Below are 288,358 nucleotides of genomic sequence, written 5' to 3' on the forward strand. Positions count from 1 at the left end.
TTGGGCTGTTGAGAGGAGTAAAAAACCATCAAAAATTTCAATCCTGCATGATTCTACCAAGAAATGTGATTCTTCATTCAAAACGCTGGTTTTTGCTATTGGGCTCTTTTGAGTAATGAATGTTTTGAATTTTCTCCAAAAGTAAAGTAGTTGCAAACTCATGCTTTTAGAGACTTGTTTGGGCTCATGAGAGGAGTAAAAAAACATCAAAAATTTCAGTCCTGCATGATTCTACCAAGAAATGTGTGTTCATTCAAACGGCTGGTTTTTGATAGTTTGGGCCCTATTGAATAATGAATGTTTTGAATTTTCTCCAAAAGTAAAGTAGTTGCAAACTCATCCTTTTAGAAACTTGTTTGGGCTGTTTAGAGGAGTAAAAAACCATCAAAAATTTCAATCCTGCATGATTTTACCAAGAAATGTGATTCTTCATTTTAAAACCTGATTTTTGCTATTGGGCTCTATTGAATAATGAATGTTTTGAATTTTCTCCAAAAGTAAAGTAGGTGCAAACTCATGCTTTTAGAGACTTGTTTGGGCTCATGAGAGGAGTAGAAAAACATCAAAAATTTCAGTCCTGCATGATTCTTCCAAGAAATGTGTGTTCATTCAAACCGCTGGTTTTTGATAGTTTGGGCCCTATTGAATAATGAATGTTTTGAATTTTCTCCAAAAGTAAAGTAGTTGCAAACTCATCCTTTTAGAAACTTGTTTGGGCTGTTGAGAGGAGTAAAAAACCATCAAAAATTTCAATCCTGCATGATTCTACCAAGAAATGTGATTCTTCATTCAAAACGCTGGTTTTTGCTATTGGGCTCTATTGAATAATGAATGTTTTGAATTTTCTCCAAAAGTAAAGTAGTTGCAAACTCATGCTTTTAGAGACTTGTTTGGGCTCATGAGAGGAGTAGAAAAACATCAAAAATTTCAGTCCTGCATGATTCTACCAAGAAATGTGTGTTCATTGAAACCGCTGGTTTTTGATAGTTTGGGCCCTATTGAATAATGAATGTTTTGAATTTTCTCCAAAAGTAAAGTAGTTGCAAACTCATCATTTTAGAAACTTGTTTGGGCTGTTGAGAGGAGTAAAAAACCATCAAAAATTTCAATCCTGCATGATTCTACCAAGAAATGTGATTCTTCATTCAAAACGCTGGTTTTTGCTATTGGGCTCTTTTGAGTAATGAATGTTTTGAATTTTCTCCAAAAGTAAAGTAGTTGCAAACTCATGCTTTTAGAGACTTGTTTGGGCTCATGAGAGGAGTAAAAAAACATCAAAAATTTCAGTCCTGCAAGATTCTACCAAGAAATGTGTGTTCATTGAAACCGCTGGTTTTTGATAGTTTGGGCCCTATTGAATAATGAATGTTTTGAATTTTCTCCAAAAGTAAAGTAGTTGCAAACTCATCCTTTTAGAAACTTGTTTGGGCTGTTGAGAGGAGTAAAAAACCATCAAAAATTTCAATCCTGCATGATTTTACCAAGAAATGTGATTCTTCATTTTAAAACCTGATTTTTGCTATTGGGCTCTATTGAATAATGAATGTTTTGAATTTTCTCCAAAAGTAAAGTAGTTGCAAACTCATGCTTTTAGAGACTTGTTTGGGCTCATGAGAGTAGAAAAACATCAAAAATTTCAGTCCTGCATGATTCTTCCAAGAAATGTGTGTTCATTCAAACCGCTGGTTTTTGATAGTTTGGGCCCTATTGAATAATGAATGTTTTGAATTTTCTCCAAAAGTAAAGTAGTTGCAAACTCATCCTTTTAGAAACTTGTTTGGGCTGTTGAGAGGAGTAAAAAACCATCAAAAATTTCAATCCTGCATGATTCTACCAAGAAATGTGATTCTTCATTCAAAACGCTGGTTTTTGCTATTGGGCTCTATTGAATAATGAATGTTTTGAATTTTCTCCAAAAGTAAAGTAGTTGCAAACTCATGCTTTTAGAGACTTGTTTGGGCTCATGAGAGGAGTAGAAAAACATCAAAAATTTCAGTCCTGCATGATTCTACCAAGAAATGTGTGTTCATTGAAAACGCTGGTTTTTGATAGTTTGGGCCCTATTGAATAATGAATGTTTTGAATTTTCTCCAAAAGTAAAGTAGTTGCAAACTCATCCTTTTAGAAACTTGTTTGGGCTGTTGAGAGGAGTAAAAAAACCATCAAAAATTTCAATCCTGCATGATTCTACCAAGAAATGTGATTCTTCATTCAAAACGCTGGTTTTTGCTATTGGGCTCTTTTGAGTAATGAATGTTTTGAATTTTCTCCAAAAGTAAAGTAGTTGCAAACTCATGCTTTTAGAGACTTGTTTGGGCTCATGAGAGGAGTAAAAAAACATCAAAAATTTCAGTCCTGCATGATTCTACCAAGAAATGTGTGTTCATTCAAACCGCTGGTTTTTGATAGTTTGGGCCCTATTGAATAATGAATGTTTTGAATTTTCTCCAAAAGTAAAGTAGTTGCAAACTCATCCTTTTAGAAACTTGTTTGGGCTGTTGAGAGGAGTAAAAAACCATCAAAAATTTCAATCCTGCATGATTTTACCAAGAAATGTGATTCTTCATTTTAAAACCTGATTTTTGCTATTGGGCTCTATTGAATAATGAATGTTTTGAATTTTCTCCAAAAGTAAAGTAGGTGCAAACTCATGCTTTTAGAGACTTGTTTGGGCTCATGAGAGGAGTAGAAAAACATCAAAAATTTCAGTCCTGCATGATTCTTCCAAGAAATGTGTGTTCATTCAAACCGCTGGTTTTTGATAGTTTGGGCCCAATTGAATAATGAATGTTTTGAATTTTCTCCAAAAGTAAAGTAGTTGCAAACTCATCCTTTTAGAAACTTGTTTGGGCTGTTGAGAGGAGTAAAAAACCATCAAAAATTTCAATCCTGCATGATTCTACCAAGAAATGTGATTCTTCATTCAAAACGCTGGTTTTTGCTATTGGGCTCTATTGAATAATGAATGTTTTGAATTTTCTCCAAAAGTAAAGTAGTTGCAAACTCATGCTTTTAGAGACTTGTTTGGGCTCATGAGAGGAGTAGAAAAACATCAAAAATTTCAGTCCTGCATGATTCTACCAAGAAATGTGTGTTCATTGAAACCGCTGGTTTTTGATAGTTTGGGCCCTATTGAATAATGAATGTTTTGAATTTTCTCCAAAAGTAAAGTAGTTGCAAACTCATCATTTTAGAAACTTGTTTGGGCTGTTGAGAGGAGTAAAAAACCATCAAAAATTTCAATCCTGCATGATTCTACCAAGAAATGTGATTCTTCATTCAAAACGCTGGTTTTTGCTATTGGGCTCTTTTGAGTAATGAATGTTTTGAATTTTCTCCAAAAGTAAAGTAGTTGCAAACTCATGCTTTTAGAGACTTGTTTGGGCTCATGAGAGGAGTAAAAAAACATCAAAAATTTCAGTCCTGCAAGATTCTACCAAGAAATGTGTGTTCATTGAAACCGCTGGTTTTTGATAGTTTGGGCCCTATTGAATAATGAATGTTTTGAATTTTCTCCAAAAGTAAAGTAGTTGCAAACTCATCCTTTTAGAAACTTGTTTGGGCTGTTGAGAGGAGTAAAAAACCATCAAAAATTTCAATCCTGCATGATTTTACCAAGAAATGTGATTCTTCATTTTAAAACCTGATTTTTGCTATTGGGCTCTATTGAATAATGAATGTTTTGAATTTTCTCCAAAAGTAAAGTAGTTGCAAACTCATGCTTTTAGAGACTTGTTTGGGCTCATGAGAGTAGAAAAACATCAAAAATTTCAGTCCTGCATGATTCTTCCAAGAAATGTGTGTTCATTCAAACCGCTGGTTTTTGATAGTTTGGGCCCTATTGAATAATGAATGTTTTGAATTTTCTCCAAAAGTAAAGTAGTTGCAAACTCATCCTTTTAGAAACTTGTTTGGGCTGTTGAGAGGAGTAAAAAACCATCAAAAATTTCAATCCTGCATGATTCTACCAAGAAATGTGATTCTTCATTCAAAACGCTGGTTTTTGCTATTGGGCTCTATTGAATAATGAATGTTTTGAATTTTCTCCAAAAGTAAAGTAGTTGCAAACTCATGCTTTTAGAGACTTGTTTGGGCTCATGAGAGGAGTAGAAAAACATCAAAAATTTCAGTCCTGCATGATTCTACCAAGAAATGTGTGTTCATTGAAAACGCTGGTTTTTGATAGTTTGGGCCCTATTGAATAATGAATGTTTTGAATTTTCTCCAAAAGTAAAGTAGTTGCAAACTCATCCTTTTAGAAACTTGTTTGGGCTGTTGAGAGGAGTAAAAAAACCATCAAAAATTTCAATCCTGCATGATTCTACCAAGAAATGTGATTCTTCATTCAAAACGCTGGTTTTTGCTATTGGGCTCTTTTGAGTAATGAATGTTTTGAATTTTCTCCAAAAGTAAAGTAGTTGCAAACTCATGCTTTTAGAGACTTGTTTGGGCTCATGAGAGGAGTAAAAAAACATCAAAAATTTCAGTCCTGCATGATTCTACCAAGAAATGTGTGTTCATTCAAACCGCTGGTTTTTGATAGTTTGGGCCCTATTGAATAATGAATGTTTTGAATTTTCTCCAAAAGTAAAGTAGTTGCAAACTCATCCTTTTAGAAACTTGTTTGGGCTGTTGAGAGGAGTAAAAAACCATCAAAAATTTCAATCCTGCATGATTTTACCAAGAAATGTGATTCTTCATTTTAAAACCTGATTTTTGCTATTGGGCTCTATTGAATAATGAATGTTTTGAATTTTCTCCAAAAGTAAAGTAGTTGCAAACTCATGCTTTTAGAGACTTGTTTGGGCTCATGAGAGTAGAAAAACATCAAAAATTTCAGTCCTGCATGATTCTTCCAAGAAATGTGTGTTCATTCAAACCGCTGGTTTTTGATAGTTTGGACCCTATTGAATAATGAATGTTTTGAATTTTCTCCAAAAGTAAAGTAGTTGCAAACTCATCCTTTTAGAAACTTGTTTGGGCTGTTGAGAGGAGTAAAAAACCATCAAAAATTTCAATCCTGCATGATTCTACCAAGAAATGTGATTCTTCATTCAAAACGCTGGTTTTTGCTATTGGGCTCTATTGAATAATGAATGTTTTGAATTTTCTCCAAAAGTAAAGTAGTTGCAAACTCATGCTTTTAGAGACTTGTTTGGGCTCATGAGAGGAGTAGAAAAACATCAAAAATTTCAGTCCTGCATGATTCTACCAAGAAATGTGTGTTCATTGAAAACGCTGGTTTTTGATAGTTTGGGCCCGATTGAATAATGAATGTTTTGAATTTTCTCCAAAAGTAAAGTAGTTGCAAACTCATCATTTTAGAAACTTGTTTGGGCTGTTGAGAGGAGTAAAAAACCATCAAAAATTTCAATCCTGCATGATTCTACCAAGAAATGTGATTCTTCATTCAAAACGCTGGTTTTTGCTATTGGGCTCTTTTGAGTAATGAATGTTTTGAATTTTCTCCAAAAGTAAAGTAGTTGCAAACTCATGCTTTTAGAGACTTGTTTGGGCTCATGAGAGGAGTAAAAAAACATCAAAAATTTCAGTCCTGCATGATTCTACCAAGAAATGTGTGTTCATTCAAACCGCTGGTTTTTGATAGTTTGGGCCCTATTGAATAATGAATGTTTTGAATTTTCTCCAAAAGTAAAGTAGTTGCAAACTCATCCTTTTAGAAACTTGTTTGGGCTGCTGAGAGGAGTAAAAAACCATCAAAAATTTCAATCCTGCATGATTTTACCAAGAAATGTGATTCTTCATTTTAAAACCTGATTTTTGCTATTGGGCTCTATTGAATAATGAATGTTTTGAATTTTCTCCAAAAGTAAAGTAGGTGCAAACTCATGCTTTTAGAGACTTGTTTGGGCTCATGAGAGGAGTAGAAAAACATCAAAAATTTCAGTCCTGCATGATTCTTCCAAGAAATGTGTGTTCATTCAAACCGCTGGTTTTTGATAGTTTGGGCCCTATTGAATAATGAATGTTTTGAATTTTCTCCAAAAGTAAAGTAGTTGCAAACTCATCCTTTTAGAAACTTGTTTGGGCTGTTGAGAGGAGTAAAAAACCATCAAAAATTTCAATCCTGCATGATTCTACCAAGAAATGTGATTCTTCATTCAAAACGCTGGTTTTTGCTATTGGGCTCTATTGAATAATGAATGTTTTGAATTTTCTCCAAAAGTAAAGTAGTTGCAAACTCATGCTTTTAGAGACTTGTTTGGGCTCATGAGAGGAGTAGAAAAACATCAAAAATTTCAGTCCTGCATGATTCTACCAAGAAATGTGTGTTCATTGAAACCGCTGGTTTTTGATAGTTTGGGCCCTATTGAATAATGAATGTTTTGAATTTTCTCCAAAAGTAAAGTAGTTGCAAACTCATCCTTTTAGAAACTTGTTTGGGCTGTTGAGAGGAGTAAAAAACCATCAAAAATTTCAATCCTGCATGATTCTACCAAGAAATGTGATTCTTCATTCAAAACGCTGGTTTTTGCTATTGGGCTCTTTTGAGTAATGAATGTTTTGAATTTTCTCCAAAAGTAAAGTAGTTGCAAACTCATGCTTTTAGAGACTTGTTTGGGCTCATGAGAGGAGTAGAAAAACATCAAAAATTTCAGTCCTGCATGATTCTTCCAAGAAATGTGTGTTCATTCAAACCGCTGGTTTTTGATAGTTTGGGCCCTATTGAATAATGAATGTTTTGAATTTTCTCCAAAAGTAAAGTAGTTGCAAACTCATCCTTTTAGAAACTTGTTTGGGCTGTTGAGAGGAGTAAAAAACCATCAAAAATTTCAATCCTGCATGATTCTACCAAGAAATGTGATTCTTCATTCAAAACCTGATTTTTGCTATTGGGCTCTATTGAATAATGAATGTTTTGAATTTTCTACAAAAGTAAAGTAGTTGCAAACTCATGCTTTTAGAGACTTGTTTGGGCTCATGAGAGGAGTAGAAAAACATCAAAAATTTCAGTCCTGCATGATTCTACCAAGAAATGTGTGTTCATTGAAACCGCTGGTTTTTGATAGTTTGGGCCCTATTGAATAATGAATGTTTTGAATTTTCTCCAAAAGTAAAGTAGTTGCAAACTCATCCTTTTAGAAACTTGTTTGGGCTGTTGAGAGGAGTAAAAAACCATCAAAAATTTCAATCCTGCATGATTCTACCAAGAAATGTGATTCTGCATTCAAAACGCTGGTTTTTGCTATTGGGCTCTTTTGAGTAATGAATGTTTTGAATTTTCTCCAAAAGTAAAGTAGTTGCAAACTCATGCTTTTAGAGACTTGTTTGGGCTCATGAGAGGAGTAGAAAAACATCAAAAATTTCAGTCCTGCATGATTCTACCAAGAAATGTGTGTTCATTCAAACCGCTGGTTTTTGATAGTTTGGGCCCTATTGAATAATGAATGTTTTGAATTTTCTCCAAAAGTAAAGTAGTTGCAAACTCATCCTTTTAGAAACTTGTTTGGGCTGTTGAGAGGAGTAAAAAACCATCAAAAATTTCAATCCTGCATGATTTTACCAAGAAATGTGATTCTTCATTCAAAACCTGATTTTTGCTATTGGGCTCTATTGAATAATGAATGTTTTGAATTTTCTCCAAAAGTAAAGTAGTTGCAAACTCATGCTTTTAGAGACTTGTTTGGGCTCATGAGAGGAGTAGAAAAACATCAAAAATTTCAGTCCTGCATGATTCTACCAAGAAATGTGTGTTCATTCAAACCGCTGGTTTTTGATAGTTTGGGCCCTATTGAGTAATGAATGTTTTGAATTTTCTCCAAAAGTAAAGTAGTTGCAAACTCATCCTTTTAGAAACTTGTTTGGGCTGTTGAGAGGAGTAAAAAAACATCAAAAATTTCAATCCTGCATGATTCTACCAAGAAATGTGATTCTTCATTCAAAACCTGATTTTTGCTATTGGGCTCTATTGAATAATGAATGTTTTGAATTTTCTCCAAAAGTAAAGTAGTTGCAAACTCATGCTTTTAGAGACTTGTTTGGGCTCATGAGAGGAGTAGAAAAACATCAAAAATTTCAGTCCTGCATGATTCTACCAAGAAATGTGTGTTCATTCAAACCGCTGGTTTTTGATAGTTTGGGCCCTATTGAATAATGAATGTTTTGAATTTTCTCCAAAAGTAAAGTAGTTGCAAACTCATCCTTTTAGAAACTTGTTTGGGCTGTTGAGAGGAGTAAAAAACCATCAAAAATTTCAATCCTGCATGATTTTACCAAGAAATGTGATTCTTCATTCAAAACCTGATTTTTGCTATTGGGCTCTATTGAATAATGAATGTTTTGAATTTTCTCCAAAAGTAAAGTAGTTGCAAACTCATGCTTTTAGAGACTTGTTTGGGCTCATGAGAGGAGTAGAAAAACATCAAAAATTTCAGTCCTGCATGATTCTACCAAGAAATGTGTGTTCATTCAAACCGCTGGTTTTTGATAGTTTGGGCCCTATTGAGTAATGAATGTTTTGAATTTTCTCCAAAAGTAAAGTAGTTGCAAACTCATCCTTTTAGAAACTTGTTTGGGCTGTTGAGAGGAGTAAAAAAACATCAAAAATTTCAATCCTGCATGATTCTACCAAGAAATGTGATTCTTCATTCAAAACCTGATTTTTGCTATTGGGCTCTATTGAATAATGAATGTTTTGAATTTTCTCCAAAAGTAAAGTAGTTGCAAACTCATGCTTTTAGAGACTTGTTTGGGCTCATGAGAGGAGTAGAAAAACATCAAAAATTTCAGTCCTGCATGATTCTACCAAGAAATGTGTGTTCATTCAAACCGCTGGTTTTTGATAGTTTGGGCCCTATTGAATAATGAATGTTTTGAATTTTCTCCAAAAGTAAAGTAGTTGCAAACTCATCCTTTTAGAAACTTGTTTGGGCTGTTGAGAGGAGTAAAAAACCATCAAAAATTTCAATCCTGCATGATTTTACCAAGAAATGTGATTCTTCATTCAAAACCTGATTTTTGCTATTGGGCTCTATTGAATAATGAATGTTTTGAATTTTCTCCAAAAGTAAAGTAGTTGCAAACTCATGCTTTTAGAGACTTGTTTGGGCTCATGAGAGGAGTAGAAAAACATCAAAAATTTCAGTCCTGCATGATTCTACCAAGAAATGTGTGTTCATTGAAACCGCTGGTTTTTGATAGTTTGGGCCCTATTGAATAATGAATGTTTTGAATTTTCTCCAAAAGTAAAGTAGTTGCAAACTCATCCTTTTAGAAACTTGTTTGGGCTGTGGAGAGGAGTAAAAAACCATCAAAAATTTCAATCCTGCATGATTCTACCAAGAAATGTGATTCTGCATTCAAAACGCTGGTTTTTGCTATTGGGCTCTATTGAATAATGAATGTTTTGAATTTTCTCCAAAAGTAAAGTAGTTGCAAACTCATGCTTTTAGAGACTTGTTTGGGCTCATGAGAGGAGTAGAAAAACATCAAAAATTTCAGTCCTGCATGATTCTACCAAGAAATGTGTGTTCATTGAAACCGCTGGTTTTTGATAGTTTGGGCCCTATTGAATAATGAATGTTTTGAATTTTCTCCAAAAGTAAAGTAGTTGCAAACTCATCCTTTTAGAAACTTGTTTGGGCTGTTGAGAGGAGTAAAAAACCATCAAAAATTTCAATCCTGCATGATTCTACCAAGAAATGTGTGTTCATTCAAACCGCTGGTTTTTGATAGTTTGGGCCCTATTGAATAATGAATGTTTTGAATTTTCTCCAAAAGTAAAGTAGTTGCAAACTCATCCTTTTAGAAACTTGTTTGGGCTGTTGAGAGGAGTAAAAAACCATCAAAAATTTCAGTCCTGCATGATTCTACCAAGAAATGTGTGTTCATTCAAACCGCTGGTTTTTGATAGTTTGGGCCCTATTGAATAATGAATGTTTTGAATTTTCTCCAAAAGTAAAGTAGTTGCAAACTCATCCTTTTAGAAACTTGTTTGGGCTGTTGAGAGGAGTAAAAAACCATCAAAAATTTCAATCCTGCATGATTTTACCAAGAAATGTGATTCTTCATTCAAAACCTGATTTTTGCTATTGGGCTCTATTGAATAATGAATGTTTTGAATTTTCTCCAAAAGTAAAGTAGTTGCAAACTCATGCTTTTAGAGACTTGTTTGGGCTCATGAGAGGAGTAGAAAAACATCAAAAATTTCAGTCCTGCATGATTCTACCAAGAAATGTGTGTTCATTCAAACCGCTGGTTTTTGATAGTTTGGGCCCTATTGAATAATGAATGTTTTGAATTTTCTCCAAAAGTAAAGTAGTTGCAAACTCATCCTTTTAGAAACTTGTTTGGGCTGTTGAGAGGAGTAAAAAACCATCAAAAATTTCAATCCTGCATGATTCTACCAAGAAATGTGATTCTTCATTCAAAACGCTGGTTTTTGCTATTGGGCTCTATTGAATAATGAATGTTTTGAATTTTCTCCAAAAGTAAAGTAGTTGCAAACTCATCCTTTTAGAAACTTGTTTGGGCTGTTGAGAGGAGTAAAAAACCATCAAAAATTTCAATCCTGCATGATTCTACCAAGAAATGTGTGTTCATTCAAACCGCTGGTTTTTGATAGTTTGGGCCCTATTGAATAATGAATGTTTTGAATTTTCTCCAAAAGTAAAGTAGTTGCAAACTCATCCTTTTAGAAACTTGTTTGGGCTGTTGAGAGGAGTAAAAAACCATCAAAAATTTCAGTCCTGCATGATTCTACCAAGAAATGTGTGTTCATTCAAACCGCTGGTTTTTGATAGTTTGGGCCCTATTGAATAATGAATGTTTTGAATTTTCTCCAAAAGTAAAGTAGTTGCAAACTCATCCTTTTAGAAACTTGTTTGGGCTGTTGAGAGGAGTAAAAAACCATCAAAAATTTCAATCCTGCATGATTTTACCAAGAAATGTGATTCTTCATTCAAAACCTGATTTTTGCTATTGGGCTCTATTGAATAATGAATGTTTTGAATTTTCTCCAAAAGTAAAGTAGTTGCAAACTCATGCTTTTAGAGACTTGTTTGGGCTCATGAGAGGAGTAGAAAAACATCAAAAATTTCAGTCCTGCATGATTCTACCAAGAAATGTGTGTTCATTCAAACCGCTGGTTTTTGATAGTTTGGGCCCTATTGAATAATGAATGTTTTGAATTTTCTCCAAAAGTAAAGTAGTTGCAAACTCATCCTTTTAGAAACTTGTTTGGGCTGTTGAGAGGAGTAAAAAACCATCAAAAATTTCAATCCTGCATGATTCTACCAAGAAATGTGATTCTTCATTCAAAACGCTGGTTTTTGCTATTGGGCTCTATTGAATAATGAATGTTTTGAATTTTCTCCAAAAGTAAAGTAGTTGCAAACTCATGCTTTTAGAGACTTGTTTGGGCTCATGAGAGTAGAAAAACATCAAAAATTTCAGTCCTGCATGATTCTTCCAAGAAATGTGTGTTCATTCAAACCGCTGGTTTTTGATAGTTTGGGCCCTATTGAATAATGAATGTTTTGAATTTTCTCCAAAAGTAAAGTAGTTGCAAACTCATCCTTTTAGAAACTTGTTTGGGCTGTTGAGAGGAGTAAAAAACCATCAAAAATTTCAATCCTGCATGATTCTACCAAGAAATGTGATTCTTCATTCAAAACGCTGGTTTTTGCTATTGGGCTCTATTGAATAATGAATGTTTTGAATTTTCTCCAAAAGTAAAGTAGTTGCAAACTCATGCTTTTAGAGACTTGTTTGGGCTCATGAGAGGAGTAGAAAAACATCAAAAATTTCAGTCCTGCACGATTCTACCAAGAAATGTGTGTTCATTCAAACCGCTGGTTTTTGATATTTTGGGCCCTATTGAATAATGAATGTTTTGAATTTTCTCCAAAAGTAAAGTAGTTGCAAACTCATCCTTTTAGAAACTTGTTTGGGCTGTTGAGAGGAGTAAAAAACCATCAAAAATTTCAATCCTGCATGATTCTAACAAGAAATGTGATTCTTCATTCAAAACGCTGGTTTTTGCTATTGGGCTCTATTGAATAATGAATGTTTTGAATTTTCTCCAAAAGTAAAGTAGTTGCAAACTCATGCTTTTAGAGACTTGTTTGGGCTCATGAGAGGAGTAGAAAAACATCAAAAATTTCAGTCCTGCATGATTCTACCAAGAAATGTGTGTTCATTGAAACCGCTGGTTTTTGATAGTTTGGGCCCTATTGAATAATGAATGTTTTGAATTTTCTCCAAAAGTAAAGTAGTTGCAAACTCATCCTTTTAGAAACTTGTTTGGGCTGTTGAGAGGAGTAAAAAACCATCAAAAATTTCAATCCTGCATGATTCTACCAAGAAATGTGATTCTTCATTCAAAACCTGATTTTTGCTATTGGGCTCTATTGAATAATGAATGTTTTGAATTTTCTCCAAAAGTAAAGTAGTTGCAAACTCATGCTTTTAGAGACTTGTTTGGGCTCATGAGAGGAGTAGAAAAACATCAAAAATTTCAGTCCTGCATGATTCTACCAAGAAATGTGTGTTCATTGAAACCGCTGGTTTTTGATAGTTTGGGCCCTATTGAATAATGAATGTTTTGAATTTTCTCCATTTTCAATCAACTTTATTAAATTTTCAAAGGTAACAGTAATGTTTTTTAGTAGCATTAAAATGTAGATGTTACATTTATACTGGTAAAGGGGGGGGTAGGTTATGATGAGGGTAAGGAGTTCAGAATGAGTTTAATTGTTTTATTGAGACAAACAAAGGCCAAAACAAAAGGAGAAGGGGGGGGAAAGAAATATAACAGTAATGTTACAAATATGAAGTAAGTTGAGATATAGATCTAACTAACAGTACAGTCACAAATAAATTGCAGGTACAAACATAGAATTTCAATACAAATAAAAAATTAACCGTTGTTTAATAAAACAATAGTGCGGTTAAGGAATTGTACAATATGAACAACCATACAGATAATCAATTTGGATTAGGAGTAGGAGAGAGGCCAATGCAGAAATCTAGGAAGCGCTAAAATCTGTCCAGCATTTCCATCTTTTACTATAAGTTATATAGTAGTTGTTTGCAGTAGCATGGCTTTTTTCGTATGATTCATGAAGATTCATTTTATCGATAATGTCGCTAATTTTGGGAACTGAATCTTCTTTCCAGAAAAGAGCTATTGCATTTTTAGTTATTAAGAGTAGATGGATAATGACAGAACGGTGAGATGAATGAATATCTTCAAGGTCAAGTGATAACAGGGCCTTATGTGGAGTTAAAGTTATTGTAGTTTTGGTGACTTTATTGATTAAATCAGAAATCTCAGACCATAAAGGTCTGATTTTCGAACATTCCCAAAACATGTGGAGTAAGCTACCTATTTCACCACAATGTCTCCAGCATTCAGGAGATCTACCAGGAAAAATTTTTGCTAGCTTAAAGGGGGTAAAGTACCATCTAGATAAGATTTTAAAGTATGATTCGTGAAGGTTTGCACAAATGTTAGACGAGTATGTTGATTTTAGTGCTTTGGTCCATTGTTGCTGAGTTCTTGTAATGTTGAGGTCTTTTTCCCAGTTAAGCATAAAGGTAGTTTTTTCCGGATTATTACTAGAGTTAAGAAAGTCGTAGATGTTTCTAGATTTCCAATAATATTTATTGCCAGGGTTACATATTAGTAGACTAGTGGAATCTGTTATAAAGGTTCTTTTTCTTAATAGCTTCTTAATGAGTTTTTTTAAGTTAGATAGAAAGTGGAAGTCGCTGATGGCAAAGTTAAATTTAGTTCGCAGTAGATCATCGCTGATGAATTGCTTACCATCATGCAAATCCACTAGCTTTTTAATACCAACTTGTTTCCAATTAGAGGGAATATCCTTTTCCAGGATTAAACTAAAGGTTTTGAGAGGAACATTTTTGATTTGTTGATATTTTGATCCTTTTTTAGTATGAATTTGGGATTTAGCTAAGTATTTCCAAGCTAATAATGTGGCTGATATTGTTGGAGAAATATGTGGTAAGTGACTAGAGGATACCAAACCATCCAAAATCAGTCTTGACAGTGGAATGTTACTGTTCCAAACTTTCTCTATATCCGTCCAAATTGGACAGTTATCCTGATTAAACCATGACAAGGATTGTATTATGAGATTTGAATAGTAATAGTTAACTAAGTTAGGGAGGGCCAAACCTCCCTCATCCTTCCGTCTAGTGAGTGTTAGAAATGCTATTCTAGCTTTTTTTTGGTTGGAAATAAATCTGTTTACTATAGATTGCAGTTGTCTAATATATTTAAGGGGAATAGAGAAAGGCAAAGACCTAAAAATGTAAAGTATCTTGGGAAGGGTGAGAAGTTTAAAGAGGACTATCCTCCCTACCCACGAGATTTCATGCTTAGAGTGAGCATTAAATTCCATTTGAGTATTTTTAATAAGATTCCGCATATTTACTTCAATCGTTTTGGCAAAGTTCCTGGTTATTGAGATGCCTAAATACAAAATTGCGTCTTTTTCCCATTCATATTTAGTAACGTTTTTGATACTAGAGATGATTTCATTGCATAGGAAAAAGTCTAAAATTTTGGACTTTGTGTCATTTATTTTAAAGAACGAGACTTTTGAAAATTCCTCAAAAATAGGGAGTACCCCTTTGACCGAATCCAATGGATTTGAGAGGCTTAGAATAATATCATCAGCAAATAACCCTATCTTGTACTGTGTTTCACCTATTTTGATGCCCTCAACACGTTCATTGGATCTAATGGTTTCTGCTAGAGGTTCCATAATTAAGGCAAAGAGTAAAGGCGAGAGGGGACATCCTTGTCTAGTGCCATTGGTAATCAAAATTTGTTTAGAAAGATGGTTATTAGCATATATATTAGCAGAAGGGGATGAATAAAGTGCCATTATTGTATTTATTAATTTAGAGCTAAAACCGAATTTGTCTAGAGTGGCGACTAAAAATTCCCAGCTGACTCTGTCAAAGGCTTTTTCAGCATCTAGTGCTAGAAGTAATGATGAGATCTTTTTGGTTTTGATATGGTTAATTAGATTAAATACTCTCCTGGTCCCATCACTAGTTTGCCGGCCACTTATAAAGCCTAATTGATCTCTATGTATTATGTTAGGAAGGAATTTTTTAATTCTTGTGGCAATAATTTTTGAATAAATTTTAACATCTGTGTTAATTAATGAAATGGGCCTATAACTTTTAACAGATTCTGAGTCTCCTTTAGGCTTAGGAATTAAAGATATGATGGCTTGCAACATTTCATGAGGGAACCTTCCAGTCTCAGAAGCTTTATTAAAAATCCGAGTCAGGTAAGGAGTTAATATTGAGGCAAAGGTCAGATAATAGTCATTTGAGAAACCGTCAGGGCCCGGTGATTTCTTTGTTTTGAGTGTTTTAATGGCCTCTAATACTTCTAGATCTGAAAAAGGAACCTCAAGTAATGATAATTGTTGATTTGATATTTTCGGTAGATTAAGGCGCTTGAGAAAATCATTAATATTTTGTTTGCTTGGTTGCGGAATATTTAGATCATCTTTAAGATTATATAATGAAGTATAATAGTCTGCAAATTTATTAACTATATCTGCCGGATTGACAAACGACTCCCCACTATGTTTAATTTTATTGATTCTATTCTTTATTCTATACGTCTTAAATTTTTGGGCCATAATCTTAGTCGGCTTGTTGAATGAGGAATAAAAATTTGACTTCATGCTTTTTGCAAATTTTTCATATTCATGAAAGAGAATCGCCCTTAATTTGGTTCTAAGTTTAATAATTTCCAAGTGGAGAATCGTAGAAGGTTGGGGTAGTTTTTTCTGAGTGTCCTCTTTATCTTTAATCTCTAATTGTATTTTGTTGATATCTTTAATATTTTGTTTTTTAATTTTACAGGAAATATGTATCATCATACCTCTTACAACCGCCTTATGGGCATTCCAAATTGTAAAAGGGCATATGCCATCTGTTTCGTTTTCTTTAAAGTAGTTTTTAATAGATGATTCGATTTCTTCCTTTAATTCGGGTTTGTGTAATAGTGAAGAGTTTCCTCTCCATAGGGGGTGGTGGCCTGATGATCTACCTATTAGTACTTCACATAGAACGGGTGCATGATCTGAGAAGGTTCTAGGAAGGATCTCGATTTTTTTGAATTTGGAAATAGAAAGGGAATCCGTAATAAAAAGATCTATTCTAGAGAAGGTTTTATGAATCAAGGAGTAATGAGTGTATTCCAGAGAAGAGGTATTAAGACACCTAAAAATATCTAAATACTCGTGGTTAATAAGCCAATTACCCAGTTCTGGAAAAGCTGATCTGGTGGGAGAAGTAGAGTCATATACACCATTCGGGACAATATTAAAGTCTCCAACTACGATCAGTGTGCCTTTTTTAACCTCTTGTATTTTTTTGTCCAAATTATTAAAGTAGCGCATTTGACCATCGTTGGGCGCATACACATTCACTAGAGTGGTTAATTGATTTTCTATTAAACAGATTAGGATCAGGTATCTACCCTCTGAATCGGAAAACTGTTCGATCAATTCAAATGAGATAGAATTTTTAATTAAAGTAATCACCCCAGCTTTTTTTGATTCATTTAAGGATTTAAATGAATGCGGAAAATTTTTGTTTTCTATCCCGGGGTGTCCTGATTTGGCTAATTTCACCTCTTGGAGACAGATTATATCTGCTTTACTTCTTTTGATCTCTCTCCATGTCCAGTACCTCTTGACGGGGCTGTTCAAACCCCTAACATTGAAAGATAACAACTTAACCATAAATAAAATAACAATTAACAATTAAATAATAAACCTCTACAACAATACAGGAAGCAACTGCAACTTGCAGATAAACTTCCTAAATGGGGAAAGTTCGTGCATCTCCGTAGGAAGCCTTCCAGGTAAAGAAAAAGACTGATACATGAATATTTCTTCAACCCGGAGTTTCTCCTCTTTTATCCAGGGAGTCAAGAAAATTTATACCCTCCTGTGGAGACAAAATTGGAAGGACCCTGCCACCATGGTTGATCAGGAGCTTGGTAGGAAACCCCCATCGATACATCACCCCTTTCTTCCTTAATAAAGTGGTTACCTCATTAAAGTTTTTTCTAGACTGTATAGTATCTTTTGAGAGGTCTGCAAACGATTTGATATGATCGTATGGGTGGGGGAGATGTTTGTTAGTTTTAAGGTAATTTAAGAATTTCTCTTTTGTGGAGAAGAAATGGAATCTAAGTATAGTGTCTCTAGGGACATCTGATGGTATGGATCCAGGACGGGGGAGCCTGTGGATCCTGTCAATCATAAGTTCTGGTTCTGGTAAAGATGGCAGGATTTTGACTAATATCTCTTTAACATAATTTTGTAAATTATTCTGGCTAATCTTTTCTGAAATACCTCTCAGTTTTAAGTTGTTTCTCCTACTGCGATCCTCAAGATCGGCCAATTTGTTACGTAGAAAAATAATTTCTTTTTGAGTATCGGATTGTTGTTTTTGAATGGTCTCGGATTTTTTTTCCAGAGCCTCTATTTTAGTAACATTTTTATCAATCCTGGTATTAATTGTAGCAATTTTAACTTGTAGACGATTAGTGTTTTCGTCCAATGTTGACTTTAGGGATCTATTTAGGGCTTGAATGATATCTTTGATATATTGTTCAGAAGCCCCCTTTTCTGATGCTTGAAAATCCTCAAGACCTGTAAGAGAGCTTGAGTCTTCACTAACAGAGCTAGAATCTAGTCTAGGTCTGCTTTTATCTGGACTTTGTAAGGGAGAAGTCTCATAAAAAACTTCCTCATCTGAGAGGACAGGGTGACTCCCTGGTTTAGACTCATCTCTTTTTGTTTTCCTATTTATTGTAGTGTCCATATCTGTTTGGATATTGTCTAATTCCTGTAACATATTAGTGTCCCCTTTCTGTCCAATCGAAAATTTTGTATTTTTAGGAGTAGTAGGGGGACTAATACAAATAGCTTCGTCCTGCTCTGTTAAATCTGGTTTACGAGATTTTTCCTTTATCTGTTTGGACTTGTTGCCTCTTTGACTCATTGTGTCAATTAAAGGATTGCCTCTTTCTAATTATTGAGACCCGATAATGAAATGACAATTCCTGTTACGGTTAGATACCAAGATAAATGTAGATTAGATAACAGGAGAGAACCCACTTAAGTTATCCCCAGTGAATTATACACAGGTCCTATTATGATATGTAACAAGGGAGTTATAACATCAATCCTTAATTGAAGATCAAATAGTATGACAGTAGGTACAGAGAAACACTTTTATAGAAAAAATAATAGTTCCAATATGTTCAGAAAATTTGAGTGTCTAATATTCTAACTGAGACACAGGGGAACCACAGAGAGTTAAATACCTCAGTAGGCACCTCAGTACTTACAAAGGAAAGACTCCAAATAGGAGCTTTATTCTACTTAATATCTTAAATCTTTTAACGGAATCAAGCAGATTGTGGGAGTGTAACTGATCAATAATAAGTCAGTTTGGTTTTACTGCATTGTATTATAATATAATAGTTAACCTTCTAGATAATTACCTATGTTGAATATCAATTAACAATTAACACCAGACCAGATTCAATTAGGAATAATAGGGCTACAAATGCTCAAGGATACCTCAGACTATACCACACAAGACCAGAAATCACACACTACTAATTTTCCCTTCAGAAATAAATATTAATCAGCTAAATACCGCCAAATCTCATCACTAGATAGTCCTCGATGCTGCTCGTTCTATGGTGAAATTTCTTTTTCTTGTTGTAGATTCCTCCGTTGTTGTTCCCGTAGACTCCCTCTGCAAGATTCTGCTGTTGCTACCCAGAAACGAGACCAGGCACCAGCCTCCAGTCTCCACTCCAGCCTTTCCACCTCTGTAGACTTTCACCGGGGGCTCCTGGATATCTCTACAAGTTGTTGTCGCCTTGTTGTGAACTTCACCTTGACCTTGGCACACTGTTGCAATTAAAGATGAATGCGGAAAAGTCCTATACAGCTCCGATGTGAATGTCGGGCTTCAATCCCCGCCGCTACACCGCTCCAACTTCAGACGTCGAAGCCTCCACTGCTCGGCTCTTCTCTACTATTAATGGCACAGGGAGTTCTTTTCAGGGCCGCCCCAACCAATCAGTAATCCTCCGCTATCAACAGCGGCTCCTCCGGTTGGTTTCTCCTGGATTTACCTTAGTTGTTGCGCCACTTGCCACCGCTGGTCCTCTCTTCTCACTCTCTGCTATATCTCCGCTCCCCGATGCTGTCGGCCCCTCAGGCAGGACTCCGGAATCAAATCTCCCGCCTTTTCTCCTGCGTCTCTCTCTCTCTCAGCTCAGGCGCGGCTCTGCTGTGAGAGAAAAGCGCGGGAAAATTCTGTAGGTCTATTTCACCGCCAATTAGTGCTTCCCACTCCCTTTTCTCTCTCCAAAAGTCGCTGGACTATCCACCAGGGCTCCCGATATCTTCTCCTCCTCTATTCTCCGGTGTCACTATGTTTACTGCCGCTGTCAGTCCTCTTAAACCTGTCACCGGTCTCCGCTACAGCGTCGGCTCCTCGCAATAGGCTTCGGGGTTTCCCCCTCCGGTTTTCCCGCCAAAATTTAACAGCGTCTCTCTCTTCTTCTGTTTAGCCGCGCAGCTACAGCAGATAGCAGTCGCGGGCGCGGGAAATCAAATCACCTCACCGCCAATTAGTTTAACTTGCTCCCGCTTTTCTCCTTAGACGCCGCTGTCTTCTACTCCGGAACCCCGGCTTCTTCTTCTTCTTAGATGCTGCTGTTCCTCACCACCGCTGGCCCTCCAAGTCCCGCCGATCCCAGCAGCGCTGACGGCCCCCTGCACCTGAATCCGGGCTTCCACGTTAATTTTCGCGCCTTTTCGCCGCAGCGTCTCTCCTCTTCTTAATCTGAGCGCTCCGCTGCAGCAGGGAGCAGAGGCAGGAGAATCTTGCTGAGTCACTCTGTCTTTGATTAATCCAGCTCGTTCCCGCTTTTTTCTCCAGCCAGCTCTGTACTCTTCACTGAATCTTCTGAATTCCTCCTCTTTTCTGTTTATTAGCGATGCTGTATTCACTACTACTGCCGCTGTTGGTCTTCTAATCTTCTGAAGTCTGTCACTGATCCACGCTGCAGTGTCTTCTTCATTCAGTAGACTCCTGAGATGCTTCTGCTTATTTTTCCCGCCACTTATAGCAATGTCTCTCTTCTCCTCTGTCCGAGCTTGCTGCTGCAGAGGGCAAGCGCGGGAAAATCTCACTGATTCACTCCTGCAACTTCAGAAGGCCATATCTCAGGAAGAATCCAGCTTAGAAACTCCAGGAAGGTCTCAAAATGATCCTGGGGGAAAGGACTCTCGGATCCAATAAATCTCTGTAATCAAATTCTTCTTGTTTGCTTCTTGTGTCGCTTAACGAGGGAGGCTTCCTCAGAGCTCAGAGCTCACACAGCCTGCTCCATCGAGCTCCAGACCACGCCCCTTCTTGAATTTTCTCCAAAAGTAAAGTAGTTGCAAACTCATCATTTTAGAAACTTGTTTGGGCTGTTGAGAGGAGTAAAAAACCATCAAAAATTTCAATCCTGCATGATTCTACCAAGAAATGTGATTCTTCATTCAAAACGCTGGTTTTTGCTATTGGGCTCTATTGAATAATGAATGTTTTGAATTTTCTCCAAAAGTAAAGTAGTTGCAAACTCATGCTTTTAGAGACTTGTTTGGGCTCATGAGAGGAGTAGAAAAACATCAAAAATTTCAGTCCTGCATGATTCTACCAAGAAATGTGTGTTCATTGAAACCGCTGGTTTTTGATAGTTTGGGCCCTATTGAATAATGAATGTTTTGAATTTTCTCCAAAAGTAAAGTAGTTGCAAACTCATCCTTTTAGAAACTTGTTTGGGCTGTTGAGAGGAGTAAAAAACCATCAAAAATTTCAATCCTGCATGATTCTACCAAGAAATGTGATTCTTCATTCAAAACGCTGGTTTTTGCTATTGGGCTCTTTTGAGTAATGAATGTTTTGAATTTTCTCCAAAAGTAAAGTAGTTGCAAACTCATGCTTTTAGAGACTTGTTTGGGCTCATGAGAGGAGTAAAAAAAACATCAAAAATTTCAGTCCTGCATGATTCTACCAAGAAATGTGTGTTCATTCAAACCGCTGGTTTTTGATAGTTTGGGCCCTATTGAATAATGAATGTTTTGAATTTTCTCCAAAAGTAAAGTAGTTGCAAACTCATCCTTTTAGAAACTTGTTTGGGCTGTTGAGAGGAGTAAAAAACCATCAAAAATTTCAATCCTGCATGATTCTACCAAGAAATGTGATTCTTCATTCAAAACCTGATTTTTGCTATTGGGCTCTATTGAATAATGAATGTTTTGAATTTTCTCCAAAAGTAAAGTAGTTGCAAACTCATGCTTTTAGAGACTTGTTTGGGCTCATGAGAGGAGTAGAAAAACATCAAAAATTTCAGTCCTGCACGATTCTACCAAGAAATGTGTGTTCATTCAAACCGCTGGTTTTTGATATTTTGGGCCCTATTGAATAATGAATGTTTTGAATTTTCTCCAAAAGTAAAGTAGTTGCAAACTCATCCTTTTAGAAACTTGTTTGGGCTGTTGAGAGGAGTAAAAAAACCATCAAAAATTTCAATCCTGCATGATTCTACCAAGAAATGTGATTCTTCATTCAAAACGCTGGTTTTTGCTATTGGGCTCTATTGAATAATGAATGTTTTGAATTTTCTCCAAAAGTAAAGTAGGTGCAAACTCATGCTTTTAGAGACTTGTTTGGGCTCATGAGAGGAGTAGAAAAACATCAAAAATTTCAGTCCTGCATGATTCTACCAAGAAATGTGTGTTCATTGAAACCGCTGGTTTTTGATAGTTTGGGCCCTATTGAATAATGAATGTTTTGAATTTTCTCCAAAAGTAAAGTAGTTGCAAACTCATCCTTTTAGAAACTTGTTTGGGCTGTTGAGAGGAGTAAAAAACCATCAAAAATTTCAATCCTGCATGATTCTACCAAGAAATGTGATTCTTCATTCAAAACGCTGGTTTTTGCTATTGGGCTCTTTTGAGTAATGAATGTTTTGAATTTTCTCCAAAAGTAAAGTAGTTGCAAACTCATGCTTTTAGAGACTTGTTTGGGCTCATGAGAGGAGTAAAAAAACATCAAAAATTTCAGTCCTGCAAGATTCTACCAAGAAATGTGTGTTCATTGAAACCGCTGGTTTTTGATAGTTTGGGCCCTATTGAATAATGAATGTTTTGAATTTTCTCCAAAAGTAAAGTAGTTGCAAACTCATCCTTTTAGAAACTTGTTTGGGCTGTTGAGAGGAGTAAAAAACCATCAAAAATTTCAATCCTGCATGATTTTACCAAGAAATGTGATTCTTCATTTTAAAACCTGATTTTTGCTATTGGGCTCTATTGAATAATGAATGTTTTGAATTTTCTCCAAAAGTAAAGTAGTTGCAAACTCATGCTTTTAGAGACTTGTTTGGGCTCATGAGAGTAGAAAAACATCAAAAATTTCAGTCCTGCATGATTCTTCCAAGAAATGTGTGTTCATTCAAACCGCTGGTTTTTGATAGTTTGGGCCCTATTGAATAATGAATGTTTTGAATTTTCTCCAAAAGTAAAGTAGTTGCAAACTCATCCTTTTAGAAACTTGTTTGGGCTGTTGAGAGGAGTAAAAAACCATCAAAAATTTCAATCCTGCATGATTCTACCAAGAAATGTGATTCTTCATTCAAAACGCTGGTTTTTGCTATTGGGCTCTATTGAATAATGAATGTTTTGAATTTTCTCCAAAAGTAAAGTAGTTGCAAACTCATGCTTTTAGAGACTTGTTTGGGCTCATGAGAGGAGTAGAAAAACATCAAAAATTTCAGTCCTGCATGATTCTACCAAGAAATGTGTGTTCATTGAAAACGCTGGTTTTTGATAGTTTGGGCCCTATTGAATAATGAATGTTTTGAATTTTCTCCAAAAGTAAAGTAGTTGCAAACTCATCCTTTTAGAAACTTGTTTGGGCTGTTGAGAGGAGTAAAAAACCATCAAAAATTTCAATCCTGCATGATTTTACCAAGAAATGTGATTCTTCATTTTAAAACCTGATTTTTGCTATTGGGCTCTATTGAATAATGAATGTTTTGAATTTTCTCCAAAAGTAAAGTAGTTGCAAACTCATGCTTTTAGAGACTTGTTTGGGCTCATGAGAGTAGAAAAACATCAAAAATTTCAGTCCTGCATGATTCTTCCAAGAAATGTGTGTTCATTCAAACCGCTGGTTTTTGATAGTTTGGGCCCTATTGAATAATGAATGTTTTGAATTTTCTCCAAAAGTAAAGTAGTTGCAAACTCATCCTTTTAGAAACTTGTTTGGGCTGTTGAGAGGAGTAAAAAACCATCAAAAATTTCAATCCTGCATGATTCTACCAAGAAATGTGATTCTTCATTCAAAACGCTGGTTTTTGCTATTGGGCTCTATTGAATAATGAATGTTTTGAATTTTCTCCAAAAGTAAAGTAGTTGCAAACTCATGCTTTTAGAGACTTGTTTGGGCTCATGAGAGGAGTAGAAAAACATCAAAAATTTCAGTCCTGCATGATTCTACCAAGAAATGTGTGTTCATTGAAAACGCTGGTTTTTGATAGTTTGGGCTCTATTGAATAATGAATGTTTTGAATTTTCTCCAAAAGTAAAGTAGTTGCAAACTCATCCTTTTAGAAACTTGTTTGGGCTGTTGAGAGGAGTAAAAAAACCATCAAAAATTTCAATCCTGCATGATTCTACCAAGAAATGTGATTCTTCATTCAAAACGCTGGTTTTTGCTATTGGGCTCTTTTGAGTAATGAATGTTTTGAATTTTCTCCAAAAGTAAAGTAGTTGCAAACTCATGCTTTTAGAGACTTGTTTGGGCTCATGAGAGGAGTAGAAAAACATAAAAAATTTCAGTCCTGCATGATTCTACCAAGAAATGTGTGTTCATTCAAACCGCTGGTTTTTGATAGTTTGGGCCCTAATGAGTAATGAATGTTTTGAATTTTCTCCAAAAGTAAAGTAGTTGCAAACTCATCCTTTTAGAAACTTGTTTGGGCTGTTGAGAGGAGTAAAAAAACATCAAAAATTTCAATCCTGCATGATTCTACCAAGAAATGTGATTCTTCATTCAAAACGCTGGTTTTTGCTATTGGGCTCTATTGAATAATGAATGTTTTGAATTTTCTCCAAAAGTAAAGTAGTTGCAAACTCATGCTTTTAGAGACTTGTTTGGGCTCATGAGAGGAGTAGAAAAACATCAAAAATTTCAGTCCTGCATGATTCTACCAAGAAATGTGTGTTCATTGAAAACGCTGGTTTTTGATAGTTTGGGCCCTATTGAATAATGAATGTTTTGAATTTTCTCCAAAAGTAAAGTAGTTGCAAACTCATCATTTTAGAAACTTGTTTGGGCTGTTGAGAGGAGTAAAAAACCATCAAAAATTTCAATCCTGCATGATTCTACCAAGAAATGTGATTCTTCATTCAAAACGCTGGTTTTTGCTATTGGGCTCTTTTGAGTAATGAATGTTTTGAATTTTCTCCAAAAGTAAAGTAGTTGCAAACTCATGCTTTTAGAGACTTGTTTGGGCTCATGAGAGGAGTAAAAAAACATCAAAAATTTCAGTCCTGCATGATTCTACCAAGAAATGTGTGTTCATTCAAACGGCTGGTTTTTGATAGTTTGGGCCCTATTGAATAATGAATGTTTTGAATTTTCTCCAAAAGTAAAGTAGTTGCAAACTCATCCTTTTAGAAACTTGTTTGGGCTGTTTAGAGGAGTAAAAAACCATCAAAAATTTCAATCCTGCATGATTTTACCAAGAAATGTGATTCTTCATTTTAAAACCTGATTTTTGCTATTGGGCTCTATTGAATAATGAATGTTTTGAATTTTCTCCAAAAGTAAAGTAGGTGCAAACTCATGCTTTTAGAGACTTGTTTGGGCTCATGAGAGGAGTAGAAAAACATCAAAAATTTCAGTCCTGCATGATTCTTCCAAGAAATGTGTGTTCATTCAAACCGCTGGTTTTTGATAGTTTGGGCCCTATTGAATAATGAATGTTTTGAATTTTCTCCAAAAGTAAAGTAGTTGCAAACTCATCCTTTTAGAAACTTGTTTGGGCTGTTGAGAGGAGTAAAAAACCATCAAAAATTTCAATCCTGCATGATTCTACCAAGAAATGTGATTCTTCATTCAAAACGCTGGTTTTTGCTATTGGGCTCTATTGAATAATGAATGTTTTGAATTTTCTCCAAAAGTAAAGTAGTTGCAAACTCATGCTTTTAGAGACTTGTTTGGGCTCATGAGAGGAGTAGAAAAACATCAAAAATTTCAGTCCTGCATGATTCTACCAAGAAATGTGTGTTCATTGAAACCGCTGGTTTTTGATAGTTTGGGCCCTATTGAATAATGAATGTTTTGAATTTTCTCCAAAAGTAAAGTAGTTGCAAACTCATCATTTTAGAAACTTGTTTGGGCTGTTGAGAGGAGTAAAAAACCATCAAAAATTTCAATCCTGCATGATTCTACCAAGAAATGTGATTCTTCATTCAAAACGCTGGTTTTTGCTATTGGGCTCTTTTGAGTAATGAATGTTTTGAATTTTCTCCAAAAGTAAAGTAGTTGCAAACTCATGCTTTTAGAGACTTGTTTGGGCTCATGAGAGGAGTAAAAAAACATCAAAAATTTCAGTCCTGCAAGATTCTACCAAGAAATGTGTGTTCATTGAAACCGCTGGTTTTTGATAGTTTGGGCCCTATTGAATAATGAATGTTTTGAATTTTCTCCAAAAGTAAAGTAGTTGCAAACTCATCCTTTTAGAAACTTGTTTGGGCTGTTGAGAGGAGTAAAAAACCATCAAAAATTTCAATCCTGCATGATTTTACCAAGAAATGTGATTCTTCATTTTAAAACCTGATTTTTGCTATTGGGCTCTATTGAATAATGAATGTTTTGAATTTTCTCCAAAAGTAAAGTAGTTGCAAACTCATGCTTTTAGAGACTTGTTTGGGCTCATGAGAGTAGAAAAACATCAAAAATTTCAGTCCTGCATGATTCTTCCAAGAAATGTGTGTTCATTCAAACCGCTGGTTTTTGATAGTTTGGGCCCTATTGAATAATGAATGTTTTGAATTTTCTCCAAAAGTAAAGTAGTTGCAAACTCATCCTTTTAGAAACTTGTTTGGGCTGTTGAGAGGAGTAAAAAACCATCAAAAATTTCAATCCTGCATGATTCTACCAAGAAATGTGATTCTTCATTCAAAACGCTGGTTTTTGCTATTGGGCTCTATTGAATAATGAATGTTTTGAATTTTCTCCAAAAGTAAAGTAGTTGCAAACTCATGCTTTTAGAGACTTGTTTGGGCTCATGAGAGGAGTAGAAAAACATCAAAAATTTCAGTCCTGCATGATTCTACCAAGAAATGTGTGTTCATTGAAAACGCTGGTTTTTGATAGTTTGGGCCCTATTGAATAATGAATGTTTTGAATTTTCTCCAAAAGTAAAGTAGTTGCAAACTCATCCTTTTAGAAACTTGTTTGGGCTGTTGAGAGGAGTAAAAAAACCATCAAAAATTTCAATCCTGCATGATTCTACCAAGAAATGTGATTCTTCATTCAAAACGCTGGTTTTTGCTATTGGGCTCTTTTGAGTAATGAATGTTTTGAATTTTCTCCAAAAGTAAAGTAGTTGCAAACTCATGCTTTTAGAGACTTGTTTGGGCTCATGAGAGGAGTAAAAAAACATCAAAAATTTCAGTCCTGCATGATTCTACCAAGAAATGTGTGTTCATTCAAACCGCTGGTTTTTGATAGTTTGGGCCCTATTGAATAATGAATGTTTTGAATTTTCTCCAAAAGTAAAGTAGTTGCAAACTCATCCTTTTAGAAACTTGTTTGGGCTGTTGAGAGGAGTAAAAAACCATCAAAAATTTCAATCCTGCATGATTTTACCAAGAAATGTGATTCTTCATTTTAAAACCTGATTTTTGCTATTGGGCTCTATTGAATAATGAATGTTTTGAATTTTCTCCAAAAGTAAAGTAGTTGCAAACTCATGCTTTTAGAGACTTGTTTGGGCTCATGAGAGTAGAAAAACATCAAAAATTTCAGTCCTGCATGATTCTTCCAAGAAATGTGTGTTCATTCAAACCGCTGGTTTTTGATAGTTTGGGCCCTATTGAATAATGAATGTTTTGAATTTTCTCCAAAAGTAAAGTAGTTGCAAACTCATCCTTTTAGAAACTTGTTTGGGCTGTTGAGAGGAGTAAAAAACCATCAAAAATTTCAATCCTGCATGATTCTACCAAGAAATGTGATTCTTCATTCAAAACGCTGGTTTTTGCTATTGGGCTCTATTGAATAATGAATGTTTTGAATTTTCTCCAAAAGTAAAGTAGTTGCAAACTCATGCTTTTAGAGACTTGTTTGGGCTCATGAGAGGAGTAGAAAAACATCAAAAATTTCAGTCCTGCATGATTCTACCAAGAAATGTGTGTTCATTGAAAACGCTGGTTTTTGATAGTTTGGGCCCTATTGAATAATGAATGTTTTGAATTTTCTCCAAAAGTAAAGTAGTTGCAAACTCATCATTTTAGAAACTTGTTTGGGCTGTTGAGAGGAGTAAAAAACCATCAAAAATTTCAATCCTGCATGATTCTACCAAGAAATGTGATTCTTCATTCAAAACGCTGGTTTTTGCTATTGGGCTCTTTTGAGTAATGAATGTTTTGAATTTTCTCCAAAAGTAAAGTAGTTGCAAACTCATGCTTTTAGAGACTTGTTTGGGCTCATGAGAGGAGTAAAAAAACATCAAAAATTTCAGTCCTGCATGATTCTACCAAGAAATGTGTGTTCATTCAAACCGCTGGTTTTTGATAGTTTGGGCCCTATTGAATAATGAATGTTTTGAATTTTCTCCAAAAGTAAAGTAGTTGCAAACTCATCCTTTTAGAAACTTGTTTGGGCTGTTTAGAGGAGTAAAAAACCATCAAAAATTTCAATCCTGCATGATTTTACCAAGAAATGTGATTCTTCATTTTAAAACCTGATTTTTGCTATTGGGCTCTATTGAATAATGAATGTTTTGAATTTTCTCCAAAAGTAAAGTAGGTGCAAACTCATGCTTTTAGAGACTTGTTTGGGCTCATGAGAGGAGTAGAAAAACATCAAAAATTTCAGTCCTGCATGATTCTTCCAAGAAATGTGTGTTCATTCAAACCGCTGGTTTTTGATAGTTTGGGCCCTATTGAATAATGAATGTTTTGAATTTTCTCCAAAAGTAAAGTAGTTGCAAACTCATCCTTTTAGAAACTTGTTTGGGCTGTTGAGAGGAGTAAAAAACCATCAAAAATTTCAATCCTGCATGATTCTACCAAGAAATGTGATTCTTCATTCAAAACGCTGGTTTTTGCTATTGGGCTCTATTGAATAATGAATGTTTTGAATTTTCTCCAAAAGTAAAGTAGTTGCAAACTCATGCTTTTAGAGACTTGTTTGGGCTCATGAGAGGAGTAAAAAAACATCAAAAATTTCAGTCCTGCATGATTCTACCAAGAAATGTGTGTTCATTGAAACCGCTGGTTTTTGATAGTTTGGGCCCTATTGAATAATGAATGTTTTGAATTTTCTCCAAAAGTAAAGTAGTTGCAAACTCATCCTTTTAGAAACTTGTTTGGGCTGTTGAGAGGAGTAAAAAACCATCAAAAATTTCAATCCTGCATGATTTTACCAAGAAATGTGATTCTTCATTTTAAAACCTGATTTTTGCTATTGGGCTCTATTGAATAATGAATGTTTTGAATTTTCTCCAAAAGTAAAGTAGTTGCAAACTCATGCTTTTAGAGACTTGTTTGGGCTCATGAGAGTAGAAAAACATCAAAAATTTCAGTCCTGCATGATTCTTCCAAGAAATGTGTGTTCATTCAAACCGCTGGTTTTTGATAGTTTGGGCCCTATTGAATAATGAATGTTTTGAATTTTCTCCAAAAGTAAAGTAGTTGCAAACTCATCCTTTTAGAAACTTGTTTGGGCTGTTGAGAGGAGTAAAAAACCATCAAAAATTTCAATCCTGCATGATTCTACCAAGAAATGTGATTCTTCATTCAAAACGCTGGTTTTTGCTATTGGGCTCTATTGAATAATGAATGTTTTGAATTTTCTCCAAAAGTAAAGTAGTTGCAAACTCATGCTTTTAGAGACTTGTTTGGGCTCATGAGAGGAGTAGAAAAACATCAAAAATTTCAGTCCTGCATGATTCTACCAAGAAATGTGTGTTCATTGAAAACGCTGGTTTTTGATAGTTTGGGCCCGATTGAATAATGAATGTTTTGAATTTTCTCCAAAAGTAAAGTAGTTGCAAACTCATCATTTTAGAAACTTGTTTGGGCTGTTGAGAGGAGTAAAAAACCATCAAAAATTTCAATCCTGCATGATTCTACCAAGAAATGTGATTCTTCATTCAAAACGCTGGTTTTTGCTATTGGGCTCTTTTGAGTAATGAATGTTTTGAATTTTCTCCAAAAGTAAAGTAGTTGCAAACTCATGCTTTTAGAGACTTGTTTGGGCTCATGAGAGGAGTAAAAAAACATCAAAAATTTCAGTCCTGCATGATTCTACCAAGAAATGTGTGTTCATTCAAACCGCTGGTTTTTGATAGTTTGGGCCCTATTGAATAATGAATGTTTTGAATTTTCTCCAAAAGTAAAGTAGTTGCAAACTCATCCTTTTAGAAACTTGTTTGGGCTGCTGAGAGGAGTAAAAAACCATCAAAAATTTCAATCCTGCATGATTTTACCAAGAAATGTGATTCTTCATTTTAAAACCTGATTTTTGCTATTGGGCTCTATTGAATAATGAATGTTTTGAATTTTCTCCAAAAGTAAAGTAGGTGCAAACTCATGCTTTTAGAGACTTGTTTGGGCTCATGAGAGGAGTAGAAAAACATCAAAAATTTCAGTCCTGCATGATTCTTCCAAGAAATGTGTGTTCATTCAAACCGCTGGTTTTTGATAGTTTGGGCCCTATTGAATAATGAATGTTTTGAATTTTCTCCAAAAGTAAAGTAGTTGCAAACTCATCCTTTTAGAAACTTGTTTGGGCTGTTGAGAGGAGTAAAAAACCATCAAAAATTTCAATCCTGCATGATTCTACCAAGAAATGTGATTCTTCATTCAAAACGCTGGTTTTTGCTATTGGGCTCTATTGAATAATGAATGTTTTGAATTTTCTCCAAAAGTAAAGTAGTTGCAAACTCATGCTTTTAGAGACTTGTTTGGGCTCATGAGAGGAGTAGAAAAACATCAAAAATTTCAGTCCTGCATGATTCTACCAAGAAATGTGTGTTCATTGAAACCGCTGGTTTTTGATAGTTTGGGCCCTATTGAATAATGAATGTTTTGAATTTTCTCCAAAAGTAAAGTAGTTGCAAACTCATCCTTTTAGAAACTTGTTTGGGCTGTTGAGAGGAGTAAAAAACCATCAAAAATTTCAATCCTGCATGATTCTACCAAGAAATGTGATTCTTCATTCAAAACGCTGGTTTTTGCTATTGGGCTCTTTTGAGTAATGAATGTTTTGAATTTTCTCCAAAAGTAAAGTAGTTGCAAACTCATGCTTTTAGAGACTTGTTTGGGCTCATGAGAGGAGTAGAAAAACATCAAAAATTTCAGTCCTGCATGATTCTTCCAAGAAATGTGTGTTCATTCAAACCGCTGGTTTTTGATAGTTTGGGCCCTATTGAATAATGAATGTTTTGAATTTTCTCCAAAAGTAAAGTAGTTGCAAACTCATCCTTTTAGAAACTTGTTTGGGCTGTTGAGAGGAGTAAAAAACCATCAAAAATTTCAATCCTGCATGATTCTACCAAGAAATGTGATTCTTCATTCAAAACCTGATTTTTGCTATTGGGCTCTATTGAATAATGAATGTTTTGAATTTTCTACAAAAGTAAAGTAGTTGCAAACTCATGCTTTTAGAGACTTGTTTGGGCTCATGAGAGGAGTAGAAAAACATCAAAAATTTCAGTCCTGCATGATTCTACCAAGAAATGTGTGTTCATTGAAACCGCTGGTTTTTGATAGTTTGGGCCCTATTGAATAATGAATGTTTTGAATTTTCTCCAAAAGTAAAGTAGTTGCAAACTCATCCTTTTAGAAACTTGTTTGGGCTGTTGAGAGGAGTAAAAAACCATCAAAAATTTCAATCCTGCATGATTCTACCAAGAAATGTGATTCTGCATTCAAAACGCTGGTTTTTGCTATTGGGCTCTTTTGAGTAATGAATGTTTTGAATTTTCTCCAAAAGTAAAGTAGTTGCAAACTCATGCTTTTAGAGACTTGTTTGGGCTCATGAGAGGAGTAGAAAAACATCAAAAATTTCAGTCCTGCATGATTCTACCAAGAAATGTGTGTTCATTCAAACCGCTGGTTTTTGATAGTTTGGGCCCTATTGAATAATGAATGTTTTGAATTTTCTCCAAAAGTAAAGTAGTTGCAAACTCATCCTTTTAGAAACTTGTTTGGGCTGTTGAGAGGAGTAAAAAACCATCAAAAATTTCAATCCTGCATGATTTTACCAAGAAATGTGATTCTTCATTCAAAACCTGATTTTTGCTATTGGGCTCTATTGAATAATGAATGTTTTGAATTTTCTCCAAAAGTAAAGTAGTTGCAAACTCATGCTTTTAGAGACTTGTTTGGGCTCATGAGAGGAGTAGAAAAACATCAAACATTTCAGTCCTGCATGATTCTACCAAGAAATGTGTGTTCATTCAAACCGCTGGTTTTTGATAGTTTGGGCCCTATTGAGTAATGAATGTTTTAAATTTTCTCCAAAAGTAAAGTAGTTGCAAACTCATCCTTTTAGAAACTTGTTTGGGCTGTTGAGAGGAGTAAAAAAACATCAAAAATTTCAATCCTGCATGATTCTACCAAGAAATGTGATTCTTCATTCAAAACCTGATTTTTGCTATTGGGCTCTATTGAATAATGAATGTTTTGAATTTTCTCCAAAAGTAAAGTAGTTGCAAACTCATGCTTTTAGAGACTTGTTTGGGCTCATGAGAGGAGTAGAAAAACATCAAAAATTTCAGTCCTGCATGATTCTACCAAGAAATGTGTGTTCATTCAAACCGCTGGTTTTTGATAGTTTGGGCCCTATTGAATAATGAATGTTTTGAATTTTCTCCAAAAGTAAAGTAGTTGCAAACTCATCCTTTTAGAAACTTGTTTGGGCTGTTGAGAGGAGTAAAAAACCATCAAAAATTTCAATCCTGCATGATTTTACCAAGAAATGTGATTCTTCATTCAAAACCTGATTTTTGCTATTGGGCTCTATTGAATAATGAATGTTTTGAATTTTCTCCAAAAGTAAAGTAGTTGCAAACACATGCTTTTAGAGACTTGTTTGGGCTCATGAGAGGAGTAGAAAAACATCAAAAATTTCAGTCCTGCATGATTCTACCAAGAAATGTGTGTTCATTCAAACCGCTGGTTTTTGATAGTTTGGGCCCTATTGAGTAATGAATGTTTTGAATTTTCTCCAAAAGTAAAGTAGTTGCAAACTCATCCTTTTAGAAACTTGTTTGGGCTGTTGAGAGGAGTAAAAAAACATCAAAAATTTCAATCCTGCATGATTCTACCAAGAAATGTGATTCTTCATTCAAAACCTGATTTTTGCTATTGGGCTCTATTGAATAATGAATGTTTTGAATTTTCTCCAAAAGTAAAGTAGTTGCAAACTCATGCTTTTAGAGACTTGTTTGGGCTCATGAGAGGAGTAGAAAAACATCAAAAATTTCAGTCCTGCATGATTCTACCAAGAAATGTGTGTTCATTGAAAACGCTGGTTTTTGATAGTTTGGGCCCGATTGAATAATGAATGTTTTGAATTTTCTCCAAAAGTAAAGTAGTTGCAAACTCATCATTTTAGAAACTTGTTTGGGCTGTTGAGAGGAGTAAAAAACCATCAAAAATTTCAATCCTGCATGATTCTACCAAGAAATGTGATTCTTCATTCAAAACGCTGGTTTTTGCTATTGGGCTCTTTTGAGTAATGAATGTTTTGAATTTTCTCCAAAAGTAAAGTAGTTGCAAACTCATGCTTTTAGAGACTTGTTTGGGCTCATGAGAGGAGTAAAAAAACATCAAAAATTTCAGTCCTGCATGATTCTACCAAGAAATGTGTGTTCATTCAAACCGCTGGTTTTTGATAGTTTGGGCCCTATTGAATAATGAATGTTTTGAATTTTCTCCAAAAGTAAAGTAGTTGCAAACTCATCCTTTTAGAAACTTGTTTGGGCTGCTGAGAGGAGTAAAAAACCATCAAAAATTTCAATCCTGCATGATTTTACCAAGAAATGTGATTCTTCATTTTAAAACCTGATTTTTGCTATTGGGCTCTATTGAATAATGAATGTTTTGAATTTTCTCCAAAAGTAAAGTAGGTGCAAACTCATGCTTTTAGAGACTTGTTTGGGCTCATGAGAGGAGTAGAAAAACATCAAAAATTTCAGTCCTGCATGATTCTTCCAAGAAATGTGTGTTCATTCAAACCGCTGGTTTTTGATAGTTTGGGCCCTATTGAATAATGAATGTTTTGAATTTTCTCCAAAAGTAAAGTAGTTGCAAACTCATCCTTTTAGAAACTTGTTTGGGCTGTTGAGAGGAGTAAAAAACCATCAAAAATTTCAATCCTGCATGATTCTACCAAGAAATGTGATTCTTCATTCAAAACGCTGGTTTTTGCTATTGGGCTCTATTGAATAATGAATGTTTTGAATTTTCTCCAAAAGTAAAGTAGTTGCAAACTCATGCTTTTAGAGACTTGTTTGGGCTCATGAGAGGAGTAGAAAAACATCAAAAATTTCAGTCCTGCATGATTCTACCAAGAAATGTGTGTTCATTGAAACCGCTGGTTTTTGATAGTTTGGGCCCTATTGAATAATGAATGTTTTGAATTTTCTCCAAAAGTAAAGTAGTTGCAAACTCATCCTTTTAGAAACTTGTTTGGGCTGTTGAGAGGAGTAAAAAACCATCAAAAATTTCAATCCTGCATGATTCTACCAAGAAATGTGATTCTTCATTCAAAACGCTGGTTTTTGCTATTGGGCTCTTTTGAGTAATGAATGTTTTGAATTTTCTCCAAAAGTAAAGTAGTTGCAAACTCATGCTTTTAGAGACTTGTTTGGGCTCATGAGAGGAGTAGAAAAACATCAAAAATTTCAGTCCTGCATGATTCTTCCAAGAAATGTGTGTTCATTCAAACCGCTGGTTTTTGATAGTTTGGGCCCTATTGAATAATGAATGTTTTGAATTTTCTCCAAAAGTAAAGTAGTTGCAAACTCATCCTTTTAGAAACTTTTTTGGGCTGTTGAGAGGAGTAAAAAACCATCAAAAATTTCAATCCTGCATGATTCTACCAAGAAATGTGATTCTTCATTCAAAACCTGATTTTTGCTATTGGGCTCTATTGAATAATGAATGTTTTGAATTTTCTACAAAAGTAAAGTAGTTGCAAACTCATGCTTTTAGAGACTTGTTTGGGCTCATGAGAGGAGTAGAAAAACATCAAAAATTTCAGTCCTGCATGATTCTACCAAGAAATGTGTGTTCATTGAAACCGCTGGTTTTTGATAGTTTGGGCCCTATTGAATAATGAATGTTTTGAATTTTCTCCAAAAGTAAAGTAGTTGCAAACTCATCCTTTTAGAAACTTGTTTGGGCTGTTGAGAGGAGTAAAAAACCATCAAAAATTTCAATCCTGCATGATTCTACCAAGAAATGTGATTCTGCATTCAAAACGCTGGTTTTTGCTATTGGGCTCTTTTGAGTAATGAATGTTTTGAATTTTCTCCAAAAGTAAAGTAGTTGCAAACTCATGCTTTTAGAGACTTGTTTGGGCTCATGAGAGGAGTAGAAAAACATCAAAAATTTCAGTCCTGCATGATTCTACCAAGAAATGTGTGTTCATTCAAACCGCTGGTTTTTGATAGTTTGGGCCCTATTGAATAATGAATGTTTTGAATTTTCTCCAAAAGTAAAGTAGTTGCAAACTCATCCTTTTAGAAACTTGTTTGGGCTGTTGAGAGGAGTAAAAAACCATCAAAAATTTCAATCCTGCATGATTTTACCAAGAAATGTGATTCTTCATTCAAAACCTGATTTTTGCTATTGGGCTCTATTGAATAATGAATGTTTTGAATTTTCTCCAAAAGTAAAGTAGTTGCAAACTCATGCTTTTAGAGACTTGTTTGGGCTCATGAGAGGAGTAGAAAAACATCAAAAATTTCAGTCCTGCATGATTCTACCAAGAAATGTGTGTTCATTCAAACCGCTGGTTTTTGATAGTTTGGGCCCTATTGAGTAATGAATGTTTTAAATTTTCTCCAAAAGTAAAGTAGTTGCAAACTCATCCTTTTAGAAATTTGTTTGGGCTGTTGAGAGGAGTAAAAAAACATCAAAAATTTCAATCCTGCATGATTCTACCAAGAAATGTGATTCTTCATTCAAAACCTGATTTTTGCTATTGGGCTCTATTGAATAATGAATGTTTTGAATTTTCTCCAAAAGTAAAGTAGTTGCAAACTCATGCTTTTAGAGACTTGTTTGGGCTCATGAGAGGAGTAGAAAAACATCAAAAATTTCAGTCCTGCATGATTCTACCAAGAAATGTGTGTTCATTCAAACCGCTGGTTTTTGATAGTTTGGGCCCTATTGAATAATGAATGTTTTGAATTTTCTCCAAAAGTAAAGTAGTTGCAAACTCATCCTTTTAGAAACTTGTTTGGGCTGTTGAGAGGAGTAAAAAACCATCAAAAATTTCAATCCTGCATGATTTTACCAAGAAATGTGATTCTTCATTCAAAACCTGATTTTTGCTATTGGGCTCTATTGAATAATGAATGTTTTGAATTTTCTCCAAAAGTAAAGTAGTTGCAAACACATGCTTTTAGAGACTTGTTTGGGCTCATGAGAGGAGTAGAAAAACATCAAAAATTTCAGTCCTGCATGATTCTACCAAGAAATGTGTGTTCATTCAAACCGCTGGTTTTTGATAGTTTGGGCCCTATTGAGTAATGAATGTTTTGAATTTTCTCCAAAAGTAAAGTAGTTGCAAACTCATCCTTTTAGAAACTTGTTTGGGCTGTTGAGAGGAGTAAAAAAACATCAAAAATTTCAATCCTGCATGATTCTACCAAGAAATGTGATTCTTCATTCAAAACCTGATTTTTGCTATTGGGCTCTATTGAATAATGAATGTTTTGAATTTTCTCCAAAAGTAAAGTAGTTGCAAACTCATGCTTTTAGAGACTTGTTTGGGCTCATGAGAGGAGTAGAAAAACATCAAAAATTTCAGTCCTGCATGATTCTACCAAGAAATGTGTGTTCATTCAAACCGCTGGTTTTTGATAGTTTGGGCCCTATTGAATAATGAATGTTTTGAATTTTCTCCAAAAGTAAAGTAGTTGCAAACTCATCCTTTTAGAAACTTGTTTGGGCTGTTGAGAGGAGTAAAAAACCATCAAAAATTTCAATCCTGCATGATTCTACCAAGAAATGTGATTCTGCATTCAAAACGCTGGTTTTTGCTATTGGGCTCTTTTGAGTAATGAATGTTTTGAATTTTCTCCAAAAGTAAAGTAGTTGCAAACTCATGCTTTTAGAGACTTGTTTGGGCTCATGAGAGGAGTAGAAAACCATCAAAAATTTCAGTCCTGCATGATTCTACCAAGAAATGTGTGTTCATTCAAACCGCTGGTTTTTGATAGTTTGGGCCCTATTGAATAATGAATGTTTTGAATTTTCTCCAAAAGTAAAGTAGTTGCAAACTCATCCTTTTAGAAACTTGTTTGGGCTGTTGAGAGGAGTAAAAAACCATCAAAAATTTCAATCCTGCATGATTTTACCAAGAAATGTGATTCTTCATTCAAAACCTGATTTTTGCTATTGGGCTCTATTGAATAATGAATGTTTTGAATTTTCTCCAAAAGTAAAGTAGTTGCAAACTCATGCTTTTAGAGACTTGTTTGGGCTCATGAGAGGAGTAGAAAAACATCAAAAATTTCAGTCCTGCATGATTCTACCAAGAAATGTGTGTTCATTGAAACCGCTGGTTTTTGATAGTTTGGGCCCTATTGAATAATGAATGTTTTGAATTTTCTCCAAAAGTAAAGTAGTTGCAAACTCATCCTTTTAGAAACTTGTTTGGGCTGTTGAGAGGAGTAAAAAACCATCAAAAATTTCAATCCTGCATGATTCTACCAAGAAATGTGATTCTGCATTCAAAACGCTGGTTTTTGCTATTGGGCTCTATTGAATAATGAATGTTTTGAATTTTCTCCAAAAGTAAAGTAGTTGCAAACTCATGCTTTTAGAGACTTGTTTGGGCTCATGAGAGGAGTAGAAAAACATCAAAAATTTCAGTCCTGCATGATTCTACCAAGAAATGTGTGTTCATTGAAACCGCTGGTTTTTGATAGTTTGGGCCCTATTGAATAATGAATGTTTTGAATTTTCTCCAAAAGTAAAGTAGTTGCAAACTCATCCTTTTAGAAACTTGTTTGGGCTGTTGAGAGGAGTAAAAAACCATCAAAAATTTCAATCCTGCATGATTCTACCAAGAAATGTGTGCATTCAAACCGCTGGTTTTTGATAGTTTGGGCCCTATTGAATAATGAATGTTTTGAATTTTCTCCAAAAGTAAAGTAGTTGCAAACTCATCCTTTTAGAAACTTGTTTGGGCTGTTGAGAGGAGTAAAAAACCATCAAAAATTTCAGTCCTGCATGATTCTACCAAGAAATGTGTGTTCATTCAAACCGCTGGTTTTTGATAGTTTGGGCCCTATTGAATAATGAATGTTTTGAATTTTCTCCAAAAGTAAAGTAGTTGCAAACTCATCCTTTTAGAAACTTGTTTGGGCTGTTGAGAGGAGTAAAAAACCATCAAAAATTTCAATCCTGCATGATTTTACCAAGAAATGTGATTCTTCATTCAAAACCTGATTTTTGCTATTGGGCTCTATTGAATAATGAATGTTTTGAATTTTCTCCAAAAGTAAAGTAGTTGCAAACTCATGCTTTTAGAGACTTGTTTGGGCTCATGAGAGGAGTAGAAAAACATCAAAAATTTCAGTCCTGCATGATTCTACCAAGAAATGTGTGTTCATTCAAACCGCTGGTTTTTGATAGTTTGGGCCCTATTGAATAATGAATGTTTTGAATTTTCTCCAAAAGTAAAGTAGTTGCAAACTCATCCTTTTAGAAACTTGTTTGGGCTGTTGAGAGGAGTAAAAAACCATCAAAAATTTCAATCCTGCATGATTCTACCAAGAAATGTGATTCTTCATTCAAAACGCTGGTTTTTGCTATTGGGCTCTATTGAATAATGAATGTTTTGAATTTTCTCCAAAAGTAAAGTAGTTGCAAACTCATCCTTTTAGAAACTTGTTTGGGCTGTTGAGAGGAGTAAAAAACCATCAAAAATTTCAATCCTGCATGATTCTACCAAGAAATGTGTGTTCATTCAAACCGCTGGTTTTTGATAGTTTGGGCCCTATTGAAAAATGAATGTTTTGAATTTTCTCCAAAAGTAAAGTAGTTGCAAACTCATCCTTTTAGAAACTTGTTTGGGCTGTTGAGAGGAGTAAAAAACCATCAAAAATTTCAGTCCTGCATGATTCTACCAAGAAATGTGTGTTCATTCAAACCGCTGGTTTTTGATAGTTTGGGCCCTATTGAATAATGAATGTTTTGAATTTTCTCCAAAAGTAAAGTAGTTGCAAACTCATCCTTTTAGAAACTTGTTTGGGCTGTTGAGAGGAGTAAAAAACCATCAAAAATTTCAATCCTGCATGATTTTACCAAGAAATGTGATTCTTCATTCAAAACCTGATTTTTGCTATTGGGCTCTATTGAATAATGAATGTTTTGAATTTTCTCCAAAAGTAAAGTAGTTGCAAACTCATGCTTTTAGAGACTTGTTTGGGCTCATGAGAGGAGTAGAAAAACATCAAAAATTTCAGTCCTGCATGATTCTACCAAGAAATGTGTGTTCATTCAAACCGCTGGTTTTTGATAGTTTGGGCCCTATTGAATAATGAATGTTTTGAATTTTCTCCAAAAGTAAAGTAGTTGCAAACTCATCCTTTTAGAAACTTGTTTGGGCTGTTGAGAGGAGTAAAAAACCATCAAAAATTTCAATCCTGCATGATTCTACCAAGAAATGTGATTCTTCATTCAAAACGCTGGTTTTTGCTATTGGGCTCTATTGAATAATGAATGTTTTGAATTTTCTCCAAAAGTAAAGTAGTTGCAAACTCATGCTTTTAGAGACTTGTTTGGGCTCATGAGAGGAGTAGAAAAACATCAAAAATTTCAGTCCTGCATGATTCTACCAAGAAATGTGTGTTCATTGAAACCGCTGGTTTTTGATAGTTTGGGCCCTATTGAATAATGAATGTTTTGAATTTTCTCCAAAAGTAAAGTAGTTGCAAACTCATCATTTTAGAAACTTGTTTGGGCTGTTGAGAGAATAAAAAACCATCAAAAATTTCAATCCTGCATGATTCTACCAAGAAATGTGATTCTTCATTCAAAACGCTGGTTTTTGCTATTGGGCTCTTTTGAGTAATGAATGTTTTGAATTTTCTCCAAAAGTAAAGTAGTTGCAAACTCATGGTTTTAGAGACTTGTTTGGGCTCATGAGAGGAGTAAAAAAACATCAAAAATTTCAGTCCTGCATGATTTTACCAAGAAATGTGATTCTTCATTTTAAAACCTGATTTTTGCTATTGGGCTCTATTGAATAATGAATGTTTTGAATTTTCTCCAAAAGTAAAGTAGTTGCAAACTCATGCTTTTAGAGACTTGTTTGGGCTCATGAGAGTAGAAAAACATCAAAAATTTCAGTCCTGCATGATTCTTCCAAGAAATGTGTGTTCATTCAAACCGCTGGTTTTTGATAGTTTGGGCCCTATTGAATAATGAATGTTTTGAATTTTCTCCAAAAGTAAAGTAGTTGCAAACTCATCCTTTTAGAAACTTGTTTGGGCTGTTGAGAGGAGTAAAAAACCATCAAAAATTTCAATCCTGCATGATTCTACCAAGAAATGTGATTCTTCATTCAAAACGCTGGTTTTTGCTATTGGGCTCTATTGAATAATGAATGTTTTGAATTTTCTCCAAAAGTAAAGTAGTTGCAAACTCATGCTTTTAGAGACTTGTTTGGGCTCATGAGAGGAGTAGAAAAACATCAAAAATTTCAGTCCTGCACGATTCTACCAAGAAATGTGTGTTCATTCAAACCGCTGGTTTTTGATATTTTGGGCCCTATTGAATAATGAATGTTTTGAATTTTCTCCAAAAGTAAAGTAGTTGCAAACTCATCCTTTTAGAAACTTGTTTGGGCTGTTGAGAGGAGTAAAAAACCATCAAAAATTTCAATCCTGCATGATTCTAACAAGAAATGTGATTCTTCATTCAAAACGCTGGTTTTTGCTATTGGGCTCTATTGAATAATGAATGTTTTGAATTTTCTCCAAAAGTAAAGTAGTTGCAAACTCATGCTTTTAGAGACTTGTTTGGGCTCATGAGAGGAGTAGAAAAACATCAAAAATTTCAGTCCTGCATGATTCTACCAAGAAATGTGTGTTCATTGAAACCGCTGGTTTTTGATAGTTTGGGCCCTATTGAATAATGAATGTTTTGAATTTTCTCCAAAAGTAAAGTAGTTGCAAACTCATCCTTTTAGAAACTTGTTTGGGCTGTTGAGAGGAGTAAAAAACCATCAAAAATTTCAATCCTGCATGATTCTACCAAGAAATGTGATTCTTCATTCAAAACCTGATTTTTGCTATTGGGCTCTATTGAATAATGAATGTTTTGAATTTTCTCCAAAAGTAAAGTAGTTGCAAACTCATGCTTTTAGAGACTTGTTTGGGCTCATGAGAGGAGTAGAAAAACATCAAAAATTTCAGTCCTGCATGATTCTACCAAGAAATGTGTGTTCATTGAAACCGCTGGTTTTTGATAGTTTGGGCCCTATTGAATAATGAATGTTTTGAATTTTCTCCAAAAGTAAAGTAGTTGCAAACTCATCATTTTAGAAACTTGTTTGGGCTGTTGAGAGGAGTAAAAAACCATCAAAAATTTCAATCCTGCATGATTCTACCAAGAAATGTGATTCTTCATTCAAAACGCTGGTTTTTGCTATTGGGCTCTATTGAATAATGAATGTTTTGAATTTTCTCCAAAAGTAAAGTAGTTGCAAACTCATGCTTTTAGAGACTTGTTTGGGCTCATGAGAGGAGTAGAAAAACATCAAAAATTTCAGTCCTGCATGATTCTACCAAGAAATGTGTGTTCATTGAAACCGCTGGTTTTTGATAGTTTGGGCCCTATTGAATAATGAATGTTTTGAATTTTCTCCAAAAGTAAAGTAGTTGCAAACTCATCATTTTAGAAACTTGTTTGGGCTGTTGAGAGGAGTAAAAAACCATCAAAAATTTCAATCCTGCATGATTCTACCAAGAAATGTGATTCTTCATTCAAAACGCTGGTTTTTGCTATTGGGCTCTTTTGAGTAATGAATGTTTTGAATTTTCTCCAAAAGTAAAGTAGTTGCAAACTCATGGTTTTAGAGACTTGTTTGGGCTCATGAGAGGAGTAGAAAAACATCAAAAATTTCAGTCCTGCATGATTCTACCAAGAAATGTGTGTTCATTGAAAACGCTGGTTTTTGATAGTTTGGGCCCTATTGAATAATGAATGTTTTGAATTTTCTCCAAAAGTAAAGTAGTTGCAAACTCATCCTTTTAGAAACTTGTTTGGGCTGTTGAGAGGAGTAAAAAACCATCAAAAATTTCAATCCTGCATGATTCTACCAAGAAATGTGATTCTTCATTCAAAACGCTGGTTTTTGCTATTGGGCTCTTTTGAGTAATGAATGTTTTGAATTTTCTCCAAAAGTAAAGTAGTTGCAAACTCATGCTTTTAGAGACTTGTTTGGGCTCATGAGAGGAGTAAAAAAAACATCAAAAATTTCAGTCCTGCATGATTCTACCAAGAAATGTGTGTTCATTCAAACCGTTGGTTTTTGATAGTTTGGGCCCTATTGAATAATGAATGTTTTGAATTTTCTCCAAAAGTAAAGTAGTTGCAAACTCATCCTTTTAGAAACTTGTTTGGGCTGTTGAGAGGAGTAAAAAACCATCAAAAATTTCAATCCTGCATGATTCTACCAAGAAATGTGATTCTTCATTCAAAACCTGATTTTTGCTATTGGGCTCTATTGAATAATGAATGTTTTGAATTTTCTCCAAAAGTAAAGTAGTTGCAAACTCATGCTTTTAGAGACTTGTTTGGGCTCATGAGAGGAGTAGAAAAACATCAAAAATTTCAGTCCTGCACGATTCTACCAAGAAATGTGTGTTCATTCAAACCGCTGGTTTTTGATATTTTGGGCCCTATTGAATAATGAATGTTTTGAATTTTCTCCAAAAGTAAAGTAGTTGCAAACTCATCCTTTTAGAAACTTGTTTGGGCTGTTGAGAGGAGTAAAAAAACCATCAAAAATTTCAATCCTGCATGATTCTACCAAGAAATGTGATTCTTCATTCAAAACGCTGGTTTTTGCTATTGGGCTCTATTGAATAATGAATGTTTTGAATTTTCTCCAAAAGTAAAGTAGTTGCAAACTCATGCTTTTAGAGACTTGTTTGGGCTCATGAGAGGAGTAGAAAAACATCAAAAATTTCAGTCCTGCATGATTCTACCAAGAAATGTGTGTTCATTGAAACCGCTGGTTTTTGATAGTTTGGGCCCTATTGAATAATGAATGTTTTGAATTTTCTCCAAAAGTAAAGTAGTTGCAAACTCATCCTTTTAGAAACTTGTTTGGGCTGTTGAGCGGAGTAAAAAACCATCAAAAATTTCAATCCTGCATGATTCTACCAAGAAATGTGATTCTGCATTCAAAACGCTGGTTTTTGCTATTGGGCTCTTTTGAGTAATGAATGTTTTGAATTTTCTCCAAAAGTAAAGTAGTTGCAAACTCATGCTTTTAGAGACTTGTTTGGGCTCATGAGAGGAGTAGAAAACCATCAAAAATTTCAGTCCTGCATGATTCTACCAAGAAATGTGTGTTCATTCAAACCGCTGGTTTTTGATAGTTTGGGCCCTATTGAATAATGAATGTTTTGAATTTTCTCCAAAAGTAAAGTAGTTGCAAACTCATCCTTTTAGAAACTTGTTTGGGCTGTTGAGAGGAGTAAAAAACCATCAAAAATTTCAATCCTGCATGATTTTACCAAGAAATGTGATTCTTCATTCAAAACCTGATTTTTGCTATTGGGCTCTATTGAATAATGAATGTTTTGAATTTTCTCCAAAAGTAAAGTAGTTGCAAACTCATGCTTTTAGAGACTTGTTTGGGCTCATGAGAGGAGTAGAAAAACATCAAAAATTTCAGTCCTGCATGATTCTACCAAGAAATGTGTGTTCATTCAAACCGCTGGTTTTTGATAGTTTGGGCCCTATTGAGTAATGAATGTTTTGAATTTTCTCCAAAAGTAAAGTAGTTGCAAACTCATCCTTTTAGAAACTTGTTTGGGCTGTTGAGAGGAGTAAAAAAACATCAAAAATTTCAATCCTGCATGATTCTACCAAGAAATGTGATTCTTCATTCAAAACCTGATTTTTGCTATTGGGCTCTATTGAATAATGAATGTTTTGAATTTTCTCCAAAAGTAAAGTAGTTGCAAACTCATGCTTTTAGAGACTTGTTTGTGCTCATGAGAGGAGTAGAAAAACATCAAAAATTTCAGTCCTGCATGATTCTACCAAGAAATGTGTGTTCATTCAAACCGCTGGTTTTTGATAGTTTGGGCCCTATTGAATAATGAATGTTTTGAATTTTCTCCAAAAGTAAAGTAGTTGCAAACTCATCCTTTTAGAAACTTGTTTGGGCTGTTGAGAGGAGTAAAAAACCATCAAAAATTTCAATCCTGCATGATTTTACCAAGAAATGTGATTCTTCATTCAAAACCTGATTTTTGCTATTGGGCTCTATTGAATAATGAATGTTTTGAATTTTCTCCAAAAGTAAAGTAGTTGCAAACTCATGCTTTTAGAGACTTGTTTGGGCTCATGAGAGGAGTAGAAAAACATCAAAAATTTCAGTCCTGCATGATTCTACCAAGAAATGTGTGTTCATTGAAACCGCTGGTTTTTGATAGTTTGGGCCCTATTGAATAATGAATGTTTTGAATTTTCTCCAAAAGTAAAGTAGTTGCAAACTCATCCTTTTAGAAACTTGTTTGGGCTGTTGAGAGGAGTAAAAAACCATCAAAAATTTCAATCCTGCATGATTCTACCAAGAAATGTGATTCTGCATTCAAAACGCTGGTTTTTGCTATTGGGCTCTATTGAATAATGAATGTTTTGAATTTTCTCCAAAAGTAAAGTAGTTGCAAACTCATGCTTTTAGAGACTTGTTTGGGCTCATGAGAGGAGTAGAAAAACATCAAAAATTTCAGTCCTGCATGATTCTACCAAGAAATGTGTGTTCATTGAAACCGCTGGTTTTTGATAGTTTGGGCCCTATTGAATAATGAATGTTTTGAATTTTCTCCAAAAGTAAAGTAGTTGCAAACTCATCCTTTTAGAAACTTGTTTGGGCTGTTGAGAGGAGTAAAAAACCATCAAAAATTTCAATCCTGCATGATTCTACCAAGAAATGTGTGTTCATTCAAACCGCTGGTTTTTGATAGTTTGGGCCCTATTGAATAATGAATGTTTTGAATTTTCTCCAAAAGTAAAGTAGTTGCAAACTCATCCTTTTAGAAACTTGTTTGGGCTGTTGAGAGGAGTAAAAAACCATCAAAAATTTCAGTCCTGCATGATTCTACCAAGAAATGTGTGTTCATTCAAACCGCTGGTTTTTGATAGTTTGGGCCCTATTGAATAATGAATGTTTTGAATTTTCTCCAAAAGTAAAGTAGTTGCAAACTCATCCTTTTAGAAACTTGTTTGGGCTGTTGAGAGGAGTAAAAAACCATCAAAAATTTCAATCCTGCATGATTTTACCAAGAAATGTGATTCTTCATTCAAAACCTGATTTTTGCTATTGGGCTCTATTGAATAATGAATGTTTTGAATTTTCTCCAAAAGTAAAGTAGTTGCAAACTCATGCTTTTAGAGACTTGTTTGGGCTCATGAGAGGAGTAGAAAAACATCAAAAATTTCAGTCCTGCATGATTCTACCAAGAAATGTGTGTTCATTCAAACCGCTGGTTTTTGATAGTTTGGGCCCTATTGAATAATGAATGTTTTGAATTTTCTCCAAAAGTAAAGTAGTTGCAAACTCATCCTTTTAGAAACTTGTTTGGGCTGTTGAGAGGAGTAAAAAACCATCAAAAATTTCAATCCTGCATGATTCTACCAAGAAATGTGATTCTTCATTCAAAACCTGATTTTTGCTATTGGGCTCTATTGAATAATGAATGTTTTGAATTTTCTCCAAAAGTAAAGTAGTTGCAAACTCATGCTTTTAGAGACTTGTTTGGGCTCATGACAGGAGTAGAAAAACATCAAAAATTTCAGTCCTGCATGATTCTACCAAGAAATGTGTGTTCATTGAAACCGCTGGTTTTTGATAGTTTGGGCCCTATTGAATAATGAATGTTTTGAATTTTCTCCAAAAGTAAAGTAGTTGCAAACTCATCCTTTTAGAAACTTGTTTGGGCTGTTGAGAGGAGTAAAAAACCATCAAAAATTTCAATCCTGCATGATTCTACCAAGAAATGTGATTCTTCATTCAAAACGCTGGTTTTTGCTATTGGGCTCTATTGAATAATGAATGTTTTGAATTTTCTCCAAAAGTAAAGTAGTTGCAAACTCATGCTTTTAGAGACTTGTTTGGGCTCATGAGAGGAGTAGAAAAACATCAAAAATTTCAGTCCTGCATGATTCTACCAAGAAATGTGTGTTCATTGAAACCGCTGGTTTTTGATAGTTTGGGCCCTATTGAATAATGAATGTTTTGAATTTTCTCCAAAAGTAAAGTAGTTGCAAACTCATCATTTTAGAAACTTGTTTGGGCTGTTGAGAGGAGTAAAAAACCATCAAAAATTTCAATCCTGCATGATTCTACCAAGAAATGTGATTCTTCATTCAAAACGCTGCTTTTTGCTATTGGGCTCTTTTGAGTAATGAATGTTTTGAATTTTCTCCAAAAGTAAAGTAGTTGCAAACTCATGGTTTTAGAGACTTGTTTGGGCTCATGAGAGGAGTAAAAAAACATCAAAAATTTCAGTCCTGCATGATTTTACCAAGAAATGTGATTCTTCATTTTAAAACCTGATTTTTGCTATTGGGCTCTATTGAATAATGAATGTTTTGAATTTTCTCCAAAAGTAAAGTAGTTGCAAACTCATGCTTTTAGAGACTTGTTTGGGCTCATGAGAGTAGAAAAACATCAAAAATTTCAATCCTGCATGATTCTACCAAGAAATGTGATTCTTCATTCAATACGCTGGTTTTTGCTATTGGGCTCTATTGAATAATGAATGTTTTGAATTTTCTCCAAAAGTAAAGTAGTTGCAAACTCATGCTTTTAGAGACTTGTTTGGGCTCATGAGAGGAGTAGAAAAACATCAAAAATTTCAGTCCTGCATGATTCTACCAAGAAATGTGTGTTCATTGAAACCGCTGGTTTTTGATAGTTTGGGCCCTATTGAATAATTAATGTTTTGAATTTTCTCCAAAAGTAAAGTAGTTGCAAACTCATCCTTTTAGAAACTTGTTTGGGCTGTTGAGAGGAGTAAAAAACCATCAAAAATTTCAATCCTGCATGATTCTACCAAGAAATGTGATTCTTCATTCAAAACCTGATTTTTGCTATTGGGCTCTATTGAATAATGAATGTTTTGAATTTTCTCCAAAAGTAAAGTAGTTGCAAACTCATGCTTTTAGAGACTTGTTTGGGCTCATGAGAGGAGTAGAAAAACATCAAAAATTTCAGTCCTGCATGATTCTACCAAGAAATGTGTGTTCATTGAAACCGCTGGTTTTTGATAGTTTGGGCCCTATTGAATAATGAATGTTTTGAATTTTCTCCAAAAGTAAAGTAGTTGCAAACTCATCATTTTAGAAACTTGTTTGGGCTGTTGAGAGGAGTAAAAAACCATCAAAAATTTCAATCCTGCATGATTCTACCAAGAAATGTGATTCTTCATTCAAAACGCTGGTTTTTGCTATTGGGCTCTATTGAATAATGAATGTTTTGAATTTTCTCCAAAAGTAAAGTAGTTGCAAACTCATGCTTTTAGAGACTTGTTTGGGCTCATGAGAGGAGTAGAAAAACATCAAAAATTTCAGTCCTGCATGATTCTACCAAGAAATGTGTGTTCATTGAAACCGCTGGTTTTTGATAGTTTGGGCCCTATTGAATAATGAATGTTTTGAATTTTCTCCAAAAGTAAAGTAGTTGCAAACTCATCATTTTAGAAACTTGTTTGGGCTGTTGAGAGGAGTAAAAAACCATCAAAAATTTCAATCCTGCATGATTCTACCAAGAAATGTGATTCTTCATTCAAAACGCTGGTTTTTGCTATTGGGCTCTTTTGAGTAATGAATGTTTTGAATTTTCTCCAAAAGTAAAGTAGTTGCAAACTCATGGTTTTAGAGACTTGTTTGGGCTCATGAGAGGAGTAGAAAAACATCAAAAATTTCAGTCCTGCATGATTCTACCAAGAAATGTGTGTTCATTGAAAACGCTGGTTTTTGATAGTTTGGGCCCTATTGAATAATGAATGTTTTGAATTTTCTCCAAAAGTAAAGTAGTTGCAAACTCATCCTTTTAGAAACTTGTTTGGGCTGTTGAGAGGAGTAAAAAACCATCAAAAATTTCAATCCTGCATGATTCTACCAAGAAATGTGATTCTTCATTCAAAACGCTGGTTTTTGCTATTGGGCTCTTTTGAGTAATGAATGTTTTGAATTTTCTCCAAAAGTAAAGTAGTTGCAAACTCATGCTTTTAGAGACTTGTTTGGGCTCATGAGAGGAGTAAAAAAAACATCAAAAATTTCAGTCCTGCATGATTCTACCAAGAAATGTGTGTTCATTCAAACCGTTGGTTTTTGATAGTTTGGGCCCTATTGAATAATGAATGTTTTGAATTTTCTCCAAAAGTAAAGTAGTTGCAAACTCATCCTTTTAGAAACTTGTTTGGGCTGTTGAGAGGAGTAAAAAACCATCAAAAATTTCAATCCTGCATGATTCTACCAAGAAATGTGATTCTTCATTCAAAACCTGATTTTTGCTATTGGGCTCTATTGAATAATGAATGTTTTGAATTTTCTCCAAAAGTAAAGTAGTTGCAAACTCATGCTTTTAGAGACTTGTTTGGGCTCATGAGAGGAGTAGAAAAACATCAAAAATTTCAGTCCTGCACGATTCTACCAAGAAATGTGTGTTCATTCAAACCGCTGGTTTTTGATATTTTGGGCCCTATTGAATAATGAATGTTTTGAATTTTCTCCAAAAGTAAAGTAGTTGCAAACTCATCCTTTTAGAAACTTGTTTGGGCTGTTGAGAGGAGTAAAAAAACCATCAAAAATTTCAATCCTGCATGATTCTACCAAGAAATGTGATTCTTCATTCAAAACGCTGGTTTTTGCTATTGGGCTCTATTGAATAATGAATGTTTTGAATTTTCTCCAAAAGTAAAGTAGTTGCAAACTCATGCTTTTAGAGACTTGTTTGGGCTCATGAGAGGAGTAGAAAAACATCAAAAATTTCAGTCCTGCATGATTCTACCAAGAAATGTGTGTTCATTGAAACCGCTGGTTTTTGATAGTTTGGGCCCTATTGAATAATGAATGTTTTGAATTTTCTCCAAAAGTAAAGTAGTTGCAAACTCATCCTTTTAGAAACTTGTTTGGGCTGTTGAGCGGAGTAAAAAACCATCAAAAATTTCAATCCTGCATGATTCTACCAAGAAATGTGATTCTGCATTCAAAACGCTGGTTTTTGCTATTGGGCTCTTTTGAGTAATGAATGTTTTGAATTTTCTCCAAAAGTAAAGTAGTTGCAAACTCATGCTTTTAGAGACTTGTTTGGGCTCATGAGAGGAGTAGAAAACCATCAAAAATTTCAGTCCTGCATGATTCTACCAAGAAATGTGTGTTCATTCAAACCGCTGGTTTTTGATAGTTTGGGCCCTATTGAATAATGAATGTTTTGAATTTTCTCCAAAAGTAAAGTAGTTGCAAACTCATCCTTTTAGAAACTTGTTTGGGCTGTTGAGAGGAGTAAAAAACCATCAAAAATTTCAATCCTGCATGATTTTACCAAGAAATGTGATTCTTCATTCAAAACCTGATTTTTGCTATTGGGCTCTATTGAATAATGAATGTTTTGAATTTTCTCCAAAAGTAAAGTAGTTGCAAACTCATGCTTTTAGAGACTTGTTTGGGCTCATGAGAGGAGTAGAAAAACATCAAAAATTTCAGTCCTGCATGATTCTACCAAGAAATGTGTGTTCATTCAAACCGCTGGTTTTTGATAGTTTGGGCCCTATTGAATAATGAATGTTTTGAATTTTCTCCAAAAGTAAAGTAGTTGCAAACTCATCCTTTTAGAAACTTGTTTGGGCTGTTGAGAGGAGTAAAAAACCATCAAAAATTTCAATCCTGCATGATTCTACCAAGAAATGTGATTCTGCATTCAAAACGCTGGTTTTTGCTATTGGGCTCTTTTGAGTAATGAATGTTTTGAATTTTCTCCAAAAGTAAAGTAGTTGCAAACTCATGCTTTTAGAGACTTGTTTGGGCTCATGAGAGGAGTAGAAAAACATCAAAAATTTCAGTCCTGCATGATTCTACCAAGAAATGTGTGTTCATTCAAACCGCTGGTTTTTGATAGTTTGGGCCCTATTGAATAATGAATGTTTTGAATTTTCTCCAAAAGTAAAGTAGTTGCAAACTCATCCTTTTAGAAACTTGTTTGGGCTGTTGAGAGGAGTAAAAAACCATCAAAAATTTCAATCCTGCATGATTTTACCAAGAAATGTGATTCTTCATTCAAAACCTGATTTTTGCTATTGGGCTCTATTGAATAATGAATGTTTTGAATTTTCTCCAAAAGTAAAGTAGTTGCAAACTCATGCTTTTAGAGACTTGTTTGGGCTCATGAGAGGAGTAGAAAAACATCAAAAATTTCAGTCCTGCATGATTCTACCAAGAAATGTGTGTTCATTCAAACCGCTGGTTTTTGATAGTTTGGGCCCTATTGAGTAATGAATGTTTTGAATTTTCTCCAAAAGTAAAGTAGTTGCAAACTCATCCTTTTAGAAACTTGTTTGGGCTGTTGAGAGGAGTAAAAAAACATCAAAAATTTCAATCCTGCATGATTCTACCAAGAAATGTGATTCTTCATTCAAAACCTGATTTTTGCTATTGGGCTCTATTGAATAATGAATGTTTTGAATTTTCTCCAAAAGTAAAGTAGTTGCAAACTCATGCTTTTAGAGACTTGTTTGTGCTCATGAGAGGAGTAGAAAAACATCAAAAATTTCAGTCCTGCATGATTCTACCAAGAAATGTGTGTTCATTCAAACCGCTGGTTTTTGATAGTTTGGGCCCTATTGAATAATGAATGTTTTGAATTTTCTCCAAAAGTAAAGTAGTTGCAAACTCATCCTTTTAGAAACTTGTTTGGGCTGTTGAGAGGAGTAAAAAACCATCAAAAATTTCAATCCTGCATGATTTTACCAAGAAATGTGATTCTTCATTCAAAACCTGATTTTTGCTATTGGGCTCTATTGAATAATGAATGTTTTGAATTTTCTCCAAAAGTAAAGTAGTTGCAAACTCATCCTTTTAGAAACTTGTTTGGGCTGTTGAGAGGAGTAAAAAACCATCAAAAATTTCAATCCTGCATGATTCTACCAAGAAATGTGATTCTTCATTCAAAACCTGATTTTTGCTATTGGGCTCTATTGAATAATGAATGTTTTGAATTTTCTCCAAAAGTAAAGTAGTTGCAAACTCATGCTTTTAGAGACTTGTTTGGGCTCATGAGAGGAGTAGAAAAACATCAAAAATTTCAGTCCTGCACGATTCTACCAAGAAATGTGTGTTCATTCAAACCGCTGGTTTTTGATATTTTGGGCCCTATTGAATAATGAATGTTTTGAATTTTCTCCAAAAGTAAAGTAGTTGCAAACTCATCCTTTTAGAAACTTGTTTGGGCTGTTGAGAGGAGTAAAAAAACCATCAAAAATTTCAATCCTGCATGATTCTACCAAGAAATGTGATTCTTCATTCAAAACGCTGGTTTTTGCTATTGGGCTCTATTGAATAATGAATGTTTTGAATTTTCTCCAAAAGTAAAGTAGTTGCAAACTCATGCTTTTAGAGACTTGTTTGGGCTCATGAGAGGAGTAGAAAAACATCAAAAATTTCAGTCCTGCATGATTCTACCAAGAAATGTGTGTTCATTGAAACCGCTGGTTTTTGATAGTTTGGGCCCTATTGAATAATGAATGTTTTGAATTTTCTCCAAAAGTAAAGTAGTTGCAAACTCATCCTTTTAGAAACTTGTTTGGGCTGTTGAGCGGAGTAAAAAACCATCAAAAATTTCAATCCTGCATGATTCTACCAAGAAATGTGATTCTGCATTCAAAACGCTGGTTTTTGCTATTGGGCTCTTTTGAGTAATGAATGTTTTGAATTTTCTCCAAAAGTAAAGTAGTTGCAAACTCATGCTTTTAGAGACTTGTTTGGGCTCATGAGAGGAGTAGAAAACCATCAAAAATTTCAGTCCTGCATGATTCTACCAAGAAATGTGTGTTCATTCAAACCGCTGGTTTTTGATAGTTTGGGCCCTATTGAATAATGAATGTTTTGAATTTTCTCCAAAAGTAAAGTAGTTGCAAACTCATCCTTTTAGAAACTTGTTTGGGCTGTTGAGAGGAGTAAAAAACCATCAAAAATTTCAATCCTGCATGATTTTACCAAGAAATGTGATTCTTCATTCAAAACCTGATTTTTGCTATTGGGCTCTATTGAATAATGAATGTTTTGAATTTTCTCCAAAAGTAAAGTAGTTGCAAACTCATGCTTTTAGAGACTTGTTTGGGCTCATGAGAGGAGTAGAAAAACATCAAAAATTTCAGTCCTGCATGATTCTACCAAGAAATGTGTGTTCATTCAAACCGCTGGTTTTTGATAGTTTGGGCCCTATTGAATAATGAATGTTTTGAATTTTCTCCAAAAGTAAAGTAGTTGCAAACTCATCCTTTTAGAAACTTGTTTGGGCTGTTGAGAGGAGTAAAAAACCATCAAAAATTTCAATCCTGCATGATTCTACCAAGAAATGTGATTCTGCATTCAAAACGCTGGTTTTTGCTATTGGGCTCTTTTGAGTAATGAATGTTTTGAATTTTCTCCAAAAGTAAAGTAGTTGCAAACTCATGCTTTTAGAGACTTGTTTGGGCTCATGAGAGGAGTAGAAAAACATCAAAAATTTCAGTCCTGCATGATTCTACCAAGAAATGTGTGTTCATTCAAACCGCTGGTTTTTGATAGTTTGGGCCCTATTGAATAATGAATGTTTTGAATTTTCTCCAAAAGTAAAGTAGTTGCAAACTCATCCTTTTAGAAACTTGTTTGGGCTGTTGAGAGGAGTAAAAAACCATCAAAAATTTCAATCCTGCATGATTTTACCAAGAAATGTGATTCTTCATTCAAAACCTGATTTTTGCTATTGGGCTCTATTGAATAATGAATGTTTTGAATTTTCTCCAAAAGTAAAGTAGTTGCAAACTCATGCTTTTAGAGACTTGTTTGGGCTCATGAGAGGAGTAGAAAAACATCAAAAATTTCAGTCCTGCATGATTCTACCAAGAAATGTGTGTTCATTCAAACCGCTGGTTTTTGATAGTTTGGGCCCTATTGAGTAATGAATGTTTTGAATTTTCTCCAAAAGTAAAGTAGTTGCAAACTCATCCTTTTAGAAACTTGTTTGGGCTGTTGAGAGGAGTAAAAAAACATCAAAAATTTCAATCCTGCATGATTCTACCAAGAAATGTGATTCTTCATTCAAAACCTGATTTTTGCTATTGGGCTCTATTGAATAATGAATGTTTTGAATTTTCTCCAAAAGTAAAGTAGTTGCAAACTCATGCTTTTAGAGACTTGTTTGTGCTCATGAGAGGAGTAGAAAAACATCAAAAATTTCAGTCCTGCATGATTCTACCAAGAAATGTGTGTTCATTCAAACCGCTGGTTTTTGATAGTTTGGGCCCTATTGAATAATGAATGTTTTGAATTTTCTCCAAAAGTAAAGTAGTTGCAAACTCATCCTTTTAGAAACTTGTTTGGGCTGTTGAGAGGAGTAAAAAACCATCAAAAATTTCAATCCTGCATGATTTTACCAAGAAATGTGATTCTTCATTCAAAACCTGATTTTTGCTATTGGGCTCTATTGAATAATGAATGTTTTGAATTTTCTCCAAAAGTAAAGTAGTTGCAAACTCATGCTTTTAGAGACTTGTTTGGGCTCATGAGAGGAGTAGAAAAACATCAAAAATTTCAGTCCTGCATGATTCTACCAAGAAATGTGTGTTCATTGAAACCGCTGGTTTTTGATAGTTTGGGCCCTATTGAATAATGAATGTTTTGAATTTTCTCCAAAAGTAAAGTAGTTGCAAACTCATCCTTTTAGAAACTTGTTTGGGCTGTTGAGAGGAGTAAAAAACCATCAAAAATTTCAATCCTGCATGATTCTACCAAGAAATGTGATTCTGCATTCAAAACGCTGGTTTTTGCTATTGGGCTCTATTGAATAATGAATGTTTTGAATTTTCTCCAAAAGTAAAGTAGTTGCAAACTCATGCTTTTAGAGACTTGTTTGGGCTCATGAGAGGAGTAGAAAAACATCAAAAATTTCAGTCCTGCATGATTCTACCAAGAAATGTGTGTTCATTGAAACCGCTGGTTTTTGATAGTTTGGGCCCTATTGAATAATGAATGTTTTGAATTTTCTCCAAAAGTAAAGTAGTTGCAAACTCATCCTTTTAGAAACTTGTTTGGGCTGTTGAGAGGAGTAAAAAACCATCAAAAATTTCAATCCTGCATGATTCTACCAAGAAATGTGTGTTCATTCAAACCGCTGGTTTTTGATAGTTTGGGCCCTATTGAATAATGAATGTTTTGAATTTTCTCCAAAAGTAAAGTAGTTGCAAACTCATCCTTTTAGAAACTTGTTTGGGCTGTTGAGAGGAGTAAAAAACCATCAAAAATTTCAGTCCTGCATGATTCTACCAAGAAATGTGTGTTCATTCAAACCGCTGGTTTTTGATAGTTTGGGCCCTATTGAATAATGAATGTTTTGAATTTTCTCCAAAAGTAAAGTAGTTGCAAACTCATCCTTTTAGAAACTTGTTTGGGCTGTTGAGAGGAGTAAAAAACCATCAAAAATTTCAATCCTGCATGATTTTACCAAGAAATGTGATTCTTCATTCAAAACCTGATTTTTGCTATTGGGCTCTATTGAATAATGAATGTTTTGAATTTTCTCCAAAAGTAAAGTAGTTGCAAACTCATGCTTTTAGAGACTTGTTTGGGCTCATGAGAGGAGTAGAAAAACATCAAAAATTTCAGTCCTGCATGATTCTACCAAGAAATGTGTGTTCATTCAAACCGCTGGTTTTTGATAGTTTGGGCCCTATTGAATAATGAATGTTTTGAATTTTCTCCAAAAGTAAAGTAGTTGCAAACTCATCCTTTTAGAAACTTGTTTGGGCTGTTGAGAGGAGTAAAAAACCATCAAAAATTTCAATCCTGCATGATTCTACCAAGAAATGTGATTCTTCATTCAAAACCTGATTTTTGCTATTGGGCTCTATTGAATAATGAATGTTTTGAATTTTCTCCAAAAGTAAAGTAGTTGCAAACTCATGCTTTTAGAGACTTGTTTGGGCTCATGACAGGAGTAGAAAAACATCAAAAATTTCAGTCCTGCATGATTCTACCAAGAAATGTGTGTTCATTGAAACCGCTGGTTTTTGATAGTTTGGGCCCTATTGAATAATGAATGTTTTGAATTTTCTCCAAAAGTAAAGTAGTTGCAAACTCATCCTTTTAGAAACTTGTTTGGGCTGTTGAGAGGAGTAAAAAACCATCAAAAATTTCAATCCTGCATGATTCTACCAAGAAATGTGATTCTTCATTCAAAACGCTGGTTTTTGCTATTGGGCTCTATTGAATAATGAATGTTTTGAATTTTCTCCAAAAGTAAAGTAGTTGCAAACTCATGCTTTTAGAGACTTGTTTGGGCTCATGAGAGGAGTAGAAAAACATCAAAAATTTCAGTCCTGCATGATTCTACCAAGAAATGTGTGTTCATTGAAACCGCTGGTTTTTGATAGTTTGGGCCCTATTGAATAATGAATGTTTTGAATTTTCTCCAAAAGTAAAGTAGTTGCAAACTCATCATTTTAGAAACTTGTTTGGGCTGTTGAGAGGAGTAAAAAACCATCAAAAATTTCAATCCTGCATGATTCTACCAAGAAATGTGATTCTTCATTCAAAACGCTGCTTTTTGCTATTGGGCTCTTTTGAGTAATGAATGTTTTGAATTTTCTCCAAAAGTAAAGTAGTTGCAAACTCATGGTTTTAGAGACTTGTTTGGGCTCATGAGAGGAGTAAAAAAACATCAAAAATTTCAGTCCTGCATGATTTTACCAAGAAATGTGATTCTTCATTTTAAAACCTGATTTTTGCTATTGGGCTCTATTGAATAATGAATGTTTTGAATTTTCTCCAAAAGTAAAGTAGTTGCAAACTCATGCTTTTAGAGACTTGTTTGGGCTCATGAGAGTAGAAAAACATCAAAAATTTCAATCCTGCATGATTCTACCAAGAAATGTGATTCTTCATTCAAAACGCTGGTTTTTGCTATTGGGCTCTATTGAATAATGAATGTTTTGAATTTTCTCCAAAAGTAAAGTAGTTGCAAACTCATGCTTTTAGAGACTTGTTTGGGCTCATGAGAGGAGTAGAAAAACATCAAAAATTTCAGTCCTGCATGATTCTACCAAGAAATGTGTGTTCATTGAAACCGCTGGTTTTTGATAGTTTGGGCCCTATTGAATAATTAATGTTTTGAATTTTCTCCAAAAGTAAAGTAGTTGCAAACTCATCCTTTTAGAAACTTGTTTGGGCTGTTGAGAGGAGTAAAAAACCATCAAAAATTTCAATCCTGCATGATTCTACCAAGAAATGTGATTCTTCATTCAAAACCTGATTTTTGCTATTGGGCTCTATTGAATAATGAATGTTTTGAATTTTCTCCAAAAGTAAAGTAGTTGCAAACTCATGCTTTTAGAGACTTGTTTGGGCTCATGAGAGGAGTAGAAAAACATCAAAAATTTCAGTCCTGCATGATTCTACCAAGAAATGTGTGTTCATTGAAACCGCTGGTTTTTGATAGTTTGGGCCCTATTGAATAATGAATGTTTTGAATTTTCTCCAAAAGTAAAGTAGTTGCAAACTCATCATTTTAGAAACTTGTTTGGGCTGTTGAGAGGAGTAAAAAACCATCAAAAATTTCAATCCTGCATGATTCTACCAAGAAATGTGATTCTTCATTCAAAACGCTGGTTTTTGCTATTGGGCTCTATTGAATAATGAATGTTTTGAATTTTCTCCAAAAGTAAAGTAGTTGCAAACTCATGCTTTTAGAGACTTGTTTGGGCTCATGAGAGGAGTAGAAAAACATCAAAAATTTCAGTCCTGCATGATTCTACCAAGAAATGTGTGTTCATTGAAACCGCTGGTTTTTGATAGTTTGGGCCCTATTGAATAATGAATGTTTTGAATTTTCTCCAAAAGTAAAGTAGTTGCAAACTCATCATTTTAGAAACTTGTTTGGGCTGTTGAGAGGAGTAAAAAACCATCAAAAATTTCAATCCTGCATGATTCTACCAAGAAATGTGATTCTTCATTCAAAACGCTGGTTTTTGCTATTGGGCTCTTTTGAGTAATGAATGTTTTGAATTTTCTCCAAAAGTAAAGTAGTTGCAAACTCATGGTTTTAGAGACTTGTTTGGGCTCATGAGAGGAGTAGAAAAACATCAAAAATTTCAGTCCTGCATGATTCTACCAAGAAATGTGTGTTCATTGAAAACACTGGTTTTTGATAGTTTGGGCCCTATTGAATAATGAATGTTTTGAATTTTCTTAAACAATATTTTTATTGAGTTTTCAAAATAATAGGAATGTATAAACATACCTCATATATATCATGTTCGAATAGAGTCAAGATAATGTACATCAGGACATCATCATATGGTATCTGAACATCATATCATCATTTAAAGTATGTACAATTAACATTAATTGAAATAGATTTGAAAAACAATTACAACAGTACAGGCAAACACCAAATACATGTGAAATTTTGGCACACAAAAAGAGCAAAAATCAAGATATCAAGATATAAATTCTTCTTCTATCTTAGATTTGAGTTTCAACCATCTATGCCATCTGTCGTCAAATAACTTTATTGACATATTGTTAATATAATGAATTTTTTCATAAACACAATGTTTGTCCACCAACATGATCAATGTGGCAATGTTCGGAGGTTGCTTGTTGTTCCAACCTTTCGCTATAAGGTATATTGCAGACATGAGTATGTGGGCAACCAAATACTTTGTTGTTTTGAATCTGCAAATATCTATGAGTAGTAAGGCCAAGGCAGGGTGCAACTGAACACGCCAGTTGCATATGATCGAAATCAAATTGGAGACCTTAAGCCAGTATGGTTTCAGTACCGGGCATCCCCAGAAAATATGGAGTAAGTCAGCCTGAGACCCGCATCCCCGCCAACACAGATCAGATCCCCCTTCCCCAAAATGTTTAATCCTGTTTGGGGTCAAGTAATATCTGTGGACTAGTTTGTAATGTGTTTCCAAAATGTTCATGCAATTTGTAGACCTCACTGCAGTCTTAAAAGACAATGTCCACTGTGGGGCACAAATCTGCTTCTGCAGAGTAGTCTCCCATTTTTCAAAGCATCCACCCTTAGAAAAGGTGTATTTGCCGGTCAGGAAGTTATACAGGGGTTTAAGAGAGCTCTTGTGCCTGGGGGTTGTGCTGGTTAGGAAATTATAAATGGTATGGTTGACCAAAACTATCTTGCAGAAATATCTCTTAAATTTGTTATATTCCTCTTTGAGTATGAGGTATTTCATATATTCCGTATTAGGGATTTTAAATTTAGCCTTGACCAACTCAAAAGGCATGACTTTATTATTGTCCAATAAATCATCCACATAAGCAATGGGGAATGTTTTCCAGTTATCAAACATGGGTCTCAAAGAAACCTTGACAGGTGCCAAAAAGTGAAGTCTCAGTCTTTTGGTTGAAACAGGGGAGACATTAAACCTTCTCCTGCACATATGTGACCAGCTCTGCACAGAGGCTCTGAGTATTGGGTTTTCTATGTCTCCAATCTCTCCTCTGTGCAGAAGAAAATAGGAAACATAAAGTGTCGGTTCTTTATTAGGCATTAAATCTCTTTCAATTTTTGGCCATCCCAATTCTGTCTGTTCTGTGAGCCACATTTTTGTCAATTCAGTTGTGGTGGCAAAGTAATACGCCTCCAAGTCTGGAAGGGCTATCCCCCCATTTTCTCTAGATTTAAGTAGTGTGTGTTTCTTTACCCTAGGCTTTTTATTATTCCAAATAAATCTGTTCATTTGATGAGTTAATTTTTGTATGTGTTGCATTGATAAAGGCAGAGGGACATTCCTGTACAAAAACAACACCTTTGGGAGGCAGAACATCTTATATAGTACTATTCTTCCCAACCAAGTGGCTGGGGTTTTTGACAATTCTCCCAACTTAGTGTCAAGGGATTTCAAAAGGCTATCTATGTTTACCTCACTTGTGTGTGTGAGGTCGCTTGTGAGCCAAATTCCTAGATATGGGATTTTAGTGCAGTCCCAAGTAAAAGGGTACTTATCTTGTAATTGCTGTTTTATAGGGGCTGAAATAAATAGTGACAAAACGTTAGTCTTTTTTACATTGAGTTTATAATATGATATTGAACCAAACAACTCTATGATGTCCCAAGTCGCCTTCAACGACTCAACAGGATCTGTCAGTGTGAGTATGATATCGTCTGCATATAAATTTATTTTATGCTCTACATCTCCCAACCGTACTCCCCTCACCTCACTCGAGTCCCTTATCCTTTGAGCCAGTGGTTCCAGACTCAGGATAAAAATAATTGGGGACAGAGGGCATCCCTGTCTTGTTCCGTTTGTTATGTCAAATTTCCCTGACATCGTGCTATTGACCAGCACAGAGGCAGACGGTTGGGAGTACAGAGCCTGAACACTTTTCAACATCTCCTCACCAAAACCCATCTTCTTTAATACTGCGAATGCATATGTCCAATTGATGCGGTCAAAAGCTTTCTCCGCATCAAGGGCCACAAACAGACTGGGAATTTTTTTCTTGTTACAAAAGTGTATATGGTGCAAGACACTTCTTGAACTGTCAGAAGTCTGTCTAAATTTTACAAAACCCACTTGATCGGGATGTATGAGATATTGAATAACATCCTGCACCCTTTCTGCCAGTATTTTTGCATAGACCTTGATGTCTGCATTCAGGAGGGATATGGGTCTATAGTTTTCTATCTTGGTGGGATCTTTGTCCGGTTTGGGGATTACCACTATGGTGGCTCTCAGCATATCTGCACTACATGTTCCTTTTGATTTTATAAAATTTAGGGTGTTTGTTAAATAGGGGACCAGATTTTCCTGAAATGTTTTATAATATTCCACAGGGAATCCGTCTGGACCAGGAGCCTTATTACATTTGAGATTTTTTATTGCCAGAGAGACCTCTCCCTCAGAGAAGGGTGCACCAAGCATTTCCCTTTGCTCAGAAGACAGAGATCTCAACTCTACTCCTCCCAGGAAATTATCTATCATCTCCTCTGTAGGAGGGGGATAAGTCCCATTTTTCCCTATATTGTAAAGGTTTGAGTAGTATTTGTCAAAAGCCAAAGCTATGTCCCTTGGCTTTTCTATATTCACTGAGTTCTGGGAAAGTTTTTTAATTAAATGCTTTTTATTTATGGGTTTGAATCTATTTGCCATAGTTTTTGAGTTTTTGTTGTTATTTATGTAGAACCCTGCCCTGTTAAACAGAGTCTTTTTTTCGTAAATATTTATGAGAAGATTTCTAAATTCCAATCTAAGGGAGTATAACTCCTTGTATTTAGTAAAAGATTTTTCCACTTTGGCCTGGTCTTCAAGTTTTTTGATTTGTTCTAGTAACAGCCTCTGTTTGCTCTCTCTTTCCCTCTTTTGTCTTGAGGCCATCTGAATTAAGTGGCCTCTAATGACACATTTATGTGCTAACCATAAGGTTTCAGGGGAGATTTCCTGGGAGTCATTTTCTTTAAAATAATTCATTATAGTGTTTTTTATTGTTGCTATATTATCTGGGGAGTCTACTACAAATTTGCTATATCTCCAATTGTAGTGTCTTTGAGTCGAAGAGGAAACCTGTAATGTTAATAGAATTGGAGCATGGTCCGACCATGTGATGGGGCCAGTTTGGAAATCTATATACGAATCTAGTAAGGAAAAGCTGGTAAATATATGATCTATTTTGGTATAAGATCTGTTGTGTGGGCAGAATCTGGTGTATTCTCTAGAATTAGGGTTCAATATTTTACAACTGTCGTGCAGGTTAGCATTGCTCAGCCACTTCCCCAAATTCACACTTCTGTAGTATGGAGCAGAGGATGAGCAATCAGTGCTTGGGTCAACAATACAATTAAAGTCTCCCCCCCATATGATTTGTCCCTTGCTAAATTTGGATAATTTTCTTTTGACTTTATTGAGAAAGCTAATTTGTCTCACATTAGGGGCGTATACATTAACCACAGTGTATTCCATTCCCTCCAAGGTAAAATTGATGATTAAATATCTGCCTTTATTGTCTTTATAAACATCTGAAATAACCACTGGTAGGTCTCTGTGGAAGGCAATGGCCACCCCAGCTTTTTTCCCTCCCTCGTTGTTGGAGAAGAAAATCTGAGGATAATCTTTGTTTTTAAATCTGTTATTATCAGTTTCCAGGAGGTGGGTTTCCTGTATCATAGCAACATTTGCTTTCAATCTTTTGATCTCCTTCCACAGAGCATACCTTTTAAAGGGACTATTAAGCCCATTTACATTAAATGATAGGATTTTCAACTCCATAATATATCAAAAAGAAAGAAATGTGTTAAATAACTCAATAAGATAGAATAGTCCATCTGGACATATATCCAAGAAGAGTGGTATTTCTCTAGAAATTTGTTGTCAGTGCCTGGTGTGCCTGTGAATAGAAACATGTTATAACCTGGAATAACCTAGAACAAAACAAACTTGTTAACAAGGAAGGTGAATTTCTCAAAAGAAATGATACCAAGAGAAATCTCTCGGTTAGTGTTTGGGGATGAAAGTTCAGGCCAAGAGCCAGGGTCAACACCTACCAAGTCCATTATCTTTTCTTTTGTGTGGTCCAGGACTGTGACAAACGTCTTGGCTGTCGTGAAGAGTTGCTCCTCTCTTGATTGTAGGATAAAGATGAGTTCTTCATTGGAGGAATACCAAGGTCCTGAAAGAATCTATCACAGTTATCAATGTTAGATAAGGCAAAAGTAGTGTTTTCCTTCATGACCAATATTTTTGTAGGAAAGCCCCATCTGTATAGCACCCTGTGCTCCCGTAGGTGTGCAGTGATAGGGAAAAAGTCTCTCCTTTTTTGCAACGTGGCTTTTGAAAAGTCTGCAAAGATCTTAATACCCTCATATGGTCTTGGTAAGATGGGTGACTGCTTGCTCTTCCTCAAAATGTCCTCCTTTGTCAGAAAATAGTGAAAGAATGCAATAACATCCCGCGGAGCTCTTTCAGGGGCATATTTGGACTTAGGTAGTCTGTGTATGCGTTCTATTAAGAGGTCTCCTTTGGAAGCACCTGGGAGCATAGCATGGAGCATTTTTTGCACATATGAATCAAGATCTCTGTCCTTGACATTCTCAGGTATTCCTCTGAATTTAAGGTTGTTTCTCCTACTCCTGTCCTCTTGTTCTATCAGTCTTGACTTTAGGAAGGTAACTTCTTTCTCTAAGGCATAATGTTCGTCTATCAAATTGTTGTGAGACTGGACTATCTCCTCCATTTTCGACTCCAAGTGATTCACCCTCTGACCCAGACTGTCTATATTGTTTTGGAGGTTTGTATTATATCCCTCTAGTTGTTTTTGGAATGTCTTTGCAAGAAGGCACACCATATTTTTTATGAACATTTCTGAAGCTGCTTTGTTGGTAGCCTCTACCTCAGTCAAAACATGTAAAAAGTTTTCAGGCATGGGGTTATCTGGAGTGCAGAAGTCCTCCATCTGCGTCTCACTTTGCAGCTCAGCCGAGCTACTGCTTAATCTGCAGCTATTTTGTGAGGCAGGGGACAGTTCCCTCTGTGGTGGCGTTAGAGGGGTGTCTGAAATTGTGGAGATATCTGGACAAGATGAGGAGGAACTTATTGTATTTGTGGCCTCCATAGCGGCTGTGAGCGTTGCTGCTGTGCAAGATTTCACAGGCTGCGCAAGATTTTTGCTTAAGGTACGCAATTTGCGTACTTGCTGCGCAATCCCGTCTGTTTCCCGGTTAATCTCGCGATATTTTGCCTCCTTCTCAGCGCTACTTTTAACACTGAATTTAGCGCTTTCTTTAATATATGGAGCGGCGGTTTTTGCAGGGATGGGGGCAGACTTACCCCCTGACTTGAATACTGCGTGTTTCAGTCTCTGTGGCGTTCTCTCCCGCTGTGCGCCGCTCAGGCTGGGGCTGCAGGCTGTGGCTGCTGTGTGGCGGGCGCCATCTTGGCTCCTCAGCATGAGGGGAGAGCGCTCCAGATTTTTTGATTTTCCTGCTTTTCTATTAAGCGGATCCATTATGTGGGGGCACCGCTGGTGCCTATGGAGGTTCCCACAAGTTTTCAGCCAGTCCTGGCTTGTAAGTCGCTTGTTAATAGCGCTTGGTAGGCTGCCCTGTGGAGGAGCTCAGAGCTCAGGCTTCCATTCAGCTCAGACGCTGGCCACGCCCCCCAATGTTTTGAATTTTCTCCAAAAGTAAAGTAGTTGCAAACTCATCCTTTTAGAAACTTGTTTGGGCTGTTGAGAGGAGTAAAAAACCATCAAAAATTTCAATCCTGCATGATTCTACCAAGAAATGTGATTCTTCATTCAAAACGCTGGTTTTTGCTATTGGGCTCTTTTGAGTAATGAATGTTTTGAATTTTCTCCAAAAGTAAAGTAGTTGCAAACTCATGCTTTTAGAGACTTGTTTGGGCTCATGAGAGGAGTAAAAAAAACATCAAAAATTTCAGTCCTGCATGATTCTACCAAGAAATGTGTGTTCATTCAAACCGCTGGTTTTTGATAGTTTGGGCCCTATTGAATAATGAATGTTTTGAATTTTCTCCAAAAGTAAAGTAGTTGCAAACTCATCCTTTTAGAAACTTGTTTGGGCTGTTGAGAGGAGTAAAAAACCATCAAAAATTTCAATCCTGCATGATTCTACCAAGAAATGTGATTCTTCATTCAAAACCTGATTTTTGCTATTGGGCTCTATTGAATAATGAATGTTTTGAATTTTCTCCAAAAGTAAAGTAGTTGCAAACTCATGCTTTTAGAGACTTGTTTGGGCTCATGAGAGGAGTAGAAAAACATCAAAAATTTCAGTCCTGCACGATTCTACCAAGAAATGTGTGTTCATTCAAACCGCTGGTTTTTGATATTTTGGGCCCTATTGAATAATGAATGTTTTGAATTTTCTCCAAAAGTAAAGTAGTTGCAAACTCATCCTTTTAGAAACTTGTTTGGGCTGTTGAGAGGAGTAAAAAACCATCAAAAATTTCAATCCTGCATGATTCTACCAAGAAATGTGATTCTTCATTCAAAACGCTGGTTTTTGCTATTGGGCTCTATTGAATAATGAATGTTTTGAATTTTCTCCAAAAGTAAAGTAGTTGCAAACTCATGCTTTTAGAGACTTGTTTGGGCTCATGAGAGGAGTAGAAAAACATCAAAAATTTCAGTCCTGCATGATTCTACCAAGAAATGTGTGTTCATTGAAACCGCTGGTTTTTGATAGTTTGGGCCCTATTGAATAATGAATGTTTTGAATTTTCTCCAAAAGTAAAGTAGTTGCAAACTCATCCTTTTAGAAACTTGTTTGGGCTGTTGAGAGGAGTAAAAAACCATCAAAAATTTCAATCCTGCATGATTCTACCAAGAAATGTGATTCTGCATTCAAAACGCTGGTTTTTGCTATTGGGCTCTTTTGAGTAATGAATGTTTTGAATTTTCTCCAAAAGTAAAGTAGTTGCAAACTCATGCTTTTAGAGACTTGTTTGGGCTCATGAGAGGAGTAGAAAACCATCAAAAATTTCAGTCCTGCATGATTCTACCAAGAAATGTGTGTTCATTCAAACCGCTGGTTTTTGATAGTTTGGGCCCTATTGAATAATGAATGTTTTGAATTTTCTCCAAAAGTAAAGTAGTTGCAAACTCATCCTTTTAGAAACTTGTTTGGGCTGTTGAGAGGAGTAAAAAACCATCAAAAATTTCAATCCTGCATGATTTTACCAAGAAATGTGATTCTTCATTCAAAACCTGATTTTTGCTATTGGGCTCTATTGAATAATGAATGTTTTGAATTTTCTACAAAAGTAAAGTAGTTGCAAACTCATGCTTTTAGAGACTTGTTTGGGCTCATGAGAGGAGTAGAAAAACATCAAAAATTTCAGTCCTGCATGATTCTACCAAGAAATGTGTGTTCATTCAAACCGCTGGTTTTTGATAGTTTGGGCCCTATTGAATAATGAATGTTTTGAATTTTCTCCAAAAGTAAAGTAGTTGCAAACTCATCCTTTTAGAAACTTGTTTGGGCTGTTGAGAGGAGTAAAAAACCATCAAAAATTTCAATCCTGCATGATTCTACCAAGAAATGTGATTCTTCATTCAAAACCTGATTTTTGCTATTGGGCTCTATTGAATAATGAATGTTTTGAATTTTCTCCAAAAGTAAAGTAGTTGCAAACTCATGCTTTTAGAGACTTGTTTGGGCTCATGAGAGGAGTAGAAAAACATCAAAAATTTCAGTCCTGCATGATTCTACCAAGAAATGTGTGTTCATTCAAACCTCTGGTTTTTGATAGTTTGGGCCCTATTGAATAATGAATGTTTTGAATTTTCTCCAAAAGTAAAGTAGTTGCAAACTCATCCTTTTAGAAACTTGTTTGGGCTGTTGAGAGGAGTAAAAAACCATCAAAAATTTCAATCCTGCATGATTCTACCAAGAAATGTGATTCTTCATTCAAAACCTGATTTTTGCTATTGGGCTCTATTGAATAATGAATGTTTTGAATTTTCTCCAAAAGTAAAGTAGTTGCAAACTCATGCTTTTAGAGACTTGTTTGGGCTCATGACAGGAGTAGAAAAACTTCAAAAATTTCAGTCCTGCATGATTCTACCAAGAAATGTGTGTTCATTGAAACCGCTGGTTTTTGATAGTTTGGGCCCTATTGAATAATGAATGTTTTGAATTTTCTCCAAAAGTAAAGTAGTTGCAAACTCATCCTTTTAGAAACTTGTTTGGGCTGTTGAGAGGAGTAAAAAACCATCAAAAATTTCAATCCTGCATGATTCTACCAAGAAATGTGATTCTTCATTCAAAACGCTGGTTTTTGCTATTGGGCTCTATTGAATAATGAATGTTTTGAATTTTCTCCAAAAGTAAAGTAGTTGCAAACTCATGCTTTTAGAGACTTGTTTGGGCTCATGAGAGGAGTAGAAAAACATCAAAAATTTCAGTCCTGCATGATTCTACCAAGAAATGTGTGTTCATTCAAACCGCTGGTTTTTGATAGTTTGGGCCCTATTGAATAATGAATGTTTTGAATTTTCTCCAAAAGTAAAGTAGTTGCAAACTCATCATTTTAGAAACTTGTTTGGGCTGTTGAGAGGAGTAAAAAACCATCAAAAATTTCAATCCTGCATGATTCTACCAAGAAATGTGATTCTTCATTCAAAACGCTGCTTTTTGCTATTGGGCTCTTTTGAGTAATGAATGTTTTGAATTTTCTCCAAAAGTAAAGTAGTTGCAAACTCATGGTTTTAGAGACTTGTTTGGGCTCATGAGAGGAGTAAAAAAACATCAAAAATTTCAGTCCTGCATGATTTTACCAAGAAATGTGATTCTTCATTTTAAAACCTGATTTTTGCTATTGGGCTCTATTGAATAATGAATGTTTTGAATTTTCTCCAAAAGTAAAGTAGTTGCAAACTCATGCTTTTAGAGACTTGTTTGGGCTCATGAGAGTAGAAAAACATCAAAAATTTCAATCCTGCATGATTCTACCAAGAAATGTGATTCTTCATTCAAAACGCTGGTTTTTGCTATTGGGCTCTATTGAATAATGAATGTTTTGAATTTTCTCCAAAAGTAAAGTAGTTGCAAACTCATGCTTTTAGAGACTTGTTTGGGCTCATGAGAGGAGTAGAAAAACATCAAAAATTTCAGTCCTGCATGATTCTACCAAGAAATGTGTGTTCATTGAAACCGCTGGTTTTTGATAGTTTGGGCCCTATTGAATAATTAATGTTTTGAATTTTCTCCAAAAGTAAAGTAGTTGCAAACTCATCCTTTTAGAAACTTGTTTGGGCTGTTGAGAGGAGTAAAAAACCATCAAAAATTTCAATCCTGCATGATTCTACCAAGAAATGTGATTCTTCATTCAAAACCTGATTTTTGCTATTGGGCTCTATTGAATAATGAATGTTTTGAATTTTCTCCAAAAGTAAAGTAGTTGCAAACTCATGCTTTTAGAGACTTGTTTGGGCTCATGAGAGGAGTAGAAAAACATCAAAAATTTCAGTCCTGCATGATTCTACCAAGAAATGTGTGTTCATTGAAACCGCTGGTTTTTGATAGTTTGGGCCCTATTGAACAATGAATGTTTTGAATTTTCTCCAAAAGTAAAGTAGTTGCAAACTCATCATTTTAGAAACTTGTTTGGGCTGTTGAGAGGAGTAAAAAACCATCAAAAATTTCAATCCTGCATGATTCTACCAAGAAATGTGATTCTTCATTCAAAACGCTGGTTTTTGCTATTGGGCTCTATTGAATAATGAATGTTTTGAATTTTCTCCAAAAGTAAAGTAGTTGCAAACTCATGCTTTTAGAGACTTGTTTGGGCTCATGAGAGGAGTAGAAAAACATCAAAAATTTCAGTCCTGCATGATTCTACCAAGAAATGTGTGTTCATTGAAACCGCTGGTTTTTGATAGTTTGGGCCCTATTGAATAATGAATGTTTTGAATTTTCTCCAAAAGTAAAGTAGTTGCAAACTCATCATTTTAGAAACTTGTTTGGGCTGTTGAGAGGAGTAAAAAACCATCAAAAATTTCAATCCTGCATGATTCTACCAAGAAATGTGATTCTTCATTCAAAACGCTGGTTTTTGCTATTGGGCTCTTTTGAGTAATGAATGTTTTGAATTTTCTCCAAAAGTAAAGTAGTTGCAAACTCATGGTTTTAGATACTTGTTTGGGCTCATGAGAGGAGTAGAAAAACATCAAAAATTTCAGTCCTGCATGATTCTACCAAGAAATGTGTGTTCATTGAAAACACTGGTTTTTGATAGTTTGGGCCCTATTGAATAATGAATGTTTTGAATTTTCTCCAAAAGTAAAGTAGTTGCAAACTCATCCTTTTAGAAACTTGTTTGGGCTGTTGAGAGGAGTAAAAAACCATCAAAAATTTCAATCCTGCATGATTCTACCAAGAAATGTGATTCTTCATTCAAAACGCTGGTTTTTGCTATTGGGCTCTTTTGAGTAATGAATGTTTTGAATTTTCTCCAAAAGTAAAGTAGTTGCAAACTCATGCTTTTAGAGACTTGTTTGGGCTCATGAGAGGAGTAAAAAAACATCAAAAATTTCAGTCCTGCATGATTCTACCAAGAAATGTGTGTTCATTCAAACCGCTGGTTTTTGATAGTTTGGGCCCTATTGAATAATGAATGTTTTGAATTTTCTCCAAAAGTAAAGTAGTTGCAAACTCATCCTTTTAGAAACTTGTTTGGGCTGTTGAGAGGAGTAAAAAACCATCAAAAATTTCAATCCTGCATGATTCTACCAAGAAATGTGATTCTTCATTCAAAACCTGATTTTTGCTATTGGGCTCTATTGAATAATGAATGTTTTGAATTTTCTCCAAAAGTAAAGTAGTTGCAAACTCATGCTTTTAGAGACTTGTTTGGGCTCATGAGAGGAGTAGAAAAACATCAAAAATTTCAGTCCTGCATGATTCTACCAAGAAATGTGTGTTCATTGAAACCGCTGGTTTTTGATAGTTTGGGCCCTATTGAATAATGAATGTTTTGAATTTTCTCCAAAAGTAAAGTAGTTGCAAACTCATCATTTTAGAAACTTGTTTGGGCTGTTGAGAGGAGTAAAAAACCATCAAAAATTTCAATCCTGCATGATTTTACCAAGAAATGTGATTCTTCATTCAAAACCTGATTTTTGCTATTGGGCTCTATTGAATAATGAATGTTTTGAATTTTCTACAAAAGTAAAGTAGTTGCAAACTCATGCTTTTAGAGACTTGTTTGGGCTCATGAGAGGAGTAGAAAAACATCAAAAATTTCAGTCCTGCATGATTCTACCAAGAAATGTGTGTTCATTCAAACCGCTGGTTTTTGATAGTTTGGGCCCTATTGAATAATGAATGTTTTGAATTTTCTCCAAAAGTAAAGTAGTTGCAAACTCATCCTTTTAGAAACTTGTTTGGGCTGTTGAGAGGAGTAAAAAACCATCAAAAATTTCAATCCTGCATGATTCTACCAAGAAATGTGATTCTTCATTCAAAACCTGATTTTTGCTATTGGGCTCTATTGAATAATGAATGTTTTGAATTTTCTCCAAAAGTAAAGTAGTTGCAAACTCATGCTTTTAGAGACTTGTTTGGGCTCATGAGAGGAGTAGAAAAACATCAAAAATTTCAGTCCTGCATGATTCTACCAAGAAATGTGTGTTCATTCAAACCTCTGGTTTTTGATAGTTTGGGCCCTATTGAATAATGAATGTTTTGAATTTTCTCCAAAAGTAAAGTAGTTGCAAACTCATCCTTTTAGAAACTTGTTTGGGCTGTTGAGAGGAGTAAAAAACCATCAAAAATTTCAATCCTGCATGATTCTACCAAGAAATGTGATTCTTCATTCAAAACCTGATTTTTGCTATTGGGCTCTATTGAATAATGAATGTTTTGAATTTTCTCCAAAAGTAAAGTAGTTGCAAACTCATGCTTTTAGAGACTTGTTTGGGCTCATGACAGGAGTAGAAAAACTTCAAAAATTTCAGTCCTGCATGATTCTACCAAGAAATGTGTGTTCATTGAAACCGCTGGTTTTTGATAGTTTGGGCCCTATTGAATAATGAATGTTTTGAATTTTCTCCAAAAGTAAAGTAGTTGCAAACTCATCCTTTTAGAAACTTGTTTGGGCTGTTGAGAGGAGTAAAAAACCATCAAAAATTTCAATCCTGCATGATTCTACCAAGAAATGTGATTCTTCATTCAAAACGCTGGTTTTTGCTATTGGGCTCTATTGAATAATGAATGTTTTGAATTTTCTCCAAAAGTAAAGTAGTTGCAAACTCATGCTTTTAGAGACTTGTTTGGGCTCATGAGAGGAGTAGAAAAACATCAAAAATTTCAGTCCTGCATGATTCTACCAAGAAATGTGTGTTCATTGAAACCGCTGGTTTTTGATAGTTTGGGCCCTATTGAATAATGAATGTTTTGAATTTTCTCCAAAAGTAAAGTAGTTGCAAACTCATCATTTTAGAAACTTGTTTGGGCTGTTGAGAGGAGTAAAAAACCATCAAAAATTTCAATCCTGCATGATTCTACCAAGAAATGTGATTCTTCATTCAAAACGCTGCTTTTTGCTATTGGGCTCTTTTGAGTAATGAATGTTTTGAATTTTCTCCAAAAGTAAAGTAGTTGCAAACTCATGGTTTTAGAGACTTGTTTGGGCTCATGAGAGGAGTAAAAAAACATCAAAAATTTCAGTCCTGCATGATTTTACCAAGAAATGTGATTCTTCATTTTAAAACCTGATTTTTGCTATTGGGCTCTATTGAATAATGAATGTTTTGAATTTTCTCCAAAAGTAAAGTAGTTGCAAACTCATGCTTTTAGAGACTTGTTTGGGCTCATGAGAGTAGAAAAACATCAAAAATTTCAATCCTGCATGATTCTACCAAGAAATGTGATTCTTCATTCAAAACGCTGGTTTTTGCTATTGGGCTCTATTGAATAATGAATGTTTTGAATTTTCTCCAAAAGTAAAGTAGTTGCAAACTCATGCTTTTAGAGACTTGTTTGGGCTCATGAGAGGAGTAGAAAAACATCAAAAATTTCAGTCCTGCATGATTCTACCAAGAAATGTGTGTTCATTGAAACCGCTGGTTTTTGATAGTTTGGGCCCTATTGAATAATTAATGTTTTGAATTTTCTCCAAAAGTAAAGTAGTTGCAAACTCATCCTTTTAGAAACTTGTTTGGGCTGTTGAGAGGAGTAAAAAACCATCAAAAATTTCAATCCTGCATGATTCTACCAAGAAATGTGATTCTTCATTCAAAACCTGATTTTTGCTATTGGGCTCTATTGAATAATGAATGTTTTGAATTTTCTCCAAAAGTAAAGTAGTTGCAAACTCATGCTTTTAGAGACTTGTTTGGGCTCATGAGAGGAGTAGAAAAACATCAAAAATTTCAGTCCTGCATGATTCTACCAAGAAATGTGTGTTCATTGAAACCGCTGGTTTTTGATAGTTTGGGCCCTATTGAACAATGAATGTTTTGAATTTTCTCCAAAAGTAAAGTAGTTGCAAACTCATCATTTTAGAAACTTGTTTGGGCTGTTGAGAGGAGTAAAAAACCATCAAAAATTTCAATCCTGCATGATTCTACCAAGAAATGTGATTCTTCATTCAAAACGCTGGTTTTTGCTATTGGGCTCTATTGAATAATGAATGTTTTGAATTTTCTCCAAAAGTAAAGTAGTTGCAAACTCATGCTTTTAGAGACTTGTTTGGGCTCATGAGAGGAGTAGAAAAACATCAAAAATTTCAGTCCTGCATGATTCTACCAAGAAATGTGTGTTCATTGAAACCGCTGGTTTTTGATAGTTTGGGCCCTATTGAATAATGAATGTTTTGAATTTTCTCCAAAAGTAAAGTAGTTGCAAACTCATCATTTTAGAAACTTGTTTGGGCTGTTGAGAGGAGTAAAAAACCATCAAAAATTTCAATCCTGCATGATTCTACCAAGAAATGTGATTCTTCATTCAAAACGCTGGTTTTTGCTATTGGGCTCTTTTGAGTAATGAATGTTTTGAATTTTCTCCAAAAGTAAAGTAGTTGCAAACTCATGGTTTTAGATACTTGTTTGGGCTCATGAGAGGAGTAGAAAAACATCAAAAATTTCAGTCCTGCATGATTCTACCAAGAAATGTGTGTTCATTGAAAACACTGGTTTTTGATAGTTTGGGCCCTATTGAATAATGAATGTTTTGAATTTTCTCCAAAAGTAAAGTAGTTGCAAACTCATCCTTTTAGAAACTTGTTTGGGCTGTTGAGAGGAGTAAAAAACCATCAAAAATTTCAATCCTGCATGATTCTACCAAGAAATGTGATTCTTCATTCAAAACGCTGGTTTTTGCTATTGGGCTCTTTTGAGTAATGAATGTTTTGAATTTTCTCCAAAAGTAAAGTAGTTGCAAACTCATGCTTTTAGAGACTTGTTTGGGCTCATGAGAGGAGTAAAAAAAACATCAAAAATTTCAGTCCTGCATGATTCTACCAAGAAATGTGTGTTCATTCAAACCGCTGGTTTTTGATAGTTTGGGCCCTATTGAATAATGAATGTTTTGAATTTTCTCCAAAAGTAAAGTAGTTGCAAACTCATCCTTTTAGAAACTTGTTTGGGCTGTTGAGAGGAGTAAAAAACCATCAAAAATTTCAATCCTGCATGATTCTACCAAGAAATGTGATTCTTCATTCAAAACCTGATTTTTGCTATTGGGCTCTATTGAATAATGAATGTTTTGAATTTTCTCCAAAAGTAAAGTAGTTGCAAACTCATGCTTTTAGAGACTTGTTTGGGCTCATGAGAGGAGTAGAAAAACATCAAAAATTTCAGTCCTGCACGATTCTACCAAGAAATGTGTGTTCATTCAAACCGCTGGTTTTTGATATTTTGGGCCCTATTGAATAATGAATGTTTTGAATTTTCTCCAAAAGTAAAGTAGTTGCAAACTCATCCTTTTAGAAACTTGTTTGGGCTGTTGAGAGGAGTAAAAAACCATCAAAAATTTCAATCCTGCATGATTCTACCAAGAAATGTGATTCTTCATTCAAAACGCTGGTTTTTGCTATTGGGCTCTATTGAATAATGAATGTTTTGAATTTTCTCCAAAAGTAAAGTAGTTGCAAACTCATGCTTTTAGAGACTTGTTTGGGCTCATGAGAGGAGTAGAAAAACATCAAAAATTTCAGTCCTGCATGATTCTACCAAGAAATGTGTGTTCATTGAAACCGCTGGTTTTTGATAGTTTGGGCCCTATTGAATAATGAATGTTTTGAATTTTCTCCAAAAGTAAAGTAGTTGCAAACTCATCCTTTTAGAAACTTGTTTGGGCTGTTGAGAGGAGTAAAAAACCATCAAAAATTTCAATCCTGCATGATTTTACCAAGAAATGTGATTCTTCATTTTAAAACCTGATTTTTGCTATTGGGCTCTATTGAATAATGAATGTTTTGAATTTTCTCCAAAAGTAAAGTAGTTGCAAACTCATGCTTTTAGAGACTTGTTTGGGCTCATGAGAGTAGAAAAACATCAAAAATTTCAGTCCTGCATGATTCTTCCAAGAAATGTGTGTTCATTCAAACCGCTGGTTTTTGATAGTTTGGGCCCTATTGAATAATGAATGTTTTGAATTTTCTCCAAAAGTAAAGTAGTTGCAAACTCATCCTTTTAGAAACTTGTTTGGGCTGTTGAGAGGAGTAAAAAACCATCAAAAATTTCAATCCTGCATGATTCTACCAAGAAATGTGATTCTTCATTCAAAACGCTGGTTTTTGCTATTGGGCTCTATTGAATAATGAATGTTTTGAATTTTCTCCAAAAGTAAAGTAGTTGCAAACTCATGCTTTTAGAGACTTGTTTGGGCTCATGAGAGGAGTAGAAAAACATCAAAAATTTCAGTCCTGCATGATTCTACCAAGAAATGTGTGTTCATTGAAAACGCTGGTTTTTGATAGTTTGGGCCCTATTGAATAATGAATGTTTTGAATTTTCTCCAAAAGTAAAGTAGTTGCAAACTCATCATTTTAGAAACTTGTTTGGGCTGTTGAGAGGAGTAAAAAACCATCAAAAATTTCAATCCTGCATGATTCTACCAAGAAATGTGATTCTTCATTCAAAACGCTGGTTTTTGCTATTGGGCTCTTTTGAGTAATGAATGTTTTGAATTTTCTCCAAAAGTAAAGTAGTTGCAAACTCATGCTTTTAGAGACTTGTTTGGGCTCATGAGAGGAGTAAAAAAACATCAAAAATTTCAGTCCTGCATGATTCTACCAAGAAATGTGTGTTCATTCAAACGGCTGGTTTTTGATAGTTTGGGCCCTATTGAATAATGAATGTTTTGAATTTTCTCCAAAAGTAAAGTAGTTGCAAACTCATCCTTTTAGAAACTTGTTTGGGCTGTTTAGAGGAGTAAAAAACCATCAAAAATTTCAATCCTGCATGATTTTACCAAGAAATGTGATTCTTCATTTTAAAACCTGATTTTTGCTATTGGGCTCTATTGAATAATGAATGTTTTGAATTTTCTCCAAAAGTAAAGTAGGTGCAAACTCATGCTTTTAGAGACTTGTTTGGGCTCATGAGAGGAGTAGAAAAACATCAAAAATTTCAGTCCTGCATGATTCTTCCAAGAAATGTGTGTTCATTCAAACCGCTGGTTTTTGATAGTTTGGGCCCTATTGAATAATGAATGTTTTGAATTTTCTCCAAAAGTAAAGTAGTTGCAAACTCATCCTTTTAGAAACTTGTTTGGGCTGTTGAGAGGAGTAAAAAACCATCAAAAATTTCAATCCTGCATGATTCTACCAAGAAATGTGATTCTTCATTCAAAACGCTGGTTTTTGCTATTGGGCTCTATTGAATAATGAATGTTTTGAATTTTCTCCAAAAGTAAAGTAGTTGCAAACTCATGCTTTTAGAGACTTGTTTGGGCTCATGAGAGGAGTAGAAAAACATCAAAAATTTCAGTCCTGCATGATTCTACCAAGAAATGTGTGTTCATTGAAACCGCTGGTTTTTGATAGTTTGGGCCCTATTGAATAATGAATGTTTTGAATTTTCTCCAAAAGTAAAGTAGTTGCAAACTCATCATTTTAGAAACTTGTTTGGGCTGTTGAGAGGAGTAAAAAACCATCAAAAATTTCAATCCTGCATGATTCTACCAAGAAATGTGATTCTTCATTCAAAACGCTGGTTTTTGCTATTGGGCTCTTTTGAGTAATGAATGTTTTGAATTTTCTCCAAAAGTAAAGTAGTTGCAAACTCATGCTTTTAGAGACTTGTTTGGGCTCATGAGAGGAGTAAAAAAACATCAAAAATTTCAGTCCTGCATGATTCTACCAAGAAATGTGTGTTCATTGAAACCGCTGGTTTTTGATAGTTTGGGCCCTATTGAATAATGAATGTTTTGAATTTTCTCCAAAAGTAAAGTAGTTGCAAACTCATCCTTTTAGAAACTTGTTTGGGCTGTTGAGAGGAGTAAAAAACCATCAAAAATTTCAATCCTGCATGATTTTACCAAGAAATGTGATTCTTCATTTTAAAACCTGATTTTTGCTATTGGGCTCTATTGAATAATGAATGTTTTGAATTTTCTCCAAAAGTAAAGTAGTTGCAAACTCATGCTTTTAGAGACATGTTTGGGCTCATGAGAGTAGAAAAACATCAAAAATTTCAGTCCTGCATGATTCTTCCAAGAAATGTGTGTTCATTCAAACCGCTGGTTTTTGATAGTTTGGGCCCTATTGAATAATGAATGTTTTGAATTTTCTCCAAAAGTAAAGTAGTTGCAAACTCATCCTTTTAGAAACTTGTTTGGGCTGTTGAGAGGAGTAAAAAACCATCAAAAATTTCAATCCTGCATGATTCTACCAAGAAATGTGATTCTTCATTCAAAACGCTGGTTTTTGCTATTGGGCTCTATTGAATAATGAATGTTTTGAATTTTCTCCAAAAGTAAAGTAGTTGCAAACTCATGCTTTTAGAGACTTGTTTGGGCTCATGAGAGGAGTAGAAAAACATCAAAAATTTCAGTCCTGCATGATTCTACCAAGAAATGTGTGTTCATTGAAAACGCTGGTTTTTGATAGTTTGGGCCCTATTGAATAATGAATGTTTTGAATTTTCTCCAAAAGTAAAGTAGTTGCAAACTCATCCTTTTAGAAACTTGTTTGGGCTGTTGAGAGGAGTAAAAAAACCATCAAAAATTTCAATCCTGCATGATTCTACCAAGAAATGTGATTCTTCATTCAAAACGCTGGTTTTTGCTATTGGGCTCTTTTGAGTAATGAATGTTTTGAATTTTCTCCAAAAGTAAAGTAGTTGCAAACTCATGCTTTTAGAGACTTGTTTGGGCTCATGAGAGGAGTAAAAAAACATCAAAAATTTCAGTCCTGCATGATTCTACCAAGAAATGTGTGTTCATTCAAACCGCTGGTTTTTGATAGTTTGGGCCCTATTGAATAATGAATGTTTTGAATTTTCTCCAAAAGTAAAGTAGTTGCAAACTCATCCTTTTAGAAACTTGTTTGGGCTGTTGAGAGGAGTAAAAAACCATCAAAAATTTCAATCCTGCATGATTTTACCAAGAAATGTGATTCTTCATTTTAAAACCTGATTTTTGCTATTGGGCTCTATTGAATAATGAATGTTTTGAATTTTCTCCAAAAGTAAAGTAGTTGCAAACTCATGCTTTTAGAGACTTGTTTGGGCTCATGAGAGTAGAAAAACATCAAAAATTTCAGTCCTGCATGATTCTTCCAAGAAATGTGTGTTCATTCAAACCGCTGGTTTTTGATAGTTTGGGCCCTATTGAATAATGAATGTTTTGAATTTTCTCCAAAAGTAAAGTAGTTGCAAACTCATCCTTTTAGAAACTTGTTTGGGCTGTTGAGAGGAGTAAAAAACCATCAAAAATTTCAATCCTGCATGATTCTACCAAGAAATGTGATTCTTCATTCAAAACGCTGGTTTTTGCTATTGGGCTCTATTGAATAATGAATGTTTTGAATTTTCTCCAAAAGTAAAGTAGTTGCAAACTCATGCTTTTAGAGACTTGTTTGGGCTCATGAGCGGAGTAGAAAAACATCAAAAATTTCAGTCCTGCATGATTCTACCAAGAAATGTGTGTTCATTGAAAACGCTGGTTTTTGATAGTTTGGGCCCTATTGAATAATGAATGTTTTGAATTTTCTCCAAAAGTAAAGTAGTTGCAAACTCATCATTTTAGAAACTTGTTTGGGCTGTTGAGAGGAGTAAAAAACCATCAAAAATTTCAATCCTGCATGATTCTACCAAGAAATGTGATTCTTCATTCAAAACGCTGGTTTTTGCTATTGGGCTCTTTTGAGTAATGAATGTTTTGAATTTTCTCCAAAAGTAAAGTAGTTGCAAACTCATGCTTTTAGAGACTTGTTTGGGCTCATGAGAGGAGTAAAAAAACATCAAAAATTTCAGTCCTGCATGATTCTACCAAGAAATGTGTGTTCATTCAAACCGCTGGTTTTTGATAGTTTGGGCCCTATTGAATAATGAATGTTTTGAATTTTCTCCAAAAGTAAAGTAGTTGCAAACTCATCCTTTTAGAAACTTGTTTGGGCTGTTTAGAGGAGTAAAAAACCATCAAAAATTTCAATCCTGCATGATTTTACCAAGAAATGTGATTCTTCATTTTAAAACCTGATTTTTGCTATTGGGCTCTATTGAATAATGAATGTTTTGAATTTTCTCCAAAAGTAAAGTAGGTGCAAACTCATGCTTTTAGAGACTTGTTTGGGCTCATGAGAGGAGTAGAAAAACATCAAAAATTTCAGTCCTGCATGATTCTTCCAAGAAATGTGTGTTCATTCAAACCGCTGGTTTTTGATAGTTTGGGCCCTATTGAATAATGAATGTTTTGAATTTTCTCCAAAAGTAAAGTAGTTGCAAACTCATCCTTTTAGAAACTTGTTTGGGCTGTTGAGAGGAGTAAAAAACCATCAAAAATTTCAATCCTGCATGATTCTACCAAGAAATGTGATTCTTCATTCAAAACGCTGGTTTTTGCTATTGGGCTCTATTGAATAATGAATGTTTTGAATTTTCTCCAAAAGTAAAGTAGTTGCAAACTCATGCTTTTAGAGACTTGTTTGGGCTCATGAGAGGAGTAGAAAAACATCAAAAATTTCAGTCCTGCATGATTCTACCAAGAAATGTGTGTTCATTGAAACCGCTGGTTTTTGATAGTTTGGGCCCTATTGAATAATGAATGTTTTGAATTTTCTCCAAAAGTAAAGTAGTTGCAAACTCATCATTTTAGAAACTTGTTTGGGCTGTTGAGAGGAGTAAAAAACCATCAAAAATTTCAATCCTGCATGATTCTACCAAGAAATGTGATTCTTCATTCAAAACGCTGGTTTTTGCACTGGGCTCTTTTGAGTAATGAATGTTTTGAATTTTCTCCAAAAGTAAAGTAGTTGCAAACTCATGCTTTTAGAGACTTGTTTGGGCTCATGAGAGGAGTAAAAAAACATCAAAAATTTCAGTCCTGCATGATTCTACCAAGAAATGTGTGTTCATTGAAACCGCTGGTTTTTGATAGTTTGGGCCCTATTGAATAATGAATGTTTTGAATTTTCTCCAAAAGTAAAGTAGTTGCAAACTCATCCTTTTAGAAACTTGTTTGGGCTGTTGAGAGGAGTAAAAAACCATCAAAAATTTCAATCCTGCATGATTTTACCAAGAAATGTGATTCTTCATTTTAAAACCTGATTTTTGCTATTGGGCTCTATTGAATAATGAATGTTTTGAATTTTCTCCAAAAGTAAAGTAGTTGCAAACTCATGCTTTTAGAGACATGTTTGGGCTCATGAGAGTAGAAAAACATCAAAAATTTCAGTCCTGCATGATTCTTCCAAGAAATGTGTGTTCATTCAAACCGCTGGTTTTTGATAGTTTGGGCCCTATTGAATAATGAATGTTTTGAATTTTCTCCAAAAGTAAAGTAGTTGCAAACTCATCCTTTTAGAAACTTGTTTGGGCTGTTGAGAGGAGTAAAAAACCATCAAAAATTTCAATCCTGCATGATTCTACCAAGAAATGTGATTCTTCATTCAAAACGCTGGTTTTTGCTATTGGGCTCTATTGAATAATGAATGTTTTGAATTTTCTCCAAAAGTAAAGTAGTTGCAAACTCATGCTTTTAGAGACTTGTTTGGGCTCATGAGAGGAGTAGAAAAACATCAAAAATTTCAGTCCTGCATGATTCTACCAAGAAATGTGTGTTCATTGAAAACGCTGGTTTTTGATAGTTTGGGCCCTATTGAATAATGAATGTTTTGAATTTTCTCCAAAAGTAAAGTAGTTGCAAACTCATCCTTTTAGAAACTTGTTTGGGCTGTTGAGAGGAGTAAAAAAACCATCAAAAATTTCAATCCTGCATGATTCTACCAAGAAATGTGATTCTTCATTCAAAACGCTGGTTTTTGCTATTGGGCTCTTTTGAGTAATGAATGTTTTGAATTTTCTCCAAAAGTAAAGTAGTTGCAAACTCATGCTTTTAGAGACTTGTTTGGGCTCATGAGAGGAGTAAAAAAACATCAAAAATTTCAGTCCTGCATGATTCTACCAAGAAATGTGTGTTCATTCAAACCGCTGGTTTTTGATAGTTTGGGCCCTATTGAATAATGAATGTTTTGAATTTTCTCCAAAAGTAAAGTAGTTGCAAACTCATCCTTTTAGAAACTTGTTTGGGCTGTTGAGAGGAGTAAAAAACCATCAAAAATTTCAATCCTGCATGATTTTACCAAGAAATGTGATTCTTCATTTTAAAACCTGATTTTTGCTATTGGGCTCTATTGAATAATGAATGTTTTGAATTTTCTCCAAAAGTAAAGTAGTTGCAAACTCATGCTTTTAGAGACTTGTTTGGGCTCATGAGAGTAGAAAAACATCAAAAATTTCAGTCCTGCATGATTCTTCCAAGAAATGTGTGTTCATTCAAACCGCTGGTTTTTGATAGTTTGGGCCCTATTGAATAATGAATGTTTTGAATTTTCTCCAAAAGTAAAGTAGTTGCAAACTCATCCTTTTAGAAACTTGTTTGGGCTGTTGAGAGGAGTAAAAAACCATCAAAAATTTCAATCCTGCATGATTCTACCAAGAAATGTGATTCTTCATTCAAAACGCTGGTTTTTGCTATTGGGCTCTATTGAATAATGAATGTTTTGAATTTTCTCCAAAAGTAAAGTAGTTGCAAACTCATGCTTTTAGAGACTTGTTTGGGCTCATGAGCGGAGTAGAAAAACATCAAAAATTTCAGTCCTGCATGATTCTACCAAGAAATGTGTGTTCATTGAAAACGCTGGTTTTTGATAGTTTGGGCCCTATTGAATAATGAATGTTTTGAATTTTCTCCAAAAGTAAAGTAGTTGCAAACTCATCATTTTAGAAACTTGTTTGGGCTGTTGAGAGGAGTAAAAAACCATCAAAAATTTCAATCCTGCATGATTCTACCAAGAAATGTGATTCTTCATTCAAAACGCTGGTTTTTGCTATTGGGCTCTTTTGAGTAATGAATGTTTTGAATTTTCTCCAAAAGTAAAGTAGTTGCAAACTCATGCTTTTAGAGACTTGTTTGGGCTCATGAGAGGAGTAAAAAAACATCAAAAATTTCAGTCCTGCATGATTCTACCAAGAAATGTGTGTTCATTCAAACCGCTGGTTTTTGATAGTTTGGGCCCTATTGAATAATGAATGTTTTGAATTTTCTCCAAAAGTAAAGTAGTTGCAAACTCATCCTTTTAGAAACTTGTTTGGGCTGTTTAGAGGAGTAAAAAACCATCAAAAATTTCAATCCTGCATGATTTTACCAAGAAATGTGATTCTTCATTTTAAAACCTGATTTTTGCTATTGGGCTCTATTGAATAATGAATGTTTTGAATTTTCTCCAAAAGTAAAGTAGGTGCAAACTCATGCTTTTAGAGACTTGTTTGGGCTCATGAGAGGAGTAGAAAAACATCAAAAATTTCAGTCCTGCATGATTCTTCCAAGAAATGTGTGTTCATTCAAACCGCTGGTTTTTGATAGTTTGGGCCCTATTGAATAATGAATGTTTTGAATTTTCTCCAAAAGTAAAGTAGTTGCAAACTCATCCTTTTAGAAACTTGTTTGGGCTGTTGAGAGGAGTAAAAAACCATCAAAAATTTCAATCCTGCATGATTTTACCAAGAAATGTGATTCTTCATTTTAAAACCTGATTTTTGCTATTGGGCTCTATTGAATAATGAATGTTTTGAATTTTCTCCAAAAGTAAAGTAGTTGCAAACTCATGCTTTTAGAGACATGTTTGGGCTCATGAGAGTAGAAAAACATCAAAAATTTCAGTCCTGCATGATTCTTCCAAGAAATGTGTGTTCATTCAAACCGCTGGTTTTTGATAGTTTGGGCCCTATTGAATAATGAATGTTTTGAATTTTCTCCAAAAGTAAAGTAGTTGCAAACTCATCCTTTTAGAAACTTGTTTGGGCTGTTGAGAGGAGTAAAAAACCATCAAAAATTTCAATCCTGCATGATTCTACCAAGAAATGTGATTCTTCATTCAAAACGCTGGTTTTTGCTATTGGGCTCTATTGAATAATGAATGTTTTGAATTTTCTCCAAAAGTAAAGTAGTTGCAAACTCATGCTTTTAGAGACTTGTTTGGGCTCATGAGAGGAGTAGAAAAACATCAAAAATTTCAGTCCTGCATGATTCTACCAAGAAATGTGTGTTCATTGAAAACGCTGGTTTTTGATAGTTTGGGCCCTATTGAATAATGAATGTTTTGAATTTTCTCCAAAAGTAAAGTAGTTGCAAACTCATCCTTTTAGAAACTTGTTTGGGCTGTTGAGAGGAGTAAAAAAACCATCAAAAATTTCAATCCTGCATGATTCTACCAAGAAATGTGATTCTTCATTCAAAACGCTGGTTTTTGCTATTGGGCTCTTTTGAGTAATGAATGTTTTGAATTTTCTCCAAAAGTAAAGTAGTTGCAAACTCATGCTTTTAGAGACTTGTTTGGGCTCATGAGAGGAGTAAAAAAACATCAAAAATTTCAGTCCTGCATGATTCTACCAAGAAATGTGTGTTCATTCAAACCGCTGGTTTTTGATAGTTTGGGCCCTATTGAATAATGAATGTTTTGAATTTTCTCCAAAAGTAAAGTAGTTGCAAACTCATCCTTTTAGAAACTTGTTTGGGCTGTTGAGAGGAGTAAAAAACCATCAAAAATTTCAATCCTGCATGATTTTACCAAGAAATGTGATTCTTCATTTTAAAACCTGATTTTTGCTATTGGGCTCTATTGAATAATGAATGTTTTGAATTTTCTCCAAAAGTAAAGTAGTTGCAAACTCATGCTTTTAGAGACTTGTTTGGGCTCATGAGAGTAGAAAAACATCAAAAATTTCAGTCCTGCATGATTCTTCCAAGAAATGTGTGTTCATTCAAACCGCTGGTTTTTGATAGTTTGGGCCCTATTGAATAATGAATGTTTTGAATTTTCTCCAAAAGTAAAGTAGTTGCAAACTCATCCTTTTAGAAACTTGTTTGGGCTGTTGAGAGGAGTAAAAAACCATCAAAAATTTCAATCCTGCATGATTCTACCAAGAAATGTGATTCTTCATTCAAAACGCTGGTTTTTGCTATTGGGCTCTATTGAATAATGAATGTTTTGAATTTTCTCCAAAAGTAAAGTAGTTGCAAACTCATGCTTTTAGAGACTTGTTTGGGCTCATGAGCGGAGTAGAAAAACATCAAAAATTTCAGTCCTGCATGATTCTACCAAGAAATGTGTGTTCATTGAAAACGCTGGTTTTTGATAGTTTGGGCCCTATTGAATAATGAATGTTTTGAATTTTCTCCAAAAGTAAAGTAGTTGCAAACTCATCATTTTAGAAACTTGTTTGGGCTGTTGAGAGGAGTAAAAAACCATCAAAAATTTCAATCCTGCATGATTCTACCAAGAAATGTGATTCTTCATTCAAAACGCTGGTTTTTGCTATTGGGCTCTTTTGAGTAATGAATGTTTTGAATTTTCTCCAAAAGTAAAGTAGTTGCAAACTCATGCTTTTAGAGACTTGTTTGGGCTCATGAGAGGAGTAAAAAAACATCAAAAATTTCAGTCCTGCATGATTCTACCAAGAAATGTGTGTTCATTCAAACCGCTGGTTTTTGATAGTTTGGGCCCTATTGAATAATGAATGTTTTGAATTTTCTCCAAAAGTAAAGTAGTTGCAAACTCATCCTTTTAGAAACTTGTTTGGGCTGTTTAGAGGAGTAAAAAACCATCAAAAATTTCAATCCTGCATGATTTTACCAAGAAATGTGATTCTTCATTTTAAAACCTGATTTTTGCTATTGGGCTCTATTGAATAATGAATGTTTTGAATTTTCTCCAAAAGTAAAGTAGGTGCAAACTCATGCTTTTAGAGACTTGTTTGGGCTCATGAGAGGAGTAGAAAAACATCAAAAATTTCAGTCCTGCATGATTCTTCCAAGAAATGTGTGTTCATTCAAACCGCTGGTTTTTGATAGTTTGGGCCCTATTGAATAATGAATGTTTTGAATTTTCTCCAAAAGTAAAGTAGTTGCAAACTCATCCTTTTAGAAACTTGTTTGGGCTGTTGAGAGGAGTAAAAAACCATCAAAAATTTCAATCCTGCATGATTCTACCAAGAAATGTGATTCTTCATTCAAAACGCTGGTTTTTGCTATTGGGCTCTATTGAATAATGAATGTTTTGAATTTTCTCCAAAAGTAAAGTAGTTGCAAACTCATGCTTTTAGAGACTTGTTTGGGCTCATGAGAGGAGTAGAAAAACATCAAAAATTTCAGTCCTGCATGATTCTACCAAGAAATGTGTGTTCATTGAAACCGCTGGTTTTTGATAGTTTGGGCCCTATTGAATAATGAATGTTTTGAATTTTCTCCAAAAGTAAAGTAGTTGCAAACTCATCATTTTAGAAACTTGTTTGGGCTGTTGAGAGGAGTAAAAAACCATCAAAAATTTCAATCCTGCATGATTCTACCAAGAAATGTGATTCTTCATTCAAAACGCTGGTTTTTGCTATTGGGCTCTTTTGAGTAATGAATGTTTTGAATTTTCTCCAAAAGTAAAGTAGTTGCAAACTCATGCTTTTAGAGACTTGTTTGGGCTCATGAGAGGAGTAAAAAAACATCAAAAATTTCAGTCCTGCATGATTCTACCAAGAAATGTGTGTTCATTGAAACCGCTGGTTTTTGATAGTTTGGGCCCTATTGAATAATGAATGTTTTGAATTTTCTCCAAAAGTAAAGTAGTTGCAAACTCATCCTTTTAGAAACTTGTTTGGGCTGTTGAGAGGAGTAAAAAACCATCAAAAATTTCAATCCTGCATGATTTTACCAAGAAATGTGATTCTTCATTTTAAAACCTGATTTTTGCTATTGGGCTCTATTGAATAATGAATGTTTTGAATTTTCTCCAAAAGTAAAGTAGTTGCAAACTCATGCTTTTAGAGACTTGTTTGGGCTCATGAGAGTAGAAAAACATCAAAAATTTCAGTCCTGCATGATTCTTCCAAGAAATGTGTGTTCATTCAAACCGCTGGTTTTTGATAGTTTGGGCCCTATTGAATAATGAATGTTTTGAATTTTCTCCAAAAGTAAAGTAGTTGCAAACTCATCCTTTTAGAAACTTGTTTGGGCTGTTGAGAGGAGTAAAAAACCATCAAAAATTTCAATCCTGCATGATTCTACCAAGAAATGTGATTCTTCATTCAAAACGCTGGTTTTTGCTATTGGGCTCTATTGAATAATGAATGTTTTGAATTTTCTCCAAAAGTAAAGTAGTTGCAAACTCATGCTTTTAGAGACTTGTTTGGGCTCATGAGAGGAGTAGAAAAACATCAAAAATTTCAGTCCTGCATGATTCTACCAAGAAATGTGTGTTCATTGAAAACGCTGGTTTTTGATAGTTTGGGCCCGATTGAATAATGAATGTTTTGAATTTTCTCCAAAAGTAAAGTAGTTGCAAACTCATCATTTTAGAAACTTGTTTGGGCTGATGAGAGGAGTAAAAAACCATCAAAAATTTCAATCCTGCATGATTCTACCAAGAAATGTGATTCTTCATTCAAAACGCTGGGTTTTGCTATTGGGCTCTTTTGAGTAATGAATGTTTTGAATTTTCTCCAAAAGTAAAGTAGTTGCAAACTCATGCTTTTAGAGACTTGTTTGGGCTCATGAGAGGAGTAAAAAAATATCAAAAATTTCAGTCCTGCATGATTCTACCAAGAAATGTGTGTTCATTCAAACCGCTGGTTTTTGATAGTTTGGGCCCTATTGAATAATGAATGTTTTGAATTTTCTCCAAAAGTAAAGTAGTTGCAAACTCATCCTTTTAGAAACTTGTTTGGGCTGCTGAGAGGAGTAAAAAACCATCAAAAATTTCAATCCTGCATGATTTTACCAAGAAATGTGATTCTTCATTTTAAAACCTGATTTTTGCTATTGGGCTCTATTGAATAATGAATGTTTTGAATTTTCTCCAAAAGTAAAGTAGGTGCAAACTCATGCTTTTAGAGACTTGTTTGGGCTCATGAGAGGAGTAGAAAAACATCAAAAATTTCAGTCCTGCATGATTCTTCCAAGAAATGTGTGTTCATTCAAACCGCTGGTTTTTGATAGTTTGGGCCCTATTGAATAATGAATGTTTTGAATTTTCTCCAAAAGTAAAGTAGTTGCAAACTCATCCTTTTAGAAACTTGTTTGGGCTGTTGAGAGGAGTAAAAAACCATCAAAAATTTCAATCCTGCATGATTCTACCAAGAAATGTGATTCTTCATTCAAAACGCTGGTTTTTGCTATTGGGCTCTATTGAATAATGAATGTTTTGAATTTTCTCCAAAAGTAAAGTAGTTGCAAACTCATGCTTTTAGAGACTTGTTTGGGCTCATGAGAGGAGTAGAAAAACATCAAAAATTTCAGTCCTGCATGATTCTACCAAGAAATGTGTGTTCATTGAAACCGCTGGTTTTTGATAGTTTGGGCCCTATTGAATAATGAATGTTTTGAATTTTCTCCAAAAGTAAAGTAGTTGCAAACTCATCCTTTTAGAAACTTGTTTGGGCTGTTGAGAGGAGTAAAAAACCATCAAAAATTTCAATCCTGCATGATTCTACCAAGAAATGTGATTCTTCATTCAAAACGCTGGTTTTTGCTATTGGGCTCTTTTGAGTAATGAATGTTTTGAATTTTCTCCAAAAGTAAAGTAGTTGCAAACTCATGCTTTTAGAGACTTGTTTGGGCTCATGAGAGGAGTAGAAAAACATCAAAAATTTCAGTCCTGCATGATTCTTCCAAGAAATGTGTGTTCATTCAAACCGCTGGTTTTTGATAGTTTGGGCCCTATTGAATAATGAATGTTTTGAATTTTCTCCAAAAGTAAAGTAGTTGCAAACTCATCCTTTTAGAAACTTGTTTGGGCTGTTGAGAGGAGTAAAAAACCATCAAAAATTTCAATCCTGCATGATTCTACCAAGAAATGTGATTCTTCATTCAAAACCTGATTTTTGCTATTGGGCTCTATTGAATAATGAATGTTTTGAATTTTCTCCAAAAGTAAAGTAGTTGCAAACTCATGCTTTTAGAGACTTGTTTGGGCTCATGAGAGGAGTAGAAAAACATCAAAAATTTCAGTCCTGCATGATTCTACCAAGAAATGTGTGTTCATTGAAACCGCTGGTTTTTGATAGTTTGGGCCCTATTGAATAATGAATGTTTTGAATTTTCTCCAAAAGTAAAGTAGTTGCAAACTCATCCTTTTAGAAACTTGTTTGGGCTGTTGAGAGGAGTAAAAAACCATCAAAAATTTCAATCCTGCATGATTCTACCAAGAAATGTGATTCTGCATTCAAAACGCTGGTTTTTGCTATTGGGCTCTTTTGAGTAATGAATGTTTTGAATTTTCTCCAAAAGTAAAGTAGTTGCAAACTCATGCTTTTAGAGACTTGTTTGGGCTCATGAGAGGAGTAGAAAAACATCAAAAATTTCAGTCCTGCATGATTCTACCAAGAAATGTGTGTTCATTCAAACCGCTGGTTTTTGATAGTTTGGGCCCTATTGAATAATGAATGTTTTGAATTTTCTCCAAAAGTAAAGTAGTTGCAAACTCATCCTTTTAGAAACTTGTTTGGGCTGTTGAGAGGAGTAAAAAACCATCAAAAATTTCAATCCTGCATGATTTTACCAAGAAATGTGATTCTTCATTCAAAACCTGATTTTTGCTATTGGACTCTATTGAATAATGAATGTTTTGAATTTTCTCCAAAAGTAAAGTAGTTGCAAACTCATGCTTTTAGAGACTTGTTTGGGCTCATGAGAGGAGTAGAAAAACATCAAAAATTTCAGTCCTGCATGATTCTACCAAGAAATGTGTGTTCATTCAAACCGCTGGTTTTTGATAGTTTGGGCCCTAATGAGTAATGAATGTTTTGAATTTTCTCCAAAAGTAAAGTAGTTGCAAACTCATCCTTTTAGAAACTTGTTTGGGCTGTTGAGAGGAGTAAAAAAACATCAAAAATTTCAATCCTGCATGATTCTACCAAGAAATGTGATTCTTCATTCAAAACCTGATTTTTGCTATTGGGCTCTATTGAATAATGAATGTTTTGAATTTTCTCCAAAAGTAAAGTAGTTGCAAACTCATGCTTTTAGAGACTTGTTTGGGCTCATGAGAGGAGTAGAAAAACATCAAAAATTTCAGTCCTGCATGATTCTACCAAGAAATGTGTGTTCATTCAAACCGCTGGTTTTTGATAGTTTGGGCCCTATTGAATAATGAATGTTTTGAATTTTCTCCAAAAGTAAAGTAGTTGCAAACTCATCCTTTTAGAAACTTGTTTGGGCTGTTGAGAGGAGTAAAAAACCATCAAAAATTTCAATCCTGCATGATTTTACCAAGAAATGTGATTCTTCATTCAAAACCTGATTTTTGCTATTGGGCTCTATTGAATAATGAATGTTTTGAATTTTCTCCAAAAGTAAAGTAGTTGCAAACTCATGCTTTTAGAGACTTGTTTGGGCTCATGAGAGGAGTAGAAAAACATCAGAAATTTCAGTCCTGCATGATTCTACCAAGAAATGTGTGTTCATTGAAACCGCTGGTTTTTGATAGTTTGGGCCCTATTGAATAATGAATGTTTTGAATTTTCTCCAAAAGTAAAGTAGTTGCAAACTCATCCTTTTAGAAACTTGTTTGGGCTGTTGAGAGGAGTAAAAAACCATCAAAAATTTCAATCCTGCATGATTCTACCAAGAAATGTGATTCTTCATTCAAAACGCTGGTTTTTGCTATTGGGCTCTATTGAATAATGAATGTTTTGAATTTTCTCCAAAAGTAAAGTAGTTGCAAACTCATGCTTTTAGAGACATGTTTGGGCTCATGAGAGGAGTAGAAAAACATCAAAAATTTCAGTCCTGCATGATTCTACCAAGAAATGTGTGTTCATTGAAACCGCTGGTTTTTGATAGTTTGGGCCCTATTGAATAATGAATGTTTTGAATTTTCTCCAAAAGTAAAGTAGTTGCAAACTCATCCTTTTAGAAACTTGTTTGGGCTGTTGAGAGGAGTTAAAAACCATCAAAAATTTCAATCCTGCATGATTCTACCAAGAAATGTGATTCTTCATTCAAAACGCTGGTTTTTGCTATTGGGCTCTTTTGAGTAATGAATGTTTTGAATTTTCTCCAAAAGTAAAGTAGTTGCAAACTCATGCTTTTAGAGACTTGTTTGGGCTCATGAGAGGAGTAGAAAAACATCAAAAATTTCAGTCCTGCATGATTCTTCCAAGAAATGTGTGTTCATTCAAACCGCTGGTTTTTGATAGTTTGGGCCCTATTGAATAATGAATGTTTTGAATTTTCTCCAAAAGTAAAGTAGTTGCAAACTCATCCTTTTAGAAACTTGTTTGGGCTGTTGAGAGGAGTAAAAAACCATCAAAAATTTCAATCCTGCATGATTCTACCAAGAAATGTGATTCTTCATTCAAAACCTGATTTTTGCTATTGGGCTCTATTGAATAATGAATGTTTTGAATTTTCTACAAAAGTAAAGTAGTTGCAAACTCATGCTTTTAGAGACTTGTTTGGGCTCATGAGAGGAGTAGAAAAACATCAAAAATTTCAGTCCTGCATGATTCTACCAAGAAATGTGTGTTCATTGAAACCGCTGGTTTTTGATAGTTTGGGCCCTATTGAATAATGAATGTTTTGAATTTTCTCCAAAAGTAAAGTAGTTGCAAACTCATCCTTTTAGAAACTTGTTTGGGCTGTTGAGAGGAGTAAAAAACCATCAAAAATTTCAATCCTGCATGATTCTACCAAGAAATGTGATTCTGCATTCAAAACGCTGGTTTTTGCTATTGGGCTCTTTTGAGTAATGAATGTTTTGAATTTTCTCCAAAAGTAAAGTAGTTGCAAACTCATGCTTTTATAGACTTGTTTGGGCTCATGAGAGGAGTAGAAAAACATCAAAAATTTCAGTCCTGCATGATTCTACCAAGAAATGTGTGTTCATTCAAACCGCTGGTTTTTGATAGTTTGGGCCCTATTGAATAATGAATGTTTTGAATTTTCTCCAAAAGTAAAGTAGTTGCAAACTCATCCTTTTAGAAACTTGTTTGGGCTGTTGAGAGGAGTAAAAAACCATCAAAAATTTCAATCCTGCATGATTTTACCAAGAAATGTGATTCTTCATTCAAAACCTGATTTTTGCTATTGGGCTCTATTGAATAATGAATGTTTTGAATTTTCTCCAAAAGTAAAGTAGTTGCAAACTCATGCTTTTAGAGACTTGTTTGGGCTCATGAGAGGAGTAGAAAAACATCAAAAATTTCAGTCCTGCATGATTCTACCAAGAAATGTGTGTTCATTCAAACCGCTGGTTTTTGATAGTTTGGGCCCTAATGAGTAATGAATGTTTTGAATTTTCTCCAAAAGTAAAGTAGTTGCAAACTCATCCTTTTAGAAACTTGTTTGGGCTGTTGAGAGGAGTAAAAAAACATCAAAAATTTCAATCCTGCATGATTCTACCAAGAAATGTGATTCTTCATTCAAAACCTGATTTTTGCTATTGGGCTCTATTGAATAATGAATGTTTTGAATTTTCTCCAAAAGTAAAGTAGTTGCAAACTCATGCTTTTAGAGACTTGTTTGGGCTCATGAGAGGAGTAGAAAAACATCAAAAATTTCAGTCCTGCATGATTCTACCAAGAAATGTGTGTTCATTGAAACCGCTGGTTTTTGATAGTTTGGGCCCTATTGAATAATGAATGTTTTGAATTTTCTCCAAAAGTAAAGTAGTTGCAAACTCATCCTTTTAGAAACTTGTTTGGGCTGTTGAGAGGAGTAAAAAACCATCAAAAATTTCAATCCTGCATGATTCTACCAAGAAATGTGATTCTGCATTCAAAACGCTGGTTTTTGCTATTGGGCTCTATTGAATAATGAATGTTTTGAATTTTCTCCAAAAGTAAAGTAGTTGCAAACTCATGCTTTTAGAGACTTGTTTGGGCTCATGAGAGGAGTAGAAAAACATCAAAAATTTCAGTCCTGCATGATTCTACCAAGAAATGTGTGTTCATTGAAACCGCTGGTTTTTGATAGTTTGGGCCCTATTGAATAATGAATGTTTTGAATTTTCTCCAAAAGTAAAGTAGTTGCAAACTCATCCTTTTAGAAACTTGTTTGGGCTGTTGAGAGGAGTAAAAAACCATCAAAAATTTCAGTCCTGCATGATTCTACCAAGAAATGTGTGTTCATTCAAACCGCTGGTTTTTGATAGTTTGGGCCCTATTGAATAATGAATGTTTTGAATTTTCTCCAAAAGTAAAGTAGTTGCAAACTCATCCTTTTAGAAACTTGTTTGGGCTGTTGAGAGGAGTAAAAAACCATCAAAAATTTCAATCCTGCATGATTTTACCAAGAAATGTGATTCTTCATTCAAAACCTGATTTTTGCTATTGGGCTCTATTGAATAATGAATGTTTTGAATTTTCTCCAAAAGTAAAGTAGTTGCAAACTCATGCTTTTAGAGACTTGTTTGGGCTCATGAGAGGAGTAGAAAAACATCAAAAATTTCAGTCCTGCATGATTCTACCAAGAAATGTGTGTTCATTCAAACCGCTGGTTTTTGATAGTTTGGGCCCTATTGAATAATGAATGTTTTGAATTTTCTCCAAAAGTAAAGTAGTTGCAAACTCATGCTTTTAGAGACTTGTTTGGGCTCATGAGAGGAGTAGAAAAACATCAAAAATTTCAGTCCTGCATGATTCTACCAAGAAATGTGTGTTCATTGAAACCGCTGGTTTTTGATAGTTTGGGCCCTATTGAATAATGAATGTTTTGAATTTTCTCCAAAAGTAAAGTAGTTGCAAACTCATCCTTTTAGAAACTTGTTTGGGCTGTTGAGAGGAGTAAAAAACCATCAAAAATTTCAATCCTGCATGATTCTACCAAGAAATGTGATTCTTCATTCAAAACGCTGGTTTTTGCTATTGGGCTCTATTGAATAATGAATGTTTTGAATTTTCTCCAAAAGTAAAGTAGTTGCAAACTCATGCTTTTAGAGACTTGTTTGGGCTCATGAGAGGAGTAGAAAAACATCAAAAATTTCAGTCCTGCATGATTCTACCAAGAAATGTGTGTTCATTGAAACCGCTGGTTTTTGATAGTTTGGGCCCTATTGAATAATGAATGTTTTGAATTTTCTCCAAAAGTAAAGTAGTTGCAAACTCATCATTTTAGAAACTTGTTTGGGCTGTTGAGAGGAGTAAAAAACCATCAAAAATTTCAATCCTGCATGATTCTACCAAGAAATGTGATTCTTCATTCAAAACGCTGGTTTTTGCTATTGGGCTCTTTTGAGTAATGAATGTTTTGAATTTTCTCCAAAAGTAAAGTAGTTGCAAACTCATGGTTTTAGAGACTTGTTTGGGCTCATGAGAGGAGTAAAAAAACATCAAAAATTTCAGTCCTGCATGATTTTACCAAGAAATGTGATTCTTCATTTTAAAACCTGATTTTTGCTATTGGGCTCTATTGAATAATGAATGTTTTGAATTTTCTCCAAAAGTAAAGTAGTTGCAAACTCATGCTTTTAGAGACTTGTTTGGGCTCATGAGAGTAGAAAAACATCAAAAATTTCAGTCCTGCATGATTCTTCCAAGAAATGTGTGTTCATTCAAACCGCTGGTTTTTGATAGTTTGGGCCCTATTGAATAATGAATGTTTTGAATTTTCTCCAAAAGTAAAGTAGTTGCAAACTCATCCTTTTAGAAACTTGTTTGGGCTGTTGAGAGGAGTAAAAAACCATCAAAAATTTCAATCCTGCATGATTCTACCAAGAAATGTGATTCTTCATTCAAAACGCTGGTTTTTGCTATTGGGCTCTATTGAATAATGAATGTTTTGAATTTTCTCCAAAAGCAAAGTAGTTGCAAACTCATGCTTTTAGAGACTTGTTTGGGCTCATGAGAGGAGTAGAAAAACATCAAAAATTTCAGTCCTGCACGATTCTACCAAGAAATGTGTGTTCATTCAAACCGCTGGTTTTTGATATTTTGGGCCCTATTGAATAATGAATGTTTTGAATTTTCTCCAAAAGTAAAGTAGTTGCAAACTCATCCTTTTAGAAACTTGTTTGGGCTGTTGAGAGGAGTAAAAAACCATCAAAAATTTCAATCCTGCATGATTCTACCAAGAAATGTGATTCTTCATTCAAAACGCTGGTTTTTGCTATTGGGCTCTATTGAATAATGAATGTTTTGAATTTTCTCCAAAAGTAAAGTAGTTGCAAACTCATGCTTTTAGAGACTTGTTTGGGCTCATGAGAGGAGTAGAAAAACATCAAAAATTTCAGTCCTGCATGATTCTACCAAGAAATGTGTGTTCATTGAAACCGCTGGTTTTTGATAGTTTGGGCCCTATTGAATAATGAATGTTTTGAATTTTCTCCAAAAGTAAAGTAGTTGCAAACTCATCCTTTTAGAAACTTGTTTGGGCTGTTGAGAGGAGTAAAAAACCATCAAAAATTTCAATCCTGCATGATTCTACCAAGAAATGTGATTCTTCATTCAAAACCTGATTTTTGCTATTGGGCTCTATTGAATAATGAATGTTTTGAATTTTCTCCAAAAGTAAAGTAGTTGCAAACTCATGGTTTTAGAGACTTGTTTGGGCTCATGAGAGGAGTAGAAAAACATCAAAAATTTCAGTCCTGCATGATTCTACCAAGAAATGTGTGTTCATTGAAAACGCTGGTTTTTGATAGTTTGGGCCCTATTGAATAATGAATGTTTTGAATTTTCTCCAAAAGTAAAGTAGTTGCAAACTCATCCTTTTAGAAACTTGTTTGGGCTGTTGAGAGGAGTAAAAAACCATCAAAAATTTCAATCCTGCATGATTTTACCAAGAAATGTGATTCTTCATTCAAAACCTGATTTTTGCTATTGGGCTCTATTGAATAATGAATGTTTTGAATTTTCTCCAAAAGTAAAGTAGTTGCAAACTCATGCTTTTAGAGACTTGTTTGGGCTCATGAGAGGAGTAGAAAAACATCAAAAATTTCAGTCCTGCATGATTCTACCAAGAAATGTGTGTTCATTGAAACCGCTGGTTTTTGATAGTTTGGGCCCTATTGAATAATGAATGTTTTGAATTTTCTCCAAAAGTAAAGTAGTTGCAAACTCATCCTTTTAGAAACTTGTTTGGGCTGTTGAGAGGAGTAAAAAACCATCAAAAATTTAAATCCTGCATGATTCTACCAAGAAATGTGATTCTTCATTCAAAACCTGATTTTTGCTATTGGGCTCTATTGAATAATGAATGTTTTGAATTTTCTCCAAAAGTAAAGTAGTTGCAAACTCATGCTTTTAGAGACTTGTTTGGGCTCATGAGAGGAGTAGAAAAACATCAAAAATTTCAGTCCTGCATGATTCAACCAAGAAATGTGTGTTCATTCAAACCGCTGGTTTTTGATAGTTTGGGCCCTATTGAATAATGAATGTTTTGAATTTTCTCCAAAAGTAAAGTAGTTGCAAACTCATCCTTTTAGAAACTTGTTTGGGCTGTTGAGAGGAGTAAAAAACCATCAAAAATTTCAATCCTGCATGATTTTACCAAGAAATGTGATTCTTCATTCAAAACCTGATTTTTTCTATTGGGCTCTATTGAATAATGAATGTTTTGAATTTTCTTCAAAAGTAAAGTAGTTGCAAACTCATGCTTTTAGAGACTTGTTTGGGCTCATGAGAGGAGTAGAAAAACATCAAAAATTTCAGTCCTGCATGATTCTACCAAGAAATGTGTGTTCATTGAAACCGCTGGTTTTTGATAGTTTGGGCCCTATTGAATAATGAATGTTTTGAATTTTCTCCAAAAGTAAAGTAGTTGCAAACTCATCGTTTTAGAAACTTGTTTGGGCTGTTGAGAGGAGTAAAAAACCATCAAAAATTTCAATCCTGCATGATTCTACCAAGAAATGTGATTCTTCATTCAAAACGCTGGTTTTTGCTATTGGGCTCTTTTGAGTAATGATTGTTTTGAATTTTCTCCAAAAGTAAAGTAGTTGCAAGCTCATGCTTTTAGAGACTTGTTTGGGCTCATGAGAGGAGTAGAAAAACATCAAAAATTTCAGTCCTGCATGATTCTACCAAGAAATGTGTGTTCATTCAAACCGCTGGTTTTTGATAGTTTGGGCCATATTGAATAATGAATGTTTTGAATTTTCTCCAAAAGTAAAGTAGTTGCAAACTCATCCTTTTAGAAACTTGTTTGGGCTGTTGAGAGGAGTAAAAAACCATCAAAAATTTCAATCCTGCATGATTTTATCAAGAAATGTGATTCTTCATTCAAAACCTGATTTTTGCTATTGGGCTCTATTGCATAATGAATGTTTTGAATTTTCTCCAAAAGTAAAGTAGTTGCAAACTCATGCTTTTAGAGACTTGTTTGGGCTCATGAGAGGAGTAGAAAAACATCAAAAATTTCAGTCCTGCATGATTCTACCAAGAAATGTGTGTTCATTGAAACCGCTGGTTTTTGATAGTTTGGGCCCTATTGAATAATGAATGTTTTGAATTTTCTCCAAAAGTAAAGTAGTTGCAAACTCATCCTTTTAGAAACTTGTTTGGGCTGTTGAGAGGAGTAAAAAACCATCAAAAATTTCAATCCTGCATGATTCTACCAAGAAATGTGATTCTTCATTCAAAACGCTGGTTTTTGCTATTGGGCTCTTTTGAGTAATGAATGTTTTGAATTTTCTCCAAAAGTAAAGTAGTTGCAAACTCATGCTTTTAGAGACTTGTTTGGGCTCATGAGAGGAGTAGAAAAACATCAAAAATTTCAGTCCTGCATGATTCTACCAAGAAATGTGTGTTCATTGAAACCGCTGGTTTTTGATAGTTTGGGCCCTATTGAATAATGAATGTTTTGAATTTTCTCCAAAAGTAAAGTAGTTGCAAACTCATCCTTTTAGAAACTTTTTTGGGCTGTTGAGAGGAGTAAAAAACCATCAAAAATTTCAATCCTGCATGATTCTACCAAGAAATGTGATTCTTCATTCAAAACGCTGGTTTTTGCTATTGGGCTCTATTGAATAATGAATGTTTTGAATTTTCTCCAAAAGTAAAGTAGTTGCAAACTCATCCTTTTAGAGACTTGTTTGGGCTCATGAGAGGAGTAGAAAAACATCAAAAATTTCAGTCCTGTACGATTCTACCAAGAAATGTGTGTTCATTCAAACCGCTGGTTTTTGATATTTTGGGCCCTATTGAATAATGAATGTTTTGAATTTTCTCCAAAAGTAAAGTAGTTGCAAACTCATCCTTTTAGAGACTTGTTTGGGCTGTTGAGAGGAGTAAAAAACCATCAAAAATTTCAATCCTGCATGATTCTACCAAGAAATGTGATTCTTCATTCAAAACCTGATTTTTGCTATTGGGCTCTATTGAATAATGAATGTTTTGAATCTTCTCCAAAAGTAAAGTAGTTGCAAACTCATGCTTTTAGAGACTTGTTTGGGCTCATGAGAGGAGTAGAAAAACATCAAAAATTTCAGTTCTGCATGATTCTACCAAGAAATGTGTGTTCATTGAAACCGCTGGTTTTTGATAGTTTGGGCCCTATTGAATAATGAGTGTTTTGAATTTTCTCCAAAAGTAAAGTAGTTGCAAACTCATCCTTTTAGAGACTTGTTTGGGCTGTTGAGAGGAGTAAAAAACCATCAAAAATTTCAATCCTGCATGATTCTACCAAGAAATGTGATTCTTCATTCAAAACCTGATTTTTGCTATTGGGCTCTATTGAATAATGAATGTTTTGAATTTTCTCCAAAAGTAAAGTAGTTGCAAACTCATGCTTTTAGAGACTTGTTTGGGCTCATGAGAGGAGTAGAAAAACATCAAAAATTTCAGTCCTGCATGATTCAACCAAGAAATGTGTGTTCATTCAAACCGCTGGTTTTTGATAGTTTGGGCCCTATTGAATAATGAATGTTTTGAATTTTCTCCAAAAGTAAAGTAGTTGCAAACTCATCCTTTTAGAGACTTGTTTGGGCTGTTGAGAGGAGTAAAAAACCATCAAAAATTTCAATCCTGCATGATTCTACCAAGAAATGTGATTCTTCATTCAAAACCTGATTTTTGCTATTGGGCTCTATTGAATAATGAATGTTTTGAATCTTCTCCAAAAGTAAAGTAGTTGCAAACTCATGCTTTTAGAGACTTGTTTGGGCTCATGAGAGGAGTAGAAAAACATCAAAAATTTCAGTTCTGCATGATTCTACCAAGAAATGTGTGTTCATTGAAACCGCTGGTTTTTGATAGTTTGGGCCCTATTGAATAATGAGTGTTTTGAATTTTCTCCAAAAGTAAAGTAGTTGCAAACTCATCCTTTTAGAAACTTGTTTGGGCTGTTGAGAGGAGTAAAAAACCATCAAAAATTTCAATCCTGCATGATTCTACCAAGAAATGTGATTCTTCATTCAAAACCTGATTTTTGCTATTGGGCTCTATTGAATAATGAATGTTTTGAATTTTCTCCAAAAGTAAAGTAGTTGCAAACTCATGCTTTTAGAGACTTGTTTGGGCTCATGAGAGGAGTAGAAAAACATCAAAAATTTCAGTCCTGCATGATTCAACCAAGAAATGTGTGTTCATTCAAACCGCTGGTTTTTGATAGTTTGGGCCCTATTGAATAATGAATGTTTTGAATTTTCTCCAAAAGTAAAGTAGTTGCAAACTCATCCTTTTAGAAACTTGTTTGGGCTGTTGAGAGGAGTAAAAAACCATCAAAAATTTCAATCCTGCATGATTTTACCAAGAAATGTGATTCTTCATTCAAAACCTGATTTTTGCTATTGGGCTCTATTGAATAGTGAATGTTTTGAATTTTCTCCAAAAGTAAAGTAGTTGCAAACTCATGCTTTTAGAGACTTGTTTGGGCTCATGAGAGGAGTAGAAAAACATCAAAAATTTCAGTCCTGCATGATTCTACCAAGAAATGTGTGTTCATTGAAACCGCTGGTTTTTGATAGTTTGGGCCCTATTGAATAATGAATGTTTTGAATTTTCTCCAAAAGTAAAGTAGTTGCAAACTCATCCTTTTAGAAACTTGTTTGGGCTGTTGAGAGGAGTAAAAAACCATCAAAAATTTCAATCCTGCATGATTCTACCAAGAAATGTGATTCTTCATTCAAAACGCTGGTTTTTGCTATTGGGCTCTTTTGAGTAATGAATGTTTTGAATTTTCTCCAAAAGTAAAGTAGTTGCAAACTCATGCTTTTAGAGACTTGTTTGGGCTCATGAGAGGAGTAGAAAAACATCAAAAATTTCAGTCCTGCATGATTCTACCAAGAAATGTGTGTTCATTGAAACCGCTGGTTTTTGATAGTTTGGGCCCTATTGAATAATGAATGTTTTGAATTTTCTCCAAAAGTAAAGTAGTTGCAAACTCATCCTTTTAGAAACTTTTTTGGGCTGTTGAGAGGAGTAAAAAACCATCAAAAATTTCAATCCTGCATGATTCTACCAAGAAATGTGATTCTTCATTCAAAACGCTGGTTTTTGCTATTGGGCTCTATTGAATAATGAATGTTTTGAATTTTCTCCAAAAGTAAGGTAGTTGCAAACTCATCCTTTTAGAGACTTGTTTGGGCTCATGAGAGGAGTAGAAAAACATCAAAAATTTCAGTCCTGTACGATTCTACCAAGAAATGTGTGTTCATTCAAACCGCTGGTTTTTGATATTTTGGGCCCTATTGAATAATGAATGTTTTGAATTTTCTCCAAAAGTAAAGTAGTTGCAAACTCATCCTTTTAGAGACTTGTTTGGGCTGTTGAGAGGAGTAAAAAACCATCAAAAATTTCAATCCTGCATGATTCTACCAAGAAATGTGATTCTTCATTCAAAACCTGATTTTTGCTATTGGGCTCTATTGAATAATGAATGTTTTGAATCTTCTCCAAAAGTAAAGTAGTTGCAAACTCATGCTTTTAGAGACTTGTTTGGGCTCATGAGAGGAGTAGAAAAACATCAAAAATTTCAGTTCTGCATGATTCTACCAAGAAATGTGTGTTCATTGAAACCGCTGGTTTTTGATAGTTTGGGCCCTATTGAATAATGAGTGTTTTGAATTTTCTCCAAAAGTAAAGTAGTTGCAAACTCATCCTTTTAGAGACTTGTTTGGGCTGTTGAGAGGAGTAAAAAACCATCAAAAATTTCAATCCTGCATGATTCTACCAAGAAATGTGATTCTTCATTCAAAACCTGATTTTTGCTATTGGGCTCTATTGAATAATGAATGTTTTGAATTTTCTCCAAAAGTAAAGTAGTTGCAAACTCATGCTTTTAGAGACTTGTTTGGGCTCATGAGAGGAGTAGAAAAACATCAAAAATTTCAGTCCTGCATGATTCAACCAAGAAATGTGTGTTCATTCAAACCGCTGGTTTTTGATAGTTTGGGCCCTATTGAATAATGAATGTTTTGAATTTTCTCCAAAAGTAAAGTAGTTGCAAACTCATCCTTTTAGAAACTTGTTTGGGCTGTTGAGAGGAGTAAAAAACCATCAAAAATTTCAATCCTGCATGATTTTACCAAGAAATGTGATTCTTCATTCAAAACCTGATTTTTTCTATTGGGCTCTATTGAATAATGAATGTTTTGAATTTTCTTCAAAAGTAAAGTAGTTGCAAACTCATGCTTTTAGAGACTTGTTTGGGCTCATGAGAGGAGTAGAAAAACATCAAAAATTTCAGTCCTGCATGATTCTACCAAGAAATGTGTGTTCATTGAAACCGCTGGTTTTTGATAGTTTGGGCCCTATTGAATAATGAATGTTTTGAATTTTCTCCAAAAGTAAAGTAGTTGCAAACTCATCCTTTTAGAAACTTGTTTGGGCTGTAGAGAGGAGTAAAAAACCATCAAAAATTTAAATCCTGCATGATTTTACCAAGAAATGTGATTCTTCATTCAAAACCTGATTTTTGCTATTGGGCTCTATTGAATAGTGAATGTTTTGAATTTTCTCCAAAAGTAAAGTATTTGCAAACTCATGCTTTTAGAGACTTGTTTGGGCTCATGAGAGGAGTAGAAAAACATCAAAAATTTCAGTCCTGCATGATTCTACCAAGAAATGTGTGTTCATTCAAACCGCTGGTTTTTGATAGTTTGGGCCCTATTGAATAATGAATGTTTTGAATTTTCTCCAAAAGTAAAGTAGTTGCAAACTCATCCTTTTAGAAACTTGTTTGGGCTGTTGAGAGGAGTAAAAAACCATCAAAAATTTCAATCCTGCATGATTTTACCAAGAAATGTGATTCTTCATTCAAAACCTGATTTTTGCTATTGGGCTCTATTGAATAATGAATGTTTTGAATTTTCTCCAAAAGTAAAGTAGTTGCAAACTCATGCTTTTAGAGACTTGTTTGGGCTCATGAGAGGAGTAGAAAAACATCAAAAATTTCAGTCCTGCATGATTCTACCAAGAAATGTGTGTTCATTGAAACCGCTGGTTTTTGATAGTTTGGGCCCTATTGAATAATGAATGTTTTGAATTTTCTCCAAAAGTAAAGTAGTTGCAAACTCATCCTTTTAGAAACTTGTTTGGGCTGTTGAGAGGAGTAAAAAACCATCAAAAATTTCAATCCTGCATGATTTTACCAAGAAATGTGATTCTTCATTCAAAACCTGATTTTTGCTATTGGGCTCTATTGAATAATGAATGTTTTGAATTTTCTCCAAAAGTAAAGTAGTTGCAAACTCATGCTTTTAGAGACTTGTTTGGGCTCATGAGAGGAGTAGAAAAACATCAAAAATTTCAGTCCTGCATGATTCTACCAAGAAATGTGTGTTCATTGAAACCGCTGGTTTTTGATAGTTTGGGCCCTATTGAATAATGAATGTTTTGAATTTTCTCCAAAAGTAAAGTAGTTGCAAACTCATCCTTTTAGAAACTTGTTTGGGCTGTTGAGAGGAGTAAAAAACCATCAAAAATTTCAATCCTGCATGATTCTACCAAGAAATGTGATTCTTCATTCAAAACGCTGGTTTTTGCTATTGGGCTCTATTGAATAATGAATGTTTTGAATTTTCTCCAAAAGTAAAGTAGTTGCAAACTCATGCTTTTAGAGACTTGTTTGGGCTCATGAGAGGAGTAGAAAAACATCAAAAATTTCAGTCCTGCATGATTCTACCAAGAAATGTGTGTTCATTGAAACCGCTGGTTTTTGATAGTTTGGGCCCTATTGAATAATGAATGTTTTGAATTTTCTCCAAAAGTAAAGTAGTTGCAAACTCATCCTTTTAGAAACTTGTTTGGGCTGTTGAGAGGAGTAAAAAACCATCAAAAATTTCAATCCTGCATGATTCTACCAAGAAATGTGATTCTGCATTCAAAACGCTGGTTTTTGCTATTGGGCTCTTTTGAGTAATGAATGTTTTGAATTTTCTCCAAAAGTAAAGTAGTTGCAAACTCATGCTTTTAGAGACTTGTTTGGGCTCATGAGAGGAGTAGAAAAACATCAAAAATTTCAGTCCTGCATGATTCTACCAAGAAATGTGTGTTCATTCAAACCGCTGGTTTTTGATAGTTTGGGCCCTATTGAATAATGAATGTTTTGAATTTTCTCCAAAAGTAAAGTAGTTGCAAACTCATCCTTTTAGAAACTTGTTTGGGCTGTTGAGAGGAGTAAAAAACCATCAAAAATTTCAATCCTGCATGATTTTACCAAGAAATGTGATTCTTCATTCAAAACCTGATTTTTGCTATTGGGCTCTATTGAATAATGAATGTTTTGAATTTTCTCCAAAAGTAAAGTAGTTGCAAACTCATGCTTTTAGAGACTTGTTTGGGCTCATGAGAGGAGTAGAAAAACATCAAAAATTTCAGTCCTGCATGATTCTACCAAGAAATGTGTGTTCATTGAAACCGCTGGTTTTTGATAGTTTGGGCCCTATTGAATAATGAATGTTTTGAATTTTCTCCAAAAGTAAAGTAGTTGCAAACTCATCCTTTTAGAAACTTGTTTGGGCTGTTGAGAGGAGTAAAAAACCATCAAAAATTTCAATCCTGCATGATTCTACCAAGAAATGTGATTCTTCATTCAAAACCTGATTTTTGCTATTGGGCTCTATTGAATAATGAATGTTTTGAATTTTCTCCAAAAGTAAAGTAGTTGCAAACTCATGCTTTTAGAGACTTGTTTGGGCTCATGAGAGGAGTAGAAAAACATCAAAAATTTCAGTCCTGCATGATTCTACCAAGAAATGTGTGTTCATTGAAACCGCTGGTTTTTGATAGTTTGGGCCCTATTGAATAATGAATGTTTTGAATTTTCTCCAAAAGTAAAGTAGTTGCAAACTCATCCTTTTAGATACTTGTTTGGGCTGTTGAGAGGAGTAAAAAACCATCAAAAATTTCAATCCTGCATGATTCTACCAAGAAATGTGATTCTTCATTCAAAACCTGATTTTTGCTATTGGGCTCTATTGAATAATGAATGTTTTGAATTTTCTCCAAAAGTAAAGTAGTTGCAAACTCATGCTTTTAGAGACTTGTTTGGGCTCATGAGAGGAGTAGAAAAACATCAAAAATTTCAGTCCTGCACGATTCTACCAAGAAATGTGTGTTCATTCAAACCGCTGGTTTTTGATATTTTGGGCCCTATTGAATAATGAATGTTTTGAATTTTCTCCAAAAGTAAAGTAGTTGCAAACTCATCCTTTTAGAAACTTGTTTGGGCTGTTGAGAGGAGTAAAAAACCATCAAAAATTTCAATCCTGCATGATTCTACCAAGAAATGTGATTCTTCATTCAAAACGCTGGTTTTTGCTATTGGGCTCTATTGAATAATGAATGTTTTGAATTTTCTCCAAAAGTAAAGTAGTTCCAAACTCATGCTTTTAGAGACTTGTTTGGGCTCATGAGAGGAGTAGAAAAACATCAAAAATTTCAGTCCTGCATGATTCTACCAAGAAATGTGTGTTCATTGAAACCGCTGGTTTTTGATAGTTTGGGCCCTATTGAATAATGAATGTTTTGAATTTTCTCCAAAAGTAAAGTAGTTGCAAACTCATCCTTTTAGAAACTTGTTTGGGATGTTGAGAGGAGTAAAAAACCATCAAAAATTTCAATCCTGCATGATTCTACCAAGAAATGTGATTCTGCATTCAAAACGCTGGTTTTTGCTATTGGGCTCTTTTGAGTAATGAATGTTTTGAATTTTCTCCAAAAGTAAAGTAGTTGCAAACTCATGCTTTTAGAGACTTGTTTGGGCTCATGAGAGGAGTAGAAAACCATCAAAAATTTCAGTCCTGCATGATTCTACCAAGAAATGTGTGTTCATTCAAACCGCTGGTTTTTGATAGTTTGGGCCCTATTGAATAATGAATGTTTTGAATTTTCTCCAAAAGTAAAGTAGTTGCAAACTCATCCTTTTAGAAACTTGTTTGGGCTGTTGAGAGGAGTAAAAAACCATCAAAAATTTCAATCCTGCATGATTTTACCAAGAAATGTGATTCTTCATTCAAAACCTGATTTTTGCTATTGGGCTCTATTGAATAATGAATGTTTTGAATTTTCTCCAAAAGTAAAGTAGTTGCAAACTCATGCTTTTAGAGACTTGTTTGGGCTCATGAGAGGAGTAGAAAAACATCAAAAATTTCAGTCCTGCATGATTCTACCAAGAAATGTGTGTTCATTCAAACCGCTGGTTTTTGATAGTTTGGGCCCTATTGAATGTTTTGAATTTTCTCCAAAAGTAAAGTAGTTGCAAACTCATCCTTTTAGAAACTTGTTTGGGCTGTTGAGAGGAGTAAAAAACCATCAAAAATTTCAATCCTGCATGATTCTACCAAGAAATGTGATTCTTCATTCAAAACCTGATTTTTGCTATTGGGCTCTATTGAATAATGAATGTTTTGAATTTTCTCCAAAAGTAAAGTAGTTGCAAACTCATGCTTTTAGAGACTTGTTTGGGCTCATGAGAGGAGTAGAAAAACATCAAAAATTTCAGTCCTGCATGATTCTACCAAGAAATGTGTGTTCATTGAAACCGCTGGTTTTTGATAGTTTGGGCCCTATTGAATAATCAATGTTTTGAATTTTCTCCAAAAGTAAAGTAGTTGCAAACTCATCCTTTTAGAAACTTGTTTGGGCTGTTGAGAGGAGTAAAAAACCATCAAAAATTTCAATCCTGCATGATTCTACCAAGAAATGTGATTCTTCATTCAAAACGCTGGTTTTTGCTATTGGGCTCTATTGAATAATGAATGTTTTGAATTTTCTCCAAAAGTAAAGTAGTTGCAAACTCATGCTTTTAGAGACTTGTTTGGGCTCATGAGAGGAGTAGAAAACCATCAAAAATTTCAGTCCTGCATGATTCTACCAAGAAATGTGTGTTCATTCAAACCGCTGGTTTTTGATAGTTTGGGCCCTATTGAATAATGAATGTTTTGAATTTTCTCCAAAAGTAAAGTAGTTGCAAACTCATCCTTTTAGAAACTTGTTTGGGCTGTTGAGAGGAGTAAAAAACCATCAAAAATTTCAATCCTGCATGATTTTACCAAGAAATGTGATTCTTCATTCAAAACCTGATTTTTGCTATTGGGCTCTATTGAATAATGAATGTTTTGAATTTTCTCCAAAAGTAAAGTAGTTGCAAACTCATGCTTTTAGAGACTTGTTTGGGCTCATGAGAGGAGTAGAAAAACATCAAAAATTTCAGTCCTGCATGATTCTACCAAGAAATGTGTGTTCATTCAAACCGCTGGTTTTTGATAGTTTGGGCCCTATTGAATAATGAATGTTTTGAATTTTCTCCAAAAGTAAAGTAGTTGCAAACTCATGCTTTTAGAAACTTGTTTGGGCTGTTGAGAGGAGTAAAAAACCATCAAAAATTTCAATCCTGCATGATTCTACCAAGAAATGTGATTCTTCATTCAAAACCTGATTTTTGCTATTGGGCTCTATTGAATAATGAATGTTTTGAATTTTCTCCAAAAGTAAAGTAGTTGCAAACTCATGCTTTTAGAGTCTTGTTTGGGCTCATGAGAGGAGTAGAAAAACATCAAAAATTTCAGTCCTGCATGATTCTACCGAGAAATGTGTGTTCATTGAAACCGCTGGTTTTTGATAGTTTGGGCCCTATTGAATAATGAATGTTTTGAATTTTCTCCAAAAGTAAAGTAGTTGCAAACTCATGCTTTTAGAGACTTGTTTGGGCTCATGAGAGGAGTAGAAAACCATCAAAAATTTCAGTCCTGCATGATTCTACCAAGAAATGTGTGTTCATTCAAACCGCTGGTTTTTGATAGTTTGGGCCCTATTGAATAATGAATGTTTTGAATTTTCTCCAAAAGTAAAGTAGTTGCAAACTCATCCTTTTAGAAACTTGTTTGGGCTGTTGAGAGGAGTAAAAAACCATCAAAAATTTCAATCCTGCATGATTTTACCAAGAAATGTGATTCTTCATTCAAAACCTGATTTTTGCTATTGGGCTCTATTGAATAATGAATGTTTTGAATTTTCTCCAAAAGTAAAGTAGTTGCAAACTCATGCTTTTAGAGACTTGTTTGGGCTCATGAGAGGAGTAGAAAAACATCAAAAATTTCAGTCCTGCATGATTCTACCAAGAAATGTGTGTTCATTCAAACCGCTGGTTTTTGATAGTTTGGGCCCTATTGAATAATGAATGTTTTGAATTTTCTCCAAAAGTAAAGTAGTTGCAAACTCATCCTTTTAGAAACTTGTTTGGGCTGTTGAGAGGAGTAAAAAACCATCAAAAATTTCAATCCTGCATGATTCTACCAAGAAATGTGATTCTTCATTCAAAACCTGATTTTTGCTATTGGGCTCTATTGAATAATGAATGTTTTGAATTTTCTCCAAAAGTAAAGTAGTTGCAAACTCATGCTTTTAGAGTCTTGTTTGGGCTCATGAGAGGAGTAGAAAAACATCAAAAATTTCAGTCCTGCATGATTCTACCAAGAAATGTGTGTTCATTGAAACCGCTGGTTTTTGATAGTTTGGGCCCTATTGAATAATGAATGTTTTGAATTTTCTCCAAAAGTAAAGTAGTTGCAAACTCATCCTTTTAGAAACTTGTTTGGGCTGTTGAGAGGAGTAAAAAACCATCAAAAATTTCAATCCTGCATGATTCTACCAAGAAATGTGATTCTTCATTCAAAACGCTGGTTTTTGCTATTGGGCTCTATTGAATAATGAATGTTTTGAATTTTCTCCAAAAGTAAAGTAGTTGCAAACTCATGCTTTTAGAGACTTGTTTGGGCTCATGAGAGGAGTAGAAAAACATCAAAAATTTCAGTCCTGCATGATTCTACCAAGAAATGTGTGTTCATTGAAGCCGCTGGTTTTTGATAGTTTGGGCCCTATTGAATAATGAATGTTTTGAATTTTCTCCAAAAGTAAAGTAGTTGCAAACTCATCATTTTAGAAACTTGTTTGGGCTGTTGAGAGGAGTAAAAAACCATCAAAAATTTCAATCCTGCATGATTCTACCAAGAAATGTGATTCTTCATTCAAAACGCTGGTTTTTGCTATTGGGCTCTATTGAATAATGAATGTTTTGAATTTTCTCCAAAAGTAAAGTAGTTGCAAACTCTTGCTTTTAGAGACTTGTTTGGGCTCATGAGAGGAGTAGAAAAACATCAAAAATTTCAGTCCTGCATGATTCTACCAAGAAATGTGTGTTCATTGAAACCGCTGGTTTTTGATAGTTTGGGCCCTATTGAATAATGAATGTTTTGAATTTTCTCCAAAAGTAAAGTAGTTGCAAACTCATCATTTTAGAAACTTGTTTGGGCTGTTGAGAGGAGTAAAAAACCATCAAAAATTTCAATCCTGCATGATTCTACCAAGAAATGTGATTCTTCATTCAAAACGCTGGTTTTTGCTATTGGGCTCTTTTGAGTAATGAATGTTTTGAATTTTCTCCAAAAGTAAAGTAGTTGCAAACTCATGCTTTTAGAGACTTGTTTGGGCTCATGAGAGGAGTAAAAAAAACATCAAAAATTTCAGTCCTGCATGATTCTACCAAGAAATGTGTGTTCATTCAAACCGCTGGTTTTTGATAGTTTGGGCCCTATTGAATAATGAATGTTTTGAATTTTCTCCAAAAGTAAAGTAGTTGCAAACTCATCCTTTTAGAAACTTGTTTGGGCTGTTGAGAGGAGTAAAAAACCATCAAAAATTTCAATCCTGCATGATTCTACCAAGAAATGTGATTCTTCATTCAAAACGCTGGTTTTTGCTATTGGGCTCTATTGAATAATGAATGTTTTGAATTTTCTCCAAAAGTAAAGTAGTTGCAAACTCATGCTTTTAGAGACTTGTTTGGGCTCATGAGAGGAGTAGAAAAACATCAAAAATTTCAGTCCTGCATGATTCTACCAAGAAATGTGTGTTCATTCAAACCGCTGGTTTTTGATAGTTTGGGCCCTATTGAATAATGAATGTTTTGAATTTTCTCCAAAAGTAAAGTAGTTGCAAACTCATCCTTTTAGAAACTTGTTTGGGCTGTTGAGAGGAGTAAAAAAACATCAAAAATTTCAATCCTGCATGATTTTACCAAGAAATGTGATTCTTCATTCAAAACCTGATTTTTGCTATTGGGCTCTATTGAATAATGAATGTTTTGAATTTTCTCCAAAAGTAAAGTAGTTGCAAACTCATGCTTTTAGAGACTTGTTTGGGCTCATGAGAGGAGTAGAAAAACATCAAAAATTTCAGTCCTGCATGATTCTACCAAGAAATGTGTGTTCATTCAAACCGCTGGTTTTTGATAGTTTGGGCCCTATTGAATGTTTTGAATTTTCTCCAAAAGTAAAGTAGTTGCAAACTCATCCTTTTAGAAACTTGTTTGGGCTGTTGAGAGGAGTAAAAAACCATCAAAAATTTCAATCCTGCATGATTCTACCAAGAAATGTGATTCTTCATTCAAAACCTGATTTTTGCTATTGGGCTCTATTGAATAATGAATGTTTTGAATTTTCTCCAAAAGTAAAGTAGTTGCAAACTCATGCTTTTAGAGACTTGTTTGGGCTCATGAGAGGAGTAGAAAAACATCAAAAATTTCAGTCCTGCATGATTCTACCAAGAAATGTGTGTTCATTGAAACCGCTGGTTTTTGATAGTTTGGGCCCTATTGAATAATCAATGTTTTGAATTTTCTCCAAAAGTAAAGTAGTTGCAAACTCATCCTTTTAGAAACTTGTTTGGGCTGTTGAGAGGAGTAAAAAACCATCAAAAATTTCAATCCTGCATGATTCTACCAAGAAATGTGATTCTTCATTCAAAACGCTGGTTTTTGCTATTGGGCTCTATTGAATAATGAATGTTTTGAATTTTCTCCAAAAGTAAAGTAGTTGCAAACTCATGCTTTTAGAGACTTGTTTGGGCTCATGAGAGGAGTAGAAAAACATCAAAAATTTCAGTCCTGCATGATTCTACCAAGAAATGTGTGTTCATTGAAACCGCTGGTTTTTGATAGTTTGGGCCCTATTGAATAATGAATGTTTTGAATTTTCTCCAAAAGTAAAGTAGTTGCAAACTCATCCTTTTAGAAACTTGTTTGGGCTGTTGAGAGGAGTAAAAAACCATCAAAAATTTCAATCCTGCATGATTCTACCAAGAAATGTGATTCTGCATTCAAAACGCTGGTTTTTGCTATTGGGCTCTTTTGAGTAATGAATGTTTTGAATTTTCTCCAAAAGTAAAGTAGTTGCAAACTCATGCTTTTAGAGACTTGTTTGGGCTCATGAGAGGAGTAGAAAACCATCAAAAATTTCAGTCCTGCATGATTCTACCAAGAAATGTGTGTTCATTCAAACCGCTGGTTTTTGATAGTTTGGGCCCTATTGAATAATGAATGTTTTGAATTTTCTCCAAAAGTAAAGTAGTTGCAAACTCATCCTTTTAGAAACTTGTTTGGGCTGTTGAGAGGAGTAAAAAACCATCAAAAATTTCAATCCTGCATGATTTTACCAAGAAATGTGATTCTTCATTCAAAACCTGATTTTTGCTATTGGGCTCTATTGAATAATGAATGTTTTGAATTTTCTCCAAAAGTAAAGTAGTTGCAAACTCATGCTTTTAGAGACTTGTTTGGGCTCATGAGAGGAGTAGAAAAACATCAAAAATTTCAGTCCTGCATGATTCTACCAAGAAATGTGTGTTCATTCAAACCGCTGGTTTTTGATAGTTTGGGCCCTATTGAATAATGAATGTTTTGAATTTTCTCCAAAAGTAAAGTAGTTGCAAACTCATGCTTTTAGAAACTTGTTTGGGCTGTTGAGAGGAGTAAAAAACCATCAAAAATTTCAATCCTGCATGATTCTACCAAGAAATGTGATTCTTCATTCAAAACCTGATTTTTGCTATTGGGCTCTATTGAATAATGAATGTTTTGAATTTTCTCCAAAAGTAAAGTAGTTGCAAACTCATGCTTTTAGAGTCTTGTTTGGGCTCATGAGAGGAGTAGAAAAACATCAAAAATTTCAGTCCTGCATGATTCTACCGAGAAATGTGTGTTCATTGAAACCGCTGGTTTTTGATAGTTTGGGCCCTATTGAATAATGAATGTTTTGAATTTTCTCCAAAAGTAAAGTAGTTGCAAACTCATGCTTTTAGAGACTTGTTTGGGCTCATGAGAGGAGTAGAAAACCATCAAAAATTTCAGTCCTGCATGATTCTACCAAGAAATGTGTGTTCATTCAAACCGCTGGTTTTTGATAGTTTGGGCCCTATTGAATAATGAATGTTTTGAATTTTCTCCAAAAGTAAAGTAGTTGCAAACTCATCCTTTTAGAAACTTGTTTGGGCTGTTGAGAGGAGTAAAAAACCATCAAAAATTTCAATCCTGCATGATTTTACCAAGAAATGTGATTCTTCATTCAAAACCTGATTTTTGCTATTGGGCTCTATTGAATAATGAATGTTTTGAATTTTCTCCAAAAGTAAAGTAGTTGCAAACTCATGCTTTTAGAGACTTGTTTGGGCTCATGAGAGGAGTAGAAAAACATCAAAAATTTCAGTCCTGCATGATTCTACCAAGAAATGTGTGTTCATTCAAACCGCTGGTTTTTGATAGTTTGGGCCCTATTGAATAATGAATGTTTTGAATTTTCTCCAAAAGTAAAGTAGTTGCAAACTCATCCTTTTAGAAACTTGTTTGGGCTGTTGAGAGGAGTAAAAAACCATCAAAAATTTCAATCCTGCATGATTCTACCAAGAAATGTGATTCTTCATTCAAAACCTGATTTTTGCTATTGGGCTCTATTGAATAATGAATGTTTTGAATTTTCTCCAAAAGTAAAGTAGTTGCAAACTCATGCTTTTAGAGTCTTGTTTGGGCTCATGAGAGGAGTAGAAAAACATCAAAAATTTCAGTCCTGCATGATTCTACCAAGAAATGTGTGTTCATTGAAACCGCTGGTTTTTGATAGTTTGGGCCCTATTGAATAATGAATGTTTTGAATTTTCTCCAAAAGTAAAGTAGTTGCAAACTCATCCTTTTAGAAACTTGTTTGGGCTGTTGAGAGGAGTAAAAAACCATCAAAAATTTCAATCCTGCATGATTCTACCAAGAAATGTGATTCTTCATTCAAAACGCTGGTTTTTGCTATTGGGCTCTATTGAATAATGAATGTTTTGAATTTTCTCCAAAAGTAAAGTAGTTGCAAACTCATGCTTTTAGAGACTTGTTTGGGCTCATGAGAGGAGTAGAAAAACATCAAAAATTTCAGTCCTGCATGATTCTACCAAGAAATGTGTGTTCATTGAAGCCGCTGGTTTTTGATAGTTTGGGCCCTATTGAATAATGAATGTTTTGAATTTTCTCCAAAAGTAAAGTAGTTGCAAACTCATCATTTTAGAAACTTGTTTGGGCTGTTGAGAGGAGTAAAAAACCATCAAAAATTTCAATCCTGCATGATTCTACCAAGAAATGTGATTCTTCATTCAAAACGCTGGTTTTTGCTATTGGGCTCTATTGAATAATGAATGTTTTGAATTTTCTCCAAAAGTAAAGTAGTTGCAAACTCTTGCTTTTAGAGACTTGTTTGGGCTCATGAGAGGAGTAGAAAAACATCAAAAATTTCAGTCCTGCATGATTCTACCAAGAAATGTGTGTTCATTGAAACCGCTGGTTTTTGATAGTTTGGGCCCTATTGAATAATGAATGTTTTGAATTTTCTCCAAAAGTAAAGTAGTTGCAAACTCATCATTTTAGAAACTTGTTTGGGCTGTTGAGAGGAGTAAAAAACCATCAAAAATTTCAATCCTGCATGATTCTACCAAGAAATGTGATTCTTCATTCAAAACGCTGGTTTTTGCTATTGGGCTCTTTTGAGTAATGAATGTTTTGAATTTTCTCCAAAAGTAAAGTAGTTGCAAACTCATGCTTTTAGAGACTTGTTTGGGCTCATGAGAGGAGTAAAAAAAACATCAAAAATTTCAGTCCTGCATGATTCTACCAAGAAATGTGTGTTCATTCAAACCGCTGGTTTTTGATAGTTTGGGCCCTATTGAATAATGAATGTTTTGAATTTTCTCCAAAAGTAAAGTAGTTGCAAACTCATCCTTTTAGAAACTTGTTTGGGCTGTTGAGAGGAGTAAAAAACCATCAAAAATTTCAATCCTGCATGATTCTACCAAGAAATGTGATTCTTCATTCAAAACGCTGGTTTTTGCTATTGGGCTCTATTGAATAATGAATGTTTTGAATTTTCTCCAAAAGTAAAGTAGTTGCAAACTCATGCTTTTAGAGACTTGTTTGGGCTCATGAGAGGAGTAGAAAAACATCAAAAATTTCAGTCCTGCATGATTCTACCAAGAAATGTGTGTTCATTCAAACCGCTGGTTTTTGATAGTTTGGGCCCTATTGAATAATGAATGTTTTGAATTTTCTCCAAAAGTAAAGTAGTTGCAAACTCATCCTTTTAGAAACTTGTTTGGGCTGTTGAGAGGAGTAAAAAAACATCAAAAATTTCAATCCTGCATGATTTTACCAAGAAATGTGATTCTTCATTCAAAACCTGATTTTTGCTATTGGGCTCTATTGAATAATGAATGTTTTGAATTTTCTCCAAAAGTAAAGTAGTTGCAAACTCATGCTTTTAGAGACTTGTTTGGGCTCATGAGAGGAGTAGAAAAACATCAAAAATTTCAGTCCTGCATGATTCTACCAAGAAATGTGTGTTCATTCAAACCGCTGGTTTTTGATAGTTTGGGCCCTATTGAATAATGAATGTTTTGAATTTTCTCCAAAAGTAAAGTAGTTGCAAACTCATCCTTTTAGAAACTTGTTTGGGCTGTTGAGAGGAGTAAAAAACCATCAAAAATTTCAATCCTGCATGATTCTACCAAGAAATGTGATTCTTCATTCAAAACCTGATTTTTGCTATTGGGCTCTATTGAATAATGAATGTTTTGAATTTTCTCCAAAAGTAAAGTAGTTGCAAACTCATGCTTTTAGAGACTTGTTTGGGCTCATGAGAGGAGTAGAAAAACATCAAAAATTTCAGTCCTGCATGATTCTACCAAGAAATGTGTGTTCATTCAAACCGCTGGTTTTTGATAGTTTGGGCCCTATTGAATAATGAATGTTTTGAATTTTCTCCAAAAGTAAAGTAGTTGCAAACTCATCCTTTTAGAAACTTGTTTGGGCTGTTGAGAGGAGTAAAAAACCATCAAAAATTTCAATCCTGCATGATTTTACCAAGAAATGTGATTCTTCATTCAAAACCTGATTTTTGCTATTGGGCTCTATTGAATAATGAATGTTTTGAATTTTCTCCAAAAGTAAAGTAGTTGCAAACTCATGCTTTTAGAGACTTGTTTGGGCTCATGAGAGGAGTAGAAAAACATCAAAAATTTCAGTCCTGCATGATTCTACCAAGAAATGTGTGTTCATTCAAACCGCTGGTTTTTGATAGTTTGGGCCCTATTGAATAATGAATGTTTTGAATTTTCTCCAAAAGTAAAGTAGTTGCAAACTCATCCTTTTAGAAACTTGTTTGGGCTGTTGAGAGGAGTAAAAAACCATCAAAAATTTCAATCCTGCATGATTCTACCAAGAAATGTGATTCTTCATTCAAAACCTGATTTTTGCTATTGGGCTCTATTGAATAATGAATGTTTTGAATTTTCTCCAAAAGTAAAGTAGTTGCAAACTCATGCTTTTAGAGTCTTGTTTGGGCTCATGAGAGGAGTAGAAAAACATCAAAAATTTCAGTCCTGCATGATTCTACCGAGAAATGTGTGTTCATTGAAACCGCTGGTTTTTGATAGTTTGGGCCCTATTGAATAATGAATGTTTTGAATTTTCTCCAAAAGTAAAGTAGTTGCAAACTCATGCTTTTAGAGACTTGTTTGGGCTCATGAGAGGAGTAGAAAACCATCAAAAATTTCAGTCCTGCATGATTCTACCAAGAAATGTGTGTTCATTCAAACCGCTGGTTTTTGATAGTTTGGGCCCTATTGAATAATGAATGTTTTGAATTTTCTCCAAAAGTAAAGTAGTTGCAAACTCATCCTTTTAGAAACTTGTTTGGGCTGTTGAGAGGAGTAAAAAACCATCAAAAATTTCAATCCTGCATGATTTTACCAAGAAATGTGATTCTTCATTCAAAACCTGATTTTTGCTATTGGGCTCTATAGAATAATGAATGTTTTGAATTTTCTCCAAAAGTAAAGTAGTTGCAAACTCATGCTTTTAGAGACTTGTTTGGGCTCATGAGAGGAGTAGAAAAACATCAAAAATTTCAGTCCTGCATGATTCTACCAAGAAATGTGTGTTCATTCAAACCGCTGGTTTTTGATAGTTTGGGCCCTATTGAATAATGAATGTTTTGAATTTTCTCCAAAAGTAAAGTAGTTGCAAACTCATCCTTTTAGAAACTTGTTTGGGCTGTTGAGAGGAGTAAAAAACCATCAAAAATTTCAATCCTGCATGATTCTACCAAGAAATGTGATTCTTCATTCAAAACCTGATTTTTGCTATTGGGCTCTATTGAATAATGAATGTTTTGAATTTTCTCCAAAAGTAAAGTAGTTGCAAACTCATGCTTTTAGAGTCTTGTTTGGGCTCATGAGAGGAGTAGAAAAACATCAAAAATTTCAGTCCTGCATGATTCTACCAAGAAATGTGTGTTCATTGAAACCGCTGGTTTTTGATAGTTTGGGCCCTATTGAATAATGAATGTTTTGAATTTTCTCCAAAAGTAAAGTAGTTGCAAACTCATCCTTTTAGAAACTTGTTTGGGCTGTTGAGAGGAGTAAAAAACCATCAAAAATTTCAATCCTGCATGATTCTACCAAGAAATGTGATTCTTCATTCAAAACGCTGGTTTTTGCTATTGGGCTCTATTGAATAATGAATGTTTTGAATTTTCTCCAAAAGTAAAGTAGTTGCAAACTCATGCTTTTAGAGACTTGTTTGGGCTCATGAGAGGAGTAGAAAAACATCAAAAATTTCAGTCCTGCATGATTCTACCAAGAAATGTGTGTTCATTGAAGCCGCTGGTTTTTGATAGTTTGGGCCCTATTGAATAATGAATGTTTTGAATTTTCTCCAAAAGTAAAGTAGTTGCAAACTCATCATTTTAGAAACTTGTTTGGGCTGTTGAGAGGAGTAAAAAACCATCAAAAATTTCAATCCTGCATGATTCTACCAAGAAATGTGATTCTTCATTCAAAACGCTGGTTTTTGCTATTGGGCTCTATTGAATAATGAATGTTTTGAATTTTCTCCAAAAGTAAAGTAGTTGCAAACTCTTGCTTTTAGAGACTTGTTTGGGCTCATGAGAGGAGTAGAAAAACATCAAAAATTTCAGTCCTGCATGATTCTACCAAGAAATGTGTGTTCATTGAAACCGCTGGTTTTTGATAGTTTGGGCCCTATTGAATAATGAATGTTTTGAATTTTCTCCAAAAGTAAAGTAGTTGCAAACTCATCATTTTAGAAACTTGTTTGGGCTGTTGAGAGGAGTAAAAAACCATCAAAAATTTCAATCCTGCATGATTCTACCAAGAAATGTGATTCTTCATTCAAAACGCTGGTTTTTGCTATTGGGCTCTTTTGAGTAATGAATGTTTTGAATTTTCTCCAAAAGTAAAGTAGTTGCAAACTCATGCTTTTAGAGACTTGTTTGGGCTCATGAGAGGAGTAAAAAAAACATCAAAAATTTCAGTCCTGCATGATTCTACCAAGAAATGTGTGTTCATTCAAACCGCTGGTTTTTGATAGTTTGGGCCCTATTGAATAATGAATGTTTTGAATTTTCTCCAAAAGTAAAGTAGTTGCAAACTCATCCTTTTAGAAACTTGTTTGGGCTGTTGAGAGGAGTAAAAAACCATCAAAAATTTCAATCCTGCATGATTCTACCAAGAAATGTGATTCTTCATTCAAAACGCTGGTTTTTGCTATTGGGCTCTATTGAATAATGAATGTTTTGAATTTTCTCCAAAAGTAAAGTAGTTGCAAACTCATGCTTTTAGAGACTTGTTTGGGCTCATGAGAGGAGTAGAAAAACATCAAAAATTTCAGTCCTGCATGATTCTACCAAGAAATGTGTGTTCATTGAAACCGCTGGTTTTTGATAGTTTGGGCCCAATTGAATAATGAATGTTTTGAATTTTCTCCAAAAGTAAAGTAGTTGCAAACTCATCCTTTTAGAAACTTGTTTGGGCTGTTGAGAGGAGTAAAAAACCATCAAAAATTTCAATCCTGCATGATTCTACCAAGAAATGTGATTCTGCATTCAAAACGCTGGTTTTTGCTATTGGGCTCTTTTGAGTAATGAATGTTTTGAATTTTCTCCAAAAGTAAAGTAGTTGCAAACTCATGCTTTTAGAGACTTGTTTGGGCTCATGAGAGGAGTAGAAAACCATCAAAAATTTCAGTCCTGCATGATTCTACCAAGAAATGTGTGTTCATTCAAACCGCTGGTTTTTGATAGTTTGGGCCCTATTGAATAATGAATGTTTTGAATTTTCTCCAAAAGTAAAGTAGTTGCAAACTCATCCTTTTAGAAACTTGTTTGGGCTGTTGAGAGGAGTAAAAAAACATCAAAAATTTCAATCCTGCATGATTTTACCAAGAAATGTGATTCTTCATTCAAAACCTGATTTTTGCTATTGGGCTCTATTGAATAATGAATGTTTTGAATTTTCTCCAAAAGTAAAGTAGTTGCAAACTCATGCTTTTAGAGACTTGTTTGGGCTCATGAGAGGAGTAGAAAAACATCAAAAATTTCAGTCCTGCATGATTCTACCAAGAAATGTGTGTTCATTCAAACCGCTGGTTTTTGATAGTTTGGGCCCTATTGAATAATGAATGTTTTGAATTTTCTCCAAAAGTAAAGTAGTTGCAAACTCATCCTTTTAGAAACTTGTTTGGGCTGTTGAGAGGAGTAAAAAACCATCAAAAATTATAATCCTGCATGATTCTACCAAGAAATGTGATTCTTCATTCAAAACCTGATTTTTGCTATTGGGCTCTATTGAATAATGAATGTTTTGAATTTTCTCCAAAAGTAAAGTAGTTGCAAACTCATGCTTTTAGAGACTTGTTTGGGCTCATGAGAGGAGTAGAAAAACATCAAAAATTTCAGTCCTGCATGATTCTACCAAGAAATGTGTGTTCATTGAAACCGCTGGTTTTTGATAGTTTGGGCCCTATTGAATAATGAATGTTTTGAATTTTCTCCAAAAGTAAAGTAGTTGCAAACTCATCATTTTAGAAACTTGTTTGGGCTGTTGAGAGGAGTAAAAAACCATCAAAAATTTCAATCCTGCATGATTCTACCAAGAAATGTGATTCTTCATTCAAAACGCTGGTTTTTGCTATTGGGCTCTTTTGAGTAATGAATGTTTTGAATTTTCTCCAAAAGTAAAGTAGTTGCAAACTCATGGTTTTAGAGACTTGTTTGGGCTCATGAGAGGAGTAAAAAAACATCAAAAATTTCAGTCCTGCATGATTTTACCAAGAAATGTGATTCTTCATTTTAAAACCTGATTTTTGCTATTGGGCTCTATTGAATAATGAATGTTTTGAATTTTCTCCAAAAGTAAAGTAGTTGCAAACTCATGCTTTTAGAGACTTGTTTGGGCTCATGAGAGTAGAAAAACATCAAAAATTTCAGTCCTGCATGATTCTTCCAAGAAATGTGTGTTCATTCAAACCGCTGGTTTTTGATAGTTTGGGCCCTATTGAATAATGAATGTTTTGAATTTTCTCCAAAAGTAAAGTAGTTGCAAACTCATCCTTTTAGAAACTTGTTTGGGCTGTTGAGAGGAGTAAAAAACCATCAAAAATTTCAATCCTGCATGATTCTACCAAGAAATGTGATTCTTCATTCAAAACGCTGGTTTTTGCTATTGGGCTCTTTTGAGTAATGAATGTTTTGAATTTTCTCCAAAAGTAAAGTAGTTGCAAACTCATGCTTTTAGAGACTTGTTTGGGCTCATGAGAGGAGTAGAAAACCATCAAAAATTTCAGTCCTGCATGATTCTACCAAGAAATGTGTGTTCATTCAAACCGCTGGTTTTTGATAGTTTGGGCCCTATTGAATAATGAATGTTTTGAATTTTCTCCAAAAGTAAAGTAGTTGCAAACTCATCCTTTTAGAAACTTGTTTGGGCTGTTGAGAGGAGTAAAAAACCATCAAAAATTTCAATCCTGCATGATTTTACCAAGAAATGTGATTCTTCATTCAAAACCTGATTTTTGCTATTGGGCTCTATTGAATAATGAATGTTTTGAATTTTCTCCAAAAGTAAAGTAGTTGCAAACTCATGCTTTTAGAGACTTGTTTGGGCTCATGAGAGGAGTAGAAAAACATCAAAAATTTCAGTCCTGCATGATTCTACCAAGAAATGTGTGTTCATTCAAACCGCTGGTTTTTGATAGTTTGGGCCCTATTGAATAATGAATGTTTTGAATTTTCTCCAAAAGTAAAGTAGTTGCAAACTCATCCTTTTAGAAACTTGTTTGGGCTGTTGAGAGGAGTAAAAAACCATCAAAAATTTCAATCCTGCATGATTCTACCAAGAAATGTGATTCTTCATTCTAAACGCTGGTTTTTGCTATTGGGCTCTTTTGAGTAATGAATGTTTTGAATTTTCTCCAAAAGTAAAGTAGTTGCAAACTCATGCTTTTAGAGACTTGTTTGGGCTCATGAGAGGAGTAAAAAAAACATCAAAAATTTCAGTCCTGCATGATTCTACCAAGAAATGTGTGTTCATTCAAACCGCTGGTTTTTGATAGTTTGGGCCCTATTGAATAATGAATGTTTTGAATTTTCTCCAAAAGTAAAGTAGTTGCAAACTCATCCTTTTAGAAACTTGTTTGGGCTGTTGAGAGGAGTAAAAAACCATCAAAAATTTCAATCCTGCATGATTCTACCAAGAAATGTGATTCTTCATTCAAAACCTGATTTTTGCTATTGGGCTCTATTGAATAATGAATGTTTTGAATTTTCTCCAAAAGTAAAGTAGTTGCAAACTCATGCTTTTAGAGACTTGTTTGGGCTCATGAGAGGAGTAGAAAAACATCAAAAATTTCAGTCCTGCACGATTCTACCAAGAAATGTGTGTTCATTCAAACCGCTGGTTTTTGATATTTTGGGCCCTATTGAATAATGAATGTTTTGAATTTTCTCCAAAAGTAAAGTAGTTGCAAACTCATCCTTTTAGAAACTTGTTTGGGCTGTTGAGAGGAGTAAAAAACCATCAAAAATTTCAATCCTGCATGATTCTACCAAGAAATGTGATTCTTCATTCAAAACGCTGGTTTTTGCTATTGGGCTCTATTGAATAATGAATGTTTTGAATTTTCTCCAAAAGTAAAGTAGTTGCAAACTCATGCTTTTAGAGACTTGTTTGGGCTCATGAGAGGAGTAGAAAAACATCAAAAATTTCAGTCCTGCATGATTCTACCAAGAAATGTGTGTTCATTGAAACCGCTGGTTTTTGATAGTTTGGGCCCTATTGAATAATGAATGTTTTGAATTTTCTCCAAAAGTAAAGTAGTTGCAAACTCATCCTTTTAGAAACTTGTTTGGGCTGTTGAGAGGAGTAAAAAACCATCAAAAATTTCAATCCTGCATGATTCTACCAAGAAATGTGATTCTGCATTCAAAACGCTGGTTTTTGCTATTGGGCTCTTTTGAGTAATGAATGTTTTGAATTTTCTCCAAAAGTAAAGTAGTTGCAAACTCATGCTTTTAGAGACTTGTTTGGGCTCATGAGAGGAGTAGAAAACCATCAAAAATTTCAGTCCTGCATGATTCTACCAAGAAATGTGTGTTCATTCAAACCGCTGGTTTTTGATAGTTTGGGCCCTATTGAATAATGAATGTTTTGAATTTTCTCCAAAAGTAAAGTAGTTGCAAACTCATCCTTTTAGAAACTTGTTTGGGCTGTTGAGAGGAGTAAAAAACCATCAAAAATTTCAATCCCGCATGATTTTACCAAGAAATGTGATTCTTCATTCAAAACCTGATTTTTGCTATTGGGCTCTATTGAATAATGAATGTTTTGAATTTTCTCCAAAAGTAAAGTAGTTGCAAACTCATGCTTTTAGAGACTTGTTTGGGCTCATGAGAGGAGTAGAAAAACATCAAAAATTTCAGTCCTGCATGATTCTACCAAGAAATGTGTGTTCATTCAAACCGCTGGTTTTTGATAGTTTGGGCCCTATTGAATAATGAATGTTTTGAATTTTCTCCAAAAGTAAAGTAGTTGCAAACTCATCCTTTTAGAAACTTGTTTGGGCTGTTGAGAGGAGTAAAAAACCATCAAAAATTTCAATCCTGCATGATTTTACCAAGAAATGTGATTCTTCATTCAAAACCTGATTTTTGCTATTGGGCTCTATTGAATAATGAATGTTTTGAATTTTCTCCAAAAGTAAAGTAGTTGCAAACTCATGCTTTTAGAGACTTGTTTGGGCTCATGAGAGGAGTAGAAAAACATCAAAAATTTCAGTCCTGCATGATTCTACCAAGAAATGTGTGTTCATTGAAACCGCTGGTTTTTGATAGTTTGGGCCCTATTGAATAATGAATGTTTTGAATTTTCTCCAAAAGTAAAGTAGTTGCAAACTCATCCTTTTAGAAACTTGTTTGGGCTGTTGAGAGGAGTAAAAAACCATCAAAAATTTCAATCCTGCATGATTCTACCAAGAAATGTGATTCTTCATTCAAAACGCTGGTTTTTGCTATTGGGCTCTATTGAATAATGAATGTTTTGAATTTTCTCCAAAAGTAAAGTAGTTGCAAACTCATGCTTTTAGAGACTTGTTTGGGCTCATGAGAGGAGTAGAAAAACATCAAAAATTTCAGTCCTGCATGATTCTACCAAGAAATGTGTGTTCATTGAAACCGCTGGTTTTTGATAGTTTGGGCCCTATTGAATAATGAATGTTTTGAATTTTCTCCAAAAGTAAAGTAGTTGCAAACTCATCATTTTAGAAACTTGTTTGGGCTGTTGAGAGGAGTAAAAAACCATCAAAAATTTCAATCCTGCATGATTCTACCAAGAAATGTGATTCTTCATTCAAAACGCTGGTTTTTGCTATTGGGCTCTTTTGAGTAATGAATGTTTTGAATTTTCTCCAAAAGTAAAGTAGTTGCAAACTCATGGTTTTAGAGACTTGTTTGGGCTCATGAGAGGAGTAAAAAAACATCAAAAATTTCAGTCCTGCATGATTTTACCAAGAAATGTGATTCTTCATTTTAAAACCTGATTTTTGCTATTGGGCTCTATTGAATAATGAATGTTTTGAATTTTCTCCAAAAGTAAAGTAGTTGCAAACTCATGCTTTTAGAGACTTGTTTGGGCTCATGAGAGTAGAAAAACATCAAAAATTTCAGTCCTGCATGATTCTTCCAAGAAATGTGTGTTCATTCAAACCGCTGGTTTTTGATAGTTTGGGCCCTATTGAATAATGAATGTTTTGAATTTTCTCCAAAAGTAAAGTAGTTGCAAACTCATCCTTTTAGAAACTTGTTTGGGCTGTTGAGAGGAGTAAAAAACCATCAAAAATTTCAATCCTGCATGATTCTACCTAGAAATGTGATTCTTCATTCAAAACGATGGTTTTTGCTATTGGGCTCTATTGAATAATGAATGTTTTGAATTTTCTCCAAAAGTAAAGTAGTTGCAAACTCATGCTTTTAGAGACTTGTTTGGGCTCATGAGAGGAGTAGAAAAACATCAAAAATTTCAGTCCTGCATGATTCTACCAAGAAATGTGTGTTCATTGAAAACGCTGGTTTTTGATAGTTTGGGCCCTATTGAATAATGAATGTTTTGAATTTTCTCCAAAAGTAAAGTAGTTGCAAACTCATCCTTTTAGAAACTTGTTTGGGCTGTTGAGAGGAGTAAAAACCATCAAAAATTTCAATCCTGCATGATTCTACCAAGAAATGTGATTCTGCATTCAAAACGCTGGTTTTTGCTATTGGGCTCTTTTGAGTAATGAATGTTTTGAATTTTCTCCAAAAGTAAAGTAGTTGCAAACTCATGCTTTTAGAGACTTGTTTGGGCTCATGAGAGGAGTAGAAAACCATCAAAAATTTCAGTCCTGCATGATTCTACCAAGAAATGTGTGTTCATTCAAACCGCTGGTTTTTGATAGTTTGGGCCCTATTGAATAATGAATGTTTTGAATTTTCTCCAAAAGTAAAGTAGTTGCAAACTCATCCTTTTAGAAACTTGTTTGGGCTGTTGAGAGGAGTAAAAAACCATCAAAAATTTCAATCCTGCATGATTCTACCAAGAAATGTGATTCTTCATTCAAAACCTGATTTTTGCTATTGGGCTCTATTGAATAATGAATGTTTTGAATTTTCTCCAAAAGTAAAGTAGTTGCAAACTCATGCTTTTAGAGACTTGTTTGGGCTCATGAGAGGAGTAGAAAAACATCAAAAATTTCAGTCCTGCACGATTCTACCAAGAAATGTGTGTTCATTCAAACCGCTGGTTTTTGATATTTTGGGCCCTATTGAATAATGAATGTTTTGAATTTTCTCCAAAAGTAAAGTAGTTGCAAACTCATCCTTTTAGAAACTTGTTTGGGCTGTTGAGAGGAGTAAAAAACCATCAAAAATTTCAATCCTGCATGATTCTACCAAGAAATGTGATTCTTCATTCAAAACGCTGGTTTTTGCTATTGGGCTCTATTGAATAATGAATGTTTTGAATTTTCTCCAAAAGTAAAGTAGTTGCAAACTCATGCTTTTAGAGACTTGTTTGGGCTCATGAGAGGAGTAGAAAAACATCAAAAATTTCAGTCCTGCATGATTCTACCAAGAAATGTGTGTTCATTGAAACCGCTGGTTTTTGATAGTTTGGGCCCTATTGAATAATGAATGTTTTGAATTTTCTCCAAAAGTAAAGTAGTTGCAAACTCATCCTTTTAGAAACTTGTTTGGGCTGTTGAGAGGAGTTAAAAACCATCAAAAATTTCAATCCTGCATGATTCTACCAAGAAATGTGATTCTGCATTCAAAACGCTGGTTTTTGCTATTGGGCTCTTTTGAGTAATGAATGTTTTGAATTTTCTCCAAAAGTAAAGTAGTTGCAAACTCATGCTTTTAGAGACTTGTTTGGGCTCATGAGAGGAGTAGAAAACCATCAAAAATTTCAGTCCTGCATGATTCTACCAAGAAATGTGTGTTCATTCAAACCGCTGGTTTTTGATAGTTTGGGCCCTATTGAATAATGAATGTTTTGAATTTTCTCCAAAAGTAAAGTAGTTGCAAACTCATCCTTTTAGAAACTTGTTTGGGCTGTTGAGAGGAGTAAAAAACCATCAAAAATTTCAATCCTGCATGATTTTACCAAGAAATGTGATTCTTCATTCAAAACCTGATTTTTGCTATTGGGCTCTATTGAATAATGAATGTTTTGAATTTTCTCCAAAAGTAAAGTAGTTGCAAACTCATGCTTTTAGAGACTTGTTTGGGCTCATGAGAGGAGTAGAAAAACATCAAAAATTTCAGTCCTGCATGATTCTACCAAGAAATGTGTGTTCATTCAAACCGCTGGTTTTTGATAGTTTGGGCCCTATTGAATAATGAATGTTTTGAATTTTCTCCAAAAGTAAAGTAGTTGCAAACTCATCCTTTTAGAAACTTGTTTGGGCTGTTGAGAGGAGTAAAAAACCATCAAAAATTTCAATCCTGCATGATTCTACCAAGAAATGTGATTCTTCATTCAAAACCTGATTTTTGCTATTGGGCTCTATTGAATAATGAATGTTTTGAATTTTCTCCAAAAGTAAAGTAGTTGCAAACTCATGCTTTTAGAGACTTGTTTGGGCTCATGAGAGGAGTAGAAAAACATCAAAAATTTCAGTCCTGCATGATTCTACCAAGAAATGTGTGTTCATTGAAACCGCTGGTTTTTGATAGTTTGGGCCCTATTGAATAATGAATGTTTTGAATTTTCTCCAAAAGTAAAGTAGTTGCAAACTCATCCTTTTAGAAACTTGTTTGGGCTGTTGAGAGGAGTAAAAAACCATCAAAAATTTCAATCCTGCATGATTCTACCAAGAAATGTGATTCTTCATTCAAAACGCTGGTTTTTGCTATTGGGCTCTATTGAATAATGAATGTTTTGAATTTTCTCCAAAAGTAAAGTAGTTGCAAACTCATGCTTTTAGAGACTTGTTTGGGCTCATGAGAGGAGTAGAAAAACATCAAAAATTTCAGTCCTGCATGATTCTACCAAGAAATGTGTGTTCATTGAAACCGCTGGTTTTTGATAGTTTGGGCCCTATTGAATAATGAATGTTTTGAATTTTCTCCAAAAGTAAAGTAGTTGCAAACTCATCATTTTAGAAACTTGTTTGGGCTGTTGAGAGGAGTAAAAAACCATCAAAAATTTCAATCCTGCATGATTCTACCAAGAAATGTGATTCTGCATTCAAAACGCTGGTTTTTGCTATTGGGCTCTTTTGAGTAATGAATGTTTTGAATTTTCTCCAAAAGTAAAGTAGTTGCAAACTCATGCTTTTAGAGACTTGTTTGGGCTCATGAGAGGAGTAGAAAACCATCAAAAATTTCAGTCCTGCATGATTCTACCAAGAAATGTGTGTTCATTCAAACCGCTGGTTTTTGATAGTTTGGGCCCTATTGAATAATGAATGTTTTGAATTTTCTCCAAAAGTAAAGTAGTTGCAAACTCATCCTTTTAGAAACTTGTTTGGGCTGTTGAGAGGAGTAAAAAACCATCAAAAATTTCAATCCTGCATGATTCTACCAAGAAATGTGATTCTTCATTCAAAACCTGATTTTTGCTATTGGGCTCTATTGAATAATGAATGTTTTGAATTTTCTCCAAAAGTAAAGTAGTTGCAAACTCATGCTTTTAGAGACTTGTTTGGGCTCATGAGAGGAGTAGAAAAACATCAAAAATTTCAGTCCTGCACGATTCTACCAAGAAATGTGTGTTCATTCAAACCGCTGGTTTTTGATATTTTGGGCCCTATTGAATAATGAATGTTTTGAATTTTCTCCAAAAGTAAAGTAGTTGCAAACTCATCCTTTTAGAAACTTGTTTGGGCTGTTGAGAGGAGTAAAAAACCATCAAAAATTTCAATCCTGCATGATTCTACCAAGAAATGTGATTCTTCATTCAAAACCTGATTTTTGCTATTGGGCTCTATTGAATAATGAATGTTTTGAATTTTCTCCAAAAGTAAAGTAGTTGCAAACTCATGCTTTTAGAGTCTTGTTTGGGCTCATGAGAGGAGTAGAAAAACATCAAAAATTTCAGTCCTGCATGATTCTACCAAGAAATGTGTGTTCATTGAAACCGCTGGTTTTTGATAGTTTGGGCCCTATTGAATAATGAATGTTTTGAATTTTCTCCAAAAGTAAAGTAGTTGCAAACTCATGCTTTTAGAGACTTGTTTGGGCTCATGAGAGGAGTAGAAAACCATCAAAAATTTCAGTCCTGCATGATTCTACCAAGAAATGTGTGTTCATTCAAACCGCTGGTTTTTGATAGTTTGGGCCCTATTGAATAATGAATGTTTTGAATTTTCTCCAAAAGTAAAGTAGTTGCAAACTCATCCTTTTAGAAACTTGTTTGGGCTGTTGAGAGGAGTAAAAAACCATCAAAAATTTCAATCCTGCATGATTTTACCAAGAAATGTGATTCTTCATTCAAAACCTGATTTTTGCTATTGGGCTCTATTGAATAATGAATGTTTTGAATTTTCTCCAAAAGTAAAGTAGTTGCAAACTCATGCTTTTAGAGACTTGTTTGGGCTCATGAGAGGAGTAGAAAAACATCAAAAATTTCAGTCCTGCATGATTCTACCAAGAAATGTGTGTTCATTCAAACCGCTGGTTTTTGATAGTTTGGGCCCTATTGAATAATGAATGTTTTGAATTTTCTCCAAAAGTAAAGTAGTTGTAAACTCATCCTTTTAGAAACTTGTTTGGGCTGTTGAGAGGAGTAAAAAACCATCAAAAATTTCAATCCTGCATGATTCTACCAAGAAATGTGATTCTTCATTCAAAACCTGATTTTTGCTATTGGGCTCTATTGAATAATGAATGTTTTGAATTTTCTCCAAAAGTAAAGTAGTTGCAAACTCATGCTTTTAGAGTCTTGTTTGGGCTCATGAGAGGAGTAGAAAAACATCAAAAATTTCAGTCCTGCATGATTCTACCAAGAAATGTGTGTTCATTGAAACCGCTGGTTTTTGATAGTTTGGGCCCTATTGAATAATGAATGTTTTGAATTTTCTCCAAAAGTAAAGTAGTTGCAAACTCATCCTTTTAGAAACTTGTTTGGGCTGTTGAGAGGAGTAAAAAACCATCAAAAATTTCAATCCTGCATGATTCTACCAAGAAATGTGATTCTTCATTCAAAACGCTGGTTTTTGCTATTGGGCTCTATTGAATAATGAATGTTTTGAATTTTCTCCAAAAGTAAAGTAGTTGCAAACTCATGCTTTTAGAGACTTGTTTGGGCTCATGAGAGGAGTAGAAAAACATCAAAAATTTCAGTCCTGCATGATTCTACCAAGAAATGTGTGTTCATTGAAGCCGCTGGTTTTTGATAGTTTGGGCCCTATTGAATAATGAATGTTTTGAATTTTCTCCAAAAGTAAAGTAGTTGCAAACTCATCATTTTAGAAACTTGTTTGGGCTGTTGAGAGGAGTAAAAAACCATCAAAAATTTCAATCCTGCATGATTCTACCAAGAAATGTGATTCTTCATTCAAAACGCTGGTTTTTGCTATTGGGCTCTATTGAATAATGAATGTTTTGAATTTTCTCCAAAAGTAAAGTAGTTGCAAACTCTTGCTTTTAGAGACTTGTTTGGGCTCATGAGAGGAGTAGAAAAACATCAAAAATTTCAGTCCTGCATGATTCTACCAAGAAATGTGTGTTCATTGAAACCGCTGGTTTTTGATAGTTTGGGCCCTATTGAATAATGAATGTTTTGAATTTTCTCCAAAAGTAAAGTAGTTGCAAACTCATCATTTTAGAAACTTGTTTGGGCTGTTGAGAGGAGTAAAAAACCATCAAAAATTTCAATCCTGCATGATTCTACCAAGAAATGTGATTCTTCATTCAAAACGCTGGTTTTTGCTATTGGGCTCTTTTGAGTAATGAATGTTTTGAATTTTCTCCAAAAGTAAAGTAGTTGCAAACTCATGGTTTTAGAGACTTGTTTGGGCTCATGAGAGGAGTAGAAAAACATCAAAAATTTCAGTCCTGCATGATTCTACCAAGAAATGTGTGTTCATTGAAAACGCTGGTTTTTGATAGTTTGGGCCCTATTGAATAATGAATGTTTTGAATTTTCTCCAAAAGTAAAGTAGTTGCAAACTCATCCTTTTAGAAACTTGTTTGGGCTGTTGAGAGGAGTAAAAAACCATCAAAAATTTCAATCCTGCATGATTCTACCAAGAAATGTGATTCTTCATTCAAAACGCTGGTTTTTGCTATTGGGCTCTTTTGAGTAATGAATGTTTTGAATTTTCTCCAAAAGTAAAGTAGTTGCAAACTCATGCTTTTAGAGACTTGTTTGGGCTCATGAGAGGAGTAAAAAAAACATCAAAAATTTCAGTCCTGCATGATTCTACCAAGAAATGTGTGTTCATTCAAACCGCTGGTTTTTGATAGTTTGGGCCCTATTGAATAATGAATGTTTTGAATTTTCTCCAAAAGTAAAGTAGTTGCAAACTCATCCTTTTAGAAACTTGTTTGGGCTGTTGAGAGGAGTAAAAAACCATCAAAAATTTCAATCCTGCATGATTCTACCAAGAAATGTGATTCTTCATTCAAAACGCTGGTTTTTGCTATTGGGCTCTATTGAATAATGAATGTTTTGAATTTTCTCCAAAAGTAAAGTAGTTGCAAACTCATGCTTTTAGAGACTTGTTTGGGCTCATGAGAGGAGTAGAAAAACATCAAAAATTTCAGTCCTGCATGATTCTACCAAGAAATGTGTGTTCATTGAAACCGCTGGTTTTTGATAGTTTGGGCCCAATTGAATAATGAATGTTTTGAATTTTCTCCAAAAGTAAAGTAGTTGCAAACTCATCCTTTTAGAAACTTGTTTGGGCTGTTGAGAGGAGTAAAAAACCATCAAAAATTTCAATCCTGCATGATTCTACCAAGAAATGTGATTCTGCATTCAAAACGCTGGTTTTTGCTATTGGGCTCTTGTGAGTAATGAATGTTTTGAATTTTCTCCAAAAGTAAAGTAGTTGCAAACTCATGCTTTTAGAGACTTGTTTGGGCTCATGAGAGGAGTAGAAAACCATCAAAAATTTCAGTCCTGCATGATTCTACCAAGAAATGTGTGTTCATTCAAACCGCTGGTTTTTGATAGTTTGGGCCCTATTGAATAATGAATGTTTTGAATTTTCTCCAAAAGTAAAGTAGTTGCAAACTCATCCTTTTAGAAACTTGTTTGGGCTGTTGAGAGGAGTAAAAAAACATCAAAAATTTCAATCCTGCATGATTTTACCAAGAAATGTGATTCTTCATTCAAAACCTGATTTTTGCTATTGGGCTCTATTGAATAATGAATGTTTTGAATTTTCTCCAAAAGTAAAGTAGTTGCAAACTCATGCTTTTAGAGACTTGTTTGGGCTCATGAGAGGAGTAGAAAAACATCAAAAATTTCAGTCCTGCATGATTCTACCAAGAAATGTGTGTTCATTCAAACCGCTGGTTTTTGATAGTTTGGGCCCTATTGAATAATGAATGTTTTGAATTTTCTCCAAAAGTAAAGTAGTTGCAAACTCATCCTTTTAGAAACTTGTTTGGGCTGTTGAGAGGAGTAAAAAACCATCAAAAATTTCAATCCTGCATGATTCTACCAAGAAATGTGATTCTTCATTCAAAACCTGATTTTTGCTATTGGGCTCTATTGAATAATGAATGTTTTGAATTTTCTCCAAAAGTAAAGTAGTTGCAAACTCATGCTTTTAGAGACTTGTTTGGGCTCATGAGAGGAGTAGAAAAACATCAAAAATTTCAGTCCTGCATGATTCTACCAAGAAATGTGTGTTCATTGAAACCGCTGGTTTTTGATAGTTTGGGCCCTATTGAATAATGAATGTTTTGAATTTTCTCCAAAAGTAAAGTAGTTGCAAACTCATCATTTTAGAAACTTGTTTGGGCTGTTGAGAGGAGTAAAAAACCATCAAAAATTTCAATCCTGCATGATTCTACCAAGAAATGTGATTCTTCATTCAAAACGCTGGTTTTTGCTATTGGGCTCTTTTGAGTAATGAATGTTTTGAATTTTCTCCAAAAGTAAAGTAGTTGCAAACTCATGGTTTTAGAGACTTGTTTGGGCTCATGAGAGGAGTAAAAAAACATCAAAAATTTCAGTCCTGCATGATTTTACCAAGAAATGTGATTCTTCATTTTAAAACCTGATTTTTGCTATTGGGCTCTATTGAATAATGAATGTTTTGAATTTTCTCCAAAAGTAAAGTAGTTGCAAACTCATGCTTTTAGAGACTTGTTTGGGCTCATGAGAGTAGAAAAACATCAAAAATTTCAGTCCTGCATGATTCTTCCAAGAAATGTGTGTTCATTCAAACCGCTGGTTTTTGATAGTTTGGGCCCTATTGAATAATGAATGTTTTGAATTTTCTCCAAAAGTAAAGTAGTTGCAAACTCATCCTTTTAGAAACTTGTTTGGGCTGTTGAGAGGAGTAAAAAACCATCAAAAATTTCAATCCTGCATGATTCTACCTAGAAATGTGATTCTTCATTCAAAACGATGGTTTTTGCTATTGGGCTCTATTGAATAATGAATGTTTTGAATTTTCTCCAAAAGTAAAGTAGTTGCAAACTCATGCTTTTAGAGACTTGTTTGGGCTCATGAGAGGAGTAGAAAAACATCAAAAATTTCAATCCTGCATGATTTTACCAAGAAATGTGATTCTTCATTCAAAACCTGATTTTTGCTATTGGGCTCTATTGAATAATGAATGTTTTGAATTTTCTCCAAAAGTAAAGTAGTTGCAAACTCATGCTTTTAGAGACTTGTTTGGGCTCATGAGAGGAGTAGAAAAACATCAAAAATTTCAGTCCTGCATGATTCTACCAAGAAATGTGTGTTCATTCAAACCGCTGGTTTTTGATAGTTTGGGCCCTATTGAATAATGAATGTTTTGAATTTTCTCCAAAAGTAAAGTAGTTGCAAACTCATCCTTTTAGAAACTTGTTTGGGCTGTTGAGAGGAGTAAAAAACCATCAAAAATTTCAATCCTGCATGATTCTACCAAGAAATGTGATTCTTCATTCAAAACCTGATTTTTGCTATTGGGCTCTATTGAATAATGAATGTTTTGAATTTTCTCCAAAAGTAAAGTAGTTGCAAACTCATGCTTTTAGAGACTTGTTTGGGCTCATGAGAGGAGTAGAAAAACATCAAAAATTTCAGTCCTGCATGATTCTACCAAGAAATGTGTGTTCATTGAAACCGCTGGTTTTTGATAGTTTGGGCCCTATTGAATAATGAATGTTTTGAATTTTCTCCAAAAGTAAAGTAGTTGCAAACTCATCATTTTAGAAACTTGTTTGGGCTGTTGAGAGGAGTAAAAAACCATCAAAAATTTCAATCCTGCATGATTCTACCAAGAAATGTGATTCTTCATTCAAAACGCTGGTTTTTGCTATTGGGCTCTTTTGAGTAATGAATGTTTTGAATTTTCTCCAAAAGTAAAGTAGTTGCAAACTCATGGTTTTAGAGACTTGTTTGGGCTCATGAGAGGAGTAAAAAAACATCAAAAATTTCAGTCCTGCATGATTTTACCAAGAAATGTGATTCTTCATTTTAAAACCTGATTTTTGCTATTGGGCTCTATTGAATAATGAATGTTTTGAATTTTCTCCAAAAGTAAAGTAGTTGCAAACTCATGCTTTTAGAGACTTGTTTGGGCTCATGAGAGTAGAAAAACATCAAAAATTTCAGTCCTGCATGATTCTTCCAAGAAATGTGTGTTCATTCAAACCGCTGGTTTTTGATAGTTTGGGCCCTATTGAATAATGAATGTTTTGAATTTTCTCCAAAAGTAAAGTAGTTGCAAACTCATCCTTTTAGAAACTTGTTTGGGCTGTTGAGAGGAGTAAAAAACCATCAAAAATTTCAATCCTGCATGATTCTACCTAGAAATGTGATTCTTCATTCAAAACGATGGTTTTTGCTATTGGGCTCTATTGAATAATGAATGTTTTGAATTTTCTCCAAAAGTAAAGTAGTTGCAAACTCATGCTTTTAGAGACTTGTTTGGGCTCATGAGAGGAGTAGAAAAACATCAAAAATTTCAGTCCTGCATGATTCTACCAAGAAATGTGTGTTCATTGAAAACGCTGGTTTTTGATAGTTTGGGCCCTATTGAATAATGAATGTTTTGAATTTTCTCCAAAAGTAAAGTAGTTGCAAACTCATCCTTTTAGAAACTTGTTTGGGCTGTTGAGAGGAGTAAAAAACCATCAAAAATTTCAATCCTGCATGATTCTACCAAGAAATGTGATTCTGCATTCAAAACGCTGGTTTTTGCTATTGGGCTCTTTTGAGTAATGAATGTTTTGAATTTTCTCCAAAAGTAAAGTAGTTGCAAACTCATGCTTTTAGAGACTTGTTTGGGCTCATGAGAGGAGTAGAAAACCATCAAAAATTTCAGTCCTGCATGATTCTACCAAGAAATGTGTGTTCATTCAAACCGCTGGTTTTTGATAGTTTGGGCCCTATTGAATAATGAATGTTTTGAATTTTCTCCAAAAGTAAAGTAGTTGCAAACTCATCCTTTTAGAAACTTGTTTGGGCTGTTGAGAGGAGTAAAAAACCATCAAAAATTTCAATCCTGCATGATTCTACCAAGAAATGTGATTCTTCATTCAAAACCTGATTTTTGCTATTGGGCTCTATTGAATAATGAATGTTTTGAATTTTCTCCAAAAGTAAAGTAGTTGCAAACTCATGCTTTTAGAGACTTGTTTGGGCTCATGAGAGGAGTAGAAAAACATCAAAAATTTCAGTCCTGCACGATTCTACCAAGAAATGTGTGTTCATTCAAACCGCTGGTTTTTGATATTTTGGGCCCTATTGAATAATGAATGTTTTGAATTTTCTCCAAAAGTAAAGTAGTTGCAAACTCATCCTTTTAGAAACTTGTTTGGGCTGTTGAGAGGAGTAAAAAACCATCAAAAATTTCAATCCTGCATGATTCTACCAAGAAATGTGATTCTTCATTCAAAACGCTGGTTTTTGCTATTGGGCTCTATTGAATAATGAATGTTTTGAATTTTCTCCAAAAGTAAAGTAGTTGCAAACTCATGCTTTTAGAGACTTGTTTGGGCTCATGAGAGGAGTAGAAAAACATCAAAAATTTCAGTCCTGCATGATTCTACCAAGAAATGTGTGTTCATTGAAACCGCTGGTTTTTGATAGTTTGGGCCCTATTGAATAATGAATGTTTTGAATTTTCTCCAAAAGTAAAGTAGTTGCAAACTCATCCTTTTAGAAACTTGTTTGGGCTGTTGAGAGGAGTTAAAAACCATCAAAAATTTCAATCCTGCATGATTCTACCAAGAAATGTGATTCTGCATTCAAAACGCTGGTTTTTGCTATTGGGCTCTTTTGAGTAATGAATGTTTTGAATTTTCTCCAAAAGTAAAGTAGTTGCAAACTCATGCTTTTAGAGACTTGTTTGGGCTCATGAGAGGAGTAGAAAACCATCAAAAATTTCAGTCCTGCATGATTCTACCAAGAAATGTGTGTTCATTCAAACCGCTGGTTTTTGATAGTTTGGGCCCTATTGAATAATGAATGTTTTGAATTTTCTCCAAAAGTAAAGTAGTTGCAAACTCATCCTTTTAGAAACTTGTTTGGGCTGTTGAGAGGAGTAAAAAACCATCAAAAATTTCAATCCTGCATGATTTTACCAAGAAATGTGATTCTTCATTCAAAACCTGATTTTTGCTATTGGGCTCTATTGAATAATGAATGTTTTGAATTTTCTCCAAAAGTAAAGTAGTTGCAAACTCATGCTTTTAGAGACTTGTTTGGGCTCATGAGAGGAGTAGAAAAACATCAAAAATTTCAGTCCTGCATGATTCTACCAAGAAATGTGTGTTCATTCAAACCGCTGGTTTTTGATAGTTTGGGCCCTATTGAATAATGAATGTTTTGAATTTTCTCCAAAAGTAAAGTAGTTGCAAACTCATCCTTTTAGAAACTTGTTTGGGCTGTTGAGAGGAGTAAAAAACCATCAAAAATTTCAATCCTGCATGATTCTACCAAGAAATGTGATTCTTCATTCAAAACCTGATTTTTGCTATTGGGCTCTATTGAATAATGAATGTTTTGAATTTTCTCCAAAAGTAAAGTAGTTGCAAACTCATGCTTTTAGAGACTTGTTTGGGCTCATGAGAGGAGTAGAAAAACATCAAAAATTTCAGTCCTGCATGATTCTACCAAGAAATGTGTGTTCATTGAAACCGCTGGTTTTTGATAGTTTGGGCCCTATTGAATAATGAATGTTTTGAATTTTCTCCAAAAGTAAAGTAGTTGCAAACTCATCCTTTTAGAAACTTGTTTGGGCTGTTGAGAGGAGTAAAAAACCATCAAAAATTTCAATCCTGCATGATTCTACCAAGAAATGTGATTCTTCATTCAAAACGCTGGTTTTTGCTATTGGGCTCTATTGAATAATGAATGTTTTGAATTTTCTCCAAAAGTAAAGTAGTTGCAAACTCATGCTTTTAGAGACTTGTTTGGGCTCATGAGAGGAGTAGAAAAACATCAAAAATTTCAGTCCTGCATGATTCTACCAAGAAATGTGTGTTCATTGAAACCGCTGGTTTTTGATAGTTTGGGCCCTATTGAATAATGAATGTTTTGAATTTTCTCCAAAAGTAAAGTAGTTGCAAACTCATCATTTTAGAAACTTGTTTGGGCTGTTGAGAGGAGTAAAAAACCATCAAAAATTTCAATCCTGCATGATTCTACCAAGAAATGTGATTCTGCATTCAAAACGCTGGTTTTTGCTATTGGGCTCTTTTGAGTAATGAATGTTTTGAATTTTCTCCAAAAGTAAAGTAGTTGCAAACTCATGCTTTTAGAGACTTGTTTGGGCTCATGAGAGGAGTAGAAAACCATCAAAAATTTCAGTCCTGCATGATTCTACCAAGAAATGTGTGTTCATTCAAACCGCTGGTTTTTGATAGTTTGGGCCCTATTGAATAATGAATGTTTTGAATTTTCTCCAAAAGTAAAGTAGTTGCAAACTCATCCTTTTAGAAACTTGTTTGGGCTGTTGAGAGGAGTAAAAAACCATCAAAAATTTCAATCCTGCATGATTCTACCAAGAAATGTGATTCTTCATTCAAAACCTGATTTTTGCTATTGGGCTCTATTGAATAATGAATGTTTTGAATTTTCTCCAAAAGTAAAGTAGTTGCAAACTCATGCTTTTAGAGACTTGTTTGGGCTCATGAGAGGAGTAGAAAAACATCAAAAATTTCAGTCCTGCACGATTCTACCAAGAAATGTGTGTTCATTCAAACCGCTGGTTTTTGATATTTTGGGCCCTATTGAATAATGAATGTTTTGAATTTTCTCCAAAAGTAAAGTAGTTGCAAACTCATCCTTTTAGAAACTTGTTTGGGCTGTTGAGAGGAGTAAAAAACCATCAAAAATTTCAATCCTGCATGATTCTACCAAGAAATGTGATTCTTCATTCAAAACGCTGGTTTTTGCTATTGGGCTCTATTGAATAATGAATGTTTTGAATTTTCTCCAAAAGTAAAGTAGTTGCAAACTCATGCTTTTAGAGACTTGTTTGGGCTCATGAGAGGAGTAGAAAAACATCAAAAATTTCAGTCCTGCATGATTCTACCAAGAAATGTGTGTTCATTGAAACCGCTGGTTTTTGATAGTTTGGGCCCTATTGAATAATGAATGTTTTGAATTTTCTCCAAAAGTAAAGTAGTTGCAAACTCATCCTTTTAGAAACTTGTTTGGGCTGTTGAGAGGAGTTAAAAACCATCAAAAATTTCAATCCTGCATGATTCTACCAAGAAATGTGATTCTGCATTCAAAACGCTGGTTTTTGCTATTGGGCTCTTTTGAGTAATGAATGTTTTGAATTTTCTCCAAAAGTAAAGTAGTTGCAAACTCATGCTTTTAGAGACTTGTTTGGGCTCATGAGAGGAGTAGAAAACCATCAAAAATTTCAGTCCTGCATGATTCTACCAAGAAATGTGTGTTCATTCAAACCGCTGGTTTTTGATAGTTTGGGCCCTATTGAATAATGAATGTTTTGAATTTTCTCCAAAAGTAAAGTAGTTGCAAACTCATCCTTTTAGAAACTTGTTTGGGCTGTTGAGAGGAGTAAAAAACCATCAAAAATTTCAATCCTGCATGATTTTACCAAGAAATGTGATTCTTCATTCAAAACCTGATTTTTGCTATTGGGCTCTATTGAATAATGAATGTTTTGAATTTTCTCCAAAAGTAAAGTAGTTGCAAACTCATGCTTTTAGAGACTTGTTTGGGCTCATGAGAGGAGTAGAAAAACATCAAAAATTTCAGTCCTGCATGATTCTACCAAGAAATGTGTGTTCATTCAAACCGCTGGTTTTTGATAGTTTGGGCCCTATTGAATAATGAATGTTTTGAATTTTCTCCAAAAGTAAAGTAGTTGCAAACTCATCCTTTTAGAAACTTGTTTGGGCTGTTGAGAGGAGTAAAAAACCATCAAAAATTTCAATCCTGCATGATTCTACCAAGAAATGTGATTCTTCATTCAAAACCTGATTTTTGCTATTGGGCTCTATTGAATAATGAATGTTTTGAATTTTCTCCAAAAGTAAAGTAGTTGCAAACTCATGCTTTTAGAGACTTGTTTGGGCTCATGAGAGGAGTAGAAAAACATCAAAAATTTCAGTCCTGCATGATTCTACCAAGAAATGTGTGTTCATTGAAACCGCTGGTTTTTGATAGTTTGGGCCCTATTGAATAATGAATGTTTTGAATTTTCTCCAAAAGTAAAGTAGTTGCAAACTCATCCTTTTAGAAACTTGTTTGGGCTGTTGAGAGGAGTAAAAAACCATCAAAAATTTCAATCCTGCATGATTCTACCAAGAAATGTGATTCTTCATTCAAAACGCTGGTTTTTGCTATTGGGCTCTATTGAATAATGAATGTTTTGAATTTTCTCCAAAAGTAAAGTAGTTGCAAACTCATGCTTTTAGAGACTTGTTTGGGCTCATGAGAGGAGTAGAAAAACATCAAAAATTTCAGTCCTGCATGATTCTACCAAGAAATGTGTGTTCATTGAAACCGCTGGTTTTTGATAGTTTGGGCCCTATTGAATAATGAATGTTTTGAATTTTCTCCAAAAGTAAAGTAGTTGCAAACTCATCATTTTAGAAACTTGTTTGGGCTGTTGAGAGGAGTAAAAAACCATCAAAAATTTCAATCCTGCATGATTCTACCAAGAAATGTGATTCTTCATTCAAAACGCTGGTTTTTGCTATTGGGCTCTATTGAATAATGAATGTTTTGAATTTTCTCCAAAAGTAAAGTAGTTGCAAACTCATGCTTTTAGAGACTTGTTTGGGCTCATGAGAGGAGTAGAAAAACATCAAAAATTTCAGTCCTGCATGATTCTACCAAGAAATGTGTGTTCATTGAAACCGCTGGTTTTTGATAGTTTGGGCCCTATTGAATAATGAATGTTTTGAATTTTCTCCAAAAGTAAAGTAGTTGCAAACTCATCCTTTTAGAAACTTGTTTGGGCTGTTGAGAGGAGTAAAAAACCATCAAAAATTTCAATCCTGCATGATTCTACCAAGAAATGTGATTCTGCATTCAAAACGCTGGTTTTTGCTATTGGGCTCTTTTGGGTAATGAATGTTTTGAATTTTCTCCAAAAGTAAAGTAGTTGCAAACTCATGCTTTTAGAGACTTGTTTGGGCTCATGAGAGGAGTAGAAAACCATCAAAAATTTCAGTCCTGCATGATTCTACCAAGAAATGTGTGTTCATTCAAACCGCTGGTTTTTGATAGTTTGGGCCCTATTGAATAATGAATGTTTTGAATTTTCTCCAAAAGTAAAGTAGTTGCAAACTCATCCTTTTAGAAACTTGTTTGGGCTGTTGAGAGGAGTAAAAAACCATCAAAAATTTCAATCCCGCATGATTTTACCAAGAAATGTGATTCTTCATTCAAAACCTGATTTTTGCTATTGGGCTCTATTGAATAATGAATGTTTTGAATTTTCTCCAAAAGTAAAGTAGTTGCAAACTCATGCTTTTAGAGACTTGTTTGGGCTCATGAGAGGAGTAGAAAAACATCAAAAATTTCAGTCCTGCATGATTCTACCAAGAAATGTGTGTTCATTCAAACCGCTGGTTTTTGATAGTTTGGGCCCTATTGAATAATGAATGTTTTGAATTTTCTCCAAAAGTAAAGTAGTTGCAAACTCATCCTTTTAGAAACTTGTTTGGGCTGTTGAGAGGAGTAAAAAACCATCAAAAATTTCAATCCTGCATGATTCTACCAAGAAATGTGATTCTTCATTCAAAACCTGATTTTTGCTATTGGGCTCTATTGAATAATGAATGTTTTGAATTTTCTCCAAAAGTAAAGTAGTTGCAAACTCATGCTTTTAGAGACTTGTTTGGGCTCATGAGAGGAGTAGAAAAACATCAAAAATTTCAGTCCTGCATGATTCTACCAAGAAATGTGTGTTCATTGAAACCGCTGGTTTTTGATAGTTTGGGCCCTATTGAATAATGAATGTTTTGAATTTTCTCCAAAAGTAAAGTAGTTGCAAACTCATCCTTTTAGAAACTTGTTTGGGCTGTTGAGAGGAGTAAAAAACCATCAAAAATTTCAATCCTGCATGATTCTACCAAGAAATGTGATTCTTCATTCAAAACGCTGGTTTTTGCTATTGGGCTCTATTGAATAATGAATGTTTTGAATTTTCTCCAAAAGTAAAGTAGTTGCAAACTCATGCTTTTAGAGACTTGTTTGGGCTCATGAGAGGAGTAGAAAAACATCAAAAATTTCAGTCCTGCATGATTCTACCAAGAAATGTGTGTTCATTGAAACCGCTGGTTTTTGATAGTTTGGGCCCTATTGAATAATGAATGTTTTGAATTTTCTCCAAAAGTAAAGTAGTTGCAAACTCATCATTTTAGAAACTTGTTTGGGCTGTTGAGAGGAGTAAAAAACCATCAAAAATTTCAATCCTGCATGATTCTACCAAGAAATGTGATTCTTCATTCAAAACGCTGGTTTTTGCTATTGGGCTCTTTTGAGTAATGAATGTTTTGAATTTTCTCCAAAAGTAAAGTAGTTGCAAACTCATGGTTTTAGAGACTTGTTTGGGCTCATGAGAGGAGTAAAAAAACATCAAAAATTTCAGTCCTGCATGATTTTACCAAGAAATGTGATTCTTCATTTTAAAACCTGATTTTTGCTATTGGGCTCTATTGAATAATGAATGTTTTGAATTTTCTCCAAAAGTAAAGTAGTTGCAAACTCATGCTTTTAGAGACTTGTTTGGGCTCATGAGAGTAGAAAAACATCAAAAATTTCAGTCCTGCATGATTCTTCCAAGAAATGTGTGTTCATTCAAACCGCTGGTTTTTGATAGTTTGGGCCCTATTGAATAATGAATGTTTTGAATTTTCTCCAAAAGTAAAGTAGTTGCAAACTCATCCTTTTAGAAACTTGTTTGGGCTGTTGAGAGGAGTAAAAAACCATCAAAAATTTCAATCCTGCATGATTCTACCAAGAAATGTGATTCTTCATTCAAAACGATGGTTTTTGCTATTGGGCTCTATTGAATAATGAATGTTTTGAATTTTCTCCAAAAGTAAAGTAGTTGCAAACTCATGCTTTTAGAGACTTGTTTGGGCTCATGAGAGGAGTAGAAAAACATCAAAAATTTCAGTCCTGCATGATTCTACCAAGAAATGTGTGTTCATTGAAAACGCTGGTTTTTGATAGTTTGGGCCCTATTGAATAATGAATGTTTTGAATTTTCTCCAAAAGTAAAGTAGTTGCAAACTCATCCTTTTAGAAACTTGTTTGGGCTGTTGAGAGGAGTAAAAAACCATCAAAAATTTCAATCCTGCATGATTCTACCAAGAAATGTGATTCTGCATTCAAAACGCTGGTTTTTGCTATTGGGCTCTTTTGAGTAATGAATGTTTTGAATTTTCTCCAAAAGTAAAGTAGTTGCAAACTCATGCTTTTAGAGACTTGTTTGGGCTCATGAGAGGAGTAGAAAACCATCAAAAATTTCAGTCCTGCATGATTCTACCAAGAAATGTGTGTTCATTCAAACCGTTGGTTTTTGATAGTTTGGGCCCTATTGAATAATGAATGTTTTGAATTTTCTCCAAAAGTAAAGTAGTTGCAAACTCATCCTTTTAGAAACTTGTTTGGGCTGTTGAGAGGAGTAAAAAACCATCAAAAATTTCAATCCTGCATGATTCTACCAAGAAATGTGATTCTTCATTCAAAACCTGATTTTTGCTATTGGGCTCTATTGAATAATGAATGTTTTGAATTTTCTCCAAAAGTAAAGTAGTTGCAAACTCATGCTTTTAGAGACTTGTTTGGGCTCATGAGAGGAGTAGAAAAACATCAAAAATTTCAGTCCTGCACGATTCTACCAAGAAATGTGTGTTCATTCAAACCGCTGGTTTTTGATATTTTGGGCCCTATTGAATAATGAATGTTTTGAATTTTCTCCAAAAGTAAAGTAGTTGCAAACTCATCCTTTTAGAAACTTGTTTGGGCTGTTGAGAGGAGTAAAAAACCATCAAAAATTTCAATCCTGCATGATTCTACCAAGAAATGTGATTCTTCATTCAAAACGCTGGTTTTTGCTATTGGGCTCTATTGAATAATGAATGTTTTGAATTTTCTCCAAAAGTAAAGTAGTTGCAAACTCATGCTTTTAGAGACTTGTTTGGGCTCATGAGAGGAGTAGAAAAACATCAAAAATTTCAGTCCTGCATGATTCTACCAAGAAATGTGTGTTCATTGAAACCGCTGGTTTTTGATAGTTTGGGCCCTATTGAATAATGAATGTTTTGAATTTTCTCCAAAAGTAAAGTAGTTGCAAACTCATCCTTTTAGAAACTTGTTTGGGCTGTTGAGAGGAGTTAAAAACCATCAAAAATTTCAATCCTGCATGATTCTACCAAGAAATGTGATTCTGCATTCAAAACGCTGGTTTTTGCTATTGGGCTCTTTTGAGTAATGAATGTTTTGAATTTTCTCCAAAAGTAAAGTAGTTGCAAACTCATGCTTTTAGAGACTTGTTTGGGCTCATGAGAGGAGTAGAAAACCATCAAAAATTTCAGTCCTGCATGATTCTACCAAGAAATGTGTGTTCATTCAAACCGCTGGTTTTTGATAGTTTGGGCCCTATTGAATAATGAATGTTTTGAATTTTCTCCAAAAGTAAAGTAGTTGCAAACTCATCCTTTTAGAAACTTGTTTGGGCTGTTGAGAGGAGTAAAAAACCATCAAAAATTTCAATCCTGCATGATTTTACCAAGAAATGTGATTCTTCATTCAAAACCTGATTTTTGCTATTGGGCTCTATTGAATAATGAATGTTTTGAATTTTCTCCAAAAGTAAAGTAGTTGCAAACTCATGCTTTTAGAGACTTGTTTGGGCTCATGAGAGGAGTAGAAAAACATAAAAAATTTCAGTCCTGCATGATTCTACCAAGAAATGTGTGTTCATTCAAACCGCTGGTTTTTGATAGTTTGGGCCCTATTGAATAATGAATGTTTTGAATTTTCTCCAAAAGTAAAGTAGTTGCAAACTCATCCTTTTAGAAACTTGTTTGGGCTGTTGAGAGGAGTAAAAAACCATCAAAAATTTCAATCCTGCATGATTCTACCAAGAAATGTGATTCTTCATTCAAAACCTGATTTTTGCTATTGGGCTCTATTGAATAATGAATGTTTTGAATTTTCTCCAAAAGTAAAGTAGTTGCAAACTCATGCTTTTAGAGACTTGTTTGGGCTCATGAGAGGAGTAGAAAAACATCAAAAATTTCAGTCCTGCATGAATCTACCAAGAAATGTGTGTTCATTGAAACCGCTGGTTTTTGATAGTTTGGGCCCTATTGAATAATGAATGTTTTGAATTTTCTCCAAAAGTAAAGTAGTTGCAAACTCATCCTTTTAGAAACTTGTTTGGGCTGTTGAGAGGAGTAAAAAACCATCAAAAATTTCAATCCTGCATGATTCTACCAAGAAATGTGATTCTTCATTCAAAACGCTGGTTTTTGCTATTGGGCTCTATTGAATAATGAATGTTTTGAATTTTCTCCAAAAGTAAAGTAGTTGCAAACTCATGCTTTTAGAGACTTGTTTGGGCTCATGAGAGGAGTAGAAAAACATCAAAAATTTCAGTCCTGCATGATTCTACCAAGAAATGTGTGTTCATTCAAACCGCTGGTTTTTGATAGTTTGGGCCCTATTGAATAATGAATGTTTTGAATTTTCTCCAAAAGTAAAGTAGTTGCAAACTCATCATTTTAGAAACTTGTTTGGGCTGTTGAGAGGAGTAAAAAACCATCAAAAATTTCAATCCTGCATGATTCTACCAAGAAATGTGATTCTTCATTCAAAACGCTGGTTTTTGCTATTGGGCTCTATTGAATAATGAATGTTTTGAATTTTCTCCAAAAGTAAAGTAGTTGCAAACTCATGCTTTTAGAGACTTGTTTGGGCTCATGAGAGGAGTAGAAAAACATCAAAAATTTCAGTCCTGCATGATTCTACCAAGAAATGTGTGTTCATTGAAACCGCTGGTTTTTGATAGTTTGGGCCCTATTGAATAATGAATGTTTTGAATTTTCTCCAAAAGTAAAGTAGTTGCAAACTCATCATTTTAGAAACTTGTTTGGGCTGTTGAGAGGAGTAAAAAACCATCAAAAATTTCAATCCTGCATGATTCTACCAAGAAATGTGATTCTTCATTCAAAACGCTGGTTTTTGCTATTGGGCTCTTTTGAGTAATGAATGTTTTGAATTTTCTCCAAAAGTAAAGTAGTTGCAAACTCATGGTTTTAGAGACTTGTTTGGGCTCATGAGAGGAGTAGAAAAACATCAAAAATTTCAGTCCTGCATGATTCTACCAAGAAATGTGTGTTCATTGAAAACGCTGGTTTTTGATAGTTTGGGCCCTATTGAATAATGAATGTTTTGAATTTTCTCCAAAAGTAAAGTAGTTGCAAACTCATCCTTTTAGAAACTTGTTTGGGCTGTTGAGAGGAGTAAAAAACCATCAAAAATTTCAATCCTGCATGATTCTACCAAGAAATGTGATTCTTCATTCAAAACGCTGGTTTTTGCTATTGGGCTCTTTTGAGTAATGAATGTTTTGAATTTTCTCCAAAAGTAAAGTAGTTGCAAACTCATGCTTTTAGAGACTTGTTTGGGCTCATGAGAGGAGTAAAAAAAACATCAAAAATTTCAGTCCTGCATGATTCTACCAAGAAATGTGTGTTCATTCAAACCGCTGGTTTTTGATAGTTTGGGCCCTATTGAATAATGAATGTTTTGAATTTTCTCCAAAAGTAAAGTAGTTGCAAACTCATCCTTTTAGAAACTTGTTTGGGCTGTTGAGAGGAGTAAAAAACCATCAAAAATTTCAATCCTGCATGATTCTACCAAGAAATGTGATTCTTCATTCAAAACGCTGGTTTTTGCTATTGGGCTCTATTGAATAATGAATGTTTTGAATTTTCTCCAAAAGTAAAGTAGTTGCAAACTCATGCTTTTAGAGACTTGTTTGGGCTCATGAGAGGAGTAGAAAAACATCAAAAATTTCAGTCCTGCATGATTCTACCAAGAAATGTGTGTTCATTGAAACCGCTGGTTTTTGATAGTTTGGGCCCTATTGAATAATGAATGTTTTGAATTTTCTCCAAAAGTAAAGTAGTTGCAAACTCATCCTTTTAGAAACTTGTTTGGGCTGTTGAGAGGAGTAAAAAACCATCAAAAATTTCAATCCTGCATGATTCTACCAAGAAATGTGATTCTGCATTCAAAACGCTGGTTTTTGCTATTGGGCTCTTTTGAGTAATGAATGTTTTGAATTTTCTCCAAAAGTAAAGTAGTTGCAAACTCATGCTTTTAGAGACTTGTTTGGGCTCATGAGAGGAGTAGAAAACCATCAAAAATTTCAGTCCTGCATGATTCTACCAAGAAATGTGTGTTCATTCAAACCGCTGGTTTTTGATAGTTTGGGCCCTATTGAATAATGAATGTTTTGAATTTTCTCCAAAAGTAAAGTAGTTGCAAACTCATCCTTTTAGAAACTTGTTTGGGCTGTTGAGAGGAGTAAAAAACCATCAAAAATTTCAATCCTGCATGATTCTACCAAGAAATGTGATTCTTCATTCAAAACCTGATTTTTGATATTGGGCTCTATTGAATAATGAATGTTTTGAATTTTCTCCAAAAGTAAAGTAGTTGCAAACTCATGCTTTTAGAGACTTGTTTGGGCTCATGAGAGGAGTAGAAAAACATCAAAAATTTCAGTCCTGCATGATTCTACCAAGAAATGTGTGTTCATTTAAACCGCTGGTTTTTGATAGTTTGGGCCCTATTGAATAATGAATGTTTTGAATTTTCTCCAAAAGTAAAGTAGTTGCAAACTCATCCTTTTAGAAACTTGTTTGGGCTGTTGAGAGGAGTAAAAAACCATCAAAAATTTCAATCCTGCATGATTCTACCAAGAAATGTGATTCTTCATTCAAAACCTGATTTTTGCTATTGGTCTCTATTGAATAATGAATGTTTTGAATTTTCTCCAAAAGTAAAGTAGTTGCAAACTCATGCTTTTAGAGACTTGTTTGGGCTCATGAGAGGAGTAGAAAAACATCAAAAATTTCAGTCCTGCATGATTCTACCAAGAAATGTGTGTTCATTGAAACCGCTGGTTTTTGATAGTTTGGGCCCTATTGAATAATGAATGTTTTGAATTTTCTCCAAAAGTAAAGTAGTTGCAAACTCATCCTTTTAGAAACTTGTTTGGGCTGTTGAGAGGAGTAAAAAACCATCAAAAATTTCAATCCTGCATGATTCTACCAAGAAATGTGATTCTTCATTCAAAACGCTGGTTTTTGCTATTGGGCTCTATTGAATAATGAATGTTTTGAATTTTCTCCAAAAGTAAAGTAGTTGCAAACTCATGCTTTTAGAGACTTGTTTGGGCTCATGAGAGGAGTAGAAAAACATCAAAAATTTCAGTCCTGCATGATTCTACCAAGAAATGTGTGTTCATTGAAACCGCTGGTTTTTGATAGTTTGGGCCCTATTGAATAATGAATGTTTTGAATTTTCTCCAAAAGTAAAGTAGTTGCAAACTCATCATTTTAGAAACTTGTTTGGGCTGTTGAGAGGAGTAAAAAACCATCAAAAATTTCAATCCTGCATGATTCTACCAAGAAATGTGATTCTTCATTCAAAACGCTGGTTTTTGCTATTGGGCTCTTTTGAGTAATGAATGTTTTGAATTTTCTCCAAAAGTAAAGTAGTTGCAAACTCATGGTCTTAGAGACTTGTTTGGGCTCATGAGAGGAGTAAAAAAACATCAAAAATTTCAGTCCTGCATGATTTTACCAAGAAATGTGATTCTTCATTTTAAAACCTGATTTTTGCTATTGGGCTCTATTGAATAATGAATGTTTTGAATTTTCTCCAAAAGTAAAGTAGTTGCAAACTCATGCTTTTAGAGACTTGTTTGGGCTCATGAGAGTAGAAAAACATCAAAAATTTCAGTCCTGCATGATTCTTCCAAGAAATGTGTGTTCATTCAAACCGCTGGTTTTTGATAGTTTGGGCCCTATTGAATAATGAATGTTTTGAATTTTCTCCAAAAGTAAAGTAGTTGCAAACTCATCCTTTTAGAAACTTGTTTGGGCTGTTGAGAGGAGTAAAAAACCATCAAAAATTTCAATCCTGCATGATTCTACCAAGAAATGTGATTCTTCATTCAAAACGCTGGTTTTTGCTATTGGGCTCTTTTGAGTAATGAATGTTTTGAATTTTCTCCAAAAGTAAAGTAGTTGCAAACTCATGCTTTTAGAGACTTGTTTGGGCTCATGAGAGGAGTAGAAAACCATCAAAAATTTCAGTCCTGCATGATTCTACCAAGAAATGTGTGTTCATTCAAACCGCTGGTTTTTGATAGTTTGGGCCCTATTGAATAATGAATGTTTTGAATTTTCTCCAAAAGTAAAGTAGTTGCAAACTCATCCTTTTAGAAACTTGTTTGGGCTGTTGAGAGGAGTAAAAAACCATCAAAAATTTCAATCCTGCATGATTTTACCAAGAAATGTGATTCTTCATTCAAAACCTGATTTTTGCTATTGGGCTCTATTGAATAATGAATGTTTTGAATTTTCTCCAAAAGTAAAGTAGTTGCAAACTCATGCTTTTAGAGACTTGTTTGGGCTCATGAGAGGAGTAGAAAAACATCAAAAATTTCAGTCCTGCATGATTCTACCAAGAAATGTGTGTTCATTCAAACCGCTGGTTTTTGATAGTTTGGGCCCTATTGAATAATGAATGTTTTGAATTTTCTCCAAAAGTAAAGTAGTTGCAAACTCATCCTTTTAGAAACTTGTTTGGGCTGTTGAGAGGAGTAAAAAACCATCAAAAATTTCAATCCTGCATGATTCTACCAAGAAATGTGATTCTTCATTCAAAACGCTGGTTTTTGCTATTGGGCTCTTTTGAGTAATGAATGTTTTGAATTTTCTCCAAAAGTAAAGTAGTTGCAAACTCATGGTTTTAGAGACTTGTTTGGGCTCATGAGAGGAGTAAAAAAACATCAAAAATTTCAGTCCTGCATGATTTTACCAAGAAATGTGATTCTTCATTTTAAAACCTGATTTTTGCTATTGGGCTCTATTGAATAATGAATGTTTTGAATTTTCTCCAAAAGTAAAGTAGTTGCAAACTCATGCTTTTAGAGACTTGTTTGGGCTCATGAGAGTAGAAAAACATCAAAAATTTCAGTCCTGCATGATTCTTCCAAGAAATGTGTGTTCATTCAAACCGCTGGTTTTTGATAGTTTGGGCCCTATTGAATAATGAATGTTTTGAATTTTCTCCAAAAGTAAAGTAGTTGCAAACTCATCCTTTTAGAAACTTGTTTGGGCTGTTGAGAGGAGTAAAAAACCATCAAAAATTTCAATCCTGCATGATTCTACCAAGAAATGTGATTCTTCATTCAAAACGATGGTTTTTGCTATTGGGCTCTATTGAATAATGAATGTTTTGAATTTTCTCCAAAAGTAAAGTAGTTGCAAACTCATGCTTTTAGAGACTTGTTTGGGCTCATGAGAGGAGTAGAAAAACATCAAAAATTTCAGTCCTGCATGATTCTACCAAGAAATGTGTGTTCATTGAAAACGCTGGTTTTTGATAGTTTGGGCCCTATTGAATAATGAATGTTTTGAATTTTCTCCAAAAGTAAAGTAGTTGCAAACTCATCCTTTTAGAAACTTGTTTGGGCTGTTGAGAGGAGTAAAAAACCATCAAAAATTTCAATCCTGCATGATTCTACCAAGAAATGTGATTCTGCATTCAAAACGCTGGTTTTTGCTATTGGGCTCTTTTGAGTAATGAATGTTTTGAATTTTCTCCAAAAGTAAAGTAGTTGCAAACTCATGCTTTTAGAGACTTGTTTGGGCTCATGAGAGGAGTAGAAAAACATCAAAAATTTCAGTCCTGCATGATTCTACCAAGAAATGTGTGTTCATTCAAACCGCTGGTTTTTGATAGTTTGGGCCCTATTGAATAATGAATGTTTTGAATTTTCTCCAAAAGTAAAGTAGTTGCAAACTCATCCTTTTAGAAACTTGTTTGGGCTGTTGAGAGGAGTAAAAAACCATCAAAAATTTCAATCCTGCATGATTCTACCAAGAAATGTGATTCTTCATTCAAAACCTGATTTTTGCTATTGGGCTCTATTGAATAATGAATGTTTTGAATTTTCTCCAAAAGTAAAGTAGTTGCAAACTCATGCTTTTAGAGACTTGTTTGGGCTCATGAGAGGAGTAGAAAAACATCAAAAATTTCAGTCCTGCACGATTCTACCAAGAAATGTGTGTTCATTCAAACCGCTGGTTTTTGATAGTTTGGGCCCTATTGAATAATGAATGTTTTGAATTTTCTCCAAAAGTAAAGTAGTTGCAAACTCATCCTTTTAGAAACTTGTTTGGGCTGTTGAGAGGAGTAAAAAACCATCAAAAATTTCAATCCTGCATGATTTTACCAAGAAATGTGATTCTTCATTCAAAACCTGATTTTTGCTATTGGGCTCTATTGAATAATGAATGTTTTGAATTTTCTCCAAAAGTAAAGTAGTTGCAAACTCATGCTTTTAGAGACTTGTTTGGGCTCATGAGAGGAGTAGAAAAACATCAAAAATTTCAGTCCTGCATGATTCTACCAAGAAATGTGTGTTCATTCAAACCGCTGGTTTTTGATAGTTTGGGCCCTATTGAATAATGAATGTTTTGAATTTTCTCCAAAAGTAAAGTAGTTGCAAACTCATCCTTTTAGAAACTTGTTTGGGCTGTTGAGAGGAGTAAAAAACCATCAAAAATTTCAATCCTGCATGATTCTACCAAGAAATGTGATTCTTCATTCAAAACCTGATTTTTGCTATTGGGCTCTATTGAATAATGAATGTTTTGAATTTTCTCCAAAAGTAAAGTAGTTGCAAACTCATGCTTTTAGAGACTTGTTTGGGCTCATGAGAGGAGTAGAAAAACATCAAAAATTTCAGTCCTGCATGATTCTACCAAGAAATGTGTGTTCATTGAAACCGCTGGTTTTTGATAGTTTGGGCCCTATTGAATAATGAATGTTTTGAATTTTCTCCAAAAGTAAAGTAGTTGCAAACTCATCCTTTTAGAAACTTGTTTGGGCTGTTGAGAGGAGTAAAAAACCATCAAAAATTTCAATCCTGCATGATTCTACCAAGAAATGTGATTCTTCATTCAAAACGCTGGTTTTTGCTATTGGGCTCTATTGAATAATGAATGTTTTGAATTTTCTCCAAAAGTAAAGTAGTTGCAAACTCATGCTTTTAGAGACTTGTTTGGGCTCATGAGAGGAGTAGAAAAACATCAAAAATTTCAGTCCTGCATGATTCTACCAAGAAATGTGTGTTCATTGAAACCGCTGGTTTTTGATAGTTTGGGCCCTATTGAATAATGAATGTTTTGAATTTTCTCCAAAAGTAAAGTAGTTGCAAACTCATCATTTTAGAAACTTGTTTGGGCTGTTGAGAGGAGTAAAAAACCATCAAAAATTTCAATCCTGCATGATTCTACCAAGAAATGTGATTCTTCATTCAAAACGCTGGTTTTTGCTATTGGGCTCTATTGAATAATGAATGTTTTGAATTTTCTCCAAAAGTAAAGTAGTTGCAAACTCATGCTTTTAGAGACTTGTTTGGGCTCATGAGAGGAGTAGAAAAACATCAAAAATTTCAGTCCTGCATGATTCTACCAAGAAATGTGTGTTCATTGAAACCGCTGGTTTTTGATAGTTTGGGCCCTATTGAATAATGAATGTTTTGAATTTTCTCCAAAAGTAAAGTAGTTGCAAACTCATCATTTTAGAAACTTGTTTGGGCTGTTGAGAGGAGTAAAAAACCATCAAAAATTTCAATCCTGCATGATTCTACCAAGAAATGTGATTCTTCATTCAAAACGCTGGTTTTTGCTATTGGGCTCTTTTGAGTAATGAATGTTTTGAATTTTCTCCAAAAGTAAAGTAGTTGCAAACTCATGGTTTTAGAGACTTGTTTGGGCTCATGAGAGGAGTAGAAAAACATCAAAAATTTCAGTCCTGCATGATTCTACCAAGAAATGTGTGTTCATTGAAAACGCTGGTTTTTGATAGTTTGGGCCCTATTGAATAATGAATGTTTTGAATTTTCTCCAAAAGTAAAGTAGTTGCAAACTCATCCTTTTAGAAACTTGTTTGGGCTGTTGAGAGGAGTAAAAAACCATCAAAAATTTCAATCCTGCATGATTCTACCAAGAAATGTGATTCTTCATTCAAAACGCTGGTTTTTGCTATTGGGCTCTTTTGAGTAATGAATGTTTTGAATTTTCTCCAAAAGTAAAGTAGTTGCAAACTCATGCTTTTAGAGACTTGTTTGGGCTCATGAGAGGAGTAAAAAAAACATCAAAAATTTCAGTCCTGCATGATTCTACCAAGAAATGTGTGTTCATTCAAACCGCTGGTTTTTGATAGTTTGGGCCCTATTGAATAATGAATGTTTTGAATTTTCTCCAAAAGTAAAGTAGTTGCAAACTCATCCTTTTAGAAACTTGTTTGGGCTGTTGAGAGGAGTAAAAAACCATCAAAAATTTCAATCCTGCATGATTCTACCAAGAAATGTGATTCTTCATTCAAAACGCTGGTTTTTGCTATTGGGCTCTATTGAATAATGAATGTTTTGAATTTTCTCCAAAAGTAAAGTAGTTGCAAACTCATGCTTTTAGAGACTTGTTTGGGCTCATGAGAGGAGTAGAAAAACATCAAAAATTTCAGTCCTGCATGATTCTACCAAGAAATGTGTGTTCATTGAAACCGCTGGTTTTTGATAGTTTGGGCCCTATTGAATAATGAATGTTTTGAATTTTCTCCAAAAGTAAAGTAGTTGCAAACTCATCATTTTAGAAACTTGTTTGGGCTGTTGAGAGGAGTAAAAAACCATCAAAAATTTCAATCCTGCATGATTCTACCAAGAAATGTGATTCTTCATTCAAAACGCTGGTTTTTGCTATTGGGCTCTTTTGAGTAATGAATGTTTTGAATTTTCTCCAAAAGTAAAGTAGTTGCAAACTCATGGTCTTAGAGACTTGTTTGGGCTCATGAGAGGAGTAAAAAAACATCAAAAATTTCAGTCCTGCATGATTTTACCAAGAAATGTGATTCTTCATTTTAAAACCTGATTTTTGCTATTGGGCTCTATTGAATAATGAATGTTTTGAATTTTCTCCAAAAGTAAAGTAGTTGCAAACTCATGCTTTTAGAGACTTGTTTGGGCTCATGAGAGTAGAAAAACATCAAAAATTTCAGTCCTGCATGATTCTTCCAAGAAATGTGTGTTCATTCAAACCGCTGGTTTTTGATAGTTTGGGCCCTATTGAATAATGAATGTTTTGAATTTTCTCCAAAAGTAAAGTAGTTGCAAACTCATCCTTTTAGAAACTTGTTTGGGCTGTTGAGAGGAGTAAAAAACCATCAAAAATTTCAATCCTGCATGATTCTACCAAGAAATGTGATTCTTCATTCAAAACGCTGGTTTTTGCTATTGGGCTCTTTTGAGTAATGAATGTTTTGAATTTTCTCCAAAAGTAAAGTAGTTGCAAACTCATGCTTTTAGAGACTTGTTTGGGCTCATGAGAGGAGTAGAAAAACATCAAAAATTTCAGTCCTGCATGATTCTACCAAGAAATGTGTGTTCATTCAAACCGCTGGTTTTTGATAGTTTGGGCCCTATTGAATAATGAATGTTTTGAATTTTCTCCAAAAGTAAAGTAGTTGCAAACTCATCCTTTTAGAAACTTGTTTGGGCTGTTGAGAGGAGTAAAAAACCATCAAAAATTTCAATCCTGCATGATTTTACCAAGAAATGTGATTCTTCATTCAAAACCTGATTTTTGCTATTGGGCTCTATTGAATAATGAATGTTTTGAATTTTCTCCAAAAGTAAAGTAGTTGCAAACTCATGCTTTTAGAGACTTGTTTGGGCTCATGAGAGGAGTAGAAAAACATCAAAAATTTCAGTCCTGCATGATTCTACCAAGAAATGTGTGTTCATTCAAACCGCTGGTTTTTGATAGTTTGGGCCCTATTGAATAATGAATGTTTTGAATTTTCTCCAAAAGTAAAGTAGTTGCAAACTCATCCTTTTAGAAACTTGTTTGGGCTGTTGAGAGGAGTAAAAAACCATCAAAAATTTCAATCCTGCATGATTCTACCAAGAAATGTGATTCTTCATTCAAAACGCTGGTTTTTGCTATTGGGCTCTTTTGAGTAATGAATGTTTTGAATTTTCTCCAAAAGTAAAGTAGTTGCAAACTCATGCTTTTAGAGACTTGTTTGGGCTCATGAGAGGAGTAAAAAAAACATCAAAAATTTCAGTCCTGCATGATTCTACCAAGAAATGTGTGTTCATTCAAACCGCTGGTTTTTGATAGTTTGGGCCCTATTGAATAATGAATGTTTTGAATTTTCTCCAAAAGTAAAGTAGTTGCAAACTCATCCTTTTAGAAACGTGTTTGGGCTGTTGAGAGGAGTAAAAAACCATCAAAAATTTCAATCCTGCATGATTCTACCAAGAAATGTGATTCTTCATTCAAAACCTGATTTTTGCTATTGGGCTTTATTGAATAATGAATGTTTTGAATTTTCTCCAAAAGTAAAGTAGTTGCAAACTCATGCTTTTAGAGACTTGTTTGGGCTCATGAGAGGAGTAGAAAAACATCAAAAATTTCAGTCCTGCACGATTCTACCAAGAAATGTGTGTTCATTCAAACCGCTGGTTTTTGATATTTTGGGCCCTATTGAATAATGAATGTTTTGAATTTTCTCCAAAAGTAAAGTAGTTGCAAACTCATCCTTTTAGAAACTTGTTTGGGCTGTTGAGAGGAGTAAAAAACCATCAAAAATTTCAATCCTGCATGATTCTACCAAGAAATGTGATTCTTCATTCAAAACGCTGGTTTTTGCTATTGGGCTCTATTGAATAATGAATGTTTTGAATTTTCTCCAAAAGTAAAGTAGTTGCAAACTCATGCTTTTAGAGACTTGTTTGGGCTCATGAGAGGAGTAGAAAAACATCAAAAATTTCAGTCCTGCATGATTCTACCAAGAAATGTGTGTTCATTGAAACCGCTGGTTTTTGATAGTTTGGGCCCTATTGAATAATGAATGTTTTGAATTTTCTCCAAAAGTAAAGTAGTTGCAAACTCATCCTTTTAGAAACTTGTTTGGGCTGTTGAGAGGAGTAAAAAACCATCAAAAATTTCAATCCTGCATGATTCTACCAAGAAATGTGACTCTGCATTCAAAACGCTGGTTTTTGCTATTGGGCTCTTTTGAGTAATGAATGTTTTGAATTTTCTCCAAAAGTAAAGTAGTTGCAAACTCATGCTTTTAGAGACTTGTTTGGGCTCATGAGAGGAGTAGAAAACCATCAAAAATTTCAGTCCTGCATGATTCTACCAAGAAATGTGTGTTCATTCAAACCGCTGGTTTTTGATAGTTTGGGCCCTATTGAATAATGAATGTTTTGAATTTTCTCCAAAAGTAAAGTAGTTGCAAACTCATCCTTTTAGAAACTTGTTTGGGCTGTTGAGAGGAGTAAAAAACCATCAAAAATTTCAATCCTGCATGATTCTACCAAGAAATGTGATTCTTCATTCAAAACCTGATTTTTGCTATTGGGCTCTATTGAATAATGAATGTTTTGAATTTTCTCCAAAAGTAAAGTAGTTGCAAACTCATGCTTTTAGAGACTTGTTTGGGCTCATGAGAGGAGTAGAAAAACATCAAAAATTTCAGTCCTGCATGATTCTACCAAGAAATGTGTGTTCATTGAAACCGCTGGTTTTTGATAGTTTGGGCCCTATTGAATAATGAATGTTTTGAATTTTCTCCAAAAGTAAAGTAGTTGCAAACTCATCCTTTTAGAAACTTGTTTGGGCTGTTGAGAGGAGTAAAAAACCATCAAAAATTTCAATCCTGCATGATTCTACCAAGAAATGTGATTCTTCATTCAAAACGCTGGTTTTTGCTATTTTGCTATTGGGCTCTTTTGAGTAATGAATGTTTTGAATTTTCTCCAAAAGTAAAGTAGTTGCAAACTCATGGTTTTAGAGACTTGTTTGGGCTCATGAGAGGAGTAAAAAAACATCAAAAATTTCAGTCCTGCATGATTTTACCAAGAAATGTGATTCTTCATTTTAAAACCTGATTTTTGCTATTGGGCTCTATTGAATAATGAATGTTTTGAATTTTCTCCAAAAGTAAAGTAGTTGCAAACTCATGCTTTTAGAGACTTGTTTGGGCTCATGAGAGTAGAAAAACATCAAAAATTTCAGTCCTGCATGATTCTTCCAAGAAATGTGTGTTCATTCAAACCGCTGGTTTTTGATAGTTTGGGCCCTATTGAATAATGAATGTTTTGAATTTTCTCCAAAAGTAAAGTAGTTGCAAACTCATCCTTTTAGAAACTTGTTTGGGCTGTTGAGAGGAGTAAAAAACCATCAAAAATTTCAATCCTGCATGATTCTACCAAGAAATGTGATTCTTCATTCAAAACGATGGTTTTTGCTATTGGGCTCTATTGAATAATGAATGTTTTGAATTTTCTCCAAAAGTAAAGTAGTTGCAAACTCATGCTTTTAGAGACTTGTTTGGGCTCATGAGAGGAGTAGAAAAACATCAAAAATTTCAGTCCTGCATGATTCTACCAAGAAATGTGTGTTCATTGAAAACGCTGGTTTTTGATAGTTTGGGCCCTATTGAATAATGAATGTTTTGAATTTTCTCCAAAAGTAAAGTAGTTGCAAACTCATCCTTTTAGAAACTTGTTTGGGCTGTTGAGAGGAGTAAAAAACCATCAAAAATTTCAATCCTGCATGATTCTACCAAGAAATGTGATTCTTCATTCAAAACCTGATTTTTGCTATTGGGCTCTATTGAATAATGAATGTTTTGAATTTTCTCCAAAAGTAAAGTAGTTGCAAACTCATGCTTTTAGAGACTTGTTTGGGCTCATGAGAGGAGTAGAAAAACATCAAAAATTTCAGTCCTGCACGATTCTACCAAGAAATGTGTGTTCATTCAAACCGCTGGTTTTTGATATTTTGGGCCCTATTGATTAATGAATGTTTTGAATTTTCTCCAAAAGTAAAGTAGTTGCAAACTCATCCTTTTAGAAACTTATTTGGGCTGTTGAGAGGAGTAAAAAACCATCAAAAATTTCAATCCTGCATGATTCTACCAAGAAATGTGATTCTTCATTCAAAACGCTGGTTTTTGCTATTGGGCTCTATTGAATAATGAATGTTTTGAATTTTCTCCAAAAGTAAAGTAGTTGCAAACTCATGCTTTTAGAGACTTGTTTGGGCTCATGAGAGGAGTAGAAAAACATCAAAAATTTCAGTCCTGCATGATTCTACCAAGAAATGTGTGTTCATTGAAACCGCTGGTTTTTGATAGTTTGGGCCCTATTGAATAATGAATGTTTTGAATTTTCTCCAAAAGTAAAGTAGTTGCAAACTCATCATTTTAGAAACTTGTTTGGGCTGTTGAGAGGAGTAAAAAACCATCAAAAATTTCAATCCTGCATGATTCTACCAAGAAATGTGATTCTTCATTCAAAACGCTGGTTTTTGCTATTGGGCTCTTTTGAGTAATGAATGTTTTGAATTTTCTCCAAAAGTAAAGTAGTTGCAAACTCATGGTTTTAGAGACTTGTTTGGGCTCATGAGAGGAGTAAAAAAACATCAAAAATTTCAGTCCTGCATGATTTTACCAAGAAATGTGATTCTTCATTTTAAAACCTGATTTTTGCTATTGGGCTCTATTGAATAATGAATGTTTTGAATTTTCTCCAAAAGTAAAGTAGTTGCAAACTCATGCTTTTAGAGACTTGTTTGGGCTCATGAGAGTAGAAAAACATCAAAAATTTCAGTCCTGCATGATTCTTCCAAGAAATGTGTGTTCATTCAAACCGCTGGTTTTTGATAGTTTGGGCCCTATTGAATAATGAACGTTTTGAATTTTCTCCAAAAGTAAAGTAGTTGCAAACTCATCCTTTTAGAAACTTGTTTGGGCTGTTGAGAGGAGTAAAAAACCATCAAAAATTTCAATCCTGCATGATTCTACCAAGAAATGTGATTCTTCATTCAAAACGATGGTTTTTGCTATTGGGCTCTATTGAATAATGAATGTTTTGAATTTTCTCCAAAAGTAAAGTAGTTGCAAACTCATGCTTTTAGAGACTTGTTTGGGCTCATGAGAGGAGTAGAAAAACATCAAAAATTTCAGTCCTGCATGATTCTACCAAGAAATGTGTGTTCATTGAAAACGCTGGTTTTTGATAGTTTGGGCCCTATTGAATAATGAATGTTTTGAATTTTCTCCAAAAGTAAAGTAGTTGCAAACTCATCCTTTTAGAAACTTGTTTGGGCTGTTGAGAGGAGTAAAAAACCATCAAAAATTTCAATCCTGCATGATTCTACCAAGAAATGTGATTCTTCATTCAAAACCTGATTTTTGCTATTGGGCTCTATTGAATAATGAATGTTTTGAATTTTCTCCAAAAGTAAAGTAGTTGCAAACTCATGCTTTTAGAGACTTGTTTGGGCTCATGAGAGGAGTAGAAAAACATCAAAAATTTCAGTCCTGCACGATTCTACCAAGAAATGTGTGTTCATTCAAACCGCTGGTTTTTGATATTTTGGGCCCTATTGAATAATGAATGTTTTGAATTTTCTCCAAAAGTAAAGTAGTTGCAAACTCATCCTTTTAGAAACTTATTTGGGCTGTTGAGAGGAGTAAAAAACCATCAAAAATTTCAATCCTGCATGATTCTACCAAGAAATGTGATTCTTCATTCAAAACGCTGGTTTTTGCTATTGGGCTCTATTGAATAATGAATGTTTTGAATTTTCTCCAAAAGTAAAGTAGTTGCAAACTCATGCTTTTAGAGACTTGTTTGGGCTCATGAGAGGAGTAGAAAAACATCAAAAATTTCAGTCCTGCATGATTCTACCAAGAAATGTGTGTTCATTGAAACCGCTGGTTTTTGATAGTTTGGGCCCTATTGAATAATGAATGTTTTGAATTTTCTCCAAAAGTAAAGTAGTTGCAAACTCATCCTTTTAGAAACTTGTTTGGGCTGTTGAGAGGAGTAAAAAACCATCAAAAATTTCAATCCTGCATGATTCTACCAAGAAATGTGATTCTGCATTCAAAACGCTGGTTTTTGCTATTGGGCTCTTTTGAGTAATGAATGTTTTGAATTTTCTCCAAAAGTAAAGTAGTTGCAAACTCATGCTTTTAGAGACTTGTTTGGGCTCATGAGAGGAGTAGAAAACCATCAAAAATTTCAGTCCTGCATGATTCTACCAAGAAATGTGTGTTCATTCAAACCGCTGGTTTTTGATAGTTTGGGCCCTATTGAATAATGAATGTTTTGAATTTTCTCCAAAAGTAAAGTAGTTGCAAACTCATCCTTTTAGAAACTTGTTTGGGCTGTTGAGAGGAGTAAAAAACCATCAAAATTTTCAATCCTGCATGATTTTACCAAGAAATGTGATTCTTCATTCAAAACCTGATTTTTGATATTGGGCTCTATTGAATAATGAATGTTTTGAATTTTCTCCAAAAGTAAAGTAGTTGCAAACTCATGCTTTTAGAGACTTGTTTGGGCTCATGAGAGGAGTAGAAAAACATCAAAAATTTCAGTCCTGCATGATTCTACCAAGAAATGTGTGTTCATTCAAACCGCTGGTTTTTGATAGTTTGGGCCCTATTGAATAATGAATGTTTTGAATTTTCTCCAAAAGTAAAGTAGTTGCAAACTCATCCTTTTAGAAACTTGTTTGGGCTGTTGAGAGGAGTAAAAAACCATCAAAAATTTCAATCCTGCATGATTCTACCAAGAAATGTGATTCTTCATTCAAAACCTGATTTTTGCTATTGGGCTCTATTGAATAATGAATGTTTTGAATTTTCTCCAAAAGTAAAGTAGTTGCAAACTCATGCTTTTAGAGACTTGTTTGGGCTCATGAGAGGAGTAGAAAAACATCAAAAATTTCAGTCCTGCATGATTCTACCAAGAAATGTGTGTTCATTGAAACCGCTGGTTTTTGATAGTTTGGGCCCTATTGAATAATGAATGTTTTGAATTTTCTCCAAAAGTAAAGAAGTTGCAAACTCATCCTTTTAGAAACTTGTTTGGGCTGTTGAGAGGAGTAAAAAACCATCAAAAATTTCAATCCTGCATGATTCTACCAAGAAATGTGATTCTTCATTCAAAACGCTGGTTTTTGCTATTGGGCTCTATTGAATAATGAATGTTTTGAATTTTCTCCATTTTCAAACAACTTTATTAAATTTTTACATAAAAATTAACAGTTGTATTTAGCATCATGCCTACAGCCGTAGGGTCCTTGAGTAGGAGTATCTAATAAATAAATAACATATATCTTAACAGTAGTAATATACTTGAAGTACAACAAGATAAACAATACATGAACCTATACCTTAGCAGTAGTTGTATATTAATGGTATTACCAAAAAAAAAAACAAAAACCTACGATAAACTAAGGTAGAGATTATACAACTTTATTTCTGTATAGAGAGGGAAATGTTTACTTATATAAAATTAATATAACCTATTATCTAAGTCACAAAATAGGAGACATCAGGAGCAAGCGATTTCAGGTAAATTTTGCTCTGAGGCGAAGTGGATCCAGGAACTCCATCTTTTATTAAATGTTGAAAAATAGTTGTTAGCCAAAGCATGGCTTCTTTCGTATGAACAGTGTAATGACATTTTATCCGTAATATCACTGAGTTTGGGAGTAGTATTTTCGTTCCATAGTGATGCTATGGCATTCTTTGTTATAAGAAACAAATGGATGACTGTTGGGATATGGGAAGGATGGATCTCATCTAGATTTAAAGACAACAATGCCATTTGTGGTGTCAGGGTTATTTTTTGTTTTGTCACCTCATTAATTAACCTAGAAATTTCCAGCCATAAAGGTTTAATATTAGGACATTCCCAGAAAATATGTAAAATTGAACCTATGAATCCGCAATCTCTCCAGCAATCTGGAGATCTGCCAGGAAATATTCTAGCTAACTTTAATGGCGTGAAGTACCATCTAGATATCATTTTATAGAAGGACTCATGTAGAGAGGCGCAAATATTGGATGAATAAGTCCTTTTGAAAGCCTGTTTCCACTGTTCCATAGAAACGGAAATGTTAATATCATTCTCCCAATTCAACATGTATGGAGTTTTTTCTAAATCCTCAGAACCATTTAAAAAATCATAAATAGTTCTCGATCTCCAATGGAGTTTAACATTGCGGTTACAGAGTAAAAGAGTAGTAGAGTCCGTTATATATGATTTTTTCCTCATGAATTTTAAGATGTGCTTTTTTAGTAGAGAGAGGAGAGTGATATCCTGGGAAGAAAAATTCTTTTGAGTCTTTAAAGTATCGTTGCTTAAAAATTTCTTCCCATCGTACAAGTCTCCTATCACCTTAATACCCATTTTATTCCAATCTTTCGGGATTTCCTTCTCCACCAGTAGACCAAGAAATTTTATAGGAACATTCTTCAACTGAACATACCTTTGGCTTTGAGTTTTTTTAATTTGGGGTTTAGCTAAATGTTTCCATGCTGAGAGAGTTGCAGAGATTGTTGGGGAATCAAAATGTAAAGGGGATGATGATGTAAGACATTCTAGGATTGTCTTTAAAAGAGTTTTATTTTTATTGGAATACCTCTCCAGTTCTACCCATGCTGGAGCGTTGCTTGTGTTAACCCAATAAAAAGATTGTTTGATTAGGTTGGCATAGTAATAATTAATTATATTTGGAAGAGCTAGGCCACCATTTAATTTACTTCTAGTTAAAATGTGTGATGCCACTCTTGCTCTTTTCTTATTACATATGAATTTATTTATAATAGATTGGAGCTTTCTGAGATATTTTAGTGGGATAACTAGTGGAATTGCTCTGAAAGAATAAAGGATTTTTGGGAGGGTAAAGAGTTTAAATAGAATTATTCTACCTACCCATGATATTTCTTGGCTTGAGAGACTATTCAATTCAATCTGTGTTTTTTTAATAGTATTTTTCATGTTTATCTCTACCGTTTTCCTAAAGTTTCTGGTAATACAGATACCTAAATAGGAAATATCTTCCTTTTCCCAATCAAACCTGGAAATCTTTTTAATGTTTGTGATAGTAAGATCGTTGAGAAAAAAATCTAGCAGTTTTGATTTAGTTTCGTTTATTTTATAGAATGATATCCTAGAGAAACCCTCAATAGTTGATAAAACCTCTTTGACTGAGTTTAACGGATCCGACAAACTTAATATAATGTCATCCGCGAAGAGGCCTATTTTAGAATGATTGTCACCCATCTGTATGCCACGGATTCTATCATTCGATCTTATTGCTTCCGCCAGTGGCTCCATTATCAACGCAAACAAAAGGGGGGAAAGTGGGCATCCCTGTCTGGTTCCATTAGTTATCTTGATTTGATTAGAAAGATGACTATTTGCATAAACATTTGCAGAAGGATTCGAATACAATGCCATTATTGTTTTTATTATTTTGTTACTAAAGCCAAATCTATCTAAGGTTGCTTTCAGGAATTCCCAATTAACCCTATCGAAAGCTTTCTCTGCGTCTAAAGCCAAAAGGAGTGAAGGGATTTTTTTCTTCTTGATGAAATTAATCAGATTTAATGTTCTCCTAGTACCGTCAATTGTCTGGCGTCCTTCAATGAATCCAAGCTGATCTTTATGGATAATACTTGGAAGGATGTTTTTTAGTCTATTTGCTATGATTTTTGAAAATAATTTGACATCTGTGTTTATTAATGAAATGGGTCTGTAATTTTTAACTGATTCCAGGTCTCCTTTAGGCTTGGGTATTAGTATTATGTTGGCACGTAACATTTCAGAAGGAAATGCGCCGGACCAAGAAGCCTTATCAAAAACTTGGACTAAATAAGGAGTCAAAATAGATTCGAAGGTTTGGTAATATTCATTTGAGTATCCATCGGGTCCCGGAGCTTTTTTCTTTTTGAGTGATTTGATGGCTTCTGAAATTTCTAACGCAGAAAAGGGAACCTCTAGATTTGATAGCTGTTGGGTAGTAACCTTAGGCAAATTTAAAGATGTAAGGAAATCATCGATACTTTGGCTATCCGGTTGATATGTTTCCTGATCTGATTTTAGATTATAAATAGAAGAATAATATTCTGCAAAGGCATCTACGATTTTCTTGGGGTGCTCTAGTATAGAACCATCATGTTTAATTCTATTAATTCTGCTTTTGATTCTAATTGTTCTGAATTTTTGTGCCATTAGTTTAGTTGGTTTGTTATATGATGAATAAAAATTGGACCTCATGGATTTAGCATATTTATCATATTCATTGAATAGCTCCGATCTTAGGTCTATTCTTAATTTTAAGATTTCTGAATGAATATTGGGTGGTACTTGGGATGACTTTTGTGAAATTTCCTCTAAGTTTTTTAGGTCTGATTGTAATTTATGTATTTTTTCTTTACTTATTTTTTTTTTTGTGAAGGCTAGATGGGTCATTACACCTCTGATGACTGCTTTGTGAGCATTCCATAAAGTAAATGGGCATATATTGTTAATGTCGTTCTCAGTAAAGTAGTTGTTCAAAGCCAATTCTATTTCTTTTCTTTGGATTGGGTTGAATAGGAGTGATGAATCACATCTCCATTGGGATTTAAATTTGGCCGTCCTACCAAGAGAAACTTCAGCAACCATTGGAGAGTGATCTGAAAATGTTTTGGGTAGAATTTCTATTTTTTTAAATTTTGAGATTGAGAATGTATCTGTTAAAAATAAGTCGATTCTAGAAAAAGACTTGTGTGCCTCTGAGAAGTGAGTATATTCCAAAGAAGATGTGTTGAGACACCTAAAAGCATCTAAGTATTCGTGATTGCAAAGCCAACGTTTGAGTTCAGGAAACGAGGATCTAGTGGGAGAAGTAGAGTCTAATGTGCCATCTGGAACAATGTTGAAATCACCTACTAGAATAGTGGTACCTCTTTTAACTTCTTGAATTTTTTTGTCTAGGCCATTAAAGAAACGCATTTGTCCATTACAAGGAGCATAAATATTCACAAGTGTTGTTAATTGACTGTCAATCAAGCAGACAAGTATCAAGAATCTGCCTGCGCTATCAGAGTACTCACTGATAATTTCAAATGAGATTGTGTTTTTGATTAATATTACAACACCTGCTCTTTTTTTCTCGTTTAAAGATTTGAATATGTGTGGAAAATTTTTGTTTTCGAATTTAGGGTGTCCTTCCCTGGCTAGCTTCACCTCTTGAAGACAGATGATGTCTGCTTTGCTGCCCCTAATCTCTCTCCACGTGAGATATCTCTTAACCGGACTATTCAGTCCCCTCACATTGAATGACAGTATCTTTACCATAAACTTAACTCTAAAACAATACAGAAAATACAAATAAGAACATAAACAGGAAGAAAATACCAATCACCTGGGTAAACTTCCTAAAATGGGGAAAAGTTCGTAAACTCCGTAGGAAGCCTTTGCAGTTCACAAAATGCAAGTGTTAAAACATATCAAATTTACATTTTTCTCACCCTGGAGCCTCATTTTTCTTATCAAGTGTTTCAATAAAATTTTTCCCTTCTTGTGGAGATAAGATAACTATGACCCTACCACCATGATTTATCAATAGCTTAGTAGGGAACCCCCATCTATATATCACATCTCTCTTCCTCAGCATTGTTGTAACTTCATTGAATCCTTTCCTCATTTGGATAGTGTCTTTTGAAAGGTCTGCATATGATTTGATGTGATCATAAGGATGGGGAAGATGTTTATTGGTTCTGAAGTAATTTAAGAATTTTTCTTTGGTGGAATAGAAGTGGAATCTCAAAATAGTGTCCCTGGGGAGCTCGGCTGAAATGGACGTAGGACGCGGGAGTCTGTGGATTCTATCTATCATCAGTTCTACCTCAGGAACAGAAGGCAATACTTTAATCAGAATCTCTGTGACGTATTTTTGTAAACTGTGTTGGTTAATTTTTTCAGAGATACCTCTCAATTTAATGTTGTTCCTCCTACTACGGTCTTCCAGGTCGGCTAATTTATTTCGTAAAAAGAGGATTTCTTTTTGGGCATTAGTTTGTTGTTTTTGGAGGGAATCAGAGGTTTTCCCAATGACTTCTATTTTTTTTTCATTTTTATCCACCCTAGTGGAAATTGTGTCAAGGTTGGATTGTAAGCGGCTGACATGCTTTTCTATTGAAGATTCAACGCTTTTATTTAATGCTAGGATTAAATCTCTGATATATTTTTCAGAGGCCCCCTTCTCAGAAGCTTGAATATCCTCCAGACCCCCATGACCACTGATATCGGACTCAGAGCCAAATTCTATTCTAGGCCTACTTTTATTTGGGCTCTGAGATGGAGAAGCCTCGTAGTATTCTTCCTCGTCTGACAGCACAGATCTACCCTCCCCTTTAGACTCATCCCTTTTAGATTTTCTGTTAACGGAAGTGTCCATGTCTGATTGAATATTATCCAACTCTTGTTTCATTAAAGTGTGAGTATCACCTTTTTGTCCAATTGAAAATTTATTAGTTTTTTTAGGGGAGGAAGGAGGGCTAATACATATGGCTTCATCTAAATCTGTCCTGTCTTGTTTACGCATAGAATTGTCTCTTTGTTGTTTAGCTTTGTTATTTTTCTGACTCATTTTGGTGTTTATCACTCAAAAAGAGTAGCGATGAGAGGTAAAATAGAAGGTTTAAGCCAACGGTTAATGGTTACTATATTGCACTGTGCTGCCTGAATACAATGGGATGGCAGCTTAACCAGCACAGTTAGCTACAATGGGCATCTAGCAACAACAGTGCCTATAACAGTCACCCCCTGCCCCCAACCGCTATGCCGCTTATTTTCTATGAGGTATCTTTCTATTCAGCGCCACACTAAACAGTAATATATAAACAACAGCTCTAATAGACTATATCACTGCCAGATTAGTATATTCACCACACAGATTGCGGAGAAAGTCTGATAGACGCTGCCACAGGATTTTCACCGTTAAACTAGATCGCTCCCGAAGTTCCTGAATGGGTTTTCACTGCTCGTTTAATAACCTCCTCTGATGCCTCCTTAAGCTCCCACCGGGCTCCGCTCTCCACTGCAGCCCCACTTGTACTGTCTCCAATCCCCCTGCTGTGCCGGGTAAAGACGTCGCTCCTTCAGCTGTCAGCTCCTTCACTCAGCTGCTCTTGCCGGCTCCGTTCCAGAGACTCCCGTCCCCCGTCAGTGTCACCTCCACAAATCCCTGGAATCTGCTGCAGCAGTCGGTCCACCCGCTTGTGTTAAATCACCCGGCTTCTCCTTCCTTCTTAAGCCGCTGCACTCTGTCACCGCTGCCGGATTTTATATAGCGCCAACTTCTGCTGACTCACCAGCCTCTGCAACAGATCCCCTTCTTCACACCAGTCACCGCCGCTGCTGTTGAAAATATATTCTCGCCTGAGACTATCTTCTTCACCTCAGCTCGCTCGCGCTGAGTGCCGTCACCTCTCCTGTCAGCTTTTCCCGCCTTAGCAGTGTCTCTGTTATTTTAATCCCGGTGCGGCTCTGCAGCTGGTAAACTTCGCGGTAAAATCAAGTCCGTTCCCGCGAAATCCAGCGTCGGCTCCCGCGGGCTCCTCCGCTGCTTCCACCCGATCTCTCGGCCTCCTTTGTATGTCCGCGTTGTCACCCCGCTCCACTGCCGCTGATGTCCTCTGTGTCGCGGCAATGTCCGCTTCTCACATAGATCACTGGTTCTCTTCTTGCCGGTATTCGCGCCTTTTTTCCCAGCGTCTCTAATCACCTCAGCCTGGGCGCGCCGCTGCAGAGAGAGACAGGCGCGGGAAAACTTGCTGGTTCACCGCTCCTCAGGCTTTAAAAGGTCATATCTCGGGGAATATTCGTCATAAAAACTCCAGAAGGGTCTCAAAATGATCCTGGAGAATAAGGCTGTTAAATCCAATAAAACTTTTTGTCCAAATTCTTCTTGTTCGCTTTGTAAGTCGCTTAACAAGGAAGGCTTCCTCAGAGCTCAGAGCTCACACAGCCTGCTGCATTGAGCTCCAGACCACGCCCCTTCTTGAATTTTCTCCAAAAGTAAAGTAGTTGCAAACTCATGCTTTTAGAGACTTGTTTGGGCTCATGAGAGGAGTAGAAAAACATCAAAAATTTCAGTCCTGCATGATTCTACCAAGAAATGTGTGTTCATTGAAACCGCTGGTTTTTGATAGTTTGGGCCCTATTGAATAATGAATGTTTTGAATTTTCTCCAAAAGTAAAGTAGTTGCAAACTCATCATTTTAGAAACTTGTTTGGGCTGTTGAGAGGAGTAAAAAACCATCAAAAATTTCAATCCTGCATGATTCTACCAAGAAATGTGATTCTTCATTCAAAACGCTGGTTTTTGCTATTGGGCTCTTTTGAGTAATGAATGTTTTGAATTTTCTCCAAAAGTAAAGTAGTTGCAAACTCATCCTTTTAGAAACTTGTTTGGGCTGTTGAGAGGAGTAAAAAACCATCAAAAATTTCAATCCTGCATGATTCTACCAAGAAATGTGATTCTTCATTCAAAACGCTGGTTTTTGCTATTGGGCTCTTTTGAGTAATGAATGTTTTGAATTTTCTCCAAAAGTAAAGTAGTTGCAAACTCATGCTTTTAGAGACTTGTTTGGGCTCATGAGAGGAGTAAAAAAAACATCAAAAATTTCAGTCCTGCATGATTCTACCAAGAAATGTGTGTTCATTCAAACCGCTGGTTTTTGATAGTTTGGGCCCTATTGAATAATGAATGTTTTGAATTTTCTCCAAAAGTAAAGTAGTTGCAAACTCATCCTTTTAGAAACTTGTTTGGGCTGTTGAGAGGAGTAAAAAACCATCAAAAATTTCAATCCTGCATGATTCTACCAAGAAATGTGATTCTTCATTCAAAACCTGATTTTTGCTATTGGGCTCTATTGAATAATGAATGTTTTGAATTTTCTCCAAAAGTAAAGTAGTTGCAAACTCATGCTTTTAGAGACTTGTTTGGGCTCATGAGAGGAGTAGAAAAACATCAAAAATTTCAGTCCTGCACGATTCTACCAAGAAATGTGTGTTCATTCAAACCGCTGGTTTTTGATATTTTGGGCCCTATTGAATAATGAATGTTTTGAATTTTCTCCAAAAATAAAGTAGTTGCAAACTCATCCTTTTAGAAACTTGTTTGGGCTGTTGAGAGGAGTAAAAAACCATCAAAAATTTCAATCCTGCATGATTCTACCAAGAAATGTGATTCTTCATTCAAAACGCTGGTTTTTGCTATTGGGCTCTATTGAATAATGAATGTTTTGAATTTTCTCCAAAAGTAAAGTAGTTGCAAACTCATGCTTTTAGAGACTTGTTTGGGCTCATGAGAGGAGTAGAAAAACATCAAAAATTTCAGTCCTGCATGATTCTACCAAGAAATGTGTGTTCATTGAAACCGCTGGTTTTTGATAGTTTGGGCCCTATTGAATAATGAATGTTTTGAATTTTCTCCAAAAGTAAAGTAGTTGCAAACTCATCCTTTTAGAAACTTGTTTGGGCTGTTGAGAGGAGTAAAAAACCATCAAAAATTTCAATCCTGCATGATTCTACCAAGAAATGTGATTCTGCATTCAAAACGCTGGTTTTTGCTATTGGGCTCTTTTGAGTAATGAATGTTTTGAATTTTCTCCAAAAGTAAAGTAGTTGCAAACTCATGCTTTTAGAGACTTGTTTGGGCTCATGAGAGGAGTAGAAAACCATCAAAAATTTCAGTCCTGCATGATTCTACCAAGAAATGTGTGTTCATTCAAACCGCTGGTTTTTGATAGTTTGGGCCCTATTGAATAATGAATGTTTTGAATTTTCTCCAAAAGTAAAGTAGTTGCAAACTCATCCTTTTAGAAACTTGTTTGGGCTGTTGAGAGGAGTAAAAAACCATCAAAAATTTCAATCCTGCATGATTTTACCAAGAAATGTGATTCTTCATTCAAAACCTGATTTTTGCTATTGGGCTCTATTGAATAATGAATGTTTTGAATTTTCTCCAAAAGTAAAGTAGTTGCAAACTCATGCTTTTAGAGACTTGTTTGGGCTCATGAGAGGAGTAGAAAAACATCAAAAATTTCAGTCCTGCATGATTCTACCAAGAAATGTGTGTTCATTCAAACCGCTGGTTTTTGATAGTTTGGGCCCTATTGAATAATGAATGTTTTGAATTTTCTCCAAAAGTAAAGTAGTTGCAAACTCATCCTTTTAGAAACTTGTTTGGGCTGTTGAGAGGAGTAAAAAACCATCAAAAATTTCAATCCTGCATGATTCTACCAAGAAATGTGATTCTTCATTCAAAACCTGATTTTTGCTATTGGGCTCTATTGAATAATGAATGTTTTGAATTTTCTCCAAAAGTAAAGTAGTTGCAAACTCATGCTTTTAGAGACTTGTTTGGGCTCATGAGAGGAGTAGAAAAACATCAAAAATTTCAGTCCTGCATGATTCTACCAAGAAATGTGTGTTCATTGAAACCGCTGGTTTTTGATAGTTTGGGCCCTATTGAATAATGAATGTTTTGAATTTTCTCCAAAAGTAAAGTAGTTGCAAACTCATCCTTTTAGAAACTTGTTTGGGCTGTTGAGAGGAGTAAAAAACCATCAAAAATTTCAATCCTGCATGATTCTACCAAGAAATGTGATTCTTCATTCAAAACGCTGGTTTTTGCTATTGGGCTCTATTGAATAATGAATGTTTTGAATTTTCTCCAAAAGTAAAGTAGTTGCAAACTCATGCTTTTAGAGACTTGTTTGGGCTCATGAGAGGAGTAGAAAAACATCAAAAATTTCAGTCCTGCATGATTCTACCAAGAAATGTGTGTTCATTGAAACCGCTGGTTTTTGATAGTTTGGGCCCTATTGAATAATGAATGTTTTGAATTTTCTCCAAAAGTAAAGTAGTTGCAAACTCATCATTTTAGAAACTTGTTTGGGCTGTTGAGAGGAGTAAAAAACCATCAAAAATTTCAATCCTGCATGATTCTACCAAGAAATGTGATTCTTCATTCAAAACGCTGGTTTTTGCTATTGGGCTCTTTTGAGTAATGAATGTTTTGAATTTTCTCCAAAAGTAAAGTAGTTGCAAACTCATGGTTTTAGAGACTTGTTTGGGCTCATGAGAGGAGTAAAAAAACATCAAAAATTTCAGTCCTGCATGATTTTACCAAGAAATGTGATTCTTCATTTTAAAACCTGATTTTTGCTATTGGGCTCTATTGAATAATGAATGTTTTGAATTTTCTCCAAAAGTAAAGTAGTTGCAAACTCATGCTTTTAGAGACTTGTTTGGGCTCATGAGAGTAGAAAAACATCAAAAATTTCAGTCCTGCATGATTCTTCCAAGAAATGTGTGTTCATTCAAACCGCTGGTTTTTGATAGTTTGGGCCCTATTGAATAATGAATGTTTTGAATTTTCTCCAAAAGTAAAGTAGTTGCAAACTCATCCTTTTAGAAACTTGTTTGGGCTGTTGAGAGGAGTAAAAAACCATCAAAAATTTCAATCCTGCATGATTCTACCAAGAAATGTGATTCTTCATTCAAAACCTGATTTTTGCTATTGGGCTCTATTGAATAATGAATGTTTTGAATTTTCTCCAAAAGTAAAGTAGTTGCAAACTCATGCTTTTAGAGACTTGTTTGGGCTCATGAGAGGAGTAGAAAAACATCAAAAATTTCAGTCCTGCACGATTCTACCAAGAAATGTGTGTTCATTCAAACCGCTGGTTTTTGATATTTTGGGCCCTATTGAATAATGAATGTTTTGAATTTTCTCCAAAAGTAAAGTAGTTGCAAACTCATCCTTTTAGAAACTTGTTTGGGCTGTTGAGAGGAGTAAAAAACCATCAAAAATTTCAATCCTGCATGATTCTACCAAGAAATGTGATTCTTCATTCAAAACGCTGGTTTTTGCTATTGGGCTCTATTGAATAATGAATGTTTTGAATTTTCTCCAAAAGTAAAGTAGTTGCAAACTCATGCTTTTAGAGACTTGTTTGGGCTCATGAGAGGAGTAGAAAAACATCAAAAATTTCAGTCCTGCATGATTCTACCAAGAAATGTGTGTTCATTGAAACCGCTGGTTTTTGATAGTTTGGGCCCTATTGAATAATGAATGTTTTGAATTTTCTCCAAAAGTAAAGTAGTTGCAAACTCATCCTTTTAGAAACTTGTTTGGGCTGTTGAGAGGAGTAAAAAACCATCAAAAATTTCAATCCTGCATGATTCTACCAAGAAATGTGATTCTGCATTCAAAACGCTGGTTTTTGCTATTGGGCTCTTTTGAGTAATGAATGTTTTGAATTTTCTCCAAAAGTAAAGTAGTTGCAAACTCATGCTTTTAGAGACTTGTTTGGGCTCATGAGAGGAGTAGAAAACCATCAAAAATTTCAGTCCTGCATGATTCTACCAAGAAATGTGTGTTCATTCAAACCGCTGGTTTTTGATAGTTTGGGCCCTATTGAATAATGAATGTTTTGAATTTTCTCCAAAAGTAAAGTAGTTGCAAACTCATCCTTTTAGAAACTTGTTTGGGCTGTTGAGAGGAGTAAAAAACCATCAAAAATTTCAATCCTGCATGATTTTACCAAGAAATGTGATTCTTCATTCAAAACCTGATTTTTGCTATTGGGCTCTATTGAATAATGAATGTTTTGAATTTTCTCCAAAAGTAAAGTAGTTGCAAACTCATGCTTTTAGAGACTTGTTTGGGCTCATGAGAGGAGTAGAAAAACATCAAAAATTTCAGTCCTGCATGATTCTACCAAGAAATGTGTGTTCATTCAAACCGCTGGTTTTTGATAGTTTGGGCCCTATTGAATAATGAATGTTTTGAATTTTCTCCAAAAGTAAAGTAGTTGCAAACTCATCCTTTTAGAAACTTGTTTGGGCTGTTGAGAGGAGTAAAAAACCATCAAAAATTTCAATCCTGCATGATTCTACCAAGAAATGTGATTCTTCATTCAAAACCTGATTTTTGCTATTGGGCTCTATTGAATAATGAATGTTTTGAATTTTCTCCAAAAGTAAAGTAGTTGCAAACTCATGCTTTTAGAGACTTGTTTGGGCTCATGAGAGGAGTAGAAAAACATCAAAAATTTCAGTCCTGCATGATTCTACCAAGAAATGTGTGTTCATTGAAACCGCTGGTTTTTGATAGTTTGGGCCCTATTGAATAATGAATGTTTTGAATTTTCTCCAAAAGTAAAGTAGTTGCAAACTCATCATTTTAGAAACTTGTTTGGGCTGTTGAGAGGAGTAAAAAACCATCAAAAATTTCAATCCTGCATGATTCTACCAAGAAATGTGATTCTTCATTCAAAACGCTGGTTTTTGCTATTGGGCTCTTTTGAGTAATGAATGTTTTGAATTTTCTCCAAAAGTAAAGTAGTTGCAAACTCATCCTTTTAGAAACTTGTTTGGGCTGTTGAGAGGAGTAAAAAACCATCAAAAATTTCAATCCTGCATGATTCTACCAAGAAATGTGATTCTTCATTCAAAACGCTGGTTTTTGCTATTTGGCTCTTTTGAGTAATGAATGTTTTGAATTTTCTCCAAAAGTAAAGTAGTTGCAAACTCATGCTTTTAGAGACTTGTTTGGGCTCATGAGAGGAGTAAAAAAAACATCAAAAATTTCAGTCCTGCATGATTCTACCAAGAAATGTGTGTTCATTCAAACCGCTGGTTTTTGATAGTTTGGGCCCTATTGAATAATGAATGTTTTGAATTTTCTCCAAAAGTAAAGTAGTTGCAAACTCATCCTTTTAGAAACTTGTTTGGGCTGTTGAGAGGAGTAAAAAACCATCAAAAATTTCAATCCTGCATGATTCTACCAAGAAATGTGATTCTTCATTCAAAACCTGATTTTTGCTATTGGGCTCTATTGAATAATGAATGTTTTGAATTTTCTCCAAAAGTAAAGTAGTTGCAAACTCATGCTTTTAGAGACTTGTTTGGGCTCATGAGAGGAGTAGAAAAACATCAAAAATTTCAGTCCTGCACGATTCTACCAAGAAATGTGTGTTCATTCAAACCGCTGGTTTTTGATATTTTGGGCCCTATTGAATAATGAATGTTTTGAATTTTCTCCAAAAGTAAAGTAGTTGCAAACTCATCCTTTTAGAAACTTGTTTGGGCTGTTGAGAGGAGTAAAAAACCATCAAAAATTTCAATCCTGCATGATTCTACCAAGAAATGTGATTCTTCATTCAAAACGCTGGTTTTTGCTATTGGGCTCTATTGAATAATGAATGTTTTGAATTTTCTCCAAAAGTAAAGTAGTTGCAAACTCATGCTTTTAGAGACTTGTTTGGGCTCATGAGAGGAGTAGAAAAACATCAAAAATTTCAGTCCTGCATGATTCTACCAAGAAATGTGTGTTCATTGAAACCGCTGGTTTTTGATAGTTTGGGCCCTATTGAATAATGAATGTTTTGAATTTTCTCCAAAAGTAAAGTAGTTGCAAACTCATCCTTTTAGAAACTTGTTTGGGCTGTTGAGAGGAGTAAAAAACCATCAAAAATTTCAATCCTGCATGATTCTACCAAGAAATGTGATTCTGCATTCAAAACGCTGGTTTTTGCTATTGGGCTCTTTTGAGTAATGAATGTTTTGAATTTTCTCCAAAAGTAAAGTAGTTGCAAACTCATGCTTTTAGAGACTTGTTTGGGCTCATGAGAGGAGTAGAAAACCATCAAAAATTTCAGTCCTGCATGATTCTACCAAGAAATGTGTGTTCATTCAAACCGCTGGTTTTTGATAGTTTGGGCCCTATTGAATAATGAATGTTTTGAATTTTCTCCAAAAGTAAAGTAGTTGCAAACTCATCCTTTTAGAAACTTGTTTGGGCTGTTGAGAGGAGTAAAAAACCATCAAAAATTTCAATCCTGCATGATTTTACCAAGAAATGTGATTCTTCATTCAAAACCTGATTTTTGCTATTGGGCTCTATTGAATAATGAATGTTTTGAATTTTCTCCAAAAGTAAAGTAGTTGCAAACTCATGCTTTTAGAGACTTGTTTGGGCTCATGAGAGGAGTAGAAAAACATCAAAAATTTCAGTCCTGCATGATTCTACCAAGAAATGTGTGTTCATTGAAACCGCTGGTTTTTGATAGTTTGGGCCCTATTGAATAATGAATGTTTTGAATTTTCTCCAAAAGTAAAGTAGTTGCAAACTCATCCTTTTAGAAACTTGTTTGGGCTGTTGAGAGGAGTAAAAAACCATCAAAAATTTCAATCCTGCATGATTCTACCAAGAAATGTGATTCTTCATTCAAAACGCTGGTTTTTGCTATTGGGCTCTATTGAATAATGAATGTTTTGAATTTTCTCCAAAAGTAAAGTAGTTGCAAACTCATGCTTTTAGAGACTTGTTTGGGCTCATGAGAGGAGTAGAAAAACATCAAAAATTTCAGTCCTGCATGATTCTACCAAGAAATGTGTGTTCATTGAAACCGCTGGTTTTTGATAGTTTGGGCCCTATTGAATAATGAATGTTTTGAATTTTCTCCAAAAGTAAAGTAGTTGCAAACTCATCATTTTAGAAACTTGTTTGGGCTGTTGAGAGGAGTAAAAAACCATCAAAAATTTCAATCCTGCATGATTCTACCAAGAAATGTGATTCTTCATTCAAAACGCTGGTTTTTGCTATTGGGCTCTTTTGAGTAATGAATGTTTTGAATTTTCTCCAAAAGTAAAGTAGTTGCAAACTCATGGTTTTAGAGACTTGTTTGGGCTCATGAGAGGAGTAAAAAAACATCAAAAATTTCAGTCCTGCATGATTTTACCAAGAAATGTGATTCTTCATTTTAAAACCTGATTTTTGCTATTGGGCTCTATTGAATAATGAATGTTTTGAATTTTCTCCAAAAGTAAAGTAGTTGCAAACTCATGCTTTTAGAGACTTGTTTGGGCTCATGAGAGTAGAAAAACATCAAAAATTTCAGTCCTGCATGATTCTTCCAAGAAATGTGTGTTCATTCAAACCGCTGGTTTTTGATAGTTTGGGCCCTATTGAATAATGAATGTTTTGAATTTTCTCCAAAAGTAAAGTAGTTGCAAACTCATCCTTTTAGAAACTTGTTTGGGCTGTTGAGAGGAGTAAAAAACCATCAAAAATTTCAATCCTGCATGATTCTACCAAGAAATGTGATTCTTCATTCAAAACCTGATTTTTGCTATTGGGCTCTATTGAATAATGAATGTTTTGAATTTTCTCCAAAAGTAAAGTAGTTGCAAACTCATGCTTTTAGAGACTTGTTTGGGCTCATGAGAGGAGTAGAAAAACATCAAAAATTTCAGTCCTGCACGATTCTACCAAGAAATGTGTGTTCATTCAAACCGCTGGTTTTTGATATTTTGGGCCCTATTGAATAATGAATGTTTTGAATTTTCTCCAAAAGTAAAGTAGTTGCAAACTCATCCTTTTAGAAACTTGTTTGGGCTGTTGAGAGGAGTAAAAAACCATCAAAAATTTCAATCCTGCATGATTCTACCAAGAAATGTGATTCTTCATTCAAAACGCTGGTTTTTGCTATTGGGCTCTATTGAATAATGAATGTTTTGAATTTTCTCCAAAAGTAAAGTAGTTGCAAACTCATGCTTTTAGAGACTTGTTTGGGCTCATGAGAGGAGTAGAAAAACATCAAAAATTTCAGTCCTGCATGATTCTACCAAGAAATGTGTGTTCATTGAAACCGCTGGTTTTTGATAGTTTGGGCCCTATTGAATAATGAATGTTTTGAATTTTCTCCAAAAGTAAAGTAGTTGCAAACTCATCCTTTTAGAAACTTGTTTGGGCTGTTGAGAGGAGTAAAAAACCATCAAAAATTTCAATCCTGCATGATTCTACCAAGAAATGTGATTCTGCATTCAAAACGCTGGTTTTTGCTATTGGGCTCTTTTGAGTAATGAATGTTTTGAATTTTCTCCAAAAGTAAAGTAGTTGCAAACTCATGCTTTTAGAGACTTGTTTGGGCTCATGAGAGGAGTAGAAAACCATCAAAAATTTCAGTCCTGCATGATTCTACCAAGAAATGTGTGTTCATTCAAACCGCTGGTTTTTGATAGTTTGGGCCCTATTGAATAATGAATGTTTTGAATTTTCTCCAAAAGTAAAGTAGTTGCAAACTCATCCTTTTAGAAACTTGTTTGGGCTGTTGAGAGGAGTAAAAAACCATCAAAAATTTCAATCCTGCATGATTTTACCAAGAAATGTGATTCTTCATTCAAAACCTGATTTTTGCTATTGGGCTCTATTGAATAATGAATGTTTTGAATTTTCTCCAAAAGTAAAGTAGTTGCAAACTCATGCTTTTAGAGACTTGTTTGGGCTCATGAGAGGAGTAGAAAAACATCAAAAATTTCAGTCCTGCATGATTCTACCAAGAAATGTGTGTTCATTCAAACCGCTGGTTTTTGATAGTTTGGGCCCTATTGAATAATGAATGTTTTGAATTTTCTCCAAAAGTAAAGTAGTTGCAAACTCATCCTTTTAGAAACTTGTTTGGGCTGTTGAGAGGAGTAAAAAACCATCAAAAATTTCAATCCTGCATGATTCTACCAAGAAATGTGATTCTTCATTCAAAACCTGATTTTTGCTATTGGGCTCTATTGAATAATGAATGTTTTGAATTTTCTCCAAAAGTAAAGTAGTTGCAAACTCATGCTTTTAGAGACTTGTTTGGGCTCATGAGAGGAGTAGAAAAACATCAAAAATTTCAGTCCTGCATGATTCTACCAAGAAATGTGTGTTCATTGAAACCGCTGGTTTTTGATAGTTTGGGCCCTATTGAATAATGAATGTTTTGAATTTTCTCCAAAAGTAAAGTAGTTGCAAACTCATCATTTTAGAAACTTGTTTGGGCTGTTGAGAGGAGTAAAAAACCATCAAAAATTTCAATCCTGCATGATTCTACCAAGAAATGTGATTCTTCATTCAAAACGCTGGTTTTTGCTATTGGGCTCTTTTGAGTAATGAATGTTTTGAATTTTCTCCAAAAGTAAAGTAGTTGCAAACTCATCCTTTTAGAAACTTGTTTGGGCTGTTGAGAGGAGTAAAAAACCATCAAAAATTTCAATCCTGCATGATTCTACCAAGAAATGTGATTCTTCATTCAAAACGCTGGTTTTTGCTATTTGGCTCTTTTGAGTAATGAATGTTTTGAATTTTCTCCAAAAGTAAAGTAGTTGCAAACTCATGCTTTTAGAGACTTGTTTGGGCTCATGAGAGGAGTAAAAAAAACATCAAAAATTTCAGTCCTGCATGATTCTACCAAGAAATGTGTGTTCATTCAAACCGCTGGTTTTTGATAGTTTGGGCCCTATTGAATAATGAATGTTTTGAATTTTCTCCAAAAGTAAAGTAGTTGCAAACTCATCCTTTTAGAAACTTGTTTGGGCTGTTGAGAGGAGTAAAAAACCATCAAAAATTTCAATCCTGCATGATTCTACCAAGAAATGTGATTCTTCATTCAAAACCTGATTTTTGCTATTGGGCTCTATTGAATAATGAATGTTTTGAATTTTCTCCAAAAGTAAAGTAGTTGCAAACTCATGCTTTTAGAGACTTGTTTGGGCTCATGAGAGGAGTAGAAAAACATCAAAAATTTCAGTCCTGCACGATTCTACCAAGAAATGTGTGTTCATTCAAACCGCTGGTTTTTGATATTTTGGGCCCTATTGAATAATGAATGTTTTGAATTTTCTCCAAAAGTAAAGTAGTTGCAAACTCATCCTTTTAGAAACTTGTTTGGGCTGTTGAGAGGAGTAAAAAACCATCAAAAATTTCAATCCTGCATGATTCTACCAAGAAATGTGATTCTTCATTCAAAACGCTGGTTTTTGCTATTGGGCTCTATTGAATAATGAATGTTTTGAATTTTCTCCAAAAGTAAAGTAGTTGCAAACTCATGCTTTTAGAGACTTGTTTGGGCTCATGAGAGGAGTAGAAAAACATCAAAAATTTCAGTCCTGCATGATTCTACCAAGAAATGTGTGTTCATTGAAACCGCTGGTTTTTGATAGTTTGGGCCCTATTGAATAATGAATGTTTTGAATTTTCTCCAAAAGTAAAGTAGTTGCAAACTCATCCTTTTAGAAACTTGTTTGGGCTGTTGAGAGGAGTAAAAAACCATCAAAAATTTCAATCCTGCATGATTCTACCAAGAAATGTGATTCTGCATTCAAAACGCTGGTTTTTGCTATTGGGCTCTTTTGAGTAATGAATGTTTTGAATTTTCTCCAAAAGTAAAGTAGTTGCAAACTCATGCTTTTAGAGACTTGTTTGGGCTCATGAGAGGAGTAGAAAACCATCAAAAATTTCAGTCCTGCATGATTCTACCAAGAAATGTGTGTTCATTCAAACCGCTGGTTTTTGATAGTTTGGGCCCTATTGAATAATGAATGTTTTGAATTTTCTCCAAAAGTAAAGTAGTTGCAAACTCATCCTTTTAGAAACTTGTTTGGGCTGTTGAGAGGAGTAAAAAACCATCAAAAATTTCAATCCTGCATGATTTTACCAAGAAATGTGATTCTTCATTCAAAACCTGATTTTTGCTATTGGGCTCTATTGAATAATGAATGTTTTGAATTTTCTCCAAAAGTAAAGTAGTTGCAAACTCATGCTTTTAGAGACTTGTTTGGGCTCATGAGAGGAGTAGAAAAACATCAAAAATTTCAGTCCTGCATGATTCTACCAAGAAATGTGTGTTCATTCAAACCGCTGGTTTTTGATAGTTTGGGCCCTATTGAATAATGAATGTTTTGAATTTTCTCCAAAAGTAAAGTAGTTGCAAACTCATCCTTTTAGAAACTTGTTTGGGCTGTTGAGAGGAGTAAAAAACCATCAAAAATTTCAATCCTGCATGATTCTACCAAGAAATGTGATTCTTCATTCAAAACCTGATTTTTGCTATTGGGCTCTATTGAATAATGAATGTTTTGAATTTTCTCCAAAAGTAAAGTAGTTGCAAACTCATGCTTTTAGAGACTTGTTTGGGCTCATGAGAGGAGTAGAAAAACATCAAAAATTTCAGTCCTGCATGATTCTACCAAGAAATGTGTGTTCATTGAAACCGCTGGTTTTTGATAGTTTGGGCCCTATTGAATAATGAATGTTTTGAATTTTCTCCAAAAGTAAAGTAGTTGCAAACTCATCCTTTTAGAAACTTGTTTGGGCTGTTGAGAGGAGTAAAAAACCATCAAAAATTTCAATCCTGCATGATTCTACCAAGAAATGTGATTCTTCATTCAAAACGCTGGTTTTTGCTATTGGGCTCTATTGAATAATGAATGTTTTGAATTTTCTCCAAAAGTAAAGTAGTTGCAAACTCATGCTTTTAGAGACTTGTTTGGGCTCATGAGAGGAGTAGAAAAACATCAAAAATTTCAGTCCTGCATGATTCTACCAAGAAATGTGTGTTCATTGAAACCGCTGGTTTTTGATAGTTTGGGCCCTATTGAATAATGAATGTTTTGAATTTTCTCCAAAAGTAAAGTAGTTGCAAACTCATCATTTTAGAAACTTGTTTGGGCTGTTGAGAGGAGTAAAAAACCATCAAAAATTTCAATCCTGCATGATTCTACCAAGAAATGTGATTCTTCATTCAAAACGCTGGTTTTTGCTATTGGGCTCTTTTGAGTAATGAATGTTTTGAATTTTCTCCAAAAGTAAAGTAGTTGCAAACTCATGGTTTTAGAGACTTGTTTGGGCTCATGAGAGGAGTAAAAAAACATCAAAAATTTCAGTCCTGCATGATTTTACCAAGAAATGTGATTCTTCATTTTAAAACCTGATTTTTGCTATTGGGCTCTATTGAATAATGAATGTTTTGAATTTTCTCCAAAAGTAAAGTAGTTGCAAACTCATGCTTTTAGAGACTTGTTTGGGCTCATGAGAGTAGAAAAACATCAAAAATTTCAGTCCTGCATGATTCTTCCAAGAAATGTGTGTTCATTCAAACCGCTGGTTTTTGATAGTTTGGGCCCTATTGAATAATGAATGTTTTGAATTTTCTCCAAAAGTAAAGTAGTTGCAAACTCATCCTTTTAGAAACTTGTTTGGGCTGTTGAGAGGAGTAAAAAACCATCAAAAATTTCAATCCTGCATGATTCTACCAAGAAATGTGATTCTTCATTCAAAACCTGATTTTTGCTATTGGGCTCTATTGAATAATGAATGTTTTGAATTTTCTCCAAAAGTAAAGTAGTTGCAAACTCATGCTTTTAGAGACTTGTTTGGGCTCATGAGAGGAGTAGAAAAACATCAAAAATTTCAGTCCTGCACGATTCTACCAAGAAATGTGTGTTCATTCAAACCGCTGGTTTTTGATATTTTGGGCCCTATTGAATAATGAATGTTTTGAATTTTCTCCAAAAGTAAAGTAGTTGCAAACTCATCCTTTTAGAAACTTGTTTGGGCTGTTGAGAGGAGTAAAAAACCATCAAAAATTTCAATCCTGCATGATTCTACCAAGAAATGTGATTCTTCATTCAAAACGCTGGTTTTTGCTATTGGGCTCTATTGAATAATGAATGTTTTGAATTTTCTCCAAAAGTAAAGTAGTTGCAAACTCATGCTTTTAGAGACTTGTTTGGGCTCATGAGAGGAGTAGAAAAACATCAAAAATTTCAGTCCTGCATGATTCTACCAAGAAATGTGATTCTGCATTCAAAACGCTGGTTTTTGCTATTGGGCTCTTTTGAGTAATGAATGTTTTGAATTTTCTCCAAATGTAAAGTAGTTGCAAACTCATGCTTTTAGAGACTTGTTTGGGCTCATGAGAGGAGTAGAAAACCATCAAAAATTTCAGTCCTGCATGATTCTACCAAGAAATGTGTGTTCATTCAAACCGCTGGTTTTTGATAGTTTGGGCCCTATTGAATAATGAATGTTTTGAATTTTCTCCAAAAGTAAAGTAGTTGCAAACTCATCCTTTTAGAAACTTGTTTGGGCTGTTGAGAGGAGTAAAAAACCAACAAAAATTTCAATCCTGCATGATTTTACCAAGAAATGTGATTCTTCATTCAAAACCTGATTTTTGCTATTGGGCTCTATTGAATAACGAATGTTTTGAATTTTCTCCAAAAGTAAAGTAGTTGCAAACTCATGCTTTTAGAGACTTGTTTGGGCTCATGAGAGGAGTAGAAAAACATCAAAAATTTCAGTCCTGCATGATTCTACCAAGAAATGTGTGTTCATTCAAACCGCTGGTTTTTGATAGTTTGGGCCCTATTGAATAATGAATGTTTTGAATTTTCTCCAAAAGTAAAGTAGTTGCAAACTCATCCTTTTAGAAACTTGTTTGGGCTGTTGAGAGGAGTAAAAAAACATCAAAAATTTCAATCCTGCATGATTCTACCAAGAAATGTGATTCTTCATTCAAAACCTGATTTTTGCTATTGGGCTCTATTGAATAATGAATGTTTTGAATTTTCTCCAAAAGTAAAGTAGTTGCAAACTCATGCTTTTAGAGACTTGTTTGGGCTCATGAGAGGAGTAGAAAAACATCAAAAATTTCAGTCCTGCATGATTCTACCAAGAAATGTGTGTTCATTGAAACCGCTGGTTTTTGATAGTTTGGGCCCTATTGAATAATGAATGTTTTGAATTTTCTCCAAAAGTAAAGTAGTTGCAAACTCATCCTTTTAGAAACTTGTTTGGGCTGTTGAGAGGAGTAAAAAACCATCAAAAATTTCAATCCTGCATGATTCTACCAAGAAATGTGATTCTTCATTCAAAACGCTGGTTTTTGCTATTGGGCTCTATTGAATAATGAATGTTTTGAATTTTCTCCAAAAGTAAAGTAGTTGCAAACTCATGCTTTCAGAGACTTGTTTGGGCTCATGAGAGGAGTAGAAAAACATCAAAAATTTCAGTCCTGCATGATTCTACCAAGAAATGTGTGTTCATTGAAACCGCTGGTTTTTGATAGTTTGGGCCCTATTGAATAATGAATGTTTTGAATTTTCTCCAAAAGTAAAGTAGTTGCAAACTCATCCTTTTAGAAACTTGTTTGGGCTGTTGAGAGGAGTAAAAAACCATCAAAAATTTCAATCCTGCATGATTCTACCAAGAAATGTGATTCTGCATTCAAAACGCTGGTTTTTGCTATTGGGCTCTTTTGAGTAATGAATGTTTTGAATTTTCTCCAAAAGTAAAGTAGTTGCAAACTCATGCTTTTAGAGACTTGTTTGGGCTCATGAGAGGAGTAGAAAACCATCAAAAATTTCAGTCCTGCATGATTCTACCAAGAAATGTGTGTTCATTCAAACCGCTGGTTTTTGATAGTTTGGGCCCTATTGAATAATGAATGTTTTGAATTTTCTCCAAAAGTAAAGTAGTTGCAAACTCATCCTTTTAGAAACTTGTTTGGGCTGTTGAGAGGAGTAAAAAACCATCAAAAATTTCAATCCTGCATGATTTTACCAAGAAATGTGATTCTTCATTCAAAACCTGATTTTTGCTATTGGGCTCTATTGAATAATGAATGTTTTGAATTTTCTCCAAAAGTAAAGTAGTTGCAAACTCATGCTTTTAGAGACTTGTTTGGGCTCATGAGAGGAGTAGAAAAACATCAAAAATTTCAGTCCTGCATGATTCTACCAAGAAATGTGTGTTCATTGAAACCGCTGGTTTTTGATAGTTTGGGCCCTATTGAATAATGAATGTTTTGAATTTTCTCCAAAAGTAAAGTAGTTGCAAACTCATCCTTTTAGAAACTTGTTTGGGCTGTTGAGAGGAGTAAAAAACCATCAAAAATTTCAATCCTGCATGATTCTACCAAGAAATGTGATTCTTCATTCAAAACCTGATTTTTGCTATTGGGCTCTATTGAATAATGAATGTTTTGAATTTTCTCCAAAAGTAAAGTAGTTGCAAACTCATGCTTTTAGAGACTTGTTTGGGCTCATGAGAGGAGTAGAAAAACATCAAAAATTTCAGTCCTGCATGATTCTACCAAGAAATGTGTGTTCATTGAAACCGCTGGTTTTTGATAGTTTGGGCCCTATTGAATAATGAATGTTTTGAATTTTCTCCAAAAGTAAAGTAGTTGCAAACTCATCCTTTTAGAAACTTGTTTGGGCTGTTGAGAGGAGTAAAAAACCATCAAAAATTTCAATCCTGCATGATTCTACCAAGAAATGTGATTCTTCATTCAAAACCTGATTTTTGCTATTGGGCTCTATTGAATAATGAATGTTTTGAATTTTCTCCAAAAGTAAAGTAGTTGCAAACTCATGCTTTTAGAGACTTGTTTGGGCTCATGAGAGGAGTAGAAAAACATCAAAAATTTCAGTCCTGCACGATTCTACCAAGAAATGTGTGTTCATTCAAACCGCTGGTTTTTGATATTTTGGGCCCTATTGAATAATGAATGTTTTGAATTTTCTCCAAAAGTAAAGTAGTTGCAAACTCATCCTTTTAGAAACTTGTTTGGGCTGTTGAGAGGAGTAAAAAACCATCAAAAATTTCAATCCTGCATGATTCTACCAAGAAATGTGATTCTTCATTCAAAACGCTGGTTTTTGCTATTGGGCTCTATTGAATAATGAATGTTTTGAATTTTCTCCAAAAGTAAAGTAGTTGCAAACTCATGCTTTTAGAGACTTGTTTGGGCTCATGAGAGGAGTAGAAAAACATCAAAAATTTCAGTCCTGCATGATTCTACCAAGAAATGTGTGTTCATTGAAACCGCTGGTTTTTGATAGTTTGGGCCCTATTGAATAATGAATGTTTTGAATTTTCTCCAAAAGTAAAGTAGTTGCAAACTCATCCTTTTAGAAACTTGTTTGGGCTGTTGAGAGGAGTAAAAAACCATCAAAAATTTCAATCCTGCATGATTCTACCAAGAAATGTGATTCTGCATTCAAAACGCTGGTTTTTGCTATTGGGCTCTTTTGAGTAATGAATGTTTTGAATTTTCTCCAAAAGTAAAGTAGTTGCAAACTCATGCTTTTAGAGACTTGTTTGGGCTCATGAGAGGAGTAGAAAACCATCAAAAATTTCAGTCCTGCATGATTCTACCAAGAAATGTGTGTTCATTCAAACCGCTGGTTTTTGATAGTTTGGGCCCTATTGAATAATGAATGTTTTGAATTTTCTCCAAAAGTAAAGTAGTTGCAAACTCATCCTTTTAGAAACTTGTTTGGGCTGTTGAGAGGAGTAAAAAACCATCAAAAATTTCAATCCTGCATGATTTTACCAAGAAATGTGATTCTTCATTCAAAACCTGATTTTTGCTATTGGGCTCTATTGAATAATGAATGTTTTGAATTTTCTCCAAAAGTAAAGTAGTTGCAAACTCATGCTTTTAGAGACTTGTTTGGGCTCATGAGAGGAGTAGAAAAACATCAAAAATTTCAGTCCTGCATGATTCTACCAAGAAATGTGTGTTCATTCAAACCGCTGGTTTTTGATAGTTTGGGCCCTATTGAATAATGAATGTTTTGAATTTTCTCCAAAAGTAAAGTAGTTGCAAACTCATCCTTTTAGAAACTTGTTTGGGCTGTTGAGAGGAGTAAAAAACCATCAAAAATTTCAATCCTGCATGATTCTACCAAGAAATGTGATTCTTCATTCAAAACCTGATTTTTGCTATTGGGCTCTATTGAATAATGAATGTTTTGAATTTTCTCCAAAAGTAAAGTAGTTGCAAACTCATGCTTTTAGAGACTTGTTTGGGCTCATGAGAGGAGTAGAAAAACATCAAAAATTTCAGTCCTGCATGATTCTACCAAGAAATGTGTGTTCATTGAAACCGCTGGTTTTTGATAGTTTGGGCCCTATTGAATAATGAATGTTTTGAATTTTCTCCAAAAGTAAAGTAGTTGCAAACTCATCCTTTTAGAAACTTGTTTGGGCTGTTGAGAGGAGTAAAAAACCATCAAAAATTTCAATCCTGCATGATTCTACCAAGAAATGTGATTCTTCATTCAAAACGCTGGTTTTTGCTATTGGGCTCTATTGAATAATGAATGTTTTGAATTTTCTCCAAAAGTAAAGTAGTTGCAAACTCATGCTTTTAGAGACTTGTTTGGGCTCATGAGAGGAGTAGAAAAACATCAAAAATTTCAGTCCTGCATGATTCTACCAAGAAATGTGTGTTCATTGAAACCGCTGGTTTTTGATAGTTTGGGCCCTATTGAATAATGAATGTTTTGAATTTTCTCCAAAAGTAAAGTAGTTGCAAACTCATCATTTTAGAAACTTGTTTGGGCTGTTGAGAGGAGTAAAAAACCATCAAAAATTTCAATCCTGCATGATTCTACCAAGAAATGTGATTCTTCATTCAAAACGCTGGTTTTTGCTATTGGGCTCTTTTGAGTAATGAATGTTTTGAATTTTCTCCAAAAGTAAAGTAGTTGCAAACTCATGGTTTTAGAGACTTGTTTGGGCTCATGAGAGGAGTAAAAAAACATCAAAAATTTCAGTCCTGCATGATTTTACCAAGAAATGTGATTCTTCATTTTAAAACCTGATTTTTGCTATTGGGCTCTATTGAATAATGAATGTTTTGAATTTTCTCCAAAAGTAAAGTAGTTGCAAACTCATGCTTTTAGAGACTTGTTTGGGCTCATGAGAGTAGAAAAACATCAAAAATTTCAGTCCTGCATGATTCTTCCAAGAAATGTGTGTTCATTCAAACCGCTGGTTTTTGATAGTTTGGGCCCTATTGAATAATGAATGTTTTGAATTTTCTCCAAAAGTAAAGTAGTTGCAAACTCATCCTTTTAGAAACTTGTTTGGGCTGTTGAGAGGAGTAAAAAACCATCAAAAATTTCAATCCTGCATGATTCTACCAAGAAATGTGATTCTTCATTCAAAACCTGATTTTTGCTATTGGGCTCTATTGAATAATGAATGTTTTGAATTTTCTCCAAAAGTAAAGTAGTTGCAAACTCATGCTTTTAGAGACTTGTTTGGGCTCATGAGAGGAGTAGAAAAACATCAAAAATTTCAGTCCTGCACGATTCTACCAAGAAATGTGTGTTCATTCAAACCGCTGGTTTTTGATATTTTGGGCCCTATTGAATAATGAATGTTTTGAATTTTCTCCAAAAGTAAAGTAGTTGCAAACTCATCCTTTTAGAAACTTGTTTGGGCTGTTGAGAGGAGTAAAAAACCATCAAAAATTTCAATCCTGCATGATTCTACCAAGAAATGTGATTCTTCATTCAAAACGCTGGTTTTTGCTATTGGGCTCTATTGAATAATGAATGTTTTGAATTTTCTCCAAAAGTAAAGTAGTTGCAAACTCATGCTTTTAGAGACTTGTTTGGGCTCATGAGAGGAGTAGAAAAACATCAAAAATTTCAGTCCTGCATGATTCTACCAAGAAATGTGTGTTCATTGAAACCGCTGGTTTTTGATAGATGGGCCCTATTGAATAATGAATGTTTTGAATTTTCTCCAAAAGTAAAGTAGTTGCAAACTCATCCTTTTAGAAACTTGTTTGGGCTGTTGAGAGGAGTAAAAAACCATCAAAAATTTCAATCCTGCATGATTCTACCAAGAAATGTGATTCTTCATTCAAAACGCTGGTTTTTGCTATTGGGCTCTATTGAATAATGAATGTTTTGAATTTTCTCCAAAAGTAAAGTAGTTGCAAACTCATGCTTTTAGAGACTTGTTTGGGCTCATGAGAGGAGTAGAAAAACATCAAAAATTTCAGTCCTGCATGATTCTACCAAGAAATGTGATTCTGCATTCAAAACGCTGGTTTTTGCTATTGGGCTCTTTTGAGTAATGAATGTTTTGAATTTTCTCCAAATGTAAAGTAGTTGCAAACTCATGCTTTTAGAGACTTGTTTGGGCTCATGAGAGGAGTAGAAAACCATCAAAAATTTCAGTCCTGCATGATTCTACCAAGAAATGTGTGTTCATTCAAACCGCTGGTTTTTGATAGTTTGGGCCCTATTGAATAATGAATGTTTTGAATTTTCTCCAAAAGTAAAGTAGTTGCAAACTCATCCTTTTAGAAACTTGTTTGGGCTGTTGAGAGGAGTAAAAAACCAACAAAAATTTCAATCCTGCATGATTTTACCAAGAAATGTGATTCTTCATTCAAAACCTGATTTTTGCTATTGGGCTCTATTGAATAACGAATGTTTTGAATTTTCTCCAAAAGTAAAGTAGTTGCAAACTCATGCTTTTAGAGACTTGTTTGGGCTCATGAGAGGAGTAGAAAAACATCAAAAATTTCAGTCCTGCATGATTCTACCAAGAAATGTGTGTTCATTCAAACCGCTGGTTTTTGATAGTTTGGGCCCTATTGAATAATGAATGTTTTGAATTTTCTCCAAAAGTAAAGTAGTTGCAAACTCATCCTTTTAGAAACTTGTTTGGGCTGTTGAGAGGAGTAAAAAAACATCAAAAATTTCAATCCTGCATGATTCTACCAAGAAATGTGATTCTTCATTCAAAACCTGATTTTTGCTATTGGGCTCTATTGAATAATGAATGTTTTGAATTTTCTCCAAAAGTAAAGTAGTTGCAAACTCATGCTTTTAGAGACTTGTTTGGGCTCATGAGAGGAGTAGAAAAACATCAAAAATTTCAGTCCTGCATGATTCTACCAAGAAATGTGTGTTCATTGAAACCGCTGGTTTTTGATAGTTTGGGCCCTATTGAATAATGAATGTTTTGAATTTTCTCCAAAAGTAAAGTAGTTGCAAACTCATCCTTTTAGAAACTTGTTTGGGCTGTTGAGAGGAGTAAAAAACCATCAAAAATTTCAATCCTGCATGATTCTACCAAGAAATGTGATTCTTCATTCAAAACGCTGGTTTTTGCTATTGGGCTCTATTGAATAATGAATGTTTTGAATTTTCTCCAAAAGTAAAGTAGTTGCAAACTCATGCTTTCAGAGACTTGTTTGGGCTCATGAGAGGAGTAGAAAAACATCAAAAATTTCAGTCCTGCATGATTCTACCAAGAAATGTGTGTTCATTGAAACCGCTGGTTTTTGATAGTTTGGGCCCTATTGAATAATGAATGTTTTGAATTTTCTCCAAAAGTAAAGTAGTTGCAAACTCATCCTTTTAGAAACTTGTTTGGGCTGTTGAGAGGAGTAAAAAACCATCAAAAATTTCAATCCTGCATGATTCTACCAAGAAATGTGATTCTGCATTCAAAACGCTGGTTTTTGCTATTGGGCTCTTTTGAGTAATGAATGTTTTGAATTTTCTCCAAAAGTAAAGTAGTTGCAAACTCATGCTTTTAGAGACTTGTTTGGGCTCATGAGAGGAGTAGAAAACCATCAAAAATTTCAGTCCTGCATGATTCTACCAAGAAATGTGTGTTCATTCAAACCGCTGGTTTTTGATAGTTTGGGCCCTATTGAATAATGAATGTTTTGAATTTTCTCCAAAAGTAAAGTAGTTGCAAACTCATCCTTTTAGAAACTTGTTTGGGCTGTTGAGAGGAGTAAAAAACCATCAAAAATTTCAATCCTGCATGATTTTACCAAGAAATGTGATTCTTCATTCAAAACCTGATTTTTGCTATTGGGCTCTATTGAATAATGAATGTTTTGAATTTTCTCCAAAAGTAAAGTAGTTGCAAACTCATGCTTTTAGAGACTTGTTTGGGCTCATGAGAGGAGTAGAAAAACATCAAAAATTTCAGTCCTGCATGATTCTACCAAGAAATGTGTGTTCATTGAAACCGCTGGTTTTTGATAGTTTGGGCCCTATTGAATAATGAATGTTTTGAATTTTCTCCAAAAGTAAAGTAGTTGCAAACTCATCCTTTTAGAAACTTGTTTGGGCTGTTGAGAGGAGTAAAAAACCATCAAAAATTTCAATCCTGCATGATTCTACCAAGAAATGTGATTCTTCATTCAAAACCTGATTTTTGCTATTGGGCTCTATTGAATAATGAATGTTTTGAATTTTCTCCAAAAGTAAAGTAGTTGCAAACTCATGCTTTTAGAGACTTGTTTGGGCTCATGAGAGGAGTAGAAAAACATCAAAAATTTCAGTCCTGCATGATTCTACCAAGAAATGTGTGTTCATTGAAACCGCTGGTTTTTGATAGTTTGGGCCCTATTGAATAATGAATGTTTTGAATTTTCTCCAAAAGTAAAGTAGTTGCAAACTCATCCTTTTAGAAACTTGTTTGGGCTGTTGAGAGGAGTAAAAAACCATCAAAAATTTCAATCCTGCATGATTCTACCAAGAAATGTGATTCTTCATTCAAAACGCTGGTTTTTGCTATTGGGCTCTATTGAATAATGAATGTTTTGAATTTTCTCCAAAAGTAAAGTAGTTGCAAACTCATGCTTTTAGAGACTTGTTTGGGCTCATGAGAGGAGTAGAAAAACATCAAAAATTTCAGTCCTGCATGATTCTACCAAGAAATGTGTGTTCATTGAAACCGCTGGTTTTTGATAGTTTGGGCCCTATTGAATAATGAATGTTTTGAATTTTCTCCAAAAGTAAAGTAGTTGCAAACTCATCATTTTAGAAACTTGTTTGGGCTGTTGAGAGGAGTAAAAATCCATCAAAAATTTCAATCCTGCATGATTCTACCAAGAAATGTGATTCTTCATTCAAAACGCTGGTTTTTGCTATTGGGCTCTTTTGAGTAATGAATGTTTTGAATTTTCTCCAAAAGTAAAGTAGTTGCAAACTCATGCTTTTAGAGACTTGTTTGGGCTCATGAAAGGAGTAGAAAAACATCAAAAATTTCAGTCCTGCATGATTCTACCAAGAAATGTGTGTTCATTCAAACCGCTGGTTTTTGATAGTTTGGGCCTATTGAATAATGAATGTTTTGAATTTTCTCCAAAAGTAAAGTAGTTGCAAACTCATCCTTTTAGAAACTTGTTTGGGCTGTTGAGAGGAGTAAAAAACCATCAAAAATTTCAATCCTGCATGATTTTACCAAGAAATGTGATTCTTCATTCAAAACCTGATTTTTGCTATTGGGCTCTATTGAATAGTGAATGTTTTGAATTTTCTCCAACAGTAAAGTAGTTGCAAACTCATGCTTTTAGAGACTTGTTTGGGCTCATGAGAGGAGTAGAAAAACATCAAAAATTTCAGTCCTGCATGATTCTACCAAGAAATGTGTGTTCATTCAAACCGCTGGTTTTTGATAGTTTGGGCCCTATTGAATAATGAATGTTTTGAATTTTCTCCAAAAGTAAAGTAGTTGCAAACTCATCCTTTTAGAAACTTGTTTGGGCTGTTGAGAGGAGTAAAAAACCATCAAAAATTTCAATCCTGCATGATTTTACCAAGAAATGTGATTCTTCATTCAAAACGCTGGTTTTTGCTATTGGGCTCTATTGAATAATGAATGTTTTGAATTTTCTCCAAAAGTAAAGTAGTTGCAAACTCATCCTTTTAGAAACTTGTTTGGGCTGTTGAGAGGAGTAAAAATCCATCAAAAATTTCAATCCTGCATGATTCTACCAAGAAATGTGATTCTTCATTCAAAACGCTGGTTTTTGCTATTGGGCTCTTTTGAGTAATGAATGTTTTGAATTTTCTCCAAAAGTAAAGTAGTTGCAAACTCATGCTTTTAGAGACTTGTTTGGGCTCATGAGAGGAGTAGAAAAACATCAAAAATTTCAGTCCTGCATGATTCTACCAAGAAATGTGTGTTCATTCAAACCGCTGGTTTTTGATAGTTTGGGCCCTATTGAATAATGAATGTTTTGAATTTTCTCCAAAAGTAAAGTAGTTGCAAACTCATCCTTTTAGAAACTTGTTTGTGCTGTTGAGAGGAGTAAAAAACCATCAAAAATTTCAATCCTGCATGATTCTACCAAGAAATGTGATTCTTCATTCAAAACCTGATTTTTGCTATTGGGCTCTATTGAATAATGAATGTTTTGAATTTTCTCCAAAAGTAAAGTAGTTGCAAACTCATGCTTTTAGAGACTTGTTTGGGCTCATGAGACGAGTAGAAAAACATCAAAAATTTCAGTCCTGCACGATTCTACCAAGAAATGTGTGTTCATTCAAACCGCTGGTTTTTGATATTTTGGGCCCTATTGAATAATGAATGTTTTGAATTTTCTCCAAAAGTAAAGTAGTTGCAAACTCATCCTTTTAGAAACTTGTTTGGGCTGTTGAGAGGAGTAAAAAACCATCAAAAATTTCAATCCTGCATGATTCTACCAAGAAATGTGATTCTTTATTCAAAACCTGATTTTTGCTATTGGGCTCTATTGAATAATGAATGTTTTGAATTTTCTCCAAAAGTAAAGTAGTTGCAAACTCATGCTTTTAGAGACTTGTTTGGGCTCATGAGAGGAGTAGAAAAACATCAAAAATTTCAGTCCTGCATGATTCTACCAAGAAATGTGTGTTCATTGAAACCGCTGGTTTTTGATAGTTTGGGCCCTATTGAATAATGAATGTTTTGAATTTTCTCCAAAAGTAAAGTAGTTGCAAACTCATCCTTTTAGAAACTTGTTTGGGCTGTTGAGAGGAGTAAAAAACCATCAAAAATTTAAATCCTGCATGATTCTACCAAGAAATGTGATTCTTCATTCAAAACCTGATTTTTGCTATTGGGCTCTATTGAATAGTGAATGTTTTGAATTTTCTCCAAAAGTAAAGTAGTTGCAAACTCATGCTTTTAGAGACTTGTTTGGGCTCATGAGAGGAGTAGAAAAACATCAAAAATTTCAGTCCTGCATGATTCTACCAAGAAATGTGTGTTCATTGAAACCGCTGGTTTTTGATAGTTTGGGCCCTATTGAATAATGAATGTTTTGAATTTTCTCCAAAAGTAAAGTAGTTGCAAACTCATCCTTCTTGAAACTTGTTTGGGCTGTTGAGAGGAGTAAAAAACCATCAAAAATTTCAATCCTGCATGATTTTACCAAGAAATGTGATTCTTCATTCAAAACCTGATTTTTGCTATTGGGCTCTATTGAATAATGAATGTTTTGAATTTTCTCCAAAAGTAAAGTAGTTGCAAACTCATGCTTTTAGAGACTTGTTTGGGCTCATGAGAGGAGTAGAAAAACATCAAAAATTTCAGTCCTGCATGATTCTACCAAGAAATGTGTGTTCATTGAAACCGCTGGTTTTTGATAGTTTGGGCCCTATTGAATAATGAATGTTTTGAATTTTCTCCAAAAGTAAAGTAGTTGCAAACTCATCCTTTTAGAAACTTGTTTGGGCTGTTGAGAGGAGTAAAAAACCATCAAAAATTTCAATCCTGCATGATTCTACCAAGAAATGTGATTCTTCATTCAAAACCTGATTTTTGCTATTGGGCTCTATTGAATAATGAATGTTTTGAATTTTCTCCAAAAGTAAAGTAGTTGCAAACTCATGCTTTTAGAGACTTGTTTGGGCTCATGAGAGGAGTAGAAAAACATCAAAAATTTCAGTCCTGCATGATTCTACCAAGAAATGTGTGTTCATTGAAACCGCTGGTTTTTGATAGTTTGGGCCCTATTGAATAATGAATGTTTTGAATTTTCTCCAAAAGTAAAGTAGTTGCAAACTCATCCTTTTAGAAACTTGTTTGGGCTGTTGAGAGGAGTAAAAAACCATCAAAAATTTCAATCCTGCATGATTCTACCAAGAAATGTGATTCTTCATTCAAAACGCTGGTTTTTGCTATTGGGCTCTTTTGAGTAATGAATGTTTTGAATTTTCTCCAAAAGTAAAGTAGTTGCAAACTCATGCTTTTAGAGACTTGTTTGGGCTCATGAGAGTAGAAAAACATCAAAAATTTCAGTCCTGCATGATTCTACCAAGAAATGTGTGTTCATTCAAACCGCTGGTTTTTGATAGTTTGGGCCCTATTGAATAATGAATGTTTTGAATTTTCTCCAAAAGTAAAGTAGTTGCAAACTCATCCTTTTAGAAACTTGTTTGGGCTGTTGAGAGGAGTAAAAAACCATCAAAAATTTCAATCCTGCATGATTTTACCAAGAAATGTGATTCTTCATTCAAAACCTGATTTTTGCTATTGGGCTCTATTGAATAGTGAATGTTTTGAATTTTCTCCAAAAGTAAAGTAGTTGCAAACTCATGCTTTTAGAGACTTGTTTGGGCTCATGAGAGGAGTAGAAAAACATCAAAAATTTCAGTCCTGAATGATTCTACCAAGAAATGTGTGTTCATTGAAACCGCTGGTTTTTGATAGTTTGGGCCCTATTGAATAATGAATGTTTTGAATTTTCTCCAAAAGTAAAGTAGTTGCAAACTCATCCTTTTAGAAACTTGTTTGGGCTGTTGAGAGGAGTAAAAATCCATCAAAAATTTCAATCCTGCATGATTCTACCAAGAAATGTGATTCTTCATTCAAAACGCTGGTTTTTGCTATTGGGCTCTTTTGAGTAATGAATGTTTTGAATTTTCTCCAAAAGTAAAGTAGTTGCAAACTCATGCTTTTAGAGACTTGTTTGGGCTCATGAAAGGAGTAGAAAAACATCAAAAATTTCAGTCCTGCATGATTCTACCAAGAAATGTGTGTTCATTCAAACCGCTGGTTTTTGATAGTTTGGGCCTATTGAATAATGAATGTTTTGAATTTTCTCCAAAAGTAAAGTAGTTGCAAACTCATCCTTTTAGAAACTTGTTTGGGCTGTTGAGAGGAGTAAAAAACCATCAAAAATTTCAATCCTGCATGATTTTACCAAGAAATGTGATTCTTCATTCAAAACCTGATTTTTGCTATTGGGCTCTATTGAATAGTGAATGTTTTGAATTTTCTCCAACAGTAAAGTAGTTGCAAACTCATGCTTTTAGAGACTTGTTTGGGCTCATGAGAGGAGTAGAAAAACATCAAAAATTTCAGTCCTGCATGATTCTACCAAGAAATGTGTGTTCATTCAAACCGCTGGTTTTTGATAGTTTGGGCCCTATTGAATAATGAATGTTTTGAATTTTCTCCAAAAGTAAAGTAGTTGCAAACTCATCCTTTTAGAAACTTGTTTGGGCTGTTGAGAGGAGTAAAAAACCATCAAAAATTTCAATCCTGCATGATTTTACCAAGAAATGTGATTCTTCATTCAAAACGCTGGTTTTTGCTATTGGGCTCTATTGAATAATGAATGTTTTGAATTTTCTCCAAAAGTAAAGTAGTTGCAAACTCATCCTTTTAGAAACTTGTTTGGGCTGTTGAGAGGAGTAAAAATCCATCAAAAATTTCAATCCTGCATGATTCTACCAAGAAATGTGATTCTTCATTCAAAACGCTGGTTTTTGCTATTGGGCTCTTTTGAGTAATGAATGTTTTGAATTTTCTCCAAAAGTAAAGTAGTTGCAAACTCATGCTTTTAGAGACTTGTTTGGGCTCATGAGAGGAGTAGAAAAACATCAAAAATTTCAGTCCTGCATGATTCTACCAAGAAATGTGTGTTCATTCAAACCGCTGGTTTTTGATAGTTTGGGCCCTATTGAATAATGAATGTTTTGAATTTTCTCCAAAAGTAAAGTAGTTGCAAACTCATCCTTTTAGAAACTTGTTTGTGCTGTTGAGAGGAGTAAAAAACCATCAAAAATTTCAATCCTGCATGATTCTACCAAGAAATGTGATTCTTCATTCAAAACCTGATTTTTGCTATTGGGCTCTATTGAATAATGAATGTTTTGAATTTTCTCCAAAAGTAAAGTAGTTGCAAACTCATGCTTTTAGAGACTTGTTTGGGCTCATGAGACGAGTAGAAAAACATCAAAAATTTCAGTCCTGCACGATTCTACCAAGAAATGTGTGTTCATTCAAACCGCTGGTTTTTGATATTTTGGGCCCTATTGAATAATGAATGTTTTGAATTTTCTCCAAAAGTAAAGTAGTTGCAAACTCATCCTTTTAGAAACTTGTTTGGGCTGTTGAGAGGAGTAAAAAACCATCAAAAATTTCAATCCTGCATGATTCTACCAAGAAATGTGATTCTTTATTCAAAACCTGATTTTTGCTATTGGGCTCTATTGAATAATGAATGTTTTGAATTTTCTCCAAAAGTAAAGTAGTTGCAAACTCATGCTTTTAGAGACTTGTTTGGGCTCATGAGAGGAGTAGAAAAACATCAAAAATTTCAGTCCTGCATGATTCTACCAAGAAATGTGTGTTCATTGAAACCGCTGGTTTTTGATAGTTTGGGCCCTATTGAATAATGAATGTTTTGAATTTTCTCCAAAAGTAAAGTAGTTGCAAACTCATCCTTTTAGAAACTTGTTTGGGCTGTTGAGAGGAGTGAAAAACCATCAAAAATTTAAATCCTGCATGATTCTACCAAGAAATGTGATTCTTCATTCAAAACGCTGGTTTTTGCTATTGGGCTCTTTTGAGTAATGAATGTTTTGAATTTTCTCCAAAAGTAAAGTAGTTGCAAACTCATGCTTTTAGAGACTTGTTTGGGCTCATGAGAGGAGTAGAAAAACATCAAAAATTTCAGTCCTGCATGATTCTACCAAGAAATGTGTGTTCATTGAAACCGCTGGTTTTTGATAGTTTGGGCCCTATTGAATAATGAATGTTTTGAATTTTCTCCAAAAGTAAAGTAGTTGCAAACTCATCCTTTTAGAAACTTGTTTGGGCTGTTGAGAGGAGTAAAAAAACATCAAAAATTTCAATCCTGCATGATTCTACCAAGAAATGTGATTCTTCATTCAAAACCTGATTTTTGCTATTGGGCTCTATTGAATAATGAATGTTTTGAATTTTCTCCAAAAGTAAAGTAGTTGCAAACTCATGCTTTTAGAGACTTGTTTGGGCTCATGAGAGGAGTAGAAAAACATCAAAAATTTCAGTCCTGCATGATTCTACCAAGAAATGTGTGTTCATTGAAACCGCTGGTTTTTGATAGTTTGGGCCCTATTGAATAATGAATGTTTTGAATTTTCTCCAAAAGTAAAGTAGTTGCAAACTCATCCTTTTAGAAACTTGTTTGGGCTGTTGAGAGGAGTAAAAAACCATCAAAAATTTCAATCCTGCATGATTTTACCAAGAAATGTGATTCTTCATTCAAAACCTGATTTTTGCTATTGGGCTCTATTGAATAGTGAATGTTTTGAATTTTCTCCAAAAGTAAAGTAGTTGCAAACTCATGCTTTTAGAGACTTGTTTGGGCTCATGAGAGGAGTAGAAAAACATCAAAAATTTCAGTCCTGCATGATTCTACCAAGAAATGTGTGTTCATTGAAACCGCTGGTTTTTGATAGTTTGGGCCCTATTGAATAATGAATGTTTTGAATTTTCTCCAAAAGTAAAGTAGTTGCAAACTCATCCTTTTTGAAACTTGTTTGGGCTGTTGAGAGGAGTAAAAAACCATCAAAAATTTCAATCCTGCATGATTTTACCAAGAAATGTGATTCTTCATTCAAAACCTGATTTTTGCTATTGGGCTCTATTGAATAATGAATGTTTTGAATTTTCTCCAAAAGTAAAGTAGTTGCAAACTCATGCTTTTAGAGACTTGTTTGGGCTCATGAGAGGAGTAGAAAAACATCAAAAATTTCAGTCCTGCATGATTCTACCAAGAAATGTGTGTTCATTGAAACCGCTGGTTTTTGATAGTTTGGGCCCTATTGAATAATGAATGTTTTGAATTTTCTCCAAAAGTAAAGTAGTTGCAAACTCATCCTTTTAGAAACTTGTTTGGGCTGTTGAGAGGAGTAAAAAACCATCAAAAATTTCAATCCTGCATGATTCTACCAAGAAATGTGATTCTTCATTCAAAACGCTGGTTTTTGCTATTGGGCTCTTTTGAGTAATGAATGTTTTGAATTTTCTCCAAAAGTAAAGTAGTTGCAAACTCATGCTTTTAGAGACTTGTTTGGGCTCATGAGAGGAGTAGAAAAACATCAAAAATTTCAGTCCTGCATGATTCTACCAAGAAATGTGTGTTCATTCAAACCGCTGGTTTTTGATAGTTTGGGCCCTATTGAATAATGAATGTTTTGAATTTTCTCCAAAAGTAAAGTAGTTGCAAACTCATCCTTTTAGAAACTTGTTTGGGCTGTTGAGAGGAGTAAAAAACCATCAAAAATTTCAATCCTGCATGATTTTACCAAGAAATGTGATTCTTCATTCAAAACGCTGGTTTTTGCTATTGGGCTCTATTGAATAATGAATGTTTTGAATTTTCTCCAAAAGTAAAGTAGTTGCAAACTCATCCTTTTAGAAACTTGTTTGGGCTGTTGAGAGGAGTAAAAATCCATCAAAAATTTCAATCCTGCATGATTCTACCAAGAAATGTGATTCTTCATTCAAAACGCTGGTTTTTGCTATTGGGCTCTTTTGAGTAATGAATGTTTTGAATTTTCTCCAAAAGTAAAGTAGTTGCAAACTCATGCTTTTAGAGACTTGTTTGGGCTCATGAGAGGAGTAGAAAAACATCAAAAATTTCAGTCCTGCATGATTCTACCAAGAAATGTGTGTTCATTCAAACCGCTGGTTTTTGATAGTTTGGGCCCTATTGAATAATGAATGTTTTGAATTTTCTCCAAAAGTAAAGTAGTTGCAAACTCATCCTTTTAGAAACTTGTTTGTGCTGTTGAGAGGAGTAAAAAACCATCAAAAATTTCAATCCTGCATGATTCTACCAAGAAATGTGATTCTTCATTCAAAACCTGATTTTTGCTATTGGGCTCTATTGAATAATGAATGTTTTGAATTTTCTCCAAAAGTAAAGTAGTTGCAAACTCATGCTTTTAGAGACTTGTTTGGGCTCATGAGACGAGTAGAAAAACATCAAAAATTTCAGTCCTGCACGATTCTACCAAGAAATGTGTGTTCATTCAAACCGCTGGTTTTTGATATTTTGGGCCCTATTGAATAATGAATGTTTTGAATTTTCTCCAAAAGTAAAGTAGTTGCAAACTCATCCTTTTAGAAACTTGTTTGGGCTGTTGAGAGGAGTAAAAAACCATCAAAAATTTCAATCCTGCATGATTCTACCAAGAAATGTGATTCTTTATTCAAAACCTGATTTTTGCTATTGGGCTCTATTGAATAATGAATGTTTTGAATTTTCTCCAAAAGTAAAGTAGTTGCAAACTCATGCTTTTAGAGACTTGTTTGGGCTCATGAGAGGAGTAGAAAAACATCAAAAATTTCAGTCCTGCATGATTCTACCAAGAAATGTGTGTTCATTGAAACCGCTGGTTTTTGATAGTTTGGGCCCTATTGAATAATGAATGTTTTGAATTTTCTCCAAAAGTAAAGTAGTTGCAAACTCATCCTTTTAGAAACTTGTTTGGGCTGTTGAGAGGAGTAAAAAACCATCAAAAATTTAAATCCTGCATGATTCTACCAAGAAATGTGATTCTTCATTCAAAACGCTGGTTTTTGCTATTGGGCTCTTTTGAGTAATGAATGTTTTGAATTTTCTCCAAAAGTAAAGTAGTTGCAAACTCATGCTTTTAGAGACTTGTTTGGGCTCATGAGAGGAGTAGAAAAACATCAAAAATTTCAGTCCTGCATGATTCTACCAAGAAATGTGTGTTCATTCAAACCGCTGGTTTTTGATAGTTTGGGCCCTATTGAATAATGAATGTTTTGAATTTTCTCCAAAAGTAAAGTAGTTGCAAACTCATCCTTTTAGAAACTTGTTTGGGCTGTTGAGAGGAGTAAAAAACCATCAAAAATTTCAATCCTGCATGATTTTACCAAGAAATGTGATTCTTCATTCAAAACCTGATTTTTGCTATTGGGCTCTATTGAATAGTGAATGTTTTGAATTTTCTCCAAAAGTAAAGTAGTTGCAAACTCATGCTTTTAGAGACTTGTTTGGGCTCATGAGAGGAGTAGAAAAACATCAAAAATTTCAGTCCTGCATGATTCTACCAAGAAATGTGTGTTCATTCAAACCGCTGGTTTTTGATAGTTTGGGCCCTATTGAATAATGAATGTTTTGAATTTTCTCCAAAAGTAAAGTAGTTGCAAACTCATCCTTTTAGAAACTTGTTTGGGCTGTTGAGAGGAGTAAAAAACCATCAAAAATTTCAATCCTGCATGATTCTACCAAGAAATGTGATTCTTCATTCAAAACCTGATTTTTGCTATTGGGCTCTATTGAATAATGAATGTTTTGAATTTTCTCCAAAAGTAAAGTAGTTGCAAACTCATGCTTTTAGAGACTTGTTTGGGCTCATGAGAGGAGTAGAAAAACATCAAAAATTTCAGTCCTGCATGATTCTACCAAGAAATGTGTGTTCATTGAAACCGCTGGTTTTTGATAGTTTGGGCCCTATTGAATAATGAATGTTTTGAATTTTCTCCAAAAGTAAAGTAGTTGCAAACTCATCCTTTTAGAAACTTGTTTGGGCTGTTGAGAGGAGTAAAAAACCATCAAAAATTTCAATCCTGCATGATTCTACCAAGAAATGTGATTCTTCATTCAAAACGCTGGTTTTTGCTATTGGGCTCTTTTGAGTAATGAATGTTTTGAATTTTCTCCAAAAGTAAAGTAGTTGCAAACTCATGCTTTTAGAGACTTGTTTGGGCTCATGAGAGGAGTAGAAAAACATCAAAAATTTCAGTCCTGCATGATTGTACCAAGAAATGTGTGTTCATTCAAACCTCTGGTTTTTGTTAGTTTGGGCCCTATTGAATAATGAATGTTTTGAATTTTCTCCAAAAGTAAAGTAGTTGCAAACTCATCCTTTTAGAAACTTGTTTGGGCTGTTGAAAGGAGTAAAAAACCATCAAAAATTTCAATCCTGCATGATTTTACCAAGAAATGTGATTCTTCACTCAAAACCTGATTTTTGCTATTGGGCTCTATTGAATAATGAATGTTTTGAATTTTCTCCAAAAGTAAAGTAGTTGCAAACTCATGCTTTTAGAGACTTGTTTGGGCTCATGAGAGGAGTAGAAAAACATCAAAAATTTCAGTCCTGCATGATTCTACCAAGAAATGTGTGTTCATTGAAACCGCTGGTTTTTGATAGTTTGGGCCCTATTGAATAATGAATGTTTTGAATTTTCTCCAAAAGTAAAGTAGTTGCAAACTCATCCTTTTAGAAACTTGTTTGGGCTGTTGGGAGGAGTAAAAAACCATCAAAAATTTCAATCCTGCATGATTCTACCAAGAAATGTGATTCTTCATTCAAAACGCTGGTTTTTGCTATTGGGCTCTTTTGAGTAATGAATGTTTTGAATTTTCTCCAAAAGTAAAGTAGTTGCAAACTCATGCTTTTAGAGACTTGTTTGGGCTCATGAGTGGAGTAGAAAAACATCAAAAATTTCAGTCCTGCACGATTCTACCAAGAAATGTGTGTTCATTCAAACCGCTGGTTTTTGATATTTTGGGCCCTATTGAATAATGAATGTTTTGAATTTTCTCCAAAAGTAAAGTAGTTACAAACTCATCCTTTTAGAAACTTGTTTGGGCTGTTGAGAGGAGTAAAAAACCATCAAAAATTTCAATCCTGCATGATTCTACCAAGAAATGTGATTCTTCATTCAAAACCTGATTTTTGCTATTGGGCTCTATTGAATAATGAATGTTTTGAATTTTCTCCAAAAGTAAAGTAGTTGCAAATTCATGCTTTTAGAGACTTGTTTGGGCTCATGAGAGGAGTAGAAAAACATCAAAAATTTCAGTCCTGCATGATTCTACCAAGAAATGTGTGTTCATTGAAACTGCTGGTTTTTGATAGTTTGGGCCCTATTGAATAATGAATGTTTTGAATTTTCTCCAAAAGTAAAGTAGTTGCAAACTCATCCTTTTAGAAACTTGTTTGGGCTGTTGAGAGGAGTAAAAAACCATCAAAAATTTCAATCCTGCATGATTCTACCAAGAAATGTGATTCTTCATTCAAAACCTGATTTTTGCTATTGGGCTTTATTGAATAATGAATGTTTTGAATTTTCTCCAAAAGTAAAGTAGTTGCAAACTCATGCTTTTAGAGACTTGTTTGGGCTCATGAGAGGAGTAGAAAAACATCAAAAATTTCAGTCCTGCATGATTCTACCAAGAACTGTGTGTTCATTGAAACCGCTGGTTTTTGATAGTTTGGGCCCTATTGAATAATGAATGTTTTGAATTTTCTCCAAAAGTAAAGTAGTTGCAAACTCATCCTTTTAGAAACTTGTTTGGGCTGTTGAGAGGAGTAAAAAACCATCAAAAATTTCAATCCTGCATGATTCTACCAAGAAATGTGATTCTTCATTCAAAACGCTGGTTTTTGCTATTGGGCTCTTTTGAGTAATGAATGTTTTGAATTTTCTCCAAAAGTAAAGTAGTTGCAAACTCATGCTTTTAGAGACTTGTTTGGGCTCATGAGAGGAGTAGAAAAACATCAAAAATTTCAGTCCTGCATGATTCTACCAAGAAATGTGTGTTCATTCAAACCGCTGGTTTTTGATAGTTTGGGCCCTATTGAATAATGAATGTTTTGAATTTTCTCCAAAAGTAAAGTAGTTGCAAACTCATCCTTTTAGAAACTTGTTTGGGCTGTTGAGAGGAGTAAAAAACCATCAAAAATTTCAATCCTGCATGATTTTACCAAGAAATGTGATTCTTCATTCAAAACGCTGGTTTTTGCTATTGGGCTCTATTGAATAATGAATGTTTTGAATTTTCTCCAAAAGTAAAGTAGTTGCAAACTCATCCTTTTAGAAACTTGTTTGGGCTGTTGAGAGGAGTAAAAATCCATCAAAAATTTCAATCCTGCATGATTCTACCAAGAAATGTGATTCTTCATTCAAAACGCTGGTTTTTGCTATTGGGCTCTTTTGAGTAATGAATGTTTTGAATTTTCTCCAAAAGTAAAGTAGTTGCAAACTCATGCTTTTAGAGACTTGTTTGGGCTCATGAGAGGAGTAGAAAAACATCAAAAATTTCAGTCCTGCATGATTCTACCAAGAAATGTGTGTTCATTCAAACCGCTGGTTTTTGATAGTTTGGGCCCTATTGAATAATGAATGTTTTGAATTTTCTCCAAAAGTAAAGTAGTTGCAAACTCATCCTTTTAGAAACTTGTTTGTGCTGTTGAGAGGAGTAAAAAACCATCAAAAATTTCAATCCTGCATGATTCTACCAAGAAATGTGATTCTTCATTCAAAACCTGATTTTTGCTATTGGGCTCTATTGAATAATGAATGTTTTGAATTTTCTCCAAAAGTAAAGTAGTTGCAAACTCATGCTTTTAGAGACTTGTTTGGGCTCATGAGACGAGTAGAAAAACATCAAAAATTTCAGTCCTGCACGATTCTACCAAGAAATGTGTGTTCATTCAAACCGCTGGTTTTTGATATTTTGGGCCCTATTGAATAATGAATGTTTTGAATTTTCTCCAAAAGTAAAGTAGTTGCAAACTCATCCTTTTAGAAACTTGTTTGGGCTGTTGAGAGGAGTAAAAAACCATCAAAAATTTCAATCCTGCATGATTCTACCAAGAAATGTGATTCTTTATTCAAAACCTGATTTTTGCTATTGGGCTCTATTGAATAATGAATGTTTTGAATTTTCTCCAAAAGTAAAGTAGTTGCAAACTCATGCTTTTAGAGACTTGTTTGGGCTCATGAGAGGAGTAGAAAAACATCAAAAATTTCAGTCCTGCATGATTCTACCAAGAAATGTGTGTTCATTGAAACCGCTGGTTTTTGATAGTTTGGGCCCTATTGAATAATGAATGTTTTGAATTTTCTCCAAAAGTAAAGTAGTTGCAAACTCATCCTTTTAGAAACTTGTTTGGGCTGTTGAGAGGAGTAAAAAACCATCAAAAATTTAAATCCTGCATGATTCTACCAAGAAATGTGATTCTTCATTCAAAACGCTGGTTTTTGCTATTGGGCTCTTTTGAGTAATGAATGTTTTGAATTTTCTCCAAAAGTAAAGTAGTTGCAAACTCATGCTTTTAGAGACTTGTTTGGGCTCATGAGAGGAGTAGAAAAACATCAAAAATTTCAGTCCTGCATGATTCTACCAAGAAATGTGTGTTCATTCAAACCGCTGGTTTTTGATAGTTTGGGCCCTATTGAATAATGAATGTTTTGAATTTTCTCCAAAAGTAAAGTAGTTGCAAACTCATCCTTTTAGAAACTTGTTTGGGCTGTTGAGAGGAGTAAAAAACCATCAAAAATTTCAATCCTGCATGATTTTACCAAGAAATGTGATTCTTCATTCAAAACCTGATTTTTGCTATTGGGCTCTATTGAATAGTGAATGTTTTGAATTTTCTCCAAAAGTAAAGTAGTTGCAAACTCATGCTTTTAGAGACTTGTTTGGGCTCATGAGAGGAGTAGAAAAACATCAAAAATTTCAGTCCTGCATGATTCTACCAAGAAATGTGTGTTCATTGAAACCGCTGGTTTTTGATAGTTTGGGCCCTATTGAATAATGAATGTTTTGAATTTTCTCCAAAAGTAAAGTAGTTGCAAACTCATCCTTTTAGAAACTTGTTTGGGCTGTTGAGAGGAGTAAAAAACCATCAAAAATTTCAATCCTGCATGATTCTACCAAGAAATGTGATTCTTCATTCAAAACCTGATTTTTGCTATTGGGCTCTATTGAATAATGAATGTTTTGAATTTTCTCCAAAAGTAAAGTAGTTGCAAACTCATGCTTTTAGAGACTTGTTTGGGCTCATGAGAGGAGTAGAAAAACATCAAAAATTTCAGTCCTGCATGATTCTACCAAGAAATGTGTGTTCATTGAAACCGCTGGTTTTTGATAGTTTGGGCCCTATTGAATAATGAATGTTTTGAATTTTCTCCAAAAGTAAAGTAGTTGCAAACTCATCCTTTTAGAAACTTGTTTGGGCTGTTGAGAGGAGTAAAAAACCATCAAAAATTTCAATCCTGCATGATTTTACCAAGAAATGTGATTCTTCATTCAAAACCTGATTTTTGCTATTGGGCTCTATTGAATAGTGAATGTTTTGAATTTTCTCCAAAAGTAAAGTAGTTGCAAACTCATGCTTTTAGAGACTTGTTTGGGCTCATGAGAGGAGTAGAAAAACATCAAAAATTTCAGTCCTGCATGATTCTACCAAGAAATGTGTGTTAATTGAAACCGCTGGTTTTTGATAGTTTGGGCCCTATTGAATAATGAATGTTTTGAATTTTCTCCAAAAGTAAAGTAGTTGCAAACTCATCCTTTCTGAAACTTGTTTGGGCTGTTGAGAGGAGTAAAAAACCATCAAAAATTTCAATCCTGCATGATTTTACCAAGAAATGTGATTCTTCATTCAAAACCTGATTTTTGCTATTGGGCTCTATTGAATAATGAATGTTTTGAATTTTCTCCAAAAGTAAAGTAGTTGCAAACTCATGCTTTTAGAGACTTGTTTGGGCTCATGAGAGGAGTAGAAAAACATCAAAAATTTCAGTCCTGCATGATTCTACCAAGAAATGTGTGTTCATTGAAACCGCTGGTTTTTGATAGTTTGGGCCCTATTGAATAATGAATGTTTTGAATTTTCTCCAAAAGTAAAGTAGTTGCAAACTCATCCTTTTAGAAACTTGTTTGGGCTGTTGAGAGGAGTAAAAAACCATCAAAAATTTAAATCCTGCATGATTCTACCAAGAAATGTGATTCTTCATTCAAAACGCTGGTTTTTGCTATTGGGCTCTTTTGAGTAATGAATGTTTTGAATTTTCTCCAAAAGTAAAGTAGTTGCAAACTCATGCTTTTAGAGACTTGTTTGGGCTCATGAGAGGAGTAGAAAAACATCAAAAATTTCAGTCCTGCATGATTCTACCAAGAAATGTGTGTTCATTCAAACCGCTGGTTTTTGATAGTTTGGGCCCTATTGAATAATGAATGTTTTGAATTTTCTCCAAAAGTAAAGTAGTTGCAAACTCATCCTTTTAGAAACTTGTTTGGGCTGTTGAGAGGAGTAAAAAACCATCAAAAATTTCAATCCTGCATGATTCTACCAAGAAATGTGATTCTTCATTCAAAACCTGATTTTTGCTATTGGGCTCTATTGAATAATGAATGTTTTGAATTTTCTCCAAAAGTAAAGTAGTTGCAAACTCATGCTTTTAGAGACTTGTTTGGGCTCATGAGAGGAGTAGAAAAACATCAAAAATTTCAGTCCTGCATGATTCTACCAAGAAATGTGTGTTCATTGAAACCGCTGGTTTTTGATAGTTTGGGCCCTATTGAATAATGAATGTTTTGAATTTTCTCCAAAAGTAAAGTAGTTGCAAACTCATCCTTTTAGAAACTTGTTTGGGCTGTTGAGAGGAGTAAAAAACCATCAAAAATTTCAATCCTGCATGATTCTACCAAGAAATGTGATTCTTCATTCAAAACCTGATTTTTGCTATTGGGCTCTATTGAATAATGAATGTTTTGAATTTTCTCCAAAAGTAAAGAAGTTGCAAACTCATGCTTTTAGAGACTTGTTTGGGCTCATGAGAGGAGTAGAAAAACATCAAAAATTTCAGTCCTGCATGATTCTACCAAGAAATGTGTGTTCATTGAAACCGCTGGTTTTTGATAGTTTGGGCCCTATTGAATAATGAATGTTTTGAATTTTCTCCAAAAGTAAAGTAGTTGCAAACTCATCCTTTTAGAAACTTGTGTGGGCTGTTGAGAGGAGTAAAAAACCATCAAAAATTTCAATCCTGCATGATTCTACCAAGAAATGTGATTCTTCATTCAAAACGCTTTTTTTTGCTATTGGGCTCTTTTGAGTAATGAATGTTTTGAATTTTCTCCAAAAGTAAAGTAGTTGCAAACTCATGCTTTTAGAGACTTGTTTGGGCTCATGAGAGGAGTAGAAAAACATCAAAAATTTCAGTCCTGCATGATTCTACCAAGAAATGTGTGTTCATTCAAACCGCTGGTTTTTGATAGTTTGGGCCCTATTGAATAATGAATGTTTTGAATTTTCTCCAAAAGTAAAGTAGTTGCAAACTCATCCTTTTAGAAACTTGTTTGTGCTGTTGAGAGGAGTAAAAAACCATCAAAAATTTCAATCCTGCATGATTCTACCAAGAAATGTGATTCTTCATTCAAAACCTGATTTTTGCTATTGGGCTCTATTGAATAATGAATGTTTTGAATTTTCTCCAAAAGTAAAGTAGTTGCAAACTCATGCTTTTAGAGACTTGTTTGGGCTCATGAGAGGAGTAGAAAAACATCAAAAATTTCAGTCCTGCATGATTCTACCAAGAACTGTGTGTTCATTGAAACCGCTGGTTTTTGATAGTTTGGGCCCTATTGAATAATGAGTGTTTTGAATTTTCTCCAAAAGTAAAGTAGTTGCAAACTCATCCTTTTAGAAACTTGTTTGGGCTGTTGAGAGGAGTAAAAAACCATCAAAAATTTCAATCCTGCATGATTCTACCAAGAAATGTGATTCTTCATTCAAAACCTGATTTTTGCTATTGGGCTCTATTGAATAATGAATGTTTTGAATTTTCTCCAAAAGTAAAGTAGTTGCAAACTCATGCTTTTAGAGACTTGTTTGGGCTCATGAGAGGAGTAGAAAAACATCAAAAATTTCAGTCCTGCATGATTCTACCAAGAAATGTGTGTTCATTGAAACCGCTGGTTTTTGATAGTTTGGGCCCTATTGAATAATGAATGTTTTGAATTTTCTCCAAAAGTAAAGTAGTTGCAAACTCATCCTTTTAGAAACTTGTTTGGGCTGTTGAGAGGAGTAAAAAACCATCAAAAATTTCAATCCTGCATGATTCTACCAAGAAATGTGATTCTTCATTCAAAACCTGATTTTTGCTATTGGGCTCTATTGAATAATGAATGTTTTGAATTTTCTCCAAAAGTAAAGTAGTTGCAAACTCATGCTTTTAGAGACTTGTTTGGGCTCATGAGAGGAGTAGAAAAACATCAAAAATTTCAGTCCTGCATGATTCTACCAAGAAATGTGTGTTCATTGAAACCGCTGGTTTTTGATAGTTTGGGCCCTATTGAATAATGAATGTTTTGAATTTTCTCCAAAAGTAAAGTAGTTGCAAACTCATCCTTTTTGAAACTTGTTTGGGCTGTTGAGAGTAGTAAAAAACCATCAAAAATTTCAATCCTGCATGATTCTACCAAGAAATGTGATTCTTCATTCAAAACGCTGGTTTTTGCTATTGGGCTCTTTTGAGTAATGAATGTTTTGAATTTTCTCCAAAAGTAAAGTAGTTGCAAACTCATGCTTTTAGAGACTTGTTTGGGCTCATGAGAGGAGTAGAAAAACATCAAAAATTTCAGTCCTGCATGATTCTACCAAGAAATGTGTGTTCATTCAAACCGCTGGTTTTTGATAGTTTGGGCCATATTGAATAATGAATGTTTTGAATTTTCTCCAAAAGTAAAGTAGTTGCAAACTCATCCTTTTAGAAACTTGTTTGGGCTGTTGAGAGGAGTAAAAAACCATCAAAAATTTCAATCCTGCATGATTTTACCAAGAAATGTGATTCTTCATTCAAAACCTGATTTTTGCTATTGGGCTCTATTGAATAATGAATGTTTTGAATTTTCTCCAAAAGTAAAGTAGTTGCAAACTCATGCTTTTAGAGACTTGTTTGGGCTCATGAGAGGAGTAGAAAAACATCAAAAATTTCAGTCCTGCATGATTCTACCAAGAAATGTGTGTTCATTCAAACCGCTGGTTTTTGATAGTTTGGGCCCTATTGAATAATGAATGTTTTGAATTTTCTCCAAAAGTAAAGTAGTTGCAAACTCATCCTTTTAGAAACTTGTTTGGGCTGTTGAGAGGAGTAAAAAACCATCAAAAATTTCAATCCTGCATGATTCTACCAAGAAATGTGATTCTTCATTCAAAACGCTGGTTTTTGCTATTGGGCTCTTTTGAGTAATGAATGTTTTGAATTTTCTCCAAAAGTAAAGTAGTTGCAAACTCATGCTTTTAGAGACTTGTTTGGGCTCATGAGAGGAGTAGAAAAACATCAAAAATTTCAGTCCTGCATGATTCTACCAAGAACTGTGTGTTCATTGAAACCGCTGGTTTTTGATAGTTTGGGCCCTATTGAATAATGAATGTTTTGAATTTTCTCCAAAAGTAAAGTAGTTGCAAACTCATCCTTTTAGAAACTTGTTTGGGCTGTTGAGAGGAGTAAAAAACCATCAAAAATTTCAATCCTGCATGATTCTACCAAGAAATGTGATTCTTCATTCAAAACCTGATTTTTGCTATTGGGCTCTATTGAATAATGAATGTTTTGAATTTTCTCCAAAAGTAAAGTAGTTGCAAACTCATGCTTTTAGAGACTTGTTTGGGCTCATGAGAGGAGTAGAAAAACATCAAAAATTTCAGTCCTGCACGATTCTACCAAGAAATGTGTGTTCATTGAAACCGCTGGTTTTTGATAGTTTGGGCCCTATTGAATAATGAATGTTTTGAATTTTCTCCAAAAGTAAAGTAGTTACAAACTCATCCTTTTAGAAACTTGTTTGGGCTGTTGAGAGGAGTAAAAAACCATCAAAAATTTCAATCCTGCATGATTCTACCAAGAAATGTGATTCTTCATTCAAAACCTGATTTTTGCTATTGGGCTCTATTGAATAATGAATGTTTTGAATTTTCTCCAAAAGAAAAGTAGTTGCAAACTCATGCTTTTAGAGACTTGTTTGGGCTCATGAGAGGAGTAGAAAAACATCAAAAATTTCAGTCCTGCATGATTCTACCAAGAAATGTGTGTTCATTGAAACCGCTGGTTTTTGATAGTTTGGGCCCTATTGAATAATGAATGTTTTGAATTTTCTCCAAAAGTAAAGTAGTTGCAAACTCATCCTTTTAGAAACTTGTTTGGGCTGTTGAGAGGAGTAAAAAACCATCAAAAATTTCAATCCTGCATGATTTTACCAAGAAATGTGATTCTTCATTCAAAACGCTGGTTTTTGCTATTGGGCTCTATTGAATAATGAATGTTTTCAATTTTCTCCAAAAGTAAAGTAGTTGCAAACTCATGCTTTTAGAGACTTGTTTGGGCTCATGAGAGGAGTAGAAAAACATCAAAAATTTCAGTCCTGCATGATCCTACCAAGAAATGTGTGTTCATTGAAACCGCTGTTTTTTGATAGTTTGGGCCTATTGAATAATGAATGTTTTGAATTTTCTCCAAAAGTAAAGTAGTTGCAAACTCATCCTTTTAGAAACTTGTTTGGGCTGTTGAGAGGAGTAAAAAACCATCAAAAATTTCAATCCTGCATGATTTTACCAAGAAATGTGATTCTTCATTCAAAACGCTGGTTTTTGCTATTGGGCTCTATTGAATAATGAATGTTTTCAATTTTCTCCAAAAGTAAAGTAGTTGCAAACTCATCCTTTTAGAAACTTGTTTGGGCTGTTGAGAGGAGTAAAAATCCATCAAAAATTTCAATCCTGCATGATTCTACCAAGAAATGTGATTCTTCATTCAAAACGCTGGTTTTTGCTATTGGGCTCTTTTGAGTAATGAATGTTTTGAATTTTCTCCAAAAGTAAAGTAGTTGCAAACTCATGCTTTTAGAGACTTGTTTGGGCTCATGAGAGGAGTAGAAAAACATCAAAAATTTCAGTCCTGCATGATTCTACCAAGAAATGTGTGTTCATTGAAACCGCTGGTTTTTGATAGTTTGGGCCCTATTGAATAATGAATGTTTTGAATTTTCTCCAAAAGTAAAGTAGTTGCAAACTCATCCTTTTAGAAACTTGTTTGGGCTGTTGAGAGGAGTAAAAAACCATCAAAAATTTCAATCCTGCATGATTTTACCAAGAAATGTGATTCTTCATTCAAAACCTGATTTTTGCTATTGGGCTCTATTGAATAGTGAATGTTTTGAATTTTCTCCAAAAGTAAAGTAGTTGCAAACTCATGCTTTTAGAGACTTGTTTGGGCTCATGAGAGGAGTAGAAAAACATCAAAAATTTCAGTCCTGCATGATTCTACCAAGAAATGTGTGTTCATTGAAACCGCTGGTTTTTGATAGTTTGGGCCCTATTGAATAATGAATGTTTTGAATTTTCTCCAAAAGTAAAGTAGTTGCAAACTCATCCTTTTTGAAACTTGTTTGGGCTGTTGAGAGGAGTAAAAAACCATCAAAAATTTCAATCCTGCATGATTTTACCAAGAAATGTGATTCTTCATTCAAAACCTGATTTTTGCTATTGGGCTCTATTGAATAATGAATGTTTTGAATTTTCTCCAAAAGTAAAGTAGTTGCAAATTCATGCTTTTAGAGACTTGTTTGGGCTCATGAGAGGAGTAGAAAAACATCAAAAATTTCAGTCCTGCATGATTCTACCAAGAAATGTGTGTTCATTGAAACCGCTGGTTTTTGATAGTTTGGGCCCTATTGAATAATGAATGTTTTGAATTTTCTCCAAAAGTAAAGTAGTTGCAAACTCATCCTTTTAGAAACTTGTTTGGGCTGTTGAGAGGAGTAAAAAACCATCAAAAATTTCAATCCTGCATGATTCTACCAAGAAATGTGATTCTTCATTCAAAACCTGATTTTTGCTATTGGGCTCTATTGAATAATGAATGTTTTGAATTTTCTCCAAAAGTAAAGTAGTTGCAAACTCATGCTTTTAGAGACTTGTTTGGGCTCATGAGAGGAGTAGAAAAACATCAAAAATTTCAGTCCTGCATGATTCTACCAAGAAATGTGTGTTCATTGAAACCGCTGGTTTTTGATAGTTTGGGCCCTATTGAATAATGAATGTTTTGAATTTTCTCCAAAAGTAAAGTAGTTGCAAACTCATCCTTTTAGAAACTTGTTTGGGCTGTTGAGAGGAGTAAAAAACCATCAAAAATTTCAATCCTGCATGATTCTACCAAGAAATGTGATTCTTCATTCAAAACGCTGGTTTTTGCTATTGGGCTCTTTTGAGTAATGAATGTTTTGAATTTTCTCCAAAAGTAAAGTAGTTGCAAACTCATGCTTTTAGAGACTTGTTTGGGCTCATGAGAGGAGTAGAAAAACATCAAAAATTTCAGTCCTGCATGATTCTACCAAGAAATGTGTGTTCATTCAAACCGCTGGTTTTTGATAGTTTGGGCCCTATTGAATAATGAATGTTTTGAATTTTCTCCAAAAGTAAAGTAGTTGCAAACTCATCCTTTTAGAAACTTGTTTGTGCTGTTGAGAGGAGTAAAAAACCATCAAAAATTTCAATCCTGCATGATTCTACCAAGAAATGTGATTCTTCATTCAAAACCTGATTTTTGCTATTGGGCTCTATTGAATAATGAATGTTTTGAATTTTCTCCAAAAGTAAAGTAGTTGCAAACTCATGCTTTTAGAGACTTGTTTGGGCTCATGAGAGGAGTAGAAAAACATCAAAAATTTCAGTCCTGCATGATTCTACCAAGAAATGTGTGTTCATTGAAACCGCTGGTTTTTGATAGTTTGGGCCCTATTGAATAATGAATGTTTTGAATTTTCTCCAAAAGTAAAGTAGTTGCAAACTCATCCTTTTAGAAACTTGTTTGGGCTGTTGAGAGGAGTAAAAATCCATCAAAAATTTCAATCCTGCATGATTCTACCAAGAAATGTGATTCTTCATTCAAAACGCTGGTTTTTGCTATTGGGCTCTTTTGAGTAATGAATGTTTTGAATTTTCTCCAAAAGTAAAGTAGTTGCAAACTCATGCTTTTAGAGACTTGTTTGGGCTCATGAGAGTAGAAAAACATCAAAAATTTCAGTCCTGCATGATTCTACCAAGAAATGTGTGTTCATTCAAACCGCTGGTTTTTGATAGTTTGGGCCTATTGAATAATGAATGTTTTGAATTTTCTCCAAAAGTAAAGTAGTTGCAAACTCATCCTTTTAGAAACTTGTTTGGGCTGTTGAGAGGAGTAAAAAACCATCAAAAATTTCAATCCTGCATGATTTTACCAAGAAATGTGATTCTTCATTCAAAACCTGATTTTTGCTATTGGGCTCTATTGAATAGTGAATGTTTTGAATTTTCTCCAAAAGTAAAGTAGTTGCAAACTCATGCTTTTAGAGACTTGTTTGGGCTCATGAGAGGAGTAGAAAAACATCAAAAATTTCAGTCCTGCATGATTCTACCAAGAAATGTGTGTTAATTGAAACCGCTGGTTTTTGATAGTTTGGGCCCTATTGAATAATGAATGTTTTGAATTTTCTCCAAAAGTAAAGTAGTTGCAAACTCATCCTTTTAGAAACTTGTTTGGGCTGTTGAGAGGAGTAAAAAACCATCAAAAATTTCAATCCTGCATGATTTTACCAAGAAATGTGATTCTTCATTCAAAACGCTGGTTTTTGCTATTGGGCTCTATTGAATAATGAATGTTTTGAATTTTCTCCAAAAGTAAAGTAGTTGCAAACTCATCCTTTTAGAAACTTGTTTGGGCTGTTGAGAGGAGTAAAAATCCATCAAAAATTTCAATCCTGCATGATTCTACCAAGAAATGTGATTCTTCATTCAAAACGCTGGTTTTTGCTATTGGGCTCTTTTGAGTAATGAATGTTTTGAATTTTCTCCAAAAGTAAAGTAGTTGCAAACTCATGCTTTTAGAGACTTGTTTGGGCTCATGAGAGGAGTAGAAAAACATCAAAAATTTCAGTCCTGCATGATTCTACCAAGAAATGTGTGTTCATTCAAACCGCTGGTTTTTGATAATTTGGGCCCTATTGAATAATGAATGTTTTGAATTTTCTCCAAAAGTAAAGTAGTTGCAAACTCATCCTTTTAGAAACTTGTTTGGGCTGTTGAGAGGAGTAAAAAACCATCAAAAATTTCAATCCTGCATGATTTTACCAAGAAATGTGATTCTTCATTCAAAACCTGATTTTTGCTATTGGGCTCTATTGAATAGTGAATGTTTTGAATTTTCTCCAAAAGTAAAGTAGTTGCAAACTCATGCTTTTAGAGACTTGTTTGGGCTCATGAGAGGAGTAGAAAAACATCAAAAATTTCAGTCCTGCATGATTCTACCAAGAAATGTGTGTTCATTGAAACCGCTGGTTTTTGATAGTTTGGGCCCTATTGAATAATGAATGTTTTGAATTTTCTCCAAAAGTAAAGTAGTTGCAAACTCATCCTTTTTGAAACTTGTTTGGGCTGTTGAGAGGAGTAAAAAACCATCAAAAATTTCAATCCTGCATGATTTTACCAAGAAATGTGATTCTTCATTCAAAACCTGATTTTTGCTATTGGGCTCTATTGAATAATGAATGTTTTGAATTTTCTCCAAAAGTAAAGTAGTTGCAAACTCATGCTTTTAGAGACTTGTTTGGGCTCATGAGAGGAGTAGAAAAACATCAAAAATTTCAGTCCTGCATGATTCTACCAAGAAATGTGTGTTCATTGAAACCGCTGGTTTTTGATAGTTTGGGCCCTATTGAATAATGAATGTTTTGAATTTTCTCCAAAAGTAAAGTAGTTGCAAACTCATCCTTTTAGAAACTTGTTTGGGCTGTTGAGAGGAGTAAAAAACCATCAAAAATTTCAATCCTGCATGATTTTACCAAGAAATGTGATTCTTCATTCAAAACGCTGGTTTTTGCTATTGGGCTCTATTGAATAATGAATGTTTTCAATTTTCTTAAACAATATTTTTATTGAGTTTTCAAAATAATAGGAATGTATAAACATACCTCATATATATCATGTTCGAATAGAGTCAAGATAATGTACATCAGGACATCATCATATGGTATCTGAACATCATATCATCATTTAAAGTATGTACAATTAACATTAATTGAAATAGATTTGAAAAACAATTACAACAGTACAGGCAAACACCAAATACATGTGAAATTTTGGCACACAAAAAGAGCAAAAATCAAGATATCAAGATATAAATTCTTCTTCTATCTTAGATTTGAGTTTCAACCATCTATGCCATCTGTCGTCAAATAACTTTATTGACATATTGTTAATATAATGAATTTTTTCATAAACACAATGTTTGTCCACCAACATGATCAATGTGGCAATGTTCGGAGGTTGCTTGTTGTTCCAACCTTTCGCTATAAGGTATATTGCAGACATGAGTATGTGGGCAACCAAATACTTTGTTGTTTTGAATCTGCAAATATCTATGAGTAGTAAGGCCAAGGCAGGGTGCAACTGAACACGCCAGTTGCATATGATCGAAATCAAATTGGAGACCTTAAGCCAGTATGGTTTCAGTACCGGGCATCCCCAGAAAATATGGAGTAAGTCAGCCTGAGACCCGCATCCCCGCCAACACAGATCAGATCCCCCTTCCCCAAAATGTTTAATCCTGTTTGGGGTCAAGTAATATCTGTGGACTAGTTTGTAATGTGTTTCCAAAATGTTCATGCAATTTGTAGACCTCACTGCAGTCTTAAAAGACAATGTCCACTGTGGGGCACAAATCTGCTTCTGCAGAGTAGTCTCCCATTTTTCAAAGCATCCACCCTTAGAAAAGGTGTATTTGCCGGTCAGGAAGTTATACAGGGGTTTAAGAGAGCTCTTGTGCCTGGGGGTTGTGCTGGTTAGGAAATTATAAATGGTATGGTTGACCAAAACTATCTTGCAGAAATATCTCTTAAATTTGTTATATTCCTCTTTGAGTATGAGGTATTTCATATATTCCGTATTAGGGATTTTAAATTTAGCCTTGACCAACTCAAAAGGCATGACTTTATTATTGTCCAATAAATCATCCACATAAGCAATGGGGAATGTTTTCCAGTTATCAAACATGGGTCTCAAAGAAACCTTGACAGGTGCCAAAAAGTGAAGTCTCAGTCTTTTGGTTGAAACAGGGGAGACATTAAACCTTCTCCTGCACATATGTGACCAGCTCTGCACAGAGGCTCTGAGTATTGGGTTTTCTATGTCTCCAATCTCTCCTCTGTGCAGAAGAAAATAGGAAACATAAAGTGTCGGTTCTTTATTAGGCATTAAATCTCTTTCAATTTTTGGCCATCCCAATTCTGTCTGTTCTGTGAGCCACATTTTTGTCAATTCAGTTGTGGTGGCAAAGTAATACGCCTCCAAGTCTGGAAGGGCTATCCCCCCATTTTCTCTAGATTTAAGTAGTGTGTGTTTCTTTACCCTAGGCTTTTTATTATTCCAAATAAATCTGTTCATTTGATGAGTTAATTTTTGTATGTGTTGCATTGATAAAGGCAGAGGGACATTCCTGTACAAAAACAACACCTTTGGGAGGCAGAACATCTTATATAGTACTATTCTTCCCAACCAAGTGGCTGGGGTTTTTGACAATTCTCCCAACTTAGTGTCAAGGGATTTCAAAAGGCTATCTATGTTTACCTCACTTGTGTGTGTGAGGTCGCTTGTGAGCCAAATTCCTAGATATGGGATTTTAGTGCAGTCCCAAGTAAAAGGGTACTTATCTTGTAATTGCTGTTTTATAGGGGCTGAAATAAATAGTGACAAAACGTTAGTCTTTTTTACATTGAGTTTATAATATGATATTGAACCAAACAACTCTATGATGTCCCAAGTCGCCTTCAACGACTCAACAGGATCTGTCAGTGTGAGTATGATATCGTCTGCATATAAATTTATTTTATGCTCTACATCTCCCAACCGTACTCCCCTCACCTCACTCGAGTCCCTTATCCTTTGAGCCAGTGGTTCCAGACTCAGGATAAAAATAATTGGGGACAGAGGGCATCCCTGTCTTGTTCCGTTTGTTATGTCAAATTTCCCTGACATCGTGCTATTGACCAGCACAGAAATGTTTTCAATTTTCTCCAAAAGTAAAGTAGTTGCAAACTCATCCTTTTAGAAACTTGTTTGGGCTGTTGAGAGGAGTAAAAATCCATCAAAAATTTCAATCCTGCATGATTCTACCAAGAAATGTGATTCTTCATTCAAAATGCTGGTTTTTGCTATTGGGCTCTTTTGAGTAATGAATGTTTTGAATTTTCTCCAAAAGTAAAGTAGTTGCAAACTCATGCTTTTAGAGACTTGTTTGGGCTCATGAGAGGAGTAGAAAAACATCAAAAATTTCAGTCCTGCATGATTCTACCAAGAAATGTGTGTTCATTGAAACCGCTGGTTTTTGATAGTTTGGGCCCTATTGAATAATGAATGTTTTGAATTTTCTCCAAAAGTAAAGTAGTTGCAAACTCATCCTTTTAGAAACTTGTTTGGGCTGTTGAGAGGAGTAAAAAACCATCAAAAATTTCAATCCTGCATGATTTTACCAAGAAATGTGATTCTTCATTCAAAACCTGATTTTTGCTATTGGGCTCTATTGAATAGTGAATGTTTTGAATTTTCTCCAAAAGTAAAGTAGTTGCAAACTCATGCTTTTAGAGACTTCTTTGGGCTCATGAGAGGAGTAGAAAAACATCAAAAATTTCAGTCCTGCATGATTCTACCAAGAAATGTGTGTTCATTGAAACCGCTGGTTTTTGATAGTTTGGGCCCTATTGAATAATGAATGTTTTGAATTTTCTCCAAAAGTAAAGTAGTTGCAAACTCATCCTTTTTGAAACTTGTTTGGGCTGTTGAGAGGAGTAAAAAACCATCAAAAATTTCAATCCTGCATGATTTTACCAAGAAATGTGATTCTTCATTCAAAACCTGATTTTTGCTATTGGGCTCTATTGAATAATGAATGTTTTGAATTTTCTCCAAAAGTAAAGTAGTTGCAAACTCATGCTTTTAGAGACTTGTTTGGGCTCATGAGAGGAGTAGAAAAACATCAAAAATTTCAGTCCTGCATGATTCTACCAAGAAATGTGTGTTCATTGAAACCGCTGGTTTTTGATAGTTTGGGCCCTATTGAATAATGAATGTTTTGAATTTTCTCCAAAAGTAAAGTAGTTGCAAACTCATCCTTTTAGAAACTTGTTTGGGCTGTTGAGAGGAGTAAAAAACCATCAAAAATTTCAATCCTGCATGATTCTACCAAGAAATGTGATTCTTCATTCAAAACGCTGGTTTTTGCTATTGGGCTCTTTTGAGTAATGAATGTTTTGAATTTTCTCCAAAAGTAAAGTAGTTGCAAACTCATGCTTTTAGAGACTTGTTTGGGCTCATGAGAGGAGTAGAAAAACATCAAAAATTTCAGTCCTGCATGATTCTACCAAGAACTGTGTGTTCATTGAAACCGCTGGTTTTTGATAGTTTGGGCCCTATTGAATAATGAATGTTTTGAATTTTCTCCAAAAGTAAAGTAGTTGCAAACTCATCCTTTTAGAAACTTGTTTGGGCTGTTGAGAGGAGTAAAAAGCCATCAAAAATTTCAATCCTGCATGATTCTACCAAGAAATGTGATTCTTCATTCAAAACCTGATTTTTGCTATTGGGCTCTATTGAATAATGAATGTTTTGAATTTTCTCCAAAAGTAAAGTAGTTGCAAACTCATGCTTTTAGAGACTTGTTTGGGCTCATGAGAGGAGTAGAAAAACATCAAAAATTTCAGTCCTGCACGATTCTACCAAGAAATGTGTGTTCATTGAAACCGCTGGTTTTTGATAGTTTGGGCCCTATTGAATAATGAATGTTTTGAATTTTCTCCAAAAGTAAAGTAGTTACAAACTCATCCTTTTAGAAACTTGTTTGGGCTGTTGAGAGGAGTAAAAAACCATCAAAAATTTCAATCCTGCATGATTCTACCAAGAAATGTGATTCTTCATTCAAAACCTGATTTTTGCTATTGGGCTCTATTGAATAATGAATGTTTTGAATTTTCTCCAAAAGAAAAGTAGTTGCAAACTCATGCTTTTAGAGACTTGTTTGGGCTCATGAGAGAAGTAGAAAAACATCAAAAATTTCAGTCCTGCACGATTCTACCAAGAAATGTGTGTTCATTCAAACCGCTGGTTTTTGATATTTTGGGCCCTATTGAATAATGAATGTTTTGAATTTTCTCCAAAAGTAAAGTAGTTGCAAACTCATCCTTTTAGAAACTTGTTTGGGCTGTTGAGAGGAGTAAAAAACCATCAAAAATTTCAATCCTGCATGATTCTACCAAGAAATGTGATTCTTTATTCAAAACCTGATTTTTGCTATTGGGCTCTATTGAATAATGAATGTTTTGAATTTTCTCCAAAAGTAAAGTAGTTGCAAACTCATGCTTTTAGAGACTTGTTTGGGCTCATGAGAGGAGTAGAAAAACATCAAAAATTTCAGTCCTGCATGATTCTACCAAGAAATGTGTGTTCATTGAAACCGCTGGTTTTTGATAGTTTGGGCCCTATTGAATAATGAATGTTTTGAATTTTCTCCAAAAGTAAAGTAGTTGCAAACTCATCCTTTTAGAAACTTGTTTGGGCTGTTGAGAGGAGTAAAAAACCATCAAAAATTTCAATCCTGCATGATTTTACCAAGAAATGTGATTCTTCATTCAAAACCTGATTTTTGCTATTGGGCTCTATTGAATAATGAATGTTTTGAATTTTCTCCAAAAGTAAAGTAGTTGCAAACTCATGCTTTTAGAGACTTGTTTGGGCTCATGAGAGGAGTAGAAAAACATCAAAAATTTCAGTCCTGCATGATTCTACCAAGAAATGTGTGTTCATTGAAACCGCTGGTTTTTGATAGTTTGGGCCCTATTGAATAATGAATGTTTTGAATTTTCTCCAAAAGTAAAGTAGTTGCAAACTCATCCTTTTAGAAACTTGTTTGGGCTGTTGAGAGGAGTAAAAAACCATCAAAAATTTCAATCCTGCATGATTCTACCAAGAAATGTGATTCTTCATTCAAAACCTGATTTTTGCTATTGGGCTCTATTGAATAATGAATGTTTTGAATTTTCTCCAAAAGTAAAGTAGTTGCAAACTCATGCTTTTAGAGACTTGTTTGGGCTCATGAGAGGAGTAGAAAAACATCAAAAATTTCAGTCCTGCATGATTCTACCAAGAAATGTGTGTTCATTGAAACCGCTGGTTTTTGATAGTTTGGGCCCTATTGAATAATGAATGTTTTGAATTTTCTCCAAAAGTAAAGTAGTTGCAAACTCATCCTTTTAGAAACTTGTTTGGGCTGTTGAGAGGAGTAAAAAACCATCAAAAATTTCAATCCTGCATGATTCTACCAAGAAATGTGATTCTTCATTCAAAACCTGATTTTTGCTATTGGGCTCTATTGAATAATGAATGTTTTGAATTTTCTCCAAAAGTAAAGAAGTTGCAAACTCATGCTTTTAGAGACTTGTTTGGGCTCATGAGAGGAGTAGAAAAACATCAAAAATTTCAGTCCTGCATGATTCTACCAAGAAATGTGTGTTCATTGAAACCGCTGGTTTTTGATAGTTTGGGCCCTATTGAATAATGAATGTTTTGAATTTTCTCCAAAAGTAAAGTAGTTGCAAACTCATCCTTTTAGAAACTTGTGTGGGCTGTTGAGAGGAGTAAAAAACCATCAAAAATTTCAATCCTGCATGATTCTACCAAGAAATGTGATTCTTCATTCAAAACGCTGGTTTTTGCTATTGGGCTCTTTTGAGTAATGAATGTTTTGAATTTTCTCCAAAAGTAAAGTAGTTGCAAACTCATGCTTTTAGAGACTTGTTTGGGCTCATGAGAGGAGTAGAAAAACATCAAAAATTTCAGTCCTGCATGATTCTACCAAGAAATGTGTGTTCATTCAAACCGCTGGTTTTTGATAGTTTGGGCCCTATTGAATAATGAATGTTTTGAATTTTCTCCAAAAGTAAAGTAGTTGCAAACTCATCCTTTTAGAAACTTGTTTGTGCTGTTGAGAGGAGTAAAAAACCATCAAAAATTTCAATCCTGCATGATTCTACCAAGAAATGTGATTCTTCATTCAAAACCTGATTTTTGCTATTGGGCTCTATTGAATAATGAATGTTTTGAATTTTCTCCAAAAGTAAAGTAGTTGCAAACTCATGCTTTTAGAGACTTGTTTGGGCTCATGAGAGGAGTAGAAAAACATCAAAAATTTCAGTCCTGCATGATTCTACCAAGAACTGTGTGTTCATTGAAACCGCTGGTTTTTGATAGTTTGGGCCCTATTGAATAATGAGTGTTTTGAATTTTCTCCAAAAGTAAAGTAGTTGCAAACTCATCCTTTTAGAAACTTGTTTGGGCTGTTGAGAGGAGTAAAAAACCATCAAAAATTTCAATCCTGCATGATTCTACCAAGAAATGTGATTCTTCATTCAAAACCTGATTTTTGCTATTGGGCTCTATTGAATAATGAATGTTTTGAATTTTCTCCAAAAGTAAAGTAGTTGCAAACTCATGCTTTTAGAGACTTGTTTGGGCTCATGAGAGGAGTAGAAAAACATCAAAAATTTCAGTCCTGCATGATTCTACCAAGAACTGTGTGTTCATTGAAACCGCTGGTTTTTGATAGTTTGGGCCCTATTGAATAATGAATGTTTTGAATTTTCTCCAAAAGTAAAGTAGTTGCAAACTCATCCTTTTAGAAACTTGTTTGGGCTGTTGAGAGGAGTAAAAAACCATCAAAAATTTCAATCCTGCATGATTCTACCAAGAAATGTGATTCTTCATTCAAAACCTGATTTTTGCTATTGGGCTCTATTGAATAATGAATGTTTTGAATTTTCTCCAAAAGTAAAGTAGTTGCAAACTCATGCTTTTAGAGACTTGTTTGGGCTCATGAGAGGAGTAGAAAAACATCAAAAATTTCAGTCCTGCATGATTCTACCAAGAAATGTGTGTTCATTGAAACCGCTGGTTTTTGATAGTTTGGGCCCTATTGAATAATGAATGTTTTGAATTTTCTCCAAAAGTAAAGTAGTTACAAACTCATCCTTTTAGAAACTTGTTTGGGCTGTTGAGAGGAGTAAAAAACCATCAAAAATTTCAATCCTGCATGATTCTACCAAGAAATGTGATTCTTCATTCAAAACCTGATTTTTGCTATTGGGCTCTATTGAATAATGAATGTTTTGAATTTTCTCCAAAAGTAAAGTAGTTGCAAACTCATGCTTTTAGAGACTTGTTTGGGGTCATGAGAGGAGTAGAAAAACATCAAAAATTTCAGTCCTGCACGATTCTACCAAGAAATGTGTGTTCATTCAAACCGCTGGTTTTTGATATTTTGGGCCCTATTGAATAATGAATGTTTTGAATTTTCTCCAAAAGTAAAGTAGTTGCAAACTCATCCTTTTAGAAACTTGTTTGGGCTGTTGAGAGGAGTAAAAAACCATCAAAAATTTCAATCCTGCATGATTCTACCAAGAAATGTGATTCTTTATTCAAAACCTGATTTTTGCTATTGGGCTCTATTGAATAATGAATGTTTTGAATTTTCTCCAAAAGTAAAGTAGTTGCAAACTCATGCTTTTAGAGACTTGTTTGGGCTCATGAGAGGAGTAGAAAAACATCAAAAATTTCAGTCCTGCATGATTCTACCAAGAAATGTGTGTTAATTGAAACCGCTGGTTTTTGATAGTTTGGGCCCTATTGAATAATGAATGTTTTGAATTTTCTCCAAAAGTAAAGTAGTTGCAAACTCATCCTTTTAGAAACTTGTTTGGGCTGTTGAGAGGAGTAAAAAACCATCAAAAATTTCAATCCTGCATGATTTTACCAAGAAATGTGATTCTTCATTCAAAACGCTGGTTTTTGCTATTGGGCTCTATTGAATAATGAATGTTTTGAATTTTCTCCAAAAGTAAAGTAGTTGCAAACTCATCCTTTTAGAAACTTGTTTGGGCTGTTGAGAGGAGTAAAAATCCATCAAAAATTTCAATCCTGCATGATTCTACCAAGAAATGTGATTCTTCATTCAAAACGCTGGTTTTTGCTATTGGGCTCTTTTGAGTAATGAATGTTTTAAATTTTCTCCAAAAGTAAAGTAGTTGCAAACTCATGCTTTTAGAGACTTGTTTGGGCTCATGAGAGGAGTAGAAAAACATCAAAAATTTCAGTCCTGCATGATTCTACCAAGAAATGTGTGTTCATTCAAACCGCTGGTTTTTGATAGTTTGGGCCCTATTGAATAATGAATGTTTTGAATTTTCTCCAAAAGTAAAGTAGTTGCAAACTCATCCTTTTAGAAACTTGTTTGGGCTGTTGAGAGGAGTAAAAAACCATCAAAAATTTCAATCCTGCATGATTCTACCAAGAAATGTGATTCTTCATTCAAAACCTGATTTTTGCTATTGGGCTCTATTGAATAATGAATGTTTTGAATTTTCTCCAAAAGTAAAGTAGTTGCAAACTCATGCTTTTAGAGACATGTTTGGGCTCATGAGAGGAGTAGAAAAACATCAAAAATTTCAGTCCTGCATGATTCTACCAAGAAATGTGTGTTCATTGAAACCGCTGGTTTTTGATAGTTTGGGCCCTATTGAATAATGAATGTTTTGAATTTTCTCCAAAAGTAAAGTAGTTGCAAACTCATCCTTTTAGAAACTTGTTTGGGCTGTTGAGAGGAGTAAAAAACCATCAAAAATTTCAATCCTGCATGATTCTACCAAGAAATGTGATTCTTCATTCAAAACGCTGGTTTCTGCTATTGGGCTCATTTGAGTAATGAATGTTTTGAATTTTCTCCAAAAGTAAAGTAGTTGCAAACTCATGCTTTAAGAGACTTGTTTGGGCTCATGAGAGGAGTAGAAAAACATCAAAAATTTCAGTCCTGCATGATTCTACCAAGAAATGTGTGTTCATTGAAACCGCTGGTTTTTGATAGTTTGGGCCCTATTGAATAATGAATGTTTTGAATTTTCTCCAAAAGTAAAGTAGTTGCAAACTCATCCTTTTAGAAACTTGTTTGGGCTGTTGAGAGGAGTAAAAATCCATCAAAAATTTCAATCCTGCATGATTCTACCAAGAAATGTGATTCTTCATTCAAAACGCTGGTTTTTGCTATTGGGCTCTTTTGAGTAATGAATGTTTTGAATTTTCTCCAAAAGTAAAGTAGTTGCAAACTCATGCTTTTAGAGACTTGTTTGGGCTCATGAGAGTAGAAAAACATCAAAAATTTCAGTCCTGCATGATTCTACCAAGAAATGTGTGTTCATTCAAACCGCTGGTTTTTGATAGTTTGGGCCTATTGAATAATGAATGTTTTGAATTTTCTCCAAAAGTAAAGTAGTTGCAAACTCATCCTTTTAGAAACTTGTTTGGGCTGTTGAGAGGAGTAAAAAACCATCAAAAATTTCAATCCTGCATGATTTTACCAAGAAATGTGATTCTTCATTCAAAACCTGATTTTTGCTATTGGGCTCTATTGAATAGTGAATGTTTTGAATTTTCTCCAAAAGTAAAGTAGTTGCAAACTCATGCTTTTAGAGACTTGTTTGGGCTCATGAGAGGAGTAGAAAAACATCAAAAATTTCAGTCCTGCATGATTCTACCAAGAAATGTGTGTTAATTGAAACCGCTGGTTTTTGATAGTTTGGGCCCTATTGAATAATGAATGTTTTGAATTTTCTCCAAAAGTAAAGTAGTTGCAAACTCATCCTTTTAGAAACTTGTTTGGGCTGTTGAGAGGAGTAAAAAACCATCAAAAATTTCAATCCTGCATGATTTTACCAAGAAATGTGATTCTTCATTCAAAACGCTGGTTTTTGCTATTGGGCTCTATTGAATAATGAATGTTTTGATTTTTCTCCAAAAGTAAAGTAGTTGCAAACTCATCCTTTTAGAAACTTGTTTGGGCTGTTGAGAGGAGTAAAAATCCATCAAAAATTTCAATCCTGCATGATTCTACCAAGAAATGTGATTCTTCATTCAAAACGCTGGTTTTTGCTATTGGGCTCTTTTGAGTAATGAATGTTTTGAATTTTCTCCAAAAGTAAAGTAGTTGCAAACTCATGCTTTTAGAGACTTGTTTGGGCTCATGAGAGGAGTAGAAAAACATCAAAAATTTCAGTCCTGCATGATTCTACCAAGAAATGTGTGTTCATTCAAACCGCTGGTTTTTGATAGTTTGGGCCCTATTGAATAATGAATGTTTTGAATTTTCTCCAAAAGTAAAGTAGTTGCAAACTCATCCTTTTAGAAACTTGTTTGGGCTGTTGAGAGGAGTAAAAAACCATCAAAAATTTCAATCCTGCATGATTTTACCAAGAAATGTGATTCTTCATTCAAAACCTGATTTTTGCTATTGGGCTCTATTGAATAGTGAATGTTTTGAATTTTCTCCAAAAGTAAAGTAGTTGCAAACTCATGCTTTTAGAGACTTGTTTGGGCTCATGAGAGGAGTAGAAAAACATCAAAAATTTCAGTCCTGCATGATTCTACCAAGAAATGTGTGTTCATTGAAACCGCTGGTTTTTGATAGTTTGGGCCCTATTGAATAATGAATGTTTTGAATTTTCTCCAAAAGTAAAGTAGTTGCAAACTCATCCTTTTTGAAACTTGTTTGGGCTGTTGAGAGGAGTAAAAAACCATCAAAAATTTCAATCCTGCATGATTTTACCAAGAAATGTGATTCTTCATTCAAAACCTGATTTTTGCTATTGGGCTCTATTGAATAATGAATGTTTTGAATTTTCTCCAAAAGTAAAGTAGTTGCAAACTCATGCTTTTAGAGACTTGTTTGGGCTCATGAGAGGAGTAGAAAAACATCAAAAATTTCACTCCTGCATGATTCTACCAAGAAATGTGTGTTCATTGAAACCGCTGGTTTTTGATAGTTTGGGCCCTATTGAATAATGAATGTTTTGAATTTTCTCCAAAAGTAAAGTAGTTGCAAACTCATCCTTTTAGAAACTTGTTTGGGCTGTTGAGAGGAGTAAAAAACCATCAAAAATTTCAATCCTGCATGATTCTACCAAGAAATGTGATTCTTCATTCAAAACCTGATTTTTGCTATTGGGCTCTATTGAATAATGAATGTTTTGAATTTTCTCCAAAAGTAAAGTAGTTGCAAACTCATGCTTTTAGAGACTTGTTTGGGCTCATGAGAGGAGTAGAAAAACATCAAAAATTTCAGTCCTGCATGATTCTACCAAGAAATGTGTGTTCATTGAAACCGCTGGTTTTTGATAGTTTGGGCCCTATTGAATAATGAATGTTTTGAATTTTCTCCAAAAGTAAAGTAGTTGCAAACTCATCCTTTTTGAAACTTGTTTGGGCTGTTGAGAGGAGTAAAAAACCATCAAAAATTTCAATCCTGCATGATTCTACCAAGAAATGTGATTCTTCATTCAAAACGCTGGTTTTTGCTATTGGGCTCTTTTGAGTAATGAATGTTTTGAATTTTCTCCAAAAGTAAAGTAGTTGCAAACTCATGCTTTTAGAGACTTGTTTGGGCTCATGAGAGGAGTAGAAAAACATCAAAAATTTCAGTCCTGCATGATTCTACCAAGAAATGTGTGTTCATTCAAACCGCTGGTTTTTGATAGTTTGGGCCATATTGAATAATGAATGTTTTGAATTTTCTCCAAAAGTAAAGTAGTTGCAAACTCATCCTTTTAGAAACTTGTTTGGGCTGTAGAGAGGAGTAAAAAACCATCAAAAATTTCAATCCTGCATGATTTTACCAAGAAATGTGATTCTTCATTCAAAACCTGATTTTTGCTATTGGGCTCTATTGAATAATGAATGTTTTGAATTTTCTCCAAAAGTAAAGTAGTTGCAAACTCATGCTTTTAGAGACTTGTTTGGGCTCATGAGAGGAGTAGAAAAACATCAAAAATTTCAGTCCTGCATGATTCTACCAAGAAATGTGTGTTCATTGAAACCGCTGGTTTTTGATAGTTTGGGCCCTATTGAATAATGAATGTTTTGAACTTTCTCCAAAAGTAAAGTAGTTGCAAACTCATCCTTTTAGAAACTTGTTTGGGCTGTTGAGAGGAGTAAAAAACCATCAAAAATTTCAATCCTGCATGATTCTACCAAGAAATGTGATTCTTCATTCAAAACGCTGGTTTTTGCTATTGGGCTCTTTTGAGTAATGAATGTTTTGAATTTTCTCCAAAAGTAAAGTAGTTGCAAACTCATGCTTTTAGAGACTTGTTTGGGCTCATGAGAGGAGTAGAAAAACATCAAAAATTTCAGTCCTGCATGATTCTACCAAGAACTGTGTGTTCATTGAAACCGCTGGTTTTTGATAGTTTGGGCCCTATTGAATAATGAATGTTTTGAATTTTCTCCAAAAGTAAAGTAGTTGCAAACTCATCCTTTTAGAAACTTGTTTGGGCTGTTGAGAGGAGTAAAAAACCATCAAAAATTTCAATCCTGCATGATTCTACCAAGAAATGTGATTCTTCATTCAAAACCTGATTTTTGCTATTGGGCTCTATTGAATAATGAATGTTTTGAATTTTCTCCAAAAGTAAAGTAGTTGCAAACTCATGCTTTTAGAGACTTGTTTGGGCTCATGAGAGGAGTAGAAAAACATCAAAAATTTCAGTCCTGCACGATTCTACCAAGAAATGTGTGTTCATTGAAACCGCTGGTTTTTGATAGTTTGGGCCCTATTGAATAATGAATGTTTTGAATTTTCTCCAAAAGTAAAGTAGTTACAAACTCATCCTTTTAGAAACTTGTTTGGGCTGTTGAGAGGAGTAAAAAACCATCAAAAATTTCAATCCTGCATGATTCTACCAAGAAATGTGATTCTTCATTCAAAACCTGATTTTTGCTATTGGGCTCTATTGAATAATGAATGTTTTGAATTTTCTCCAAAAGTAAAGTAGTTGCAAACTCATGCTTTTAGAGACTTGTTTGGGCTCATGAGAGGAGTAGAAAAACATCAAAAATTTCAGTCCTGCATGATTCTACCAAGAAATGTGTGTTCATTGAAACCGCTGGTTTTTGATAGTTTGGGCCCTATTGAATAATGAATGTTTTGAATTTTCTCCAAAAGTAAAGTAGTTGCAAACTCATCCTTTTAGAAACTTGTTTGGGCTGTTGAGAGGAGTAAAAAACCATCAAAAATTTCAATCCTGCATGATTTTACCAAGAAATGTGATTCTTCATTCAAAACCTGATTTTTGCTATTGGGCTCTATTGAATAATGAATGTTTTGAATTTTCTCCAAAAGTAAAGTAGTTGCAAACTCATGCTTTTAGAGACTTGTTTGGGCTCATGAGAGGAGTAGAAAAACATCAAAAATTTCAGTCCTGCATGATTCTACCAAGAAATGTGTGTTCATTGAAACCGCTGGTTTTTGATAGTTTGGGCCCTATTGAATAATGAATGTTTTGAATTTTCTCCAAAAGTAAAGTAGTTGCAAACTCATCCTTTTAGAAACTTGTTTGGGCTGTTGAGAGGAGTAAAAAACCATCAAAAATTTCAATCCTGCATGATTCTACCAAGAAATGTGATTCTTCATTCAAAACCTGATTTTTGCTATTGGGCTCTATTGAATAATGAATGTTTTGAATTTTCTCCAAAAGTAAAGTAGTTGCAAACTCATGCTTTTAGAGACTTGTTTGGGCTCATGAGAGGAGTAGAAAAACATCAAAAATTTCAGTCCTGCATGATTCTACCAAGAAATGTGTGTTCATTGAAACCGCTGGTTTTTGATAGTTTGGGCCCTATTGAATAATGAATGTTTTGAATTTTCTCCAAAAGTAAAGTAGTTGCAAACTCATCCTTTTAGAAACTTGTTTGGGCTGTTGAGAGGAGTAAAAAACCATCAAAAATTTCAATCCTGCATGATTCTACCAAGAAATGTGATTCTTCATTCAAAACCTGATTTTTGCTATTGGGCTCTATTGAATAATGAATGTTTTGAATTTTCTCCAAAAGTAAAGAAGTTGCAAACTCATGCTTTTAGAGACTTGTTTGGGCTCATGAGAGGAGTAGAAAAACATCAAAAATTTCAGTCCTGCATGATTCTACCAAGAAATGTGTGTTCATTGAAACCGCTGGTTTTTGATAGTTTGGGCCCTATTGAATAATGAATGTTTTGAATTTTCTCCAAAAGTAAAGTAGTTGCAAACTCATCCTTTTAGAAACTTGTTTGGGCTGTTGAGAGGAGTAAAAAACCATCAAAAATTTCAATCCTGCATGATTCTACCAAGAAATGTGATTCTTCATTCAAAACGCTGGTTTTTGCTATTGGGCTCTTTTGAGTAATGAATGTTTTGAATTTTCTCCAAAAGTAAAGTAGTTGCAAACTCATGCTTTTAGAGACTTGTTTGGGCTCATGAGAGGAGTAGAAAAACATCAAAAATTTCAGTCCTGCATGATTCTACCAAGAAATGTGTGTTCATTCAAACCGCTGGTTTTTGATAGTTTGGGCCCTATTGAATAATGAATGTTTTGAATTTTCTCCAAAAGTAAAGTAGTTGCAAACTCATCCTTTTAGAAACTTGTTTGTGCTGTTGAGAGGAGTAAAAAACCATCAAAAATTTCAATCCTGCATGATTCTACCAAGAAATGTGATTCTTCATTCAAAACCTGATTTTTGCTATTGGGCTCTATTGAATAATGAATGTTTTGAATTTTCTCCAAAAGTAAAGTAGTTGCAAACTCATGCTTTTAGAGACTTGTTTGGGCTCATGAGAGGAGTAGAAAAACATCAAAAATTTCAGTCCTGCATGATTCTACCAAGAACTGTGTGTTCATTGAAACCGCTGGTTTTTGATAGTTTGGGCCCTATTGAATAATGAATGTTTTGAATTTTCTCCAAAAGTAAAGTAGTTGCAAACTCATCCTTTTAGAAACTTGTTTGGGCTGTTGAGAGGAGTAAAAAACCATCAAAAATTTCAATCCTGCATGATTCTACCAAGAAATGTGATTCTTCATTCAAAACCTGATTTTTGCTATTGGGCTCTATTGAATAATGAATGTTTTGAATTTTCTCCAAAAGTAAAGTAGTTGCATACTCATGCTTTTAGAGACTTGTTTGGGCTCATGAGAGGAGTAGAAAAACATCAAAAATTTCAGTCCTGCATGATTCTACCAAGAAATGTGTGTTCATTGAAACCGCTGGTTTTTGATAGTTTGGGCCCTATTGAATAATGAATGTTTTGAATTTTCTCCAAAAGTAAAGTAGTTACAAACTCATCCTTTTAGAAACTTGTTTGGGCTGTTGAGAGGAGTAAAAAACCATCAAAAATTTCAATCCTGCATGATTCTACCAAGAAATGTGATTCTTCATTCAAAACCTGATTTTTGCTATTGGGCTCTATTGAATAATGAATGTTTTGAATTTTCTCCAAAAGTAAAGTAGTTGCAAACTCATGCTTTTAGAGACTTGTTTGGGGTCATGAGAGGAGTAGAAAAACATCAAAAATTTCAGTCCTGCACGATTCTACCAAGAAATTTGTGTTCATTCAAACCGCTGGTTTTTAATATTTTGGGCCCTATTGAATAATGAATGTTTTGAATTTTCTCCAAAAGTAAAGTAGTTGCAAACTCATCCTTTTAGAAACTTGTTTGGGCTGTTGAGAGGAGTAAAAAACCATCAAAAATTTCAATCCTGCATGATTCTACCAAGAAATGTGATTCTTTATTCAAAACCTGATTTTTGCTATTGGGCTCTATTGAATAATGAATGTTTTGAATTTTCTCCAAAAGTAAAGTAGTTGCAAACTCATGCTTTTAGAGACTTGTTTGGGCTCATGAGAGGAGTAGAAAAACATCAAAAATTTCAGTCCTGCATGATTCTACCAAGAAATGTGTGTTAATTGAAACCGCTGGTTTTTGATAGTTTGGGCCCTATTGAATAATGAATGTTTTGAATTTTCTCCAAAAGTAAAGTAGTTGCAAACTCATCCTTTTAGAAACTTGTTTGGGCTGTTGAGAGGAGTAAAAAACCATCAAAAATTTCAATCCTGCATGATTTTACCAAGAAATGTGATTCTTCATTCAAAACGCTGGTTTTTGCTATTGGGCTCTATTGAATAATGAATGTTTTGAATTTTCTCCAAAAGTAAAGTAGTTGCAAACTCATCCTTTTAGAAACTTGTTTGGGCTGTTGAGAGGAGTAAAAATCCATCAAAAATTTCAATCCTGCATGATTCTACCAAGAAATGTGATTCTTCATTCAAAACGCTGGTTTTTGCTATTGGGCTCTTTTGAGTAATGAATGTTTTGAATTTTCTCCAAAAGTAAAGTAGTTGCAAACTCATGCTTTTAGAGACTTGTTTGGGCTCATGAGAGGAGTAGAAAAACATCAAAAATTTCAGTCCTGCATGATTCTACCAAGAAATGTGTGTTCATTCAAACCGCTGGTTTTTGATAGTTTGGGCCCTATTGAATAATGAATGTTTTGAATTTTCTCCAAAAGTAAAGTAGTTGCAAACTCATCCTTTTAGAAACTTGTTTGGGCTGTTGAGAGGAGTAAAAAACCATCAAAAATTTCAATCCTGCATGATTTTACCAAGAAATGTGATTCTTCATTCAAAACCTGATTTTTGCTATTGGGCTCTATTGAATGGTGAATGTTTTGAATTTTCTCCAAAAGTAAAGTAGTTATAAACTCATGCTTTTAGAGACTTGTTTGGGCTCATGAGAGGAGTAGAAAAACATCAAAAATTTCAGTCCTGCATGATTCTACCAAGAAATGTGTGTTCATTGAAACCGCTGGTTTTTGATAGTTTGGGCCCTATTGAATAATGAATGTTTTGAATTTTCTCCAAAAGTAAAGTAGTTGCAAACTCATCCTTTTAGAAACTTGTTTGGGCTGTTGAGAGGAGTAAAAAACCATCAAAAATTTCAATCCTGCATGATTCTACCAAGAAATGTGATTCTTCATTCAAAACCTGATTTTTGCTATTGGGCTCTATTGAATAATGAATGTTTTGAATTTTCTCCAAAAGTAAAGTAGTTGCAAACTCATGCTTTTAGAGACATGTTTGGGCTCATGAGAGGAGTAGAAAAACATCAAAAATTTCAGTCCTGCATGATTCTACCAAGAAATGTGTGTTCATTGAAACCGCTGGTTTTTGATAGTTTGGGCCCTATTGAATAATGAATGTTTTGAATTTTCTCCAAAAATAAAGTAGTTGCAAACTCATCCTTTTAGAAACTTGTTTGGGCTGTTGAGAGGAGTAAAAAACCATCAAAAATTTCAATCCTGCATGATTCTACCAAGAAATGTGATTCTTCATTCAAAACGCTGGTTTTTGCTATTGGGCTCTTTTGAGTAATGAATGTTTTGAATTTTCTCCAAAAGTAAAGTAGTTGCAAACTCATGCTTTAAGAGACTTGTTTGGGCTCATGAGAGGAGTAGAAAAACATCAAAAATTTCAGTCCTGCATGATTCTACCAAGAAATGTGTGTTCATTCAAACCGCTGGTTTTTGATAGTTTGGGCCCTATTGAATAATGAATGTTTTGAATTTTCTCCAAAAGTAAAGTAGTTGCAAACTCATCCTTTTAGAAACTTGTTTGGGCTGTTGAGAGGAGTAAAAAACCATCAAAAATTTCAATCCTGCATGATTCTACCAAGAAATGTGATTCTTCATTCAAAACGCTGGTTTTTGCTATTGGGCTCTTTTGAGTAATGAATGTTTTGAATTTTCTCCAAAAGTAAAGTAGTTGCAAACTCATGCTTTTAGAGACTTGTTTGGGCTCATGAGAGGAGTAGAAAAACATCAAAAATTTCAGTCCTGCATGATTCTACCAAGAAATGTGTGTTCATTGAAACCGCTGGTTTTTGATAGTTTGGGCCCTATTGAATAATGAATGTTTTGAATTTTCTCCAAAAGTAAAGTAGTTGCAAACTCATCCTTTTAGAAACTTGTTTGGGCTGTTGAGAGGAGTAAAAAACCATCAAAAATTTCAATCCTGCATGATTCTACCAAGAAATGTGATTCTTCATTCAAAACGCTGGTTTTTGCTATTGGGCTCTTTTGAGTAATGAATGTTTTGAATTTTCTCCAAAAGTAAAGTAGTTGCAAACTCATGCTTTTAGAGACTTGTTTGGGCTCATGAGAGGAGTAGAAAAACATCAAAAATTTCAGTCCTGCATGATTCTACCAAGAAAAGTGTGTTCATTCAAACCGCTGGTTTTTGATAGTTTGGGCCCTATTGAATAATGAATGTTTTGAATTTTCTCCAAAAGTAAAGTAGTTGCAAACTCATCCTTTTAGAAACTTGTTTGTGCTGTTGAGAGGAGTAAAAAACCATCAAAAATTTCAATCCTGCATGATTCTACCAAGAAATGTGATTCTTCATTCAAAACCTGATTTTTGCTATTGGGCTCTATTGAATAATGAATGTTTTGAATTTTCTCCAAAAGTAAAGTAGTTGCAAACTCATGCTTTTAGAGACTTGTTTGGGCTCATGAGAGGAGTAGAAAAACATCAAAAATTTCAGTCCTGCATGATTCTACCAAGAAATGTGTGTTCATTGAAACCGCTGGTTTTTGAGTTTGGGCCCTATTGAATAATGAATGTTTTGAATTTTCTCCAAAAGTAAAGTAGTTGCAAACTCATCCTTTTAGAAACTTGTTTGGGCTGTTGAGAGGAGTAAAAATCCGTCAAAAATTTCAATCCTGCATGATTCTACCAAGAAATGTGATTCTTCATTCAAAACGCTGGTTTTTGCTATTGGGCTCTTTTGAGTAATGAATGTTTTGAATTTTCTCCAAAAGTAAAGTAGTTGCAAACTCATGCTTTTAGAGACTTGTTTGGGCTCATGAGAGGAGTAGAAAAACATCAAAAATTTCAGTCCTGCATGATTCTACCAAGAAATGTGTGTTCATTCAAACCGGTTTTTTGATAGTTTGGGCCTATTGAATAATGAATGTTTTGAATTTTCTCCAAAAGTAAAGTAGTTGCAAACTCATCCTTTTAGAAACTTGTTTGGGCTGTTGAGAGGAGTAAAAAACCATCAAAAATTTCAATCCTGCATGATTTTACCAAGAAATGTGATTCTTCATTCAAAACCTGATTTTTGCTATTGGGCTCTATTGAATAGTGAATGTTTTGAATTTTCTCCAAAAGTAAAGTAGTTGCAAACTCATGCTTTTAGAGACTTGTTTGGGCTCATGAGAGGAGTAGAAAAACATCAAAAATTTCAGTCCTGCATGATTCTACCAAGAAATGTGTTAATTGAAACCGCTGGTTTTTGATAGTTTGGGCCCTATTGAATAATGAATGTTTTGAATTTTCTCCAAAAGTAAAGTAGTTGCAAACTCATCCTTTTAGAAACTTGTTTGGGCTGTTGAGAGGAGTAAAAAACCATCAAAAATTTCAATCCTGCATGATTTTACCAAGAAATGTGATTCTTCATTCAAAACGCTGGTTTTTGCTATTGGGCTCTATTGAATAATGAATGTTTTGATTTTTCTCCAAAAGTAAAGTAGTTGCAAACTCATCCTTTTAGAAACTTGTTTGGGCTGTTGAGAGGAGTAAAAATCCATCAAAAATTTCAATCCTGCATGATTCTACCAAGAAATGTGATTCTTCATTCAAAACGCTGGTTTTTGCTATTGGGCTCTTTTGAGTAATGAATGTTTTGAATTTTCTCCAAAAGTAAAGTAGTTGCAAACTCATGCTTTTAGAGACTTGTTTGGGCTCATGAGAGGAGTAGAAAAACATCAAAAATTTCAGTCCTGCATGATTCTACCAAGAAATGTGTGTTCATTCAAACCGCTGGTTTTTGATAGTTTGGGCCTATTGAATAATGAATGTTTTGAATTTTCTCCAAAAGTAAAGTAGTTGCAAACTCATCCTTTTAGAAACTTGTTTGGGCTGTTGAGAGGAGTAAAAAACCATCAAAAATTTCAATCCTGCATGATTTTACCAAGAAATGTGATTCTTCATTCAAAACCTGATTTTTGCTATTGGGCTCTATTGAATAGTGAATGTTTTGAATTTTCTCCAAAAGTAAAGTAGTTGCAAACTCATGCTTTTAGAGACTTGTTTGGGCTCATGAGAGGAGTAGAAAAACATCAAAAATTTCAGTCCTGCATGATTCTACCAAGAAATGTGTGTTAATTGAAACCGCTGGTTTTTGATAGTTTGGGCCCTATTGAATAATGAATGTTTTGAATTTTCTCCAAAAGTAAAGTAGTTGCAAACTCATCCTTTTAGAAACTTGTTTGGGCTGTTGAGAGGAGTAAAAAACCATCAAAAATTTCAATCCTGCATGATTTTACCAAGAAATGTGATTCTTCATTCAAAACGCTGGTTTTTGCTATTGGGCTCTATTGAATAATGAATGTTTTGATTTTTCTCCAAAAGTAAAGTAGTTGCAAACTCATCCTTTTAGAAACTTGTTTGGGCTGTTGAGAGGAGTAAAAATCCATCAAAAATTTCAATCCTGCATGATTCTACCAAGAAATGTGATTCTTCATTCAAAACGCTGGTTTTTGCTATTGGGCTCTTTTGAGTAATGAATGTTTTGAATTTTCTCCAAAAGTAAAGTAGTTGCAAACTCATGCTTTTAGAGACTTGTTTGGGCTCATGAGAGGAGTAGAAAAACATCAAAAATTTCAGTCCTGCATGATTCTACCAAGAAATGTGTGTTCATTCAAACCGCTGGTTTTTGATAGTTTGGGCCCTATTGAATAATGAATGTTTTGAATTTTCTCCAAAAGTAAAGTAGTTGCAAACTCATCCTTTTAGAAACTTGTTTGGGCTGTTGAGAGGAGTAAAAAACCATCAAAAATTTCAATCCTGCATGATTTTACCAAGAAATGTGATTCTTCATTCAAAACCTGATTTTTGCTATTGGGCTCTATTGAATAGTGAATGTTTTGAATTTTCTCCAAAAGTAAAGTAGTTGCAAACTCATGCTTTTAGAGACTTGTTTGGGCTCATGAGAGGAGTAGAAAAACATCAAAAATTTCAGTCCTGCATGATTCTACCAAGAAATGTGTGTTCATTGAAACCGCTGGTTTTTGATAGTTTGGGCCCTATTGAATAATGAATGTTTTGAATTTTCTCCAAAAGTAAAGTAGTTGCAAACTCATCCTTTTTGAAACTTGTTTGTGCTGTTGAGAGGAGTAAAAAACCATCAAAAATTTCAATCCTGCATGATTTTACCAAGAAATGTGATTCTTCATTCAAAACCTGATTTTTGCTATTGGGCTCTATTGAATAATGAATGTTTTGAATTTTCTCCAAAAGTAAAGTAGTTGCAAACTCATGCTTTTAGAGACTTGTTTGGGCTCATGAGAGGAGTAGAAAAACATCAAAAATTTCAGTCCTGCATGATTCTACCAAGAAATGTGTGTTCATTGAAACCGCTGGTTTTTGATAGTTTGGGCCCTATTGAATAATGAATGTTTTGAATTTTCTCCAAAAGTAAAGTAGTTGCAAACTCATCCTTTTAGAAACTTGTTTGGGCTGTTGAGAGGAGTAAAAAACCATCAAAAATTTCAATCCTGCATGATTCTACCAAGAAATGTGATTCTTCATTCAAAACCTGATTTTTGCTATTGGGCTCTATTGAATAATGAATGTTTTGAATTTTCTCCAAAAGTAAAGTAGTTGCAAACTCATGCTTTTAGAGACTTGTTTGGGCTCATGAGAGGAGTAGAAAAACATCAAAAATTTCAGTCCTGCATGATTCTACCAAGAAATGTGTGTTCATTGAAACCGCTGGTTTTTGATAGTTTGGGCCCTATTGAATAATGAATGTTTTGAATTTTCTCCAAAAGTAAAGTAGTTGCAAACTCATCCTTTTTGAAACTTGTTTGGGCTGTTGAGAGGAGTAAAAAACCATCAAAAATTTCAATCCTGCATGATTCTACCAAGAAATGTGATTCTTCATTCAAAACGCTGGTTTTTGCTATTGGGCTCTTTTGAGTAATGAATGTTTTGAATTTTCTCCAAAAGTAAAGTAGTTGCAAACTCATGCTTTTAGAGACTTGTTTGGGCTCATGAGAGGAGTAGAAAAACATCAAAAATTTCAGTCCTGCATGATTCTACCAAGAAATGTGTGTTCATTCAAACCGCTGGTTTTTGATAGTTTGGGCCATATTGAATAATGAATGTTTTGAATTTTCTCCAAAAGTAAAGTAGTTGCAAACTCATCCTTTTAGAAACTTGTTTGGGCTGTTGAGAGGAGTAAAAAACCATCAAAAATTTCAATCCTGCATGATTTTACCAAGAAATGTGATTCTTCATTCAAAACCTGATTTTTGCTATTGGGCTCTATTGAATAATGAATGTTTTGAATTTTCTCCAAAAGTAAAGTAGTTGCAAACTCATGCTTTTAGAGACTTGTTTGGGCTCATGAGAGGAGTAGAAAAACATCAAAAATTTCAGTCCTGCATGATTCTACCAAGAAATGTGTGTTCATTGAAACCGCTGGTTTTTGATAGTTTGGGCCCTATTGAATAATGAATGTTTTGAACTTTCTCCAAAAGTAAAGTAGTTGCAAACTCATCCTTTTAGAAACTTGTTTGGGCTGTTGAGAGGAGTAAAAAACCATCAAAAATTTCAATCCTGCATGATTCTACCAAGAAATGTGATTCTTCATTCAAAACGCTGGTTTTTGCTATTGGGCTCTTTTGAGTAATGAATGTTTTGAATTTTCTCCAAAAGTAAAGTAGTTGCAAACTCATGCTTTTAGAGACTTGTTTGGGCTCATGAGAGGAGTAGAAAAACATCAAAAATTTCAGTCCTGCATGATTCTACCAAGAACTGTGTGTTCATTGAAACCGCTGGTTTTTGATAGTTTGGGCCCTATTGAATAATGAATGTTTTGAATTTTCTCCAAAAGTAAAGTAGTTACAAACTCATCCTTTTAGAAACTTGTTTGGGCTGTTGAGAGGAGTAAAAAACCATCAAAAATTTCAATCCTGCATGATTCTACCAAGAAATGTGATTCTTCATTCAAAACCTGATTTTTGCTATTGGGCTCTATTGAATAATGAATGTTTTGAATTTTCTCCAAAAGAAAAGTAGTTGCAAACTCATGCTTTTAGAGACTTGTTTGGGCTCATGAGAGGAGTAGAAAAACATCAAAAATTTCAGTCCTGCACGATTCTACCAAGAAATGTGTGTTCATTCAAACCGCTGGTTTTTGATATTTTGGGCCCTATTGAATAATGAATGTTTTGAATTTTCTCCAAAAGTAAAGTAGTTGCAAACTCATCCTTTTAGAAACTTGTTTGGGCTGTTGAGAGGAGTAAAAAACCATCAAAAATTTCAATCCTGCATGATTCTACCAAGAAATGTGATTCTTTATTCAAAACCTGATTTTTGCTATTGGGCTCTATTGAATAATGAATGTTTTGAATTTTCTCCAAAAGTAAAGTAGTTGCAAACTCATGCTTTTAGAGACTTGTTTGGGCTCATGAGAGGAGTAGAAAAACATCAAAAATTTCAGTCCTGCATGATTCTACCAAGAAATGTGTGTTCATTGAAACCGCTGGTTTTTGATAGTTTGGGCCCTATTGAATAATGAATGTTTTGAATTTTCTCCAAAAGTAAAGTAGTTGCAAACTCATCCTTTTAGAAACTTGTTTGGGCTGTTGAGAGGAGTAAAAAACCATCAAAAATTTCAATCCTGCATGATTTTACCAAGAAATGTGATTCTTCATTCAAAACCTGATTTTTGCTATTGGGCTCTATTGAATAATGAATGTTTTGAATTTTCTCCAAAAGTAAAGTAGTTGCAAACTCATGCTTTTAGAGACTTGTTTGGGCTCATGAGAGGAGTAGAAAAACATCAAAAATTTCAGTCCTGCATGATTCTACCAAGAAATGTGTGTTCATTGAAACCGCTGGTTTTTGATAGTTTGGGCCCTATTGAATAATGAATGTTTTGAATTTTCTCCAAAAGTAAAGTAGTTGCAAACTCATCCTTTTAGAAACTTGTTTGGGCTGTTGAGAGGAGTAAAAAACCATCAAAAATTTCAATCCTGCATGATTCTACCAAGAAATGTGATTCTTCATTCAAAACCTGATTTTTGCTATTGGGCTCTATTGAATAATGAATGTTTTGAATTTTCTCCAAAAGTAAAGTAGTTGCAAACTCATGCTTTTAGAGACTTGTTTGGGCTCATGAGAGGAGTAGAAAAACATCAAAAATTTCAGTCCTGCATGATTCTACCAAGAAATGTGTGTTCATTGAAACCGCTGGTTTTTGATAGTTTGGGCCCTATTGAATAATGAATGTTTTGAATTTTCTCCAAAAGTAAAGTAGTTGCAAACTCATCCTTTTAGAAACTTGTTTGGGCTGTTGAGAGGAGTAAAAAACCATCAAAAATTTCAATCCTGCATGATTCTACCAAGAAATGTGATTCTTCATTCAAAACCTGATTTTTGCTATTGGGCTCTATTGAATAATGAATGTTTTGAATTTTCTCCAAAAGTAAAGAAGTTGCAAACTCATGCTTTTAGAGACTTGTTTGGGCTCATGAGAGGAGTAGAAAAACATCAAAAATTTCAGTCCTGCATGATTCTACCAAGAAATGTGTGTTCATTGAAACCGCTGGTTTTTGATAGTTTGGGCCCTATTGAATAATGAATGTTTTGAATTTTCTCCAAAAGTAAAGTAGTTGCAAACTCATCCTTTTAGAAACTTGTTTGGGCTGTTGAGAGGAGTAAAAAACCATCAAAAATTTCAATCCTGCATGATTCTACCAAGAAATGTGATTCTTCATTCAAAACGCTGGTTTTTGCTATTGGGCTCTTTTGAGTAATGAATGTTTTGAATTTTCTCCAAAAGTAAAGTAGTTGCAAACTCATGCTTTTAGAGACTTGTTTGGGCTCATGAGAGGAGTAGAAAAACATCAAAAATTTCAGTCCTGCATGATTCTACCAAGAAATGTGTGTTCATTGAAACCGCTGGTTTTTGATAGTTTGGGCCCTATTGAATAATGAATGTTTTGAACTTTCTCCAAAAGTAAAGTAGTAGCAAACTCATCCTTTTAGAAACTTGTTTGGGCTGTTGAGAGGAGTAAAAAACCATCAAAAATTTCAATCCTGCATGATTCTACCAAGAAATGTGATTCTTCATTCAAAACCTGATTTTTGCTATTGGGCTCTATTGAATAATGAATGTTTTGAATTTTCTCCAAAAGTAAAGTAGTTGCAAACTCATGCTTTTAGAGACTTGTTTGGGCTCATGAGAGGAGTAGAAAAACATCAAAAATTTCAGTCCTGCATGATTCTACCAAGAAATGTGTGTTCATTGAAACCGCTGGTTTTTGATAGTTTGGGCCCTATTGAATAATGAATGTTTTGAATTTTCTCCAAAAGTAAAGTAGTTGCAAACTCATCCTTTTAGAAACTTGTTTGGGCTGTTGAGAGGAGTAAAAAACCATCAAAAATTTCAATCCTGCATGATTTTACCAAGAAATGTGATTCTTCATTCAAAACCTGATTTTTGCTATTGGGCTCTATTGAATAATGAATGTTTTGAATTTTCTCCAAAAGTAAAGTAGTTGCAAACTCATGCTTTTAGAGACTTGTTTGGGCTCATGAGAGGAGTAGAAAAACATCAAAAATTTCAGTCCTGCATTATTCTACCAAGAAATGTGTGTTCATTGAAACCGCTGGTTTTTGATAGTTTGGGCCCTATTGAATAATGAATGTTTTGAATTTTCTCCAAAAGTAAAGTAGTTGCAAACTCATCCTTTTAGAAACTTGTTTGGGCTGTTGAGAGGAGTAAAAAACCATCAAAAATTTCAATCCTGCATGATTCTACCAAGAAATGTGATTCTTCATTCAAAACCTGATTTTTGCTATTGGGCTCTATTGAATAATGAATGTTTTGAATTTTCTCCAAAAGTAAAGTAGTTGCAAACTCATGCTTTTAGAGACTTGTTTGGGCTCATGAGAGGAGTAGAAAAACATCAAAAATTTCAGTCCTGCATGATTCTACCAAGAAATGTGTGTTCATTGAAACCGCTGGTTTTTGATAGTTTGGGCCCTATTGAATAATGAATGTTTTGAATTTTCTCCAAAAGTAAAGTAGTTGCAAACTCATCCTTTTAGAAACTTGTTTGGGCTGTTGAGAGGAGTAAAAAACCATCAAAAATTTCAATCCTGCATGATTCTACCAAGAAATGTGATTCTTCATTCAAAACCTGATTTTTGCTATTGGGCTCTATTGAATAATGAATGTTTTGAATTTTCTCCAAAAGTAAAGAAGTTGCAAACTCATGCTTTTAGAGACTTGTTTGGGCTCATGAGAGGAGTAGAAAAACATCAAAAATTTCAGTCCTGCATGATTCTACCAAGAAATGTGTGTTCATTGAAACCGCTGGTTTTTGATAGTTTGGGCCCTATTGAATAATGAATGTTTTGAATTTTCTCCAAAAGTAAAGTAGTTGCAAACTCATCCTTTTAGAAACTTGTTTGGGCTGTTGAGAGGAGTAAAAAACCATCAAAAATTTCAATCCTGCATGATTCTACCAAGAAATGTGATTCTTCATTCAAAACGCTGGTTTTTGCTATTGGGCTCTTTTGAGTAATGAATGTTTTGAATTTTCTCCAAAAGTAAAGTAGTTGCAAACTCATGCTTTTAGAGACTTGTTTGGGCTCATGAGAGGAGTAGAAAAACATCAAAAATTTCAGTCCTGCATGATTCTACCAAGAAATGTGTGTTCATTGAAACCGCTGGTTTTTGAGTTTGGGCCCTATTGAATAATGAATGTTTTGAATTTTCTCCAAAAGTAAAGTAGTTGCAAACTCATCCTTTTAGAAACTTGTTTGGGCTGTTGAGAGGAGTAAAAAACCATCAAAAATTTCAATCCTGCATGATTCTACCAAGAAATGTGATTCTTCATTCAAAACCTGATTTTTGCTATTGGGCTCTATTGAATAATGAATGTTTTGAATTTTCTCCAAAAGTAAAGTAGTTGCAAACTCATGCTTTTAGAGACTTGTTTGGGCTCATGAGAGGAGTAGAAAAACATCAAAAATTTCAGTCCTGCATGATTCTACCAAGAAATGTGTGTTCATTGAAACCGCTGGTTTTTGATAGTTTGGGCCCTATTGAATAATGAATGTTTTGAATTTTCTCCAAAAGTAAAGTAGTTGCAAACTCATCCTTTTAGAAACTTGTTTGGGCTGTTGAGAGGAGTAAAAAACCATCAAAAATTTCAATCCTGCATGATTCTACCAAGAAATGTGATTCTTCATTCAAAACGCTGGTTTTTGCTATTGGGCTCTTTTGAGTAATGAATGTTTTGAATTTTCTCCAAAAGTAAAGTAGTTGCAAACTCATGCTTTTAGAGACTTGTTTGGGCTCATGAGAGGAGTAGAAAAACATCAAAAATTTCAGTCCTGCATGATTCTACCAAGAAATGTGTGTTCATTCAAACCGCTGGTTTTTGATAGTTTGGGCCATATTGAATAATGAATGTTTTGAATTTTCTCCAAAAGTAAAGTAGTTGCAAACTCATCCTTTTAGAAACTTGTTTGGGCTGTTGAGAGGAGTAAAAAACCATCAAAAATTTCAATCCTGCATGATTTTACCAAGAAATGTGATTCTTCATTCAAAACCTGATTTTTGCTATTGGGCTCTATTGAATAATGAATGTTTTGAATTTTCTCCAAAAGTAAAGTAGTTGCAAACTCATGCTTTTAGAGACTTGTTTGGGCTCATGAGAGGAGTAGAAAAACATCAAAAATTTCAGTCCTGCATGATTCTACCAAGAAATGTGTGTTCATTGAAACCGCTGGTTTTTGATAGTTTGGGCCCTATTGAATAATGAATGTTTTGAACTTTCTCCAAAAGTAAAGTAGTTGCAAACTCATCCTTTTAGAAACTTGTTTGGGCTGTTGAGAGGAGTAAAAAACCATCAAAAATTTCAATCCTGCATGATTCTACCAAGAAATGTGATTCTTCATTCAAAACGCTGGTTTTTGCTATTGGGCTCTTTTGAGTAATGAATGTTTTGAATTTTCTCCAAAAGTAAAGTAGTTGCAAACTCATGCTTTTAGAGACTTGTTTGGGCTCATGAGAGGAGTAGAAAAACATCAAAAATTTCAGTCCTGCATGATTCTACCAAGAACTGTGTGTTCATTGAAACCGCTGGTTTTTGATAGTTTGGGCCCTATTGAATAATGAATGTTTTGAATTTTCTCCAAAAGTAAAGTAGTTGCAAACTCATCCTTTTAGAAACTTGTTTGGGCTGTTGAGAGGAGTAAAAAACCATCAAAAATTTCAATCCTGCATGATTCTACCAAGAAATGTGATTCTTCATTCAAAACCTGATTTTTGCTATTGGGCTCTATTGAATAATGAATGTTTTGAATTTTCTCCAAAAGTAAAGTAGTTGCAAACTCATGCTTTTAGAGACTTGTTTGGGCTCATGAGAGGAGTAGAAAAACATCAAAAATTTCAGTCCTGCATGATTCTACCAAGAAATGTGTGTTCATTGAAACCGCTGGTTTTTGATAGTTTGGGCCCTATTGAATAATGAATGTTTTGAATTTTCTCCAAAAGTAAAGTAGTTGCAAACTCATCCTTTTAGAAACTTGTTTGGGCTGTTGAGAGGAGTAAAAAACCATCAAAAATTTCAATCCTGCATGATTCTACCAAGAAATGTGATTCTTCATTCAAAACCTGATTTTTGCTATTGGGCTCTATTGAATAATGAATGTTTTGAATTTTCTCCAAAAGTAAAGTAGTTGCAAACTCATGCTTTTAGAGACTTGTTTGGGCTCATGAGAGGAGTAGAAAAACATCAAAAATTTCAGTCCTGCATGATTCTACCAAGAAATGTGTGTTCATTGAAACCGCTGGTTTTTGATAGTTTGGGCCCTATTGAATAATGAATGTTTTGAATTTTCTCCAAAAGTAAAGTAGTTGCAAACTCATCCTTTTAGAAACTTGTTTGGGCTGTTGAGAGGAGTAAAAAACCATCAAAAATTTCAATCCTGCATGATTCTACCAAGAAATGTGATTCTTCATTCAAAACCTGATTTTTGCTATTGGGCTCTATTGAATAATGAATGTTTTGAATTTTCTCCAAAAGTAAAGAAGTTGCAAACTCATGCTTTTAGAGACTTGTTTGGGCTCATGAGAGGAGTAGAAAAACATCAAAAATTTCAGTCCTGCATGATTCTACCAAGAAATGTGTGTTCATTGAAACCGCTGGTTTTTGATAGTTTGGGCCCTATTGAATAATGAATGTTTTGAATTTTCTCCAAAAGTAAAGTAGTTGCAAACTCATCCTTTTAGAAACTTGTTTGGGCTGTTGAGAGGAGTAAAAAACCATCAAAAATTTCAATCCTGCATGATTCTACCAAGAAATGTGATTCTTCATTCAAAACGCTGGTTTTTGCTATTGGGCTCTTTTGAGTAATGAATGTTTTGAATTTTCTCCAAAAGTAAAGTAGTTGCAAACTCATGCTTTTAGAGACTTGTTTGGGCTCATGAGAGGAGTAGAAAAACATCAAAAATTTCAGTCCTGCATGATTCTACCAAGAAATGTGTGTTCATTCAAACCGCTGGTTTTTGATAGTTTGGGCCCTATTGAATAATGAATGTTTTGAATTTTCTCCAAAAGTAAAGTAGTTGCAAACTCATCCTTTTAGAAACTTGTTTGTGCTGTTGAGAGGAGTAAAAAACCATCAAAAATTTCAATCCTGCATGATTCTACCAAGAAATGTGATTCTTCATTCAAAACCTGATTTTTGCTATTGGGCTCTATTGAATAATGAATGTTTTGAATTTTCTCCAAAAGTAAAGTAGTTGCAAACTCATGCTTTTAGAGACTTGTTTGGGCTCATGAGAGGAGTAGAAAAACATCAAAAATTTCAGTCCTGCATGATTCTACCAAGAAATGTGTGTTCATTGAAACCGCTGGTTTTTGAGTTTGGGCCCTATTGAATAATGAATGTTTTGAATTTTCTCCAAAAGTAAAGTAGTTGCAAACTCATCCTTTTAGAAACTTGTTTGGGCTGTTGAGAGGAGTAAAAATCCATCAAAAATTTCAATCCTGCATGATTCTACCAAGAAATGTGATTCTTCATTCAAAACGCTGGTTTTTGCTATTGTGCTCTTTTGAGTAATGAATGTTTTGAATTTTCTCCAAAAGTAAAGTAGTTGCAAACTCATGCTTTTAGAGACTTGTTTGGGCTCATGAGAGGAGTAGAAAAACATCAAAAATTTCAGTCCTGCATGATTCTACCAAGAAATGTGTGTTCATTCAAACCGCTGGTTTTTGATAGTTTGGGCCTATTGAATAATGAATGTTTTGAATTTTCTCCAAAAGTAAAGTAGTTGCAAACTCATCCTTTTAGAAACTTGTTTGGGCTGTTGAGAGGAGTAAAAAACCATCAAAAATTTCAATCCTGCATGATTTTACCAAGAAATGTGATTCTTCATTCAAAACCTGATTTTTGCTATTGGGCTCTATTGAATAGTGAATGTTTTGAATTTTCTCCAAAAGTAAAGTAGTTGCAAACTCATGCTTTTAGAGACTTGTTTGGGCTCATGAGAGGAGTAGAAAAACATCAAAAATTTCAGTCCTGCATGATTCTACCAAGAAATGTGTGTTAATTGAAACCGCTGGTTTTTGATAGTTTGGGCCCTATTGAATAATGAATGTTTTGAATTTTCTCCAAAAGTAAAGTAGTTGCAAACTCATCCTTTTAGAAACTTGTTTGGGCTGTTGAGAGGAGTAAAAAACCATCAAAAATTTCAATCCTGCATGATTTTACCAAGAAATGTGATTCTTCATTCAAAACGCTGGTTTTTGCTATTGGGCTCTATTGAATAATGAATGTTTTGATTTTTCTCCAAAAGTAAAGTAGTTGCAAACTCATCCTTTTAGAAACTTGTTTGGGCTGTTGAGAGGAGTAAAAATCCATCAAAAATTTCAATCCTGCATGATTCTACCAAGAAATGTGATTCTTCATTCAAAACGCTGGTTTTTGCTATTGGGCTCTTTTGAGTAATGAATGTTTTGAATTTTCTCCAAAAGTAAAGTAGTTGCAAACTCATGCTTTTAGAGACTTGTTTGGGCTCATGAGAGGAGTAGAAAAACATCAAAAATTTCAGTCCTGCATGATTCTACCAAGAAATGTGTGTTCATTCAAACCGCTGGTTTTTGATAGTTTGGGCCCTATTGAATAATGAATGTTTTGAATTTTCTCCAAAAGTAAAGTAGTTGCAAACTCATCCTTTTAGAAACTTGTTTGGGCTGTTGAGAGGAGTAAAAAACCATCAAAAATTTCAATCCTGCATGATTTTACCAAGAAATGTGATTCTTCATTCAAAACCTGATTTTTGCTATTGGGCTCTATTGAATAGTGAATGTTTTGAATTTTCTCCAAAAGTAAAGTAGTTGCAAACTCATGCTTTTAGAGACTTGTTTGGGCTCATGAGAGGAGTAGAAAAACATCAAAAATTTCAGTCCTGCATGATTCTACCAAGAAATGTGTGTTCATTGAAACCGCTGGTTTTTGATAGTTTGGGCCCTATTGAATAATGAATGTTTTGAATTTTCTCCAAAAGTAAAGTAGTTGCAAACTCATCCTTTTTGAAACTTGTTTGGGCTGTTGAGAGGAGTAAAAAACCATCAAAAATTTCAATCCTGCATGATTTTACCAAGAAATGTGATTCTTCATTCAAAACCTGATTTTTGCTATTGGGCTCTATTGAATAATGAATGTTTTGAATTTTCTCCAAAAGTAAAGTAGTTGCAAACTCATGCTTTTAGAGACTTGTTTGGGCTCATGAGAGGAGTAGAAAAACATCAAAAATTTCAGTCCTGCATGATTCTACCAAGAAATGTGTGTTCATTGAAACCGCTGGTTTTTGATAGTTTGGGCCCTATTGAATAATGAATGTTTTGAATTTTCTCCATTTTCAAACAACTTTATTAAATTTTTACATAAAAATTAACAGTTGTATTTAGCATCATGCCTACAGCCGTAGGGTCCTTGAGTAGGAGTATCTAATAAATAAATAACATATATCTTAACAGTAGTAATATACTTGAAGTACAACAAGATAAACAATACATGAACCTATACCTTAGCAGTAGTTGTATATTAACGGTATTACCAAAAAAAAAACAAAAACCTACGATAAACTAAGGTAGAGATTATACAACTTTATTTCTGTATAGAGAGGGAAATGTTTACTTATATAAAATTAATATAACCTATTATCTAAGTCACAAAATAGGAGACATCAGGAGCAAGCGATTTCAGGTAAATTTTGCTCTGAGGCGAAGTGGATCCAGGAACTCCATCTTTTATTAAATGTTGAAAAATAGTTGTTAGCCAAAGCATGGCTTCTTTCGTATGAACAGTGTAATGACATTTTATCCGTAATATCACTGAGTTTGGGAGTAGTATTTTCGTTCCATAGTGATGCTATGGCATTCTTTGTTATAAGAAACAAATGGATGACTGTTGGGATATGGGAAGGATGGATCTCATCTAGATTTAAAGACAACAATGCCATTTGTGGTGTCAGGGTTATTTTTTGTTTTGTCACCTCATTAATTAACCTAGAAATTTCCAGCCATAAAGGTTTAATATTAGGACATTCCCAGAAAATATGTAAAATTGAACCTATGAATCCGCAATCTCTCCAGCAATCTGGAGATCTGCCAGGAAATATTCTAGCTAACTTTAATGGCGTGAAGTACCATCTAGATATCATTTTATAGAAGGACTCATGTAGAGAGGCGCAAATATTGGATGAATAAGTCCTTTTGAAAGCCTGTTTCCACTGTTCCATAGAAACGGAAATGTTAATATCATTCTCCCAATTCAACATGTATGGAGTTTTTTCTAAATCCTCAGAACCATTTAAAAAATCATAAATAGTTCTCGATCTCCAATGGAGTTTAACATTGCGGTTACAGAGTAAAAGAGTAGTAGAGTCCGTTATATATGATTTTTTCCTCATGAATTTTAAGATGTGCTTTTTTAGTAGAGAGAGGAGAGTGATATCCTGGGAAGAAAAATTCTTTTGAGTCTTTAAAGTATCGTTGCTTAAAAATTTCTTCCCATCGTACAAGTCTCCTATCACCTTAATACCCATTTTATTCCAATCTTTCGGGATTTCCTTCTCCACCAGTAGACCAAGAAATTTTATAGGAACATTCTTCAACTGAACATACCTTTGGCTTTGAGTTTTTTTAATTTGGGGTTTAGCTAAATGTTTCCATGCTGAGAGAGTTGCAGAGATTGTTGGGGAATCAAAATGTAAAGGGGATGATGATGTAAGACATTCTAGGATTGTCTTTAAAAGAGTTTTATTTTTATTGGAATACCTCTCCAGTTCTACCCATGCTGGAGCGTTGCTTGTGTTAACCCAATAAAAAGATTGTTTGATTAGGTTGGCATAGTAATAATTAATTATATTTGGAAGAGCTAGGCCACCATTTAATTTACTTCTAGTTAAAATGTGTGATGCCACTCTTGCTCTTTTCTTATTACATATGAATTTATTTATAATAGATTGGAGCTTTCTGAGATATTTTAGTGGGATAACTAGTGGAATTGCTCTGAAAGAATAAAGGATTTTTGGGAGGGTAAAGAGTTTAAATAGAATTATTCTACCTACCCATGATATTTCTTGGCTTGAGAGACTATTCAATTCAATCTGTGTTTTTTTAATAGTATTTTTCATGTTTATCTCTACCGTTTTCCTAAAGTTTCTGGTAATACAGATACCTAAATAGGAAATATCTTCCTTTTCCCAATCAAACCTGGAAATCTTTTTAATGTTTGTGATAGTAAGATCGTTGAGAAAAAAATCTAGCAGTTTTGATTTAGTTTCGTTTATTTTATAGAATGATATCCTAGAGAAACCCTCAATAGTTGATAAAACCTCTTTGACTGAGTTTAACGGATCCGACAAACTTAATATAATGTCATCCGCGAAGAGGCCTATTTTAGAATGATTGTCACCCATCTGTATGCCACGGATTCTATCATTCGATCTTATTGCTTCCGCCAGTGGCTCCATTATCAACGCAAACAAAAGGGGGGAAAGTGGGCATCCCTGTCTGGTTCCATTAGTTATCTTGATTTGATTAGAAAGATGACTATTTGCATAAACATTTGCAGAAGGATTCGAATACAATGCCATTATTGTTTTTATTATTTTGTTACTAAAGCCAAATCTATCTAAGGTTGCTTTCAGGAATTCCCAATTAACCCTATCGAAAGCTTTCTCTGCGTCTAAAGCCAAAAGGAGTGAAGGGATTTTTTTCTTCTTGATGAAATTAATCAGATTTAATGTTCTCCTAGTACCGTCAATTGTCTGGCGTCCTTCAATGAATCCAAGCTGATCTTTATGGATAATACTTGGAAGGATGTTTTTTAGTCTATTTGCTATGATTTTTGAAAATAATTTGACATCTGTGTTTATTAATGAAATGGGTCTGTAATTTTTAACTGATTCCAGGTCTCCTTTAGGCTTGGGTATTAGTATTATGTTGGCACGTAACATTTCAGAAGGAAATGCGCCGGACCAAGAAGCCTTATCAAAAACTTGGACTAAATAAGGAGTCAAAATAGATTCGAAGGTTTGGTAATATTCATTTGAGTATCCATCGGGTCCCGGAGCTTTTTTCTTTTTGAGTGATTTGATGGCTTCTGAAATTTCTAACGCAGAAAAGGGAACCTCTAGATTTGATAGCTGTTGGGTAGTAACCTTAGGCAAATTTAAAGATGTAAGGAAATCATCGATACTTTGGCTATCCGGTTGATATGTTTCCTGATCTGATTTTAGATTATAAATAGAAGAATAATATTCTGCAAAGGCATCTACGATTTTCTTGGGGTGCTCTAGTATAGAACCATCATGTTTAATTCTATTAATTCTGCTTTTGATTCTAATTGTTCTGAATTTTTGTGCCATTAGTTTAGTTGGTTTGTTATATGATGAATAAAAATTGGACCTCATGGATTTAGCATATTTATCATATTCATTGAATAGCTCCGATCTTAGGTCTATTCTTAATTTTAAGATTTCTGAATGAATATTGGGTGGTACTTGGGATGACTTTTGTGAAATTTCCTCTAAGTTTTTTAGGTCTGATTGTAATTTATGTATTTTTTCTTTACTTATTTTTTTTTTTGTGAAGGCTAGATGGGTCATTACACCTCTGATGACTGCTTTGTGAGCATTCCATAAAGTAAATGGGCATATATTGTTAATGTCGTTCTCAGTAAAGTAGTTGTTCAAAGCCAATTCTATTTCTTTTCTTTGGATTGGGTTGAATAGGAGTGATGAATCACATCTCCATTGGGATTTAAATTTGGCCGTCCTACCAAGAGAAACTTCAGCAACCATTGGAGAGTGATCTGAAAATGTTTTGGGTAGAATTTCTATTTTTTTAAATTTTGAGATTGAGAATGTATCTGTTAAAAATAAGTCGATTCTAGAAAAAGACTTGTGTGCCTCTGAGAAGTGAGTATATTCCAAAGAAGATGTGTTGAGACACCTAAAAGCATCTAAGTATTCGTGATTGCAAAGCCAACGTTTGAGTTCAGGAAACGAGGATCTAGTGGGAGAAGTAGAGTCTAATGTGCCATCTGGAACAATGTTGAAATCACCTACTAGAATAGTGGTACCTCTTTTAACTTCTTGAATTTTTTTGTCTAGGCCATTAAAGAAACGCATTTGTCCATTACAAGGAGCATAAATATTCACAAGTGTTGTTAATTGACTGTCAATCAAGCAGACAAGTATCAAGAATCTGCCTGCGCTATCAGAGTACTCACTGATAATTTCAAATGAGATTGTGTTTTTGATTAATATTACAACACCTGCTCTTTTTTTCTCGTTTAAAGATTTGAATATGTGTGGAAAATTTTTGTTTTCGAATTTAGGGTGTCCTTCCCTGGCTAGCTTCACCTCTTGAAGACAGATGATGTCTGCTTTGCTGCCCCTAATCTCTCTCCACGTGAGATATCTCTTAACCGGACTATTCAGTCCCCTCACATTGAATGACAGTATCTTTACCATAAACTTAACTCTAAAACAATACAGAAAATACAAATAAGAACATAAACAGGAAGAAAATACCAATCACCTGGGTAAACTTCCTAAAATGGGGAAAAGTTCGTAAACTCCGTAGGAAGCCTTTGCAGTTCACAAAATGCAAGTGTTAAAACATATCAAATTTACATTTTTCTCACCCTGGAGCCTCATTTTTCTTATCAAGTGTTTCAATAAAATTTTTCCCTTCTTGTGGAGATAAGATAACTATGACCCTACCACCATGATTTATCAATAGCTTAGTAGGGAACCCCCATCTATATATCACATCTCTCTTCCTCAGCATTGTTGTAACTTCATTGAATCCTTTCCTCATTTGGATAGTGTCTTTTGAAAGGTCTGCATATGATTTGATGTGATCATAAGGATGGGGAAGATGTTTATTGGTTCTGAAGTAATTTAAGAATTTTTCTTTGGTGGAATAGAAGTGGAATCTCAAAATAGTGTCCCTGGGGAGCTCGGCTGAAATGGACGTAGGACGCGGGAGTCTGTGGATTCTATCTATCATCAGTTCTACCTCAGGAACAGAAGGCAATACTTTAATCAGAATCTCTGTGACGTATTTTTGTAAACTGTGTTGGTTAATTTTTTCAGAGATACCTCTCAATTTAATGTTGTTCCTCCTACTACGGTCTTCCAGGTCGGCTAATTTATTTCGTAAAAAGAGGATTTCTTTTTGGGCATTAGTTTGTTGTTTTTGGAGGGAATCAGAGGTTTTCCCAATGACTTCTATTTTTTTTTCATTTTTATCCACCCTAGTGGAAATTGTGTCAAGGTTGGATTGTAAGCGGCTGACATGCTTTTCTATTGAAGATTCAACGCTTTTATTTAATGCTAGGATTAAATCTCTGATATATTTTTCAGAGGCCCCCTTCTCAGAAGCTTGAATATCCTCCAGACCCCCATGACCACTGATATCGGACTCAGAGCCAAATTCTATTCTAGGCCTACTTTTATTTGGGCTCTGAGATGGAGAAGCCTCGTAGTATTCTTCCTCGTCTGACAGCACAGATCTACCCTCCCCTTTAGACTCATCCCTTTTAGATTTTCTGTTAACGGAAGTGTCCATGTCTGATTGAATATTATCCAACTCTTGTTTCATTAAAGTGTGAGTATCACCTTTTTGTCCAATTGAAAATTTATTAGTTTTTTTAGGGGAGGAAGGAGGGCTAATACATATGGCTTCATCTAAATCTGTCCTGTCTTGTTTACGCATAGAATTGTCTCTTTGTTGTTTAGCTTTGTTATTTTTCTGACTCATTTTGGTGTTTATCACTCAAAAAGAGTAGCGATGAGAGGTAAAATAGAAGGTTTAAGCCAACGGTTAATGGTTACTATATTGCACTGTGCTGCCTGAATACAATGGGATGGCAGCTTAACCAGCACAGTTAGCTACAATGGGCATCTAGCAACAACAGTGCCTATAACAGTCACCCCCTGCCCCCAACCGCTATGCCGCTTATTTTCTATGAGGTATCTTTCTATTCAGCGCCACACTAAACAGTAATATATAAACAACAGCTCTAATAGACTATATCACTGCCAGATTAGTATATTCACCACACAGATTGCGGAGAAAGTCTGATAGACGCTGCCACAGGATTTTCACCGTTAAACTAGATCGCTCCCGAAGTTCCTGAATGGGTTTTCACTGCTCGTTTAATAACCTCCTCTGATGCCTCCTTAAGCTCCCACCGGGCTCCGCTCTCCACTGCAGCCCCACTTGTACTGTCTCCAATCCCCCTGCTGTGCCGGGTAAAGACGTCGCTCCTTCAGCTGTCAGCTCCTTCACTCAGCTGCTCTTGCCGGCTCCGTTCCAGAGACTCCCGTCCCCCGTCAGTGTCACCTCCACAAATCCCTGGAATCTGCTGCAGCAGTCGGTCCACCCGCTTGTGTTAAATCACCCGGCTTCTCCTTCCTTCTTAAGCCGCTGCACTCTGTCACCGCTGCCGGATTTTATATAGCGCCAACTTCTGCTGACTCACCAGCCTCTGCAACAGATCCCCTTCTTCACACCAGTCACCGCCGCTGCTGTTGAAAATATATTCTCGCCTGAGACTATCTTCTTCACCTCAGCTCGCTCGCGCTGAGTGCCGTCACCTCTCCTGTCAGCTTTTCCCGCCTTAGCAGTGTCTCTGTTATTTTAATCCCGGTGCGGCTCTGCAGCTGGTAAACTTCGCGGTAAAATCAAGTCCGTTCCCGCGAAATCCAGCGTCGGCTCCCGCGGGCTCCTCCGCTGCTTCCACCCGATCTCTCGGCCTCCTTTGTATGTCCGCGTTGTCACCCCGCTACACTGCCGCTGATGTCCTCTGTGTCGCGGCAATGTCCGCTTCTCACATAGATCACTGGTTCTCTTCTTGCCGGTATTCGCGCCTTTTTTCCCAGCGTCTCTAATCACCTCAGCCTGGGCGCGCCGCTGCAGAGAGAGACAGGCGCGGGAAAACTTGCTGGTTCACCGCTCCTCAGGCTTTAAAAGGTCATATCTCGGGGAATATTCGTCATAAAAACTCCAGAAGGGTCTCAAAATGATCCTGGAGAATAAGGCTGTTAAATCCAATAAAACTTTTTGTCCAAATTCTTCTTGTTCGCTTTGTAAGTCGCTTAACAAGGAAGGCTTCCTCAGAGCTCAGAGCTCACACAGCCTGCTGCATTGAGCTCCAGACCACGCCCCTTCTTGAATTTTCTCCAAAAGTAAAGTAGTTGCAAACTCATGCTTTTAGAGACTTGTTTGGGCTCATGAGAGGAGTAGAAAAACATCAAAAATTTCAGTCCTGCATGATTCTACCAAGAAATGTGTGTTCATTGAAACCGCTGGTTTTTGATAGTTTGGGCCCTATTGAATAATGAATGTTTTGAATTTTCTCCAAAAGTAAAGTAGTTGCAAACTCATCATTTTAGAAACTTGTTTGGGCTGTTGAGAGGAGTAAAAAACCATCAAAAATTTCAATCCTGCATGATTCTACCAAGAAATGTGATTCTTCATTCAAAACGCTGGTTTTTGCTATTGGGCTCTTTTGAGTAATGAATGTTTTGAATTTTCTCCAAAAGTAAAGTAGTTGCAAACTCATCCTTTTAGAAACTTGTTTGGGCTGTTGAGAGGAGTAAAAAACCATCAAAAATTTCAATCCTGCATGATTCTACCAAGAAATGTGATTCTTCATTCAAAACGCTGGTTTTTGCTATTGGGCTCTTTTGAGTAATGAATGTTTTGAATTTTCTCCAAAAGTAAAGTAGTTGCAAACTCATGCTTTTAGAGACTTGTTTGGGCTCATGAGAGGAGTAAAAAAAACATCAAAAATTTCAGTCCTGCATGATTCTACCAAGAAATGTGTGTTCATTCAAACCGCTGGTTTTTGATAGTTTGGGCCCTATTGAATAATGAATGTTTTGAATTTTCTCCAAAAGTAAAGTAGTTGCAAACTCATCCTTTTAGAAACTTGTTTGGGCTGTTGAGAGGAGTAAAAAACCATCAAAAATTTCAATCCTGCATGATTCTACCAAGAAATGTGATTCTTCATTCAAAACCTGATTTTTGCTATTGGGCTCTATTGAATAATGAATGTTTTGAATTTTCTCCAAAAGTAAAGTAGTTGCAAACTCATGCTTTTAGAGACTTGTTTGGGCTCATGAGAGGAGTAGAAAAACATCAAAAATTTCAGTCCTGCACGATTCTACCAAGAAATGTGTGTTCATTCAAACCGCTGGTTTTTGATATTTTGGGCCCTATTGAATAATGAATGTTTTGAATTTTCTCCAAAAATAAAGTAGTTGCAAACTCATCCTTTTAGAAACTTGTTTGGGCTGTTGAGAGGAGTAAAAAACCATCAAAAATTTCAATCCTGCATGATTCTACCAAGAAATGTGATTCTTCATTCAAAACGCTGGTTTTTGCTATTGGGCTCTATTGAATAATGAATGTTTTGAATTTTCTCCAAAAGTAAAGTAGTTGCAAACTCATGCTTTTAGAGACTTGTTTGGGCTCATGAGAGGAGTAGAAAAACATCAAAAATTTCAGTCCTGCATGATTCTACCAAGAAATGTGTGTTCATTGAAACCGCTGGTTTTTGATAGTTTGGGCCCTATTGAATAATGAATGTTTTGAATTTTCTCCAAAAGTAAAGTAGTTGCAAACTCATCCTTTTAGAAACTTGTTTGGGCTGTTGAGAGGAGTAAAAAACCATCAAAAATTTCAATCCTGCATGATTCTACCAAGAAATGTGATTCTGCATTCAAAACGCTGGTTTTTGCTATTGGGCTCTTTTGAGTAATGAATGTTTTGAATTTTCTCCAAAAGTAAAGTAGTTGCAAACTCATGCTTTTAGAGACTTGTTTGGGCTCATGAGAGGAGTAGAAAACCATCAAAAATTTCAGTCCTGCAAGATTCTACCAAGAAATGTGTGTTCATTCAAACCGCTGGTTTTTGATAGTTTGGGCCCTATTGAATAATGAATGTTTTGAATTTTCTCCAAAAGTAAAGTAGTTGCAAACTCATCCTTTTAGAAACTTGTTTGGGCTGTTGAGAGGAGTAAAAAACCATCAAAAATTTCAATCCTGCATGATTTTACCAAGAAATGTGATTCTTCATTCAAAACCTGATTTTTGCTATTGGGCTCTATTGAATAATGAATGTTTTGAATTTTCTCCAAAAGTAAAGTAGTTGCAAACTCATGCTTTTAGAGACTTGTTTGGGCTCATGAGAGGAGTAGAAAAACATCAAAAATTTCAGTCCTGCATGATTCTACCAAGAAATGTGTGTTCATTCAAACCGCTGGTTTTTGATAGTTTGGGCCCTATTGAATAATGAATGTTTTGAATTTTCTCCAAAAGTAAAGTAGTTGCAAACTCATCCTTTTAGAAACTTGTTTGGGCTGTTGAGAGGAGTAAAAAACCATCAAAAATTTCAATCCTGCATGATTCTACCAAGAAATGTGATTCTTCATTCAAAACCTGATTTTTGCTATTGGGCTCTATTGAATAATGAATGTTTTGAATTTTCTCCAAAAGTAAAGTAGTTGCAAACTCATGCTTTTAGAGACTTGTTTGGGCTCATGAGAGGAGTAGAAAAACATCAAAAATTTCAGTCCTGCATGATTCTACCAAGAAATGTGTGTTCATTGAAACCGCTGGTTTTTGATAGTTTGGGCCCTATTGAATAATGAATGTTTTGAATTTTCTCCAAAAGTAAAGTAGTTGCAAACTCATCCTTTTAGAAACTTGTTTGGGCTGTTGAGAGGAGTAAAAAACCATCAAAAATTTCAATCCTGCATGATTCTACCAAGAAATGTGATTCTTCATTCAAAACGCTGGTTTTTGCTATTGGGCTCTATTGAATAATGAATGTTTTGAATTTTCTCCAAAAGTAAAGTAGTTGCAAACTCATGCTTTTAGAGACTTGTTTGGGCTCATGAGAGGAGTAGAAAAACATCAAAAATTTCAGTCCTGCATGATTCTACCAAGAAATGTGTGTTCATTGAAACCGCTGGTTTTTGATAGTTTGGGCCCTATTGAATAATGAATGTTTTGAATTTTCTCCAAAAGTAAAGTAGTTGCAAACTCATCATTTTAGAAACTTGTTTGGGCTGTTGAGAGGAGTAAAAAACCATCAAAAATTTCAATCCTGCATGATTCTACCAAGAAATGTGATTCTTCATTCAAAACGCTGGTTTTTGCTATTGGGCTCTTTTGAGTAATGAATGTTTTGAATTTTCTCCAAAAGTAAAGTAGTTGCAAACTCATGGTTTTAGAGACTTGTTTGGGCTCATGAGAGGAGTAAAAAAACATCAAAAATTTCAGTCCTGCATGATTTTACCAAGAAATGTGATTCTTCATTTTAAAACCTGATTTTTGCTATTGGGCTCTATTGAATAATGAATGTTTTGAATTTTCTCCAAAAGTAAAGTAGTTGCAAACTCATGCTTTTAGAGACTTGTTTGGGCTCATGAGAGGAGTAGAAAAACATCAAAAATTTCAGTCCTGCATGATTCTACCAAGAAATGTGTGTTCATTGAAACCGCTGGTTTTTGATAGTTTGGGCCCTATTGAATAATGAATGTTTTGAATTTTCTCCAAAAGTAAAGTAGTTGCAAACTCATCCTTTTAGAAACTTGTTTGGGCTGTTGAGAGGAGTAAAAAACCATCAAAAATTTCAATCCTGCATGATTCTACCAAGAAATGTGATTCTTCATTCAAAACGCTGGTTTTTGCTATTGGGCTCTATTGAATAATGAATGTTTTGAATTTTCTCCAAAAGTAAAGTAGTTGCAAACTCATGCTTTTAGAGACTTGTTTGGGCTCATGAGAGGAGTAGAAAAACATCAAAAATTTCAGTCCTGCATGATTCTACCAAGAAATGTGTGTTCATTGAAACCGCTGGTTTTTGATAGTTTGGGCCCTATTGAATAATGAATGTTTTGAATTTTCTCCAAAAGTAAAGTAGTTGCAAACTCATCATTTTAGAAACTTGTTTGGGCTGTTGAGAGGAGTAAAAAACCATCAAAAATTTCAATCCTGCATGATTCTACCAAGAAATGTGATTCTTCATTCAAAACGCTGGTTTTTGCTATTGGGCTCTTTTGAGTAATGAATGTTTTGAATTTTCTCCAAAAGTAAAGTAGTTGCAAACTCATGGTTTTAGAGACTTGTTTGGGCTCATGAGAGGAGTAAAAAAACATCAAAAATTTCAGTCCTGCATGATTTTACCAAGAAATGTGATTCTTCATTTTAAAACCTGATTTTTGCTATTGGGCTCTATTGAATAATGAATGTTTTGAATTTTCTCCAAAAGTAAAGTAGTTGCAAACTCATGCTTTTAGAGACTTGTTTGGGCTCATGAGAGTAGAAAAACATCAAAAATTTCAGTCCTGCATGATTCTTCCAAGAAATGTGTGTTCATTCAAACCGCTGGTTTTTGATAGTTTGGGCCCTATTGAATAATGAATGTTTTGAATTTTCTCCAAAAGTAAAGTAGTTGCAAACTCATCCTTTTAGAAACTTGTTTGGGCTGTTGAGAGGAGTAAAAAACCATCAAAAATTTCAATCCTGCATGATTCTACCAAGAAATGTGATTCTTCATTCAAAACCTGATTTTTGCTATTGGGCTCTATTGAATAATGAATGTTTTGAATTTTCTCCAAAAGTAAAGTAGTTGCAAACTCATGCTTTTAGAGACTTGTTTGGGCTCATGAGAGGAGTAGAAAAACATCAAAAATTTCAGTCCTGCACGATTCTACCAAGAAATGTGTGTTCATTCAAACCGCTGGTTTTTGATATTTTGGGCCCTATTGAATAATGAATGTTTTGAATTTTCTCCAAAAGTAAAGTAGTTGCAAACTCATCCTTTTAGAAACTTGTTTGGGCTGTTGAGAGGAGTAAAAAACCATCAAAAATTTCAATCCTGCATGATTCTACCAAGAAATGTGATTCTTCATTCAAAACGCTGGTTTTTGCTATTGGGCTCTATTGAATAATGAATGTTTTGAATTTTCTCCAAAAGTAAAGTAGTTGCAAACTCATGCTTTTAGAGACTTGTTTGGGCTCATGAGAGGAGTAGAAAAACATCAAAAATTTCAGTCCTGCATGATTCTACCAAGAAATGTGTGTTCATTGAAACCGCTGGTTTTTGATAGTTTGGGCCCTATTGAATAATGAATGTTTTGAATTTTCTCCAAAAGTAAAGTAGTTGCAAACTCATCCTTTTAGAAACTTGTTTGGGCTGTTGAGAGGAGTAAAAAACCATCAAAAATTTCAATCCTGCATGATTCTACCAAGAAATGTGATTCTGCATTCAAAACGCTGGTTTTTGCTATTGGGCTCTTTTGAGTAATGAATGTTTTGAATTTTCTCCAAAAGTAAAGTAGTTGCAAACTCATGCTTTTAGAGACTTGTTTGGGCTCATGAGAGGAGTAGAAAACCATCAAAAATTTCAGTCCTGCATGATTCTACCAAGAAATGTGTGTTCATTCAAACCGCTGGTTTTTGATAGTTTGGGCCCTATTGAATAATGAATGTTTTGAATTTTCTCCAAAAGTAAAGTAGTTGCAAACTCATCCTTTTAGAAACTTGTTTGGGCTGTTGAGAGGAGTAAAAAACCATCAAAAATTTCAATCCTGCATGATTTTACCAAGAAATGTGATTCTTCATTCAAAACCTGATTTTTGCTATTGGGCTCTATTGAATAATGAATGTTTTGAATTTTCTCCAAAAGTAAAGTAGTTGCAAACTCATGCTTTTAGAGACTTGTTTGGGCTCATGAGAGGAGTAGAAAAACATCAAAAATTTCAGTCCTGCATGATTCTACCAAGAAATGTGTGTTCATTCAAACCGCTGGTTTTTGATAGTTTGGGCCCTATTGAATAATGAATGTTTTGAATTTTCTCCAAAAGTAAAGTAGTTGCAAACTCATCCTTTTAGAAACTTGTTTGGGCTGTTGAGAGGAGTAAAAAACCATCAAAAATTTCAATCCTGCATGATTCTACCAAGAAATGTGATTCTTCATTCAAAACCTGATTTTTGCTATTGGGCTCTATTGAATAATGAATGTTTTGAATTTTCTCCAAAAGTAAAGTAGTTGCAAACTCATGCTTTTAGAGACTTGTTTGGGCTCATGAGAGGAGTAGAAAAACATCAAAAATTTCAGTCCTGCATGATTCTACCAAGAAATGTGTGTTCATTGAAACCGCTGGTTTTTGATAGTTTGGGCCCTATTGAATAATGAATGTTTTGAATTTTCTCCAAAAGTAAAGTAGTTGCAAACTCATCATTTTAGAAACTTGTTTGGGCTGTTGAGAGGAGTAAAAAACCATCAAAAATTTCAATCCTGCATGATTCTACCAAGAAATGTGATTCTTCATTCAAAACGCTGGTTTTTGCTATTGGGCTCTTTTGAGTAATGAATGTTTTGAATTTTCTCCAAAAGTAAAGTAGTTGCAAACTCATCCTTTTAGAAACTTGTTTGGGCTGTTGAGAGGAGTAAAAAACCATCAAAAATTTCAATCCTGCATGATTCTACCAAGAAATGTGATTCTTCATTCAAAACGCTGGTTTTTGCTATTTGGCTCTTTTGAGTAATGAATGTTTTGAATTTTCTCCAAAAGTAAAGTAGTTGCAAACTCATGCTTTTAGAGACTTGTTTGGGCTCATGAGAGGAGTAAAAAAAACATCAAAAATTTCAGTCCTGCATGATTCTACCAAGAAATGTGTGTTCATTCAAACCGCTGGTTTTTGATAGTTTGGGCCCTATTGAATAATGAATGTTTTGAATTTTCTCCAAAAGTAAAGTAGTTGCAAACTCATCCTTTTAGAAACTTGTTTGGGCTGTTGAGAGGAGTAAAAAACCATCAAAAATTTCAATCCTGCATGATTCTACCAAGAAATGTGATTCTTCATTCAAAACCTGATTTTTGCTATTGGGCTCTATTGAATAATGAATGTTTTGAATTTTCTCCAAAAGTAAAGTAGTTGCAAACTCATGCTTTTAGAGACTTGTTTGGGCTCATGAGAGGAGTAGAAAAACATCAAAAATTTCAGTCCTGCACGATTCTACCAAGAAATGTGTGTTCATTCAAACCGCTGGTTTTTGATATTTTGGGCCCTATTGAATAATGAATGTTTTGAATTTTCTCCAAAAGTAAAGTAGTTGCAAACTCATCCTTTTAGAAACTTGTTTGGGCTGTTGAGAGGAGTAAAAAACCATCAAAAATTTCAATCCTGCATGATTCTACCAAGAAATGTGATTCTTCATTCAAAACGCTGGTTTTTGCTATTGGGCTCTATTGAATAATGAATGTTTTGAATTTTCTCCAAAAGTAAAGTAGTTGCAAACTCATGCTTTTAGAGACTTGTTTGGGCTCATGAGAGGAGTAGAAAAACATCAAAAATTTCAGTCCTGCATGATTCTACCAAGAAATGTGTGTTCATTGAAACCGCTGGTTTTTGATAGTTTGGGCCCTATTGAATAATGAATGTTTTGAATTTTCTCCAAAAGTAAAGTAGTTGCAAACTCATCCTTTTAGAAACTTGTTTGGGCTGTTGAGAGGAGTAAAAAACCATCAAAAATTTCAATCCTGCATGATTCTACCAAGAAATGTGATTCTGCATTCAAAACGCTGGTTTTTGCTATTGGGCTCTTTTGAGTAATGAATGTTTTGAATTTTCTCCAAAAGTAAAGTAGTTGCAAACTCATGCTTTTAGAGACTTGTTTGGGCTCATGAGAGGAGTAGAAAACCATCAAAAATTTCAGTCCTGCATGATTCTACCAAGAAATGTGTGTTCATTCAAACCGCTGGTTTTTGATAGTTTGGGCCCTATTGAATAATGAATGTTTTGAATTTTCTCCAAAAGTAAAGTAGTTGCAAACTCATCCTTTTAGAAACTTGTTTGGGCTGTTGAGAGGAGTAAAAAACCATCAAAAATTTCAATCCTGCATGATTTTACCAAGAAATGTGATTCTTCATTCAAAACCTGATTTTTGCTATTGGGCTCTATTGAATAATGAATGTTTTGAATTTTCTCCAAAAGTAAAGTAGTTGCAAACTCATGCTTTTAGAGACTTGTTTGGGCTCATGAGAGGAGTAGAAAAACATCAAAAATTTCAGTCCTGCATGATTCTACCAAGAAATGTGTGTTCATTCAAACCGCTGGTTTTTGATAGTTTGGGCCCTATTGAATAATGAATGTTTTGAATTTTCTCCAAAAGTAAAGTAGTTGCAAACTCATCCTTTTAGAAACTTGTTTGGGCTGTTGAGAGGAGTAAAAAACCATCAAAAATTTCAATCCTGCATGATTCTACCAAGAAATGTGATTCTTCATTCAAAACCTGATTTTTGCTATTGGGCTCTATTGAATAATGAATGTTTTGAATTTTCTCCAAAAGTAAAGTAGTTGCAAACTCATGCTTTTAGAGACTTGTTTGGGCTCATGAGAGGAGTAGAAAAACATCAAAAATTTCAGTCCTGCATGATTCTACCAAGAAATGTGTGTTCATTGAAACCGCTGGTTTTTGATAGTTTGGGCCCTATTGAATAATGAATGTTTTGAATTTTCTCCAAAAGTAAAGTAGTTGCAAACTCATCCTTTTAGAAACTTGTTTGGGCTGTTGAGAGGAGTAAAAAACCATCAAAAATTTCAATCCTGCATGATTCTACCAAGAAATGTGATTCTTCATTCAAAACGCTGGTTTTTGCTATTGGGCTCTATTGAATAATGAATGTTTTGAATTTTCTCCAAAAGTAAAGTAGTTGCAAACTCATGCTTTTAGAGACTTGTTTGGGCTCATGAGAGGAGTAGAAAAACATCAAAAATTTCAGTCCTGCATGATTCTACCAAGAAATGTGTGTTCATTGAAACCGCTGGTTTTTGATAGTTTGGGCCCTATTGAATAATGAATGTTTTGAATTTTCTCCAAAAGTAAAGTAGTTGCAAACTCATCATTTTAGAAACTTGTTTGGGCTGTTGAGAGGAGTAAAAAACCATCAAAAATTTCAATCCTGCATGATTCTACCAAGAAATGTGATTCTTCATTCAAAACGCTGGTTTTTGCTATTGGGCTCTTTTGAGTAATGAATGTTTTGAATTTTCTCCAAAAGTAAAGTAGTTGCAAACTCATGGTTTTAGAGACTTGTTTGGGCTCATGAGAGGAGTAAAAAAACATCAAAAATTTCAGTCCTGCATGATTTTACCAAGAAATGTGATTCTTCATTTTAAAACCTGATTTTTGCTATTGGGCTCTATTGAATAATGAATGTTTTGAATTTTCTCCAAAAGTAAAGTAGTTGCAAACTCATGCTTTTAGAGACTTGTTTGGGCTCATGAGAGTAGAAAAACATCAAAAATTTCAGTCCTGCATGATTCTTCCAAGAAATGTGTGTTCATTCAAACCGCTGGTTTTTGATAGTTTGGGCCCTATTGAATAATGAATGTTTTGAATTTTCTCCAAAAGTAAAGTAGTTGCAAACTCATCCTTTTAGAAACTTGTTTGGGCTGTTGAGAGGAGTAAAAAACCATCAAAAATTTCAATCCTGCATGATTCTACCAAGAAATGTGATTCTTCATTCAAAACCTGATTTTTGCTATTGGGCTCTATTGAATAATGAATGTTTTGAATTTTCTCCAAAAGTAAAGTAGTTGCAAACTCATGCTTTTAGAGACTTGTTTGGGCTCATGAGAGGAGTAGAAAAACATCAAAAATTTCAGTCCTGCACGATTCTACCAAGAAATGTGTGTTCATTCAAACCGCTGGTTTTTGATATTTTGGGCCCTATTGAATAATGAATGTTTTGAATTTTCTCCAAAAGTAAAGTAGTTGCAAACTCATCCTTTTAGAAACTTGTTTGGGCTGTTGAGAGGAGTAAAAAACCATCAAAAATTTCAATCCTGCATGATTCTACCAAGAAATGTGATTCTTCATTCAAAACCTGATTTTTGCTATTGGGCTCTATTGAATAATGAATGTTTTGAATTTTCTCCAAAAGTAAAGTAGTTGCAAACTCATGCTTTTAGAGACTTGTTTGGGCTCATGAGAGGAGTAGAAAAACATCAAAAATTTCAGTCCTGCATGATTCTACCAAGAAATGTGTGTTCATTGAAACCGCTGGTTTTTGATAGTTTGGGCCCTATTGAATAATGAATGTTTTGAATTTTCTCCAAAAGTAAAGTAGTTGCAAACTCATCATTTTAGAAACTTGTTTGGGCTGTTGAGAGGAGTAAAAAACCATCAAAAATTTCAATCCTGCATGATTCTACCAAGAAATGTGATTCTTCATTCAAAACGCTGGTTTTTGCTATTGGGCTCTTTTGAGTAATGAATGTTTTGAATTTTCTCCAAAAGTAAAGTAGTTGCAAACTCATCCTTTTAGAAACTTGTTTGGGCTGTTGAGAGGAGTAAAAAACCATCAAAAATTTCAATCCTGCATGATTCTACCAAGAAATGTGATTCTTCATTCAAAACGCTGGTTTTTGCTATTTGGCTCTTTTGAGTAATGAATGTTTTGAATTTTCTCCAAAAGTAAAGTAGTTGCAAACTCATGCTTTTAGAGACTTGTTTGGGCTCATGAGAGGAGTAAAAAAACATCAAAAATTTCAGTCCTGCATGATTCTACCAAGAAATGTGTGTTCATTCAAACCGCTGGTTTTTGATAGTTTGGGCCCTATTGAATAATGAATGTTTTGAATTTTCTCCAAAAGTAAAGTAGTTGCAAACTCATCCTTTTAGAAACTTGTTTGGGCTGTTGAGAGGAGTAAAAAACCATCAAAAATTTCAATCCTGCATGATTCTACCAAGAAATGTGATTCTTCATTCAAAACCTGATTTTTGCTATTGGGCTCTATTGAATAATGAATGTTTTGAATTTTCTCCAAAAGTAAAGTAGTTGCAAACTCATGCTTTTAGAGACTTGTTTGGGCTCATGAGAGGAGTAGAAAAACATCAAAAATTTCAGTCCTGCACGATTCTACCAAGAAATGTGTGTTCATTCAAACCGCTGGTTTTTGATATTTTGGGCCCTATTGAATAATGAATGTTTTGAATTTTCTCCAAAAGTAAAGTAGTTGCAAACTCATCCTTTTAGAAACTTGTTTGGGCTGTTGAGAGGAGTAAAAAACCATCAAAAATTTCAATCCTGCATGATTCTACCAAGAAATGTGATTCTTCATTCAAAACGCTGGTTTTTGCTATTGGGCTCTATTGAATAATGAATGTTTTGAATTTTCTCCAAAAGTAAAGTAGTTGCAAACTCATGCTTTTAGAGACTTGTTTGGGCTCATGAGAGGAGTAGAAAAACATCAAAAATTTCAGTCCTGCATGATTCTACCAAGAAATGTGTGTTCATTGAAACCGCTGGTTTTTGATAGTTTGGGCCCTATTGAATAATGAATGTTTTGAATTTTCTCCAAAAGTAAAGTAGTTGCAAACTCATCCTTTTAGAAACTTGTTTGGGCTGTTGAGAGGAGTAAAAAACCATCAAAAATTTCAATCCTGCATGATTCTACCAAGAAATGTGATTCTGCATTCAAAACGCTGGTTTTTGCTATTGGGCTCTTTTGAGTAATGAATGTTTTGAATTTTCTCCAAAAGTAAAGTAGTTGCAAACTCATGCTTTTAGAGACTTGTTTGGGCTCATGAGAGGAGTAGAAAACCATCAAAAATTTCAGTCCTGCATGATTCTACCAAGAAATGTGTGTTCATTCAAACCGCTGGTTTTTGATAGTTTGGGCCCTATTGAATAATGAATGTTTTGAATTTTCTCCAAAAGTAAAGTAGTTGCAAACTCATCCTTTTAGAAACTTGTTTGGGCTGTTGAGAGGAGTAAAAAACCATCAAAAATTTCAATCCTGCATGATTTTACCAAGAAATGTGATTCTTCATTCAAAACCTGATTTTTGCTATTGGGCTCTATTGAATAATGAATGTTTTGAATTTTCTCCAAAAGTAAAGTAGTTGCAAACTCATGCTTTTAGAGACTTGTTTGGGCTCATGAGAGGAGTAGAAAAACATCAAAAATTTCAGTCCTGCATGATTCTACCAAGAAATGTGTGTTCATTCAAACCGCTGGTTTTTGATAGTTTGGGCCCTATTGAATAATGAATGTTTTGAATTTTCTCCAAAAGTAAAGTAGTTGCAAACTCATCCTTTTAGAAACTTGTTTGGGCTGTTGAGAGGAGTAAAAAACCATCAAAAATTTCAATCCTGCATGATTCTACCAAGAAATGTGATTCTTCATTCAAAACCTGATTTTTGCTATTGGGCTCTATTGAATAATGAATGTTTTGAATTTTCTCCAAAAGTAAAGTAGTTGCAAACTCATGCTTTTAGAGACTTGTTTGGGCTCATGAGAGGAGTAGAAAAACATCAAAAATTTCAGTCCTGCATGATTCTACCAAGAAATGTGTGTTCATTGAAACCGCTGGTTTTTGATAGTTTGGGCCCTATTGAATAATGAATGTTTTGAATTTTCTCCAAAAGTAAAGTAGTTGCAAACTCATCCTTTTAGAAACTTGTTTGGGCTGTTGAGAGGAGTAAAAAACCATCAAAAATTTCAATCCTGCATGATTCTACCAAGAAATGTGATTCTTCATTCAAAACGCTGGTTTTTGCTATTGGGCTCTATTGAATAATGAATGTTTTGAATTTTCTCCAAAAGTAAAGTAGTTGCAAACTCATGCTTTTAGAGACTTGTTTGGGCTCATGAGAGGAGTAGAAAAACATCAAAAATTTCAGTCCTGCATGATTCTACCAAGAAATGTGTGTTCATTGAAACCGCTGGTTTTTGATAGTTTGGGCCCTATTGAATAATGAATGTTTTGAATTTTCTCCAAAAGTAAAGTAGTTGCAAACTCATCATTTTAGAAACTTGTTTGGGCTGTTGAGAGGAGTAAAAAACCATCAAAAATTTCAATCCTGCATGATTCTACCAAGAAATGTGATTCTTCATTCAAAACGCTGGTTTTTGCTATTGGGCTCTTTTGAGTAATGAATGTTTTGAATTTTCTCCAAAAGTAAAGTAGTTGCAAACTCATGGTTTTAGAGACTTGTTTGGGCTCATGAGAGGAGTAAAAAAACATCAAAAATTTCAGTCCTGCATGATTTTACCAAGAAATGTGATTCTTCATTTTAAAACCTGATTTTTGCTATTGGGCTCTATTGAATAATGAATGTTTTGAATTTTCTCCAAAAGTAAAGTAGTTGCAAACTCATGCTTTTAGAGACTTGTTTGGGCTCATGAGAGTAGAAAAACATCAAAAATTTCAGTCCTGCATGATTCTTCCAAGAAATGTGTGTTCATTCAAACCGCTGGTTTTTGATAGTTTGGGCCCTATTGAATAATGAATGTTTTGAATTTTCTCCAAAAGTAAAGTAGTTGCAAACTCATCCTTTTAGAAACTTGTTTGGGCTGTTGAGAGGAGTAAAAAACCATCAAAAATTTCAATCCTGCATGATTCTACCAAGAAATGTGATTCTTCATTCAAAACCTGATTTTTGCTATTGGGCTCTATTGAATAATGAATGTTTTGAATTTTCTCCAAAAGTAAAGTAGTTGCAAACTCATGCTTTTAGAGACTTGTTTGGGCTCATGAGAGGAGTAGAAAAACATCAAAAATTTCAGTCCTGCACGATTCTACCAAGAAATGTGTGTTCATTCAAACCGCTGGTTTTTGATATTTTGGGCCCTATTGAATAATGAATGTTTTGAATTTTCTCCAAAAGTAAAGTAGTTGCAAACTCATCCTTTTAGAAACTTGTTTGGGCTGTTGAGAGGAGTAAAAAACCATCAAAAATTTCAATCCTGCATGATTCTACCAAGAAATGTGATTCTTCATTCAAAACGCTGGTTTTTGCTATTGGGCTCTATTGAATAATGAATGTTTTGAATTTTCTCCAAAAGTAAAGTAGTTGCAAACTCATGCTTTTAGAGACTTGTTTGGGCTCATGAGAGGAGTAGAAAAACATCAAAAATTTCAGTCCTGCATGATTCTACCAAGAAATGTGTGTTCATTGAAACCGCTGGTTTTTGATAGTTTGGGCCCTATTGAATAATGAATGTTTTGAATTTTCTCCAAAAGTAAAGTAGTTGCAAACTCATCCTTTTAGAAACTTGTTTGGGCTGTTGAGAGGAGTAAAAAACCATCAAAAATTTCAATCCTGCATGATTCTACCAAGAAATGTGATTCTGCATTCAAAACGCTGGTTTTTGCTATTGGGCTCTTTTGAGTAATGAATGTTTTGAATTTTCTCCAAAAGTAAAGTAGTTGCAAACTCATGCTTTTAGAGACTTGTTTGGGCTCATGAGAGGAGTAGAAAACCATCAAAAATTTCAGTCCTGCATGATTCTACCAAGAAATGTGTGTTCATTCAAACCGCTGGTTTTTGATAGTTTGGGCCCTATTGAATAATGAATGTTTTGAATTTTCTCCAAAAGTAAAGTAGTTGCAAACTCATCCTTTTAGAAACTTGTTTGGGCTGTTGAGAGGAGTAAAAAACCATCAAAAATTTCAATCCTGCATGATTTTACCAAGAAATGTGATTCTTCATTCAAAACCTGATTTTTGCTATTGGGCTCTATTGAATAATGAATGTTTTGAATTTTCTCCAAAAGTAAAGTAGTTGCAAACTCATGCTTTTAGAGACTTGTTTGGGCTCATGAGAGGAGTAGAAAAACATCAAAAATTTCAGTCCTGCATGATTCTACCAAGAAATGTGTGTTCATTCAAACCGCTGGTTTTTGATAGTTTGGGCCCTATTGAATAATGAATGTTTTGAATTTTCTCCATTTTCAATGAACTTTATTAAATTTTAAAATATAATAACAGTAATGTCTTCCAATGGGATTCCAATGTAGATGTCACATATGTAATAAATAAAGAAAGAGGGGAGGGGGGGGTTGGGGGAAGGTATGGGAAGGGAAAGAAGTTTGGAATGATTTTTAGTTGTTTTATTGAGACACACAAAGGTCAAACCACGAGGTAAAAGGAAAGAAGGATAAAGGGGGGGAGGGGGAGGGGAAATATAACAGTAATTTTACAATTATGAGATCAGTTGAGATAAACAACTAACAATAACAGTACAATTACCAAAATTGCAGGTACAATAGGAGTAAATTCAAATACAAATTAACCGTTGTTTAATAAAGCAATAATGCGGTTAGGGAGTTGTATATAATAAACAATAACCCTAATAAAATCAAATTGGACTAGGAGTGAATGAGAGAGATCAAAGCTAAGCTAGGAAGTGTTAAAATCTGACCAACATTTCCACCTCTTACAATAAGTCATATAGTAGTTATTAGCGATAGCATGGCTTTTTTCGTATGAATCATGAAGATTCATTTTATCAATGATGTCACTAAGTCTGGGAATTGAGTCTTCTTTCCAAAAGATAGCTATCGCATTTTTGGTTATTAAGAATAAATGGATAACAACGGATCGGTGATGGGGATGAATATCTTCAAGATCCAGGGATAACAAGGCCTTATGTGGAGTTAAAATGATTTTAGTTTTAGTGATCTTGTTAATTAAGTCAGAGATTTCGGACCATAAAGGTCTGATTCTTGAACAATCCCAGAACATGTGGAGTAAACTACCAACTTCACCACAATTCCTCCAGCAATCAGGGGATCTACCAGGAAAGATTTTTGCTAGTTTAAAGGGGGTAAAGTACCATCTAGACAGGATTTTAAAAAATGATTCGTGAAGATTAGCACATATATTAGACGAGTATGTTGATTTTAGTGCTTTAGACCATTGTTGTTGAGTTCTCGAAATGTTGAGGTCCTTTTCCCAGTTGAGCATAAAAGTGGTTTTTTCTGGTGCATTACTAGAATTAAGAAAATCGTAAATATTTCTCGACTTCCAATAGTATTTATTACCGGGATTACATATCAATAAGCTTGTGGAGTCTGTCAGAAAAGTTCTTTTTCTCAAAAGCTTCTTAATAAGTTTCTTTAAGTTAGATAGAAATTGAAAGTCATCAGTAGAAAGATTAAATTTAATTCGGAGTGAATTGTTGCAGAAAAATTGTTTACCATTATGCAAGTCCGCTAGTTTTTTAATACCAACCTTTTCCCAATTTGAAGGAATTTCCTTTTCCAATATTAAACCAAAAGTTTTAAGAGAGATATTTTTAATTTGTTGGTATTTGGAGCCTTTTTTGGTGTGTATTTGAGGTTTGGCTAAGTTTTTCCAAGCTAGTAGTGTGGCTGATGTTGTTGGAGGAAGATGTGATAAGCAATTAAATGATGTCAACCCATCCAAAATCAGTCTTGATAGCGGAGTATTTTTGTTCCAGCATCTTTCTATATCTACCCATATTGGGCAATTATCCTGATTAAACCATGGTAGGGATTGCATTATGAGATTCGAGTAGTAATAATTAACTAAGTTAGGAAGGGCTAAACCTCCTTCAATTTTCCCTCTAGTAAGTGAAAGGAATGCTACTCTAGCTCTTTTTCCATTAGAAACAAATTTGTTTACTAAGGATTGCAATTGTCTGATATATTTAAGGGGAATGGAAAGAGGCAAACACCTGAAAATGTAAAGTATCTTAGGGAGAGTGAGAAGTTTGAAGAGAACTATCCTCCCTACCCACGAAATTTCATGCTTAGAATGAGTATTAAATTCGATTTGAGTACTTTTAATGAGATTCTGCATATTCACTTCAATGGTTTTGGCAAAATTCCTAGTTATGGAGATGCCTAAATACAAAATTGCATCTTTTTCCCATTCGAATTTGGTAATGTTTTTAATACTAGTGATGGTTTCATTGCTAAGGAAAAAATCTAGAATTTTCGATTTCGTGTCATTTATTCTATAAAAGGAGACCCTAGAGAATTTTTCAATAATAGGAAGAACACCTTTAATTGAATCTAGCGGGTTTGAGAGACTTAATATAATATCGTCAGCAAATAATCCTATCTTATATTGTGTCTCACCTATTTGGATGCCCTTGACAAATTGGCTGGATCTAATAGTTTCTGCTAGAGGTTCCATTATTAACGCAAAAAGTAAAGGCGAAAGGGGACATCCTTGTCTAGTACCATTTGTAATCAAAATTTGCTTAGATAGATGGTTATTAGCATATATATTAGCAGAAGGGGACGAATAAAGTGCCATTATTGTATTTATTAGTTTAGAACCGAAACCAAATTTGTTTAGGGTGGCGGTTAAAAATTGCCAATTGACTCTGTCAAAGGCTTTTTCAGCGTCCAGAGCAAGGAGTAATGATGGAATCTTTTTGGTTTTGATATGGTCTATTAAATTAAATATTCTCCTAGTTCCATCGCTAGTTTGTCGACCAGTTATAAAGCCCAATTGATCTCTATGAACTATGTTTGGTAGTATTTTTTTCATTCTTGTAGCGATAATTTTAGAATAAATTTTAACATCGGTATTAATTAGTGATATAGGCCTATAGTTTTTGACAGAATCTAAATCTCCTTTCGGTTTAGGAATTAAGGATATAATGGCCTGCAGCATCTCTTGAGGAAATTTCCCAGTTTCAGAAGCTCTATTAAAAACCCTAGTTAAATACGGAGTCAATAAAGAGGCAAAGGTCAAGTAATAGTCATTTGAAAAACCATCAGGACCCGGTGATTTCTTAGTTTTGAGTGATTTAATGGCCTCAAGTACCTCAAGATCTGAGAAGGGAACCTCAAGAGATGATAATTGTTGATTAGAAAGTTTGGGTAAAGTAAGATGTGTAAGAAACTCATTAATTTTTTGTTTATTTGGTTGTGAAATACTTCGGTCATCTTTAAGATTATATAATGAAGTATAATAGTCAGCAAATTTGTTGACTATATCTGCCGGGTTAACTAGGTGTTCACCGTTATGTTTAATTTTATTGATCCTGTTTTTGATTCTATTCATTTTAAATTTTTGGGCCATAATCTTAGTCGGCTTGTTAAAAGAAGAGTAATAATTCGATTTCATGCTTTTAGCAAATTTTTCATATTCATTAAAAAGGATCGCTCTTAATTTAGTTCTAAGTTTGATAATTTCCAGATGGAGATTTGTGGAGGGATGAGTTAATTTTTTCTGAGTGTCCTCTTTGTGTTTTAATTCTAATTGTATTTTATTTATCTCTGTTTGATTCATTTTTTTATTTTTATAGGAAATATGTATCATCGTACCCCTAACAACTGCCTTATGGGCATTCCAAATTGAAAAAGGGCTCATGCCGTCTGTATCATTTTCTAAAAAAAAATTTGTAATTGACGATTCGATTTCTTTTTTTGAATCAGGCTTGTGTAATAGTGAAGAATTACATCTCCATAATGGGTGATGACTTGTTGCTCTACCTAGTAGAACTTCACATAAAACAGGCGCGTGATCTGAAAAGGTTCTGGGAAGGATCTCGATTTTTTTGAATTTGGAAATGGAAAGGGAATCTGTAATAAAAAGGTCTAATCTAGAAAAGGTTTTATGGACCGATGAATAGTGGGTAAATTCCAGGGAAGAAGTATTAAGACACCTGAAAATGTCTAAATATTCATGATTAATAAGCCAATTACCTAACTCTGGAAAAGCTGATCTGGTGGGAGAAGTGGAATCATAAACACCATTAGGGACAATATTAAAGTCCCCAGCCACAATCAGTGTACCTTTTTTAACCTCCTGTATTTTCTTTTCCAGATTATTAAAGTAGCGCATCTGGCCATCATTAGGCGCATAAACATTAACTAGGGTGGTTAATTGGTTTTCTATCAGACATATTAAAATTAGGTATCTTCCCTCTAAGTCGGAAATCTGTTCAATTATTTCAAAAGAAATTGAATTTTTAATCAAAGTAATCACTCCGGCCTTTTTAGACTCATTTAAAGATTTAAATGAATGTGGGAAATTCTTGTTTTCTAATCCAGGATGCCCTGATTTAGCTAATTTCACTTCCTGGAGACAGATTATGTCTGCTTTGCTTCTTTTGATCTCTCTCCATGTCCAGTACCTTTTAACGGGACTATTTAAACCCCTAACATTGAAAGATAAAATCTTAACCATAAACTAAAAAACAATGAACAAATAAACCGCAACACCAATAGAGGAAGCAACTGCAACTCGCAGATAAGCTTCCAAATGGGGAAAGTTCGTGTATCTCTGTAGGAAGCCTCCCACACGAAAAGAAGAAATTGATATATATATAAATTTTTCTTCAGCCCGGAGTCTCTCCTCTTTTATCGATGGAATCAAGAAACTTCATACCCTCCTGTGGAGACAAAATCGAAATCACCCTACCACCCTGGCTAATGAGGAGTTTAGTAGGGAACCCCCACCTGTACATCACGCCTTTCTTCCTTAATAAAGTAGTTACCTCATTAAAGTTTTTTCTTGACTGAATAGTATCTTTAGAGAGGTCCGCAAACGATTTGATATGGTCATAAGGGTGAGGGAGAAGTTTATTAGTTCTTAGGTAATTTAAGAATTTTTCTTTCGTGGAGAAGAAATGGAATCTAAGTATAGTGTCTCTAGGGACATCGGATGGTAAGGATCCAGGGCGAGGGAGTCTATGTATCCTATCAATCATAAGTTCTGGTTCTGGAATAGTTGGCAAGATTTTAATTAATATTTCTTTAACATAATTCTGTAAGCTATTTTGGTTTATCTTTTCTGAAATACCTCTCAATTTTAAGTTGTTTCTTCTACTACGATCCTCGAGATCAGCTAATTTGTTACGTAGAAAAGTAATCTCTTTTTGAGTATCATATTGTTGTTTTTGAAAGGCCTCAGATTTTTTCTCCAGAACCTCTATCTTGGTGACATTTTTATCAATCCTAGTATTAATTGTATCAATTTTAACTTGTAAGCGGTTAGTGTTTTCATCCAAAGTAGATTTTAAAGATCTATTAAGGGCTTGCATTATATCTTTGATATATTGTTCCGAAGCCCCCTTCTCCGAGGCCTGAATATCATCAAGGCCTGTAAGAGTACTTGAGTCCTCACTGACAGAGCTAAAATCTAATCTAGGCCTACATTTATCTGGGCTTTGTATGGGAGAAGCTTCATAAAATTCTTCTTCGTCTGAAAGAACAGAAGGACTCCCTAATTTAGGCTCGTCTCTCTTAGTCTTTCTCTTTACAGTCGTGTCCATCTCTGTTTGGATGATATCTAATTCCTGCATCATATTAGTGTTCCCTTTCTGCCCAATCGAGAATTTAGTACTTTTAGGAGTGGTAGGGGGGCTAATACAGATAGCTTGATCTAGCTCTGTTGAGTCTGATTTATGAGGCTTTTCCTTTAGTTGTTTAGTTTTACTGTTTCTCTGACTCATTATGCCAATGAAAAGGGTATCCCTGTCTAGTAATTATTAGGCCAAGAGTAAATATCAATACCTGTTACAGTTTAAGTGTATCAGAGCAAGTATAGATTAAATAACAGGAAGGATCGGTTTAGATTATCCCCAGTAAGATATACACAAGCCTATTTATAATACAAGATAAGGAAACTATTATATCAAATCCTCAACTAAGACCAAACAAATCACAATAAGTAGAAAAAGACACCACTGCAAAGAAAGACAATTTTGTAAATAACACTTCAGAGTCAAAATCCCTGTAAACAAATGGTCAGAAAACCTGAAGATCCAAAGCAGAGCACTCCAGTCGGGGCACCAGTATCAATCTGTTCCTTCTAATGTAGCTTCGACACCTTGTAAGTCTATTCTATAATATCGTCGATTTACGTGCTGCTCCTCTGCTTTCAGGTCCCACGATGCTCGTTCCCACGACCAGCAGAAACCTCGGCACTTCCTTCTATAAGGTACAGCACTCAGAACCCACGAGCGCACTGCTCTACTGCTGCTCCCAGTCGTAGATCGTTGCTATGGAACTACCACTGAATCGCTCTATCGAGAACAGACCCGTTCGGGGAATCCCCGTATGGAACTCGAACTGACAAGGAATTGCTGCTAAAAGGTCCTCCGCAATACTACTCCACCACTGCTCCTATTAGTATAACAGCCTCAGAGACGTTCACTCACCCACTGCAGAAGACTTTCCAATGGTTGTCACTCAGTCGTGTAGTTATTAAGTCCTTCAAAATGTCCACCGAGTTCCCCAACAAATACGTCAGCCACCACTTCAGACTTTCCGCCCTGTAGATTTTTTGTTGGCACCAAGTCCTATTTATCCTCCAACTTGTTGCTCAGGATTCTTTGGCTTCGCTCCTGGTCTGGACCCACACACACCGAACTCTGTTTTTGATGTTGGACCTCTGATGACAGTTTCTAACAATAAGTTGTTCTCTATAAAGTATCTAATTTGCACTCCAAGACAGGTAACACTCACTGTTTGAATTCGCGCCTTTTTCTTCAGAGATTCCCCTCCTCTCCGCTTGTGCGCGCCGCTGCTGTGAAGAGCAAGCGCGGGAAAGTTTAAATCAATCCACCGTTAGTAAGATCTGCTTCTCCCGCTCTTTTCTTAATGCGTCGCTGGTCTTTTTCCCCGGTAAACCGATCCTCCTCTTCTTCTCCCTTGTCTTTTTATCTAGCAGCGATCTCCTCACCTTTGTCTGGGCGCTCGATTTTAGTGAAGAGCAGAAGTGAAAGAGTCCTCCACCGTTGATCGATCTCCCGCTCTCCTCCCCAAGCGCCGCTGCACTGTCTTCAGATCTCTTCTTCTCAACTTAATTGCCGGCGCCGCTATTTTCACCAGCACTGCAGCGCCGCTGGTCCTCTGATCTTCCGAGGGCCACCGCTGGTCTCCGCAACAAAGTCCTTCTCTTTCAGCTGACTCCCGGGCCGCGAGCCCCCTCTGTTAGTTTTCCCGCCAATTCCCGCAAGTTCACGCAGCTTCTTCTTCTCCTTTGCCTGGGCTTTTCGTTATAATGGAGAGCAGAAGCAGAGATATTCCCGCCGGGTCACTCCACCACTGGTTAATCCCCCGCTCTCCTCCTTAGACGCCGCTGCACTTTCTTCCTTTCTCTTTCTCTGTATTCAGTTGCCGGCACCGCTGTTTTCCCCAGCACTGCTGTGCTGTGTTGCAGGTCCTCTAATCTTCCGAGGGCCACCGCTGGTACCGGCTGCACTGACCTCTTCTTTATGCAGGCTCCCAAGCCCCTGCTGTTTTTAGTTTTCCCGCCAGTATCTTCAGCGTCTCCTCTCTCCTCTGCTTAGCCGCGCCACTGCAGCTGAAGGCAGGCGCGGGAAAAACCTGCTGAGTCACTACACCTCCAGATTCAAAGGGCTGTATCTTGGGAATAATCCAACTTAGAGACTCCAGGAAGGTCTCAAAATATTCCTGGGAACGAGGTCTCTTAAGTCCAATATATTTTTGTGGCAAAATTCTTCTTGTTTGTTTTCTTCGTCGCTTAACAAGGATGGCTTCCTCAGAGCTCAGAGCTCACACAGCCTGCTCCATCGAGCTCCAAGCCACGCCCCTTGAATTTTCTCCAAAAGTAAAGTAGTTGCAAACTCATCCTTTTAGAAACTTGTTTGGGCTGTTGAGAGGAGTAAAAAACCATCAAAAATTTCAATCCTGCATGATTCTACCAAGAAATGTGATTCTTCATTCAAAACCTGATTTTTGCTATTGGGCTCTATTGAATAATGAATGTTTTGAATTTTCTCCAAAAGTAAAGTAGTTGCAAACTCATGCTTTTAGAGACTTGTTTGGGCTCATGAGAGGAGTAGAAAAACATCAAAAATTTCAGTCCTGCATGATTCTACCAAGAAATGTGTGTTCATTGAAACCGCTGGTTTTTGATAGTTTGGGCCCTATTGAATAATGAATGTTTTGAATTTTCTCCAAAAGTAAAGTAGTTGCAAACTCATCCTTTTAGAAACTTGTTTGGGCTGTTGAGAGGAGTAAAAAACCATCAAAAATTTCAATCCTGCATGATTCTACCAAGAAATGTGATTCTTCATTCAAAACGCTGGTTTTTGCTATTGGGCTCTATTGAATAATGAATGTTTTGAATTTTCTCCAAAAGTAAAGTAGTTGCAAACTCATGCTTTTAGAGACTTGTTTGGGCTCATGAGAGGAGTAGAAAAACATCAAAAATTTCAGTCCTGCATGATTCTACCAAGAAATGTGTGTTCATTGAAACCGCTGGTTTTTGATAGTTTGGGCCCTATTGAATAATGAATGTTTTGAATTTTCTCCAAAAGTAAAGTAGTTGCAAACTCATCATTTTAGAAACTTGTTTGGGCTGTTGAGAGGAGTAAAAAACCATCAAAAATTTCAATCCTGCATGATTCTACCAAGAAATGTGATTCTTCATTCAAAACGCTGGTTTTTGCTATTGGGCTCTTTTGAGTAATGAATGTTTTGAATTTTCTCCAAAAGTAAAGTAGTTGCAAACTCATGGTTTTAGAGACTTGTTTGGGCTCATGAGAGGAGTAAAAAAACATCAAAAATTTCAGTCCTGCATGATTTTACCAAGAAATGTGATTCTTCATTTTAAAACCTGATTTTTGCTATTGGGCTCTATTGAATAATGAATGTTTTGAATTTTCTCCAAAAGTAAAGTAGTTGCAAACTCATGCTTTTAGAGACTTGTTTGGGCTCATGAGAGTAGAAAAACATCAAAAATTTCAGTCCTGCATGATTCTTCCAAGAAATGTGTGTTCATTCAAACCGCTGGTTTTTGATAGTTTGGGCCCTATTGAATAATGAATGTTTTGAATTTTCTCCAAAAGTAAAGTAGTTGCAAACTCATCCTTTTAGAAACTTGTTTGGGCTGTTGAGAGGAGTAAAAAACCATCAAAAATTTCAATCCTGCATGATTCTACCAAGAAATGTGATTCTTCATTCAAAACCTGATTTTTGCTATTGGGCTCTATTGAATAATGAATGTTTTGAATTTTCTCCAAAAGTAAAGTAGTTGCAAACTCATGCTTTTAGAGACTTGTTTGGGCTCATGAGAGGAGTAGAAAAACATCAAAAATTTCAGTCCTGCACGATTCTACCAAGAAATGTGTGTTCATTCAAACCGCTGGTTTTTGATATTTTGGGCCCTATTGAATAATGAATGTTTTGAATTTTCTCCAAAAGTAAAGTAGTTGCAAACTCATCCTTTTAGAAACTTGTTTGGGCTGTTGAGAGGAGTAAAAAACCATCAAAAATTTCAATCCTGCATGATTCTACCAAGAAATGTGATTCTTCATTCAAAACGCTGGTTTTTGCTATTGGGCTCTATTGAATAATGAATGTTTTGAATTTTCTCCAAAAGTAAAGTAGTTGCAAACTCATGCTTTTAGAGACTTGTTTGGGCTCATGAGAGGAGTAGAAAAACATCAAAAATTTCAGTCCTGCATGATTCTACCAAGAAATGTGTGTTCATTGAAACCGCTGGTTTTTGATAGTTTGGGCCCTATTGAATAATGAATGTTTTGAATTTTCTCCAAAAGTAAAGTAGTTGCAAACTCATCCTTTTAGAAACTTGTTTGGGCTGTTGAGAGGAGTAAAAAACCATCAAAAATTTCAATCCTGCATGATTCTACCAAGAAATGTGATTCTGCATTCAAAACGCTGGTTTTTGCTATTGGGCTCTTTTGAGTAATGAATGTTTTGAATTTTCTCCAAAAGTAAAGTAGTTGCAAACTCATGCTTTTAGAGACTTGTTTGGGCTCATGAGAGGAGTAGAAAACCATCAAAAATTTCAGTCCTGCATGATTCTACCAAGAAATGTGTGTTCATTCAAACCGCTGGTTTTTGATAGTTTGGGCCCTATTGAATAATGAATGTTTTGAATTTTCTCCAAAAGTAAAGTAGTTGCAAACTCATCCTTTTAGAAACTTGTTTGGGCTGTTGAGAGGAGTAAAAAACCATCAAAAATTTCAATCCTGCATGATTTTACCAAGAAATGTGATTCTTCATTCAAAACCTGATTTTTGCTATTGGGCTCTATTGAATAATGAATGTTTTGAATTTTCTCCAAAAGTAAAGTAGTTGCAAACTCATGCTTTTAGAGACTTGTTTGGGCTCATGAGAGGAGTAGAAAAACATCAAAAATTTCAGTCCTGCATGATTCTACCAAGAAATGTGTGTTCATTCAAACCGCTGGTTTTTGATAGTTTGGGCCCTATTGAATAATGAATGTTTTGAATTTTCTCCAAAAGTAAAGTAGTTGCAAACTCATCCTTTTAGAAACTTGTTTGGGCTGTTGAGAGGAGTAAAAAGCCATCAAAAATTTCAATCCTGCATGATTCTACCAAGAAATGTGATTCTTCATTCAAAACCTGATTTTTGCTATTGGGCTCTATTGAATAATGAATGTTTTGAATTTTCTCCAAAAGTAAAGTAGTTGCAAACTCATGCTTTTAGAGACTTGTTTGGGCTCATGAGAGGAGTAGAAAAACATCAAAAATTTCAGTCCTGCATGATTCTACCAAGAAATGTGTGTTCATTGAAACCGCTGGTTTTTGATAGTTTGGGCCCTATTGAATAATGAATGTTTTGAATTTTCTCCAAAAGTAAAGTAGTTGCAAACTCATCATTTTAGAAACTTGTTTGGGCTGTTGAGAGGAGTAAAAAACCATCAAAAATTTCAATCCTGCATGATTCTACCAAGAAATGTGATTCTTCATTCAAAACGCTGGTTTTTGCTATTGGGCTCTTTTGAGTAATGAATGTTTTGAATTTTCTCCAAAAGTAAAGTAGTTGCAAACTCATCCTTTTAGAAACTTGTTTGGGCTGTTGAGAGGAGTAAAAAACCATCAAAAATTTCAATCCTGCATGATTCTACCAAGAAATGTGATTCTTCATTCAAAACGCTGGTTTTTGCTATTTGGCTCTTTTGAGTAATGAATGTTTTGAATTTTCTCCAAAAGTAAAGTAGTTGCAAACTCATGCTTTTAGAGACTTGTTTGGGCTCATGAGAGGAGTAAAAAAAACATCAAAAATTTCAGTCCTGCATGATTCTACCAAGAAATGTGTGTTCATTCAAACCGCTGGTTTTTGATAGTTTGGGCCCTATTGAATAATGAATGTTTTGAATTTTCTCCAAAAGTAAAGTAGTTGCAAACTCATGCTTTTAGAGACTTGTTTGGGCTCATGAGAGGAGTAGAAAAACATCAAAAATTTCAGTCCTGCATGATTCTACCAAGAAATGTGTGTTCAATGAAACCGCTGGTTTTTGATAGTTTGGGCCCTATTGAATAATGAATGTTTTGAATTTTCTCCAAAAGTAAAGTAGTTGCAAACTCATCCTTTTAGAAACTTGTTTGGGCTGTTGAGAGGAGTAAAAAACCATCAAAAATTTCAATCCTGCATGATTCTACCAAGAAATGTGATTCTTCATTCAAAACGCTGGTTTTTGCTATTGGGCTCTATTGAATAATGAATGTTTTGAATTTTCTCCAAAAGTAAAGTAGTTGCAAACTCATGCTTTTAGAGACTTGTTTGGGCTCATGAGAGGAGTAGAAAAACATCAAAAATTTCAGTCCTGCATGATTCTACCAAGAAATGTGTGTTCATTGAAACCGCTGGTTTTTGATAGTTTGGGCCCTATTGAATAATGAATGTTTTGAATTTTCTCCAAAAGTAAAGTAGTTGCAAACTCATCATTTTAGAAACTTGTTTGGGCTGTTGAGAGGAGTAAAAAACCATCAAAAATTTCAATCCTGCATGATTCTACCAAGAAATGTGATTCTTCATTCAAAACGCTGGTTTTTGCTATTGGGCTCTTTTGAGTAATGAATGTTTTGAATTTTCTCCAAAAGTAAAGTAGTTGCAAACTCATGGTTTTAGAGACTTGTTTGGGCTCATGAGAGGAGTAAAAAAACATCAAAAATTTCAGTCCTGCATGATTTTACCAAGAAATGTGATTCTTCATTTTAAAACCTGATTTTTGCTATTGGGCTCTATTGAATAATGAATGTTTTGAATTTTCTCCAAAAGTAAAGTAGTTGCAAACTCATGCTTTTAGAGACTTGTTTGGGCTCATGAGAGTAGAAAAACATCAAAAATTTCAGTCCTGCATGATTCTTCCAAGAAATGTGTGTTCATTCAAACCGCTGGTTTTTGATAGTTTGGGCCCTATTGAATAATGAATGTTTTGAATTTTCTCCAAAAGTAAAGTAGTTGCAAACTCATCCTTTTAGAAACTTGTTTGGGCTGTTGAGAGGAGTAAAAAACCATCAAAAATTTCAATCCTGCATGATTCTACCAAGAAATGTGATTCTTCATTCAAAACCTGATTTTTGCTATTGGGCTCTATTGAATAATGAATGTTTTGAATTTTCTCCAAAAGTAAAGTAGTTGCAAACTCATGCTTTTAGAGACTTGTTTGGGCTCATGAGAGGAGTAGAAAAACATCAAAAATTTCAGTCCTGCACGATTCTACCAAGAAATGTGTGTTCATTCAAACCGCTGGTTTTTGATATTTTGGGCCCTATTGAATAATGAATGTTTTGAATTTTCTCCAAAAGTAAAGTAGTTGCAAACTCATCCTTTTAGAAACTTGTTTGGGCTGTTGAGAGGAGTAAAAAACCATCAAAAATTTCAATCCTGCATGATTCTACCAAGAAATGTGATTCTTCATTCAAAACGCTGGTTTTTGCTATTGGGCTCTATTGAATAATGAATGTTTTGAATTTTCTCCAAAAGTAAAGTAGTTGCAAACTCATGCTTTTAGAGACTTGTTTGGGCTCATGAGAGGAGTAGAAAAACATCAAAAATTTCAGTCCTGCATGATTCTACCAAGAAATGTGTGTTCATTGAAACCGCTGGTTTTTGATAGTTTGGGCCCTATTGAATAATGAATGTTTTGAATTTTCTCCAAAAGTAAAGTAGTTGCAAACTCATCCTTTTAGAAACTTGTTTGGGCTGTTGAGAGGAGTAAAAAACCATCAAAAATTTCAATCCTGCATGATTCTACCAAGAAATGTGATTCTGCATTCAAAACGCTGGTTTTTGCTATTGGGCTCTTTTGAGTAATGAATGTTTTGAATTTTCTCCAAAAGTAAAGTAGTTGCAAACTCATGCTTTTAGAGACTTGTTTGGGCTCATGAGAGGAGTAGAAAACCATCAAAAATTTCAGTCCTGCATGATTCTACCAAGAAATGTGTGTTCATTCAAACCGCTGGTTTTTGATAGTTTGGGCCCTATTGAATAATGAATGTTTTGAATTTTCTCCAAAAGTAAAGTAGTTGCAAACTCATCCTTTTAGAAACTTGTTTGGGCTGTTGAGAGGAGTAAAAAACCATCAAAAATTTCAATCCTGCATGATTTTACCAAGAAATGTGATTCTTCATTCAAAACCTGATTTTTGCTATTGGGCTCTATTGAATAATGAATGTTTTGAATTTTCTCCAAAAGTAAAGTAGTTGCAAACTCATGCTTTTAGAGACTTGTTTGGGCTCATGAGAGGAGTAGAAAAACATCAAAAATTTCAGTCCTGCATGATTCTACCAAGAAATGTGTGTTCATTCAAACCGCTGGTTTTTGATAGTTTGGGCCCTATTGAATAATGAATGTTTTGAATTTTCTCCAAAAGTAAAGTAGTTGCAAACTCATCCTTTTAGAAACTTGTTTGGGCTGTTGAGAGGAGTAAAAAACCATCAAAAATTTCAATCCTGCATGATTCTACCAAGAAATGTGATTCTTCATTCAAAACCTGATTTTTGCTATTGGGCTCTATTGAATAATGAATGTTTTGAATTTTCTCCAAAAGTAAAGTAGTTGCAAACTCATGCTTTTAGAGACTTGTTTGGGCTCATGAGAGGAGTAGAAAAACATCAAAAATTTCAGTCCTGCATGATTCTACCAAGAAATGTGTGTTCATTGAAACCGCTGGTTTTTGATAGTTTGGGCCCTATTGAATAATGAATGTTTTGAATTTTCTCCAAAAGTAAAGTAGTTGCAAACTCATCATTTTAGAAACTTGTTTGGGCTGTTGAGAGGAGTAAAAAACCATCAAAAATTTCAATCCTGCATGATTCTACCAAGAAATGTGATTCTTCATTCAAAACGCTGGTTTTTGCTATTGGGCTCTTTTGAGTAATGAATGTTTTGAATTTTCTCCAAAAGTAAAGTAGTTGCAAACTCATCCTTTTAGAAACTTGTTTGGGCTGTTGAGAGGAGTAAAAAACCATCAAAAATTTCAATCCTGCATGATTCTACCAAGAAATGTGATTCTTCATTCAAAACGCTGGTTTTTGCTATTTGGCTCTTTTGAGTAATGAATGTTTTGAATTTTCTCCAAAAGTAAAGTAGTTGCAAACTCATGCTTTTAGAGACTTGTTTGGGCTCATGAGAGGAGTAAAAAAAACATCAAAAATTTCAGTCCTGCATGATTCTACCAAGAAATGTGTGTTCATTCAAACCGCTGGTTTTTGATAGTTTGGGCCCTATTGAATAATGAATGTTTTGAATTTTCTCCAAAAGTAAAGTAGTTGCAAACTCATGCTTTTAGAGACTTGTTTGGGCTCATGAGAGGAGTAGAAAAACATCAAAAATTTCAGTCCTGCATGATTCTACCAAGAAATGTGTGTTCAATGAAACCGCTGGTTTTTGATAGTTTGGGCCCTATTGAATAATGAATGTTTTGAACTTTCTCCAAAAGTAAAGTAGTTGCAAACTCATCCTTTTAGAAACTTGTTTGGGCTGTTGAGAGGAGTAAAAAACCATCAAAAATTTCAATCCTGCATGATTCTACCAAGAAATGTGATTCTTCATTCAAAACCTGATTTTTGCTATTGGGCTCTATTGAATAATGAATGTTTTGAATTTTCTCCAAAAGAAAAGTAGTTGCAAACTCATGCTTTTAGAGACTTGTTTGGGCTCATGAGAGGAGTAGAAAAACATCAAAAATTTCAGTCCTGCACGATTCTACCAAGAAATGTGTGTTCATTCAAACCGCTGGTTTTTGATATTTTGGGCCCTATTGAATAATGAATGTTTTGAATTTTCTCCAAAAGTAAAGTAGTTGCAAACTCATCCTTTTAGAAACTTGTTTGGGCTGTTGAGAGGAGTAAAAAACCATCAAAAATTTCAATCCTGCATGATTCTACCAAGAAATGTGATTCTTTATTCAAAACCTGATTTTTGCTATTGGGCTCTATTGAATAATGAATGTTTTGAATTTTCTCCAAAAGTAAAGTAGTTGCAAACTCATGCTTTTAGAGACTTGTTTGGGCTCATGAGAGGAGTAGAAAAACATCAAAAATTTCAGTCCTGCATGATTCTACCAAGAAATGTGTGTTCATTGAAACCGCTGGTTTTTGATAGTTTGGGCCCTATTGAATAATGAATGTTTTGAATTTTCTCCAAAAGTAAAGTAGTTGCAAACTCATCCTTTTAGAAACTTGTTTGGGCTGTTGAGAGGAGTAAAAAACCATCAAAAATTTCAATCCTGCATGATTTTACCAAGAAATGTGATTCTTCATTCAAAACCTGATTTTTGCTATTGGGCTCTATTGAATAATGAATGTTTTGAATTTTCTCCAAAAGTAAAGTAGTTGCAAACTCATGCTTTTAGAGACTTGTTTGGGCTCATGAGAGGAGTAGAAAAACATCAAAAATTTCAGTCCTGCATGATTCTACCAAGAAATGTGTGTTCATTGAAACCGCTGGTTTTTGATAGTTTGGGCCCTATTGAATAATGAATGTTTTGAATTTTCTCCAAAAGTAAAGTAGTTGCAAACTCATCCTTTTAGAAACTTGTTTGGGCTGTTGAGAGGAGTAAAAAACCATCAAAAATTTCAATCCTGCATGATTTTACCAAGAAATGTGATTCTTCATTCAAAACCTGATTTTTGCTATTGGGCTCTATTGAATAATGAATGTTTTGAATTTTCTCCAAAAGTAAAGTAGTTGCAAACTCATGCTTTTAGAGACTTGTTTGGGCTCATGAGAGGAGTAGAAAAACATCAAAAATTTCAGTCCTGCATGATTCTACCAAGAAATGTGTGTTCATTCAAACCGCTGGTTTTTGATAGTTTGGGCCCTATTGAATAATGAATGTTTTGAATTTTCTCCAAAAGTAAAGTAGTTGCAAACTCATCCTTTTAGAAACTTGTTTGGGCTGTTGAGAGGAGTAAAAAACCATCAAAAATTTCAATCCTGCATGATTCTACCAAGAAATGTGATTCTTCATTCAAAACCTGATTTTTGCTATTGGGCTCTATTGAATAATGAATGTTTTGAATTTTCTCCAAAAGTAAAGTAGTTGCAAACTCATGCTTTTAGAGACTTGTTTGGGCTCATGAGAGGAGTAGAAAAACATCAAAAATTTCAGTCCTGCATGATTCTACCAAGAAATGTGTGTTCATTGAAACCGCTGGTTTTTGATAGTTTGGGCCCTATTGAATAATGAATGTTTTGAATTTTCTCCAAAAGTAAAGTAGTTGCAAACTCATCATTTTAGAAACTTGTTTGGGCTGTTGAGAGGAGTAAAAAACCATCAAAAATTTCAATCCTGCATGATTCTACCAAGAAATGTGATTCTTCATTCAAAACGCTGGTTTTTGCTATTGGGCTCTTTTGAGTAATGAATGTTTTGAATTTTCTCCAAAAGTAAAGTAGTTGCAAACTCATCCTTTTAGAAACTTGTTTGGGCTGTTGAGAGGAGTAAAAAACCATCAAAAATTTCAATCCTGCATGATTCTACCAAGAAATGTGATTCTTCATTCAAAACGCTGGTTTTTGCTATTTGGCTCTTTTGAGTAATGAATGTTTTGAATTTTCTCCAAAAGTAAAGTAGTTGCAAACTCATGCTTTTAGAGACTTGTTTGGGCTCATGAGAGGAGTAAAAAAAACATCAAAAATTTCAGTCCTGCATGATTCTACCAAGAAATGTGTGTTCATTCAAACCGCTGGTTTTTGATAGTTTGGGCCCTATTGAATAATGAATGTTTTGAATTTTCTCCAAAAGTAAAGTAGTTGCAAACTCATGCTTTTAGAGACTTGTTTGGGCTCATGAGAGGAGTAGAAAAACATCAAAAATTTCAGTCCTGCATGATTCTACCAAGAAATGTGTGTTCAATGAAACCGCTGGTTTTTGATAGTTTGGGCCCTATTGAATAATGAATGTTTTGAACTTTCTCCAAAAGTAAAGTAGTTGCAAACTCATCCTTTTAGAAACTTGTTTGGGCTGTTGAGAGGAGTAAAAAACCATCAAAAATTTCAATCCTGCATGATTCTACCAAGAAATGTGATTCTTCATTCAAAACCTGATTTTTGCTATTGGGCTCTATTGAATAATGAATGTTTTGAATTTTCTCCAAAAGAAAAGTAGTTGCAAACTCATGCTTTTAGAGACTTGTTTGGGCTCATGAGAGGAGTAGAAAAACATCAAAAATTTCAGTCCTGCACGATTCTACCAAGAAATGTGTGTTCATTCAAACCGCTGGTTTTTGATATTTTGGGCCCTATTGAATAATGAATGTTTTGAATTTTCTCCAAAAGTAAAGTAGTTGCAAACTCATCCTTTTAGAAACTTGTTTGGGCTGTTGAGAGGAGTAAAAAACCATCAAAAATTTCAATCCTGCATGATTCTACCAAGAAATGTGATTCTTTATTCAAAACCTGATTTTTGCTATTGGGCTCTATTGAATAATGAATGTTTTGAATTTTCTCCAAAAGTAAAGTAGTTGCAAACTCATGCTTTTAGAGACTTGTTTGGGCTCATGAGAGGAGTAGAAAAACATCAAAAATTTCAGTCCTGCATGATTCTACCAAGAAATGTGTGTTCATTGAAACCGCTGGTTTTTGATAGTTTGGGCCCTATTGAATAATGAATGTTTTGAATTTTCTCCAAAAGTAAAGTAGTTGCAAACTCATCCTTTTAGAAACTTGTTTGGGCTGTTGAGAGGAGTAAAAAACCATCAAAAATTTCAATCCTGCATGATTTTACCAAGAAATGTGATTCTTCATTCAAAACCTGATTTTTGCTATTGGGCTCTATTGAATAATGAATGTTTTGAATTTTCTCCAAAAGTAAAGTAGTTGCAAACTCATGCTTTTAGAGACTTGTTTGGGCTCATGAGAGGAGTAGAAAAACATCAAAAATTTCAGTCCTGCATGATTCTACCAAGAAATGTGTGTTCATTGAAACCGCTGGTTTTTGATAGTTTGGGCCCTATTGAATAATGAATGTTTTGAATTTTCTCCAAAAGTAAAGTAGTTGCAAACTCATCCTTTTAGAAACTTGTTTGGGCTGTTGAGAGGAGTAAAAAACCATCAAAAATTTCAATCCTGCATGATTCTACCAAGAAATGTGATTCTTCATTCAAAACCTGATTTTTGCTATTGGGCTCTATTGAATAATGAATGTTTTGAATTTTCTCCAAAAGTAAAGTAGTTGCAAACTCATGCTTTTAGAGACTTGTTTGGGCTCATGAGAGGAGTAGAAAAACATCAAAAATTTCAGTCCTGCATGATTCTACCAAGAAATGTGTGTTCATTGAAACCGCTGGTTTTTGATAGTTTGGGCCCTATTGAATAATGAATGTTTTGAATTTTCTCCAAAAGTAAAGTAGTTGCAAACTCATCCTTTTAGAAACTTGTTTGGGCTGTTGAGAGGAGTAAAAAACCATCAAAAATTTCAATCCTGCATGATTCTACCAAGAAATGTGATTCTTCATTCAAAACCTGATTTTTGCTATTGGGCTCTATTGAATAATGAATGTTTTGAATTTTCTCCAAAAGTAAAGAAGTTGCAAACTCATGCTTTTAGAGACTTGTTTGGGCTCATGAGAGGAGTAGAAAAACATCAAAAATTTCAGTCCTGCATGATTCTACCAAGAAATGTGTGTTCATTGAAACCGCTGGTTTTTGATAGTTTGGGCCCTATTGAATAATGAATGTTTTGAATTTTCTCCAAAAGTAAAGTAGTTGCAAACTCATCCTTTTAGAAACTTGTTTGGGCTGTTGAGAGGAGTAAAAAACCATCAAAAATTTCAATCCTGCATGATTCTACCAAGAAATGTGATTCTTCATTCAAAACGCTGGTTTTTGCTATTGGGCTCTTTTGAGTAATGAATGTTTTGAATTTTCTCCAAAAGTAAAGTAGTTGCAAACTCATGCTTTTAGAGACTTGTTTGGGCTCATGAGAGGAGTAGAAAAACATCAAAAATTTCAGTCCTGCATGATTCTACCAAGAAATGTGTGTTCATTCAAACCGCTGGTTTTTGATAGTTTGGGCCCTATTGAATAATGAATGTTTTGAATTTTCTCCAAAAGTAAAGTAGTTGCAAACTCATCCTTTTAGAAACTTGTTTGTGCTGTTGAGAGGAGTAAAAAACCATCAAAAATTTCAATCCTGCATGATTCTACCAAGAAATGTGATTCTTCATTCAAAACCTGATTTTTGCTATTGGGCTCTATTGAATAATGAATGTTTTGAATTTTCTCCAAAAGTAAAGTAGTTGCAAACTCATGCTTTTAGAGACTTGTTTGGGCTCATGAGAGGAGTAGAAAAACATCAAAAATTTCAGTCCTGCATGATTCTACCAAGAAATGTGTGTTCATTGAAACCGCTGGTTTTTGAGTTTGGGCCCTATTGAATAATGAATGTTTTGAATTTTCTCCAAAAGTAAAGTAGTTGCAAACTCATCCTTTTAGAAACTTGTTTGGGCTGTTGAGAGGAGTAAAAAACCATCAAAAATTTCAATCCTGCATGATTCTACCAAGAAATGTGATTCTTCATTCAAAACCTGATTTTTGCTATTGGGCTCTATTGAATAATGAATGTTTTGAATTTTCTCCAAAAGTAAAGTAGTTGCAAACTCATGCTTTTAGAGACTTGTTTGGGCTCATGAGAGGAGTAGAAAAACATCAAAAATTTCAGTCCTGCATGATTCTACCAAGAAATGTGTGTTCATTGAAACCGCTGGTTTTTGATAGTTTGGGCCCTATTGAATAATGAATGTTTTGAATTTTCTCCAAAAGTAAAGTAGTTGCAAACTCATCCTTTTTGAAACTTGTTTGGGCTGTTGAGAGGAGTAAAAAACCATCAAAAATTTCAATCCTGCATGATTCTACCAAGAAATGTGATTCTTCATTCAAAACGCTGGTTTTTGCTATTGGGCTCTTTTGAGTAATGAATGTTTTGAATTTTCTCCAAAAGTAAAGTAGTTGCAAACTCATGCTTTTAGAGACTTGTTTGGGCTCATGAGAGGAGTAGAAAAACATCAAAAATTTCAGTCCTGCATGATTCTACCAAGAAATGTGTGTTCATTCAAACCGCTGGTTTTTGATAGTTTGGGCCATATTGAATAATGAATGTTTTGAATTTTCTCCAAAAGTAAAGTAGTTGCAAACTCATCCTTTTAGAAACTTGTTTGGGCTGTTGAGAGGAGTAAAAAACCATCAAAAATTTCAATCCTGCATGATTTTACCAAGAAATGTGATTCTTCATTCAAAACCTGATTTTTGCTATTGGGCTCTATTGAATAATGAATGTTTTGAATTTTCTCCAAAAGTAAAGTAGTTGCAAACTCATGCTTTTAGAGACTTGTTTGGGCTCATGAGAGGAGTAGAAAAACATCAAAAATTTCAGTCCTGCATGATTCTACCAAGAAATGTGTGTTCATTGAAACCGCTGGTTTTTGATAGTTTGGGCCCTATTGAATAATGAATGTTTTGAACTTTCTCCAAAAGTAAAGTAGTTGCAAACTCATCCTTTTAGAAACTTGTTTGGGCTGTTGAGAGGAGTAAAAAACCATCAAAAATTTCAATCCTGCATGATTCTACCAAGAAATGTGATTCTTCATTCAAAACGCTGGTTTTTGCTATTGGGCTCTTTTGAGTAATGAATGTTTTGAATTTTCTCCAAAAGTAAAGTAGTTGCAAACTCATGCTTTTAGAGACTTGTTTGGGCTCATGAGAGGAGTAGAAAAACATCAAAAATTTCAGTCCTGCATGATTCTACCAAGAACTGTGTGTTCATTGAAACCGCTGGTTTTTGATAGTTTGGGCCCTATTGAATAATGAATGTTTTGAATTTTCTCCAAAAGTAAAGTAGTTGCAAACTCATCCTTTTAGAAACTTGTTTGGGCTGTTGAGAGGAGTAAAAAACCATCAAAAATTTCAATCCTGCATGATTCTACCAAGAAATGTGATTCTTCATTCAAAACCTGATTTTTGCTATTGGGCTCTATTGAATAATGAATGTTTTGAATTTTCTCCAAAAGTAAAGTAGTTGCAAACTCATGCTTTTAGAGACTTGTTTGGGCTCATGAGAGGAGTAGAAAAACATCAAAAATTTCAGTCCTGCATGATTCTACCAAGAAATGTGTGTTCATTGAAACCGCTGGTTTTTGATAGTTTGGGCCCTATTGAATAATGAATGTTTTGAATTTTCTCCAAAAGTAAAGTAGTTGCAAACTCATCCTTTTAGAAACTTGTTTGGGCTGTTGAGAGGAGTAAAAAACCATCAAAAATTTCAATCCTGCATGATTCTACCAAGAAATGTGATTCTTCATTCAAAACCTGATTTTTGCTATTGGGCTCTATTGAATAATGAATGTTTTGAATTTTCTCCAAAAGTAAAGTAGTTGCAAACTCATGCTTTTAGAGACTTGTTTGGGCTCATGAGAGGAGTAGAAAAACATCAAAAATTTCAGTCCTGCATGATTCTACCAAGAAATGTGTGTTCATTGAAACCGCTGGTTTTTGATAGTTTGGGCCCTATTGAATAATGAATGTTTTGAATTTTCTCCAAAAGTAAAGTAGTTGCAAACTCATCCTTTTAGAAACTTGTTTGGGCTGTTGAGAGGAGTAAAAAACCATCAAAAATTTCAATCCTGCATGATTCTACCAAGAAATGTGATTCTTCATTCAAAACCTGATTTTTGCTATTGGGCTCTATTGAATAATGAATGTTTTGAATTTTCTCCAAAAGTAAAGAAGTTGCAAACTCATGCTTTTAGAGACTTGTTTGGGCTCATGAGAGGAGTAGAAAAACATCAAAAATTTCAGTCCTGCATGATTCTACCAAGAAATGTGTGTTCATTGAAACCGCTGGTTTTTGATAGTTTGGGCCCTATTGAATAATGAATGTTTTGAATTTTCTCCAAAAGTAAAGTAGTTGCAAACTCATCCTTTTAGAAACTTGTTTGGGCTGTTGAGAGGAGTAAAAAACCATCAAAAATTTCAATCCTGCATGATTCTACCAAGAAATGTGATTCTTCATTCAAAACGCTGGTTTTTGCTATTGGGCTCTTTTGAGTAATGAATGTTTTGAATTTTCTCCAAAAGTAAAGTAGTTGCAAACTCATGCTTTTAGAGACTTGTTTGGGCTCATGAGAGGAGTAGAAAAACATCAAAAATTTCAGTCCTGCATGATTCTACCAAGAAATGTGTGTTCATTCAAACCGCTGGTTTTTGATAGTTTGGGCCCTATTGAATAATGAATGTTTTGAATTTTCTCCAAAAGTAAAGTAGTTGCAAACTCATCCTTTTAGAAACTTGTTTGTGCTGTTGAGAGGAGTAAAAAACCATCAAAAATTTCAATCCTGCATGATTCTACCAAGAAATGTGATTCTTCATTCAAAACCTGATTTTTGCTATTGGGCTCTATTGAATAATGAATGTTTTGAATTTTCTCCAAAAGTAAAGTAGTTGCAAACTCATGCTTTTAGAGACTTGTTTGGGCTCATGAGAGGAGTAGAAAAACATCAAAAATTTCAGTCCTGCATGATTCTACCAAGAAATGTGTGTTCATTGAAACCGCTGGTTTTTGAGTTTGGGCCCTATTGAATAATGAATGTTTTGAATTTTCTCCAAAAGTAAAGTAGTTGCAAACTCATCCTTTTAGAAACTTGTTTGGGCTGTTGAGAGGAGTAAAAATCCATCAAAAATTTCAATCCTGCATGATTCTACCAAGAAATGTGATTCTTCATTCAAAACGCTGGTTTTTGCTATTGGGCTCTTTTGAGTAATGAATGTTTTGAATTTTCTCCAAAAGTAAAGTAGTTGCAAACTCATGCTTTTAGAGACTTGTTTGGGCTCATGAGAGGAGTAGAAAAACATCAAAAATTTCAGTCCTGCATGATTCTACCAAGAAATGTGTGTTCATTCAAACCGCTGGTTTTTGATAGTTTGGGCCCTATTGAATAATGAATGTTTTGAATTTTCTCCAAAAGTAAAGTAGTTGCAAACTCATCCTTTTAGAAACTTGTTTGGGCTGTTGAGAGGAGTAAAAAACCATCAAAAATTTCAATCCTGCATGATTTTACCAAGAAATGTGATTCTTCATTCAAAACCTGATTTTTGCTATTGGGCTCTATTGAATAGTGAATGTTTTGAATTTTCTCCAAAAGTAAAGTAGTTGCAAACTCATGCTTTTAGAGACTTGTTTGGGCTCATGAGAGGAGTAGAAAATCATCAAAAATTTCAGTCCTGCATGATTCTACCAAGAAATGTGTGTTCATTGAAACCGCTGGTTTTTGATAGTTTGGGCCCTATTGAATAATGAATGTTTTGAATTTTCTCCAAAAGTAAAGTAGTTGCAAACTCATCCTTTTTGAAACTTGTTTGGGCTGTTGAGAGGAGTAAAAAACCATCAAAAATTTCAATCCTGCATGATTTTACCAAGAAATGTGATTCTTCATTCAAAACCTGATTTTTGCTATTGGGCTCTATTGAATAATGAATGTTTTGAATTTTCTCCAAAAGTAAAGTAGTTGCAAACTCATGCTTTTAGAGACTTGTTTGGGCTCATGAGAGGAGTAGAAAAACATCAAAAATTTCAGTCCTGCATGATTCTACCAAGAAATGTGTGTTCATTGAAACCGCTGGTTTTTGATAGTTTGGGCCCTATTGAATAATGAATGTTTTGAATTTTCTCCAAAAGTAAAGTAGTTGCAAACTCATCCTTTTAGAAACTTGTTTGGGCTGTTGAGAGGAGTAAAAAACCATCAAAAATTTCAATCCTGCATGATTCTACCAAGAAATGTGATTCTTCATTCAAAACCTGATTTTTGCTATTGGGCTCTATTGAATAATGAATGTTTTGAATTTTCTCCAAAAGTAAAGTAGTTGCAAACTCATGCTTTTAGAGACTTGTTTGGGCTCATGAGAGGAGTAGAAAAACATCAAAAATTTCAGTCCTGCATGATTCTACCAAGAAATGTGTGTTCATTGAAACCGCTGGTTTTTGATAGTTTGGGCCCTATTGAATAATGAATGTTTTGAATTTTCTCCAAAAGTAAAGTAGTTGCAAACTCATCCTTTTTGAAACTTGTTTGGGCTGTTGAGAGGAGTAAAAAACCATCAAAAATTTCAATCCTGCATGATTCTACCAAGAAATGTGATTCTTCATTCAAAACGCTGGTTTTTGCTATTGGGCTCTTTTGAGTAATGAATGTTTTGAATTTTCTCCAAAAGTAAAGTAGTTGCAAACTCATGCTTTTAGAGACTTGTTTGGGCTCATGAGAGGAGTAGAAAAACATCAAAAATTTCAGTCCTGCATGATTCTACCAAGAAATGTGTGTTCATTCAAACCGCTGGTTTTTGATAGTTTGGGCCATATTGAATAATGAATGTTTTGAATTTTCTCCAAAAGTAAAGTAGTTGCAAACTCATCCTTTTAGAAACTTGTTTGGGCTGTTGAGAGGAGTAAAAAACCATCAAAAATTTCAATCCTGCATGATTTTACCAAGAAATGTGATTCTTCATTCAAAACCTGATTTTTGCTATTGGGCTCTATTGAATAGTGAATGTTTTGAGTTTTCTCCAAAAGTAAAGTAGTTGCAAACTCATGCTTTTAGAGACTTGTTTGGGCTCATGAGAGGAGTAGAAAAACATCAAAAATTTCAGTCCTGCATGATTCTACCAAGAAATGTGTGTTAATTGAAACTGCTGGTTTTTGATAGTTTGGGCCCTATTGAATAATGAATGTTTTGAATTTTCTCCAAAAGTAAAGTTGTTGCAAACTCATCCTTTTAGAAACTTGTTTGGGCTGTTGAGAGGAGTAAAAAACCATCAAAAATTTCAATCCTGCATGATTTTACCAAGAAATGTGATTCTTCATTCAAAACGCTGGTTTTTGCTATTGGGCTCTATTGAATAATGAATGTTTTGAATTTTCTCCAAAAGTAAAGTAGTTGCAAACTCATCCTTTTAGAAACTTGTTTGGGCTGTTGAGAGGAGTAAAAAACCATCAAAAATTTCAATCCTGCATGATTTTACCAAGAAATGTGATTCTTCATTCAAAACCTGATTTTTGCTATTGGGCTCTATTGAATAGTGAATGTTTTGAATTTTCTCCAAAAGTAAAGTAGTTGCAAACTCATGCTTTTAGAGACTTGTTTGGGCTCATGAGAGGAGTAGAAAAACATCAAAAATTTCAGTCCTGCATGATTCTACCAAGAAATGTGTGTTCATTGAAACCGCTGGTTTTTGATAGTTTGGGCCCTATTGAATAATGAATGTTTTGAATTTTCTCCAAAAGTAAAGTAGTTGCAAACTCATCCTTTTAGAAACTTGTTTGGGCTGTTGAGAGGAGTAAAAAACCATCAAAAATTTCAATCCTGCATGATTTTACCAAGAAATGTGATTCTTCATTCAAAACCTGATTTTTGCTATTGGGCTCTATTGAATAGTGAATGTTTTGAATTTTCTCCAACAGTAAAGTAGTTGCAAACTCATGCTTTTAGAGACTTGTTTGGGCTCATGAGAGGAGTAGAAAAACATCAAAAATTTCAGTCCTGCATGATTCTACCAAGAAATGTGTGTTCATTCAAACCGCTGGTTTTTGATAGTTTGGGCCCTATTGAATAATGAATGTTTTGAATTTTCTCCAAAAGTAAAGTAGTT

Source organism: Dendrobates tinctorius, unplaced genomic scaffold, assembly GCF_039654945.1.
Source record: "Dendrobates tinctorius isolate UK_male_01 unplaced genomic scaffold, ASM3965494v1 ptg000033l, whole genome shotgun sequence".
Lineage (NCBI taxonomy): Eukaryota > Metazoa > Chordata > Amphibia > Anura > Dendrobatidae > Dendrobates > Dendrobates tinctorius.